Source organism: Artemia franciscana, unplaced genomic scaffold (genome assembly GCF_032884065.1).
Source record: "Artemia franciscana unplaced genomic scaffold, ASM3288406v1 PGA_scaffold_131, whole genome shotgun sequence".
Taxonomy (NCBI): Eukaryota; Metazoa; Arthropoda; class Branchiopoda; order Anostraca; family Artemiidae; genus Artemia; species Artemia franciscana.
Genome location: NW_027062626.1, coordinates 541,861 through 786,625, shown reverse-complemented (window position 1 = coordinate 786,625; position 244,765 = coordinate 541,861). Strand labels below are relative to the sequence as shown.

The 244,765-nt window shown below is 35.7% G+C and overlaps 8 protein-coding genes across 17 annotated transcripts; 3 read left to right on the top strand and 5 right to left on the bottom strand.

The window, feature by feature from the left end:
• Positions 1 to 12,139: 12,139 nt before the first annotated feature.
• On the top strand, positions 12,140 to 46,613 carry LOC136041296 (stomatin-like protein 1). 3 transcript variants are annotated; one of them, XM_065725910.1, is made up of 8 exons: positions 12,140 to 12,217; positions 17,065 to 17,197; positions 18,615 to 18,767; positions 26,149 to 26,258; positions 29,222 to 29,493; positions 31,984 to 32,132; positions 37,436 to 37,627; positions 44,346 to 46,613. In XM_065725910.1, exons 2-8 carry the CDS (start codon positions 17,065 to 17,067, stop codon positions 44,504 to 44,506), a joined length of 1,170 nt encoding a protein of 389 aa, XP_065581982.1. In that variant the 5' UTR covers positions 12,140 to 12,217; the 3' UTR covers positions 44,507 to 46,613. The 3 variants fall into 3 exon arrangements, with proteins under 3 accessions (XP_065581982.1, XP_065581980.1, XP_065581981.1); XM_065725908.1 differs by having other exon boundaries at positions 12,140 to 12,241; positions 44,346 to 46,612; XM_065725909.1 differs by having other exon boundaries at positions 12,140 to 12,245; positions 44,346 to 46,612.
• An 11,384-nt stretch (positions 46,614 to 57,997) lies between these two features.
• On the bottom strand, positions 57,998 to 89,178 carry LOC136041298 (GDP-Man:Man(3)GlcNAc(2)-PP-Dol alpha-1,2-mannosyltransferase-like). Of its 6 annotated transcripts, none has more exons than XM_065725914.1 (8): positions 89,046 to 89,166; positions 83,852 to 83,946; positions 82,242 to 82,338; positions 77,782 to 77,915; positions 75,538 to 75,773; positions 69,684 to 70,382; positions 61,205 to 61,400; positions 57,998 to 58,122 (listed from the first exon to the last, which is right to left on the bottom strand). In XM_065725914.1, the coding sequence occupies exons 3-8, from the start codon at positions 82,317 to 82,319 to the stop codon at positions 58,044 to 58,046; spliced, it is 1,422 nt and encodes a 473-aa protein (XP_065581986.1). In that variant the 5' UTR covers positions 82,320 to 82,338; positions 83,852 to 83,946; positions 89,046 to 89,166; the 3' UTR covers positions 57,998 to 58,043. The 6 variants fall into 6 exon arrangements, with proteins under 6 accessions (XP_065581986.1, XP_065581987.1, XP_065581985.1 ...); XM_065725915.1 differs by having other exon boundaries at positions 89,061 to 89,113; XM_065725913.1 differs by lacking the exon at positions 83,852 to 83,946 and having other exon boundaries at positions 89,046 to 89,178.
• Positions 89,179 to 93,231: 4,053 nt separating this feature from the next.
• LOC136041292 (protein FAM200C-like) lies at positions 93,232 to 93,786 on the bottom strand. Its single transcript, XM_065725903.1, has one exon. The coding sequence runs from the start codon at positions 93,784 to 93,786 to the stop codon at positions 93,232 to 93,234; it is 555 nt and encodes a 184-aa protein (XP_065581975.1).
• Positions 93,787 to 93,854: 68 nt separating this feature from the next.
• On the bottom strand, positions 93,855 to 94,166 carry LOC136041291 (zinc finger MYM-type protein 6-like). The gene has a single exon (XM_065725902.1). The coding sequence runs from the start codon at positions 94,164 to 94,166 to the stop codon at positions 93,855 to 93,857; it is 312 nt and encodes a 103-aa protein (XP_065581974.1).
• A 3,557-nt stretch (positions 94,167 to 97,723) lies between these two features.
• LOC136041307 (peroxisomal membrane protein PEX13-like) lies at positions 97,724 to 104,285 on the top strand. The gene is made up of 3 exons (XM_065725933.1): positions 97,724 to 97,851; positions 100,671 to 100,902; positions 104,103 to 104,285. Exons 1-3 carry the CDS (start codon positions 97,837 to 97,839, stop codon positions 104,141 to 104,143), a joined length of 288 nt encoding a protein of 95 aa, XP_065582005.1. The 5' UTR covers positions 97,724 to 97,836; the 3' UTR covers positions 104,144 to 104,285.
• A 2,593-nt stretch (positions 104,286 to 106,878) lies between these two features.
• LOC136041306 (glutamate--cysteine ligase regulatory subunit-like) lies at positions 106,879 to 152,361 on the bottom strand. 3 transcript variants are annotated; one of them, XM_065725931.1, is made up of 7 exons: positions 152,171 to 152,361; positions 142,578 to 142,694; positions 128,434 to 128,502; positions 120,430 to 120,550; positions 112,366 to 112,547; positions 109,622 to 109,736; positions 106,879 to 107,169 (listed from the first exon to the last, which is right to left on the bottom strand). In XM_065725931.1, the coding sequence occupies exons 2-7, from the start codon at positions 142,656 to 142,658 to the stop codon at positions 107,009 to 107,011; spliced, it is 729 nt and encodes a 242-aa protein (XP_065582003.1). In that variant the 5' UTR covers positions 142,659 to 142,694; positions 152,171 to 152,361; the 3' UTR covers positions 106,879 to 107,008. The 3 variants fall into 3 exon arrangements, with proteins under 3 accessions (XP_065582003.1, XP_065582002.1, XP_065582001.1); XM_065725930.1 differs by lacking the exon at positions 152,171 to 152,361 and adding an exon at positions 151,362 to 151,406; XM_065725929.1 differs by lacking the exon at positions 152,171 to 152,361 and adding an exon at positions 147,028 to 147,150.
• Positions 152,362 to 155,228: 2,867 nt separating this feature from the next.
• Positions 155,229 to 196,672, top strand: LOC136041305 (aldehyde dehydrogenase, mitochondrial-like). The gene is made up of 11 exons (XM_065725928.1): positions 155,229 to 155,386; positions 167,048 to 167,254; positions 173,626 to 173,791; positions 174,635 to 174,825; positions 176,893 to 177,006; positions 179,519 to 179,621; positions 183,891 to 184,075; positions 188,721 to 188,885; positions 191,601 to 191,758; positions 194,319 to 194,393; positions 196,420 to 196,672. The coding sequence occupies exons 1-11, from the start codon at positions 155,351 to 155,353 to the stop codon at positions 196,490 to 196,492; spliced, it is 1,473 nt and encodes a 490-aa protein (XP_065582000.1). The 5' UTR covers positions 155,229 to 155,350; the 3' UTR covers positions 196,493 to 196,672.
• Positions 196,673 to 201,019: 4,347 nt separating this feature from the next.
• Positions 201,020 to 244,471, bottom strand: LOC136041284 (aldehyde dehydrogenase 1A1-like). Its single transcript, XM_065725891.1, has 12 exons — positions 244,377 to 244,471; positions 240,890 to 240,947; positions 231,480 to 231,686; positions 229,934 to 230,099; positions 228,355 to 228,545; positions 224,480 to 224,593; positions 223,130 to 223,232; positions 217,440 to 217,624; positions 209,619 to 209,783; positions 206,235 to 206,392; positions 205,549 to 205,623; positions 201,020 to 201,272 (listed from the first exon to the last, which is right to left on the bottom strand). The coding sequence occupies exons 2-12, from the start codon at positions 240,923 to 240,925 to the stop codon at positions 201,200 to 201,202; spliced, it is 1,473 nt and encodes a 490-aa protein (XP_065581963.1). The 5' UTR covers positions 240,926 to 240,947; positions 244,377 to 244,471; the 3' UTR covers positions 201,020 to 201,199.
• Between the last annotated feature and the right edge of the window lie 294 nt (positions 244,472 to 244,765).

Genomic DNA, 244,765 nt, shown 5'->3' with positions numbered 1-244,765 from the left:
AAAATTTTATGGGATATGTATGAAAATATTTGATTCGGAACACAAATTAGCGGTGATATTCTGGTTTTGAGGAGACATCTGCAAACCAGAACCCATATATTGCAGTAAAAAGTACATTTTACTGTTGTTATCACTTACGTGACCTTTTCTTTTAATGTCTACTATGTGTGCTTTTTTACTAATACTCCCTGGCTCTTTCATTTGATCCATACGACAGTATTATTTAACCATTTTAAAGAAATGAGAAAGAGCGACACATAGTTTTACCCATATACTAATACCCCATTCTGACCGAGCCACGCTTATTTAAACTATTAAAATCTAACGATCTTAATTTGGGTTTTGAATTAAGATGATTTAAGTACATAGAGTGAGGGGGGGATAACTTGTCTAGATGGTAAAATCGTGTTGCCAAGCACTGTGGTGTTGCTGGTTCATTGTTTAATATATATAAATGAAAAAAAATTATATAATTAAAATAATAGATTAATAAAATTAAGATGAATCAAAGAAGATGGAAATACCTACACGATAATCACTGGAACTTAAAGACGCGAAGATCTTGTTCTCAGTCTGTAAATGCTATGATTTTACCAGTTTTGATTCCTGGATTAGCAAAATAGATGAGCTAATGATGGGATTAGTAAAAATAGATAATAATAGAGACAGGGCATATACTACGGTCTAAATAATACCATAAATTTCAGCGATTTTATTATTGCTTTTAAATACAAAAGAAAAAATGACTGCAAGAAATAGAAATGTCAAATTTAAAAGCCAATTAATTATGCAAAAGTGCTGTAAAATGATGTCAAAAGTCAAAATTTTATGATGTGTTTTTTACTTCATGACATATAATGTCTTTCGATAACCATTAAGCTTTGTTTAAAACGAAAAAGACTTCAAGTTTGGAATGAGTCAAGTCCAACGATGGACATGGTCTTGAAAAGGCATGAGGGCTGTTAGCCCTACTCATGCTAGTTTCTACTTGTTTTGAGTTGGACTCTATTATTTGTTGCAATCTCTGTTTGTTTTAAGTTTAATTTATTTTTTTTTATTGTGATTTGTGGTAGTTTTACCCTTGGAAGATTGTTCGACTTTATTTCTGCTTATATTCGGCTTAATGGAGCTCTTTACTTTCTTTGAAAAACTTGTCTTGTGAGACAGCTTTTTTAAATTGTTTTTGTTCTTTTTTTATTTACAAAGTCTTCTTCATGAAAAGACAAAACACTTTATAACTTTTCAGTTTTTTTTTGTAAAAGAATCCATAATTTTGGCTTACTATTTGTATGTTGGAGAAACTTTTTCAACAATTTTTAATCCCGATACAAATAGTATTGTATAATTTGGTTTTATGCCTCATCTTGCTGACATGAAAAAGAAAATGTGATATCACTCCCAAAAGATTCTATCGATGCTTTTTGCCAACCTGGATAGATATACACTCTTTTGATTTATTTACATTGTGAGAGTAGGAGTAGTAATAGTAGTAGCCTCGAAAATTCGAACTTAATGTCGTTCTAAAGGTATTGCTGAGGTGTCTTATTGGCAATCATATACACAGAGCCTTTTGATTTAGTTTTAAAGTAACATTTAGTTTTAAAGAATAATGGGTTAATTGCAAAATTGTGAGGGATTAACATACCTAATATCCCAAGAGACATAGTTGCTGGACCGTTCTACTATGCTCAACAAAATAGCCCTGCCAAAATTTTTACTGAATATATTTTGGAAAATGAATGGGCTTGGGAGAAGAACTGCTTTCCCTCCAATCACTTTCTGCTCTTAAAAGGGACCCTAGAACTTTTAATTTGAATCGAATTAGCTACTGTAAAAGATTCAATATTTTTAGCTTATAGAGGGACATTGCCCATTAATTAATTAATTAATTCATTTTTCATCGACAAGATATGTAATTTAAATATGGCGGAGTAAGAAGAAATAAATAAAAAACATAAAGAGAAAAACGAATACAGACACAAAATCAACAAAAGATGTGGATAAGACGGAGGTGAGGGGATAGGCGTGCAGAAATTGTACTGGAGAGTTTTCTGTGTAGAATCTCCAGCTTCAAAGTTATATCAGGAACTGAAAATTTGCTAACAAGAATCTGGTTTTTGTCCAAGGTGGAAGAAATAGAAGAAATTTCCCAAATTTGAAATAATTTATCCAGATTGTTTTTTAAATTACCTTTCTTAAGAAGGGGGAAAAACATGAAGTATAAAGGACAGAATGATCACAGAAAGTAGAATACGTATTTCGTAAGATTGAAACTCCCCTTAAACGTTCCTTAAGGGTTTCACCTTAATACTCTTAGTGTCATGAGTTGCAGTAACTGTAGTGGTATATTAATAGTCTACATATAGTGCCTTCTGGCTGGTTCAAAATCCGCCAAAACTTACCCTTAAGGGACTAACTTAATAATGTAAGCCGTTCTTGAGGGATGGATTTGTCACCTCTTTGAAAATCCACATGCTCTTAGTTTGTTTTGATTTAGTTCAACATTAGTGGTGTAATTCCATCTAAATTCTAGGGGGAAGGGGGGCAAGGTTGGAGACAGTTTTCCCAAACTGAGTGAAAATGATAGTGAAATACTGAAAAATGATCCATGTATTACCATAAAAACACAGATATTCTGAAAAAAACTGACCTGTTTCTCTGGACATTTGAATTATGCAAGCTTATCGAAGTTTCGACCTGATTTTTTGTAGAAACTAAATTTAGGCTGGTGGACTGAAGTCTGGGGGACAAACTTGGGCCTGAAGAGAGAAGTTGCCCTCCAGCCCCATAGGAAACTACTCCCCTGTTCAACATCCGCCAGAATATTCCTTAAAAGCTTCACCTTAATAGCCTTAGCTTGCGTAGTAGCAATAGTTGTAGAAGCAATAGTAACATCTTGCACATAGCACCTTTGGTTTCTCCAACATCCCCTTTAACACATGCTGGAAGGTTCAACTTCACACGCCAAACTGTTCCTAATACATTGCTGTTACGCCCTTTTGACAATCCGCATGCAGATGACGTGATGTGACTTAGTTTACCTCCCCCACCAAAAAAATTCCTGGCATCCCCAAAGAGATAATTACTGGATCTTTTAAATGTACTCAAGAAAATAGCTCTCTTAAAATTTTGATCAAATGTGTTTTGGGGAATGATAGACCTGGGGGGGGTGGTTACCCTCCACTCACTTTTGACTCTTAAAAGTGTCATTAGAACTTCCAATTTCCAATCAAATGAGCCCCTTTCAATCTGAAATTTTTACGACCACCCATTCCTTAAAAACCGTATACGTCCCGGGATATAACTTACAACCATTGTCCCTGGGGTCTTGGGGGTTGTGTCCACCCCGAAGACATTGTTATATGTTCTTTGGACTATTGTGATCAAAACGGCTATTTCACAATTTTAATCGGATATGTTTGGGTAAAGAAGATGTCAGGGAGGGAGGGCAACTAGTTGCCCTCAATCACTTTTGACTTTTTTCAGGGAATTAGAACTGTGCATTTCCAACCAAATGAGCCTCCTCTAAAGTTCATATGACCACTCCTTCTATAAGAGATTTACATGCTCCCGGGGCATAGCTAACAACCCTTGCCCCGGGACTCTGGGAAGTTGTGTCAATCCCAAAGGCCATATTATGTTATCTTTGAACTGTTTTTGAACAAATGGCTATTTCAAAATTTCCATCAGATGCATTTCGGGAAAAAACGACTTTTTGGAGGGGGGGGGATAGTTGCTGTATTCTGATCATTTCGACTCTTAAAAAGGGCACCAGAACTTCTGATTGTAAAATTCATTGAGACCCCTCCAAAGTTTATACGACAACCCTTTCTATAAAACCTTTTACCTCCACCCTTCCCAGGGCATGACTTTCAGCCCGTGCTCTGAGGGCTGCAGGCAGTTGCCCTCCTCAAAGACATAATTGCCGGAATGAACAAAATAGCTATCTCAAAATTTTGATCGGGTGTGTTTAGGGAAATGGTGGGGGTGGGGGTAGGCTGGCTGCCCTCCAATCACTTTCGACTATTAAAAAGGGCACTAGCTCTTTCAATTTCTAATCGAATGAGCATCTTTCGAAGTTTCTACAGCGATTCCTTCTTTACGAAGAACCCTGGTCTAGAAAAACAATAACAACAAAAAACAATAAATAAATAGATAATCTACCCATATCGCTATTTACTTAGGTAGCTGCCTATGATATACCGACAAGGATTTCAAATCAGTCAGTCACTTTACTAGATAATATTTTTTCAACAATATATTCTGAAAAAGTGTTGGTCTCCAATATATCGGGTTATTTCCCGGTTGGACTCTTGCTTCCGCTTCCCAGGGCTTGTAAACGACAAATAATTCACCGTAAACCGATATTTTGACATATACCGGCAGAGCTCGATCTTCTGAAGCAAACTTTGAATGCTACTTCGTGGTATTTTGTACTATCTGAAGAGGTTAATATAAGGAAATGTGACAGAATATTTTATTAGAATTGAATTTAGTTGATGATGTCAAAAATAAAGTTTTTGGGGCATTGTCGACAAGCTTCGACAAGTTGGTATTTAACATCAACACCCATTACTCCAGGGATAACAAGTGGAATTTTAAAGTCAATAAAAAAGACAGCAAAATCTCTGGAAAGTACATAAATAAAAACCAAGTGATAAAAAGCTACAGGAATTTAAATTATATCGAAATATGCAAAAATCAGTAAAACTTTTAAAATTGCTAAAATTTTCCTAAGAGACTTGTAGATTCCGAAAAAATATTAAAAAGACATGAAAGACAGTCAACGAAACCACTAAGTTACCCCTTATTTCTGAAAATAGACTATAAGTTGATTACAGATGAAGGCCAAGTTCGACATCAGCTGGAGAATTTTTTTTGCTGAGGTGGAGAACAGCAGAAAGTATGCATCCTTCTTCCAAATTGCAATATTGGAAGCAGTTCCCTGTTCCTCCGTGCTCTAGATCAATGGTTCTTGAACCGGCCACATAACAGGAATAAGAGAAAATAATTTCATGCCTCAAGACTTCTACATCCGGCTTCATGCCTCAAGACTTCTACATCCGGCTTCAACCAAATTCCTGCTAAAGCCATCAAAATCATTTTTCCATCAACTATTTGTCTGTCACTTGGTTAATAAGTCATTCCAATTCAGAATTTTACCCAAGCGACTGAAGATGGCATGATTGAGATGTTTCTTCACAGTTGGTGACCATGAGGATCCAGTGACTACAGGCCAATCTGGCTCCTATCCGACTTTTCTAAAATATTTGAAAAACAAATACAGAAGTGGCCTGTGAGTTACACGTTTACACTTTTTTCCATAAACACAAATTTGGATTTCGTGCATAATATTCAATGGAACACGTGTGCAATTGGTTTTTTCAGTTTACATGACAGGCATTTGATTCTGATCGCAAACCTTCAGGTATTTCCTTGATGTCAGGAAAGCTTTCGAAAGTCCCACTCATGAGATTTTTATTTGTAAGCTGTCTATTCGTGGAGTTCGTGTGGAACAACTTTCATAGTGTTCTTCATTCCTCATTAGCCATTCTAATGCTGACAAAGCTTCGGACGACCAAGTTCCAGTTGCGTATGGAGTGTCTCAAGACTCAATTCTTGGTCTTCCACTATTCCTTATATGCTTTAATGACTTCTATCGACATCAGCACATCTCGGCTATATATACAAATATGATTCTCGAATTGCACCAATAGCTGTTTTCAATAAATATGAAGAAATAATTGCGTTCGTTGATGAAAGTAAGTTCGGTGCAGCTGAACACTCCGTTAGTTGCAATTGAACATTCGTTGATGACAGTACTTAGGTGCAGATAAACACTCCTTTCAACTAAAGTTGCACTGATGAATGAGAATATTTATCATAGGTTTGAAAGTAATCTCTTACCTCTGAATGTAAGAAACTTGTACCTACTTATTTTTTCCCATTCAGGTAAGAGTTGTCTTTGGTGGTGGGGCTTTCTATTTCGAAAGGTCCTATTTGCCGTCCACCTGACCGATACAAGCGATTCCTTCGACTTCTTTTAGATGTAAATCTAATATTGAAGCAGCGTATTCATATGATGAAAGTTAAGATTACGAAAGGACTGGGGATCATGTGAAAACTTAAATATTCTTTTCCTTTTCAATTCTCTGTTATACTTCTCTCTGATTTATCCTCACCTTTACTAATATCCATCTGCATAAATCCATCTTTTAAATCCTTCCTTTAGTCTATCCGTAATCTCCAGCTGAAAGCAGCAAGTCCTCCAGCCCACCAACTATTCTCCGATCCTTTTCTTAAACCTTTAGGGTATCTATATATTTTATTACGTTCAAAGATATTCCAGTATTTCCAAAAAATTTCCAAAAGTGTTTGGCAGTTTCGACTTGTGAGTGAAGTCAGCCCACATGCGGTCTGAAGTCTGGAGGATATACTAGCTCTTTTCTCCTCCTTCATGTGTTCAGACTTTGGTCTTGGTGTTGAAAAGTACGTTTAGAGTTTGGTTGGCATTCGGGCGTGTTTGAAACTCTATTCCTGTTTGGGTTCGGGACTCCGCTACCATAACTTCCTTATAAAAAAAAACTAAAAAGATTTTTGTTGGAGAAGAAAAATTGAATTAAAATAAACGTAAAGTTAGTGGCTTTTTCTCAAGACTTTACTTTTTCACAACCGTCATGGCAACTTAGAAATGCATAAGAGCATATTGAACGATTTTTTGTGCGGCACTTTTAAATACAATAACGTTACACTAGATCACCAGCCTGTCAGCTTCTATTCAGTCAATTTTAATATTCCTTAACATATTCAGAAAACACTCGCTTTTTAGCAAATGACATTAAATCACCTTCTGTTTTTAGTTTGCTGCTTGAGTTCATAATTTCTTTTTGACAAGGAAAACAGTGTTTTTTTGTTGTTGTCACAATACTTCAAACGTAACACTAATGTTAAAAGTTTACAAAACGGACGCCTGCAGCATATATAGAGACTGGAGAATCAAATAGAACAGCAAAGTCCTGGTCTTGTTGACAGGGATTCTTTCAAACGCGACTACAGAAACCAAGGTTTTAAAGCACTCTAAATCTGGAAGCCTGGATGTCAGAAATACAGGATTAAGCCGTAACCCTACTACTTAGGCTAGTTGGGTTTTGTATCACTTGATCCTTGAGTTACTTACATCCATTCTCAAAATATTCAAACCTTAAGCTAAAATAAAAGTAGTCCACTAAAGTAGAATACTATTCGTATTCAACTATTTTTCGCGCTCCAATTCTTTCCACTTTCCCATTTTCGCTTTCCAGCAGTTCTCGAGACGTTCGACCGAGCAAGAAAATGTGTGTGTGAAGACCCTGAAGTCTCGTGAAGACCCCGTGCGAATGAACGTTTTCCTCTGTGTTGCTACTTATGCCGCATTTCGCGGCATTACGCCGCGATTCTGAGAGAAATGCCGCATAAAATTTTGATCATGCCGCACGCCGCGATTATGCCGCGAAATGGCTTTTTATACCGCATTTGTTCCCGTATGTAAAATTTGTCCAACTTTAAGTTTCTTATCTTTCGCAAATGTCTTTGTTGCATAAAATGGGGATTTCAAAGTTTCGCGGAAGTCAACTACGGACCTTAATTAATGACCCGTCGGTCGGCAGCTTGTCCCCTGGGAGGCCAGTGTGTTCGAAGGGGGTTGAGTTATTTTTGAGGGTTTGACAAAACTTTGACGTTTGAGTTTCTCAGTTCATCTCATGACTTTATGACCTCTGTCAGCTCAGCCCAAGTGTATTCAAGTTAGCAATAAGGACCAGAGAGACTTGTCTTATTTCACAGGATTGTCTGATGGTATTGATGGTAAGTAGTAACTATATTTAAGTAGCCTAGGTGTCGTAAGAACCGTTATTAGCCAAAATGTGGAGGGGGGGGGGTATTTATCGACTGGCTGGTCATTTTTACTGACTGTTTTATGCAGACAAAAACGACTATTATTGAGAAAAAACAACTGTGTTGACAAAAATTCGGCTGATTTTAAGAAAAACAACTATTTTCAAGAAGAAACCGACTGTTTTTACGAAAAATCTACTGTTTCCAAGTGAAAAATTGAGTGTTTTCACGAAAAATCGCGGCACTGCGCGTTAACTCGGCTACTTTTCAAAGCCTGGCCGACAATATTCGGGGGTGGGGGGTGGGTGCCCCGCCTCCGCCGAGTCGTTATGGCCCTGGATGTAATCAAGTCAGAAAGAGTTTATTGAGCCAAAAAGTACTGGCCTATCCTAGGGGGTGGATGGCTTCTATGATCTGTTTTCTGTTTTACAAAATGCGTTTTTTAACTAGTTGCCAGTTCGTTACTTCATCATTTCAAAATTCGAATTCATCATATGGTATAAACGAGAGGTGTAGTTCTTACCGAAAGTTTTGAAATCCCGATTCTCACTAGAAGAGATCATCAAAATCACGAGGATGAAACAGCAAAGAAATATAATTTTTTTTCGAAATTAGCAATTTCCTTGTTAGCACTTTTCGACTGTGTCCAGCCTTTCTACTCTCTGACGCGGCTGGCTGGATGCAAAATATCTGATAACTGAATGTGCCTCTGTGAAAGTGAAAAGCAAGACCAAAGGTTCTATGGGATCCCAAAAATTCAATATTAATCCAGACATTGGGTTTTGTCTTCGCTAGATCCAGTCTTCGCCAGACTCCTTGAACATTTTTACTCTTAAAGATCTAGAAACAGATTAAGGCCAAATGGCTAATCCTCTGAGAAAACCAAGTTCAGATTTGGATTCAGCATGTATGTTTACCTCTATAAGTCTTATCTATTTTGACGATACCGATCGAAACGATCCTGCCTTCTGCCAATTTTCCGGTTTCCCCGAAATTCCGGAGCTACTTGTCTGGCAAAAAATTGAAGCTCAGAAACGAATTTAGTGTATCTCCTTGAGTCCTTACCCCTATTTCCAACATCTAGTCAACTTCAAATAAAATATATACGTATAACAAATTATCCGGTTTCAGCCGGATTCCGGACGAAATATATGTCCGGCTAAAAAACGATTGTCGTATACGGTTTCAACATGCCCTCTTACCTCGAAATCGAACATCTTATCAACTTCAAATAAAACTTTTACTTTTAACTAACTTTCCGGTTTTGGCCGGATTCCGGGCGAACAACTTGTCCGGCGAGAAGATGGTTTTCATTGCCGTGTTCAGCATATTTTCTTACCCCATAATCGACTATCTCATTAGCTTTTTAAAAATATTTTGTCTGTCCCTTAATTTGAATCCCCACCTCTAAGTGTAGGGCTACAGAGCCCATCTACGAACTCGACCTTTCCCTTGACCCAAGGGATCCTCCCACCGAGTTTCATCAAAATATCTCATTCCCTTCGACAGTTATCGTGCTTAGGCTACAGACGGACAGACGGACAACTTTTGCAATGTCATAGGTATCCCTCCACTTACGTTTTGGGATCCCGACAAGCAAAACAAAATAAGTCCAAAACGGATGATAGTTGAACAGACATCCAAAATGAACAAGACCAAAGGTTTCTATGGAATCCCAGAATTTAATCTGTGATCCAAACAATTGTCTCTTGTAGGTATCCTTTCTTCACCGGACTCCTTAAAGTTGAACTGAAAAGCAAATTTTTGTATGTGTATTTTAAGTGAATACAATGCAATATCGGATTGTGTTAAGAGGAGTTATTGGCATTTTTACTGTTTTCTCTAGCATGATGTTCAGAATATTTAAAGCCATGCTCACAGCGCTAAGTTCTACTATGACGCGGAAACTTTGAACCTCAATGCAAACTCGGCTTTTCAGTGGCCCAATCAAATGAGCTTGGTTAACACTGCTCAGTGCTTGAACACCTATTTGTCGTAAATCGTTTTCGTCAAGCATGCAACACAGTTACTAGCTGTAGAGGTACCCCAAATCTGACAGGAAATGTCACTGTATGGAATTTTATTAATTGCGAATATATTCAAGTAATGCATACAACGGATATTTCGGCCCTTCTTGGCAAGGGTCCTCGTCAGGCTGTCAAACTTCATGATTAACCTTAGGGAAGGGTACTTTCTCTGATTAGGATCCTAATTGACGTATCCGTTTAATTCGTTGCTTGAATATGTGTGTCCAAGTCAGTATGGGCCCAAGTCATAGCAACGAAGTAACGCATTTTCATTTGGTCTTTCAGCCCTTTTCGGTAAAAAAATTTTACTATTCAGATTTAGAAACAGAATTTTTCATTGAGTGGTTTTTGTTGTTGTGTGTGTTATTTTTTACTCTCTCTATTTCTTTTCTAAATATTTAGCTAAATATTTCTCTTGTTTTTGGACCCAACTTGTTACAAAATAATGGCGGAAGTGATAGATATCGATCAGGAATATGAGGACGGTGATAAAGACTCGGACGATAGTGAACCCTCCAACAAAAACCGAGGATCACAAAGATAAGGGCAGACCAAAGATACAAGACTGAGTGGGAAAGAGAATCTGACTTTAATGAATAGTTACGAAAAGGAAAGGTGCAGACCGGTCAAAACAGCGGATATTTAGCTCACTGTCTTTACTGGAAAAAGGATTTCGTTTGTAAAAAAGGGAAACACGACGCAAAAAGGCACAAACAGACCAAAGCTCACGAAGAAAATAAAAAAGCGTGGATAACTTCGTCTTCTAAGACAATGCCATTGAGTCTTCATTTTTCTGGTGATTCAAAAATCGAAAGAGTGGCCACTTTTGAAGCGAAGCTAGTGACATTTCTCGTTGAGCACGATCTACCCTATTCGCTTTCTGAAGACTTGCTGAAACTTGTGAAAAGTATGCCAGGCCCAGTCCTTCTAAGCCAGGTCACTCTTGGTAGAACTAAAGCAACTAATATTGCTAGACAAGCGTTGGCCCCTCATTTTCATGAAAAGCTTCTTGAAAACCTGAAAACGAATCTTTTCTCCGTAGTAATTGACGAGAGCACAGATTCCTCTGTAGCCAAACAACTTGCTGTTTGTGTCAGCTTTTGTGACGAAGCAATAAATGTGCAGGTAGATTTGCTCGCTCTTGTCGAATGCAGCGACGGATCAGCGTCTGGTCTATTCAACCAGCTAGGTGATGGATGATGTCAAGAAGGCGGGTGTTCCTCTACAAAACTGGGTCGGATTCTGCTCTGACACAACGAATTCTATGATGGGGATAAACCACTCAGTCAAAACACTTGTTGAAGGGAAATATCCCTGGCTTACAGTTGTTAAATGTGGCTGCCATGTGTGTGCCCTAGTTGCAAGTCATGCTTGCAAAAAACTGTCCAAGAGCCTCGAAGATCTATGTCGGACTGTGTGCAATCACTTCAGGCACAGTGCAAAACGCCAAGATGCATATAGGAAGGAATTTCAAGTCTTTACTCAAGTGGAACAGCACAGATTCATTGCTTTGGCTCCAACACGCTGGTTGTCGTTTCAAAACTGTGCACGCCGTATTCTCGAACAGTGGGATACTCTTACGTTGTACTGGGACTCGTTGGTACTTGATGATCCCTCGCATGCTAATGATCATGTAAGAATGACACTAAACAACCCATACTCGAGGGTTATGATGTTTTTTGTCGAGTACGTGTTGGGAGAGCTGAATGAGTTCAACACCATCTTTTAGTCTGAAAAACCACTATTTCATTTCATGAAAACCCAGGTGGAAAAACTTCTTCGGACATTAGCCATGAACTTTATGAAGCCTTCATATTTTAGAAAAGTCAATCCTTTTGACATCAATCCGCATGACGAAGTGAACTATCTTCCTGACGAAAATGTCTATATCGGCTACAAAGGGTACGATTTCCTTGTGGGGGTCGAAACGAAAAAAGTTACCAGTGGCCGTTTTGTAGCGGAAAGTCTCCGAATTCGTCGCTCCGCGAGGGATTTCTACGTCGAAGCTGTTCAACAAATTCTTGACCGTTTTCCATTCTCTGAAAAGATCTACGACCTGGTACACTTGCTTACCCCAAGCTCTAGCTATGAACTGAAAGTTCCCAGTCTTCGTCAGTTCTTCGACTACTACGATTCTGCGCTTTGTAATATAGCAAAGCTAGAGCAGGAATGGCGGTCTATACCGAGTGTAGCTCTACCTAGTACTGCCGCCGTTTGGTGCCAGTCGAGTGGCAATACTGGTTTTCCTTTATTCTATATGAAAAGATCCGAATAATTGTTTATAAATTTGACTAGCCAAGCCTAATGAAGATAACGAGGCTAGTTAATAACTTTTCTTGAATGTAGGTTAGTCTTGTCTCAAGTGTTTTATTTAGTATGTCCATATACATGTTATTGTTAAATTTAAAGGGGCTCACCACAATTAATGGGGCAAGAATGAATAGCCTTGGCCTAGTAGGCTAGCCTAGGTAAGAAACTGGCCTAGGCTTTGGGTGATTGGCTAAAAATATGTTAATATGTCATTATAGATTAGTTAGGGTAAAGGTGTTTACAGTTCTTGATGGGGGGCTCCCATTCATTGCATGCAACATTACTCATTGAACAAACCTGGAATCAGCAGCCACTCTAATTTATCACTAGCAGGGAATGAGCTTGATCCTGGGGTTAAGGCTCACTCCCAGCTGAATCCCTGTTAGCATAGCCTACTCTCTCAGCTGGTGTAAACAGACAGAGGTGTCTTGACACCATTAAAAGAATATTTGTCAGCTTCAACCCACACATTATAAAAAACTGTGAACCTCTTTGGTATGCCTAGTGCTGGGATTTGGGATAATATTAAAAATCCTTTTCTTTTTATGTTCTGTCCAAACATCATATTTATTTTTCAGACAGTGTCCCCCCCCCCTGTATGGTGGTTACACATTTAGCCCTAGCTAAATTTAATCATACTTCATAGGTTCTTTGTTCTAACAGGTTTACACACTCTTGGCTAGATGAAATTCATCTTTGTCTGATTAGGCTACAGTAGAATATAGATAAAATTTTATTCAAAAAAGTATATAACAGTGATAAGAAGCATATAGGCTATGCTGAGCTTTATTGTATTTACTTATTTTTGCAAAATCTGGCTGAAGTCTGTGAGATTGAGTGTGTGAATGTCTAATTGCCTATTTTAGTGCCACTTGTGTCTGTTCCAACACTGTAGGGAACAGGTGCCTTTTTATACTGGAAACTATGTGCAAAGCTGCATAGTTTCCAGTTTAGAGCACTTAGAAATGCTAATTCTAGAAGCACATCCATTTTTAGTTTTCTAAAATTGCCCTTCAACAAACTAAAAATGTGTAAAGTGAGCAGGGTTTTGAAGCCAAGGGAAAAGTTGGGGCTGTACAATATGAATGAAATTATATTTTAAATAGCTACTATTTCCAGTCATCAATGGTAATTTTTTTATAGTAGAAAGTTGAAAGATAATTAAAAAGCTTATGCATCCATTAATGTTAATATCCATTTTCACTTTAAGTATAAACTAGCCAGTGAATCAGAGTGATTAGTTAAATATTACATTTATTTTCTGTTGATTTGAAGAAATGCCTTCGAACAGAATGGAAATTATACAGTTTTTCAGTTTGAGATTCAATTTATTCAAAAAGATGCTTTGGCTATGGGAAGGCTTTGGTGAAACAAATTTGGTTGAATACTGAGGTAACATTACCTATAGAGCAAAGCAGATTAGTCCATGAGCCCTGCAGGCAGCAGGGCAAGGCCTGTATTCTATATTTATTGAGTAATTATTAGGCCTGAAGCCTGAAAGAGTAAACAAAAGGTAGGTCATAAACATCAACTAAAAATTCAACCAATCAGAATACAGACCTTGCCCTGCTACCCACAGGGCGCATGGACTAATTGGCTTTGCTGTATAGGTAAAGTTGTGCAAAAGCAGAATCAGACATTTGTTTTCTTCAAACAGCTGTCTAGTTTAAACTCAAAAGTGAAAGTGGATATTAGCATTAATGGATACATAAGTTTTTTTTAAATATCTTTTGACTTACTACTATAACAAAATTACCAGTGATAACTGGAATTAGTATTTAAAATATAATTTCATTCATATTGTACAACCCCAACTTTTCCCTTGGCTTTGAAACCCTGCCCACTTTATGCATTTTTAGTTTGCCCCATGGATGAAGAGGATCAACTAGAAATAGATGTGCTTCTAGAATTTCAAAGTGCTCTAAACTGGAAACTATGCTGCTTCACAGTATAGTTTCCAGTTTAGACAGCTTGTGATGAAACTAAACAATTACACAGTTTTATTATAGGGCCTTCTATCATGGCATAGATATTCAAATGTCATAGTAAAAGTGACATTTAGGTCAATTCCAGAAAATTACAAAGTGTTTTACATGGTATAGAAACAAGTATCCCTAGTTTGACTCAAGAGCAGTTTTTTCCAATATTTGTGGTTATTGAGCTATAATATATTAGAAGATAGAAATGATTATTCACAAGCAGATATATGTAAAAGTCTGGTGCCTTAGTGATGTATATATGATAGAGCACAGCTGAGGTGGCTAGAGATTTGGTAAAAGAGATAATTTTCCTAAGTGGGAGATTTCCAGCTGAATATTTAGAGGAAAAGAAACTGGAAATTAACACAAAAAAGACAGAGGTGATGATTCTTTGCAGTAGACAATCAACAGGAAATTAAGATGAAGAAAATTTTAATTTGAATGGTGAAGCTGTGAAGGTTGTGTCTCAGGCAATATATTTAGGATTCCATCTAACATTGAATGGAAGATTGAGCAATCATATTTCAAAGATGGTAAATTGAGGAAAAGCAGCAAAGGCAATGCGTTTCAGGAACAGTAATTTGACAGGAATAGATGACTTAAAGATGCACAAATTTGTGTTCAACTCAAAAATAAGGCCAATCCTCCACTATGGAGGGGAAGTATGGGGCCTAGAAGTGGCAAATTCATTAGAAACTCTACAGCTACAATATTATAAATGAATGCTAGGTCTGCACACCACAACTCACACACTTTTCATCAAGGGAGATTTAGGACTTTTCTCCATGAGAAAACATATACAGATCCAATTAATTAAGTTTTGGCTGAAAATACTGCAATGTCCCTCCTCAAGACTCATCAGAGCAGCATATGATGAATTACTTACCCTGGAACAAATATCTTCATATCCCTTCCATATCAAAAAACTACTGGTGTCACCCAGAAATGCTGTATACTTGCCCAATTTGCAGTGATCTTGATGGGCTAGACCATTTTCTTTTCAGGTGTCAGGGGCTAAATGAGCTAAGAGGGAGCTTTCTTGGTGTGGGTGGTTGTGAGCCCCTTCTTGGAACTTTGAAGTCGACGTCGAAAATAAATATATTAGCAGTGGGAAATTTTGCCTGGAAGGGTTTCATTATTCAAATGTTGATTGTTACATAATTTAGTTTGTTTGTTGTTGTATATGTATGTATATGGCCTGAAAAATTACTTTAAATGCAGTCATTCATTCATTATAGCATTAGTTTTGATACTTTCTTTTGCATATAGCTAATTATTACCACTTTTCTTTGTTAAAAAAATGCTATTACAGGTTCCCATAAATGGTATTGTTTTAGCTCAAGCATATCAACTCCTTCTCTCCAAGGTACCAAATTTTTATGAGCTTGAAAAAAGAAAAAGAATAAAAAAATACAGGTAGCAAACCTTTATAATGGATGTAAATCCAAATTTGGTTCTGGAAGTTTTTAGCATCATACCTCCATTCCATCCCAAAATATTAAGCTCTATAGACCAGACTCCTGTTGAGATCTAGTTTCACAAAATTATGTACACAATAGCTAGGGAACTTGTATTAAATTCTGAAAATAACCTATCTATATTTTATGTACTAGTAACTTTAACAAGAAACATTGAACTCATAGAATTAGTGGCTGAGATCTAGGATTCCAGACTTGCTTATGACTTAGACATGAAGGTTTATAATATCATCCCCCAGAGTTCAATGCAGTTATCTACTCTTAGTTTGCCCTGTTTCTCATTATTAGGAGTCACATTATTAGTTGTCTAATCTCAGGGTGTCTGTTAAGACTTATAAAACTTTTTGAGAAAAACTTGACATCAATAGGGTTCAAGCCTACAACCTCCTGCACATAGGAATGTATTAGAGGGGTTACAGGCTCAAATTTGGCTCCTCTAGTCCTATTGGTTGAAAATCCTTGCATGAATGGATTTTAACATAAATATCATGTCCATCATTTGTGAATCTGTGTATTTGAAATGTTTTGATCTTGGATGTATATTTTGTAAATTTTCGCCTCCTACTTGTAATTAACAACTGACTATACAAAATTTGGGAAAATCAATCATTTTTTTGTGAAATGTTTGTTTTTATTTTGGATGATCTTGATCTTCATGTGTGTACATTATCCCCTAAGTAAGCCCTGATTGAATGTGAATCAAAAGAGCTTCTTTGTATCTATATATGAATTTGGAGTGGGGGTTGTGAGGAGATATTATTGGTCTAAGGATCAAGGTCTTGAAATTGATTTTCCTTGCTCTACTCATTTCAGTTAAAAGTAACATATTCATCTTTCCAATAAAAAATTGTCCATGATGTCTCTGCAATAAGAACGCTACTTTCCTGATTTGGACCTTGCCCCTGGGGCTTCATGGATTGTATGTGCCTTTTGGTGATTTTAGATTTTCGATCGAATTGTGCTCTCCTAACTTTTACAACCATCAGTTCTATATGATGAGGCCAGGGAAAAACAGTCAGCCTATAAATAGGAGAAATTAATAATTACTAAGTCAATGTAATAGGAAATACAAGTCATTTCAAGGATTGTTTTATTAGAATCTTACTTCTTGTTCTGATATATAACCATTTAATTTGTCTCATTTTCGCGAATATGAGTCACCAATAAAAAAGGAGAGAATCCTCAGTTGCATTTTAAGCAAACTCAGGAAAACTTGTTTACAATTGACAAATATACCTTTTCTAGGAATATTTTTCAAGTTCATCTCACCTAGCAGAAGTTTTAGCATTGAAGAAAGTGAAAAGGAAAACACTCATTGTTACTGATTGTTACATTGCTACTTCTGAATACATGAAATTTTTGTACTTATTTTGTTTCTCTTTAATTTTTATTTTTTAGATGAAAGTGGCTTCTAGCAGCACAGTAATGGATTATGGATCTGCATTTGATTATAGATCAGTGTATTCATACGGAAGAAATATTTACACTGATAATGATCCATATGGGTCAGAAAAAATAACAGCTCCAAAGAGTAAGTATTTTTGCAGTCAATCCCTAATGAAACAGATTATTGGATTCTCTTCAATTAGTAGAATTGTGAAGATTTTCATAATTTCTTTTTTAAAAGAAATGATTAGCTTTATATCTTCATTAAAAAAAGAATAGTTACAGACTTTAACACAAGATTAGACAAAACGTTTTATATTCTGATCAGACTCCTTTTGTATAGCCATGCCCCCCCCCAAAAAAAGGATATTCCATCATTTCATGAAAGGGTAGAAATACGATTCTGATGTTTGCTGAAGGATGTGCTCCATTAGTTTTTGAAGATTCAAATAAAATACCTTTAAAAAGTACCGTGCTGCTGAATAATATTGCCTTAGTTTTGTGAAGCTTACACATTGTAAAATTATGTCAAGTAGCTCTAGCTAGAATTACTTGAAATATTTTGTCACAATCATGGAAAAATTTCTAAAAGATTTGTAAAAACAAGAAACTATTTAAAGCTATGACCCATTAGCCTCCCAGTAGCAATCCTGAGTTACAGTCTTTGAAATCCTTATCGCTAGTTCAGGCAAGTACCTAAGATTCTACTGGGTGAGGGAGGGGGTAAGAATTATATGGGAATATAACAATGTACAGGGAAAATTTATTAGGAATTTGTTGGAGGGAGCAGGTTTGACTCCCCCCCCTTAAGCGTGTTTGCATGAAGTATATGAGGTATGTATAATGCCTGGCCTGAGCAGGAGATTTGTTCAAAGAGTTTTAACAAACAGAAGCAAAACGAGTGTCTTTCACCACAACGGTGAAATATAAACATACAGTATGCTCAGAGATGTGTCTGTAATTTGGAGAGCCATGATATTGAAAATAATCTGTCTTTTGTATGTACAAAAAAACTTGGTTTCACCATTTTAGTTTCCAGCCAAAGAAATAAATTACTATTGTAGGTTCATAGCGTTTATTCCTGGGTTGAGGGATTATAGGGGGATTCTGGAAACATTGGCAAATTTAAAGGCATTAATACTCTATTGCAGTGAAAGGGTAATTTCGTAATGCAAGTGTTTACTAAATTGATTAATAAGAAGAACAAATATCTAAGGAATAAAAGTCTAGGATAAGCTCTTAAGAATTAGAATATCTGTGAGACGAGAATATTACATTAAACTAAATAAAAAAAATGCTCATCCCCACACAGCCTAACGTGCTCAGTTGTGCAAGCGTTTCCTGTCACAAATTGAAGTTGCTCTAAGAGGGAGGGAGCTACAGGCCTCTCCGTCATTCCTGAAATCCTGAAAATTTAGTCATTTTCGTAGTGTAATATATATTTTATGCAGTTTTATTTCTTTCAAGCTACCTACCGTCTACCTCCAAAATGTTGCCCTCTTCCTGGAAATATTTTTTTACGTGTGCTAAGTTGAGCCATTGGATGTAATTCTGTTTTTCAGGCAATTCAAGGGAATCCTTTCAGTTAGGATCTCTATTAAGTATGTTGGCAACCTTCATTTGCTATACTTTGGTGGTTGTCACCTTTCCTGTTTGTTTCTTCTTGTACCTAAAACGAGTGAAGCCATTTGAAAAAGCAGTTGTCTTTCGACTTGGTAAGTTCCTATTGATCAATGGTATTGCTTCTTTTCTTATCCCAATTAACAAGTTGCATGTGGTTTTATATACTTAGGAGATTGAAAATTTGGCTGGCTCTTTACCTACTCTATGTAGATGGGTTGCCAAAAATATCCTTTCTTTATTTATTGTTACTGGACATAATCTTAAATATTTGGAAAAAATGTCAATCTCTCCACTTTGAAGCAAATCTGGATGTGTGGAGTGCTCATTTCGATAATGATAGTTGCGTTTATTTATCGATAATATACATACGTCAATAACTGTACCCAGAGGCTACAGCCTGTTAGGGACTTTGACCCAATATTAAAAAAAAACAATTTAATTGAATCAAGGACAAAAGAATAACGAAACGAGAATGACTCATTTAGCCTCACACATCTGAACTACGCAATGAAAACTGGAACTTCCTCACAAACACACTCAGCCATCCCCAAAAATGACAAAAAAACACAACAGCTTCAGCAAGCCGAAGAAACATCAAGTCGTAGAGACGTAGCAACCATGTATCGTCTTACCAAAAATTTAATTTAAAAAACTTTTTCCACAAGAGGAGTTTTTCAAAGAAAAGTAAATAGCTCCATTAAGCCAAGAATGATCAAAAATAAGGTCAAATAATGTTCGAAGCGTGAAAAAGTTAAAAAAAAGGTAAAGAATACGGCATTGGACTTTAAAGTCCCTATTGGCGGTGCTAATCCCCGTTCCTTGGCCCTTCAGCCAGGAAGTGCAGTAGGGGCTTGGGGGCCAACCATCCTGTGCTTTCGCACACCCTTTCTGTTTACCTTCCCCAGACTAACATGAGTAGAGCTGATAACCTCTATGCCTTCTCAAGACCAGAATATAATTTGTGCTTTACTGAAAACAAAATACGCTTGAAATGTTTTCACCTTTCTTACTTTCTTAAATGAAAAATTATCAAAACCTTAACGAAAAAATGTCTGTATATGTCAGTCAATATTTATTTGTTTGTTTTTTTTTCAGTAAAGTGCAAATTGTGTTCTAGTTTTGAGAAGGCGTTTTCAGTTTGACTCGGCTATTTATTTTAATTTCTGTTCGTTTTGAGTTTCGTTTACTTATTGATAGTGATTTGTGGTAGTTTTACGTTTGGTTTGAGACGGGGGTTAGTTCGAAGTTTCTACGACAACAGACGGCCATCTCAAAATGTCTGTAAAATGTATTTTGGTAAAATACGAGGTGTGGTGGGGGTATCCACCCTCCGATCACTCCGAGTCTTAAAAAGGACACTAGAGCTTCTCATTACGAATCCAATGAGCCCCCTCCGAAGTTTATGCAATCATCCTTTCTATATATACCTTATATGCCCCCAGGGCATAACATAAAACCCTTACCCTGAAGGCTTTGGGGGGGGGGCATCCTCAAAGAAACAGTTCCTGGACCTTTCAAGTATACTGAACAAAATGGTTATCTAAAAATTTGGATTGGATGAGTTTGGGGAAGTGGTTGGCGTGGGAAGGGGGTTAGTTGCCCTCTAATCGCTTTCGACTATTAAAAAAGGCACTAGCCCTTTCAATTTCAAATCGAATGAGCTTTTTTTGGAGTTTCTAAGATAACAATGACCATCTCAAAATTTCTATGAGATCCATTTAGGGCAAATATGAGGTTTGTGTGTTTGTGTGTGGGGGGGCATCTACCCTCCGATCACTCTGACTCTTAAAAAGGGCACTAGAACTTTCGATTACCAATCCGATGATCCCCCTCCGAGGTTTATGCGATCATCATTTCTATATATACCTTATATGCCCAAAGGGCATAACTTTCAACCCTTGCCCTGTGGGCTGTATGGGGGTTGTTTTCCTCAGAGACATAATTTCCGACCCTTTCAACTATGTTGAACAAAATGGCTATCTTAAAATTTTGATTGGATGTGTTAGAACAAATGGTGGGTGTGGGAGGTGGGTTAGTTGCCCTCCGATCACATTCGACTATTAAAAGAGCATTAGCCCTTTCAATTTCCAATCGAATGAGGTCTTTTTGAACTTTTGTCTGATACATTTCGGAAAACACGAGTTGTTGGGGGTTATCCACCCTATGATGACTCTGAATCTTAAACAGGAGAATAGAAAATCTGATTTTCAATACAATGAGCCCATTCCGAAGTTTCTACGACCATTCTTTTTATGCTAACTATATGTTCCCAGGGCATAACTTACAACCCTTGCCCTGAGGGCTATGGGGGGCTGTCACCCTCAAAACAGAATTTCCAGATCTTTCAACTACGCCGAACAAAATGGCTCTTTTAGAAGTTTCTACGACAACGAATGACATCTCAGAATTTGTATTAGATGCATTTCTGGAAAATACGAGGTGTGGGAGGTATCCACCGTCTGATCACTCTGAATCTTAAAGAGTGCTATAGAACTCTTGATTACCTATCTAATGAGCCACCTCCGAAGTTTATACTATCACCCTTTCCATATAAACAAATGCCTCCAGGACATAACTTACACCCCTTGTCCTGAGGGCTGTGGGGGGGTGTCATCCTCAGACATAATTTCCGGATTTTTCAATTATGTTCAACAAAGTGGCTATCTCAAAAATTTGATTGAATGTGATCGGGTAAATAGTGGGCGTGGGAGGCGGGCTAGTTGACCTCCAATCACTTTTGACTTCTCCTTCGATACGAAGTTCCCTGGTCTAAATCAAAAGAAAAAAATTATAATAATAATACAATGTGCCCACGTCGCTCTTCACTTAGGCAGCGCTATGGTGCGATCTATGATAGTTGGCAAGTCGAGTTTACACGACTGCCTAGTAAAAGATGAAGGAGGACCGACGTCGAAAAACAAAAGGAACTATGCTATTTTTAAACTCTGTTAAATCGCTCCACACCTGTAGTTCCGCCTGATATACCAGACGGACCTCTATTCAATCTCTGTTTCAATAATGACAAGCCGACAGCTGATAAGGTACACTCAGAAACTGAAAAATGGTAAGGCCCCTGTAACAGACCGCACTTCAGCGGAAAAGATCAAGTCCAATCTGTGACAACCTTGGGCCGTCTGGCCTTCTTTTTGCTGCTGTGACAGACCGAAAGGTTCCCCAAAGAATTGAGAACAGGAACTAAAGTCAAACTGTACAAGAAAAGAGACCCAAAAGAATAAAGCAGCGACAGAAGCATCAATTTTCTATCGATCCTGGCAAAACTTTTCTTCATTATAATACTAGGAACACTCCAAACTGACCTTTGCCCACACCTACTTAAAGAACAGCATGGATTCCGGCCAAAATGATTTTGTGCCGACCTGACCTTTATTCAAGGCACGATACTGAAGGAATTTAATGAATAGAGAAAATGCTTGTACATACTCTTTGTTAACTTTGAGAAAGCGTTTGATCCAGTAGATCTTCAAACCCTGTGGAGGGTCTTACGGCTCTACGGCATTCTGAGAAAAAGTTCGTTGATAGTTACCATGTACGAAGAGCCGGAATGCTTTGTTAAAACCTCTGAAGGCAATACGGGCTGCTTCAAAGTCGTGGAAGCGTCAAGTCTCTCCGGCGATATTGGTCTCTTAGAAGCCGACAAACAGAAGTTTCAGGAATTCCTGAGCAAATTTGTATAGAAATCTGAACAGTTCAGGTTACACTTCAACGCTCCAAAGACTAAAGCAATGTCAAATAGCAGTTCACCCAGAGGTATCGAACTGGGAAATGAAGATTTCAGACTTTAAGTGCTTAGAAAGTACAGTAAATCCCAGTGGCGATTTGAGAAAAAAACTACGCTCCAGAATTGCCCTAGCCATTGCAGCCAGTCTGAAACTTCTATCAGTCCGGAAATCCCCATTATACCCTAGGAAGCTGAAACTCTGGCTTTTCCGAGGCCTTTTTTTGTCTGTTCTCAGTTATTCTATTGACTGCCTAAAGTTAACTATGGAACAGGAGAAACGCATAACTGCCTTTAAGAATAACGGTCTTTGCTGGATCTTAAGAATAAGCGAAAACGACCATGTCAGCAACGGTAAGATACGTACCTACAGAGGCCAAACAGCTATCGCCTCCGCTGTGAGACAACGAAGACGGCGACATTTTGGACATATCCTCTGCGTACCAGACCAAAAACTCCAAAAAAAATGCTCACCCAGTGACAACCAGAGGGCACCCGTCACCAAGGAAGAGCAAAGAACGTTACATGGAGTACAATTTATGAACTTTGCAGAAGAGCCCTTCAGACGTTTCTCATCCCATAGTGGGAGGACATCTTTCTAGCGCACCACTTGAGGGAAGATTTGGGGCTATTCACTGACGCCCTGTGTGCCTCTGGAGGCGATGGAGAAACTAAGGTTTAAAGTAAGGTACCGAATTAGATGGCTTAGAAATATAACCAAGTTCGTAAACAAATATTTTGTTCAGGAATTGCAATTTAATAAAAAAAAATAGTCTAATTTGTGTCTTAATCCAAATACTAAGATTTTGAACAACTTTGCAACCCCTCATAATGCTAAGTTAAAATCTTTAGCTGCTAACATAAAGAATGTGCTTTTGGTCTGGATGTCTGAAGTTGTGTGTTTGATTGGGACCGAAATATGCATGTTAAACAAGCATTTCGTCTTTGCTGATTTTAATAAAAAAAACAGAACAATTTTGTTCTAATGAGAGTAAAGAGCGATGTTAAAACTTAAAGCGGAACAGAAACTGTTCTGTGTATGAGGGAATCATCACTCCTTGGCCCTTTTCATTACGCTAAAGTTTGATAGTGGAGCGCTGAAAGCATTTGTGAGTGCAAAAAAAGGTATTTAAAGGGTAATTTTAAGTGTTTAATTTTCTGATTGCCTTTTAAAGCATTTAAACTGAAAATTTTATTTTTTAAAACAAATGCACATCAATAACTTTTTCCATTCTTGAGGTATTGTGAAAAATACTTTGTGCTTGAGCAGTCGTGCTTAAAGCATTGAGACATAAGTCGAAATTTTGCCAAAATTCTAGAATGTGACGATTTCCTGCAGCTTCATCTCTTTTGTTACTTAATAAAAAGGGTACTAGGTCTTTAAATACCAATTCAAATGAGCCATCTTTAGTAATATACAACTACAGACTATGGATGGTCCCATGTGTTTAATATCTTCCTCTGGAAAAGAAAAATATTTCACACTTTGTCAATAGTGGCCATAGGGTTCTCACGCATGTTGAATTTCTTTTCCTAATTTTCATCAAGGCTGCGCCACTTTGGGGGAGTTCGATTCCAATTTTTAGAATTATAAAATGGTTCGTGTGTTAACAGCTTTTGACGAGCAATTTTAAAATTAATGTATGTTGTATATGTAAAATCACCATGAATAACAGATTTTGTTGTTGCATAATTTCTTACCAAAACTTTGTTTTTCAGTTTCAATTTTATTGACAAGGGTTGCTCTTTGCATATAATTTGTTACTACGGACTGTCTGACCAAATGCTCTGTTAAATTTAAGGGAGGTTACTACTCTCGTCTTGAACTCCAGTCTTTTACATTCAAGTTTGATTTTGTATAATAATGCTTCGAGAATGATAATCATTCCTGAAAAAATGTACTCTTACAAATTTATTAAGAGGTGGTCGGAAATATCAGTATTGAATTAACTGTCATCATTTCCGTAGTTTTCAAGGTCATAACTTCAAACAAATATTTTTTTTCGCTGTGAACACTGGTAGAGGGGCCAGGAGAGCATGAATTTCTATAAATAGGAAAATGAAAGTTATCTCCGTTTAATTTTGTGTTTTAATTAGATTTCTTTTTCTTAAACCGACATTTACTTGAGTGTTTACACAGCATGCCTGCATGACTCTGATCGGTGTATGTGTTGAATGTATTAACAAGGATTGTACTAGGCTGAACCAAAGTTCATTTACCAAAATTGACCATTTTTTGTAATCAAAACTCTAATTGGACCAAAATGGTATTTGTACTTATTAAGTACATTCATTACCATAAATACACAAGGGCCATATCCTTATGAATAAGGTAAGGTCATTTTCCTATTTTATAAGTGTTTTTCTTCCCTTACGAATGTCCAGGTTTGCTCATGACTCACAGAAAGTGTCTTTAAAATACCAAGTACACTAGAAATGAAGTTTGTTTCTTTAAATTAGTTAACTTAAAACTTGCAGAACCATATAAGTATACAAAACTAGGAAAACCCGTAAACTCAGTTATTAATGCAAAAGATGTTGAATACAGGTTTGCAGTTTTAACACTTAGCGGACTCACGTTTAAAAATAAAAAACGTGTGTGACAGATCATCCGAAAACGAGCGATGAAAATATATTTTAGTAATTGAAGGGGAATGTGTTTATCATTAAACAGCTAAAAACCTATCCTATGCTTTGATATGTTTATTGTTCAAGTTCTTCAGGGTTAGAAATTTCGAAATATTAGTTCATTGATTTACCTACTGGAAAATATTTTTAGTTAGACGAATTTGGTTATCATATTTTGTTGTATTTATCCATTTAGTTGACTACGGACCTATCAATGGAATCCTTAAGTAGCAAACAGTTTTAGCGCCACATTGGTTTCCGAAATACAATACGGGTAAATTTGACGGTGCTTCTGTTTTGGTCGGCAATTTATGTAAACAGGAAAAGTGTCTGCTTCTTTTTTTTCACGTTTTAGTGTGGCAACCAAAAGAAAAATCGTAGAAATTCTTTGCTTTCAGTTATGAATAGAACTAAGATGGAATCAGAGGCCAAATAATGTTTAAATTTTGATGCCTTTGGTACTTTAACCGCAAATTGAAATACTTATTGTAAAAAATTCTTTTAGAGAATAATGTGTATTTTTGGGATACGACGCTAATAAAAATTAAAGAATCATTACATTTAGACACTTTTTTATATTTTTTTTATGAAAGTTTTTCAAAAGCTCTTAAGTCAGTAATTTTTATTGTTTCATCTTAAATGTTTTTATATTTCCTTTGGGCTCCTCTGATATTCTTCCTTTGACCTCACTTCTTGTGTAAGCTCCTAGTCTTCTTGCTCTACTTTCTAGCTTTTCTAAAAAAAAATTCTCGTAACAGTAGTTGACTTAAAGGTCTTACAATTATGACAGTTTTGATTAATAGCTAGATAAATTTTGATCTTTTATCAAATAAAAGTAATTTTAATCTCGCAACGTGAAATCCCATTGATTTATAACATTGTTATCCCAGAAGAACTAAAACGTAAACTAGTTAAGAATTTTCGTGACTCTATTTCATAAAAAAAGAGGAGTGGATAAATAAATTAAATAAATAAGCAAATTATTACAAAAGTAAACAAATAAATTCAGTTTTTAAAATAAATAGACTTGGCAAACTTATTTTGCTAGTATAAGCAGATTGTAGTTGACGTGTTGCTCTGTATTTAAAAAAATAATTACTTATTTTTAGGTAAAGTACGAGCTGCCGAAGGACCTGGTATGGTTCTCATTTTGCCCTTTGTTGACAGATGCACAATTGTAAACCTTCAAGAAACCGATATTGAAGTCCCATTGCAGCAGGTATTTATTCTTTAGTAGTATCTTCTTCTTCTTCATAACTACTAGAGCTCTTTTATTTATGTCTGCATTTTGTGGGCAATGTCTTCTCTTTGTATGTGTGGGACCTACGTTGTTTTCTATGCAGTCACTATTGTTTACCAAAAAGGCTTCATGTCATGAAGCAAGCTTTTTCTCTCCCAATACACTTATTTTGTTTTAGTTATAGTTCGTTTTAGTTTTATGAAAATATACACGGTTAATCCCCCCGCCCAGACACGGTTGTGAAGTATTAATTTCATGTGTCAATACTAAGCTGAACTATCAATCCATAGAGTGGTATCATTGTGGTTGTTTTAAACTGAAGCTATCCCTTTGGCAACAACCCAAGTTATCAATTATTACAAGGGCTAGTAACCTTCAAGTCGTCCTTGCCGAGTTGCTGTTACACTGGACTTGCAATCCAGTGTCCTTCGAATGCAGAGCTTCGAGTCCTGGTGTCACTTGTTATTTGTTTTGAGACGGGAGATTAGCGTTGTGACTGTAAGCTCAGCCAGAGTTGACCCAGCTCCGTATGAGCTACCGGAGAAATCTGGGGAAAATACGAAAAGCGTCAGACGATTAGCTTCCAACCACGTGTAGTACTCCTGCCCGAAGGTAGAGAATCAGGAGATCGGTACCTTCGCTACACGGACTATTGGGCTAGATGGGAATAAATTTGAGTAAATTTTTCTAGCAACCATCAAAATGTCATCCAAATGGCTGTCAAAACAGGTGTAGTCTATTAGATTTTCATAGCCAATCTTATATATACTATTAATGGTATTTTATTGGTATCACCAAAGTCGACCCAGCTCCGTATGGGTACCTAGAGAAATCTTGAGAAAACTCGGGAAGTTACAGAGGATTTGCCCAAAATTTGTATAGCACTCCAAGCCGAAGTTAGGGAATGAGGAGACTGGTACGTATATTACGCAGGCCACTGGCCATTTATCTACATACGAAAAGTTTAGGTTACCTTTTTAGCAACCTTCAGAATGTCATGCAAATAGGTGCTGTATAGCAGTCATAGCAGGTATAGTTAGACCCTCGTATATCTGCTATTAATGTACTTTATTGGTACCGCCAGAGTCGCCATTGCGGTGCATTTGAAAGCGTTTAAGTAACTTTTTCTAGCAAACTTCAGAATTTCATACAAATAGGTATTGTATAACAGCCAGAGTAAGTGTAGTGCAGTAGCTTTTGATATCTGCTCGTATATATATTATTAACAGTATTTTATGAGTATTCCTTTAACTTTTAATACCCCCCCCCCCCAAAAAAAAAGGAAAGAAAAATCTTACAGAGCCAAACTTTTTTAGTTTAATAATTTATTCTTTGCCAGTAAACCTGTTAAAACGGATAGGAAATTGTATTTCAAGGTGCCAGCGTTCTCCTCTGCCAAAAATTCCCCCGGATAATCCCCCCCTCCGTGGAAAATTCTCCAACACACAAAATTAAGCAGACACAGAGAAAGTATAGAACAGGTGCCTCAAAATGTCGATTAGAGGTAATGATAGTCGATTAGGGGTGAATGTCCTAACAAGTAATAAAAGGATCAGGCTGTAGGACAGGGGCTAGTCGGTCTTAATGACTTTTGATTTTAAAAAAAGGGAGTAGAACTCTCGATTTCCAGTCAAATGAGAATCCTCCGAAGTTTCTAAGACCGTGAGGGGATGGTTGGGGATGAGGAAGGGGCATCCACCGTCGTAATCGGATTAAATTCTGCCCATTTTGGGGTTTTATGTTCCTCTTTGTATTCAAAATAACGGTGTAGACCAGAAATATTTCTGGAAATCAAGAGGGGTTATATATTAGTTTCTACCTCTACCCCCTTCTATAATACTAATTCTTTTTTTTGTCTGAAGGCTCAATGAGAATTAGGATGTTTTAACGTTAAAATGTATCTTTTGAGGTATTTGTCTTTCTCCCTAACTATATAACGATCGGAGAACTCTACTGTAGAGAAGCTCTCATCAACAAAGATTTTGGACTTTCTATTCTTGCTGAAAAAAGATCACGGATGTCTGTTGTTTGTTATTATTTCCTAGGGATGATCGTATCGAACCAAAAATCCTAGAAGATCAGGAAAGGGCTCATTGGAACAAAAATGAAAAGTTTTAATGTCCTTTTAAGTGACCAAACAAATTGGAGGGCAATTAGCCTTCTTCCCATGCCCCTTCCCGCCAGAAGACGTCCAATTGAAATTTTGAGATAGCTATTTGGTTCGTTTCAGCTGAAACGTCAGGTCCAATAAATATGCCTCTGGATGACATGACCCCCACAGTCCCTGTGAAAAGGGCTCCGAGTTTCGCAATTTCCCCATTGTTTACATATTGTATTTGTGATTGGGAAAGATATGGATTTTTTTTTTTGCGGGGGAGTTTTCTGCAGTGGTAGGGGAGGGATTTCCACGGAGAAGATTTTTTCTGTATTCATAGAGATGATTTTTATTATCTGTCTTTCTTTCTCTTTGGATGCAAAATCTTACATGTGGAGGGAATGTTGCGGAGAAACTGTCTGGGGGATTAAGAACGCTACCAATGCTTGACACAATGGTTATTTATTTAAATTCACATATATAGGCAGATTATAATGCTCTGGTGCTTTTTTAATGGTGAAAAGAGGCATGGCTAAGACATTTTCGAATACTGAAAATTATATTAACATTATGTCGGCTGTGCGGCATAGAGTCCTTGAATTTTCAGGTGTTTCGCTTTATGCACTTTAGTCTAAGGCCTATTCTTCCGAGAGACTGTCGGACCCGAATAGAGAGGTCTGTTTTTTTTTATTAGGCTGATTATTTGTGATAATATGTATAATCACAATTTACTTGTAATGTTATTTATTTTGTGATAATTTGATTATAAATTAAAATGGTTTTATTATTATTTTATTTATTATAAATCACAAATAATAAAAATCCAATACTTTAATTTTTATTTTAGTTTTTATCTTGCGACAATGCAGTTGTACAATGTGGCGCTCGTATCCGCTTCAGGATTAGTAATCCTGTATTGTATTCGACATCTTATTATGATCCAAACCATGGAGGACTGCGGTCTTTGGTTAAGTCAGTGCTACTGAAAAATGGTGTGAAGCATAGACAAAAAGATTTTGAGCCTGGATCCAGTGGGATAGAAAGTCTGTCGGAAGCTATTAGTTCAGAACTGAATGGCCTAGTCAACATGTGGGGAATTGATATAGTTACTACGTTTATGTAAGTTTCTACTTTTATTAATAGAGATAAAGAAAAATCATTCTTACACTTTAGATGAAAAGATTTCCCTAACTTGATTTCGTACACGACAACCCATAAAATTTGTAATAATCATTAAATAATAAAGTATGTTTTATAGATCAATTGGTGCTTTTCTCTCTATATCCCCTTGTTTTTTCTTCAGTCATTTATGGTGTAAAACAAGTTAATGATGTCAAAGAGAAACCGTGGAAGGAGTCTTGTTACATAAAACAATACACACGGGGTGTTTAGAATATCTAGTATAACTTAGAGAGAATATTTTGTCAGTTTTGAACGGTTGTTTTCCATTGGCGTACGTCTGTTCGAATAGATACGTACGTCTGTACAAACACAGATTGTGTCTGTAGATGTTGTTATGTTACCAAACGAAATATGTATGAATAAATGCTTTTCCATCTCTGTTTGTATAGTAAGTACGTATTTGAAAACAACTTGCATGCAATATATTAGCTTTGGAGGAGAAGATTTAAATCCTTTTATGATCGTTGGTGAGAAGCACTTGTTTGGTGGAAAAATAAAGGGCTCTTTGAGAGACCTTTATTGGTTTAAGAGAAGAAACGGTGATTTTGTTTGATCAATTCAAGCTCTCAGATGAAGCACATACGAATGGGATAAAAATGATGCGAAATAAAGCGATATAATCTGAGTTTGCACAAACGTAACTGAGCAGGGTCAAATTGAAGGATTCAGATTATATTGATAAATATAACAGAGAATGGCAGCACAGCCTGTCAGGCATAGTCATTACGTCAAAAAATTGTATTGTCATTCTTTTTAGGAGAGAAAAAGTGCCAAGCGTGAGGCTAGAAACCGAAAAAGTCCTCTATTGATCATGCGCAGTATTTACTGAGCTAGCGCGGCTTGTTAGTTGTTTTTAGAAATTGAGTGTTTTTTTATATAAAAAAAATAAGCGGTTACTTGCTGCTTCCTTACCTAACGCCTACCTGCTGTCTCCTGATATCTTGAATTGCAGTGTTCCTATAATTTGCGATGTCACTACTAATTTTTCCTGTTTTAGAGTTATTTTTTAATTTGACCCCAACCCTTATGGAAAAAAAATTATTTGTTTGATCAAGATAGACACAGCTAAAGAAAGATTTCCCTGGCTGTAGATGAAATTATAAACGTATTACTTAAATAATTTTGCACAACAGAACGCTCTTATGAAATAGAATGCTTGTCCCTTGGCTGATTTTTAAGAAAAAGGCAAGAAGGCGCATATTTTTCTAGTTTTGTATTTCATAGAAGATTACTAGTGTTAGAAATTACAAACAAAAATCGGATTATGTGTTATTAAAGAATAGAGATTCTGAGCAAAACTCATCTTCTGGTTGTAGTGCAGACAAAAATGTTATCCGAGACAGAATTGACCTTAATAATTGCTCTGGGAAAAACTCATCCAAGCAGTTTACTCCCGAAATAGGATTTGGTTTTAGACAGGTGGGTTTTTGTGCAATCCTGTTATTAAGTGTTTTAATCTTATTTCATAAATTGCAGTTGAAGTAACACAAAGTTTGTATCCAAATCTGGTTATAGTAATGTCCGAGTATTGCCTATTGGCACGAGCCTAGTCGTCATGATCTTCCTTGAGAAGTAAAGAATAAACTCAAAATGAGCCAACATTAGCTTATTTAATATATCAAACATAAAACGATGTCTAAACGATTTAAGATGTCTGAAACATATGTTAGTAAGTCGTAAAATGATGAGAAACAACAATAGATGTCGTGTTGCTGTCTCCCAAACTCATCAATAGTTCATTTGCGCTTTATTGAAAAATATCTTTAACCAGTTTTTTTTATGAAATTGAATTAAAAGACAAATTAAATCTTTATCTAACTCAAGAAATTCTTTTTTTTGTATCATTATATTTACAACAACTGGGCCGTATCCAGGGTACTGTTCAGCAGGCTCAGTAAAATAATTTCGTTCGGTGGAGGAAGGGGTAACAGAAAGAACAAAGAAAAGGGACTTTCTTTCCATGGACCTTTTCTAATGGTCTTAAATAATGTTTGTACCTGTATTTTTAAGATCCCATTAGTTTTGTTTTGTCTGTCTAATATGTAAAAAAAAAAAAATGTATAAATCTGCCTATCATGTTAAATTCAGTACTTTCAAATGTTTTGGCAACTCTTTCCCCTTCCCACTCTCTCTGAAATTCCAAATTTCCTTGAATATCTGGGTACTTCCTAGTCAGATCATCGAATAAAATTGTTTTGTTTTTATTATTGCCCCTTCTCCAATTTTTTGTATTCCCCCCCCCCGAAAAACAAAGTTCCTGGACACGAGCCTCGTTTGACTTCGTAGAGCTTCCGGTTTAAACTATTTAATATACTTTCAGCAAAGCAGAGAAGACATTCTCTTTTTTTTTATTTAATTATTCAGTAAATTGGTGTCGAAATTGAACTAAACTCCACTTAATTGTTTTCTATTGTTTAATATTTGCAGGTTAGATGTAGCTGTGCTTAAAGTAGCCGAGCAGCAGAATCCTGTTGAACCTGTTCTTAAATCATTACTTGGGCAAGTTGGGAATTTTCCACCAGTCTCTAAAGACACCTCAAACGCTCTTATATCCAATCTCATTAAACTACACGGAGGTAATTTTGTTGAATTTTTGGCACTATAAATTGTTCATGTACAACAAAAATGTTTTTTTTTTTTAAAGGGTAAAAGAATAAGCTTATACGTGATGGCGTATTTTTTCTTAACTGTCCTTCAGAAATAATTTTTTAGATTGTTGTTTAGCATCTATCTGCCCCCCCCCCATAAAAAAACGTTTGCCAAAAATGTATTATGTTTGAGTTCAACACCTTCATATCTCGTGAAAAATTCTTCTCATTTCCTCTTTTCAATATTGACACTGTGCACCTGTTATTGCAAATATTTTCTATTTAAAACAGATGTTTCTTCAAATTGACCATGATCTTTTAAAGGGCTTATTATTTTTCCTTTTTTATTTCTCTTTATCATAAAGTTGTCAAATTTAATAATTGTAGTCTATTCTAAAAAAAAAATTAAAAGGGTAGGTTTTGAAAATTTAAAAAGAAATGTACTTTGAAATCCTTGTTTCCATTGGATAATTTCGAGAAAAGTCCCCCTCTCATGAATAAATTGTTACGGATCCCCATCGCTCTCCTACACCATTTTTAAGGAGTTTCCTTCACTGAATTGTTCCCAATGTTGGACAATTTCATTTTTTTTCTGCCACAATAAAAAAAAAATTATGTGAATCTACACAACCTTCATATCTTTCTTTTAAAAAATGTTTCGTGTTTACTAAATATTGAGTTCGATACTCAGCTGAATTGAGTTTTGTCTTTGTTGGATTGGCCATGGTTTAAAAACTAAGAAGCTTGCTTATAATTCAATATTTACTCATATAAACATTTAAGAATCATAATTATCCACAAAGAGGGATATTGGTGAAAATCTACCTTCCCATACAGATTTTGACAAAAATGCCATTCTTGACAGTTTCAATCCTCCCCCTCTCCGTCGTACGAGTCAGACAGTCTCTCTTACCCCTTTCCCTTTATCTGGCACTGAATTGTTTGCTGTATATGTATAATTTATCGTTTGTTCCTCGCGTATTGAAGTTTTCTTTTTACGCAAATTGTTGCTCACAAGGTCTTTAAGATATGGTCATACCCTAAATTAAAAGTCTGCAGCATCTTCGTAGTTTTAAGGATACGAGCGTTATTGCATGAGGTAGCTACTTGGGAATGATTCTATCACATTGGGCTAGCTTACCCAGTTTTAATCTAAGTAGATCTACCACAAACTTGAGCTTATATTCTCATTTCATTCTTTTCGCCAGTCCTGGTTGAACTTCGTTGAAGTAAGGATGCTAGGGCTATTTAAAAAAAAATGTTTTAAAAAGTGTTTTTAATTATTCCGTTTTAATCCTCACAATTTGATGCAAGTTCTTTTATAGATTTATATAGTCTCTCTCTTATTCTTGTATTGTGCTAAAGACGGCCCTTGGACATAGGGCCGAAATATCTACAGAAATAATTTCCACTGTCTTGAAATTTTCCCTATTGTCTCTACGTTGTATTTGTTTGTTATGGAAAGGCAGTGTAGTCTTCGTCGCTATTTACGTGATTGACTTAACCGTACTGGATTCGCTCTCTTTGGGGGAGTTGGGGGGAGGCGTTCAGTGATTTGGCGAGTTTGGTGCTTCTGGACGTGCTAGGACGATGAAAATTGGTAGGCCTGTCAGGGACTTGCACAAATTGACTTGATAAAGTCGTTTTCCCAGATTCGACCATCTGGAGGCTAAAGGGAGAGGAAAAATTAGAAAAAATGAGGTATTTATAACTTACAAGTGGGTGATCGGATCTTAATGAATTTTGATATTTAGAAGGACATCGTGACTCAGAGTTCATATTTTAAATCCTGACCGGCATTAAGCCTCTGATTTTCCTTTTAAATCAATCTATTGATTCCTAGAATATTGTTAGAGCTTATACCATATGAGCTCTTGGCTCTTAGCTCTTCTTGCCTCGTCACAAGTGCCATATGAGCTCTTAGCTCTTGTTTTACATATTAACTACATTTCTACGAATAACATTCTAAGATAACGCTGGGTATACATGAGCGTCTCATCTGCTCTGTTTTAGTTTACTTCAAAAGGTTGACGAAATATTTGCTTTTGTCCTTTTCACTTTTTTTTATCCACTGACTGATTTTACCCTCGTTTTCTCGGTTATTTAATTTTGATTTTTCTTTTTGTCGTACAACGTTTCACCAAAATTAACTACAATTTGAAAATCATAATTATCGTAATTACCTTGAAATTGTAATTTAACTTGAAAATAACTTTTTTTTTATATAATCCTTATTTTTTAAGCTTTTACGCATATTGCATTTCACACAGTGACATCGTTTTTTTTTAACGTCTTAGCTACATTTCACCAAAATATATTCTAAGAAAACTAGATCTACATGAGCGTCTCATCTGCTCTGTTTTTCTTTACTTCAAAAGGCTACCGAAATATCCGCTTTTGTCATTTTCACTTCTTTTCTATCCACTGTCTGATTTTACCCTCGTTTTCTCTGTTTTTTATTAATTTTTTTTTGTCATACAACGTTTCACCAAAATTACCTACAATGTCAAAATTCTAATTATGTGAAAATTGGGGTATTTTTATCTTACGAATAGGTGATCGAATCTTAATGAAATTTGATATTTAGAAGGAATTTATGTCTCAGAGCTCTTATTTCAAATCCCGACCAGATCTTTTGACATTGGGGGGAGTTGGAGGGGGAAATCTTGGAAAACACTTGGAGTGGAGGAATCGGGAGGAAGCTTGGTCTTGATACGTGATTGACAAACAAATACAACGTAGAGACAATAGGGAAAATTTCAAGACAGTGGAAATTATTTCTGTAGATATTTCGGCCCTATGTCCAAGGGCCGTCTTCAGCACAATACAAGAATAAGAGAGAGACTATATATATATATATATATATATATATATATATATATATATATATATATATATATATATATATATATATATATATATATATATATATATATATATATATATATATATATATATAAAAGAGCTTACATCAAATTGTGAGGATGAAAACTGAATAATTAAAAACACTTTTTAAAACATTTTTTAAAAAAATGGCCTTAGCATCCTTACTTCAATGAAGTTCAACCAGGACTGGCGAAAAGAATGAAATGAGAATATAAGCTCATTCAAACGTGTCTTAGACAGGTTTTTATTCTTCCCATCCAGTTTCATCCTGATCTCTCCGCTTTAAGTATTTCCTAAGATTTCCGGTCTCCCCCCAACTGCACCCCACCAATGACGCTGGATCCGGTTGAGATTTAAAATAAGAGATCTGAGTTACGAGGTCCTTCTAATTATGAAGTTTCATGAAGATCCGATCACTCCTTCGTAAGTTAAAAATACGTCATTTTTTTAAATTTTTCAGAATTACCCCCCCTCCCCCCCGACAGAGCGGATCCGTTCCAATTATGTAAATCACGTATCTAAGACCTCTGCTTATTTTTCCCACCAAGTATCATCCCGATCCCTCCAATCTAAGTGTTTTCCATGATTTTAGGTCTCCCCCCCAATGTCTCTAGATCCGGTCGGGATTTAAAATAAGAGCTTTGAGACACGATATCCTTCTAAATATCACATTTCATAGAGGTCCGATCACCCGGTAAGTAATTCGTAAGTTCAAAATACCTCATTTTTCTAATTTTTCAGAATTAACCCCCCCCCCGAACTACCCAAAGAGAGCGGATCCGTTCCGGTTATGTCAATCATGTATCTAGGACTTGTGCTTATTTTTCTCACCAAGTTTCATCCCGATTCCTCCACTCTAAGTGTTTTCCAAGATAGGTTTCCCCCTCCCAACTCCCCCCAATGTTACCAGATCCGGTCGGGATTTAAAATAACAGCTCTGAGACACGATATCCTTCCATCAAATTTCATTAAGATCTGATCGACCGTTCGTAAGTTAAAAATACTTCATTTTTTATTTTTTTAGAGTTAACGGGCCCCCCCACTCTCTCCCCCCCCCAGATAGTCAAATCGGGAAAAAGACTATTTCTAATTTAATTTGGTCCGACCCCTCATACGCTTGCCCAATTTCATGAAGATCCGATCACTCGGATCGGATCTTCATCCGATCACTCGGATTAGATCCGGTCGGGATTTAAAATAAGAGCTTTGAGACACGATATCCTTCTAAATATCAAATTTCATAGAGGTCCGATCACCCGGTAAGTAATTCGTAAGTTCAAAATATCTCATTTTTTCTAATTTTTCAGAATTAACCTCCCCCCCCCCCCGATAGAGCGGATCCGTTCCAATTATGTAAATCACGTATTTAAGACTTCTTCTTATTTTTCCCACCAAGTTTCATCCCGATCCCTCCAATCTAAGCGTTTTCCATGATTTTAGGTCCCCCCCCAAACTCTCTCCAATGTCACCAGATCCGGTCGGGATTTAAAATAAGAGCTTTGAGACACGATATCCTTCTAAATATCAAATTTCATTGAGATCCGATCACCCGTTCGTAAGTTAAAAATACCTCATTTTTTCTAATTTTTCAGAATTAACCCCTCCAACTACCCCAAAGAGAGCGGATCCGTTCCGGTTATGTCAATCCTGTATCTAGGACTTGTGCTTATTTTTCTCACCAAGTTTCATCCCGATCCCTCCACTCGTAAGTGTTTTCCAAGATTTTAGGTTTCCCCCTCCCAACTCCCCCCAATGTCACCAGATCCGGTTGGGATTTAAAATAACAGCTCTGAGACACGATATCCTTCCAAACATCAAATTTCATTAAAATCTGATCAAACGTTCGTAAGTTAAAAATACTTCATTTTTCTATTTTTTCCGAATTAATGGGTCCCCACTCCCCCCCCAGGTGGTCAAATCAGGAAAAAGACTATTTCTAATTTAATCTGGTCCAGTCCCTGATATGCCTGCCAAATTTCATCGTCCTAGCTTGCCTGGAAGTGCCTAAAGTAGCAAAACCAGGACCGACAGACAGACCGACAGAATTTGCGATTGCTATATGTCACTTGGTTAATACCAAGTGCCATAAAAGCGATGTCAGTGTGAAATATAAAATGTGCAAAAGCTTAAAAAACAAGGAACATAGGAAACGAAAGTTAATTACAAGTTAAATTACAATTTCAAGGTAATAACGTAAATTGTTAGAAAATCTAAAGTAGCAAGGATATCAAAATTAAAAAAAAATACTTTTTGCACCCTGGACTCATAGTAAGTCATTGTGTCAAATTCTCCAAGATTCACTTTGAATCGTTATCCCAACATCTATCTGTATCCTCTCTTTTTTGTCCCTAGTCCAGAGTTCTTGTCAATAAGGTCTTAATTGAAGACTAAGTGTTCTATTTTAGGTGCTGGTCCCTCCACTGCTTGTACTTCAGCAACATCTGGCAAGATAAGATCTCATATTGATGAACTACTCAGTAATGCTTCTAATATTGAAAAATTGCAGCTGGGTGGAGTTGGAGGTATCCTTAGGATCGACATTTCTTCACCAAATGGCACCGTTGAAACTGTATTTGTTGACCTGAGAGGAAAGACTTGTGAGTTTCTTTTTAATGGAGTCGCTGAAAAGAAAAGAATTGGGAACAACTATATTGCAACAGTTTTATCGAAGATAGTTTTTTCTATCTTTTTGAAGCAAGTGGTGGAATCTTAGCCGTCCTGGCTAAGTGGTTGGCGCGCTGGGCTGGGAATCTTTTGTCCGAGGGGATCGAGTTGAGTTCCTGGCGGTGCCGTCATTGATAGTCGTTAGGAATTTTTCCCGGAATAAAAAAAAAAAATAACAAGTTAGCCACCGCCTTTCCTGGTTTCCGAGCATGCTTCTTACATCATCAAATTGGAATTACCTATTTATTTGGGGCTTACTTGGAACTTTTTACAATACCATCTCCTTTTTCCTAAATGAATCTCCGCCAAGGCCTCTAAAATGTCGAAACGAGGATTATATTCATTAGCTTGGGAAACTCAGGACACTCCGTCAAAAAGAACACAAGTCCGTGGGACTTATTCGCTAAAGCCTAATGGTTGACAGTATGGTTTATAAGACCTTACTTTGACTAAGAGAGGCTTTATTGACTTCTTATCTGAGTTCATGCGCTAATTTGTGGATGGCCATTTTTGTCCAATTGGTGTGTAGTAATTTAGACAATGTTGTAATATCATCATGTGATGATAGAAGACGTCGTCAGTCTTTGAAAACTTTTTTTTTTTTTCAAATACATAGAAACATGCGAGTGATGAGCAAATTCATTGTCGTCCTTTCCTCAAAAACTAGCCACACTTAACAATTCCTACTTTTTTTCCGACTGCCAAGAAGCTATCAACTTACATAAATCTGTATTGGTGTGTAAAATAGAAATAGAACAAAAAGAAAAATCAATGACAAACAAACACTACACAATACCAAACATAAATAGCCAAGCCACTGGCAGGAGGCTCTTATAACATTCCCATATAGGCCACGAAAGGCTGAAAAAGAGGGGACATAATGGCACAACTAACTCATCACGTGATGATAGAAGACTTGCGCAGAGAACCACATATACAGTAATGAATGAAAGATAGAAGCGAGAAACAGGACGCAATAAAGATGTTTGTGTAAAGACCAAAAGATGTGTAACTTTCAAGTTGGTTTAGACTCTAGACCATGAATAGTAGATAAAATGATTATATAGAATTATGGAATAATGGGTAAAAAAAATTTCCAAGACTGACTCTGATTACATTTCACAGTACCTTTTTGATGCGTTTAGTGATTCAGTTTATGAGGCGTCTTGAGTTTTGAAGGGGCGACAAAGGGATGGATTTTTTTATCGGGTTCTTTACTTGCAATCTTAACTGAGATATTGGAGCCTTCGGGATCAAGATCATCAGTTGGAAGGGGATAAGATAGGTTTCACTATTTCCGTTTAATGGTATCAACATTTATAAGACCAGGTACTCTGGGGAAATAATAATAATACTAATAATTTATTTATAACCCACAAAGTACATTAAACTGTGGAGTAAACACACAAAAAAAGAAAAAACAAGACAAAAAACATAACAACATAAATAACATAGCAGCATAACAACATACAACATAAATAAATTACCTCCATTCAAAAAATGGCCAAAGAGGGTCAGAAACACCGATCATTTGCCGAGTTTTAAGACATATATCTTTAGATAAATGTTTCAGTCGCGAGGGCGCATCAACGATGTCAAATTTAGGGACGACTGTATGATTCCGATACCATCGAGGCAGACGCAGCAAGTACTTGCAATACTTAAAATATCCTGAGCGTATTTTCTTTGTATCCTTCTTGCGAAGGAGGAAAGCAAAACCAGAAAGATAAAAAACAGCAGGGGCACAAAAACTAGAATAAAGACGGCATAGTCCATTTCGGTTATACCGACCACGATTTGGTGAAATTTTCGCGTATCCAACCCGCATACTTTTCAGCACGCTGGACGTAATAGCGGAGCAAGTAGACGAAAGTGACGTGGAAAAAGAGAGACCCAACCATTTAATACTTGTTGAACATGGTATAGTTGAAGAACCCAAGCAAAGAGGTGATGCTGGTGGAGGACTCCCAAAACACAAAAACTCACATTTGGAGGCATTAACTGAAAGGCCTACTGTGGATAGTGCGGCTGAAAGCCGGTAGAAGTTGGTAATTAGACTATTTTTTGTCCGGCTAAGAAGCAGAACATCATCAGCATATGCAACGTGACTAATGCCTAAATTATCATTGTAAAAAATTGACGGTTGAAGACGTTGGAGACACGAAGCTAAAACACATTTAAAAATGGTCGGGGATAACACGGCACCTTGCTTAACGCCTTTTTTAACAGGAATATACTCCCCTACCGTACCATTCCACTTCACCCTAACTGAAGAATTAGCATACCAATACTTAAGCACGGAAACAATAGAAAGGTTAACACCCGAGGCTGCTAGAGAAAACAAAGCATTTGAATGAATTACATTATCAAAAGCACTAGATATGTCAACAGTCAAACAATACAGGGGATTTTTTTGAGCAACAGCTTGTTTCATTAGCCGACCCACAATATGGTGAGCTTGAAAACAGCCCATACCTTTTCTAAAACCAAGCTGGAAGGGTGTAAAATTGCACTTGGAGTTAATGGCCGGTAGCAGTACATATTCAAATAGCTTACTAACAAAACAAGACACAGTGATATGACGATAATTAGAGCAAGCACTGGGGTCCTTACCCCTCTTGACTATGGGAGATATACAACCGGACAAAAAACTATCTGGCACAACGGACTGTGCCAAACACATCTGAAACAATAATTGCAAATGCTTCAGCAGTTCAGGACAATCATAAGCAAAAAACTTGAAGCAAAGACCATCACTATCGAGAGACTCAGACTTATTCACTTGCATAAGAGCTCGGAGTATAACACCAGATTCCACTTAATGTGAGTTTTAGCAGAAGCAAAATATTTTCCACTCGAATATTCATGAAAAACATCAACAGGAGGAGATTATAAAAATGATTCTTATAGCACCGAATAATATGAAATTATATGAAAATATTTGCAAGACTTGACTTATGACTTTTCTTTGGAATTCGTAAGCCTTTATTAAATTAGCAACCATTCTCGTCAGTTCTATCACTTTTCTTAATATTAAGTTATTTTTGCACATCTTCCTTGTTAATACAGAATTCTTTATCCTGATTTAAAACATAACTTTTTGAGCAACCGGGTACATTTTGTTTATAAAATGTACCAGGTTAAATGTACCTATGTACCAGTGTTATATTTTATGACACTTACTTGATCCACATACCTTGGAGGACATGCTTTATAGTTGATCTCCTTATCAGATGTCAGAAGTTGATCTTGCATAAAATGAAATATTTAGGGCGATGTGTCAGTAAGAGGAGCGTCAGCTACATTGGAATCCCTGGGTGGGTATCGAAAAGAAATTAGATGAAAGACTTGTTTTAAGTTTTTCAGTTCAATGCCCTGACGGTCATTATTTTTGGCAATAGAGCAAATTGTTAATAAACGTAGACAAGCATTTTCATAAGAATAAACAACCAGAATAGAATCTTACTTCACATCTATATATATAAAAGTAAGTTGTTTGTTTGTGTGTCTGTCGACTGACGTCATGTTTGTGTGTCGACTGACGTCATTATAAGGATTGAGCTGTATGTCGTCATGAAGTTGTTTGTCGACTGACGTCATGTTCGTCAACTGATGAAATTACAGACCGGGACACAAATGACGACCGGGACACAGGGAATATAAATGACAACCGGGACACTCAAAGAGAAATTACAGACTGGGACACCGGGACACAAATAACGACCGGGACACAAGGAATATAAATGACGACCGGGACACAGGGCCACAACTACGCCGGGGGGCACAAGGGGGATATATAAATGACGACGGGGACACAGGGAATGTTCGATTAGCAATCACCATCAACAAAGCTCAAGGGCAATCATTAGAAAAATGAGGTATAGATCTGAATACGGATTGTTTTTCCCATGAACAATTATATGTTGCATGTTCAAGAGTCGGTAAACCTGACAATCTATTTATATGCTCAGACAATGGGACAGCGAAGAATGTTGTATATTCGCAACTTTTACGTAGTTAAAAACATATATATATATCTATCTATATTCACATTTTGGACACAGGGACACAACTACAATGGCGCGTAACTAATATGGCGCGTAACGACTTACGCGCGGGGTGGTGGGTGGGTTTGGGGGTTGGGTTGTCCAAAGCCCCCCCAGGCCCAAAGCGCCACCCCAACAGCTTGGGGTGGCTGCGAAGCGCCACCCCAACAGCTTGGGGTGGCTGCGAAGCGCCACCCCAACCTCGCTCATCGCGTGAGACAATATAACGGTAGATGAAGTTAATATTTACCCGAAGTACCTGTGTAGTCCGGGTGGTTTCCGATCTTAAGTAAGGAGGGTATCGAGTTGGAACTTACGGGAGAAGTTTTTTTTCTTTAGAGTGAGATACGGGTAAGGAGACTTGTAATTTTTTTTTTTTTTTTGCATGGCTTTGTTTCTTTTTTTTATCCTCTGAAAAGAGTACGTTATAGTGTTTTCTTATGCCTGTAATTTGACATTCTCTTTGTCTATTACTTAACAAATAATACAAGAACTTAAACAAAACAAGTACTTTTTTGCTTAAAAACAACATCCCACCATATAAATATAATATCACAATGATTGAAATAAATCGTGTTGCTAATATATTGTTTTTTTTTTTTTTTGAAAGAGTTAATACTACTAAAAACTAAAAATGGTACAAAATGTCTCTACTTCTAATTCATTGCCCTTAAATGTACAAATATGAATAGGAATCCAAAAAATAGAATTTTTCAGCCTTTTAGTTTTTAAGTTTTCTGTCATTTAGTTTTAAATATAAGTGTTTAGTTATAATTGTAGCATTGAGAATAAGAATTTAACTCGTATTAGAAAATCCTAGAGGAATTAGAACATTGCTTTTCCAAGTTGGAGCAATGTTATATGAAATGCTATTATTTAAGATTTCTCTGCCAACGTGAAACATGGTAAGAATCTTTGTTGGTTTTTTGAAATTCTTAAGGTTTGCACATTCTTTTCCAATTCTCCTTTTTTTGGGACACATTTCATGGCACCAAGCAGCTAATTGACTTATGGCCCTGTAAGCCCCTAGTTGACGATTTATCTTAATTTTCCCCTTGAATTGCGTCTGCTGAACTTCCTTTTGAAGGAACTATAAGATGGGTTTTCGGGGATAACTCTCCTTGGGAAGCCATTCAAAATAAAGGTGCAGCGTTTTATTTTGCTTTCATTCAACTACTCTGTGTGGGTTTTCACCCCTCATCTGTACTATGCACCGTGTTTCTGCGTGTTTGTTGTAAAAATACGTTTTCTCCTTGGGGAATGTCATTTCTGAGAAAGTACGGACTGAAGGCCAAGTAATATATATTGCCTGAATGTTACCGTGTTTATTTTTAAGTTCTTTTTTTTAAGAATTTATGGTGACTTTGCAAGGTATTTGGCGATTTTTTAATCTTAGGAGATACATATAGAAAAAAATATGATTCGGATATATTTAGATATTGAAAAAATCTTTATTTGGCTTAAATACAATAGTGATTGACTCAGTGTTTAAATAATAAATTGCAGAATCATAACCTCTATAACACCCTTTAGAACAATAAAGGTTAAAATACAACTGATACACAATGGACAGTATGCAAGTCTAAAAAACGGGCAAGTTAAAACAATAATATATTTATTTAGGCTCTGTTCCTATATAAAAAAAATTATTTTCTACACTAGAAACATAAGGGAATATAATTCATTCAGTTGAGTTGTATGAAGGCCATTCTCGTGCAAACGAATGTGCAATTCTCGTGCAAATTCCCCCCCCCCCCATGTGCAAATATATACCCTGAATTGGTATTTAACGGTAAGGTGAAGTGAATTTGCGCAAAAGCGATTATTACTTTCGGAAAGATCATAAGAAAAGGCATCGAGGGGCAGATTCACTATATCCATAGGTCAATAATATAAACTGCTCTATATTTACCCATTTTTTATTGTCAGGTCCAGTCGGCTCCAATATTTTTGGACCTGGATTCTTTTCTGAAAGTTTCATAACCTAACTCAACTGTTTTCCAGGATAGCAAGAAGTGTCAGAAGTTTCTGAAAGTTTCATAACCTAACTCAACTGTTTTCCAGGATAGCAAGAAGTGTCTAAGCTACAATTTTAAGCTATCCCATATTTTCCTAATTTACCCTTTTATGTCATTTTCGACAGTATGGGTCCCATCCAAAGCAAATTCTTGGACCCGTAGCTGGTAAGAGAAGATTTTTATGTCAGAAAAATTGGCTATCACAAGCAGAGATGGGTCGTCCGCGCATTGAAATGGTGCACAGGCCTAAAGTATGCAGAATTTTATCAGTTTGAGAGTACACTTTTAAAACGTTTGTTTTGTTGCTGCTTCTCCATCTCCTTGCTCCATATTGCGTACTTGCTTTTCCATCTCCAAGATTTTGGAATTTTATCAACACTCAAAATTTAAAGGTTAATAGAATATTAGGCAATAGAATTCACTAGTTTTTAGAAAGTTCTCTTTTTTTTCATTCCACTGTTTGGAAAAAATTACCCCCCCCCCCCCCCCATCTCTCGGATAAATTTAATGGTGCTTCTGTCTGTAACACTTTTGAAACGGCAACACAAATTTCATTACTTCTTTTTTATTATTTATTTCTTTTCTAGTGCCAATGGCAGAGGAATATAATGTTCAATTAAAATGCAGTGAAGAAACAGCACTAGGTCTCCTGTCTAAGACACTTTCACCAACGACCGCCATTCTGACGAATCAAATTCAAGCAAGTGGCGATGTTGATCTCCTTAAGAAATTCATAGAGTTCCTTTGAACTGCTACCTCTACTCAGCACGGAAGGAATATAAGCATTTTGAATGCGTTCATATTGAAAAAACCTATTTGGCAAAAATAGATATCCACACATAAATTTGAGTATATGTTTTATGACATTCTTCAAAAATTGAATGTTACCTGAAATTGAAAAAAAGCCACAAAAAATTGTTTCCTTAGGTTCTCGATATTTTTGTTGTAAAACTAAAACTGGAATGTATTTTTGAGCTGAATTGAAAAAGATTAAAATAATGGGTAGATAAAGGTTTGAAATTTTCTGTCTAATTAAATTCTGATTACATGTTTGCGAATACGCTCCTGGCTTTTTTGTGGGTTACGCTAATTTTGAGAGTGTGTCCAGTTCATCTTTAGCATTTCTGGGCGTAATATAATAAGATTTCAAAGATTTCAATTTGGGTTTTTTGAGTGGCTCCAAAATTTTCCAGGTTTACTTTATACACGTCGGCTTTGATAATTAAAAGTGCAGTATAAGCCATTCTTGTAACTTTTCAGGGGAACTAAAAACAGAAAAAAGTTTGTCAGATGTGGTCGCTTTGAAGGATGAAACTAATGAAGATAAAGGAACATATTCTAAAACAACTTTTTATGCTCTTTTCACCCGTATAAATTGAATTGAATATTCCTAGCGAATCGAAAACTATTCGATTTTATGGCGTATGTCTCCTTTTTCTTATAGATAATTGTTATCCCCTTCTGTCAAAAGTATCTTGAGAGAATTCAAATTAATTCACTTTTGGAGTATGTCTCCTTTTTTCTTAACAAAAAAGAAGACAAATATCATTATAGCTCCATATGATAATCTTCTTCTGTCAAAACTGGCGTATGTCTTTTTTTTTTATCTTCGTAACGGTACAAGATAGGACAATTATGAATGCACCATTCGATTCCTCGTGCTGTGTTTACTCACCATAAATACATAACTTATATTCGACCCAAATGGCATGTGTCGCACAATTAATTATCACAGCCCACCTGCATTGATAGAATCGCATTTGGAATGCTTTTATACCTCCTTTCGGCTACTATTGTTGATGACAATTTAATTATTTGTAACCTCTCGAGCTTGTATCTAAATTTAGTGTTAGAGAATTTAGAAGTGCTTTTGTCTTCCGCTATTTGTGTAATTTTAACGTAAAGCTTGCTCACCCTTGATAAATATCGGAACATTTAAGCTCAACAACATGGCTAAATAGCATGATTGGGTAAACATCGCAAAATAATGCTCGTTTGGTGTTACTTTGATTCAAAGCAAAGTCAATGATATTCGAAGCATGTTAGAGTTAAGTTGAACTTCTTTATTTTCTTGAACTTTTTTCTTTCTTGACGGGGTGATCTGAAACAAACTTCATCTCTTTTTTTTCTCTCTCTCTCTTTTTTTTCATAAATAAAACAAACGTTAATACAGAAAGAACACACGGCAAAAATTGAGAACAATCAAGTAAATTCCAATCTACCCTATTCATTAGTTATTCCCTAACGTTAAAACATGTCAAAATATTCTTTTTTTTTCTTTCTTTTTAATAATGTAAGATCCTAGCTAAAATCATCCATTCTACCGCTTACTTTCACATAATTCAAAAACAGCATGATCATTTCTATTCTTATAACATCATAATTGATCCCTATCCCTAGCATAAGACTAATATTGAGACTGCCTAGCTTTTCTCTTTGGGATAAACTTCTCATATCCCTTCTAAGTCTGTGATAAGAAAGACAGCCAATTAAATAGTGATGTACAGTCTCATTCTGCAAATTACAAGTTCTACAAGCAGGGCTATTAACTTTCCCTATCCTAAATAGTCTAGAATTAGTACTTACATGACCTGATTGAAAATGGAATAACAAATTACAGTTGCTGACACTGTAGACTTGGAGTCAACTGTCAACGTGGTTATGTTTTTTCTGGGTTACAGGCTGATTGTGGATTAAATCCTTCGAAATTCCAAATCTTCTTTGTCTCAATCCTTCTCTGATTGCTCTCAATTCCTTATATTCATCTCCCTCTACACAATTCAGGGGTTGTGTTGCTGCTATTCTTGCATGTTTATCAGCCATTTCGTTGCCTTGTATACCTACATATGCTAGTGTCCATACTAGCTGAATTCCAGATCCATTTTGGAGCAATTGAAGAAGTGTGTTGTAACAACTACTGACTTCTTGGTTTTGGGTTGAAATAAAATTTTGCAAGCTTATTATAGCAGCTTTTGATTCACTACAAATAGAAAACTTTCTTCCCTTCCTTTATTGTGGTCTTGTGGATTAAACCTAGTGCTATCTCTATTGCTTTAATTTCTGCTTCAAGACTGTTGAGTATTCTCCTAGAGATCTGGATGCCACAAAGTTCTTCTGAGGAACAACAGCAGCAGATCCCACTCCTTTTCCTTATATTTTGTATCCATCAATATATATTAGAAAGAAATTTTGAAAATTTCTGTGATAAGTTTAATAAATTCCATTTTTCTGGATAGTGGATTTCTTTCATTTTTTTTTTTTTTTTTTTTTTGTATTTTGTCTATGGTACAAGGTATTTGCATCCAAAGCTGTGGCGGGGTTTCTTATATCATAATATTCTAGTAAAAGAGAAATTCAAACCTTCTTTTCTCATCAGTGCTTCTGCTTTCTCAAATGGGTTTAGATGTTTCCTTAGTTTTTTTGGGGGTTCATGGCGTGGAATAGTCCACGTTTGACAATGTTTCTTGATTGGGTGATTTTTATCTGATCTCCATAGGTTTTGAATATATTTAAGTAATAGTACATCTCTTCTTGTTGACAGTTTTTCTTTACCAGATTCAATTAACAAGATTGGAATTAGTGTGGTCTGTTCTGCGCCAAAAGCAATCCTTATAGCTGTGTTTTGTATAACTTCTAGATTATTTAGCTGACCTTTATTTGCACTGCCATATATAGTGGCCCCATATTCAATTTTAGTTGTACATACTTAATATACAATTCTGCCCTTGTGCTGGTGTAGGGGAAACGACGAGGCTTTCCAATATGGAGCACTCAGTTTCAAACCCTCAAAGCACAACATTTTTTTTTTTTTTTTTTTTTTTTTTTTTTTTTTTTTTTTTTTTTTTTTTTTTTTTTTTTTTTTTTTTTTTTTTTATTATTTTTTTTGCCCTGTGGTGGCGCAGTGGATTTGACCTTAGCTTGGTAATACGGGACCCAGAGATCGAATCATGCTGCAGCAATGCACTGCAGCAGGGCTGACGCAGGGACCTTAGTAGTCAAGAAGCGTCGTTAATCTTATACAATACAATATACAATTCTCTCATCACTGCTCGGTTAGCTCCATACCTTCCCCTTGCCATCATTTTCATAAGATTTATTTTTATAAGACTTGATATTTTCAGATTTTCTATATGTTTGGCACATCTCATCTTGCTGTCCAGCATTATCCCCAGGGCTTTGTATTCTTTTACTATTACTATATTTTCTCCATAAAATTTCAGAACAGGTGGTCTCGTATTTCTCCTCTGTGTTATTACCATGGCTTTTGCTTGGGATGGTTCAAATATTATATCTAGAGTACTTGCTCATGTTTCTATTTGGAGAAGTATTTGTTAGGCTTCTTTTTCAGCTTCCTCTAAAGTATCCTGGACAGTCCAAGTCATATTGTCGTCAGCAAAAACGCAGCCATTACATGAATCATCTTTAATAGGAATGTCGTGTTCACATATTTATCAGGACCAAGGACGTTTCCCCGTGGAACTCCGCTTTTAATTTGAAACTTGTTTTCTGATTTTGACTCTCCAACAAGTACAGCAACCTCTCCGCCAGACATATATTCTATTGAAAACTTGATCAGTGTGCCACGGATGTTTGCTTTTATAAGTCCATTTAATATTTGTCTGTGAACAACGTTGTCGAATGCACCTCTAACATCTAGAAATATAAGTAGCATGACTTTCCTGTTATTTAATGCATAAACTGAATCTCTCAAAATACTTAGAAGACTGTCAGTTGTGCGTTTCCATTGCTGGAATCTATTTTGAATATCCTGAAAAATCTTTGTTTTTTCAGCTCTGTAAACCAACCTTTTTTGATCAGTCTTTCATAGATATTTCCTACCTGTTAAATCGGTGACTTTCCACTAAATTATTTGTATCTTTCCTACAACTCGCAGTAGTGTTACAAACCGATGTTTTTCCACTAAATTGTTTTACCAGGTTTTGAGTGCCATTGCACCAATGCCTTTTTCCCAACAATCTGGAAATCTTCCCTTTTCCCATAACATGTTAATTATTTTTAATAGTTCTTGTCTCCATCTAGTTGGAAGATTTTCAATAATACTGGATGGATTCTATCAGGCCCTGGGGATGTTTCTGGCAATTTATTTAACACAGCTTCTAGTTCTACGTCTGTGAAAGGAAAGTTATATGGTTCATTACTTTCCTCCTCTGCTAGTTTTCTGGCTTTAGCAAATATTTTAGAATGAAGGACTATGGTCTGTCTTAGGTGCCAAACTCCTGCTTCGGTTTTTTTTTTCCTGTCATCAAATATTAGATCTCCATTAAATTGCACTGCGGTCTTTAAATTTGGAGGGTTATTTCTACTACCCATTCTTTTTATATATTTGTAGACTTTCTCATATAAATCTCTAAAATTTTAAACTCTACAAACTTTGTCCATGAATCACTTGCGGCTCTTGCAAATTTTGCTTTAGCTTAATGTAATTCTCTCTAGATAGAATTTTATTATAGTTGTTTGTTGCCCTATTCATTGCTTCCTTGGTATTTTCATATTCGTTATTCCACCATATAGTTTCTCTGTAACTATTCTTCCCTTTTTTGCTCTGCGGGATAATTTTTTCTGCTGTCTCCAGCAGGAGCTGTTGGAATTTACATTTTATCCTCTATGTTTTGAAAAGAGTTGAGCTCTTTCTCCAGTTCAATAGATCCCAGAATCGTTCTGTACTCTTTCCAATTAGTGTTTATGAATATGAACCTTGCCTGGTCATCAATTTTTGGGCTTTCAATTCTGCCATCAATATCCACAATTACAGGAAAATGGTCACTGATGAGGTCACTATTTATTTCTGATGTGACAGCTGTCTTGGTTGCCATTCTACCACATGCAAAGACTAAATAAATTGTTGAATATAAACCCCTATGTGGATTTGCCCTAGTGGGTAACCCGTATGGTGTTAAAAGAATTATTTCTTGTCCTTTTAGGATCTTCTCCAATGCATTTCCATTACCATTTTTGTTTCCACAACCACACCAAATATCAGAGTGAGCATTAAAATCGCCTATTATTAAAAACTCTTCTGTTGGTTTTACAGCATTTTTTCTAAATTAAAAACAGTTTCCAAATCCATATTGCTTCCTTCTGGGTTATACACATTAGCTAATATCAGTGCTGGTTTTCTATATCTATAACCTCTACACAACAACACTTCCACCTTCTGATTTACTACTGACCCAAAACTCAACACCTAGTGGTACACTGTCTTTTGAATGGCGGTAATCAATCCACCTCGTCTACCTTCTTCTCGATCCTTAATAATTATGTGGAAATCTTTCATTATACACGTGTCTCTGCTTGTCAGCCATGTTTCTTGTAGGCAGACGATATCAATTTCTTTATTCGTTGCAAAGTTCTCAATTAAGTCTTTTTAACTCTTTTGACTGATTGAGTATTGAATGATAAAACTCTCATTTAAGGGGTCATGTTGATTAGCTTTAGAATTTCGCTTGATTTTAGTTTCTCATTGAATGATGTTTTCATAAGAGAGCATAACTTCTGGACCCTTTCATATAACTCCCAGTCCCTCAAGTCAACCACTTATGGTGCAGTTGAAACAAAAATCGCTAGCTTTGTCAGAATGTCTTTTTGAATTTTGTCTTCTTCACTGATTTCTATGGCCTTTTTCTTATTTAATGCATCTGCAAAGGATCTACATGCTATGGAAGCCATATTGAAGCCAATATTTTGTTCTTGAGATAATCTTAAAATGTATTTATTTTGATCTCTCACCCTACACAAGGCAGAAGTAGAAGAACAGTTATCCCTGTAATTTATACACCTATACTTTTGAAGTTTGTCTTCTTTTCCTGTTACTTTCTTAGGTGCACAATCTTTTGACTGGTGAGGGCCTGCACATCTGTGACAAACTGGTTGTGTTGCCCTGCATTGTGCCTGCATATGCCCATACTTTTGACACTTGAAGCACTGGATAATAGGCCTTTGAAATTCCTGAACTTTTCTTTTTCTCCCATATAGCCATAGCTAAGGCCAAAACATTATTTTCAAGGGTAATACAAACTGATAGGCTATATTCTAATTTTTTTGTTTCTCTATTAAATCTTTTTACAGATTTCTCTGATGCATTAGACTCAGATTCGAGATCACTTTTAATCTCTTCTTCAATGATTTCTTTATGTATTCCTCTTGTTACTCCTTGATATCTGGGTTTAAATTCCTCTGCTTGGAATTCCGTTTCGCCTTTTTTCTTAATTGTCAATGCTTTTGCCACAGTAGATTCAGTTGGAAGAGTATTGTGACTCTCTTTTCATCTTTGTTCTGTTCAAATTCACAATGCTCAGGTTTCAAGGCTTCTTTTAGGCTTAAAGTGTTTTTTTCTTTCCATAGGCAAGATTGTTGTTTCATTTTTGCTAGACGAGATAACTCTATTGTCAAATCTGTCAAGAATCTGGATTCCTTTATTTTTTGGGTGGTACTTTGGAGGAGTTTTGTAGCAACTTTTTGCAACTATATTGTTTTCCTCAGGGAGGGTTGGAGATATAGCTCTTTTGGCTTCTTTTCCTAAGTCATGAGATAATCCTATATTAGGAAAGTTTATGATACCCTCCAATTCTTTAGAGTTTGCGCTACCTAAATTCATGGCTTCATCTTAGGGAAGAGGTGGATAATTTTCATCTATTGAATTCAAAATTCTAATGAATTTGATGTAGGGACTGGAGCAATGAATCTATTTTGAGAGTCTGGTGAGACATAAATTTGATGCTGACTGTAGTGACTATTGTGGGGGGCTAGAGTTGTTATATATGGTGATCATCTTGCCTGCTTGAGCCATAGGTACAACTTGTGGAATAAATATTGTATACATGGAGGCCTGTCCTTGCTCATTATTTGGACCAACCCCATTTCGCCTCATCATCACTCTAGGGGAGTGATGTGGATCCAAATTTACCTGCATCCCAGGTAAAACGCACCATTAGACCGCCCCCCCCCCCAAAAAAAAAATATCAAACCCTAGAATCAAAAATAATATACCACGCCGAGCCGTTTTCCAGTCCAGCAATAAATGTAAGACTTATTTTGTTTCTTTTAAAAACTTCTAAATCTGTGATTGTGTTAATTCTTATAGATGGCGTTGATTTTTTTTTAATTTTTTTGAAGAAAAATTTCGATTTACCTGTATTTTTCTGTTTCTTATGTATCTAGTGACTTAGGATTTTCATATTTGTATTTGGCAGTGGAGACAAAGTACTTCCCCTTTATTTCGTTACCTTCAAGTTTTGTGAAAGTTTTAACCAACTTTAGTTTTTCTAAATATATTCAATCTTCTTGTTCAGTTAGTACCTGAAGTCTCTATTTTACCTTTTTCCAACTTTCCTTTTATATCTAGCAAAATTAAATACTCTTGATTTGCCATATCCTTTGGTTTATTCTTTCTTCCCATAATTTTTTTTTTGTTCTTATTCCTTCCTTTCTTTTTCTGATACAACAATGGACGATTTTTAGTTCAGATTTAACAAACATGAATCCTATTCATCATTCAGTTACTTGTATTTGAAACGGTCGTCTGCTTCTTCAAAAATAGACCAATTACGAAGTACTCCCGTATCATTTACGCTTCCCTAATATCATAGAAAGCTTTAACTCCAACGCACAAAATTTCAGGAAAAGGGAATTTCTTCTCTCACCTGCGTTGGAGTTTGGTTTAGCGTTTGGTCTGCGTTTAGAAGGCTTTTAACATATAAAAGTTACAAGTTCGACCTATATAACCTTTTGTTAATGTTAATATATGTATTACTCGAAAAAATTATGTTATTAAAAACGCCAGCGAAAAGAAAGCCAACATAAATTCTTATATAAACCATCATTATATTGTATTTATCCCATTCTCCTATTATAAGATGCCGTTGTGTTTCGATCTATGCTACAAAAAAATATCTAAAAGAAAGCTTGAGTTATGGTCTTTAACCCGATTTTTAAGCTTTACTGTATATATTTGTGAAAATTGCGGACTTCTGATGCCCCCGATGGTATCAATTTGAAGTCAGAATTATGTTCATCCTTCTGTGAGATAAAATGTACTTTGAAATACGGGTTGGACATATTAAAAAGGAATGCATTCTAGTCCCTAAAATCTAGTCACATCATTTAATAGGCTACTATTTGAACAATATTATCCTTGCAGCGTCATCGTATTTTCGTTACGTAAGTCTGTAATTACACAAATGTCATTAAAGTTACGTTTAAGCGTTGTCTGGATTTCTCTGCCATCTGGGATATTATTTAAATAAAAATCGAATGGTTTTATCTAGAACTGTTTCGCCCGATGATTTGTCACTAGTTTGTTTTTTAAGTTGATAAAAAGGATGTTTTAGGTGCTTACAAAGCCAGTTGACAGTCTTGCCAACAACCGGCTACAAAATAAAACAAAAATTGTTCAATTGTCATTTTCATTTCATGTCATGAAAATGACATGTCATGTCATGACTGTTATGTTCATGTCATGACAACATGTGACAAAGGTGACCATCTGTTCATGTTTGGTCACCAGCTATAAAGAAGGCTTGATTTTTTTTTTATTGAATTCAGGAAAAAATTGATTTTTTTTTTTAACTTTAATCTCCCCCCACCACCTATTTGCATAATAATTTTGAGATTGTCTTTTCCTCCTCATTTGAACTGGGTGTGTGTAGGTGCTCTGCCCAATTAATTATAATGTTTATCGTTTATCTGTCAACGGTTGTTGTAACTAGTTAATTGTCGCATGTATTGTCGTTTCATAAAAATTTGCCTAGTTTACATATTGCATACTTGATTTTGTGAGAAACTAGAGTCCTTATGAAGTTTTTTTCGCCTATGTCTATATGTTTATTGTTCTGTATTTAATTCATTGTGCATTGCTAAGTAAAAGACGTGAACGACTAGTCCTAATTTCTGGGTAGTCAGTATTTAAACAAAGTCATCCATTGCATCTTATCGTGATATGTTTTATTCTGCCAGTAACACTGTTTTAAGTGCAGTATCACTTTTCCACTAAGTAATTAGGTCAATTGCCTATACTGCCGTCTTAATTCTGAAAAGAGTGTTTCAAGAAACTATCAGTAATGTGTATTTTGATGAATTTGACACAATGAACATTATTTAGCTCGTAATGTTCAATTGTTTGCAAATGAGGCATAGGTTCTCTATTCAGGAATAAAGTTGGCTTTCTACTTAGGAATAAGGTTGAGGTTTTCTTTTATGTTATGTATTGTCTGGGCCGTCAAGGTGCAGAGACTGGGTGCCAGGGGTAAAGTTCGTAGTCAATTCTCTTTTTTGCTTTTAGCAATACGGGACTGATATAAATCAATATGATCTGGGTAATGGGAGCAAAAAATTCTTTGCAACATTTCCTGGATAAATTTTCTTAAAGGTTGAGCAAATAATTCAAACTTAAGACAAAAAAAAATCAAGGCTGTACATGTCTAAATGGATCTGATTAAACAAGCAAAAAATGTTTTTATCATATACAAAAAAAAAAATATTAAGTTTGTAACGTAAATTCGCATACTTAAAATAATTATAACTTGGCCCGTTTTTGGTTTGTACCACGATGACTTCACCTCTCTTCACACTTGACGGTTCTGTATATCATAATATAGTGGTTATGTGTTGTTGTGCAGCGAATTTATTGATAACACAATATTACCTTTTGTGCACAAATCGTTCAAAACTAGGCAATAAAAACTAACAAAAAAGTTATATGACTTTAAATTCTTTATTTTAGATAGAAGTCGCTTAGAAAAAACGTTCGAATTTTTTATTATTATTCCACATCGCACCTTACTTAAGCTACTTGAAACAGAACAGTAAATAATACATTTTTTAGATTGCAATTCAAGTGGAAAACAGATATCTCCCCATTGGCAAATTCTTAATTTTAACCAAACACTCAAGTAATCGCTTATGGCTATTGTCTTGACCGCTTTTGAGTGTTAGGCTAATTTGAAGTTTTGCGAAAACAAGATGATGCCATGATAAAGGTTTTTAAGTATTTTAAACAAAATCATGTACTTTTTCATACTTGTAAGGAGTATGTAACTGGCTAAAATCGGGCAACGTTTCAATCGTTCCCTTTTGAACGATTTTTGGTTGCCCGTACTTTTTCAAACTGAGACAACTATCACAAGAAAATACAAAGTAAAAAAGCTGTTGCTGACAACTATAATATTTCGTCATGGGCACATTTACTCGCCAGCGAGGGCGCATCCAGGATTTTTGTTTGAGACGAAGGAAGTTGCAATAAAAACTTAAGAACATATCAAAGTTGTTTATATGCAATTTTGTTACGTTTTTTCGATTCGGATGAAAAATTGGAGGGGGGCCGTAAACCCCCTCCCTTGGATACGACCTTGTTCGCAAGTCCCATTATAGAATCTCATAATTTGTGTCTAAAATCAACACGGTCTTTTGCAAGATGAAACACTCTGACATCGACTGGTGATTTCGCTCATATAGCTCTTGTACTATGCCAAGCAGAAAAGCTTGGTAAAATACATCTCAACAATGAAAACAATGCAGGAGATTTCATTGGCTAAGAAACTAAAAAGTGTGTGAGCCATTTCTGCTCAATCTGAAATTACAAGCAATCAGAAATTAATACAAAAAACCATCATTTCCCCCAAATATTTTGTATATACTACCTAGAAGAATTTTCTCAGATACACAGAGACAGAATGCCCACTTGCCCACGGAATCATATAAGCAACGTTTAAACGAGGATCTTGCTAACTCTATTTGGTTTGACAGGGCTCTACGCGAAGTTTACGTTGGATAGGCACACAAAACTTATAGTAGTAGTTCATAAGGCCGAATAGAAGTTTTGTTAACGAGTAAATTAATTAACGAACCACTATCGGAAACCAACTTTTGATCTCCACTCTGAATTAAATCAACTCTCAAGTATCGGATTTTTAGTCGAGTGCATGTATATGTGACCGATATATGACTACTGATTTAGTCGCTTGTTAACGAGATAATTATTTGTTATAGTTCGTTAAAGAGGTATTTGGGTATACATTTGGTCCCTAATCCGCAATAGACAATGTTTTTCTCACATCCTTCCAGTTGAGATCGCCTTGAGGTGATCCGAGACGAGATTATGTTTCGTTGACTTGCTTCACTCCTTAGCTTCATTTAACCCATTCTAATTTATATATATATATATATATATATATATATATATATATATATATATATATATATATATATATCAAACAGTTCGTGGTAACGACCCGGCTCAATAGTAAACGAAACTCTAAAAAACGGAATTTTGATACTAAGAGATACATTAAAAAAATCGAATTATTATGCTGATTTTAAATATACAAGTTTCATCAAATTTAGTCTTATTAATCAACAGTTACGAGCCTGAAAAAATTTGCCTTATTTTGGAAAATAGGGGAAACACCCCTGAAAAGTCATAGAATCTTCACGAAAATCACACCATCGCATTCAGCGTATCAGAAAACCCTACTTTATAAGTTTTAAGCTCCTATCTACAAAAATGTGGAACTTGGTATTTTTTTGCCAGAAGAACCATCACGGGTGCGTGTTCATTTGTTTTTGTTTTTTTTCCAGGGGTCATCGTATCGACCAAGTGATCCTAGAATGTTACAAGAGGGCTCATTCTAATGGAAATCAAAAGTTCTAGTGCCTTTTCTAAGTGACCAAAAAAATTGGAGGGCACCTAGACCCTCTCCCACCTAGGTCATGGGGGAAAAGAAATTCAATGAAGGGGGCGCAGGATTTTCTAGCATTGTCATTAAAAAACAAAGAAATAATGAATATGAAAAAGTTTTTTCAACTGAAAGTAAGGAGCGGCATTAAAACTTAAAACGAATAGAGATTATTACGCATATGAGGGATTCTTCTCCTAAATACCTCGCTCTTTACGCTAAAGTATTTATAGTAATTTCATCTGTTTATTCTACGGACTTTTTGATTCAAGGGTCATTCTTAAAGAATATTTTTTACAAATAAAAACGTTCGATAAAAATTAAAAGTTGTAGTCGCCTTTTTAACTAACCGAAAAATTGGAGAGCAACTAAGCCTCCTCCCCCACCCCTTTTTCCTCAAAATCGTCTAATCAAAACTAAGAGAAAGCCATTTAGCCAAAAAAAGAATTAATATGAGCCAAAATCAAACATGCGTTAATTCAAAAACGCTCAGAAATTAAATTAAAAAAAAAACAAGTTTTTTAACTGAAAGTAAGGAGCGACATTAAAACTTAAAACGAAGAGAAATTACTCCGTTTATAAAAGGGGCTGTTCCCTTCTCAACACCCTGCTCTTTACGCTAAAGTTTTTTACTGTTTAATAAAGTAGAATTGAGAGAAAGAGTCAAACTTTAGCTTAAAGAGCGGGACATTGAGGAGGGAACAGCTCCTTTTATAAACGGAGTAATTTCTGTTCGTTTAAGTTTTAATGTCGCTCCTTACTTTCAGTTAAAAAAAAAACTAGTTTTTTTTTATTTAAGGTACATAAAGGTTGCTGTATTTCTGATGTAGGAACACAGGAAATAACTAAAATTAGGAAAGATAGTGACAAATATTAACTGGACGAAAGGTATAGCATTATGGCTGAGATTAATCGAAAGAATCCTTGAATTTATAAGAGGAAAAGAAAATTAACTTGATCTATTTCCAGTCTCGTTCAAGACCTTTACTCATTTCTGGCATTTATAAATTTTTGTTAGTTCCATAATTAAAAACATTGAATTTTCACCTTTAATGAACACATAATTCGCGGTAACGAACAGTAAGAAAGGAGCGGCGCTGCTCAATAATAACCGAAACTTTAACAACATAATTTTTATATAAATATGTATATGAAAAGAATTGGCCTATTATGCTGGTTCCATTTATGTAATATTTATTAAGTTTAATGTTACTCATCGAAAGCTAGGGGCCTGAAAAAATTGCCTGATATTCGAAAAAAATGGGGAAACGTCCCCTAAACGTCAAGCAATCTTACCGAAAATCGCACCCTCAGATTCAGCGTATCCGAGAATCCTAATGTAATAGTACACTCTCCCATCTAAAAAACGTGGAATTTTGCATTTTTTGCCAGAAGAAAGATCACGGAGGCATGTTTATTTGTTTGTTTTGTTTCCCCAGGAGTGATCGCATCGTCCTAGTCCTATTTATGATAGTCCTAAAATACCGGGAAAGGGTTCGTTTCCCGATTCTCCCCCATCCCCTACAACATTTCCCGGACAAAATAATAAATCAAACGACAATAAATTAAATTGAAAAGAAATTTGCACAAAAAAATCTATGTTTCTAGCAACACTGCGATGTTTCTTAAGAAATCTTCCTGAAACTTTGCATCAGAAAATCTTCCAACAGATGACCTGAAAATAGTAATAATTCACATATTCACGCACAAAAAGTAACAATCTCAAACAGATTGACGGCAAGGTATGTAGTACGAAAGTTAATTACCAATAAAAATCCCCCTCGTGGAAAATTCCCCTTCATTGGGGAATCAAACAAGAGCTAAGAGCCAACAGCTCATATGGTATGAGCTCTAACAAAATTCTAAGAATCAATAGATTGATTTAAAAGGAAAATCGCAGGCTTAATGCCGGTCAGGATTTGAAATAAGAGCTCTGAATCACGATGTCCTTCTAAGTATCAAAACTCATTAAGATCGGGTCACCCACTCGTGAGTTATAAATACCTCATTTTTTCTAACTTTTCCTCTCCCTTTAGTCCCCCAGATGGTCGAATCTGGGTATACGACTTTATCAAGCCAATTTGTGCTGCTCCCTGACACGCCTACCAATTTTCATCGTCCTAACACGTCCAGAAGCACCAAATCACTGAGCCCCTCCCCCCCCCCTAACTCCCCCAAAGAGAGCGAATCCAGTACGGTTACGTCAATCACGTATCAAGGACATTTGCTTATTCTATCCACCAAGCTTTATCCCGATTCCTCCACCAAGCGTTTTCCAAGAGTTCCCCCTCCAACTCCCCACAATGTCAACAGATCTGGTCGGGATTTGGAATAAGAGCTCTGAGACATGAATTCCTTCTAAATAAATAATTTCATCGATTCGGTCACCCATTCTTAAGTCAAAAATACCTAAATTTTTCTAATTTTTCCAAATTAACACCCCCCCCCAGTTCCTCCAAAGAGAACGGATCCGTTCCAGTTATGTCAATCACGTATCTAAGACTTCTGCTTATTTTCCCCACCAAGTTTCACCCCGTTCCCTCCAATATAAGCGTTTTCAATGATTTTAGGTTCCCCCCAAACTCCCCCCAATGTCACCAGATCCGGTCGGGATTTAAAATAAGAGCTTTGAGACACGATATCCTTCTAAATATCAAATTTCATTGAGATCCGATCACCCGTTCGTAAGTTAAAAATACCTCATTTTTTCTAATTTTTCACAATTAACCCCCCCCCCCTCCAAATACCCCAAAGAGAGCGGATCCGTTCCGGTTATGTCAGTCGTGTATCTAGAACTTGTGCTTATTTTTCACAGCAAGTTCCATCCCGATCCCTCCACTCTAGGTATTTTCCAAGATTTTAGGTTTCCCCCCCCCCCCAATGTCACCAGATCTGGTCGGTATTTAAAATAACAGCTCTGAGACATAATATCCTTCCAGCCATCAAATTTCATTAAGATCTGATCAACCGTTCTTAAGTTAAAAATACTTCATTTTTTCTATTTTTTCGAATTAACGGGCCCCCCACTCCCCTCCCCCAGATGGTCAAATCGGGAAAACGACTAGTTCTAATTTAATCTGGTCCGGTCCCTGATACGCCTGCCAAGTTTCATCGTTCTAGCTTACCTGGAAGTGCCTAAAGTAGCAAAACCGGGACAGACAGACCGACCGACAGAATTTGCGATTGCTATATGTCACTTGGTTAATACCAAGTACCATAAAAACACGACAACGCATAGAATTGATAAATACAAACGCTTATTATTTTCAAACCACATGTTTTTCACAATAGAGTTAATCCCATTATGAATAAAGTTGTCGAAACAACGTACCTGAACTATCAACTGCACTTTTCATGACAAACAGCTAACAGTTTGTACCAATGTCAAAGCCTATTAAAACTAAGAAAACGGGAAACTAACACACAATGAAATAGAGGAACAATAACAGTACAACTATGGAACTGCGAGAACGGAGAAACGCAGAAAGGAAGGAGCAAAGAAAAGGAAACAAAAAAGAAATAAGGTTAAAACATACAGGAAAGAATGTATAGCCAGTGAGGCTGGCGACTATATATATATATTAAATAACAACATTACTTTTACATTTGAAAATTATTGTTTTAATACCAATTTCAGAGTTAGCTGAAAAATCTTCTGTCAAACATATTTGCTTAAAACCATTCTTGTAGGGAAAAAAAAGAATTTTAAATAAAAATTGGTAAGAATATCCGTGCAACAAAAAGCCACTAAAGCAGTAAACGTAGGTTAGAAAAGATGAAACAAAATAAATAGCATAAAAACAAAACATCTAGACTGCATTTGATCGCCCTTTGACTATTTACTAGACAAGTAATATTACTAATGCTTTTGGTTTTTGGACGGGATTATATACAAGATTCATAGGATCATCCATGATGCAATCCATGACTATAACTAATATTATCAGTTATAGAATTATCGATATTGTCAATGAACGAAACCAATAATACAATCTATGACCACAACGTAGCATTTCGAAGGATAACTGATGTCATGAGGTTAAGCTATGTTTATTTTTCCAGGATATGCAATTTTGTTAGCGATTTCATAACCCAAACATTATTACGTTTGTCAAATTACCCCCGTGGGCTGGCATGGCATCCCCGACACATCACATTTGAAGAAGTTATAATCGGTCAGGTAAGTAACCAACCAAGGTCACTTGTAGAGCCCTACATTCCAAGATTACTTATCCAACGAGATTTATTACTTATCATAAGCATTTCACGAGAGGTAAACGACGTAAGAGGTAAGGAGGATTTCTACTTGAAACATTCTGGATAGGTTATCGGATATGTTGCACCTGTGTACATATGTTAACTTTTTCGATAAGACCATTTTTCTTCAAAGAAGGAGTGTGTTTTTGACTGCTAGTTTTACATAGTCTGCCATTTTCTGAAATATTAGACACGCCCAGACGATTAACTTTGATAATATCGCTCAGCCGCGACATACCTGACTCGAGAAACTGAAATATATAAGAATCAAATTACAAGATTGACAACAAAAATCTAAATTTAAAATGATTTGTAAACGAAAATAAGAACTTAACCATCCAATAACCACTTTAAAATTCGATTAACGACTAAGTTAGCCTTACTACACAAGGGTCTTCTCATTTTTCTAGTTTTCAGCTTTTTCATTTCATTTTTTTTTTCTTCAACCCAGTTTTACTTGTTTTTATATTGGATTGGAAATTACTATACAGCCCACTTACCATGCTGCTTCTCGTATTTCTTGACGCTCAGCATCCGACATATTTAGAATTTTTAAGATGGTACTCGAGTATTCATCTTCATACTCTGCTAAGAACCCATTCCGAACATGGCCACTGTTGACTATAATGTCAGACTTGGGACCTCCCGAATTGTGAGCAACCATTATCAATCCAGCTGCCATACACTCAACAACACCTGAAATTAGCATTTAGCGTTATATCGCGTAGAATTAGAGCCAGCAAAAAAAAATTCAAACGTTTGTCTCCAGAGTGTAATTATTGCAATTAAATAAAATTACGGAATTAAAGCACAATTAAAGCACAATTAAAGCAAATGAGCAATGTTTCCTTGTACCAATTATTTTTCCCATTTAAGGTAAAGTCAAATAAGCATGTATTACTTTTTTTAATTTGTTCGTTTAGAGACAAAGTGAAACGTATGATCCATCAGCTTAAATTTTTTAGGCGGATATAACTACTTAGGCGCAAAAAAGGAGAAAATTTTAAAGATCAATCTATTCAATATGATGAGGTCATAGTAACGAAATGGTATAGTCCTAGTCAAAAATGGGGGTACTCCTCAAAAGGGAGTGAAGCATTAATGTTGTAGATTAGATATTATAAAATTCCTGGATAAGCACAAAAATACTGTACACGCTCTTGCATCCAATATAGTCGAAACATTGCTCTGCTAGTCCTGTCTTTGAGAATATCTTAGGAAGCAAATTTGGCAATTATCACAGAAGTGTACAAATGTCAGGTAAACCTTTAGACATAACTTTGACGATTTTATCATAACAGATTGTAACAAATCAGACGGCTATGCAACGTCCTGAAAGTAGCGTAAAAAAGTGACCTTCGAAATATAATGATCTCTAAAATTTTTCACGTGTTTTCAATCAATTTTTCAGTGCTTTTATAAAGTACATATAAGAAAACGAGGAGATAATTCTTGTCGTTTATAAGGGTAAGTGAACACAAAAAAACATGTTATAATTAGGTTTTTTTGTTGCGTACACGTAGATCATTTAATACCGTATATCTAATTTATGGTGCTAAACTTGCGTTTTTAACCAGCTCATTATTAATTTTTATCCAATTAAAACGCAACCTCTTAAAATCTCTATAAACCACCGTTCTGGTCAGTTTTACGACATTTCCTTTAACGCTAAAGTAACACATGTTTGTTTCATACAGGGACGTAATTTGCTATGGGACAGAGGGGGGCAACTACCCTCCCAGGCCCCGATTTGCCTCCCTCAGACCCCAGTTTGCCCCCCCCCCAGATGAAATTTCGTGTCATCCATAATCTTGTAAAAACTAGGATAAACATCCATAATTCAACCATCAACAGAAAGAGATCAGTATTTTTTAGTGTATTTGCTATAAATCACCTTTATAGTACTAAACAATACTTTTATGGTACCAAATGGCTTATTTTTTAGTTTTCGTAGTCATTTTCACTTGATATGGGAAAATTGGCTCCAACTTTGGCCGCCCTCCCTCCAGAATTCTGACGAAATTACGCCACTGGTTTCATACTGACTTTACAGCTATTCAAAATGATTTATCACCTCAAGGAGAAATGTCTTTGTCTCAAGATCTCACGTAGTAATGATATATTGATATTAAGACGCAGTATGAGAACAGCTTCTCACAAATATATTCCATTCAGTCCCTATAATGAAACAAAAGAGGTTTATAAGAGGTCAAGAAGAAAAAACGCTTAAAATTTGGACATTGTCTTATGTGTTACTAGAATATGTTCTTGGATTACAACACCTTATTGAATAGGCTTTGGGACTTGAACACATTTTTAGGAAGGAATTAGTAGGGTTACAAATATGGAATTGTTACAATTAGAAAGATTCCCCCCACTGCTTTTTTTTATCTATGTAAACATGTGTGTAGACCTTAGATCTTTCACGGGCATTGACGGCACATAGGACGTCGACAAAACTTCTCCACTCGCCCCGAATCTCTGCCACAGTAGTAAACTCATCTTGTTTGAAACAAGACAACATTTATAACTGATTATCACTACATAACAAATAAACAATCATATAAGGGTAACTCCGTTTATTAGACAGTGAGAACAGATACAAAATTAAGATATTTTAAGGTATTACGTCGAAAACACGTCTTACATATGGGGAGACGTGATCAATGAAGTGTTATAACTATAAATTCAACAACATTCCTTTTGCAATTAGAAGAAGAAGATTTTATTACCTTCATTAGAAATTCAACTTACATTTAGGAAATATTAAAGAAGAAAATTTACAACTCAAGACTTTGGATGAACCCTGTTAATGAACTCTCTCATACAAATCCAGAGAATGTACCGGAAGTAATTATTTTGTTCTGTATAAATATTTTAGTTTTAATGCTTTAGTTTCTCTGCTAATGACGATCGCTGTATATATGATCGAAATTTCCAGACTTTCGTATTTGTTTTCACTGTCCAATAAATGGACTTATCCTCATTTGAAGGCTTATTTGTTCGTCATACAAAGGCAGTGTGGTCTTGGAAATAATACGTAATTTAAGGTATTACGTCAAAAATATATCACTAGCTGCAAATAAGCTGAATTTGCATTCCCAATACAAAATAAAACTTAAGCCATCTCCGATTCTTCGTAGTGCATTGCTTTTGAAAAACTTAGAAAAATCCAGCATCTTTCTGAATCTGGAGTTAAAATTAGCCCACATATAATGGGTTACGTAACACAATTAGTGCATAAGATACAGCTGAAAATACACAACAGCTAAGAGCTCATATGGCACTTGTGACGAGGCAAGAAGAGCTAAGAGCCAAGAGATCATATGGTATGAGCTCTAACAAAATTCTATGAATCAATAGATTGATTTAAAAGGAAAATAAGAGGCTCAATGCCGGTCAGAATTTAAAATAAGAGCTCTGAGTCACGATGTCCTTCTAAATATCAAAATTCATTAAGATCCGATTACCCACTCGTAAGTTATCAATACCTAATTTTTTCTAATTTTTCCTCTTCCTTTAGCCCCCCCCCCAGATGGTCGAATCTGGGAAAACGACTTTAACAAGTCAATTTGTGCAGCTCTCTGACACGCCTACCAATTTTCATCGTCCTAGCACGTCCAGAAGCACCAAACTCGCCAAATCACTGAACCCCTCCCCACAACTCCCCCAAAGAGAGCGAATCCAGTACGGTTCCGTCAATCACGTATCAAGGACATTTGCTTATTCTATCCACCAAGCTTCATCCCGATTCCTCCACTCCAAGTGTTTTCCAAGGTTTCCCCCTCCAACTCCCCCCCCCCAATGTCAAAAGATCTGGTCGGGATTTGAAATAAGAGCTCTGAGACATGAATTCCTTCTAAATATCAAATTTCATTAAGATCCGATCACCTATTCGTAAGATAAAAATACCCCAATTTTCACGTTTTCCAAGAATTCTGGTTTCCCCTCCAACTCCCCCCAATGTCACAGGTTCTGGTCGGAATTTAAAATTAGAGCTTTAAAGCACGAGATCCTTCTAAATATCAAGTTTCATTAAGCTCTAGTCACCCTTTCTTAAGTTACAAATACCTCAATTTTCAAAATACCCCCCTAACTCCACCAAAGAGAGAAGATCCGATTCGGTTATGTCAGTCACGTATATTAGACAGGTTTTTATTCTTCCCATCCAGTTTCATCCTGATCTCACCGCTTTAAGTATTTTCTAAGATTTCCAGTCCCCCCAACTGCCCCCTAATTACGGTGGATCCGGTTGAGATTTAAAATAAGAGATCTGAGTTACGAGGTCCTTCTAAATATGAAGCTTCATGAAGATCCGATCACTTCTTCGTAAGTTAAAAATACGTCATTTATTTCTAATTTTTCAGAATTACCCCCCCCCCCTTCTGATAGGGCGGATCCATTCCAATTATGTAAATCACATATCTAAGACTTCTGCTTATTTTTCCCACCAAGTTTCATCCCGATCCCTCCAATCTCCCCCGAATGTCAGCAGATCCGGTCGGGATTTAAAATAAGAGCTTTGAGACACGATATCCCTCTAAATATGAAATTTCATTAAGATCAGATCACCTTTTCGTAAGATAAAAATACCCCAATTTTCACGTTTTCCAATAATTCCGGTTTCCCCCTCCAAATCCACCCAATGTCACAGGATCTGGTCGGAATTTAAAATTAGAGCTTTAAAGCACAAGATCCTTCTAAATATCAAATTTCTTTAAAGATCTGGTCACCCTTTCGTAAGTTACAAATACCTCAATTTTCAAAACTACCCCCCCCCCCAACTCCACCAAAGAGAGCAGATCCAGTCTGGCTATGTCAATCATGTATCTTAGACAGGTTTTTATTCTCCCCATCCAGTTTCATCCTGCTCTCACCGCTTTAAATATTTTCTTAGATTTCCAGTCCCCTCAACTGCCCCCCCAATCACGCTGGATCCGGTTGAGATTTAAAATAAGAGATCTGAGTTACAAGGTACTTCCAAATATGAAGTTTCATGAAAATCCGATCACTCCTTCGTAAGTTAAAAATACGTCATTCTTTCTAATTTTTAAGAATTAACCCCCCCCCCCCCCAATAGATCGGATCAGTTGCAATCATGTAAATCACGTATCTAAGACTTCTGCTTATTTGTCCCACTAAGTTTCATCCTGATCCCTCCAATCTAAGCGTTTTCCATGATTTTAGGTTCCCCCACCCCAAACTCCCACCAATGTCACCAGATCCGGTCGGAATTTAAAATAAGAGCTTTGAGACACGATATCCTTCTAAATATCACATTTCATTGAGATCCGATCACCCGTTCATAAGTTAAAAATACATCATTTTTTCTAATTTTTCAGAATTCCCCCCAACTACCCCAAAGAGAGCAGATCCGTTCCGGTTATGTCAATCATGTATCTAGGACTTGTGCTTATTTTTCCCACGAAGTTTCATCCCGATCCCTCCACTCTAAGTGTTTTCCAAGTTTTAAGTTTCCCCCTCCCAACTCCCCCCAATGTCACCAGATCCGGTTGGGATTTAAAGTAAGAGCTCTGAGATACAATATCCTTCTAACTATCAAATTTCATTGAGATCCGATCACCCGTTCGTAAGTTAAAAATCCCTCGTTTTTTTCTAATTTTTCAGAATTAAACCCCCCCCCCCAACTACCCCAAAGACAGTGGATCCGTTCTGGTTATGTCAATCATGTATCTAGGACTTGTGCTTATTTTTCCCACAAAGTTTCATCCCGATCCCTCCACTCTAAGTGTTTTCCAAGATTTTAGGTTCCCCTCCCATATCCCCCCCAATGTCACCAGATCCGGTCGGGATTTAAAATAACAGCTCTGAGACACAATATCCTTTTAACTATCAAATTTCATTGAGATCCGATCACCCGTTCGTAAGTTAAAAATACCTCTTTTTTCTTATTTCTCAGAATTAACCCCCGTCCCCCCAACTACCCCAAAGAGAGCGGATCCGTTCCGGTTATTTCAATCATGTATCTAGGACTTGTGCTTATTTTTCCCACCAAGTTTCATCCCGATCCCTCCACTCTAAGTGTTTTCCAAGTTTTAGGTTTCCCCCTCCCAACTCCCCCCAATGTCACCAGATCCGGTTGGGATTTAAAATAAGAACTCTGAGACACAATATCCTTCTAACTATCAAATTTCATTGAGATCCGATCACCCGTTCATAAGTTAAAAATACCTCATTTTTTCTATTTTTCCAGAATTACCCCCCTCCCCCCAACTACCCCAAAGAGAGCGGATCCGTTCCGGTTTTGTCAATCATATATCTAGGACTTGTGCTTATTTTTCCCACCTAGTTTCATCCCGATCCCTCCACTCTAAGTGTTTTCCAAGATTTTAGGTTTCCCCCTCCCATATCCTTCCCAATGTCACCAGATTCAGTCGGGATTTAAAATAACAGCTCTGAGACACGATATCTTTCCAAACATCAAATTTCATTAAGATCTTATCAACCGTTCGTAAGTTAAAAATACTTCAATTTTTCTCTTTTTTCCGAATTAACGGGCCCCCCACTCCCCCCCCCCCCCCCAGATGGTCAAATCGGAAAAACAACTATTTCTAATTTAATTTGGTCAAGTCCCTGATACGCCTGTCAAATTTCATCGTCCTAGCTTACCTGGAAGTGCCTAAAGTAGCAAAACCGGGACCGACAGACCGACAGAATTTGCGATTCCTATATGTCACTTGGTTAATACCAAGTGCCATAACAAGTAACCTAAACACAAATACTTTTGAATACCTAGGCAGAAAATATTCTGCCCGCGCGGAATTTCAGTTATATCAGGTACAACGTGATTGCACATACAGATGAAGCTTTGAAACACCACTAGTGCCAACCTAGAACTAAGGACTAGGGTCGGATCAAAAGAAAAACTGCACCGTTTGAGTCACCGTAGCCAAAAACCCTATTAAGAAAAATTACAGTCTCCATCTGAAGAATCAAGCAAAATCACTTTTTTCCAAAGGAAACACTCTTTTTTTCTCCCAAAAGAGTAGTACTTTTTCTTCAAAACAGTAAAATTTCACAACAATAGAACTACTTTTTGACATGACTAGTTCAACTAGCTTCCAAGCTCTGTAAGAGTTTTGTTTTGAAAAATCCTAACCATATTCTGGATTTTAGAGCATATAAAGGATTTTGGTTCAAAATATCATAACTACAGCTTGGAGGGAAAGACACCATAAATGGTAATTGTAAGTTATTGTCGTTTATTATACCTTTGTTTGGACGTGTGATACATTTGTGCTTCAAATCCAACTATTTTTTAAAAGATTGTTTCTCCGCAAGATTACAACAACATTTAGTGCTGATATCTATTCCATAGTACAAAATCGTTAAATTTCAAATTCTTCACTTCAGTAGTTCAAACCAGCAATACAATAGAAGAAAGCGCATACTGTTGTTAAATCTTTGCTTTCTTATCAACGAGACTAGAGTGACTTAGGTGTTAGAAAAAAGACATTGAGAAACTGATAACTATAAACTTATGTCGGTCTCTAACTCCACGTAATATGTACGACGTTGCCTGGCAAATCACCCTAAAACTTGCGAAAAACATAAACTAAGAAAACACAAGTGTTTCTCTGTAACATTTGTATAAATTTTAATTGTTAATATTTAAGGGGCAAATCCTTAAATGTAAGAGCAATCCCTTGCCTCCATCCCTACGTTTTCGTTACTTTCTACCAAGTTAGTTCAAACTGCAATTGCTCATTTTTTTTTCTTTCTTCAGAAACATATTTTTTACTTTTATGACTGAACTGGTTAGCCCCAACTAGGTTACACTAGTCAAATCCACCTTTAAAAGTGGTATAGGCATTCTATCCTAAATAACTCAGTAATACATGCACTGGTATTGTATCACCAACAAAAAGTATATTATGCACGAGGAAGAGGAGGCACACCTGTGGACCAGTCAATCTTAACTCTGACTTGATTATTTTTTTTCGCAGTTTGACTGTCATCCAACTCTCGCACAACAGCATATACGACAAATGATAACTGGCAAACAATTTGTTGAACTGCGTACGCGCTGCGTACGCGCAGAGCAGTAAATCCAATCCCTCAAAATGGGATATACCCCTTGCTGCATGATATCAGAAAAAAACTTGAAACCAACACAGTAAAAGAGTAAGTTTTGTTTCAGTAAATTAAGGGGGTATTCAAAAGCTTCATAGAAAAAGATTGGAAATTTTTGGCTGTATGTTGCCACTTGCAGTTGCAGCTTGAAAAGTTATTTTAGGAAAGAAGAATACCACTGCTTTTGAGACAGCCATGGTTTTTCAGTCTAGTATTGCGAATGATTTTAAGATGGAATTAATCCACCCCTAAGTTTTTGAGGTTAATATCCTAACTTTCAAATGATTAGCTGGTTTCTTGAAAAAGCAAACTTTAATCAGTTTCGCTAAACCCAAATTCTAAAAGTTCTATAAGGGTTATTACCTGTAGTATAGAGGTAAAAATTGTATATGTTTTATAATGGTTACTAGTTTCTTCCGTGAGAGGGATCTCGACTGTGAAGGTCATAAAACAAGTTCTAATAAAGCAAAATTTATCAAAGGATATTCCACGTCGAGAAGATATTTAAGAGTTTGACAATGCATGTCCTGCATCAAGCAAAATTTTCAATAGTCAAATTATATAAAACGTGTAGTTTAGGTCAGCATTTTCAAAATTAACAGATGGGATTATTTCACTATTCAGCCCTTCTATAAAAGTAGTATAGCCTATTAAGCTCTCGAATAACACATTCCTACCTCTTTGATAAAATTAAAATAAACTGGAAAAATGCTCAAGGGCGTATCCAGGATTTTGGTACAGAAAAACTTTGAAAAAATATATCAAAATTTGTTTATGAGCATTTTTGCTATGTTTTTACACTTCGGACAGAAATTTTAAGGGGAGGATGTAGAAACCCATAAACATCCCCTCCTCTCTGGATACGGCCTTACTAATGTTTCTTACTGATGCCAAAATGTTCATTCCACATAGTGTGAATTCCAATAGTCCCTTCTTGTAGAATCGTTTTCAGCTCTTCAAAGGTTACATTTACTCTGAATTCTACATAGTCTTCAATAGAAAGATGTTTACAAAGGTCCTTATAATCTTCAACTCGTTTTTCGTCAATTTCGTCACGACAACTCCCAACAAAAATAAACCGGACTCGTTCTTTCAGCTCATCAGGAATGACTTGCAACAAACTAAAATACGACATGATCATCAAAGGATGGTCTTTTTCCGGTCGAAATTGGGCCACAGCCACAATACTTTTTATCCGCTTCTCCGAATCTGGAATTTGCTTAATTTTCAGAAATTCACTCACATCACATGGCGGATAAACTCTATTGGTCCTAAGAGATATATTCCAGATTGAGTTTATGTGATTTTCAGTCCAGGAAGAGTTTACCATCACGATATCAGCAAATCGCCCAACAAATCCGTATAATATCGCAAACAATTTATAATATCCAAGTTTAAGACTGCTGAGGTTTCTACTACGTGCAATCGCTCCACTATTATTATACGCTGGGAGGTTTATGGCAACCCTGGCCAGCATGTCTGTACTAATTGTTGGGTAATGAACATAGCACCCAATTTTCGCTCCTCCCAAGACTTTGAAGAGTGGAAAAGTAAACGCATATCCCATGGTGTCTATATACACATCTGAAAGAAACAATAGTTATTATTAGATTAGTGTTAGTTAAAGGTTGTGTTTCAGGCAGGGATTTGCAGTCGGTCGCAAGTTATACCAACCCCGACTCTAGGCAATTTCAATAGTACCGATTCCAATTTTGACTCCTACATCGGAATTTTAAACATAATTGCTCCGACTCCAGCACCGACTCCGAGACGTGATACTTCCCTTTCAGTAAAGGCCCCTTTCCTTCCCTTGCCGCAAAAAGTACATAGTTTCACCAAAATATTTTCTAAACATGGTTTTAATAACTCTATTATTAGCTATTATCTATCTTATAAATTTTATGTTTTGCATTGCCAGATTTGCTGTAGAGCGTGTAAGAAGCATCTCTGTCAATCTATAAAGCATTTTTCCATTTTATATATAATGTATTTGCAAATATTATATGTATATTTTTCAATAATGATACAAATAATTGAATAAATTATTTCTGTAATAGTACTGTAATACTATGGCGCAAGAAAATCCTATTCACGACAATTTTATTATTCACAATAGTTTATTATTGCCACTTTTAAGTAGTATTTAAGAGTATTCGGCTTGACTCCAGCCTTTATGTGTTTCCAAAACTCCGACTCCGATTTCAAGAGTTTTACATTATTTTTGTTATTATGACTCTATTCAGCAAAAATTTACTAAATCCCCGACTCCAACTAAAAAGCCCTGGTTTTAGCGGTTAAGAATCATAAATGATGCTTATTCAACTATTCGTTATTATTTTCTTTCCACAGGAACGAAGAACAAAATACCTAGTTTATTTTCATAAACTAGCAAGTTCACAGTGGGCTACAATATTAACCCCTTGTGCTTATCATGAGCAAAACAAACACCAACTCTATTATTATCTGTTATTTTTACATGAAAGTAAGAGTACTATCAGAGATGATGATTATCTTCTATCCATAGATTCAATAGAACAAAAATACTCAAACCATACCAGAAGACCCCTTCTGGGGTCTTCTGGTGAGGACCCCACCAGAACCAGAAGACCCCTCATACTTTTCTATACCAGAAGACCCCTCATACTTTCAAAAAAACTAAAGAAATAAGCGTTACATAGTAGGTTTATTTAATTATCAATAGTAATTATTTCCATAACTCAAAATAAAAGCTGACCATTTACCGTTACTAGACAAAAATAAAATGAATAAAAATGTGACGACATAGCGACCAGCTATATTAGTGTAGCGTAGACCCTCTTGCCTTTATGACCAATGGGGCTATATTTCTCGATCATTGAGAACTATAAAACACGAAAATACGGTTTTGACTTGTGTCACTTTCGAAAAACTTATGGAAAATTGATTAGTACAGATACATATATAGAATACATTGCGAGTTTTTTTTCCCCTTTTTTGTCCTGGCTGGTGAATTTTCAAACCAATCACATAAATTTAAATTAAAGGCATCTGACCGATGCCTCACGAAGGCTGCAAATTTTGTAAGCATTGAAAGAATGTCAAAGCATTGTCAAACTAATAGATTCTACTTAACCATGTTTTGAATGACATAGTATGTTTAAACGCATATATTACAAAATTGTCATTAATGTTTAAAGATACCCAAGACATATTTTTTGTTGTGCTGCAACCCATGGACCTAAAAAGGCAGGATTTCACTCATTTAAATTGATAAATAAATGTTGGCCAAAATTAAAAGGTAACTTTGCTCAGGCAATCCATAACTTCATTGGCGAAAATAGAATAATTCAGATCCATAAACTTGAAAAATTGACCATTTCAATTACCTCATTATCAAAAATCTGAGATATTCTGGAGGTATTTTTTAAATGTTCTAAAAGATACCTTAGATACCACAATAGCTGGTGAAGTAGTTTCCCTTTAAGCCTTTTTGCTAGAAAACAGTGTTGGATTGTTTTATAGATCCTGTCTCTTTAATTGAGGACTCGTCATTCCAGCTACACTTAAATCATTTTTCCTGCTTAATTTTACAAAACTCAAAAACGAAAGAGTCGAATAACAAGAATTAGAGAAAATTCTATTCAAGAGATTCTGCCGCCTTCTATCGTCATCTGGCAATATAAAAGCGTTAATATTAAGCTGCGGTATTGGATTTGGCACTTAGACTTATTTATACTTAGGTACTCCGACGCCTAGTGGCGTATAGGGCAACAATGGTTGACCTCCAGGTCAGACAATCCTGAATCAGATACCACAGCTCGTTGAGAAATAATCGTATAACTCTTTGCTCATACTCAAGATAACGACCAACAGCTTGAAAATACCCTGTCTTCTACAGACATTGAGCAGAAATAGGCTCTACAGTGAATAAAGATTTTGAGGGAAACCCATAGTTATGTTCATTGCTTTTTTCAAAATTCACGGCACTATCGAAAACTGATACGCAGCTAATCTTGGCAATCATCATATTAAATTGAGCTTACAATATAAAACAGCCACAACTCCATTTAAAGGAGTTTGAAGAAGACCCGCTAATGACTACTTTTGCTTGGAGTTTAACCCACGTGGCAAATTGAGCTTAATATTAAATTGAGCTTACCATTTATAACAGCTGTAAATCCACTTAAAGAAGTTTGGGAAGGCCCTCTAAAGATTACTTCTGCTGGGAGTTTGTTCCACGAGGCAAATTGAGCTCAATATTAAATTGAGCTTACCATATATAACAGCTGTAATTCCACTTAAAGGAGTTTAAAGAAGACCCTCTAAAGATTACCTCTACTGGGAGTTTGTCCCACTTGGCAACTGATCACAAGATGATGCTTTCTTATACATATTCCTGCCAAAAAGTTTCCTTTAGTATGAGCAAGGTTACAACGAGTTGCTGTCATCACCTCCGATGTAGTAGAGATTAAATTAGAAATCTTTTTAGAAGGAAAGTCGTTCAAGTAATTGTAAACATCATGACCAGAGGCTGATGCCCAATTGGTTCGATTTTTCAGAGGATCGAGACGAGCTATATGAGGCTGTGGAGCCGTACCAAAACGAAGACAGCTATACTCAATTAAGGATCTCATGCAGGAGGTTTTGATCTCAATAGCAGAATAGCAGTAACTGAAAGTGTTCAAAATACATAATGCTATCCAGATTTCTAGAACAATATAATTTGACTTTATTCAACTGGTCCGAGTTCAATCACTTACTTTGCTCAAAAGAAATATGAAGAGATATACAACCTACGGAAGACGTAACAACAAAACCCCTCGCGTCTTCTAGGGTTGAAGAAAAGAGGGTAAAAGAGAAATTCCTTATAGAGAAATATGAGGAGAAAAGCAACCCTAGAAGAAACAAAAGCTCAGCACAAATAAAGGGTTTACCTCAAGTCCTTGGCAATCTTGCTACAGTTACAAGAAACTGTTCTGTCTTTTTTTGCGGTAAGATTATCCTCGTATGGATTTGCCCAAGCCTTCTGTCAAAAGGTACTTCCGGAATAAAGACACTTATTTTCCATACTTTAGGGAACAAATCAGTGGTTAATGACATTTCAAAAACCAGAGCAAGAGCACCTAAACCGGGATTTTGACCGGGCTCAGAGGTTTTCCCGATGTCTAGGTTAGTAGGAATAAAAATTATTTTTCGCATATTGATTCCACCCTCGTCAAGTGACAGGGAAAGAGGCAGTTTTCTAGAGCTTCCGCCTTCAACCAACTAGCATGTTAACACTGACTGTTTACCGCAAGCCAGGGGATATTCTAGACTTAAGGGAGCAGGGACCTCCTTGATAGCTCCACCCCACCACTTTAAATGTATATTTTTAACATAGATACAAACTTCCACTTGTAATGCGGTTGAGTTGAATATACCATACAGACTAGTTTCATAAATAAAGTCCGATCCTCATCAGTTCGACTATGCTTCTATGTTACAGACGATTTTTTTCTAGCCTTAAGGGCTTTTGCATTAAATGCGATAAATTTGCATTAAATGGAACAGACTAGTGTTTGTTCCACTATCTAACGCATATATTCGTATCCGTTGAGAACATATTGTCGATAGCTTAGGATGTGGCAGGTTTGTAAGGTAGCGCTGGTTAATCAGGATTTTTTTAATGCTAAATCTACAGTTTAATTTTCGACAATAATCAAGATAGCCGATTGCAATCAGTACGAAGATAAATACAAATAATCCGTTCATCCTTTATTCATGGTGGTTACTTGAAATTGTCGCAAGGTATAATAGCATCATGGTCACTGGCAAAAGGATGACTTGCAGTCCAGAATGATTCTGGCTGGCCTATCTGCCAAGAAGTAAGGAAGCTGTGAAGAACAGTTAGGACGAACATGTGAGTCAAACTCAATTAGCTGTTCTAATCCACATAAAAACTTAAGACCATGCAACAACAGCCCTCACAATACCACTCAGCTAATTTTCACTATGAGACTTGGGATCAGCAAGGAGGGTCACGGAAGTTCTTTAAAGAACTATGGCTTATTTTCTTCAATGTAACCAGAAGTAGCGATGTTTGGGGGAAAGCTAATCTTTAGTATCATAACCTTTTACCCCATTAAATAAGTGTGTAACACAAAGGGTAAAGATAAATTTTCGTAGGCCCCAATATTCATGATGCTTTGACTTGCCCATGCCTTCTTATCGTTTTCTTACAATTTTCCTATGTATTTAATGCCCTCGCCCGCCCCATGAAAATCAAAGGCGGGTATCTGAACAAAGAATATAATAGAAGGGTATAGCTTACAAAGAATTGACGTGTTATAGCGACCACACTTTGTTCGTGATGTGTAATAAAACCAGTTTTATGTGCCCACCCGGACATAATCAGCTTAGCCTGAGCAATACAAACTACTTTGCAGGTGTATCTCAGTTAAATATTTAATATATAGAAATTGTTAGGTTAGGTATTTAATATAGTACATTCTGGACGGCCTATTTTCCATAATTCTCTGTTGTATTTTCCATAATTTTGATACTATTCTATTATATTTTTATCCTATTTTACTATATTTCATTAGGATTAACCTAACTTCACTCCTTGGTTCAGTCGCTATAACACATAAGTACCCTTAAAAATTTCCTTGTAACTGATTTTTGTGTCCCTTTTACAAGAGTGAAACGTTTCCTGCTAGCAATTTTAATCCAAAGTCTCAATAAATCAAACCCTTTTTAAAGTCACAGCAAAAAATCATACCTGGTACGTGCAAAAATAGGGCTTCAAACCCAAGCAAAAAAGAGCCTAGACTCTGGCCCAATAGCGTCAAAATGGGATATTTGGCCGCTTCTACCCAACGCCTTCGCTGTAGATACTCGAACTTTATCGATTTTTCTATTATGACGTTGAATCTTTTTTCTGCATTGGAAATCAGAGTTTCCGGAGGAACATGGTCACCAGTGTAGATTATAATAGAGACATTCCGATTCCTATAACTACAAATAGATAGTAATTAGAAAAGAAAATACAAATGACTAGAAATATGTTTAATTTAATTTATAATTTGAAGATTATTAAAAATTAGGAATGTTGACATAATGATAAATTACACTTAATAGGAGAAAAAGATGGCATTGTTTCGTCATTAACAAACAGAATAAAACTGCTATTCGGCTTGACAAAACGGCTAAAATCCACACTTTACTGTGGCGGGGCATCCTGCCTCTTAAAAGGGAACCAGAACTAACAATATGTTCAAACTGAGGCCTATCCCGATGTTCTATAATTAATGGTCCGATACGATTCCGTTTGAGGGTAAAACCAAACAAATCTTCATGGCGAGGCTTTTCGGGAAAGATTATGAATTTTTGTTAATAAGAATATGGAACCTCTGTTCAAGGGTTTTAAGATAAGCTGAATTGGAGGTGTAATTCTCAATAAAATCGTATCCCTTTTCAGAGGTGTTTTCCCCCTTTTGTCTAGAATAACGAAAGTATTATGTTATCTAGGACTATTGATGGGGGTTTTAAAACTTTAGGCCGTGATTAAGTGAACTTGAAAACATCGAGATTTAAAATTGAAGTTAGGGTAGCCTTCTGTCACTCAATTCTCTAGAGACCGTCGATTGTCAACCCTTCAAATAGCACTTATTCATTGACGGAAATTGCACGTTAATTATACCAGCTTGTCAATGTCGTCTCTCGGGGTGTTATCAGTGATCTGAAACGATTCTTTCTGGCAAAAAACTTGTAAAAATTTCGGGTAGCTGAAAATCTTCCAAGGGACTGTTCGAAAACATGAAAATACATCGAAAAATGGTTGCAATCATCTTACAGGTTATTGTCTTCTGCTCATGACAGTACCGATTTTGTTCTAAAAGCAATATCCTTCATAGAGTACGCTTGTGAAAAAGAGCTAGACATTTCCTAAGATTTCTAAGCAATTAGAGGAAATAGAGCAAAATCCTTGCAAACATTTTGTAGTATCTTCAAGAAGCTAGGGCCTGATAAATATAAAAGCGGTATCTTCTGCCAATGAATACTTGAGTACATTTAAATATAAATTTTCAATTTTAACATGGGATTTTCGAGTTCCATTAGTTCACTGAATCACGGCCTTAATGAAATTTACATATTTAGAATGGTCATGAAAATGCTTCTTTTTAGTGTTTCGGCTACTACCGAAGAGCAAAAACACAGAATATTTTGAGAAATATTTCAATATGTCATTGCTAATAGTCGAGATCAGACGTGATATTTCTGTGTGCATGGGTGGAAAGGACAACACGACAGCTCTCCTGGAAGGCTTGAAAGCAGTGATTTATCACCACAATGAAATCCCCGTGTCAATAATTGACAACCACTTGTCTAGACATACTTAAGCAAGGACAATTTGATAAGGACATTTCTTTACTTCTGGGATTTCAAGCACTTTAATGACCTGTGATTTCACATAAAGAATCTTGCGTAGAAATAAGGAGTAATACCAAAAAGTGACCAAAAACTGTTGGTGAATGAACAAAAAAAAAATTGTTTCAGCATCCATGTTCATTCTAAAAAAATAGACTTGAAACATTCAAGCATATCAGCAAAAACTAAATGATTCAAAACATATATTTTACTAGATAATTGGAGAATTAAGACTATAACTTGCAATAACTCTTCTTTTTTCTTTTCTTTTTACTTCGTCAGACGGGTTTTTCTTTTTTTTTTTCTTCTTTTTTCTTTTGACTTGGTCATACTGGTTTTTATGGTTCTAACGGTGATTTGAAAAAAAAATCCAATGAATATAAGTGATAACGGTTAAAAATTTTAACTGAGACAGTTCACCATGTTCATTACAAATTTTAATATATTTTACCCAATTCCCACATATTTTCATGTTGTTTTATTATAAATGGCAATGTGATCTAAGAAATTACACTGATTTTAATCAGTTTTATCTAACTATTATATATTTTCATAGCAATGTAATCCTAAGAGATTAATTTTAAATGATGATTACCCTTCCTGAATTGCCCTGACTGCACACCACAATACTCTTTCACCGCCTCCTCCAGCATTGCAATAAGGATGGAATATGCCTATTGTTGTTCCTGGAATTTCTTTGTGATGTTGCTTCTTCAGGTGTCTTAAGTACTAAAAAGGAAATTGCATTTAAAACAATTTTAAAGGACTGGGGGAAACAAATTTAAACCATAACATACTCCAATCCTGCTTTTAATTTTAAATAAATACAATGCCAATAACTTTGAGAATTATAAAAAAGATTTGTATACAGTATAATTTAAGACCAATAAGGCTTCGGGTGCCGATTATGAGGTACATGAAGTTTTCGAATTTACAACGTTAGAGGTAAGACACTGAAAACCATAAATAGGTGTTTTGATAAATGAGATCCTTGCGGTTTTAGGAGAACTCCAAACTAAACCCTTTTATAATATATGTGATGAAAATAAATGTTATAATTATAGAAGCAATAGCTTAATTTTGTTAGGAAAGAAATAACTTAACAGGCTGATACTTATTAAATCAATATATGAAGGGGAATAAACATTCAATAAAAGAACCATTTGGTTCAATGGAAAGGAGAGAATGTATCGACCAAAACTTCATGCTTACATTAACCATTGAGTTTTTTTTTTATTATTACTCCTGGGTATTATAGATGATGAACAGGCAGATCAAATCAGCAGAGACAATTGGTTTTGTAAAGGTTTTTTTCCTCGTACGGTATACGGTACGGAAAAGTACATTAAAGTCTTTAGTGCTAAGTAGCAAAACAATGCTGCCGCAATAAAAATAGGAAGCAAGGTTAGTAGTTCATTAAGGAATTAGGAGTTAAGCAGAGTTTTGTCTTGTAGCTATTCATATGAATTTCTTTTTAATAGACAATGCCCTAAGGAAAACATCAAAGGCTATGAAAAAACATGATATTGAAAGAGAATGTAAAACTCTCCTAGACTTCAATAGCACAGATAATTTATTAGTGATAGAAAAAATAATAGGAAGATGAGTGGTAGGTTTTGAGGGTTCACTTAACAAATACTAATTCAAAATTAATGCTAAAAACCCCAAGTGGCTCAAATTATGAATAAATGAGAATAAACATCTGACATTAGGCCAAGACAAGACTGGCCAATAGCATAGCTTCACTTACCTAGATGGCATTAATAGTGAGGATAATGAATGCAGTAAAAACATAAAAAGTCGAATTGGCAAGGGGCAGGGGTTTTTGCAAATGGAGAAAATTTTGAAAATTAGAAAATGTCATAGGCTTTTGGTCCTATCCTTCAAAAGACCCTTTGTTCACTCACCATGACTATATGAGAGGAGACATATTAGCTAGACTTTATCTGTCAAAGGTTCTCCCTTTGGTTAGGTTCCTAGCAGTAATTTTAACAAGGTTTCCGCCTTCTTTATATTTTAAAACTAATTTTTAAAACTTAAGTTGTTGCTTTGTTTCCCTCTAAGCACCCATAATACATCCTTGAAAAGTATATACGTAATTAAAAACCCACTTAAAGTAGTAAAGAATAAGCGCGATCTCCTTGTTAAAAAAAAAAAGAAAAAAAAACTTTAAAAGAGACAGAAATCTACATCCTTTTGAGAAAAAAAAAATTGAAATTTACTGCATCAATATTTATTTTTGATTTGATGTGTCGTATTTGTAATTTTGAAGTTGATATGGTTATAGTTTTTTTAAGATGTATTAATTACTCCTCAGCTTTTGCTTTTAAGAGGAAAATTAAAGTATAATAATACAACAGAACACAGATTAGAACAGTGGAACCCAATATTAATAACAGCGGTAAGCATGGCTCTGAAACGTGGACGCTCCTAGAGGCTGAGGAAGATATTCCAGAATATTTGTCTGGAAATAGTCAAGTACTCATTTGAATGACCAAATGCCAAACAATAATCTGCATAAAAAATACACACAAAGTATGTTTTATGAATAACAAAAGAGGAATCTAGACTATTTAAAATGTGATTTATTACAATAGGATGTAAGCAATACATTTGAGCAACCAAGACCTGTCACTCCAAATTATTTAGTCATTTTTATTGCAATTCGCATTTCCCACAACAAACCGAGAAGAGGTTAGACTCATCTACATAACCCTTATAGTGGATTAACAACAACACCAAAATAAAAATGAATTTGGGAACCATTCTCGCCACAATGACCAGTCCAAATGCCAACTCTCCAAAATATACAACCAGCCTTACTGTTACTTCCTCTCAAGTTCCCTTCAATCTCCAGGGTATCTTTTTTGATGGGTTTTAAGGCTCTTTTTAAATATCCCAAAAAAATCCTTTTGTAATTAGACATTGCTGTTTCGTTGAATCTTAATGAAACTTAATATTCCAAAATAGTATTATATGCGAAATATATGTCAATAGAAAGCATTCTCGAAAATCCAGTTTTTTTTATTTCTAATTTTGGCAAATGAGCTGTGTTTTGGTCTTTATAAGATTGCAGCTATAGCTACAAGAACCATTGTCAAGATTATTAGTCTCAAATATCCCTCAGTATAGAATGCTATCATACAGAGTCCAAAAGGTCTTGTGTATTTGAAAATTCACTCTGTGAACTATTCCTGTGGTGAGACTCCATAGAGTGAAAGTTGTTCAATAGGAAATATACTATTTTCAGTATTTAGTCATTGCAATATGCAATACTCTGGCAGGTGCAGTGCTTTCGCATTTGGTTTAAACTTGGATCCAGACTGAATTTGATTCTGATCCAGTTAAGAAGACTTTTTAAGTCTGGGTACAAGAGTTCAAACCAATAAGGATGGGAATGAAAAGAAATTTTCAGGCTAAGCTCTCAACAAGGCCAGAAAACGTGGCATGTCCATTAAGCAATGTCCAAAGCATTCAGCAATTAAACAGGAAAGCTACCTTTAATTGTCCGATAAAGGCATACAAAGAATTCAACACAGAGTGCTTACTTACTAGCTTGTACTTTCTGCAGGACCAGACGTGAACGCCTCACCCGGCATCTAGAAGACTCTGCATGTTTGACTTCCATTCGTCACGATCTTGTGCCAGCTTTTCTGCAAACCGAAGCCAGCAGCCCTCCCACTTTCTGCCAAACTTCCAAAATCCACCAATGGTATCATGGTCGTTTTTGATAGTTGCCCACCAATTCTTCAATTGACTGCCAGTACGTCTGCACTAATCCGACACACTTGCTTGATGACACTGTCATTGGACCTTCTCAGGGCATGGCCAAGCCAACGCAGTCTTCTCTGTTTGGAAGTCGTGGCTGTGGTCTGGATGTTACAGTTGCGGTGATGTAATCAGCATTTGAGATATTGCTGGAGTATTGAATCTCAGGATTTATTGTAAACAGTAGTGTTTAAAGACTTCCATACCATGGAGATGAAGCACCTTCAGGGGCCAAGTCTCAACTTCAAAGAAGAGAACAGATCTAACAGCCGCTTTATAGACACAAATTATTGTCTTAAAACTGATCTCCCGTTGGTTCCACAAATGGCGGCAGAGTTGAAAGAATATGGCTTGGGCTTTGTTGATTCTATTCTGTAAAAAAAAAGGTTACAGCCTCCACGAGAGTCTATTAGCAAGCCAAGATATGTGAAGCTATCAACCTTTTCCAATTCCTGTGCGTAGAGTACAAGCTGATAAACCAACTGTATATTTAGGTGCATGACTCTAATTTTGACCGTCTTCATCTTCATACCCAGTAACTGAGAGAAACATGCTATTTCAATTAGCATCACTTCAGCAGCAAGATCAACAATGTCAACCATCTTCACAGCACCCATACAAGACGACAATGCACCCTCCACCCAGAAATGACAAAACGTTCCCACTGGCAATGATGCAAAGAAGTATGTAAACTTCCAGAAACAATATGATCTTTAAAAAATGGAGCAAAATGGAATTGTACTTGTTGTTCACTAACCAAAGTAATTTTTCTGCCTTGTTTGTAACTGCCTTTTGAAATACAAGATGTCATTTTGCTTTACCCTTTATTTGTGTGGACTTTGTTTAAGATTTTACAATTTTTAAAGCCAATACTAGCTTCTGAATGTTTAATACAATTTTTCAATTTGTTCTGAAAAATCCAAGTGCATTACATCACAGACAAACATAATCATGGCGCAACACCGCTATGTATGTAGACTGAATTCACTTATGAATCCCTAAACCACTAATCTGAATATTTTACAGTGAATATGGTCTAGCTATCCTTAGGAGATCATACAAATAGCCCATACACAATGTCATCAAAAGACTTACAGACAATATTTATTTCATAGCAGCTCCTATCGCTAAAATCAAACAGTGAAAAAATGTTTACTTTAAAATTCTGAAACAAAAGTCATTAATTTTAGTCAAAAATTCATTGAGAACACATTCACAGTGTGACATGCTCTACCAATGAACTTTTCATTTTACAGAAATCATACAAATGTAATTTAAATAACTAACTATTCTTAGTATCCAAATGAAACTGAGGCAGAACACTAGTATGCCAATAATGAATCTTGTCAGTACAAGCCAAATCATCTTTAAAGTGAATCCAATCCTAGAAAAAAAGAGTTTAAAGTGCAAGAACAATCCAGAATATAGAAAACACTGGCCAAAAATGCACATTTCTAGTGCTTCAACTCCTTCCAGAAAAATACCTAACTCCCTCCCTTAAAGGGTCCAAAGTCTTCACAAAGAGTAGTCAAGTAAACTTTATGACAGAAAAGCCTGCAATTCTAGAGGTTACTATTTAGGAGGAAAGGGGGTGTCAATTTTATTTTTGTTTGCTTTGGAAAGCAGACACAATATTTCCCTGAGGTATGGTGTTTATGCTTTTGAAGTCAATCTTAACAACTAAAGAAACTGTAAGTGTTACGTTTATAAAATATCAATACAGAAAGACCTATTCTTTTTTATTCCAAATATTTTTTTTAAGAAATAAAAAAAAACTAAGTATACACTGACTGACTGATTAAAGAAATAGAGAACTGATTATAAGAATAATTTGGTTCCATCCTTTTCACTCTTCAGTTTGATTTATAATAGCTTAGTCAATCTTCTTAATTTATCAAGTAATATTTTGAATTTCACAATATCATTCATAAGATAATTTTAAAAGCAGCAAAAACAGATAAGGATACAACCCTTCAAAGGAGCACAAAGATTTGATGTTTGAATCATTTTTTTTATATTTGATGCAACAATGAATTTTTATGCAAAGCATTTTTTAGTGCCACAATTTGTAGCTATAAATGATAGAGAAAATATACCGTAATTCGTTTTTCTTTGAGGTTTAAGGCCTCTTCAGGTTGAAATTACAAAAATTCATTTAAGGAAAAACCAAGTTTTTATAACAAAATAAGCATGTTGGATGATTTTCCCATGATTGTCAAAAGCATTGTAACTTTCTTTCAGTTCATTTAATAAAGCTTCCAACCTATTGAGGAGTATCTCTTAGCTACATTACTGGTACTTGACTCAGACCTAGAAAAGACATGGGGAAAATTAGAAAACTTGTGGATTTATCAATTTCATTTTGATTTGGGATTGAGTACTCTTTCTATTTGGAGTCAATTTATTAGTCAAAATTCTCTGAAAAGGGTGGACTATAATCTCAAAATATACCATTTTCAATTCTATTTTCACTGTTAGAATTATGTATCATACTTCTTCCTATTATTTTGGCTGTAAAAAATGAAGTAATAGCTCCAAACCTTTCTAAAAATCTATAACTACTTCAATTTTAAAAATTGATTTAAATAATCATTTAACACAAGCAGAAAACAAAAAACACAGGTGCTATCCTTTTGCTTGAGCAGTTGAAATCACCCCAAAGAAAATATACTGATTTCTTTATTACCCTTAATAAAAGAATAAACTGATTTACGAAGCACAAATAAGTTTATACACGAAGTCAAACTCAAAACTATCAAGGATTATTGCTAACAAAAAATGAAAAATAAAACAAATAGATTTTACAAGGAACTTGAAATTAAGTGAAAAAGAATTAAAACTTAAAACAGGCATAAATTGGCTCAAAAGATACATAAATTATAAAATAATAAACAAACCCTAAAAAGATCAGAAACTCCAGCAGCAAAGGTCCGTTGGTTGTTGTTAGAAAGCACCATAAGCAACAATGTTAGTTGAATTACACTTGAACCATCTAAAAGAACAACAGAAGTCCTAGATACTAATCCCTATCAAAATCAATTGAGTTTCAATACAGTAATTTGCATTGATATAATGATAAACAAGTAGATCATTCAACACAGATTTAAGATCATACATGACCATCTACAGCTGTAGAACAGGTTTTTCTGAATGGCTTCCATCAGCCCACCTAGTGGTTAGGCTAATAAATACAATTTAATATACCCTCCCCTCCTGTTCCTACAGAGGTCAAATTGATTAGATAAAAAAGAAACACAAAACCATGAGCATATAAGTACTTTTACCAAACATATTTGGAATGCCACATACACTTCTCATTGAAACATTTATCTATATATTTCAATCTGAGGTAGAGCAAAAGGTTCTGGACTGAAAAAGACTATTAATGGCTAACCTCATAAGGCCACAAAGTTTAGAATGCCCGTAAAGTAATCCCCAAAGAATTCAGTATTTAAACAGGGAGCTCTCATGGATTGTCTGATAAAATTGTAAAATTATTCAGCACAGAGGCCTTCATAAAAACACACAACTATGAGCCAAGCTATTACTTCAACCTAACATGCCAAACAATTTTGCATCATCTTCTGATTGAAATATTTATCAATTTTGAAATGAAATATATCAAGGTATTTCAATCAGAAGTAGAACAACAGGTTGTGGTGGACTGAAAAGAAACTTAAGTGGCTAAGTTCTGACTATACAAAGGCAAGAAAATGGGGCATTTCCAGTAAGCTATCTCAAAAGCAATCAACATAAAAACAGGCAGCCTTGATTGTCTGATTGAAATGGTTGTAAAAAGAGTGTATCTGCAATATCTCAGGCATGGCTAATGGAATTTACTTTACTTTTGGGGAACATTCAGGGGAATGTTGAAATAAATCAAAAGACTCAAATTAGAAACAAAAATTCAAACATTTTAATTCTCTTCTGAAGACAAAAAATCTGGAAAAACATTTACTATATTAACAAACTGAAAAAATTCATGAACAAAAACAAACAGATTTTTTTTTTTTTTTTTTTTTTTACTTTCAGAAATTACTATCAAGGAATAAACGAAATCCCAGAATGAACAGATATTAAACTAAATGACCATATCAAGCATGAAGTCAACACATACTGCTGAATAAATAAATTGTAAAATGAGCAATAGTTAACTTGAACATTCCAGTCGAACTTAAAATAAATAAAAATTACTTCAGACAGGACTTTGTTTACTAACCCCTTACTTAACTGTAAAAGTTCTAAAGCCTATTGCATCATTGATTAATATTACTATATATTAAATTTTCAGTTTATTTTCTTCTTTCTAGTCATTTTGATTATTATTATTTTCAATAGAACACAAACACAATGCTTCTGCATTAATTTTCTGTAAACTTCTGCTTGAAGCATTTTTTTAAGTTTGGCTTGAATATTCAGCTTAGTTTTACTGTTTTATAGTTTATTTATTCATCAATATTAGCCCTGTTATCTTTATGTTTGATATGACCATTTATTTAACTCCTGTTTGTCTTGGGCTTCATTTATTCTTCAATAGTAATCTCTGGTTTCTGAAAGTTCATTTAAAAGTTGGCTTCTAACATGAAATAATATCAATTTGATACATAAAGAAACAAAATCATTACTTTTCTAAACAGTCTAGGACTATATATATTGAAATATCTGATCCTATTCTGTGGGGAGATGCACTTGTAATTTTCATGTTTATATCTGTTGTTATCAAATTTATAAACATTCTTTAAATAGTATTTGACATCCAAGTTATCTATCCACAAAGAAACCAAAGCATCTAAAGAAGTAAAACAACAGAGAAATGTACTTATCATGGCTATATACAGGACCATCAACAGGGACTTGATTTTCTATGCAACAGGGGTCAACTGCCTCTCCCAGACCTTGCTTTGCCCCCACCCCAAGCTGCCCCCCAGCTGAAATTTAGTTTCTTCAAAAATCTTGTCAAAACTAAGATAAGCCTGTATAATTCAAGCATCCACAAAAATTTGTCAGTTTTCTTTATATATCTTTACTTTAGTGGTACTATATGGCTCATTTTTCAGTTGTCACTGTCATTTTCACTTGATGATAGAAAACTGTCTCCAACTTTGCCCCTTCCCCCTAGGATTTTGACAAAATTACACCACTGACCATTAGGGAAGGGGGGGTGCATATGAAACAATTACTATATTTAAAAGAGCATAAAAAAGGCATCAAGTAGGCCTTGTGTGTTTTCCTTGTCTCTATGTCAGTAATGTTTATACCTCATAAACTATTGTTGACTTCAGAAGAGGCCATGTACACAGTTACCTGAAAATGTAATAATTGCTACAACTGTAATTGTAACCTTGCCCATATCCCTAATGCCTGGATAATGATCCTGGGCTATATAGCTTCTACACAGAGCTTTACTGGGTAAAATTTTAGACAAGCTACTTTTGTTATCTTGGAAAGGGGTTAGGTTAGGGAAGTGAAAATTTCAGAAATGAATCTAGTACCAAAAAACATACTATTGGAAGTTATTGGAAAGCTACTATGTTAACCATCCTCTGATTTTTAAGCACAGAAATTTGGCTACTTGACAAGTGACCCATTAAAATTTTGACAAAAACAAATATTATACCTTAATTTTCAGTTTCTTTTTCTCTGATTTTAGTTTTGAAAATGCAATTTCTGTTACATGAGTAGAATTTTAGGTAAAATTCTAGTTTAGCTACATTTTGTTACCTTGGAAAGGGGTAAGACTAGGAAAATGAGACTTTCAGGGATGAGTCTACAGACTTAAGTATGTCCTGGGAAAGTGTTTTGAAGTGCCTACCATAACTCCTTCTTTCTTTAGAGGACAGTGACCTTTGATAATATTTGTGTTATAAAAGTGAAACCTTGCAAAACAGATCTTCTACTTGAATGAAGTACAACAAAGCTGTTCTCAGCTTCTCAACTTTACTCAGTCCAAATATATAAGGTTCAAAGTTCTCCAAATACATTTCCTAAATTTAGAGAAAACCCAGTGATATGTCTTAAAATTCTACCCAAATAGCAAGAATTGCATTTTCAGAACTAAAACCAGAGAAAAAGAAAGTGATGTCTGAAAATTAAGATAAACTGTTGTTTTGTCAAAACTTCAAAAGGTCAAGTAGGCCAATTTCTAAAACTAAGAAATCAGAAGAAGGTTAACATAGAAACTTGGCAATACCTTCCCAGAGTATATTTTTGCCCTGGAGTCATTACTGAGTTTCACTTTCCTAACCTAGCCCCTTTCCAAGAAGGCATAAAGTAGCTAAACTAGAAATTTACCCCCAATTTTTTCTTAGAATAGATCTTTGGAATTAAACAGTTCAGGGTAACAACTGTAGTAAGGTGCAACAGAGCTCAATAGTAAACAAAACTCTAAAAAACAAAATTTTGATGCTAATAGATACATCAAAAGAATTGGATTTTTACATTGATTTTAAATATATAAGTTTCATCAAATTTAGTCTTACTCATCAAAAGTTACAAGCCTGAAAAAATGTGCCTTGTTTTGGAAAATAGGGGGAAACATCCCCTAAAAAAATAAGATCTTAACAAAAATCATACCATTGCATCCAGCATATCAGAAAACCCCACTGTAGAAGTTTCAAGCTCATATCTACAAAAACCTGGAACTTAGTATTTTTTGCCAGAAGACTGATCATGGGTGCATGTTTATTTGTTTGTTTGTTTTTTTCCCAAGGGTGATTGTATCAACCAAGTGGTCCTAGAATGTTGCAACAGGGCTCATTCTAACAGGAATTAAAAGTCCTAGTTCCCTTCCTAAGTGACCAAAAAATTGGAGGGCACCTAGGTCCCCTCCCATGCTAATTTTTTCCCAAAGTCAATAGATCAAAATTTTGAGAGAGCCACTTTGTTCAGCATAGTCAATAAACATAATAACTATGTCTTTGGGTCTTATTTTCCCCCAAAGTCTCCAGGGAAGGGGCTGCAAGTTACAAACTTTGACCATCATTTACATACAGTAATGGTTATTTGGAAGTTTACAGACTTTTTCAGTGGGATTTTTGGTTGGGGGGTTGAGGGGAGGGGGCTATGTTGGAGGATTCCATGATGGGGGTGCACTAGCATTATTAAAAAAAAACAAGGAAAAAATAAATATGAAAAAGTTTTTTCCACTAAAAGTAAGTACCAGCATTAAGGCTTAAAAAAAAAACAGAGTTTATTATGCATATGGCAGGTTCATCTCTTCCTAAATAGCTTGCTCTTTATGCTAAAGTATTTTTTGTAATTTCAACTACTTATTCTATGGCCTTTGTGATTCAGGGGTCAATCTTAGAGAACTGGGACAAAATTAAAGCTTTAATGTAAAGAACAAGGTATTAACAAGGGGGCAAACCCCCCTCATATATATAATAAAAATATAGAAGTTCATTATGTAAGTTAATTTGTAGGTTATGTATATTTTTCACCAATAAAAATGTTTGTTAAAAATTTAAAATTCTAGTTGCCTTTTTAAGTAACCAAAAATTGGATGGCAACTATGCCTCCTCCCCCACCCTTTTTCTCAAAATTGTCTGATCAAAACTAAGAGTTTGCAACTTAGCAAAGAAAAATTTAATATGCAAATTTCATTTTAATTATTCCTTTGTAGAGAACCAAAATCAAACATGCATTAATTCTAAAACATTCAGAAATTAAATTAAAAAACAAGTTTTTTTTAACTGAAAGTAAAGAGCAACATTAAAACTTAAAACAAACAGAAATTACTCTGTGTATGAAAGGGACTGTTCCCTCCTCAACATCCTGCTCTTTATGCTAATTTTATTTACTGTTTTATAAAGTAGAATTGAGAGAAACAGTCAAAGTTTAGGGTAAAGAGTGGGGTGTTGAGGAGGGAACAGCCCCTTCCATACACAGAGTAATTCCTGTTTGCTTTAAGTTTTAGTGTTTCTCCTTACTTTCAGTTAAAAAAAACTTGTTTTTTTTATTTAATCAGTTACAGGGTTGAGTTTCACCTTGTGTGAAGGGATCTCTGAGGCCTACTCTGGGACCTAAGATTAATTAAAAGCAGAACATGCAGAGGGAAATCAGTTCCAAAAGAATAGCCTAGATAAATATTACTTTCTAAAAAATTACTGAAGTACGACTAATTCAGCTTTTCATGGGAAAGTCTAATTTCATATAGGTTCAGTAAGTTTAGCAGACTACTATCCCCGTGATTTTATTTTCAATTTTCTTGCTAGACCAAGCTAAATTTAACACATAAAATTTCGCTGTAAAGAGCGAAAAAATGAAGGAAAATATCGAGGTTATATCCATGAAGGAAACAGATATGGCAACTAGTTCCAGTTCCAAAAATTGTAGGGAGGTATATGGACTAACAACAAGTCCTTTCACCTCTTTGACTTCTTCTCCAGAAAAACTAGCTACTGGAATCGCTATTCTCCTCCAGTCTGCAAACAATGGATATATACGATTATGAACAATAATACACTGTTATTGATTGTGGGAAGTGCGAGTACCTGAGCTACTTGTCCCCAGCAGTTTAAGGCACTAGGCCGGCCGGTACCAATACGGCTGTTCCTACTCATTCCGCTCTGTTCTGCACAATCAAAAACTATGGATAAATCGCGTCCCTTTAAAAATAGACTTCTTCAAGCTTTAATCTTTATTAAACAATGTTTCTCTTCTTTAAGGTATCAATTGCTGCCTTAAATATCTTACGATCAATTTCCCATGGCAGGTTAGAATCCAGGATAGCTGTATAAGTATTTGGAATCTTAGCCAAGGAGCAGAAACGCTTAAGAGCAACAGTCTCCTCACTCTGAGCCTGACAATCAAATAAAATGTGCTGGATTCTTTGGCAACTGATACTTTTCTAAGAAATTTTAAATTGTTAGCATGGTAGCACGTGTGTTTGCTGATTTGACAATTCAAACAACGGATGGGGTTCTGACATGAACTTTCTTGGCCGCACTCAGGTAATTTTGATCGCGGTGGCCACATTTTTACACTCTGTCGACATGTGGCCGGCTTTGTTACCATTGCAGAGATGTTATGGGAGAAAAATGAATTCTTGGATTCTGAAGCTCTGCACTATGGGACTCGTGAATCCCTTTGTCTATATCGATGTGTTAATCGCAAGCACCAATTTCTCCGCAGTAGCCATCTGCGTAACGGCTAACCGCCACCCATTTTTTCCAAGTCTAAGCTCAACCTCAGAAGCAGGAGATTAACCCCACGCTGATTCTATATACGGTTTTCGCTCTAATGGGGTTTGCAGCGGCGGAGGGTTCGTAACACTACAGCACAGCCTATATAGACACCAGTTGCGCAAATATTTTTCAAAAGCAAAACATAGCTATCGTCGCGACATTAATTGATGCTGCGTCAAAATCAGACACTCTCACAGTTGGAAACTGGATTCCGAAGAGGCAACAACTGCTTTCTTCTGATAGCATTACGCACCCACGATGGCCACAACAGATATTTCTGTTTTCACTCCTGGAATAAAGCAAAGATCTTTTTGCACTGATTGGCTGTGGGAGCGCCGGAGGTTAACGCCTAGTCTAAAGATTTGTGTTGAAATCCTTCTATGGGCAAGATACGACTCCACGCAACTGGTGTCTATATAAGCTGTGCACTATAGAGCAAGACAGCTTTGTGGGGGTGTTGGTTGGTTAGGGAAGATCGGTTGAGCAAAAAAACTGTAAGTCCCCTTTATTTAGCTGTTCCATGAATCCTTCAAAACGACGACACATATCATATACTTTAGCTGTTACGCATGCAATTATCTCTTGTTCACATGCAGGGTCCTTGGTAGGCTCAAAAACGACGAATGTAGATAGCTGATGTTTTTCTTTAGTTGATTTAGCAAAGAATTTTATAATATTTAAGACGTTTTCTTCATCCTTAATTGACTTACGGAATGGGTCCGGTAGACCAGACTTCAGTTAGATCAATTCTTTTGCACACAGTATAATACCTCTGGAGAAAAAATTCCACAGCGCAATTAATAATAAATTGATGTTTTATTCCAACTAGCATTGCTCTCGAAACAAAATTTAACATTCCATTTCAAACGATGTTTTCTGTGCTCATATTTTGTATTCATTAAGCCACAATTGTGTATTCAAAAATCAGCTTCCGCAAAAATAGATACAATTAACTGGTTAAACCAGTCTAGATCCACTACGCTGTGGACGATTCGAATGTGGTTTGAAGATATTAAATAAAATATCCATTTAAGACAGGTGGGTTTATTTTGAACTCTGAATCAATTAATGTAGAAATCGCAGCAGTATTTTTAAAAAACGCAAAATATTGCAGTCGCAGTCACAAGTACTTACATTCACAGTTTTAAGTACCTGCAGTCGTAAGTGGTCGTAAGTATTTGCATTCACAAGTAGTCACAGTCGCAAGTAGTCGGGGTCCCATGTAGTCATATTCACAATCGCAATTGCAAGTAGTCGCAATCATAACTAGTCAAAGTCGCAAGTAGTCACAATCGCAGGTATATGCAGTCGCAACCGCAACTAGTTACAGTCGCAGTCTCAAGTTGCTGTGGTTAAGAGCACAGGTAGTTACAGTCGCAATCGAAATTAGCCAGAGTCACTAATATTCGGTGCAGTCGCAGAAATAAGCTGTCGTGGTCTCAGTAGTAGTAGTATTATTAATGGAGTGCACATAGTTTTTGGTTAGTTCAACACCCCTTTCAGCATACCCTGAAAATTCCCACTTAATACCCTAAGCCGTTCCTAAGTTGCTGCTGATATACCCTTTTTACAATCTGTATACACAAAGCATGTTTTTATTTAATTCAACATCCAATGGGACATGCCCTGAAAGTTTCAAGTCAATGAACTTAGTATTAGTACTAGTAGTAGTTATAGCAGAAGTTTTAGCAGCCATAGTAGCATTAGTAATAGTAGTGGTAGTAGGAGCAGTAGCAGTAGTAGTGATAGCAGTATTAGTAGCAGTATTGTAGTAGAAGTAGTAGTACGTGAATTTTATCTTTTGGTTTATTCATCGCCCTCAACATACCCTGAAAGTTTCAGCTTAATACCCTAAGCCGTTCTTGAAATATTGCTGATACTCCTTTTTGGCAGTCCGCATGCACATATTACTTTAATTTAGTTCAGCACCCCCCCCCTCAACCTTCCTTGAAAGTCTTAAATTAATACCCAGAGCCTTAGCCTTAGCAGTAGTAGCAGTAGTAGTAGCAGTATAGTAGCGTAGTAATAGTAGTAGTAGTAGTAATAGCGGTAGTAATGGTAGTAGTTATACTATTATAGTAGTAGTAGTCGTAATAGTAGTATTAGTAGTGAAAGTGATAGCAGTAGTAGTGGTAGCAGCAGTAGTAGTAGTAGCAATAGAAGTAGTAGTAGTAGTAGTAGTAGTATTAGTAGTAATAGAAATAGCAGTAGTAGTATAGTAGTGGTAGTAACAGTAGTAGAAGTAGTAGAATGCACAAACTGCCTTGGTTAGCTCATCCCCCTCAACACGTCCAGAAAGTTTCAAATTGATGCTCTAAGCCATTGGTTCTCAACCTTTTTTTACCCATGGACCCCTTTTCTCTTCTTTTTATCTTGGTGGACCCCTTCATAGCTATTGGATATAAGAACAATTTTCTATTCTTCACTAAAATAAATTTTAAGGTTTTAATTATCAAAGAAATAGTATACGATTAAGCTTTATTTTTAAATGAAAACTAGTTTAATACAAATAAAATATTCTACTATAATAATAATAATTATTGTTATTATTATTATTGTGATAATAACTACAATATTACATTGTTTTTTCCATGGGCAAGCAACTCAAAATCATGGAGAGTAGAGCTCCTCAGGTAGTTTAATTCACTCCAACATTATTTTTGTAAACTGAATACAAAAAGGAATTGAAATTAAGTGTTTGATTTAAAAAAGAAGGAAAAGGCATGTTTATTCAATGAGATCCCTGTGGTTGATGCTTCTCGACGAGTTTCTTTATGTTTTGTTCTATCGATGTTAATGATAGTCGAAGATCGCCCCTTTTCACAATGTCAAGTCTATTAGGAGCTTTTGATAACATTTGAGAAACACGACTAAATCCTGCTTCAACAAGATAAGATAGGAAAAGCAATAACGTAGAACTGCGCTTTATCTCAGAGCAAAGGGTACTTTGTAGCAACGTCGGTTGTTTTCCATATATTGTACTTTTCATCTTTGGATTTTGCTCGTGTTATTTCATCACTTTGTAATTCGATGAGGGGCTCTTGCAAAGACAATTCTATTTCGGCAAAATTAACTTCAAAAGGAATTGAAACCTAAATCGATATATCCATCCCGAGTAGGTCACTAAACCGAGTTTGCATATCTTCATGTATATTTTCCAAATATTCACCATATAATGCAAGATCTTCATCTTGCAAATCGCTGCTAACACAGGCCAAACAAGGAAACTGTTCAAATGCACGACGCCTGATATAATTCTTATACAGCTGTAGTTTCCTTAGAAAAGCAGCAATAGCACTTTTACTAGATATCAGATCAGAATCGTTTCCTCGGAGCTGTTTATTAAGTGTATTAAGTTTTTCAAATATATCTGATAAGTAAAACACATCATTTTTATTTGCAAGCAGTTTTGCTCCAAGTTGTGTGTGAGCAAGAAAGGAAATAATAGAATCCCAAAGTGCAATGAAATGCTTAAGACAATTCCCCTTTGATAGCCATCTCACCTCTCTATGTAATACAAGCCACTCAAACTCTTCTCCATTTTGCTTACAGAATTGACGAAAAAGGCGGTCTTGGATAGAATTTGATTTAATATGGTTTACTACTTTTATTACAATAGAAAGGGCATCATGCAGACGTGCACTCATTTTCTTTGTAACTAAGTGTTGATGGTGTATCACACAGTGAATACAATATACTTCTAGGACTGTTTTTTTTAATGTGCAATAAAACCTTTGTATCTGCCTGTCATAGATGGTGCACCATCAGTAGCACAAGCAATTATATTTTTAAGTGGGATATTGTTTTCCTTGAAATAAGTAGCAACTTCATTAAAAATTGTTTCACCTTTTTTGTCTGTCGTAAGACTTCTAGCAAAAAGCATTTCCTCTTTGGGTCCTTCATTGTTAAATCTAACATATGCTAATAAAAGGGCCTCATTATCTCTTAAAGTTGATTCATCAAGTTGAAGGCCAAACTGTTTCACTTGCAAATGAGCTATCAATTGTTTTTCTACATCCTCTACCATTTCATCAATGCGTCATGACACAGAAGAGTTGCTTAAAGGGATAGAATTAGTAATTTCAATTGCATTTCGTTTCATAACTGACGAAATTATAGCAGAAACTTTGGGTAGAATTACTGTTTTACCAATATTATGGGGTTTCTGGCCTTTACAATTATTTTGCTTATTTCATATGATGCCAGGAAACCATCATTTTCTAAGATATGTTGAAAGATTATGATATTTGCTCTTGCCACTGACCAACGGGTAATAGATAAGTTGTTGCAGATCTATGGTTAGGTACCGGGCATTGGGAAGGAAATATCTGCTTAAAAATAAAGATCAAAGCTCACCGCCTACTTCATGAGAGAAGTTAAAAGATTTTCACCTTCGCTTGTTCTTGCCACTGACTGATGGGTGAATATATAAGTCAAAACGAAGTACAAAAAAATAATGAAAGAATTATTAATATATATTTTTCAAAATAATGTAAATTACAGTAGAAATTGGATTTTTTAAAATAAAGAGCGTTCTGAGTTGGTTTTCTTCATGGACCCCCAAAATATCATTGTGGACCCCCAATTTGTTGTGTTTTGCCTGTGGGGACCCCCAGGAATATTACATGGACCCCTAGGAGTCCATGTGGACCCCGATTGAGAACCACTGCTCTAAGCCATTCTTGAGATAATGCTGATACGCTCTTTTGACAACCAGACATATACGTACGGTAGTATATTGCAGACATCCTGTCTTGTACTTTTCGTGCTGTTACGCGACTGGATTTTATTTAAATTAAATAAATAAAGAAACAAATTCCACTGAACGTAAGGAGCTACGTTAAAAATTAAAATAAATAGAAACTATTCCGTATGTTAGGGAGCAGTCCCCTCCTCAATCACTCGCTCGATACGCTTACTTTTTTTTTAGTGCTTTAAAAATGCTTCTTAATCCAATTGAGCGGCCTTTGTATTTAAGAAATCATTCTTAAAGAATCGGAAAAAAGTCAAAGTTTAGCATAAAACACGAAAGGTTGAGGAGGGGGCAGCGCCCTCATATACAGAATAGTTTCTGTTCATTATAAGTTTTGACATGCTAAGTTCGATACGCTAAAGTTTTTTTTAGTGCTTTAAAAATGCTTCTTAATCCAATTAAGCGGCCTTTGTATTTAAGAAATCATTCTTAAAGAATTGGGAAAAAAAGTCAAAGTTTAGCATAATACACGAGAGGTTGATGAGGGGACATCCCCTTCATATACGGAATAGTCTCTGTTTATTTTAAGTTTTGATATTGCTCTTTACTTTCGATATGAAAAAACTTGTGTTTTCTTGATTTCTGATCTATTTTCAGATCATACCATTAAATCCACCTCCCCGTTCATGGAAAATTACCCCAGGACCCCTCCCCCAACAAGAAACTTCTCCTAGAAAAACACTCCCCTCGCATAAATTCTTGAATAATTCCTCCCGCATAAAATCCCCGTAAAATATTTCCCCCGGTAAATTTTCCTTACTTGCCTTTGGGACTTCTTTTTTATCAAAATTTCTGTTTTTTTTTCAAATCATGCAATAAATCTCTTTCCTTCCGTGAGAAAATTTCCTTGGTAAATCCCTCCCATATAAATTTACTTCAGCGGCAAATTCCCCCAAAGAGAATTCCTGTAGCGATAAATCTGGATAAATCTCCCCTTACACTTCCCTTCCTGTAAAAAACTTCCCTTGGACTATATCCCCGAATAATTCTCTCAACATGTGGAATTGATCAGACAAAAAGAATATACGGCAAATAAAAAGAATTTCAAAAGTTCCCCGTAAAAAATCTTCCCTCAGTGGGAAATTACCCCCTCTTCGCCGAAAATTCCACCTCTGAAAAATTTCTATATCTTTCCAATAAAAATACTATATGTAAATAATGGGTAGTTTGCTTACCTTACAGTCATTTCCCCAGGGGCTTTGGGGGTCATTTCATTCCCAGAGGCATAGTTGTTGGACCTTTCAACTATGCTGAACCAGATGGGTATCTAAAAATCAAATATCTTTTGGAAAAAGGAGTGTGGGATGGGTACTATTTGCCCTCTAATATTTTTGGTCACTTAAAAAAGGCACAAAAACTTGTAATTTATGTCCGAATAAGTTGCATTCCGATCCTCTAGGACCAACACGCATTCTCACAAAAAAAACCAAACAAAAAACGACAAAGTTCCATATTAATGTGGAAAGGAGCTTGAAAACTCTGCAGTAAAATTTCTGATGTGCTGAATCTGATGGCAGGATTTCCATTAAAATCGCTTCATTCATAAAGGGGGTTTCACCCCCTTTCCGAAAATCAATTAATTTTCTCAGGCTCACATCATTTGTGGGTAACATTAAACTTAATGAATTTTATACATTTGGATTACCCACAACATTTGTGGGTAACATTAAACTTAATGAATTTTATACATTTGGATTCAGAACATAAAGTCGATTTGTTCGATGTACTAATTCTTATCGAAATCTCCTCTTTTAGAGTTCCGGTTACTATTAGGCCAAATCGCTCCCTATTTATAGTTCGTTACCACGAACTGTTTGATCATCCCATATCAGAAGATTAATTCCCACATATACATACAACATTAAAAAAGCAGAAATTCTGTCTTGTGGATTGTTATGCGATTAAATTCCGTTTAAATACGAGTTTTTTTTTTTTTTTTTTTCGTATAGCATTTGTGCGTTTTCTTGTTTTTTTTTCATATTTTTTTTTAAGCTTTTATGTTTTTCGTTTATATTTTACCCCCTTGATAAAGGTTTCCAGATTGAAGATAAAATATTTCGACTTGTGTTATTATTTTTGTATTCACAAGTATTTTTTTTTGTATTTTTCACAGTCCTTGAAAGTTTACCCCAAATTCTCTTACCCCCCTTTTCCAATAACAAATCCTATATGTAAGCAGTGGGCTAATTGCATTGTTTACAGCCCTTGCCCCATGGGTTGTGGGGGTCAAGTCATCCCTTGAGGCACAGTTATTGGACCTTTCAACTATTTGAACAAAATGGCTGTATCAAAATTTTGATCGGAGATCTTGGGAGGAAGGAATAACAAAAAGGATCACACGACGGGGTGGTTGCCCTCCAATTACATTTGACTTTGAAAATGGCACTAGAGCTTTCAATTTCCTATCAAATGAGCCCCCTCCGAAGTCTCTAAGACCACTTGTTCCCTACAAAGTGACCTTGTGGAAAAAATTAAACATTGAAGCCATATCGCTCTTGACTTAAGCAGCGCTATTGTGTTACCTATGATTAGACCCCCGAATAAAAATTATCTGAATCCTACAAAGTTTCAACTGAATTGATTTTCGATCAGTAGTATTATGTAGCAATTGATTTTTGACGATTTGCTTGAATGAAATTGAAACAAGCAGTGTATACATGTACAATGACTACAATCTAACCAGAACTGAAGGTTTCCAATTGATAAAGAAAAATAGACAATGAAAGTCTGACAGAAAAGTTAAAAAGAATCGAAGGTCAGCTTATTGTTTCAGTAATGGTTTTAACAATCAAAATAAGGATTTGTCATTATTAAGTTTTCTCCTTAATAATCGCCATGAAATTAACCATGTTTTATTTTAGTTTTCCTTGAAATTTATTTAAGAGTAAATAATTCCATACCAATGTAGTAGTAAGTGTCAATATTGCTTTGCGGCTTGACAGTAATGGTTATGAAAATGGTAAGTCCGGACCTCGTGTTTAAACTGATATAAAAAAAAACTTTTTGGACGAAGGTAATTCTGCTGCTTTTAGGAGTAAAATTCATAACTTAATTTAATGATTTGATAGTTAACAGCATTAAAATAGGTTATCCCAGAGAATAGACCTTATTATCACAGGCAGCACAATAGCGCTGTCTAAGTAAAGAGCGATAAAGGCACAATGTAATATTTTGGTTTAGACCAGGGCACTTTGTATCGAAGGAGTTGTCGTAGAAGCTTTGAAAAGGTCTCGTTCGATTGGAAAATGGATGGGCTTGTACCTTTTTTAATATTCGAAAGTGATTGGAGGGCAACTAACAACCCTTCCACGCCCACTTTTTCCCCAAACACATCAAAACAAAATTTTGAGATAGCCATTTTGTTCAAAGTAGTTGAAAGGTCCGGAAATGAACTCTTTGAGGTTGACACCCCCCCCCCCAGAGAACTCAGGGCAAAGGTTTTGAGCTATACCCTTAGGCATATAAAGTTTATATAAAAGGGGTAATCGTATAAACTTCGGAAGGGGCTAATTGGATTGTCAATCATAAGTTTTAGTGCGCTTTTTGAGATTCAGAGTGATGGGAGGGTGGATACCCCCCCCCCATCTCTTATTTTTCCAAAATACATCTGATACAAATTTAGAGATGGCTATTTGTTGTCTTAGAAACTTCAAAAAAGGCTCATTCGATTGGAAACTGAAAGGGCTAGTGCCCTTATAAATAGTCAAAAGTGAATGGAGGGCGACGAACCCCCTTCTACGCCCACCATTTCCCCAAACACATCCAATCAAAATTTTGAAACAACCATTTTGTTCAACGTAATTGAAAGGATCAGAAATTATGTCTTTGAGTATGAACCCCAGCCCCACCCCCCGAGCCCTCAGGGCAAAGTTCAAAAAATTATGCCCTGGGGACATTAAAGGTATATATAGAAAGGATGATCGTATGAACTTCGGAGAAGGTTCATCGGATTGGTAATCAGAAGCCCTAGTGCTCTTTTTAAGATTCAGAGTGATCGAAGGGTAGACACTCCCCCTCCCCCACGACATCTCGTATTTTCTGAAATGCATCTGATAGAAATTTTGAGATGGTCATTTGTTGTCATAGAAACTGAAAAAACGGATCCTTCGATTGTAATTTAAAGGGCTATTTTTAATAGTCGAAAGTGATTGGAGGGCTGCTAGCCCCCCTCCCACGCCCAACATTTCTCCAAAAACAAATTGATTAAAATTTTCGATATAGCCATTTTGTTCAACGTAATTTAAAGGACCGGAAATTATGTCTTCGAGGATGACAACCCCCCTCCACACACACAGCCCTTGGGGCGAGGTAAGGTATGCCCTGGGGGCATATAGGGTATTTATAGAAAGCATGATCGTATACACTTCAGAGGTGGTTTGTTGGATCGGTAATAAGAAGTTCTAACGCTTTTTTATGATTCAGAGTGATCTGAGGATGGATAATCCCTACTCCTCAAAACCTCGTATTTTCCAAAATGCATCTGATAGAAATTTTTAGATGGGCATTTGTTGTCGTAGAAACTTTAAAAAAGGCTAGTTTGATTGGTAATTCAAAGGGCTAATGACGTTTTTATTAATCAAAAGTGATTGGAGGGTAACAAACCCCCCTCACCCATTAATTCCCAAAATACATCAAATCAAAATTTTGAGACAGCCATTTTGTTCAATGTAGTTGAAAGTTCCGGAAATTATGTCTTTGACAACCCCCATACCTTCTCAAGACCAGAGCATAATTTGCACTTTACTGAAAAAAATAAATGGCTATGGATTGCCAGTTTAGAATACGTATACTGATATACATACATATATATATATTTATATATATATATATATATATATATATATATATATATATATATATATATATATATATATATATATATATATATATATATATATATATATATATATATGTATGTATGTATATATATAATATATATTCCTTAAAGTTTTATTAACTTTGATTTATCAAACTTAAAAAGGTTAAAACATTTTAAAAATATTTTGTTTATTTAAATGATACAATAATTAACCGAGTCAAACTCAAAATGAGCAAAAGTAAACACCAATAGGGCTGACAACCCCAATGCCTTCCCAAGACCAGAACATAATTTTCACTTTACTGAAAACAAAATATATTTTAAATGTTTTCACTTTGTTTTTACTTGTTTTAAATGTTTTTATAAGATATATTAAAAGAGAAGTCCTCCCCCTTACACTCCAATTACAGCGAGTGTCTGGTGCTCTTTTTAAGAGTAACAAGAGATTGGATGGTAAGTATGAAACGTTTTCCTTCCTTCATAAATGAAAAATTATCTTCCTTCATAAATTGAATAATGAAAAATTGTCAATTTAACTGACAATCCACGATCTTTTTTTCCAGAAAACCATGCCACAGTAGCCTCCTATTGCATCTGGTAGCCTACTCATTTGCAGGACAATTTTTATTTTTATTGCGTTTAAAATGAAGCTCTTTACTGCCATTTGAAAATACATTACAAATTATGAACCTAGCGACCATTGACTTAATTATTTTGCTTAACAGCTATGCTTTAAGTGTATAAAAGACAGACCACTGCCTACATCCTCCATAAGGTGTGTTTGCTTTGACTGGAGTACGTACAGATCTGTACTATCTCAGTAGATAACTTCGAAGACCGCACTGCCTTTCCATGACGAAAATATTACAGTTATAAACCTTATCCAGGTTTATTCTTCAAAAGCAATAAATACCTTAACTTGAGCAGCATTTATGTTTCAAGAATATTTCACGTTTCAGACTCACGTTTTTTACCTTGCGACTTTGATTGTGACAGCCTTTGCTGGTGCTGAAGCAGGCTATAGTGGTTCACCAAGCACTGTATATGGCTCATCCGGGATCTCAAGTCATAGCGGTGGGTATGGTAGTGCAAACATCGGCTTTGCTTATGGAGGACCACTTGGTGGAGGTATAGCCCTTGGTTATATGGGCAGCCCAGGTGTCAGCAGTCTGGGAAACGGTTATGGAACAGGTAAGCCAAGATTAAGTTTGATTTTAATAGATAAGATAAAATAGAACGACAAAAGAAATAGAATAATTTTTTTTAGCAGCTTCAGGAAATATTTAAAGCTGTATAAGATGGTAATTGGCACGATAGATCTATCGTAGAAAAATCAAGGATGATATGCAAGAGGTTTTCATAGAAAACCACTCTAGTTTGTCCTTAAATGGGGGGAGGAGCATAATAAGGGATGTAAGGGATATTAGAACTTCGTAGGAGATTGAGGTGGGGGTGGAGCGTGCGCTGCAGTATTAGCCTTAGGCAGCTTAGTGCTACAATTAGTTCAGCAAAAAATTCAGCCATATCATTGAGATTACAGTCAAAGGCTAAAGCTTACCACATTATGAGTTTTTGCGATCAGAAATCACAGAGAAAACTAAAAATCTCTTATCTAAATTTTCTCAAGCCAGAAAAGGTATTAAATTATGGAACAGGTGAATTGGAGAAGCTTATTTGAATTACAAAACGTTATATTCTATTCTTCAAAAATGACACAGAAGATTTTTCTCATTTTCTGCCTTATCATAAACATAATTCAAAATGGAATAGTTGTGGGCAAGTCAAGTCATGGCTAATTGTAGAAAAAGCCAAGACAGATAGTCCAATTAAGTGGGAATCACGTCATGGTTAATTTTACCCCCTTCGTTGCCGTCGTCACCATCTCCCACTTATGCTACACCTCTCATGCATATCACTCCACAATGGCGAACTATAGTCAACAGAAAATTAAAGCATAAATCCAATCCGTCCCAAAAATTTCTATTGCGACCAAGTTTTTTTCTTTTTTTTCTTTATCGTATATCCCATATAAGGTAGTATCATACACCACTGGTATTTTTTTTTATTAATTTATTGAGCACCCATCATTCATATAACATGATAAGACGGAGTAGAGAAAAAAGAAAAAGATCAAAACATGAACAAACATGAATATGTCTCTGTTATGACCATATTTGTTGCAGTAATATTTAAATTTGTTTCTAATTCATGTTTTATTTTTATTGTTAAATGTCTTGCTATGGCAACAGTTAGTGCAGTAATCGGTCAAAACATGAAGATCAACACATGAACAAGAAACCAATTACTGCACTAACTCCTGCCATAGCAAGATATTTAACGATAAAAATAAAACATGAATTAGAAACAAATCTAAATGTTACTGCAACAAATATGATCATAACAGAGACATACAAGAATTACTTAGACTTAGGTCCTCCCACGCCTGAGGGCGCATAAGGCAGCAACAGTGGTTCGCCACGACGACCTGTCCTGAGCCTTCGACCAAAGCTCCTCCATCGAAGACCTCGCCAGCTTCACCTCCTTCTCTAACATCCTGCCAACGGTCATTTTGGGTCTCCCTGACTTGCGGAGGCCAGGGGGTATCCAACACCATATGTCATGAGGTAGCCTTCCATCACCCATTCGCACCATGTGCCCTCAATACATCCATCGTCGCTTTCTAATGGCATCAAGGATGGGGGTATGATTTGTCATGGTATAAATCTCATCATTTCTTATTCTCTCAGTCCAATGTATATTCAAAATATATCTTAGGCAGTTATTATCGAATGCCCATAGTCATTTTCCTGGTTGCGCAGTGATAATGAACCGGAGAAAATGAACCTAAGAAAATGAACCGGACTTACAGACAATCAGCTCTAGCAAACAGCTTCCAAAATAGAGCAATACAGAAGATGTAAGGGAAGGCTACGGTATTGGAACGGTAGCTAATAGTAGGTGGTTGAATCGAAATTTTGCGGCAAAAATCAATACATAAAAAACAGATATGCGTCGTTTGAGATGGTCTAGGAGCAGGGACTGAGTGTGGCATAGTGAGGAACCGATGGGAAGACCTACGTGAACGAGGTGGTCAACGGCTCTAACAGCGGTATTGCCAAAGAACTATAAAGGACGGTGGCTCTCTTTTCAAGTTAAAAAAGCACTGTTTCTGACTAATGAGGATTGAAATGAAGGTCAAGTTTAAAATACTCCTGTTGAAATGAGACAAATATCTCGTTCATTCCTTCAAGCATATGGCAGAGATTTAAAACGTCGTCTGCATAACAAACTAGAGACAGATTCAATGAAGATAGAACCAGAGATATTGGGCACTAGTCTGACCATCCAACACACAATTATTGAAAATATTAGAAGAAGTAACTGCTCCATGCGGTGGAATGCACCTTTCAAGATAAGAATGAGTTTCCTACGTGGAACAGGGTATCTGTGTTATATTTTTTTAGATTTCTGACTTGTCAGAAATGGATATTGCCAGGATCATGGGCGGTGGGTGGCTAGCGCTAACGCTCAAAATTGACTTGTAAGTCTAATCACAAGTATAAGTTATATTCTGTTATATGTTATAGTACAAGTATATGCTGGACAAAGCTGCAAAATGTTTTTAGCAAATGATATGAATAATATACGTCAATCCCTATCGGAAACCTATTCCAGGGTCGAAACCAGAGGATGGAAAAAACAAACTAATGCATTCCAAGTTTTTAAGCACCGATCGGGGCAAAAATTGCTATACTTTTTCACTGTTATTGCCTTTGAATATTGATATCAGTGAGACAAAACTTCTCACAATTCGGGATGCCATAAATTGAATTCAAGATATTATCTTCTCGCATTGTGCTTTTCCAATTCCTCTGGTTTACCCAAAAATTCAAGACAATTGTAAATTTTAGACGAAAATATCGAATCATATTATATTATCTGCTTGAAAAATTTACCTACTTAGAAAAAGTGTTTCGAATTTCAGCTCTAATAAAATTGATGACATTTAATTTATATATTGACCAAGATATCAATTAGTAAAAAGCTGATTGCATGGGTAATTCCAGTGCACCCCACTTCGTGGGCCAGGGTGCGTCAGCTTAATTGAGCTTTAAGCCCTTCCTTTAGCCGTGACACGATTCTCATAGGTTATTTGAACTCAAGTCCTCTTTTCCCTAGAAAAACAAAACCCACAGAACAATAAAGCAGAGATAGAGAATCGGCCAAATTAATGACATCACTCCATGTTACTCCTAAATTCTTATATTTTTTTAACTTTGAATGAATACATTTATCATGAATGCATTCTTTAAGACATTAATATGAATAACTTGATCATTCTAGTTTCCCAATAAAATGCAATGCACTAAAAAAACATATTTTTCTTTCAGTTGGTGGCTACGGATCAAGCTCAGGTGGTTATCATAGATAGAAGGTTAAGCACAAATTTTTATCCATGATTGTTGTTATTTAAGTTTCTGTTTATTTTTTTATTCCAAAATTATTGAGAAAAACGAAACACCAATTGTATCTTTCTGTGCCGAACGTCATTTATAAAAGTTTATTTTAATCAAGTTTTCTAGACGATTTCGTCCGTGTCCTTTATCGAATTAGAGAATCACATACCACCTAATCAGAGAAGCCACTTCTTGCCAAGGTGATTTATGCAAGAAACCTAGTGTCAGACACTAGGCATTTTTCACTGACCAATCAGAATCTTGAAAGAAGTTTAGTAACAAAGAAGCTCTTTCCAGCAAGATTGTCAAATTCACAATCTTGATTATGAGCTCATGATCCCGATTGTAAGTGGAACAGCATTTTCTAGATTAAGATTGTCAGTGGAATGGTATATTATAGAATCCAGATTGTGGAATTAGAATCTGGTTTGTGGATCAAAGAAGTCTCAGGCGGATGTCTATGAAGCGCACATTTCAAACCGAGCATAGTAATGAACAGCATGAGAAGACTGACCTCTTTAATGCTAATTGAGACGCTAAAAAAACTGGAAACATTATCTGCATCAAATAAATCTAATTTTTATGAAGATTCCAAATATGTAGGATTGATGAAGTTCAACATTACCTATTAAAAGGTATTTGTATGACAAAATCCGGACGGTTTTTATTAGCATAAAATGACTTTTTTTTTCTATTTGTGGGGCCATCGCAGCTAAAGACACTCATTCTTCAGCTCAAACTGATCAAACACTTCAAAGATTCACTCTTCATCCCATTTAAATTCTTTCTTACGACCTCTTCCTACTCCATTCGGGGATGAGCTGCTTAAGCACAATTTTAGCGTAGTTTTTTTATGGATATAGAGCCAGGCGAACAAGGAAACAAAATTTTCCTCATATGGTTCCCTTGAACACCCAGCATATCTTCCTCGACCTTTCGAAGCACCTACATTTCAGAACCATGCATGTCAACTGTCACTTCTATGGCTTCCAATATTCTAGTCTTAGTTCGGGGAATTGTCTTCCTATTCCTCTAAACTTTCTTCAACTGTAAAAACGGCCGGTACCTTGGCTACTCTACTTTTTACATCCTCATTATATCCACTGTCTTTGAAAATAATACTCTAGGTAAGTGAGGCTATCCACTTGATTCGCAATCGAAGCAACTCAGTCCATAATATTACTTTTCAATCTTACTTTTGCACAACGTATCTTAAAAACCCCCTAAAATAGATTCATTTCACTAATATTGCATCTAGGACATCCAAATCATGTTCATAATCTAAGTCTAGGAGGGTTTTACCTTCCTGTTTAATTCCTTGCTCTCCCATAGCCTTTGTCATGTTCCTTAGGAGAAGCCTTTGACATATTCCTTAAGTCCATCAAAGTAATCCAATACAAAGGAGTAAGAAACAACCCTACTTAACCCCTGATTCCACTCCGAACATACAATTAGCCTCACTTCCTACCTTAACTACAGACATATCGTCTTCTTTAAATGACTTGATTACCCCGACAAAGGCCGTAATAAGGAAATCCCGGGGTTTTAAAGGCTGGAGCTGTTCCTGTGTTGTGAGATGGTTTAGAATCTCCATTCACCGCATGAGACATCATAAACTCCTTCCAGCTACCCAACTCCCATTTACATTTTCATAAGTATTTATGGAAGTTAATAGCAGCATTCTTTATTTGGTGTATTTTTTAAATATTACAGCTTCGCAAAAAAGAACCAAAAAAGGCTTTCTTCAGCCCAAAGTTCCATCAAAGATGCCCGTCATACATAAAACTAGCCATGGAAAAGTTGTCAGCCAGCAGTTGAACATCCGCAAAGCGTATTTTGCACTATGTAAAGAGAAGAAAATCGGCTTTAATTCAGAAAATTATTGTTCATTTGGGTGGAGGGGGGAGGTGAAACTATGTAGAACTTTGAAGCCGAAAATTTAGAAATTTAGATCTAACTGGTATTTTCCCTTATATTTGAAGGATGAAAAATTGACTTCAGTAAAAAAGTAACACAGTGCCTTCAGAGATCCAAGTTTGTTGATTCCAGTGTCAAAAAAAAGTTTAAATATAGCACCAGAAGTTTTTGAATGCCGCTTCTCTAATTCTTTAATGACATAAACGCTTTTTAAGATGGCAAGTTTTATCCGTTTCGCTATCACCTAATTTTCTGAGGTGCTCAATCATGATTCTTGCCCTTCTTCATCAAGGTAAGTAGTAATTAATTCATAGACCTTAAAGGTCATAAAGAGTCTTCTAATAAAACAAAATTTACCATAGGATATTACATACTGAGAGTATTGTCACAAGATTCGATTACATACGTATTGTGCAAAGTTCAATACAGGCAAAAATGTTTTCGAAGGGAGTTTTTTCTCTCTGAAAGTATTGTTTAATGCTAAAATAGCACCGTTTATTCTAATAAAGTACCAAGCCTTGGTGGAAGTCTCGGCTCAGCACAGTCCTTGTTTCTTTGTTCAGTCCTGATGTCAGGACTGAATACTTTGACTAAGACTAATACTTTGACTAAGGAAGGGTTAGTTGCATGACTCTGCAAGGTCAGCTACCGTGGGTCGGTTGAGATCACAGTTAAACAAATTCCATCAAATACAAGTGCAAGTAACAAGTAAGTATAGTTAGGGTTTCTTCCCTTATCTTATTTTAATGTTCCGTGTCTAAATTTAACATACAATTAAAGAAAATTAAGTTCCTTTATAATAAAGTGCAATTTATTGAAAAACCAAATGGAACGGACATGTGCTATGTGACGCAACAAAATGAAAACCAGTGGCACAATAGGATACCAGTAATCCAACATACTGAATTGGAATGATATGAAAGTTAATCTTTTACTAATTTGATTACATAACCTTTTGCCTTCAAGACACCACGGCACTTGACCAAAGCTTGATACCTAACAGCCCAATCCAAACTAAACTCCTTTAACCAGTTGCATCCAGTAGATTTTGCAATTTCTTCGATGGTTTTCTTTGGCAGAAGCTCTGAAAGAAGAATTAAAATAAAAGCAATGAAAGATTAAAAAAGATAAAAATTAGACGGTCTTTCGAGCGAGAGAGGGAGAAAGTGCTTCTACTGTGTTTAAGATACAATACTCTAACGTTGCCTTGGTAAAGAGCCATGTACCTCCCATTTATATTTTTTTCCTGACCACTTAGTATGGAAGGAGCAATCGCAGAAATAGACGGGGCGGGGGGGGGGTCCAATCAATTGGAAATTCAAAGTCCTAATATTCTTTTTCAGGTTCAAAAGTAAACGGAGGGCAAGCAGCCTCCCTCCATGCCCTTTTTTGCTAACCATTCCATCTTCATAACCCACAATATACCTGAATGACAATGTATATCACGTGCATGGTTAAATCTGACTTGTTCTCGAAATACACTGTGATTAACTGCACTTAGATGAAAGTTATAAAACTGTCTATCGATACAAAATAACATGACTTCAAGCTACAGCAATTAAATTTACTATCGACGCAAAACTGGACTTTTTCCCTATGTACTTGAGACAGAATTTAATTTCAATAAAACAACTATTAGAAACATTTTAAACTAAATCCCGCTGCATCGATTTACAAGACCCAAAATATGGACCTAAAACTTGTTGCACCTCAAATTGGCTTGAAACTTACAGGGCAAGCAGAGCAGGGCTGCCACCTGTATCACAAAAGTACTTTTTTAGCCCTATTTCATTATGTGTAGCGCTGTAGCACGTGCTCAGGTTTGCCAAAATAGCACGAAAGTGCTATTTCATTACTATTTTACCTCCATTACAGTAAATTTTTTAACTATAGTACCGGAAATCGCTGTGCAGCACGCAAATTCGGGCTATTTATGCACTTTGGGAACTGAGAGTGGTGGCAACCCTGAAGCAGAGAGGGCCGTGCAGACCTGGTTACATTTTGACCTAAATGCTACAGAAAGCATTTAGGTACATTACATTACATTGTATTTTGCTAATTTGAATTTCTTCATTTTTAAAGAATCATTCTACCCTTGTTTGCCTGTCATTCTACGCAAATTAACGGTCCTATGTCAATTTTAAATTCTTGATCAACCTGCCTGGGACTCTAGGCGTAACAAACAAATATGGTCCAATAAGAGAGTCATAGTTACTCCGGCCGTTTATCCGTGCCACTTAATTAAACACTTGGAAAACTATAGGTTCAATGACTATCTACCTTAGTTCTGCACTAGGAATGACGCATGGATAGATGATAGATAGACTTAAAGATTTTTAATTAAAATTAAAGTTTAATTATAAGATTTTCAATTAAAAATCAAGTAGTTGTGGGCATCAAGCCATGGCTAATTGTAGAAAAAGCTAAGACAGATAGTTCGACTGAGTGAGAGGCAAATCTGGGATAAGCCCAAATTAGGATTGATAAAAAAAATTGTCAGTTCATTTTTTAGTAGATAAGTCTATCTATCATCCATCCATGCGTCATTCCTAGGGCAGAACTAAGGCAGATAGTCATAGAACTAAGATAGTCATTGAAACCTATGGTTTCTAAGTGTTTGGTTAAATGGCACGGGTAAACGTCCGGAGTAAGTATGACTCTCTTATTGGACTAATATTTGTTTGTTAGCCTTTAGAAAGGCACGCCCGCCTAGAGTCTCAGGCAGGTTGACCAAGAATTTAAAATTGATTGTCTACCTTAGTTCTGCCCCAGGTATGACGCATGGATAGATGATAGATAGACTTATCTATTTACAATCCTAATTTGGGCTTATCCCATATTTGAACTTCAAATATACATATGTATAATTATTGAGATTTTTTCTTTCTTGACCGCTTATAGAACTAAGATAGTCATTGAAACCTATAGTTTCTAAGTGTTATGTTAAATGGCACGGGTAAACGTCCGGGGTAAGTATGACTCTCTTATTTGTTTGTTAGCCTTTAGAAAGGCACGCCCGCCTAGAGTCTAAGGCAGGTTGACCAAAAATTTAAAATTGACTATCTACCTTAGTTCTGCCCTAGGAATGACGCATGGATGGATGATAGATAGACTTTTCTTTTTACAATCCTAATTTGGGCTTATCCTAGATTTGAACTTCAAATATACATATGTATTATTGTGGAGATTTTTTCTTTCTTGACCCCTTCCTATAAATGAAGGTAAAAGTACACGAACGTAGGTACCCATCCTCTCAAGCAAAAATTTCGGTCTTAAGATGAAATTTGCAAATACACCACTGACCAAGAGTTTTAAAGATATTTTTTAATAACCGAACGAATTCACTTCTAAATCACGTCTGAGTAGCAACTGACGTTAACGACACATTGACAGATACTCCAATTCCACCCCACCCTCCTTGAAGCTTCTCTTTCGACCACTTTCTTTCGACCACTTTCCAAGAAAACCCAAAAGATTTAGGATCAATTTATTTCTTATTGCATCACCTAATCTAATTAAAACATTATTTGGATTACCTTTGGGGTCATTATGTGTCAGAAGTTGTATGTCATTGGCTCGAGCAAAACTGGCAAGCTCGGGTGGAACAACACAACATGCCTCCAAATTTATCTGAACTATCTCTGGTTTCAACTGAAAAATAATAAGAAGAGTTTGAGCTAAGACGATAAAAATAGAACACTAAGTCCTAAGGGCTGAAAAGTAGAACGCTTTAGCTTCATACAGAGCCATATAGATACAAGTTTACTGAAAAGGGCTATCACAAGCTCTAATGACGGCAAATATCAATTAAGGAGCAAAAATAAATCAATCAAGACTAAAAAAAATGAACTCAAAATAATGGCATATAAACATAAAAGAGACGAAATGGGATAAAAGAGGGAGAAGAAACAAGAGCAAGTAAAAGAAACACCATTTAATTTTTCGGCAATTAAGAATATAATTTTTTATCACATCCGACAGCGAAGCAATACAGCCAGGCCGACAGCGGAATTGCTAGCAAGATTAAGTGGAGAAGTCAAAGTCGAAGTGGAAGATCAAACAGCTTTTCGAGAACAAATTTTCAGCACAAGACTTTTAAAAAGTGTTTTTTGGAAAAGGTAGGCATAATCACTTCTCGCATTTATCAAAAGTCTGGAATTTAGCTCGCTTAGGCAGGCATGAACACAAAAATTTACCCTCTTTAAAACTTTAATCTGACAAACATTTTGCTAAGGATTACGCTTAACTAAAATCGGAAGATAGTCCTAATCGGAAGATGATCGTATTTCTTTTGTTCAATTTTCTTGAAAGAATGCATAACATGAAATAATTTTAAAAACAACCAATATTTTCTGCAAAGTGTCTTAAGAAAACTTACATGATTGCACACACGATATTAACAAAAATGTCTTATCTCCTGATAAATACATTAGAAAAAACTTCAATGCAGTGTTTCCCCTTTTCTTTTCAAACAATCTTTAGAACCTCGGCAGTTTTTGGTATAAGATTTGGTACCTTGAGATTGAGAGCCACCTACTGATTTTCTATTAACATTAGTTTCGCTACCTAATTTTTTTATTATCAGGATATGGACTAGGTCCGCTTCCATGTTTCACAGTGATCCTGGAATGCACTTTTTTTTTTAGAAAGCATTTATTGTGTTCTGTGGAACAAATAGGTTTGGGAAAAGAGGTTTTGTCTGCACAACGGAAGAGCTCTGATCGATCCACTAGTAGTACAAAGCGTGGAGAGAGTGACTACTAACTTTCTTTTTTACATCTGAGATAGAAGATATTCTAGCCAAGTTAAAAACAATAAAAGAAAGAACAATACAATTCGGTAGTTTCTACATTGCTTTATCTCAAAGTATTCTATGGAAATGTTAGCTACAAATAAATATGGAAAAAATTCCATAGTAGGAAAGTGACAAAACACAAAATCGCAAAGAAAAGAAGAACGAGGACAATGAACAGCCGGTGAAAAAAAAATGAAAATTATGCAAATATTTTGGTCAAGACCTCCGCTAGACCGTCCTCAGTGCAGAACAAACTGATAAAAATACATAAAAAAAGACAATACCTTAAAACAAAACACAAAACTAAAATATGATGAACCTGTCTCAGTTAAGTTACCCTTTCATCGTTACTGACAAAGGGTCATCATATTTTAGTTTTGTGTTTTGTTTTAAGGTTTATTAGTTGTTGTTTTTTTATCAGTTTATTCTGCACTGAGGACGGTCAAACGGAGGTCTTGACCAAAATATTCGCATAATTTTCAAGAGGCAAAGGTGGAAAAAATGACTGTCAACTTTGACAAATCTGTAATTTTAACCATTTCTTTTTTTAAAATCTACGCCAGTTTTTAAACCATTTATTCCCAGCGCCAGTCACGTGACCGAAATCAAACTGCTTGGTGTTCATATCATTTCGGATCTGAAATGGAACAAACATGTTGATGGCATGTTAAAAAAAGCTAATTTGGCCATCAGGTCTCTGAAGTTGTTGGCTCGCCATGAAATCCCTGCACCAAACCTCCTAAGCATTTATTTCTCTTTTATTCGTTCCACACTTGAGTACTGTTGCCCTGTATGGCATTTCGGGCTGGCTAAGCAACAGTCGAACCGGGTTGAAAGGGTCCCTCCTAGTAATCTCAAAAGCTCCAAAAGTACCGTATATATCCCTCCTTAATCAGTTTCAACTTCAAACCCTACACTCCCGTCGTTTAAAACTCGCCCTATCCTTTAGTAATAAAATCCTGTCCAGTCCTATACACCGAAATAACCTCCCGCCCCAAAATCAACCGGCACGGATAAGGCCAATCAGGTCCGTTGCAGAGCCTGTTCCGAAACTTCAACCTGTGACTGCTTCCCATGCTCGTTATGAGCTTAGTTTTGTACCCTCGTTTGTTGGTTGTTTAATGCCGGTTCGACTTTTTAATCCAAATTATTTTTGTTAATTGTATATATTATAATTTTGTGCATGTTAATTTTGACTTGTCAAATGATTTTCATGTGTATAAGACAAAAAAAATAATAGTCGGCTATGTCCGTCGCATGTCTTTTGAATTAAGTGAATTGAATTGAAAAGTGAAAGAATTCATTAGCCAGTATGGTCTCAGAAATTATTTAAGTAGGAAAGTGATCTACAAACGCTGAAGCTCTAGCTCTTTTTCTGTCAGAATTCTACCTTGTCTACAAGAATATGTTTAAAGAAATTTTACTTCAATATAAATTGGAAAACAACAGAAAACAGAAAGCAAATAACAATAAATATTTAAATACCCTTGATTTTTCGTGAAGCAACACGAAAGTTTGAGTTTCCACGTCGCTGACACCAAGACAGGAGACAAGCCCATCATCAACTAAGTTTTCTGCAACAGGCCATACTTCAAATAGCTGCTCTTTTGGATGAGGCCAGGCCACCACAGCTGCATCAAATTTCTCAAAACCAAGACTTTGCAATGCTAAAAACGAAAACGTTGCAAAACTGAGATAGAATTGCCGAAAAATAAGTCACATACATTAGATTATACATACACTGCCTACTAAGTTTATCTTTCGGTATATAATTCTTATAGCAAGATCCCTACTCCTTTTATAACAATTTTGCAATATCAGCAGCTTATGGATTCAAAACATAATGGGACTCAATGTGCGCATATTTCGTTTTCTCCCTGGAAATAACGATTATCTTTTATTCAGTATCATAACATACTAACAGGGAAATGTATAAGTTGTACGATGGCTCCCTAGGAAGCTAGGAAGATCTGAAATTCCTAAAGCAAAATAATTTTATACGGGCTGAATCTTTCGAAATAAAGTTTTAGTGTCCAGAAAATACATATCGCTTTAAGTCCCAGCAACACTTTTTTTTGTTTTATTTTTAACCCTAGTTCACCAAATAGTAGAACCAGCGTAAGAAAAATATCAGGGTAGTGGACACAAGGATGGCTAAACAATATAATGTCAAACTTGGTATGAGATATAATTAGTAATAGACTACAATATAATGTAATTATAAGCCTAATTATTGAATAATGATCAGGGCCCTTCAGAAAGGGATGATGCCTTTCTTAGAAATCAAAAGATTAGGCCAGAAGAGATTCAGCGTTGGACTACTGATACAAGTGCTTCAACAAGTTTATTTTGCATAGAAGTATTAAAGAGAGTTATAATGAAGAGTCCTAATATAAGTTAAAATTACTTGTAAAGCACATTATAATTCGGATTCAGGTGTCTGCCAACCGTCTATTAAAAAAATGGAGGGATTTCAATTTTCCAAATAGACAAGGACTTTGTCTGATTATGGAGTATTTTGGCAGATGGAATGCAACATTTTCTTTTGAGGAGTCATAAGCTTGCGATTGCTTGTTTGATTTGAAGATCTGAGAGGTTTTTACGCTAACAATGAGCTTCCTGCTGAGGATCCTTAAATCAACCTCACTAGATTAATAGTAGCAATAGACAATTTTATTTTAAGAGGCTTTAAAGCCTAAAAATATTTTCTCTTTAATTGTATCAGTTTATTCTCTTTTTGTACAAAGCTTTATCGGCTTCGAAACACCCATGTATGTATGCTACCCTACATTTTGAGTGAATTCCACTATTATAGTGCTAAAACCACAACCATCAACCAAAACCACAACCTAAAACCACAGAGAATTATAAAGTTATAATTCTCAAAAGACTTAAAAAAAAAACATATAGACCTTTCAAAGAGAAAATCTGCAGAAATACAGATGTAGCAGAATTTAATCGACCCAAAAAACTCGCTCGTTCATAATGAATTGGCCGATCTAAGTCACTCGGTTTTCGCTAAAAAAGAAAACAAATTGGCTCGTTCACAATAAAATAGCCCGTCAAATTCGCTCGTTTTTGCTAAAAAAAACTCGCTCGTTCAGAATTAAATGGCCCATCAAATTCTTAGATATTGTTGGTAAGGAGCATTAAAAGCACACAATTTAAGTACAAAGTATATTTAGGAGCAATAGAGCATCCTTGCTACGGAAAAGACTCAGTAGCACCAATTCACAAAAATGTAGGGAGAAGGAAAGGATTTTTTTCGATTTTCTTTAAATGATGATGCCAAAAAAACAACATTGAGCAAACTTACCTAAACATGGGATAGCGGCTACTTCGCTGCTTGGCAAAATCGTGAACTAATCTATCCAAATCCAGTTTCTTTACCTCATCTTTTTCAAAGGCCATGATCATGAGATCACTGAGTCTGTCGTAATGCTGAGAAGAATCGTTCATTGCTGGCAGTGGACACAGGCAAATAGCTTTGCAAGAGAAAGCTGGAATTCTATGGCATGGTCATCGACATGGAGAATCCCTTGATAATGACACATAACCCTTTCCACTTTCGAAAGTTCAGGAAAATCCGAACTTGAGGGGTCGAAGGCAGATAAAGCATCAAGCATAGGCATATTTTGCAGGAAACATTGGTCCATCTCTCTCGTGAAACGGTCTATTACCTCAAAGTACAGAAGTTTACCGGAGTCTGATTGAACTGGCCAACCAGTATTGCGTTTATCGGTTGTTGATTTTGAAAGAAAGTATTTGAGACGAATGGAAATGGCTTTATTTCTCTTGCTTCGAGCACTGGTTTAGATTGTGGAGATTTCGATTCCTGGACATCGCGTAAAGCCAAGAATTCGGATATACTTTTGCTTAAGTTGTTCCGTCCGTTATCACTTCTCTGCTTTTGGAGTGTCTCATATGTCCCAGAAATCAGTACAAGTGCCATATAAATGAACAAACTTTCGGATTGAAGTTGCTCTGATAAACAATTTACAATGACTAATACTTTTTCCAATATCTGTAAAGTTGAGACAAAAGAGGCAGAGTTGATTATGTCCAGTAGTCCTTTTGCTTCACACGCTGCCTCACCGTTGGAACTATCAGAGACTGCGACAAGAAGAGCAACAATACAATCAAATCTGGCCTTCACCTTCGAAATAGAGTGGACTGCGTAAAACCAGAGTCTTGACGGTGCTCTCAAGCTCCAAGGCTTTTCACCCGCTAATACGTTGGGATTCCACAAATAGCTCGCGTCTAGCATTACTGCATGATACAAATGCGCAAAGTCTTTGCACCACAGAGAAAAATTCCGAAAGTTCTCTCATATTTTTTAGGCAGTCAGTCAAAAACAAGTTTAATCTGTAGTCGTTACAGTGTACATAAACTGCATGAGGCACCTTCTCGCTAAACTTTACTTGAGCTCCGTTAAATTCCCCACTCATAACGGAGGCGTTGTCATAACATTGGGCAATACACATCATCAAATGTACACCAAGCTTTTCTGTAGTGTCACAAATCGAGGTGGATAAGCTCTCGGCGTCTAATTTGTGCTTGTGATAGCAGCCGATTGGTCGCTCCACTACTTTTCCATTTGATATGTACCTGAGTAGGATTGCTATTGTTCTTTTCTAGAAACGTCTTTTGTCTCGTCGACAAGAATAACAAAGTAATTAGCTGATTTTACTTCTGAAATAATGTCTTAGCGCAAGGCATTTCCAACCAGTGTAACTGCGTCATTTTGGTATTGATGAGTGCAATAGTGACCATATCGGTACTCTAACTTGGCCTTTAGCTTTTCGTCACCTTTAGATATTTCCTTCACCAATTCAACCAAATTACCCCACTTTACAGATGTTTCTGACTCGTCATGACCCCTCAAAGCAAGACCCTGGCGGCCAAGGAAGCAAATAGCGCAAAAAACGTACTTCACATGATTTCTATTTTCCTGAACCTCTTGAGATCTGGATTAAATTAAGACATTCGCTATAGATCTCAAAGTATCAGTACTAATTATCTTAAATTCCGTCCATGCTAACATACTGTGCCTATGTCTTTCAGAACCATCATGTTGCTTTAATAGAGCAGAACTGTCTTTCCACTGGCAAAATCCTGACTCAATGAAAGCCCCTTTTCCAGAAGTTTCTCCGACCCTTAGAGTCCCCATAGAAAAATGGCGGTAAGCAAAACGAAAAACGAAATTTAAGTTTTTCGAGTATTCAATCCATTCCTTAGTCACATTTATTTATTTATTAATACCAAATACGGTAAGCTTTCAAGCTTGTCGCACTTACAGTAATGTGCACTGAATTTCCTTCAGTTAGAAATGGAAGCTCAATTTATTCTCTCAAGAATAGGTTGAGCTGGTTTGTCGTGACGTGTCGTGGAGATATCTGAGAAAGGTTCTTGACTGTTACTGCAACTTGAACCCACAAAGGGTTCAGGTCTGCAGATCGGACTTGCCTGTTGACCTGCTCTATTTATTTTTCCGCTTGTTTCCAAAAGACTGTCAAAGATGGGGGAATTTGTCTCCACTAACCCGACACTTTGAGCGCTGACACTACTGCCAGTTTCTTCATTTTTCTTCCGCATTTTCACTTCAAAAAATCCAAAGTTTTTGTCGCTTTTTACTCATAGTTTGATTATGCATTCTTTACAAGAACAATAAAGAAATACTGATCAACTGAAGCTTAGTTTTGAATGAACCCTACTCAGGAATCAGATTTTCGGTCGAGGATTGGGTAATAAAATAGCGTAGACACGCTCTTAGACATTTATAAAATAAGATTGTCTCCTAATGGTAGAATTAGGGTGGTACAAGAGTGGGACAAACAGAACATTCCAAGACAATGTCATCGAAAAGTAACAGTACTATTTAATAGCTGTGAAAAAAAGAAGCACAGGGAGACAAATAAAAACAACCAGTTATCCAGTCTCACTGGTTTAATATAGCACATAACTAAAATAGAAAATAGCTGTGAAATACAAATAAGAAGGTAATTTTCAAATCTGAATTTTAATTTCGAATCCCTAATTTGCACCTCTGAATAAACTGTAATGTACAACTCAGTCAGCAAGAAATACAACACACCAAACAGTATTACATTTTATTAAAAAATTATCAAAGAAAAAAAGATACTTCAGTCCTTAAAAACGAACCGCATATAGTGCATCTGTGCATATAGTGCACTATATGCACTATAGTGCATTTTAGTGCACGACAGTGCACTATAATGCATATAGTGCACTGTATGCATATAGTGCATCTGTGGATGTTAACATTTTGTAGAAACAGCGTTTATGTATATTATTCTCCTTAGTATTTCTTTTTGAAAAAGATAGACCAGAGACTAACTATTATGGGTAATTGTTTGCATATTAAAGGCCTTTTATGAAGTTCGTCCAAGTTCACTGCACTGTTCTTTACAGCAGGGTTACCACAGGAAAAAAGAAGGGAAACCTGAAGAGAAAAGGGAGAAAACGAAAGCTAGAAAATGCCATGTTATATACACATACACATACTGTATACTGTATACCTATACAAATAACAGCTTCTTATTCAGCTTATAAACTTAGCGATCCATCGAAATTCGTTTCATCAAATATTTATTTTGTACATAAACAATAGTTGAGCTCTTTTCTTATAGCATTTTTTATTTACTCAAGTTCAATATATATCCAAATAATAAACTTCTTTTATTGGCGAAAAGGTTTCTTTTAATTATTACCTGTTTAAGACCTAATGCGTACACGTACAACTTTTGACATTCCATCTCTTTGGAAATTAACATTATGACGTTGAATTTGGAAATTAATATAGATACAAAATTATGGAACTTGTCTGTTAAACAGAACATCCTCGAGAAGTGAAGTTAGGTTAATCCTAATGAAATATACCAAAATCATGATGACAATATAATTCTTTAGAAACAAAATTGTGGAAACTATGACAATGAATTATGGAAAGCAGAATTACACATAAGCTAACCAAACTTGACCTAACCCCTAACCACCTCTAAATATTAAATATTTAATTAAAATATGTCTACATCGTGGTTATCTCACTCAAAATAAGCAAATCATAACATATGCAAACCGGTTTTATCAGATCTAGACAGCACAGGATGTTCTGTTTAACAGACAAGTACCAAAATTGTTAATCTGGTATTGCTAAATGACAAATTTCTTGAAAAAAAAGCCATGGTACTAAACTAAACATTCGAAACATAAATGGAAAATGCTTCAAAATGACCTTCTTTGGCTTTAGAAATGACTGTTTACAAAATCCTCAGAATTTGTTGTTTTTTTACCGTCATTTTACCAGTATTATACGAATTCTAAAACGACCATCCAGTCAGCAGAAATAGCTAAAAGCCTGCAACCTATATTCTAACATAATATCCAACCATTCTCCCCTCTTAAAACCCAAAAAGATTCCTCCTGAATCCCTTTTTAACTCCTTAAAAAAAGGAATTAAATAATCCTCATCAAGTCCAAACATTGGGCCTTGCCCCTTTTTTTGAATCGTCACTCATTTAATATACACCTACCGGTTACAAAATATTTTTCGCAAATTTTATCGCGTTTACGATTTTTCAGCGAAATTAAAACAATTTTTAATAACAATTGTTTTCATTATTAATCCAACTATTTACACGACACAAAATATTAGCAAGAGATAAAAGTCTTTTATCTCTTACTAATTATTTTAATAAGTAAAAGAAAAAAAGAAGATAACAAGCAATCTAATGCAAAAATACAGGTACACGTCGTTTTACCAAAACAAAAAACTTAAAAACTTTTCATTCAAAACTATTATTCCCAGGGGGTGATGGTGCGGTGGAGGGTTCTAGAAGGAACAAACTTAATCCTAGATAAGACAAATATACAGTGGTTTTCATAAAACAAAGCAACTATAAAGTAATATAAACACCATTTTTTAAGTTTTTGCCAGGATATGGGCGTTTGAACTAAATTACAAGACATTCCTAGTTCTTAAAAATAATTCAGCAAAAAAGAGCCTATTTCGCAAACAACACGGCTTTTGCAAGTTTCCTCTCGAAAAGATGATGCAATTTTATCATAAAAGGTAGTATCAACAAAGGGTGGAGATTGAATATTTAAACGTCAAAATTATTCCTGAATATGGATAGAGGATTCAATATTGAAGTGGATACGTCACAAAAAAGTAACTTTCCAGACATTGGGTCCCGTTTTTACTTTCTTTTTATTTTAAATTCCACTTTTCTTCTTTAATTTGAGCTATGAACGCCTCGAAACAAAGCCTTCTTGATTACACAGGCGAAATATTCGTGGTATCCCCCAGGAGAAGTTATGAAATAAGATCAGATATGGCAATAAAAATTATTTCAAATAAGTTCGCTTTCTGGTTGACTAAGGCTTTTACTTACTTCTTTGTGTCACGATTAAATAATAATAATAATAAAACAAATTCAACTGAAAGTGAGGAGCAACGTTAGAAATTTAAAACAAACAGGAATTATTCCGTATATGAAGGGGCTGCCACCTCCTTAACACTTCGGTCTTTACGCTAAAGCTTTTTATTATTTTAAAAAGCAGAGTTGTGACAAAGAGTCAAACTTGCCTGATATTTTTTGATGGGTAGCACTTAATGACTTATTATAACTTAATGAATCTCATATATTTGGAATTAGCATAGTAAACTAATTCTTTTGATGTATCTAATCGATATCAAAATTCCATTTTTTTTCAGTTTCGGTTATTATTGAGCCGCGTCACTTTTTACTACAGTTCGTTAACACAAACTGGTAGATTAACACACAAGAGGCAGGACGAGACAAATTGTGGTGTAGTCCCTGGTCTCATAGGAACTAAAACTAAAGCGTGCCTCAAGGGCAATGTCGAATAATTTTGAATTTATCATGGAATGATTTAAAAGGCATTATATAACAAAACATAAATTTTACAGAGGAACAAAAAAAAACAAAAAAAAAAACATACCAATGACTTAATTTTAAACTTTGATAATTCCAGGTGGTTTAAAAAGAAAGGCATTTGAAGCCTTTAAAGATACATAAAACGAATGTGTTATTAAAGGGTGTATATCCCAGCAAAATACCTAGGCAACGATAGGGAACAATTTAAAAAAATCCTTTTAAATATACTTTTGGGTCAGTAGTGTTAATTGGAAGGGACGCAGTTGCTCCCCTATATTCTCCCACCCCCCTAGATTTTCAAAAAACCCCTTGTTTTAAATCTCCATTGAAGCGTGTCTTTTTTGGTAGTTTTATTGAGAAAAAGAGAAAAATAGCAAAATTTCTCTCCCTCCTAAATTTTGAGTAGCACATATCTCCCCTACATTTTCTTGAGCTGACGCCACTGTTTGAGTTTAAACAAAGCTTCTTGCCAAAAACAAAAGATTCGGGAATATGACTGGATCAATAAAAATAACATATTTATCACAGAGGGAAGGAGATACAATATCTAGTTGGACATAAAACATTCCATAGGATCTATTGAATTACCTCCAACGATTTACCAAGGCTTGTAACAAAAAGGAAGTACCTTCATTAAAAGCTTTGTATATCTTCATCTCGTTAGGTACATTCATAAAAAGTTTGGCAGATATCTTTAAGGTAGAACGTTCTTCTTCGTTGATTTTTATGGCTTTTGGAATCAGATGAACCTACAAAAAAATTAAACAAAATTAAAAAACAAATGAGGATCGCTTGTTACCACGACAGCTCTTAGTAACACTGATAGTTAACTTTATTGGTGTAAATCTTAAAAAAAAAACTGGAAACTAGCGGGTCGAGGGGGGGGATCGGTGGACCCTAGGACCATGGTATTTTTTCTGGCGCCCTCATTCCTTGTTTTTTCCAGTTTTCACTCTTTTTTTCAAAAATTACTGTGTCAATTTGGTCAATTATTGCCCCCCTTGCCAAATTGGGCCTCCCAAGATTTTGCTTATTGGTGCCCTTGTCAGATTGCCCCTTTCACACAAGATTTTGCTCTAGATACACCCCTGATCCTGAGGGGGCAAACTCATTTTAAAATGAATAGCCTAAATATGAATGAACTAGCAAAACTAGCAAAGAATGAACTACCAAAGAATTAAACCTAATTGAGAGGTAGACAACCTGTCATGTATGGATAACATGGTAAAACACTAAAACGAGATAGTTATAATCAAAATATAATCATCAAAATTGTTTATGTTTAAAACGGTTAGAGAGGACAAGCAAAATCTAGGGCAAAATTGGGTCTGGTGGTAGAAAAAGAGGATTGGAGCGGGGAACCAACCCCATTACAATTTACACTCTGGTTAAATTATTGTCGAGTAAATAACTATTTATTATTAGTATTAGCGCACTGCTTTATGAATTCTCAGTTTACTGGGACAGTATTACTACCGTCTGATAGGTACTGCAAATAGTTCTACTATAAATGATTTAATTAGCATGATCTTAAGTTAGACACAGCTAGTAAGGAGCGACCCGGCTCAATAGTAACCAAAACTCTAAAAAATGGAATTTTAATACCAAGAGCTACATCAAAAGAATCGCATTTTAATGCTGATTTCAAATATATAAGTTTCATCAAGTTTAGTCTTACCCATCAAAAGTTACGAGCCTGAGAAAATTTGTGTTATTTTAGAAAATAGGGGGAAACACCCCCTAAAAGTCACGGAATCTTAACGAAAATCACACCATCAGATTCAGCGTATCAGAGAACCCTACTGTAGAAGTTTCGAGCTCCTATCTACAAAAATGTGGAATTTTGCATTTTTTGCCACAAGGCAGATCACGGATGCGTGTTTTTTGTTTTTTTTTCCCAGGGGTGGTCGTATCGACCCAGTTGTCCTAGAGTGTTGCAAGAGGGCTCATTCTAACGGAAATGAAAAGTTCTAGTGCCCTTTTTAAGTGACCAAAAAATTGGAGGGCACCTAGGCCCCCTCCCACGCTAATTATTTTCCCAAAGTCAACGGATCAAAATTCTGAGATAGCCATTTTATTCAGTGTAGTCGAAAAACCTTATAACTATGTCTTTGGGGACGAATTACTCCCCCACAGTCCCCGTGGGAGGGGTAACAAGTTACAAACTTTGACCTGTGCTTACATATAGTAATGGTTATTGGGAAGTATACAGGCGTTTTCAGGAGGATTTTTTTGGTTGGGGGAGGAGTTGAGAAGAGAGGGATATGCTGGGGGAACTTTCCATCGAGAATTTGTCATGTGAGAAGAAAATTTCCATGAAGGGAGAGCAGGATTTACTATCATTATTAAAAAAAAAACAATTTAAAAATAAATGTGAAAAAACTTTTTCAGCTGGAAGTAAGGAACAGCAATAAAACTTAAAACAAACAGAAATTATTACCCATATGAGGGGCTCACCTCCTTCTAATACCTCGCTCTTTACGCTAAAGTATTTTCAGTAATTTCAACTATTTATTCTACGGCTTTTGTGATTAAGGGGTCATTCTTAATGAATTGGGATAAAATTTAAGCTTTACTGTAAAGAGCGAGGTATTAACGAGGGGGCAAACCCCCTTATATACATAATAACAAGAGCTAAGAGCTCATATGGCACTTGTGACGAGGTCGGAAGAGCCGAGAGCTCATATGGTACGAGGTCGGAAGAGCCAAGAGCTCATTTGGACGAGGTCGGAAGAGCCAAGAGCCAAGAGCTCATTTGGCACTTGTGAGAAGGTCAGAACCTAAAGTTAAACTTTATAGCACAAGATCCTTCTAAATATCAAATTTCATTAAGATCTGGTCACCCTTTCGTAAGTTACAAATACCTCAATTTTCAAAATTACCTCCCCCCTCCCAATTCCACCAAAGAGAGCAGATCCGGTCCAGTTATGTCAGTCACGTATCTTAGACAGGTTTCTATTCTTCCCATCCAGTTTCATCCTGATCTCACCGCTTTAAGTATTTTCTAAGATTTCCGGTCCCCCCAACTGCCCCCCCCCCCAATTACGTTTGATCCGGTTGAGATTTAAAATAAGATATCAGAGTTACGAGGTCCTTCTAAATATGAAGTTTCATGAAGATCCGATCACTCCTTCGTAAGTTAAAAATACGTTATTTTTCTTATTTTTCAGAATTACCCCCCCCCCCCCGCAATTGAGCGGATCCGTTCCAATTATGTAAATTACGTATGCAAGACTTTTGCTTATTTTTCCAACCAAGTTTCATCCCAATCCTTCCAATCTAAGGGTTTCCCATCATTTTAGGTCTCCCCACCCCAAACTTCCCCCAATGTCACCAGATCCGGTCAGGATTTAAAATAAGAGCTTTGAGCCACGATACCCTTCTAAAAATCAAATTTCATGGAGATCCAATCACCCATTCGTAAGTTAAAAATACCTCATTTTTTCTAATTTTTCAGAATTAACCCCCCCCCAACTACCCAAAAGAGAGCGGATCCGTTCCGTTTATGTCAATCATCTATCTAGGACTTGTGTTTATTTTTCCCACCATGTTTCATCCCGATCCCTCCACTCTAAGTGTTTTGAGCTTTGAGCCACGATACCCTTCTAAAAATCAAATTTCATGGAGATCCAATCACCCATTCGTAAGTTAAAAATACCTCATTTTTTCTAATTTTTCAGAATTACCCCCCCCCCCCCAACTACCCAAAAGAGAGCGGATCCGTTCCGTTTATGTCAATCATCTATCTAGGACTTGTGTTTATTTTTCCCACCATGTTTCATCCCGATCCCTCCACTCTAAGTGTTTTCCAAGTTTTAGGTTTCCCCCTCCCAACTCCCCGCCCCCATCACCAGATCCGGTCGGGATTTAAAATAAGAGCTCTAAGACACGATATCCTTCTAAACATCAAATTTCATTGAGATCCGATCACCCGTTCGTAAGTTGAAAATACCTCATTTTTCTAATTTTTAAGACTTACTCCCCCCCTCCCAACTACCCCAAAGAGAGCAAATAAGTTCCGATTATGTCAATCATGTATCTGGGACTTGCGCTTATTTTTCCCATCAAGTTTCATCCCGATCCCTCTACTCTAAGTGTTTTCCAAGATTTTAGGTTTCCCCCCTCCAACTCCCCCCAATGTCATCAGACCCAGTCGGGATTTAAAATAAGAGCTCTGAGACACAATATCATTCCAAACATCAAATTTCATTAAGATCCAATCACCCGCTCATAAGTTAAAAATACTTCATTTTTTCTATTTTTCCGAATTAACCGGCCCCTTCTCCCCCCCCCCCAGATGGTCAAATCGGGAAAACGACTATTTCTAATTTAATCTGGTCCGGTCCCTGATACGCTTGCCAAATTTCATCGTCCTAGCTTACCTGGAAGTGCCTAAAGTAGCAAAACCGGGACTTTAGGTTTTCCCCCTCCAACTCCCCCCAATGTCATCAGATCCGGTCGGGATTAAAAATAAGAGCTCTAAGACACAATATCATTCCAAACATCAAATTTCATTAAGATCCAAATACCCGCTGATAAGTTAAAAATACTTCATTTTTTCTATTTTTTGCGAATTAACCGGGCCCCCACTCCCCCCCAGATGGTCAAATCGGGAAAACGACTATTTCTAATTTAATCTGGTCCGGTCCCTGATACGCTTGCCAAATTTCATCGTCCTAGCTTACCTGGAAGTGCCTAAAGTAGCAAAACCGGGACCGACAGACAGATCGACAGACAGACCGACAGAATTGGCGACTGCTATATGTCACTTGGTTAATACCAAGTGCCATAAAAAAATGAGAATACAAAAGTTCTTTACGTAAGCTAGTTTATAAGTTACGTAAATCTTTTACCAATAAAAATATTTGTAAAAAATAGAAGTTCTAGTTGCTTTTTTAATTAACCAAAAAGTCGGAGGGCAAATAGGCTTCGTCCCCCGCTCTTTTTTTCTCAAAATCATTCGATCAAAATTACGAGAAAGCTATTTAGCAAAAAAAAAAAATATGCAAATTTCGTTTTACTCTGCGGAGAGCCAAAATCAAAACATGCATTGATTCAAAAACGTTCAGAAATTAAATAAAAAAAAAACAATTTTTTACTATTTTTTACTAGGAAACAAAAAACAACATTTTTTACTGTTTTAAAAAAAAGAATTGAGAAAAAGAGTCAAACTTTAGCGTAAAGAACGGGGCGTTGATGAGGTAGCAGCCTCTTTCATATACGAAGTAATTTCTGTGCGTTTTAAGTTTTAATGTCGCTCCTTACTCCCAGTTAAAAAAACTTGTTTTTTTTTTATTTAATTTCTATTAGGGAGCAACACTACAGCTTCTACAGAAGTTTTTCCCTCGCGATCGGCGGTAGCTCTGAAGTGGAAAGAGATGCAAACTCGAAATTTTTCCTGGGTATGACAATCATGAAACCGGGAAGAAAAGTTTCAATAATTTTTTTAATATTTCCAGCAAGTTTCCAAAAAAAAGCTTTTTTTCTTCATATTGTATATGGCGTTAAGACAAAACTATCCTTGATGGGAAAGTAAAATTTTCAGATTAATCTGTCCCAAACTTCTTAGAAATAATTAGGAAACTGGTATTTTAATAAAGTAATACTAGGAAAAGTACGCAAGATGACATGAACTTTCTTACATACAAAATTACGCCGTTCATTCAACAACAATTTCCAAATTCGTCATGACGCATGAAATTTCTCAGATGTCCTAGATAGATAATTTTGATGTCTAGACAAAGTAAATTTTTTTTCGAACGCAGGTGGATAGACCTTGATCTAATGTAAATTTGAGCTAACATTGATTCAAGGTATAAAATTGTTTCCGTGATAATTTCTATTTTGAAATCTTAATTCTGCGAATTCTCCTTGTTTTATTTAAGTTAAGCACTTTAGCTTTGAAAATTAACTTTATAGAAATCAAATAACTTTGGATAAGGATGGAAATTAAATTAAAAATTTTTTTTTTTCAACTGAAAGTAGAGACAACATTAAAACTCAAAACAAAAAAAAAATTTTCCGCATATGACGGGATTGACCTTCCTCTTCACGCTAAAGTTTTAGCACTTTTAAAAATCTTCCTATTCTAATTAAACGACCCTTGTTTCTGGAGTCGTATTTTAAAATTGGGACGAACAGTCAAAATTTAGCATAAAGAGAAAGGTATTCAGGAGGGGAGCAACCCCTTCATATACGGAATAATTTCTGTTCGTTTTGAGTTTGAATGTTACTCCTTGCTTTCAGTTGAAAAAACTTTAAACTGAAACTAAAGAAAAAAGTCTTTGAGGGTGTCATATTACATATAACATGAAACGCAACTAAGGGATTGAAATAAGATCTCACTGTTGGATCATGCAGAATTTGAATATTCTAAGATCTAGTGACCTAATAATTCGACCGTTCAAATACAAATGATGAAGTAAGTATAAGGGACCTGAGGAAAACAATGAAGAATATAAAACTTTTCAACATCCAATAACGGTTTATATACTGAATGATTTGTGTCCCAGATTAGATTTGTAGTTTTATCATAAGTGTTAGAAAGCGGTTAAAGAATATGTATATAACTGAGCAATAAGAAACATACGAACGACTGAATTAATCTGTGAAATAGGATTCTCATAATTGGCCAGGGAAAAATAAGTTTTAGCTTTCTTAGAATACCAAGGCTTCTGCATACCTTCATTTTTAATCAAATCAATATGGTGGAGAGAACCCTGCAGTAGATATTTTAAGCTGCTATCTGCAAGAATGTGGAATTTCGCTTCTTTTCCCAGAAGAAAGATCACATATGAGTATTCATTTCTTGTTTTACCCTCAGGCTGATCCTTATAGACAAATGGTTCTAGAATATCGGAAGAGGGATCATTCGAACGGAAATTAAAAATTCTAATGCCCTTCTTAAGTGACCAAGATGGCGTTTTCTGCCATTTTATGGCATCAAACTACGATTTAACCCCAAATAGGACTAAGTTGCTATTGATTAAAATTGATGAGACAGCCAATTGCTTTAAAAGCATAAAAACTCTATATTGAGGTTCCCAGTTACATAGGAGGTAATGCCGCATGGTGGAACATTCCTTCCTGAAAAGTCACGTAGTCTATACACGATAAATTAATATAGATTTTAATCTTAATACTTAACATTTTTCATGAAATTATATTTAGTGATGTATAACTGCAAATTAGCAATTACGAAGGAGGGGTGGTGGGTCGTTATATAGAGTGGGGGGGGGCTGTAGAAGCCTAAAAGAGGAATAAGAAGCTTTTGGAAGCACTAAAAACTTTAATATAAAGAGGGAGGAGTTGAGGAGGGGCAGCTCTCTTCGTATACTGAACAATTTTGTTTGTTGTAAGCTCTAATGTTGCTCCTTACTTTCAGTCGAAAAAAAAACTTTCTTTTATTTAATTCCAACTAAAATAAACATAAATCACTATGAACAAATAATACTACTATTACCACTAACAACTTACTGCCAAGCTGCCTGAATCTAAAACAGCTACACACGCTCCTCCTCAACCCAAGTCTATTTGAAGCATCACTCTTTACCCCATCCTATGAATTTCTAATTAACTTTAAATCCTTCCATACCGCCTCTTCTCAGCCCATTTGGGGACGACCTTCTTTTCGTTATACAAGATATTAAACTAGAAGACAGTAAAACTAGAGAGCTAGAAAAACTAGAATTAGAAGGTACTAAAATGAATAATCAAGCCTTAAAAAGACGAACCCCTTCAAGACAGTAAGATTTATTTGTAATTCAAAGAAAACAACATATATTTGAAACAATGAGTTTTTCATATAAAAAAAATAATCCAAATACGAGTACTAGTTAAATTTTTATGAAAGAAACAACAATCTTAAGAATAAACATACTTGTGACTTTCAGTTTAGTTTTACTATTTCTTGTTCTTTGGCACCTAAATTTCGTTTTCCATCCATATTAATCAAAACATAGAAAACTGATGTCTGCATCACTAAAACTTCGTAGCTTTGATTTAACTAGTTTTTGGATCAAGAAAGAACTCGGCTTTTTTGGCACCGAGTCAGTCCGCGGCTCGGACTTGGACTAGAACTTATTTTCACGCTGAAGCAGAAAATAGCAGGCCATGGCGTGGCACGTTTTGAAGATTGGATGTATTGTATTTTCATAAGATACACCACTTTTTTGTAAGTTACAGGGGCTTGCAGTTTTTTCGGTTAATTTTTATTACCCCTAAATAGCAATTTCTTCCCTGTTTGTTCTTTTCAATATTCCAGATTATTTTTCTTCTTTTTTAAAAGTTGTTACCTTTTTTATATTCTCCTATGGGTATTTCATCCTTACGACAGGCACTTTAGTATAGTTACTATACTGTATAGGTGCGAAGAGGCAAAGGAAGGATTATTTTGGCAATGGTTAAACGCAGTGCCAAATCTTGACGAGCCAACTTCCAGATTACATACTTAATTTTTTACACCATCATCTTACTACAGTATTAAAGTATTACTATAGACAATCAATACGTGGTGACACGGGTCAATTATCAGAATAGCTTACATAACATTTTTAATGCATAAAAACCTGAAATAATACAGAGATAGAAAAACCAACAGCTGAGAGAAAAAGTGAAGAAAAAAAAAACTTACATAGTGTTCAGCTTTCAGCCCATCTAATTCTTGCTTTGACTGAAGTGTAAGCTTTAAAAACTCTTCTAGCTGGAAATTAACAAAACATATTTAAACATTTTTAAATGCACAAAAAGTAACTAAAATATAATAGTATTTCAAAGGCAGCTTTTTCGTTATTTCTCTCGAAGTCATCCAAGACGAAAGTAAAACAGTTCAAAATAGGGATGATACCTTTTTATTGACAGTGAATAGATATAAAATTATTTAACTGGATATCTATTTAACTGGATATTTAATTATTTAACTGGAGTTTTACTGCTGATGATGAACTCTGTATATGTGTCCGAAATATCCAGTTAAATAATTTTATATCTGTTCACTGTCAATAAAAAGGTATCATCCCTATTTTGAACTGTTTTACTTTCGTCATGGAAAGGCAGTGTGGTCTTCGAAGTTATCGAAGTCATCCAATATCTATATGCTTCTCATGCAGCAACTTAGATTGTTTTTAATTTTCTTGAAACTCCACAATTTATGTATGTGTTCATTGCTGGCATAAACCTGGCATTTGCAATTTTTTTAAACTTGAAATCAACTTATATTTGAAGCATATAAATATTACTCATCTCACCATTAAGATTCCTACTCGTAGAACAGATTAGATTAACCAACTACGTTGAAATCTCGCCTAAATTCATAACAGTTTTAGATAGAAAAAGCTAAATATTCTTAGGTTGTAGAAGTCCATTATAATATCATCTTAACTAGATTTTGGGTTTGAATTAGACATTGATTTATAATAAAAGAAAAAAAATGTGATTTCTAGCTTAATTGTAAGCCCTAAAAGCGATTAAATATTAGAACTTACAAGGGAATATTTGTCCATAAGTCACCTACCGGGCTGCCATGCAAGTTGAATGTTGAGTTTTGAGTTTTTGTTGAGTTTGAGTTTTTTTCATGTTGAGTTTTTTCCTTAGGAATCAGTTTAATGGTATAACATATGTTCATACTATCACTTGCAATGTTCTAGTAGTTTCTGATATCGTTGTATCACCTTCTACACCCCCATCCTTTAAAGTACTTAGCCTCACCCCCTCTTGAAGTCATCAAATCACTTTCCATCATTTCCTGTTCTACAAGCATAATGTGAAACTAAAAACGGTGGCTCTATCTGTAATCCAACCAGATACCTAACATATGTAAAGAAGATGTGATAATATTACATGACTATTTTCTTCAATACTCTAGTAATTTTTGTGCTGATTTAGTGATTTTTTTGGCAACATAAAAAATCACTAGAAATAATGATAAATCACTAGGGGTGGCAACCCTGTGATAGACTATGCAAGCATGTTAGATATAGATTATGATTCAAATGCGAAAATGTTCTCATCTGTCAAATTTGTCAAAATAGGCAAATTTGACGGAAATTATAGAAAGAATCGTGAAATTGATGACATTTTTGGATGAAGGGACGGTAAGCTGAGAGGGCTGTCTCCCCTCTCTATTTATATACCTGAAATGTTGCATCAGACTAACATTGTTAATCATGGCAAGGAACCATCCCAAAAATTGCAATATCATAGCGATTCCTCTTATGGAAAAAGTATTTTAACACGAAAAAAAAAACTTTATTAAAATTTTTCAACTTGCCAGAAAGATCTAGAATAAAATCAGAGGCAACATTACAGTGCTACCTATACTAAAGGCCGTATGATTCCCATGTTCAATTTTTTTTCTTTTTTGAGGCGCTTCACATGGAAGGGGTCGTCGTATAAACTTCAGAAGGGGGCTCATTCGATTGAAAATCGGAAGTTCTAGTGACCTTTTTAAGAATCAAAAGTGATCGGAGGGTAACTAGCCTCCCACGCCTTCTTTGCCCCAAATGCATCCAATAAAATTTTGATATATCCATTTTGTTCAAAAAAGTTCAAAGATCAAATAACTATGCCTCTGGGGTTGACGAAACCCCCACACCCCCTAGGGCAAAGGCTATAAGTGATACAAGCTCCCCATCGTTAAATTATAAGGATTTCATAGAACGAGTGGTGGTATAAACTTCAAAAGAGGCTCATTCCATTTGAAATCAAAAGTCCTAGTTCCCTTTTTAAGATTCAAAAGTAATCGGGTGACAATCGCTCCCCACGCCCTTTTTCTTCAAATACTTCCGATCAAAATTTTGAAATAGCCAATTTTGCCAAAGTTGAGAGAGCCCAGAGGTAAAAAAAAAATTATGGTGCCGGGTGTGATACACCTCTCAAGCCCTAGCACCAAGGGCTATAGGTTACGCTTGTTGCCCATTGCTAATATATAAGGTTTTTATGGAAGGTGTGGTCGTATAAGCTTTGGACGGGGCTCAATTTGATGAGAAATCAAGAATTTGAGTGTCCTTTTAAAGATTGAGTTATCAGAGGGAACCCCCCCCCCCCCCCTGTCACATCCTTTTTCTCCAAATGCATTCTATCAAAATTTTGAGACGTCTATTTTTTTCGAAATAACCCAGAAGTCAAATAACTATAACTCAGGGGTTGAAAAATCTCCCAAAGCCACCAGGGCAAGAGTTGTAACTTATGCAAGTTACCCAATAATAGCATATAAAGTGTACAATAATAGCACAAATGCATTCTATCAAAATTTCGAGACGTCTATTTTTCGAAATAACCCAGAAGTCAAATAACTATAACTCAGGGGTTGAAAAATCTCCCAAAGCCACCAGGGCAAGAGTTGTAACTTATGCAAGTTACCCAATAATAGCATATAAAGTTTTTGTGGATTGGGTAATCGTATAAACTTTGGAGGCAGCTCATTCGATTGGAAATCGAAAATTCTAGTTCCTTTTTTAAGAGTCCAAACTGACCAAAGGACAACCAGTCCCCCTCTACACCCTTTCCCCCAAATACGTCCGGTTAAGACTTCGAGATAGCCATTTTATTCAAAATAGCTCAAAGGCCAAACAACTATGCTTTATGGGTTGGACCCCTCCCCCAGCCCCCAGACCAAGGACTGTAAATTATCAAGTTGCATATTGCTAACATGTAGGGTTTTTATGGAAGGAAAGTCGTACAAACTTTGATTGGAAATAGAAAGTTTTAATTTCTTCATTAGGAGCCAAAACCTATCAAAGGGCAACTAGCCCACGCCATACCCACGCCCCTTTTCCCCAAATGGATCAGATCAAAATTCTGAGATAGCCATTTTGTTCAAAATAGTTCCGAGGTCGAACAGCTATGCCTCTGGGGTTGAAAAAACTTCCCCCAGCCCCCAGGCATGGGCTATAAATTATGCAATTTGGCAATTGTTAATATACAAGGATTTTTATTGGAAAAGAGGGCATGTTTTATCTTGGGTCTGTAAAAAGGCTTAAGGTATTAAGGTGAAACTTGAGGAAATGTTGAAAGGAATGCCGAACACAATCAAAAGACTATGTTCTATGTTCTTGCTGGTTGTGTAAAGAGAATACCAGCAATCTCTAAAGAACAGCTAAGGGTATTAAGTCGAAAATTTCAAGGTATGTTGAGGCCCCGGGGTAATGACTGTAAATTATGCAATTTGCCCGTTCTTTACATGCAGGATTTATCATTAGGAAAATATTTGGTTTTGGGTGCATCCAAAAGGCCAAGGGCATTACGGTGAAACCTTGAAGAACGTTGAGGGGTAGACCTATGATAAATCAAAAGGCACTATGCACATACAGTTTATCAAAAAGGAAGATCTGCAATGTTTTAAGAACAGCTTAGGGTATTGAGTTGAAACTTTCAGGACATTTTGGGAGGGATTGATTAAAATAGGTTAAAGGACCACCATACCTCTCCCATGCCTATTTATTTGCAATCCTTCCAAAAATATCTGATCAAAATTTTTGTGTTCAAAACATTATCTTGTTCAAAACAGTCAAAAGCTTAAATAACAAATGCCTATGAGGATGGCATGACCCTCCACAGCTTTTGATACGGACGCTGGATACGATAAAACACACTGTCTGCGAGCTGATTGTCAGAAGCACGTATTATCAATATCTAAGGAACGGTTGAGTGTATTAAATTGAAAATATCATGGGTGTTCAAGTGCTATCGGAAGGTAACCACTCCACCTTGCCTGTTTTAGATGATCTCTCCCCTCATCACTGATCAAAATTTTGAAAAAGCAAATGCCTAACGGCTGAGTGTATTAAATTGAAAATATCACGGGTGTTCAAGAGCTACCGGAGGGTAACCAGCCCACCTTGCCTGTTTTAGATAATCTCTCCCCTCATCACTGATAAAAATTTTGAAAAAGCAATTTTGTTCAAAACAGCCAAAACAGCCAAAACAGCCTCCATGGATAAAATACCCAACACGGGTAAGGATTGTATATCTTACAATTTGCCTTTTTTTTATATGCAGTATTTATCATGAGAAAAAAGGACGATTTTTTTTTATTCCTAGTGTGTTTAAAAATAGTGTGTTTAAAAAATATTCCTAGTATGAATGGAGTTCGTCCGGAATGAGGCAGACTCTGTCTGCTGACCACGTGCCTCTGGATATGGGGTTTCTCCCCTAACTAAACACTCCGATCAGGACGGCCGCAACCTCATGTGGCGGGTGGAGCCCACCCCGGGAATCTCAGTACCTAGGTTTAACCTAGCTCTAATCAGATTCCAGGCCTAGGGTCGGTTGGGCTAGCGACCCTCCACCCGAAAATTAAGTGCTACGAAAAGTGACAATATAGCCTCGGACCCGGATTCCCTTTTAAGATCTCGACCATCGCGCGTCAATGGACATACTGACGACGTCAGAAAGACTGACAGACTAAACCTTATGGACCGAAGGGGGCTACGAATAGCCACCTGGAATGTCTTGACTTTGAATGAACCTGCGTCAAAGAACCTACTCTCTGAAGAACTTCGCAAGAATAAAGTGTCAATTGCAGGTCTTACAGAAACACGTCTTACCGGAAGCGGAGAAGAGCGAATAGGTAACAGTGACTCATTGCTCTGGTCTGGAGGAAGCTCGAGAAGGAATGGTGTTGGCCTTGCACTAAATAGCCTTACAAGAAAGGCCTTACTTTTACACGAAGCTGTATCGGACAGATTAATGAAGGCCCGCTTTGGACACAAACATGGCAAGATGACTGCCATCATATGCTATGCCCCGACCAATGATTCTGATGATGCAACTAAGGAGGATTTCTACTCTGCTTTGTCCAGATGCCTTGCAACAGTTCCCCCCATGATATAACTGTTCTCCTTGGCGACTTTAATGCGACAGTGCGCGATGATATGGGTTTATGGCGTGGCACAGTTGGTCCTGTATCCCCCGACCCACTTAACGACAATGGGCTTCGCTTACTTGAACTGTGCCGATCTCACGACCTCTACATTGCAAACACCTACTTCCAACGCAAAACTATTCATCAGTACACGTGGTATAGTAATGACGGTCGTACAAAGAAGATGATTGACTACGTCATTATTTCCAAACGCTGGAGATCATTGGTGAAGAACTGCAGAACTTACAGATCAGCAGAGCTCGGAAACGCAGACCAGAGGCTTGTGTGCGCCGATCTGCGGCTTCGCCTCCATGCACAACGATCGAAAAGAAAACCCGTCGCTGCGGATATTGGGAAACTAAAGGAACCAGATACTCGCCAGAAGTACATTATCGAGATATCGAATCGCTTCGAGGCCCTTGGCTCACTTAATAGCAGCGAAGATCTCTGGAAGCATTTTAAATTGCAGACCTGTGAAGCAGCACAACTAGTGCTTGGCAAGAGGAGTTATCAAAAGAAATCGTGGCTAACTAATGAAACACTGCAAGTCATAGAGCAAAGACGGAAGGCAAGACTTCTTGGGGATATGACCACATATCGGAGGCTCAATGGAATGCGGACCAGACTCATTCACCGGGATAGAACCCAGTTTGTTGCAAGGAAAGCCGATGAAATTGAGCTAGCTGCAAAAAAGAAAGACATGGGCAGCCCATTCAAGCATCTCCGAGACCTCACTGAAAATAAAACTCCCACCTTGGGTCCCGTCCTGTCAAGGGATGGTGCACTTCTCTCTGACGAAGGTTCTTGTCTTGAGCGGTGAAAGGACCACTTCTGTTCGCTCCTCAACAATACTGGTCCGTCTGCGCCTCCTAATGATAGTCCCAGCCAACCTTGCAGTCAAAGACCTGGAACAGATGTTCATCCAGATGAGCCTTTCAGCCCCTCAGAAATTGGACATGCAGTAAAAAGACTCAAGAATAATAAAGCTGCGGGTATCTGTGGCTTAAACTCAGAGCTGCTAAAATATGGAGGTCCTGCAATGCTCCTGTTTCTACACACCCTGTTCTCTACAATCTGGCAAACAGAGATAATTCCTGAGGATTGGCGGAAGGGTGTCATCATCCCCTTATGGAAGAGAAAAGCTCCGAGGGTGGTGAGTTTAAACTTTCAGAGCATGTTGAGGAAGATCTTAAAAATCAATCCCTCTCCCATTCCCCTTTTAGCTGCCCTAACTCCTAATACATCTGATCAAAATTTTGGAATAGCCATCCTGTTTAAACTAGTTGATAATGTTAAATAACTATACCGCTAGGGATTATAAAACCCCCACAGGCCCTCTGGCAAGTGTCTTAAGTTATGTTAGTTATCCATTATTTATGTAGAAGGTTTTTATTAGGGAAATGTGGCATCTTTGATCCTGAGTCTCCAAAAGGACCAAAAATATTAAGGTAAAATCTATAGAAAATGTTGAGGAGGATGTCGAACAAAATAAAAGCACACTACGCAGAAAAGTTTTCAAAAGAATACAACAGCAATATCTAAGAAACGGTTAAGGGTGTTAGGTGGAAACTTTAAAGGTGTATTGGGAGGCCAGTTGAAAAGAGAACGAAGGGTGGTCGCCCCCACCCCTCTTACCATTTTAGATTATCTCCTTAACACTGAGACAGATCTTGGAAAAAAGTCATTTTGTTCGAAATAGTCACAATGTCTGATTGTTAAGCCTATGGGGATGCCATACCCCGAAGCCAATGGGGTAAGAAATGTAAATTATGCAGTTTGTTCATTTTCTACATGTAGAATTTATCATTAGGGAAGGGGGGAATTTTTGATCCTGGACGTATTCAAAAAGGCTAAGGCTATTGAAGAAAAATACAGGAAAATGTTGAGGGGTATATTGAGCTAAATCAAAAGAAACTATATGCATCCAAGTTATCAAAAATACCTATCTGCAGTATCTCGGAACAAGTTAGAATATTAACTTGATACTTTCAGGGCTACTACTACTGCTGCTACTATTTCGGCTGCAAATGAGACTGGCTATGACTGCAACTGTGACTATTTCCAACTGCGACTGCTTGCAACTACTACTAAATCTATCTATGAGTACTTTCAGGAAATACTGAGAGGGTTGTTGAACTATGAAACTTTAATGGTAAAAAACATCACTTGGACGTTTTGATACTTTGATGTTGAAAAAAAAGGGAAATGGGGAATGTTGAAATATTTGAAACATTGGGAATAAAAAACGAAGACAATATATGTAAAAACTAAAACTTTCCGAAAAAGAAGTTTTTCAAAGAAAAGTAAAGAGCCATATTCAACTTAAGAACAGCAGAAATACGTTCCTACGGTAATTCAAACTTAAAACGACCAGAAATAACTGTTACAAAATAAATAAAACCCAAAACACACAGAAATTAAATAAACAATTATAGCAAACATACATACAAATGGTACTAAAATAAATGAGCAAATAAATCTGGAAACGATTAAAGCTTAAATTGAATATACACATCGAACTTAAAACGAACAAAAATCACTATAAACAAGAGTTTAGTTACTTCCCCCTTCCCTAACTGTAAAGTTCTAAACTCTAGGCTACTACATCATATGCGCTTTACTGATAACGTATTATATTACAAATATTTCCTTTTGCACTTACAAAATTGAAAGCAAAAAGAAACTCAGAGTGAAATAAAATCTTGAACTGCTGAGCTTTCAACAATTACTATCATTACATATCAAATATTCAGTTTAATTTTATTAGTTCTTTCTAAGGACTGTTCAAGACACGTGTAATTTTCATTAAGACACAAATGATGCAGTAGGCTTTATACTTTTACATTTAGGGACGAGGGCAGTAGCCGAACTCTTGCTTGTAGAGATTTATTTCTTTTAAGTTTGATTTGCATATCCAATTTAAGTTTTACTCGTTTTAACATTTATTTTTTCATTTATATTAGTACCTGTTGTGTGTGTGTTTGCTTTGATTGTTTATTTAATTTTTGTTCATTTTAGATTCCCTTTATTATTTAATAGCAATTTCTGGTCATTTTTGCGTTTGGATTATTATAGGAATTTATTTTTGCTGGTCTTAAGTTTAATATGTCTCTTTGCTTTTCTTTGAAATACTTCCCTTGGGAGTTTTCACTTTAATTAATAAAATGAAAAGCCCATTACTAAAGGAGTGAAAAACAAATTATCCATAAACAGGCATGTAATTCATCCCCAGTCTCTGCACATAGAAGTGTCTGAAACTGATGGGGGAAGGGAAAATTATCAGGTGCATATGCTACTTCCCAACCCCACCTATTTTCTGTAAGAAAGTACCTAGTTCTGCTTGGAATTCGATAGCCAAGAAATTTATTCAGCAGAAAAGCTTCAAAATGTATTAATATTCCTGCAATTAACATATATTAAAACAGAAATAAATTTTAAAAAACCTTTTCCATTAAAGTTTTTCAAAGAAAGATAAAGACCAATGTTATAACCTAGGACTAACAAAAAGAACGTTATGTTTTAAGACAAAATAAAAAGAACAAAAATTACCACAGAGAAATGAATGAAACTTAAAAAAGACAGCTAACCTTATTGATCATGCTATCACAAGCAGAAGACTGGAAGAATTGATACAAAATACTTGGGTATATATGAATGCTGTTATTGATGTTAAAAGTAAATATTACCATCTAGTAGTGTCTGGGGCTAGTTTGAAGCTAAAATTTAGGAAGGGTAACTATCTTGTAGGAAGTTATAAAGATGGTAGACTCAAGAAAGAGAATATGAAAGAAACTTTCCAGGAGCAGCTGAATATTATACAGGAGAGTTTAAAATTTGACAATGAAGAAGGTGGATGGAAGGATTTTAGGAAAATAGTTTATGAAGGTGCTATTGGTGTGTTATGAAAGAAAATTAGAAATACAGCTAGGAATATTAGAGAAAATGCTTTATATGTAATAAAGAGGAGGGGCCTAGACAAAGACTATTTGAGTGATGAATAATATAAAAAAATAAGAGGAATGTAAAGAAAATGGAGAGATCATTAAGATGCCAGTTAAGGAGGTGTGAAGTGGAGACCATGGATAAAATTACTGAAGATCTGGAAGATCCGGCAAAATATTGTACTTGCATGTTAATAAACTGAGAGGAAATAATCCAAGTTGAAGATCGGAACAAAGCCACAATTAATTAGAAAAGAATGAAAAGTTTGTGACACTTTGGATATGAAGAAAGATTTGTTTTGTAAGGAAGAATTAGTGACAGCACTAAAAGGATTAAAAAATAATAAGGCCCCAGGTACTGATAGCGTCGTAAGTGAGGTTTTTGGATATGACAGTTGTGAGGTTACAGATAAGTTACCAAAGAATATGAATATGATTTTTGAAAAACGGGAAGTACCAAGCGATTTAAAAAAAAATAAGAAAAGTGATAAGAGTGAGTGTGGTAACTATAGAGGCAGTAGCCTGGTTTCTGTGGGAAATAAATTACACAGTATGATGATACTTTTTAGACCTAGCGATACCGTAGATAAAGTTTTAAGGGAATAACAGTGTGGTTTTAGGAACCGTAGAGGATGCACTAACAAAAATTTTTACTCTTGGATTAATAATAGAGAAGTGCCTGAGTCACCAAACGCCTTTAGTGCTCAATTTTATAGATTATGAGCAAGCATTTGATTCAGCTGATAAAAGAGCTTTGGGAAAGGTCCTATCCTTGTCTGTTGCACCAGATAAATACATTAAAGTGATCAGTGCTATGTACAAGAAAAACATTGCTGCAGGTAAGGAAGGCAGTGAAGTTAGTATCTGGTTTTGTATTAACCCATTAGCACAGAACATTCCTATTTGGAAACAAGCGCTCAAAATTTTTATTCCCTACACTCTCCAGCGGCCTTAAAAGGAAGCTGAGACTTTCAATACATTCCAAAATAACACAGCTACACATGATTATTTTCTTATCGACAAGTCTTTGAGGTGAGTGAGATTTATGTAGCATCTCCTAGCCTGAGTTCTTTTTGAGTTTTATTTTATTCTTGTGTGGGATGTAATCTCATGGAGTGAGTGTGAAATTAAGGGGGAATTACATTTTTCAAGTAGTTCAGTCTTTTGTCTTAAGGAATATTTTGCGCTCTTGCTACTATCTAAGAATAACAAAACCGAGATTGAAAGAGCATGTACCCATTTGAGAACATACGGTAGATAAGGTGCCGTACTTAAATTTAATTTTGCTGGTTCACCTATAAGTTGCTCTTATATTTTCAGACACCTTGCCAAAAGTTTTGACCCTATGGGAAGACATAATATGGATAGAAGATAATGATGAAGAGATTCCAGTGGGCGATTTGATCATGTGAATGGAGTTCGTCTGGAATGAGGTAAACTCTGTCTGCTGACCACGTGCCTCTGGATATGGGGTTTCCCCCTAACTAAACACTCCGATCAGGACGGCCGCAACCTCATGTGGTGGGTGGAGCCCACCCCAGGAATCTCAGTACCTAGGTTTAATCTAGCCATAATCAGATCCCAGGCCTAGGGTCGGTTGGACTAGCGACCCTCCGCCGGAAAATTAAGTGCTACGAAAAGTGACAACATAGCCTCGGACCCGGATTCCCTTTTAAGATCTCGACCATCGCGCGTCAATGGACAAGCTGAAAGACTACAGACTAAACCTTATGGACCAAAGGGGGCTGTATCAGCTACAAGCGATGAAGTAAATACGAGTGAAGATAAAACACTATCTTTGCAAGGCGTGCTTACAAAAGACATTGCTGATACCCTATAAGTTCAATTTCCCCATAAAAATTAAACAGAGACCAGAAGCTTTGAAGAAGAAGTGAAAGTTCTGACAGAAAGTTTCAGAAAAATGTCTGACAACGCCACAACTCATGAGAGTCAACAAGTAAACACAGAGGTGGTTAGAACTAAGAAAAGTAGAAAAGTATACTGAAACAGAAAGCACCAAAAACAGTACCTACCCAAAAATAAGAGACATGAAAGGCTTTGGCTAATTTTGAGAAGGTCAAGACAATAAATATTGTGGAAAGATTTAATGAACTCAAGGATTTGGACACCTTCAAATTTTTGCATTTTTCTACTGTGGCTGGATCCAAGACCTTATAGTCAAAGAAACGATAGGGCACGCAATGCAAAATAGTGAATTCGGATTTTAACTCGATTGAGAAACTTGATTGCTTTTTTGCTATTATACTACTAAAATAGTGCCACTGACTTCAAAGTGAGAGGTTGTTTTAGCTGAAGTCCAATGATATGGGTGTTCCAACAGTCAGTAAGGCAATGACTCTAGACTATTTTTACTGTTTTTTTTTTTGGACAAACGCAACAAAATGGCCAATGTCTGAGCACGTTTAAAGACCGTCAATGTAAGCCTTTATAGGTTTGGTTTATCCACCGAGAATCTATCAAATGAATTAAGATTCATTTTTTGGTTCTCATGGGCTTAAAATGTTTATCAGAGAAAAGCTGATTAAATCTGGCCATAAAGCAAGGGTCTAAGATTAAATCTGGCCATAAAGCAAGGGTCTAAGCAGTTTTATGTGGCTATTTACACTCTTGATCTTTAAAAAAGTAGAAGGTCCAGTGAACAGGACAAAGGGAGTGAAACCGCTAGGCCAAAGTTGTGAATGAGCTTCTGAACGTAGTCATGAACCCTACCCTTTACAACCTTTACTTTGACAATCTCTTCACCAGCTCTGACCTTCTCATAGAACTTAATACTCATGAATACTGAGCTTTAAGTTCTGTCAGGGAAAACCAATTGCAGTGATGCAAGATGGGAGAAGACAAATCGTTTCTGAATAAACCAAGAGATTACTTTGAGAACCTGATGGTACTCTATTTGTGGTGAAATGTTAAGATGCTAAGGCTGTGCTGTAGTGGCAAGTCATGGTAGTACTGACAAGATAATTCTTGTGAAGCGCTGCGGTTCAGTAGAAACAATGATGTGACAATCAAGCAGCCACAGGTGATTAGCAACCATAATGCTGGTATGTGCTGACATCCTGGGTAATGCACTGGCAAAGTACTGGCCAAGGGTTGGGAGCAAGAAACGGTACGGGACTATTGAGCAAAATTTACACTTTACATTAACTATAGCTGGATGGAAATTCTATAAAACAATCCGTAAAAAAGACTCTGTTGGAAAGATCCAACAACTAGATTTCCTAATGAAATTATCAGCTGGATTAGTGAACAACGAAATTCATTGTGTATGAGTGTCAGATGGAAGCGAGTGTACAACTATAGCCTTTCTAAACGAGTTGAATGTTCATGTGGTGGAGACTGACCTGAAACAAAGGGGAGGCAGTGTCAGTACGAAGAAGACCAGATTCAGGTGCCTCAACTGTGGGTGGCAGCCTCATTTACAGATCCACTGTGAAAAGTTTCACTCCTAAATAGTTTTTTGTCTCGACAGTGTTTTATATGAGGTTTAGCAATGAAAAAATTTATAGCTATTTCGCTACAAATTAGCTACAAAAACATTCTCGCTCGGGAACATTCTCAATCTCTGTCACCAAAATTCAAAAAAATAACCAGTTACCAAGATAGGTCCCTATAGATGGCAACAATCAAGCATAGAAAGTTTATCAATTTATATGGTCATCTTCTAGGAGCCAGCACTAATGGGTTAAATCAGAAGTTAAGTAGAGTTATGTTTTATCCCTGTTTTAATGGATGTACTTTATCCTAAGATGTGCAGTAAAGGCAATGAGAGTATATTGGAATCACACGGGGAAGTAGAACTCTCCTAGGCTTAGATTATGTTGGTGAGTTAAGCATCCTATATAAGAATGTTAGCAAAATGAATGAACTTTTAGAGGTTTTGCAAGTTCATGGTGCAGGAATAGGTTTGAAAGTTAATGTCAAGAAGACCAAGTTGCTAAGACTAGGAACAAGTTAAGGTGAAGAGGTGATGTTGGGTAACAAGAAGATTGACCAAGTGGATAGCTTTAGTTACCTAGGTAGTATGAATACTGAAGATGGTGAATGCAGTGAAGATGTTAAAAGTAGAATAGCCAATACCCAGGGTCTTTTTTCACAGTTGATGAAAAATTTGGAAGAATAGGAAGATAAGTCTGTGAGGCAAGATTAGAATACTGGAAGCTACAGTAATGATAGTGGTCAAGTATGGCTTTGAAGCATGGGCGCTTCAAAAAAAGAAAGGGAAGTTGCTATATATTTTCCAGAGAAATTGCCATAAATTGTTTGGGTACCCGACTGACAGACTGTATTTCAAATAGTAAGCTCTATAAAAATGTGGTTCAATCCTGCTTTCTGGGGTTAAAAATTAGCGAAAAAATGAGATGGCTAGGAAATGGTCTGCAGATGAAGGATGATAGATGGCCAAAAATGTCCTTACTGGCCAATCATCTAGAGCTAAAAAAAAGCATGTTGTCCCCCAATGTGCTGGGAGATTGTCGTAAGGAAAGATTTGAGGGGAACGAGAGCTTCTTGAGAGGGTGCAATGAGGGATGCTTTGAATATATTGGGATAGAAGAGGAGCATGCAAAACTGTGTTGACCTTGGGCAGCCTAGTGCTGCAATGAATTGTTACCAGTAAACGAAGTGATTAAGAGAAAAAAGACTAAGATCTTTGACAAAGCCATTGTTTGGTTGTTAACTAAAATCAAAACTTAAAAAAACAACAATATGTCAATCTTTTCCAAAACCATTTGGTATATGGACTCATTCAACAAAACTAAATTATATCCGATTAGTGAGTCATGACATTTTTTCTCATACTATAGAAGCAAAACAAAATTATAAGATGAAATCATGTTTTATAACCCTAAGCATCTATACCATACTTTTTGACTTTACAACAAGTTGAGTTGTAGCTTTACTGTTCTTTTTCAAAACTATTTTTGTCATTATTTTGCCAAAGAATGATTGCCTTACCTCTTTTTCAGGTGTGTGACTGACGTTCTTCTTTACTTCAGGATAATCAAGCATATTCTCAGTAAATAAGTAGACACTCATCTTCACTACAATGACAGTGTGCTGGCTTTCTTTTATCTAAAAATCATGAATAGTTCACTAAAATAAGCCCACAGCTCATAAAAACCTATTTTTTTGCACATCTCTGTATACAATAACAGATACATATAAACAGATTGAACTTGACTAAAAGTATATTATTCAACATTAACTTTTGCTGAAGGAAGATATTCTTCCATTTAAAAAGGAAAGCTAACTATGAAATAAGTCAAATAAAATTTTATAGTGTAAAATTTAGTGTAAACTTCCGTTTGACAAAAATTAACAATGTTCAAAACTAAGGTGGCTATAGCCACTTTTCCAAAAGAGAGGTAGGGGAAGGTGATTACAGAATTTTTGTTGGTGGGAGGGGGGAGAAAGTTTCTTTTAATAAAAAGTATATTTTTTTACAAGCCTATTAAAAATAAACCACATGTTACAAAGGGGTAATTGACATTATATGGGAATTTTGTCTGTATAAAAGGTAACAGTTGTTGGAATGGCCTCTTCTGAACTAAACACTAATAACAAATTCTTGATTTATTAGATTCAGGATACTTTTATTATTTAGATTTCAAAAGTCAATTCTAGTTAACTGCATACCAACTCCCCCCCCCCCTTCTTAAACAATCGCCCAGGTTACACAAAGCAATTTCTTATTTACTCTATTTTTGTTAGACTTATAGCACAGGGTACAAAAAAAAATGAAGACTAAGTTAAAACAATCATAAATGCTTGTTCGTCTAATTTCTAAATAACATTGCACCACTTTAACCCCCTCCCCCATAAACACACTTGGCAATAAATATACTGCCCACTTTACACATTCCCATCGAGCAAATATCCAAATTTTACAATGGGGACATAACTCAAGCAAAAAAGAAAAGAGTAGCAACGTTAATGGGAATAGATAGAGTAGAATATATATTCATCCACAAGGGGGAGACCACCTTGCAAAAGGTGGGGTAGCAAAGTAACAATGCTACTTGGCAGTTTTCAAATTTGTTGGCAGATTTTATTTGAAAATACCATTTTTATATATATAAATAATTTTTGCTCAAAGGAAGGCTGTCAGAACACAAGTTACGCAGCTGAAGTGTCGGCAGCTTTTGGAAATCCGTCAAATTCTGCTACTGCCAAACAACAGCTTTTGAACTTTTCCATACCTGACTCCCCCCTCCCTAACACTCAAGTATAATATAGCCCAAATTATATATTTCCCGTGCACTTTTCTGGATATTAATTTTGTCACAGTCATTTAAGTTTACAGGTACACGGTTTTAAACAAGAGTGATGCTAACGACTTAAAGTAAACATGACAATTTTCAAAATATTTGTAATTTTTTTTTTTTTTTAATTGGGTCATTATGAATCAATGCATCTGGATTTTATAACTTTAACAGTGTAGAATTATAATCAAGTCTTAACAGTAATCATAAAACGAAACACACTCAAGAATTATGCTCAGGTCACATCTCACAAAACCGGTTTCATGGCATACAAAGACAAGTGATGGGTGATAGAAGGCACTGGACTTATAAAATTTGGGCTATATATTTGCACATCGGGGGGGGGGGGATGCAATAAGTGGGGTATCATAGTGTCAATACTACTTGGCAGTTTTCATGGTCTAGTAAAATCTGTTTTGTCTGAAAATACCAGTGCTCCCACTATCCCAGAATTTTTCGGGATATCCCCAAAAATATGTCTTCTCAAAAAAAAAATCAGTTCCCCAAAAATCCCCTTTTGTTCAGGGTTGCCACCCCTAGTAATTTATCACTACTGACAATCCAGCCCATTTTCTCAGTACTTTCCAAAGTTTTTGTCTCAATTATTTACTACACATAAAAAACAGGCAAAGATCATTGAATTACTGACTTTTCTTCTTATGCTAGTCAAGGCTTGCTGTTTATAAGACGATACCCTTCCATCAATGATTATCCTGTGACTCAGATTAAAGAATTTTATTTGAACACGTTTTCAACATCAATGCAAAAAGTTACCTTAGATAGCTTGACCATGAGTTTAAATTTTGATTTCTTTTGCTATTCTGTTTTATTTTCAGAAGTCTAAAATTTTTGGTAAAAGCCAGATTAGAGACTGTTCATAAGGTAAAGATCTTAAGAAAACGATTTATACTTCATAGTATGCAAAATAACTGTAGCCATCACATTTTGACTGCAGCTCTTCAATACTTTACCTCCAATCTCCCCCCCCCCTAATGTGCAAATATACAGCCTAAATTACATGTTTCTAATATATTGTACCAATGTGTCTCTGTTGTTCCAACCAATGTACCTATAACTTGAATGAACTGTGACAAAACTAGAACCAGGAAAACGACAGTGATGGATGGTGGATTGTATTCAGAGTATATATTTTGGGTTATATATTTGCAAATTTGGAGGGGGATTACCTTAAGTCACACTTACAACTGATAAGGACAAATCCTGTAAACACCAGTCAATGATGATGGTGACTCATTGGGCACATCTCAAACTGTGCACAATGGCTTGCTGCATCAATCTCTGTCAACAGCTGTCATAAAGGCTTCAATACTAGGGGATATGACTATATTCTGGCTAGGGAAGTTCCATAGGCTAGCAACACAGTTGGAGAAAAAAAAAACTATGCAGCCTAGTATTAGCATATTCTCAGTCAGGGCAAAATATTGTGGTACTGTAATCAAAACGTGTTAGCTGAAATTATTCTGCTTATTATACAGTAAGAATTGTTTTCTTAACATGTTTCCTTCTTGATATCTCCTAATCTAGACCTCCCCCCCCCCCAACCTTTCAAATAAAAAAGATATATCCAGTGGTGATTTGATATCAGCATAAAAATTGGCCTGTTGAGAAGGAAACATGATAAGAAAAAAATTATGTCTATTCCATAATATGCAGAAAAATCGTAGATAATCTTTCTTAAAAGCACCCCACTTTTTTTTACTCTAATGTGCAAATACATAGCCCAAATTATATATTTTCTATATATTACTCTTTTACCTTAAATTGCAGTTTAAAGTAGGTCTAAGAATTTTCTATCCCTGTAATGTTCCATGATGACTTCTGTAGGTTGTTTGACATGGTTGCTTGCTACATTTCGGTTGAGGACTCAACAGCTTCCCAGCTGTACAGCAACTCCTGCTGTTCCAGGACAGGAACATCTGTCAAATCAGCAGCCACTGTATCTTCAGATAGTTGATTCCATAAGTGTGTTACTTGCTGGCAGAAGAAATGGCTCCTTCCTCAGGTTGAGGAGAGTTTCTTGAAAATGTCAAAACATTTGTTAGGGGAGGCAGGGGGCAGGCCAGAAAAAGTATTTTTGGAAACAACTTAGTTGGCCATAATCATGTTGTCACATTTTCTCCAATATGTGAGAGTAAGAAATTTCAAATGATGTACACACTGTTTGTATGGTATTTGTTTTATACCTTCCACCATTTTGGTTATTCTTTGTTGTACCCTTAAAATATTTCTTTGTGCTTCTTGAAGTAGAGTGATGCCAGGGATATTCTAACTTCTATGCACAGACAAACTAGTGCCTTGTAGAGCTTCATGAATGTTTTTGGCATTCTGCTGGAGATAATTCTTTTGTTCAATCCAAGAGATTGGAGGGCAGATGACAGCACAGATTTCATATGGGGTTGAACTTAATTTGGCATTCAACAATGACTCTAAGATCTTTTTCTTCAAAAACTGCAGAGAGGGGATTACTATGGAGATGGTACATCTGATGTGGATTTTGATTGCTGAAGTATATTACAGGGCATTTATCAGCATTGAAGGAGAGGAGCCATGTATTAGTCCAAGCCTAAATAATGTCAAGGTCCTTTTGTATGGATGGCAGGTCAGATTTTGTTTCAATTAATACCTGTAAATTAAAGCCATAATGTTGTGATAAATATTGAACAGTTCACATAAATGACCTAAAAATAAAGAAAACACACTTTTTGATGCCATTTTAAGCTATTTTGAAATATAATAATTGATTTACTTGCAAATTTAGTTTTAAGCCCTTTATGGACCCTCAAAGATGATTCCCTTTTCTGTCATTTTAGATACTGCTTAGATACCTCTGTTAGAGTCAATCTTGTGAAAACCAGTTTACCTGTAAATTGAATTATCAGTGGAAAAAAAAACAATAGATATACAGGAAACAGCCTATATAGCATAATAGGCTATAGGCTATATATTTGGGTAAGGTTAGTAAGGTTAGGTTAAAACTAAACTTGTAAGAAAGTGATTATTATGGTAAAATTCCAGTTAATTGACTTCTTGCTTGTAGAGTTCTCCATTTAAAGTGTTCAGACATTGATTTTTCTTACTGATTTTTTAGGTGCTTGGGTCACAATATAAGCTTACTTACTTACGTGATTGATATTTGTCTGCTTGCCGCTTACCTGCTTGATGCATAATAGAAAACTCCACATGGTGTCAGAAGTCTGAGGAATACAACATGGAATTTGGAGCTTGCCCATCAATAAATTGGGATGCAACAAACTTAAAAGTTGCCTGGTCACACTTCAAACAGCATGCAGAACTTATTTTTACAGGACCTCCGAGTGAAAAAGCAAGTGCAGTGAAATGCTCATACTTGCTGATATGGGCTGGTGAAAGGGGCAGAGACATTTTTAATACATGGACATTTACTGCCAATGAAACAAACAATGTCAAAACATATCTAAGGAAGTTTAGTGAACATGTCGAACCACTTGCAAACCCTATATTTGCAAGATCCACAAACGTAACCAGAGAGACGGTGAATCCATAGAACAGTACCTCACTGAGTTGCACATCATAGCAAAAGAATGTGCATTTGGAACAACCAGTGATGAAATGATCAGAGATCGACTAGTTTTTGGAGTTAAGCAAGACAAGATTCGGGAACGACAACTTAGTGAAGGAGCAGGACTAACTCTAGCTTGTGCAATAGCTACATGCAGAGCTGCAGAGGCAACCCAAGCACAGTTGATGATAATGTCCAACCAGAAACATTCAAAAGTGCATGTAAAACAAGAGATAGATGTGGTAACAAGGCAGGGACGAAAATGCTACAAATGTGATGGCAGCTTCACACCTGGTCATGTATGTTCCCCAAAGGACTCAGGTGAAGGGCCAAAGTGTTACAATTGTGGTGGAGTGTTCAGCAAAAGCCATCAGTGCCCTGCCAAAGGAAAAAGCTGCATAAAATGCAAGAAGATGAATCACTTTGCAAAAATGTGCAGAAGAAGTCAAGGGAACATTCATAGCATTGAAACAGAAGAAAGTAGTACAGATACATCTTCACAGTATTTTATTGAAAGCATCCAAACCATGGAGGAAAAGAACAATGAACCAGTGGCCAAACTGTATCTAACAAAAGAAGGAATCAACATGGAATTCAAAATTGATACAGGTGCAGAAGCTAATGTCGTACCAATGAAGACCCTTAACAAGATGCATCCACAACCAAAACTCAGGCCAACATCTGACATACTTACAAGCTATACTGGTGAATCCTTGAAAGTAGCTGGTATCTGCCAGCTAGAGGTTCAGTACAAGAACAGAGAGCCACAAACACACAAGTTCTATGTGGTGGATACAGACAAGAGACCTATACTTAGTAGGCAGACCAGTGTATCACTGAACTTAATCAAGTTCATATACAACATAGAACAGACTAGTACTACAGATGAGATTCTAGCAGAATACAAAGACGTGTTCAAAAGCATTGGTAAAATACCTGGAAAATGCAAGATACACCTGAAGCCCGGAGCAATACCATCAGTACAACCACCAAGAAAAGTACCCTTGGCAATCCAGGACAAACTGAAAAATGAACTGAAAAAACGAAAAACCCTTGGCAATCCAGGACAAACTGAAAAACGAACTGGAACGACTGGTATCCCTCGGGATAATCGAAAAAGTTACTGAGCCAACAGAGTGGGTAAACTCTATGGTCATAGTGCAGAAGCCCAACGGCAATATCCGGATATGCCTAGATCCTGTAGAATTAAACAAATGGATACAGAGACCACATTATCCAATACCAACGTTTGACAACATTGCAAACAAATGTCACGCAGCTCAAAATCTGTTCAAACTAGTTGCCAGAAACGGATACTGGTTGATGGTACTTGGTGATGCATCATCAGATCTGACAACGTTCAACACCATGTTTGGGAGATTATAGTGGAGAAGATATCCATTTGGAATAATCTCAGCTCAGGATGAGTACCAGCACTGGATGGAGGAGGCTTTTGAAGGATTGGGTCTTGGTCTAATAGTGGATGACATAGCAGGTGTAGGAATAAGTAAAGAAGATCACAACATGCAATTGAAAGCAGTCCTCCAAAGAGGAAGGGAAAAAGGAGTCAAGTTTAATCAAGACAAATGCGTATTCAATGCAACAGCCATTCCATATTTTGGTCATCTTCTAACCATGGAGGGTGTCAAGCCAGACCCCAACAAAACGAAAGCAATTGCTGAAATGCCGGAACCAAGAAACAAAGAGGAACTGCAGACATTATTAGGGATGTTCAACTATCTCTCCAGATATATACCAAACTTATCCAGTCTGAACCAACCTCTACAAGAGCTTGGAAAAGCTAAGGACTTTGTCTGGACAAAGAAACACAGCAATGCATGTCAAACTATTTGCAAATCATTGTGTGAACACCTCTCATATTTTGACACTCACTGCCAGGAAGTCGAGATAATCGTCAATGCATCACAACATGGGTTGGGAGCCCAGCTACTAGTGAAAGATGAAACAGTAGCATGTGGTTCAAGATCATTGAGTGACACAGAATAAAGATACTCTCAAATTGAGAAAGAACTACTTGGCATTGTGTTTGCATGCAAACATTTTCACCAATATATATTTGGAAGAAAGGTCTTGGTCATTACAGATCACAGACCATTGGAAAACATTTTGAGAAAACCAATCAGCAAGGTTCCACCCAGATTACAACGGATGATGCTAGCCATCCAGCTATATGACCTCAGGTTCATATACAGACCTGGACAAGAATTTCCCATGGCTGATACCCTATCACGTTTACACATGGAAAACACAGACCCAGAAGAAGATCTACAGGCTGAACTGCACGTGCATAACGTTATGAAACACATCCCAATCAAAGACCAAATGGTGCAAAGCATTGCAGACAGTACCAAACATGACCCAAAAATGCAAGTTCTAGCTGACACCATCAAATTACAGAAACGAACTGGCAACATACCAAGGAATCCTCTTAAAGGGTGATCGAATCATAATACCAGGGTGCATGCACCAAGAAATCATGACCCATTTTCACACAGCCCACTTAGGCATTGCCAAAACAAAACAATGTGCTCACTCATGCATTTTCTGGCCAAACATCACCAAATATATCTCCAGATGTGAAATATGTCAACAATCCAGTGATTGCCAGCCAAAGGAACCTCTCATGAATTCTGAAATTCCTGAGTACCCATGGGAACATGTGGATACCAATTTACTGTTCTGGGAAGGAAGAAATTACTTGGTAACCACCAACTAAAATAGTAGATACATCAAACTTGACAAGCTAGACAGTACAAGGTTGGGAGCCATCATAACCAAGCTGAAAAGCCAATTCGTACAACATGGGATCCCATGAATACTTACCTCTGACAACAGCCCCCAGTTCACAGCAGACAAATTCAAAAAATTTGCAGAACAGTGGAGAATCACACACCACATGTCCAGCCCCAGATACCCTCAGAGCAACAGCCTCAGTGAAAAAGCAGTCCAAACCATAAAAAGGCTTATGTCAAAAGCACTGACTGACAGATTAGACCCATACCTAGCTTTACTTGAGTATCAGAACACTCCTGTAGATGATTTAGCATCACCAGCGCAACTGTTGATGAGTTGCCAGTTAAGATTGGTAATGCTGCCAGTAGAGCATAATTTTGTGTCAAAAATCATGCCCAAAGAGAAATACAAGGCAGCAAGTCAAAAACAGCAAGAAGCCAAGAAGGAGGCTTACGACAGAGGTACACACATGATCAAACCTTTTGCACCAGGCCAGCAAGCATGGCTTAATAAAACTGGGCAGGCAAATGAAAGATGGATTAAGGCCATAGTAACCAGTATATACAACAAATCAAGCAACTCCTCAATGACTGTAAAGACAGAAGATGGAGCTGTATATAGACGCAACAGGAAGTTTATAATGCCAGACCCACTACCAACAAGTGCACCTGCCTGCAAAGCAACATGATGCTGTTAACAAACATGATGCTGTTAACAAACATGGAGGTGCCCATGGAACCTGAACTATTGTGCAAATCCCCCCAAATCATAAGCCCATCAAGCAATATCAGTCGGAGGTTTAGCCTGCCTGAAGAATCCTTTCAGACATCAAGAGCAAACCAACAACCAAACCCTAAGGAACCACAAAGCACACCTCCTGGTTCAAAAGCTGCAGCTACAGTGCACCCAGTACAACCAAATCTGAAGACAACAAGGTTGGGAAGGGTTATAAAGGAGCTGGCTAGATTAAACCTTTAGCCATGAAACCCCCATTGGATCACTTGAAAAAGAACAAATCCAAAAGAAGGAAGATGTAGAGTTCTCCATTTAAAGTGATCAGACATTGATTTTTCTTACTGATTTTTATATTTATTTTGTAGGTGCTTGGGTCACAATATAAGCTTACGTACTTATGTGATTGATATTAGCCTGCTTGCTGCTTACCTGCTTGGTGCATAATAGAAAACTCCACATTGCTATCTCAGAAAGGGTTTAGGTTAGGAAAATGAAACTTTCAGGGATGGGTCTATAGGATAAAGTATGTCCTGGGAAGGTATTTTGAAGCAACTACCTCTACTCCTTCTCCCTCTAGAGGGCTCTGAGCTTTAAAAATATGTGTGTTATAAAAGTGAAACCTGGCAAAATAGATCTTCTGCTTAATTGAAGTACAACAAAATTGTTTTCAGCTTTATAACTTTGCTAAATTCCATTTTATAAGGTTCTAAAGATATGCAAATACATTTCCTAAATTCAAAAAAAAAACATTGATATGGCTCAAAATTCTACTCAAATAACAGGAATTGCATTTTCAGAACTAAAGGCAGAGAAAAAGCAACTAGTAACTGAAAATTAAGGTAAAATGATGCTTAGTCAAAATTTCATAGGTATAGACCTGTTTTGAAGGCAAATTTCAGCGCCCTCTAGAGGGAGAAGGAGTGGAGGTGGGTACATTAAAATACCTTCTCAGAACATACTTTAGCATGTAGACCCATCCCTGAAAGTTTCATTTTCCTAATCTAAACCCTTTCTGAGATAGCAAGAAGTCAATTGAATAGAATTTTACCAATTATTATATTTAGAAATACCATTAAAAAGGTATCAAGCACTTTAAGGAGGCCTTTAAACATTTATGTGAATTGCTTGAGATTTACCACTGATTCAATCAAGAAACAGAAAAATACATGAGAAATATATAACTTGTGCTATATATTTTAAAAATGAGAGGGAAGACAAGAATAAAGAGAAACCCTTACATAAATGACTAGCCTAGGTCAGCAAAAACTTTTCTGCATAGTGTTTTTGGAAGTTGTTTAAAATTATTGTCTTAGCTGTTTTCCTTCAAACAGTCCCAGCTATATTATGTATGCATTTATCTTTTGCTCAGTTAAACAATAGAAAAGACCCGAAATTTCATCATTTTCTATTTTCAATTAATTTTATAGCCCAAGAATAAAACTCACGTTGTAAATATTTGTACGTTTTGCCAAATTCAATAACCTTTTTTGGAAAATTAGCGAAATAATGTCGCTATTTTCTTGTTTGTTTTTTTTGTTATTATTTCGATTTGGCTGAAAGAAAATGAAGAACTTCTTAGAAATAGATGTTTAATGAGGAAAATGGGGATCATAATTAAACTATATAGCTATAAGAATTAATCTGAAATATTCTCAGTTGAGAACTCACTAAATTTGACATTCAGCAAATGTCAAATTTAGTAACAAATATAGCGAATAACAAATATAAAGTAAATCGATTACGGATAACCATAATTTGTGGAGCAATTATGCTAACGATGATTTTCAATTCAGTTATAAAATATTTAAAGTCAAAATGGTAAAAAAAAATCAAAATTTAGCTGCCTTACGCATTTTGTTACTTCTAATGCTGACTCCGAAATTTACAAATATCAACAACCTGTTGAGAAGAAATTTTGACGTATATCCACCACAAAAGTTGATACTATATGAATAGTGATAAAAACAACTACCAAATTATGTTCAGTCGATAATTTAAGTCATAGTATCCAGTAGAGAAAAATCTTATTGCATATTATATTGAGTTGAGGTGTGTCTTTATTTTTATTTATTTTTCCTTTGTTCTGTGCCCTTGTTACAAAAGACTTATTTTAATTTAGTCAGACCTCTTTCTAATGGTTTGGCTTCCTAAGAAGCTGATCAGTTTTTGTATCCCAATATTGTGAATCCTATAATACCCATGACAACATCCCGAATAACAGAGTGCTTACATTTTGAATTTTTTGTAAGGATAATAGAGGTTTCAACGCAACTAGTGTCATGTATCAAAGCTCAATCTATATGAATAACCCAAGACATATTTTGAGCTAATTTGGTTTTACCAAGTGTAACTGAAAATTTTTTGCAGGAAACAAATAATTATAACGTCATTACGATCACTTTTTGTCAGACAAAATGTATTAAAGTTCAGTCACAAGTTCGGCAAAATTTGGTAATTATTGAGTAAATTGTCGGAAATTGACAATTGCTTTAAAACATTGCCTGTAGTCATACAATCATTAGATTAAATGAGCTCATACTTTGCTTATCACTTTTATTTCCACTATTCAGGGGTGAAAGGATGAAGCTTTGAGGAATGCCTGGCAATGACGACTTCAATGTTTGGTTAAGGACTCTGAGGCATTTCATTGTATGCATCGCTCCTTTTATTCCCAGTCTTTGTCCATAACCCACTTAAACGACTCCAAGGTTTTGGGATTGGATGATTTGATTGCTCAAATATTTTCGAAGAGAGACAACACCATTGGAAAACAAATGGTATCGCGCTTTGTGATGGGTATGTGATGGGTATTTGTTAAATAGTTTTCTTGGAATTTCACTGGGCTCTCTGGTTGGCATTAATGGGAGTAATTGAGATAGGATTCACTTGCACATACTAACATGCTGTAATAGTTACCCCTTTTCCTTCAACATACAAAGGTTAAATTCTCAATGCCAAAAGGCTCTCCTGAAAAAGAAAGTCTTCTCCAGCTGTATGGCGTTCTAGTAGCAGGCCGCTGGACACTTTCAAAGTGTTTTTTGTCTTCTTTGAATAGAGGTGAGGCCAATGTCCTACCAAACTCCAGCGCTAGGCTGGTATACAGCATTTTTATAACATGTGTGTTTCTGCTGAAAAAATATTCTTGAGAGTGTATGTTGATGAACCCAATACAAAGATCTCTCTTCTCTCCTGGTTGCAATAGATTGGTAGTGGCTGATTAATCTGGGACTGTTCAATGAGTAATGTTCCTTGCAGCTGTTGGGTCCTATTTGGTCATCTTGCATTTTTCAGCATTGTACTGTAGCATTCACTTTTCTGACCAATATGCTAGGTTTTTGAGATCTTTTTACAGAGAGGCTATTGCTTCAAAAGTATTGGCTACCCCAACAAGCTCAAAGTAATCAGCATAGAAGGTTATTTTATATTTTTGCAATCAGAGGCATTGCTGCTATAAGTATAGAATACTGTCGAGCAATGAGATTGCTCTGGGGTACAACACTCTTCACTGGTTATAAGTTAAAGTAAAATAGTGAGCCATTGGAAGTACAGCCAACAACAGCCCACGTTCTGTATGTCAGGAAGGCCGTGACCCGGTTGATAATTACTTTGTTTAATTGCTTTAATTCTAGCTCGAGCTTCAGTCAACGATGAGGGACCTCATCAAACGCCTTATCCCGGTCAAGTGAATTACTATCAGATGAGATCCCTTTATCTACGAGCTGATTATTTTCATTATAGGCATAGAGCAGTTTTGTATTTATCAGCCTAACCTTGCTGAAACCGTGTTTGACTTATAGTCAAGCAAAATTACCAAATCCTAGATAATGATTATTACTATCCTTTCCAAAGCTAGAGACAGTTTCCCATACTTTTACCTTTGGTCTCTATTGATTATTTGGCGTTTTTTTAACGCAAAAAGGCCGGTGGATGGCAGATGTAAGAAAATCGTAAAAATGTTCACACAGAAAGATCAACTATTCACTGCAGCCGTTGAACCGCAAAAATATTGCGAAATATTTAAAAAGCAAATGGACAAAAATAGACTAAATCAAGTTCTAGAAGCCAAGGAAAACATTCAAAAAGCTAATTTTTTCTAAGTTGTTTGTCAAAAATTAATCGAAAACTTTAAATAAACATGATTAGTTTCTTAGTTACTTGCAATTTTTGGTTCAACAGAGGTTTTGAATCAGAATAACGGATGCGATTTTCAACAGCTCAATAGAAATATGTCAACGCGGCCTTGGCACTGTTGTGACACATATACTTTACTTGCAGCCAAAAACAGAAGAAATTTGACAGATCACGTAAAAACGACGTTTTTGAATGAAATCGCACGAGTGGGAGTGCAGTGATCAACTTTTGCAGAACAAACGGACGAAGACGACCATTTTTGTTTGAAATCGCAAAACGTGGTCGACATGGTTCACAGAGGAATATCCGTGAAATACACAGAGGTATGTATTTATCGGTATTTTTGAGGTGATGCCTTAAAGATTAAATTTATAAAGCATTATGATAATTTTTCTTTTCTTTTGTGTATTGTATAAATGTTATTACCAAGATATTTTCCTTCTTTTCATCTTGTGACTGGTAGTGTGTAATTTCTTTTTCCTGGTTTCTCTGTTGTGCTTGGAAAGGCATTGAAATTCCCGTCTCCCCTGACTCAGGAAGAACAGTTTCATATGCTGTTTTTACAAGCTGGGACAGTAGGCCTATCATTAGAGTCTGGTTGATGAAATTGGGGCAGCCTGGTCCCCTTAATCCACCACTGGATATAATTATGAAAAGAATTATGCTGTTAAGAAATCAAAATAAAAACTTCCAAAAGACACAATATTGCTAGGATCATCAATAGTGTTAACTGTTTTAAGATGAAACATTAAGCAGTGTTGAACTAGGTTCTAGAGATAAGGAAGCTAGATTTAGCTTATGATCCAGTGTTAATATTTTCCTGTGAAAAGGATTTCTCTGTTCAAGGTTCATTGGGTTTACAACCCCCCCCCCCCAAAGGCTACATGCCTAAGGGGCTGGTATTCTTTGATAAGGGTTTTTTTTTACAATAGAGGCTTTATTAGATAAACCAAAGGACAAAAGAGGACAATTAAAGGATATAAAAAGAGTACATCCACTCTTTGGCCAACAGACATCTGACCAGATGAATGTTGATGGTTTTATCATTGCTCCCTCACTTGACCTCCCTGAATTTATTTCTATTCTGGGTATTAAAAAAATCAAGGCATATATTCCCCATGTTGTGATTTACAACCATGGCCAAAGTCATGGCCACACTGCCAAAGTATGTTGCAGTAAACCTAGATGTTCAAGATATACCAACAGCCACCTAACATCATTTTGTAGTATTAATAGAGAAAGTAATGCACTATTCAAGTGTCCTAATTGTCTTGGCAACCATCATGCTAAAGACAGAGTATGTCCTATAACAAAGAAATTTGAAAAGGTAATTGTTAAGGCAGTACACAAAAAATCACCATTGGTGCTACAAAAAAAAATGCAGATGTTCTTAAATCACATACACAGCTGGAAGGCATATTTCTAGTTGTTTCTAATGAGGAGTTCCCTCCTATACCAATCCCTGAAAACCCTACTCTCAGTCCAATCATTTCAACACAACAGAGAGTCATAGAACCCCTAATTAAAAAAGTAATTGATGAAACCTTAACAGTTAGAATTCCTAAAATGATCAATTCATTTCTATCCTCCAAATTCAAACCAATTGAAGATTCAATCTCAGGCCATTTGGAAAAAAAATGTTTCTAGATCTTAGTTCCTCACATGCATCATCTAATAAAACATTTATAGATTCCACCTCAAATCATTCTATTTCTGAAAATGACTTGGAATCTATTGACTCTGTCCTAATCTCAATTTCACCTTTAAAATCAGCATTGTACAAAAAAGAACCTTCCTTAAGAAAAAATCAATTCCTTTAATGAAATGCAAGTGTAATTTTGCCTATTTCAAAACAAAAAGTAACTAAAAACAAATGGAAAAACTCCTTAGTATCAAAGACAGTTAATAAATTAGAATGAAAATTGTTCAATTTACCGCAACAGGTTTACCCATTGATTGTCTGGTTGAGTTGAAAAGGTTTTTGGATATTGAATCCCCAGAAATTGTTTGCAATTATTGAAATCATTGGTCCTCTACTAGAAAATTTAATATTAAAAATTATACAATACATAGAAAAGAGAGAGTTTAATCTCTTCTCAAAAAAAAGTGGAGTCTTTTTAAAACTTATGAGGAATAATTTGATTAGCTCTGTTGTTAATATTGATGTCCAGTCATCTATGAAAGTATTAGTTGCAAAGGTTGAGATGGATAATCAGCCTCCTCTGTATGCTGTTAATATTTACATAAATAAATCCTCTTTTTTAAATAATTGTACCTTCAAGAAACTATTAGACCTTTCCTTAAACCACCTAATGCTTGACAATTTTACTCTTCACCATCCTCTATGGGATTCAACCCACCCTAGAGACCCTTAATCATTGTTATTGTTGGATTCAATCTCTGTCAGTCAGAACTCTCACACACTAATTACACTTAAGAATTTAGGAACTTATTTACACTCCTTCAATGGTAAAAATTCAACCATTGACCTATGTTTTATTGGTAGCAGACTATCTATTTCCAGGATATCCCAGTTCACTGATAGTCTTGGCAGTTGGAACTGTCTTAATTATTACAGGACTGTCCAAAAGACCAGTTTTTTCTAAGTTCAATATTACACTTAGATAGATTTTCAATGAAGATAATTGAGAGCTGTGAACAGTTAAATTGGGAAATATTGTCCCTGAAAAAATAATGATTTTGATGATTTAAATGACAATATCACTGAAAGCATCATTGATGCTTCAAATATTTTTTTCAAACTCTAAACACAATAGTATATATATATATATATATATATATATATATATATATATATATATATATATATATATATATATATATATATATATATATATATATATATATATATATATCCATTTTTGGAATAATAAATTAGAATTACTAAAACATAGGAATTTTCATAGCTGAAAGAAAAATGGTTTAGGAAGATATTTGTGAAATGAGTTTGATCAATCAACTCCTACCAAAACCCTTTGGAAAAATTTCAGAAAATTTGCAGGATATCAGCATAGAGAGCAGTCTATTCAAGGGATTAAGTCTAACGATAGTTCATTTCAGTTCTAGCCATATGAAATGGCAGAGACATTGAATATTCATTTTGCAGGTCAATCTTCAAATAATTGTACATATAATAACTCTCTGTCTATGGATGCTCAGTTTCCCCCAGGGTCTGTTACATACCTTGATAAAGATTTTGATATGGATTAGTCAACTTCTATAATACAGTCTCTAAATGACTCAGCAATGGGTGAAGATTTGATCGACAACAAATGCTTGGAGCTCTTCCATTAACTTTCTGGATGTCCCTTTTTTTTTACTTGTTTAATAGATGTTGGAAATCTGGTTCTGTTCCAATAGATTGGAAGTCTTCAACTTTAGTTCCAACTCCCAATATATAAAGGTAAAGGAGATTGATCCAATCCTTCATCATACCATCCAATTGCCTTAACCTTATGCATAGCTAAACTCTGAGAAAGTGATTAAGTTCAGGTTTGAATCCCTTATTGATAATCTACTTAGCTGAACAGCTGGTTTTGGAAAGGTAGATCCACTCTCAATAACCTAATTCAACTTAGAGTATGATATTAAGAAAGCTTTTACAAGAAAGCAAGTTGTATCTGCAGTTTTCTTTGACATAAAGAAAGCTCATGATACTATGGACCCCTTTGTAATACTTAGGTAGGTTCATGTATTGAATGTCGGAAATTTTTTTAGAATTGGTGCAGGGCAGTGCTTTTTAATAGATCTAATGAAATTAGAGCTGGATCAGGAAGTTCCTCTACTAAATTGGTTTCATTAGGTGTTCCTCAAGGAGGAATTTTGAGTCCTTTTCTTTTCAAGATAGTGATTAATGATATTATTTTGGCTGATATGCCCTCAATAAAATTTGCCTTTTATGCAGATGACTTCTCCTGAAACTTGTCAATCCAAGCTCCAGGGAGCAATTAATAAACTTACAATATTGCTTAATACAAAAAATTGGTTTTTCCTATCCTAAAAACTACTGGACTGCTTTTTTCTAGGAAAAATGAACATAGACAAGATTGTCCCTTAATCTTATCCTCTCAGATAAGATTGGATAAGGCAGAGGGCACATATCCTCTCCCTTTATACATTTTTTATCCATCCACAGCTTGAGTATGCTTGCCCAGTGTGGCATTTCAATTTTATGGCAGATCAGTCCAATAGACTAGAAATTATCCAGAAGAGAGCCCTGAGAACTATTTATGGTCAGGGCAAAGTGCCTTACATCCTCCTTCTCAAGGAATTCCACCTCCCACCTTTACAGCCTGACATGTTAGTTACTGGTACATGTTAGTCTTTGTACCAGTTTTGGAAATAATCTGTGTTGTAACCCACACTTTCAATGTATACTCCCAGCCCATTATTGCCCTCCAAACCCAGTTTACCTCAATCAAAAGCACAAAAAATCCCAGTTTTAAATCCTATTAATGCAAGAACTGAGCACTACAGAAAGAGCTTTGTGCCAGCATTTGTTGAAATCATAAATAAATGAAATTTGTAATGCATCATGTTAATGTGTCATTTACATTGTTTATGTGTTAGTTCTGTTATTTCATTTTTATCTGACAGGCCAGTTAGATTCATGGGTGTATGTTGTTTTTTATAATGTACTTTTGTTTTTACTTATGTCCTCAGTTTTTTTTCAGTTTATTCATTGTACTCACTTTATTTGACAGCCCAGCTTGATTGACAGGCCATTGCTGTAGTCAATGTTTTTATATATCACTTATGTGTTTATATAGGCTAGCTGTCTGAAGGCAACAAGTTTGGTAGTTTTATGTTGGGAGAGTTTCCTAGATAATAAAGTACTTCTTGCAATGATTTCTTTGATGTACTATTCAGTTAATACGTATATTTGACCCAAGCACCTCTAACAAAAGCATAATAAGGCAACTGCAAGCAAGCCCACAAGCATTAGCATTAATATAGAAGCAAAAGCAAACAATAAGTTCATTTCATCTTCCTTCTTTTCTTCATGTGATTCAATGATGTTTTTTTTTTTGTATATGCTCAACTTCAACTTCGCCAGGAGTTTCATCTGACGACCAGAGCGATTTGCTTTTTTTTTGTACAATAAGTTCATTTCATCTTTTTTTTTTTTTTTTATTCAGTACAATAAGTTCATTTCATCTTTTTTTTTTTTACATTCAGTACAATAAGTTCATTTCTTTTTTTTTATAATTAATACAGTACAATCAATTCATTTCATCTCCTTTCTTTTCTACAAATTCAACTTTGTTGGGGGTTTCACCTGATGACCAGAATGAGTTGCCATCACGCTTCTTCCATGGTTAATCTGCTCTGCCTGAGCTGGATCCATGGCATCCGCCTCTTTGTTTGTGACACCTTGCTTTTGGTGTTGGAGACTCCACTGTAGGGGGGTCTGCAGTCTCTTGGGAATCAGCTAAGGGATCAGGAACATTCTTTTTATGGCGAGATGCTCGAAGTTTCAACTTGGCAACTAGCACCATCATGCAGGTCAGTCACCATTTGGTCTTGTCTTGATTTGATGTGTATTCTGTTGTGGCAGAACGTCCCTCCTTCTTCAAGACGCACATAGTATGAACGAGGGCTGTCGCCAGTCTTGCAAACTGTTGCCTTCTTCCAGGCTCCCTGGTCAGTCAACTGGACCCACACTTTCTGACCCGTTTTCAGTGGTTCCATATTCCTTGCATGCTGATTATAGTGTTTGCTTTATGCCTCTTGGGCCTTCTCCCTCTGTTGTCTGAATCAGTCGAATTGGAAGGCTCCTGGTTGCAAAGTTCGTGTGATGCTGGGTAGGAGTGATCTCAGTTGGCGTCCCACCATTATTTGAGCTGGGGCAAATCCATCAATGGGTGTGTTCTGATACTCCAATAGTGCCAGATACAGGTCACTCTTGCTCTCAGCGGCCTTCACAATGAGTCTTTTAGCTATTTGAACAGCTTTTTCACTTAAGCTGTTGGACTGAGGGTAGTTTGGGCTTGAGTGTATTATTCCCTTGTCAGTCATGAATTGCCCAAATTCCTTTGTGCTGAACTGGGGGCCATTGTCAGTTGTAAGTCACTTGGGAATCCCATATCAGACAAAGTGAGATTTCAGTTTGTTGATGACCTGCTGTGACATGGTGTTTGTCAGGCGATCAACCTCAAAGAACTGACTCATGTAATCAACAGTGACCATGTAATCCTGTCTGTTGAGCTGGAACAGGTCAGCAGCTACATGCTGGAATGGGTAGTCAGGTTTTTTTGTGCAGGATCATTGGCTCCTTCTGTTGGTTCATGGCAAACTTGGCACATACCTCGCACTGGTTGACCAGCCTCTCAATATCTTGAGTGATGCCTGGCCAGAATACAGATGTTCTTGCCCTCTCTTTGGTCTTTGCCACTCCTAGATGGGAAGAGTGTAATTAGCCTAATATGCCTGCTCTCATGCATCTTGGGATGACTATGTGCTCCCCTTTAACAACAAGGCCATCAAGTTCTGCCAACTCATGACAATAATTCCAGAAGTGCCCAAGTTTTCTGTCTAGGCTCTTTTTATTGTTTGGCCAACCCACGTGTATTGTTTCCAACAGGGAGTTCAGTGTTTCGTCTTTAGTTGTTTCTCTATGTGTTTGTGCTAGCCTTTGGCTTGCTATGGGTACAGTTTGAAGGACTGAGTGAACCAGAATTTCCATGTCCACCTGCGACTCAATGTCTGTACCCACAAGGTGCAGGCGGGATAGGGTGTCCACTACAGGGATAGTCTTTCCAGGTTTGTATCTAAGCTTGATATCATACGGCTGAATAGCCAACATCATTGGCTGCAGTCTTGGAGGTGCCCGTTGTATAGACTTCCCAAAGATTGACTCAAGAGGCTCGTGGTCTGTGGTCACGCATATCACTCTTCTGAACAGATACTGGTAAAATCTTTTGCAAGTAAAGGTTATTGCGAGCATCTCTTTTTCCATTTGGGAGTAATGCTGCTCTGTCTCACTTAGAGAGCGAGATGCAAAAGCAATGGTTGCTCTGTCTGTTGATAGCTGGGCACCCAAACCATGCTGGGAAGTATCTGTGATCACCTCTATCTCCTTGGCCTCTGGATCAAAGTAGGAGATTGCATTCTGAATCCCTCCCTTGGCCTCCTCGTGGCTTGTATTCCATTTGAACTTCTGCTGTTTGGACAGGTCTCTAAGGGGTTTGTTCAGCGTAGCCAGGTTGGAAATGTATCTAGACAAGCAATTTTACATTCCTAATAATGTCTGTAGTTCCTTCTGGTTTTGGGGTGCGGGCATGTTTTCTAACGCCTGGGTTTTCTCTGGGTCTGGGGCAATGCTGCTTGTTGTCAGTCTGTGTCCAAAGTGGCTGATGGAAGTAGTGTCAAAAACACATTTTTCTTTGTTGAACCGCACTCCCTTGTCTCTTGTGGCTTGGAGTACTGCCCTCAGCTTGTCGTCATGTTCAGCATCACTACAACCAATGCCTGCAATATCATCAATGATCAGCCCAATATCCAGTTGTGTAAAGATCTCCTCCATCTTTTGCTGGTATTTGTCCTGTGCTGAAATCATTCCAAATGGGTATCAGTTTCATTTATACCGGCCATACATGGTGTTGAATGTTGTCAACTCAGAGGATGGTTTGTCCAACACTATCAACTGATATCCATTTTGGGCATCCATCTTAAAGAACTTCTTTGCACCTTTGCACTTTGCTGCTACTTCATCAAATAAGGATATAGGGTAATGCGGTCTCTCAATTGCTATATTTAAATCAACAGGGTCCAAACAGATCCTGAGTGACCCATCTGCCTTTCTCACCAGAACCAAGGAATTCACCCACTGTGTTGGCTTGGTCACTTTTTCTATGACCCCCAAGTGACTCCAGTCTGTCTAACTCCTCTTTGAACTTAGCTTGTAGTGCAAAAGGAACCCGTTTTGGCGGTTGTATAGTAGGGATTGCACCCTCTTTCAAATATATTTTGCAGGTTCCAGGCAGTGTCCCTATGCCCTCAAAGACGTCACTGAATTCGTTTAAGAGTTTTTGGATGACTGGTCTGATTGGGGCTGGATTGCTGACACTGAGGACAAACTTGATCAGCTGAAGTCGTTCGCTGGACTGGCGGCTGAGGATGTGTGCTCTATCTGTGCAGACCACATGGAAGGTATGGGTCTGGGGGGTTTGGTTCTTGTACTGAACTTTTAGGTTGGCTGTCCCCAGTACTTTTAGCTGTTCTCTGGTGTAGCTGGTCAGCACATCAGCAGTAAGAAGCAGTGCTGGTTTTCTTGCCAATTTGTTGAAGTCTTTGAGTGGCAAAATATTGGCCTCGGCACCAGTGTCTATCTTGAACGCCAGTTCACTGTCATTTTCTGTCAGTTTTATCAGAGCATAAGGCTTTTCCACCTTTTCTTCTGTGGAAATGGACTCAGTCATAAATTCTCTCCCATCTTCCACTTTTCTTCTCGTTTCAAGTTCTTGTACTACTTTGCTCTTGCCCATTTTGGAAAAATGGTTCATCTTCCTGCATTTGCTGCACTGCTTCCCTTTTGCTGGGCACTTATGGCTTCTTGAGTATGGCCCACCACAGAAAAAGTATGCAGGGGAATTTTTCTGTCTTTGAACCACTTCCACCTCCTGCTTAATTGGAATCTGCGCCTGTTCGTTAAGCATGAGTGCTTGGGTCTCTTGCACAGTTTCTATAGCTCGACTGCACTCAATTGCTCTAGCCAAGGTAAGTGTGGCTCCCTCACTGAGAAGCCGCTCACGGATTCTTGCATTCTTGACTCCAAAGACCAGCCAATCTCAAACTAGCTGGTCTTCTAGGGTATCAAATTCACAATCCGTGGCAAGTACTTTCAATTGAGTGACATATGACTCAATGGTCTCTCCATCCGCTTGGTTTCTCTGATGAAAGATGTATCTGGCAAAGATGGGGTTTGCACTTGGCTGAATATAATTCTCGAACTTTGTCTAGATATACTTTTGGCTTGTTTGCCTCCGCGTCAGTTAAGGATCAAGTGGAGAACACATCCTGTCCTTTTTCTCCAGTCCAGATCAGTAAGTATGAGCATTTCACTGCATCTGATTTTCCACTTAGTGGACCAGAAAACATGAGCTCACAATGTCTCTTAAATTTTTTCCATTTCTGATTTTAGGTTGGGGCTTGACCAGTTGATTGATGGAGCTGGTGTACTTTCCATGTTGAACTTCTGACACCAAGCAATGATTTCGTTGATGTACTATTCAGTTAATACATATATTTGACCCAAGTACCTGTAACAAAAGCATAATAAGGCAACTGCAACCAAGCACACAAGCATTAGCATTAATATATAAGCAAAAGCAAACAATAAGTTCATTTCACTTCTATTCTATTCCTATACTCACTTTTATTCATTTTACTTATGTTACTTACTTTTAACTTATGTACTTATGTTTGTGTACTTATGTACTTGTTTTTATTCATTGTACTCATTTTTATTTGACAAGCCAGTTGGGAACATTGCTGTAGGCTTTGTTTATATATTGTACTTATGTGCTTATGTTTTTTTCATATACAATGTAGGCTAGCTGACAGAAAGCAACAAGTTTGACAGTTTTTTTTTATGTTGTGAGAGTTTGCTTGTTGATAAATAGTATTCTATTCAATCAATATGACTCTGTATAATCAGTTCATTCATTTTGACAAGAATGTGAACTTTATTGGTGTATGGCTTGATAATAAGTTAAATTAGATTGTTCATATTTCTTATAAGACAGATGCACTTGAAAAACAGCTTAATTTTATGTATGCTGTTGCTGGGCAAATGTGGGGTGCCAGCCAAGATGGACTTAAAAAACTATTTATGTTTATAACATATGGAAAGATTTTATATTGTCACCCTGTGTATTGCTCACCCAAAAAAAAAGAGTAAATTTCGAAAATAGAATCAATAGTGCACTGTAGTCTGATACTAATCACAGGTGCACTAAAAGTACACCCATTGCAACACTATTCAATGAGGTTAATATCCCTTCTTTTGAAGAAAGGCTCTTGAAACTTTCCTCTAATTACTTTATGAAAGCAAATACTAATCAAAATCACCATGTTATCAAGGAGCGTCTCACAAATTATACATTTTCCTGTGAAAATTTTAAGCCATCTAGTAGTTCAACCGTTGTCAAGTTTACTTCTTTGCTGGATTGTATTGGTGTTCCTGAAAATCGAATCTTTTCTTGCCAGAGTCAGATTTTCTTCCAATCTTTCTAATAACATAGATACTGCCATATATATAAATATTCCTGGCATGGATTGCCCTAAGAATAAGATGAACAGTCTAATCCTTTGTCGACTAACATTAGCTAAAATGGCAGAATTTTGTAATTGGAAAAAAATATTTGCTGATGGATCAAGTGTCAAAAGATGGAAAGGCATCCACGGTATTTTTTCTGAATGGATGGTTCATCAGTTGGGATCAGAGTCTCAGATGGAACTTCTTTTTTTCATGCTGAATCCCTTGCTTTCCAAAAAGCTCTGGACGATGTGCAGGAAGCTGGATCAAGTGCTTTTGTTATCTTCTCTGATTCTAAAAGTATTCTTTCTGGTCTGAAAAAGAAGCAAGAAAAAGTTATCCAATCATTGTTCATCTCACATAATGATTAAGGGAAACGAAATTGCTGACAGTATTGTAAAACAGGTTATTCACCATAGGAATTAATAACATAGGTTATTTACCTTGGAATTAATAAAACCCATATTGCAGCTAATAATGTATATGTTTTGTCTTTTGGAGGCCATTATATCCCACATTGACTTATCCACCCAAATATGACAATTGCAAACTCTATCTTCTGTCTTAGAGCTGGTCCTGAAGTGACCAGATCTTGTCAAGTATTGACTTACAGATAGTAAGTCATGCCCTTTTTATAGGCACGTAAATAGTGATAAAACAATTGATCCCATCTTCTCAGAGTACCCTCATTCACAATTGTGACAAATATTCAAACAGGAAAATTGAGTCATTGGGCCTGAACCCACCCCTCGTTTTAGTTTTCACGCATTTTAGTAAAGATAAAGAGATAGAAATGTTAGAGGCATTGGGAGTTTTTGTGTCTTCAACAAATATTTCCAATTGGCTGTAGTTTTATTGGTATTATTAGGTATGCTACTTTTTACCAGTCACAAGAGTGTGACGAGAAGAGAAGATGATTTGATTTGTATTATATTTTTTTTTTTCAATTTTGATTTATATAATGTGAATCTTTGGTAATTGTTTGATTTTGTTTGGTGATGCAGAGGACAAAAGCCAAGCGTATTTCTTCTACAATAACATCAACACAACATCATGCTATCAAAGTAGCACTATCAAATTAGTACGAGTTAGGCCCAACCCATCCTAGTAACTAGGCTGCTGCAAACAACTCATTAGAGCACCAAGCTGCCTGAAACACAGGAACCTCAGAACTACCCACACTTACTCAAAGTATGACTCCCTCTAATATTTTTTGGCTTTGCCTATTCCATGCTAGCATATACTGCTTTTTATTTTGCTCTAGGTACAAGGCCAAAAAGCATGATTTTTGGCAACCTAACATCCTTTGTCTTTAAGCTCTGACTACTCATAATCTGTCCTTCTTTATTCTTAAAGAGTGGGACCTAAATAAAATTTAGCTGGAATTTGATAACATCTTTGTAAAGTTTTTATATTCTCTAGCACAGGCATTCTATACACCAGATATTTGGTATATTAAAATCTGGAATTTTCTTTTGAAATTTCCTTACTATTTGATTTCCATATATGTGGTCTATGAGGAGTTTAATCACTTTAAGTTCTGAATTCAGTACTCTTATAATATTTTTCAATTCTAGATGTTTATAAACAACAAGTTTGTCAATCCAGTTAGTGGTAAGCTTTTCTTCAAGTTAATCCAAGCACTGGAAACAAAATTTGCATTTGTATTCTGAATCAGTACTTTTATAATATTTTTCAATTCTAGATATTTATAAACAACAAATTTGTCAATTCAGTAAGTGGTAAGGTTTTCTCAGTAGTTAATCCAAGTACTGGAAACAAAATTTGTGATGTCCAAGAAGGTGATGGCCATGACATTGATGTTGCAGTTAAGGCAGCAAAAAATGCTTTCAAATTTGGGTCGTTATGGAGAACCATGGATGCATCCAGTAGAGGAAAGCTTATGCATAAGGTAACAAATCAGAATTTATTTTTACTTTGGATCAGTTGACACTGATCACTAAAAAAAGATGAAGTTTCAAGTCCTTAGAAAAGGAGGCCTACTTTGGTATTATTGATTTCTAGGACATACTTAACTCTTGTATAATTTTGCTCCCTGAACACCATTGCAATATGCCTAAACAGTCAACAACACTATTTAACTTAAGTGAAGTTGTACATAAATCCAACTCCTGGGGTTATTGGGGCAGGTGGTTTGGCTTTCTTTCGCTTTGAAGCTCAGGCTAAAACTTCAACCTGTTTATGTATTTTTTAAGGTTTAATGTGCTAATATATTTTATCTAACCTGAAGTCTAGGCAGTGGACTAGGCTTTGCCTACAAGGAACTCCTTGGTAAGGTAATCCCAAAAGACCTTTATATAGAATGTAAGATGATTTTTTTGGTGGGGGAGGGGAGTCTTACCCCCTACTTTCTTTCGTAAAGTCTTGTGATGCCCTACTTAAGTATAGCTGGAACCACTAATTCTGCAAGATATCAGGGGTACCCAAAAGAAGCCAAACTATTTTTGTACTAAGTTATTTATTTAATTTAACTACATAAACACTTACCTCCTTCTAAGTGCTGTTCATTGCTGTTAATACTCTTGTCCTTTCTCTTAATCTTCTTTTCAAAACATACCTGAAATGGGAACATTGCCATGGTAAAAAACCAGTCCCAGAGCTGTGCCAAATCCAGCAATTTTTGCAACAAACTGTTGTGTAGTTGTCTCAAGATTACCTCGCAAAATGCCTGGTTAACTGTCTGACTCAGTGGAGTTAATTCTGAATGGACATGTGCTCTCACATAAAAAAAAAAAAAATGTTATTGTCTTAATGTTTGACATTGCTTAATGAGCTTTTTAGGACAAGACAATTTAGAGCCTTCTTTTGACTTGATTGTTGCTTAGTTTAAGGATTATATCCATAACACCATGATTCATCACCTGCAACAGCCTTGGAAAAAAAGTTTCAATTATTTTTGAACTCTGCCTTCAAAGCATGCCATGATCGAACACAGAACTATGTTTTTGCTGTGCAGTCAATATTGAAGGAATAAAGCAGCAGTACCACTCGAAACACTTATAGCCTCCTCCATACCATCATCCCTGTAGGCTGTTTTTAGGATTTGGGTTTCTGCAGCTGTTTTCCCAAGCAGGAAACAAAACTTCAGGGTTGTAAGCTGTTCATGAAAATTAACCAATACAAAAAATAACATGCACACAAAATAACAATCGCATTGATTTTTACACAAACAGAAAATAGCCTTCTACAGTGAACACTGACTACAGGGGTACAATGACTAACAAAAAACAGCTCTACATGCTCCTAATTAATTTGGTTTATTTTGGGTACCCCCTGCATTATCCTACCAATCTTCAAGATGTTGCCCAAACAAAATGTATACGGTAAGCCTCATTTTCTTTATTTGTTTGTTTTATGTAATTTTAACTTTAATGTAATTTTTCAATTAAGCTTCACCCCCTTGAGCTCTTGGTTACAAAGTTGGTTGTTAGGGCTTGATTAAAAAAAAGAAAAAGGATAAATATCCTCCAGAGACATTGCTGGCGCATATGGCGTCGAATCGACGTTTCAGGTGCTGGGTGTTTTTTTTTACAGGGACAAGTAGCAAGCTTGTCGCTTGATTGGTAGTGCAAAAAATAAAGATTTTTTAAGACTTAAATTAAAAGTTTTTGCAGATGTAAGTTCTCTCCATTAAATACAGGACAAAAGATATAAGTAAAATGTGAGAAGAATTGCATTTGATAATTTATTAAAATCTTCTACTTGTTGAGTAGAACTTTTATGAATGAATACACAACCTGATTAGGACTTGATAAATTGTTTTAAGGGTTCTGTATCCATCCTTCCCTATTTTAAGGCTGGAAAGACTAATTTAAAATAGATCTATGTAGGTTTTGGTATGTTTTGACTTCTCCTTCTTTTAGTTATACTTAAATAACGTCTCTTGGTCTGTAAGCTTTGGTAAGGCAGTTTCCAGGTTTTGACCTGCGTTTTGAGGCATATTTGAATTTATTTTCAAAGTTAGGGTTAGGGCCTATTTTCAATCAAATTTTCAAGCCACACATTATAACTGACTCCCTCCCCCCCTGACTGTTGTGCTTGTGCGCAAGCATGGTAGTCTATACAAATACATGCAAATCTGGTGGATAAGGGGGAGGGGTGGAATGCATCTTGAGGGAGAGGGTTGGCATTGTCCTTACCTTCTCTTTCTTATGCATTTTTAAAATTTACAGTCAGTTTAAAAAATGTCACATAAGTGTTTTTTTAGATTGTCAAAACTGAGCTATTCAATTAGGTTGATGCCCTAATTTTGCCAATAGTAAAGCCATATGCCCGCAATGTATTACTATTATTATTTCCTAGGCTGTTTATTGTGAAGGGTTGCTTGTAGAAACTTTGACAGGGATGTAAGGCTCATTTGATTGGAAACTGAAAGTTTTAGTTCGCTTTTTAAGTATTTGAAGTAATTTGAGGGCAACTATTTCCAAAATTTTGCTTGTTTTCAATAGACCTGTAACTTCAGGACATATAGACTGGCCTGGTGGACCTGAATGAATACAAAAATATCTTGAAGACTGAAAGACTTTTTATTTAGTTTTTCTCTGTTTGAAAAAAAAGTCTTTATTGTTCTTGTGAATGTTTTATTGTCTTTGAGGTTTTCTTGTCTCTATCTACAAGCCCTGTACCTATGTATGACCCCTGAAAGTAGGCCGACATTTCATTTCCTCAGATCAGCAAAGACTTATGTAGATATGAATAGTTAAAGACAAGAGAACTTCAAAGACAAGACAATAAAAATATTCACAAAAACAATAAAGACTTTTTATTTAGTTTTTCTCTGTTAAAAAAAAAAAAATGTCCTGTCAATTTGTGATTCCTAAAGTAGGCTCAAGTATGTTTTATCTAATCAGCTTGGAATTTACTAGGCGTGTATACTGGGTCATACTAACCTATGACGATACAGAAATATTTTGAAAAAATTGGTTCTATTGATTTGTGAACCACTAGAACGGATCAAGAATTTTTTTTCCAATACGCGTGAAACTTTCAGGATAAGTGGTTCGGACTAACAAGACCTTTACGAGAATAATGCATTTTGGAAGGAAGATGTGATTTTATCAATTCTTAGCATGCAAATTTTGACTTCTTCTCAGGCTATGCTAGCACTTCCATTAAAATTTGACAATTAAGGGAACATCAATTAAGACAAAAAAAGGAGCAACAATTCCAGACATGTTAATTCGTCAAATCTTTTTTTTAAGACAACACAGCAGAATTCTTTACAAAATGACCTTGATTGATATGATATTGGCATTGATTTCAAGAAAAGACAATTGCACCAACATAATAACGTAGAGATTCCTTTAACAAAATGTTGAATTAAGATACTGTGCGTATTGAAAGGTGTCTATAGGATAGGGATCAGGGTTGCTTCAGCCCTGTAGAAGACCAAAAATTACCAGTATTTTCAATTGATTTTTAATAAATTTCACATCAAACACAAAACGCATAAAAACGAAATAAATGATCAATTCAAACAAAGAGATACAGATACTGCTGCACATGAATAAATAAATCCTAAGACGAATAGAAATTAAAATGAATAACCGACTCAACCTTAAAACGAACTAAAGTTACCACAAACAGAAGTAGAGCTACTACCCTCTGAAAACTTTTTACAGGCTATCGTGTCATTTGTGGCTTACTCCAAATTGTTTGTATTTCGAGCAGTCTGTTTTTTATTTTTCAGAACGCCGTCACCGATAACACAACAACAAAATAATGCCACAAGGCCAATCAAGGTTTAAAAATAGGAGCAAAGTCCCCCCTCTTAACCCTCTATATTACTGAAGTATCATTTGTTTTTTATTTGTCAGAGCACAGCAAAATGATAAAGGTGGCTTGAAAGAACTATTGAAAATAAACTTATTGTTTACTATGTAATGGTTGTGGCTTCTCGGAATAATAGCGATCTTACATTTTGAAATTTCAATTTCTAAAAGAGAGAATATTAAAAATACATTTTGATTTCAGTAAAGCGCAAATATAGCCTTCAGAAGGCTTAGAGGGTAGTAGCTCTGATCCTGTTTGTTAGGTTTGACTTGGTTCTTCATTTTAATTTCTTTTTGTTCTAGGAATCACTTAATACCAATAGTCCTAGATCATAAAGGGAATGGTCCAGTGACCATATTAAACCAATGGTTCTAGAAGATTGGGAAAGGGCTCATTCTAATGGAAATCAATAGTTTTAGTGGTAATAACGATTGGAGGGCAACTAGCCCTCTTCCCACCACTATTTTTTCAAAAAAACATACGATCAACATTTTGAGATTTCTATTTGATTCAGCATAGTTGAAAGATTCAATAACTATGCTTTTGGGGATGAAAGTGACCCCCAATAGTCCCTGGAGAAAGGGCTTTAAGCTACGAAATTTATCTATTGCTTACATATAGTATTTGTTATTGGGAAATATTTTTTCTTTTAGGGGGAGGGGGTGTTCTGCGTGAATGAAAGTTTCTGGGGGGTATTTTACACGGATGGAAGGGGAAGAAGATTCCCTGGCAAGATTTAGGAATTGACTAGAAACTATATAAAAACAAGTTTTTTTTTAACTGAAAGCAAGAACCAACTTTAGAACTTGAAACAAACGGAAAATATTCTATGTATGAGGGGGCTGCCCCTTCCTCAACATCGCTCTTTACAATGAAGTCATTAAGTTCTTTGAAAATGCTTCTCATTCAGATTCAACAGTCCTTGTGCTTGAGCATTCTTTCTTAAAGAACTGTGACAAAAATCAACTTTAACGTAAAGAGCAAGGGCTGAGAAAGGGAAAGACTCCCCTGTAAGTTTCAATGTTGCTCCTTACTTTCAGTTGCAAAAACAAACAAGTTTTTTGACATATTTAATAGCGCTAAAGCTACACATATAAAGTTAGTAGTACTTGTAGCAGTACAGCAAAGTTGAGACTCTCCTTAGGAATTTAAGGATCGAAGTCAAGTATGTTCTGTGGTAACTTCGTGATAGATCCGTAGATATGAAGTCTTGTAGTCTATTGTTCGTTTTAAGCATTAAAAAACAAACAAAAACTGCAGAAAAGTGTTGATCTACATGACCAAAAACAATGGGATGCCAGTCACTTTGATGTTTTGAAGAACCTGATAAAAATCTATCAGTTTCCAGTTGCTTTATTGAGAAAAAAATAGCTCATGCTTTTTATTTTCTCCGTGTATCATATTGCGCTAATTTTTATACATATAGATTACAAAAAAAACATTGCTTTTTTCAAATTTGAACCTTGTCAAGAGCAAGATATGAGCAGCAATTCAGGTTGCCGTGCTTATTCGACGAATAGTCAGAAATAAGGGTAATTAGTCTGAAGATAAGCTATAAAAATAACTTGGTTGAATTGATTTTGTAGAAACAAAATTTATCACTTGATAATATGTCTGTAAATAAATTATCCAGTTTCTGTAGTTTATCCCTGTTTTGGGACAATGTCTCGTTTTAGGAATATTGTCAGAAGTAATCCTCCTGTGATATAATCCCTTCCTTTAAAAAATTTCTGCCACTTTCTATGATATTACTGGCTAATTCTGGATAATGTCTCCTATAGAACTCGTCTTAATCCACTGAGGCTATAACAGTTGTGCCGTCTTTGCTAAGATGGGATGGTCTTCTGTTTTCAATATGGAAATTTGTATACCTCCATTTACGAGACCATTGATTATGGGAAATTGATTGGCTTTCTCAGAGTTTGCATGCTCCTGTTTTTTGTTCTTTTTTGGACCAAAATTGATGTTCTGCATTACAAAATGTTAGACAACGGCGCTTTGCTGTAGTTTGAGCTATCGTGTTACCTAAAGAGGCATCTATGTATTAAGTTTCTGTTCAAATGAACCCTTTCCTGGCGTTCCGAAACAACTGGTTTGATGCAATCATCTATGGGGGAATAAAAGGAGACATAACAGTATTACTGATGCGAAAATGTAATAATCATTCATTTTCAAAATTGGGGACTGTAAACCTTCTTTTAATCGTTTTCAACAAATACTATTTTATCTGGATACGTTTTATTCCCATTGGACTTTTTTTCTGTAGGGTTTTAGGTTTTTTGAAATTCTTAAATATTTGTTACATATATACTAATTCAATTGAATCTATATAAAAGGTAGTATTTTCAAAATAGTGTTACATGGGAAATATTTGTCACCAGAGTTTCTATATAACATTTTTTTATATTTTGGCTACTATGGGCCATATTTTGTTCTTTTCTGCTGCAACTGTGGTTGTCGTCTTCTTTATCTATTTTATTTTCTTTTTAGCTTGCAGATTTAATTGTCCGAGACAAAGACTACATGGCTCAATTGGAAACGCTGAATAATGGGAAACCCCTTTCAGATTCATATGGGGATATAGACGCATCAGTGGATTGCTTACGATATTATGCAGGATGGACTGACAAAATTCATGGATCGGTCATTCCCATTGGTAATACTACTACTACTACTAATAATTTACTGCAGCACCAAGCCGCCTGAGGTCAACACAGCTACGCACGCTCCTCCTCCAACCTAATCTATCCAAGGCCTGCTCAAACTTTTCTTTTATAATATTGCTGCTGTTGACTTCCAGACTGTAATTCCTTCTTGCCTTATGATATGGTTTCTGCTCTTTTTATTTTTTTTATGGCATAATTTAAGTTAATCTAATGCTGGTCTTGACGATTATGTTTTAAATTTAAATAGAAGAAACAAAATTAGTATTCCAATTTTTGCGTAAAATCATATAATGGAATGCCAATACCGGAACAAAAGACTCTTCAAAGCATACCTTATTATAGGCAGAAAAACTTAAAAATTAAGTGCATACATAAGAATTAAGAGAGGCAGTATATAGGAAGCGAAAAAATTAATGAAAACTCGTAGAAAACTGCTTTTCTGGAAATGACTTTCAGATTTGTTAGAATGTTAAAAGAATTGGGAAAAGAATTCTAAAGGGCTAGTATATATATACTCGCGATTTTTGGGCTACAGCAAAAGAGCACTTGTAACTACAAAGATGATTGCATTAAAATATGTCTTGAAATAAAAATGGATTTCAGTTTAGCTGTATGGACTTCTGTTTCTTTGAGTCGTGCTTTGTACCCTAGGTAACTTGAACCTTAATATATAAATAAATTCTCAATTTGAGAAATTTTAATATTTTTGAGATCCAATTTTATTTATTTTTTTCGCTTGTTTGGCTGTTAACTCTTTTCTATTTTTTTGTTACTACAAAAGCCCTTTCACTACTAAATACACTGTCTCGTGATTCATTCTAAGTGAATTTCAGATGGTCCATATATGTCTATGACAAGGAAAGAACCAGTGGGCGTTGTTGGACAAATTATTCCTTGGAATTATCCAATCATGATGCTAGCCTGGAAGTGGGGTCCAGCACTAGCTGCAGGTTGTACAATTGTTCTGAAACCAGCTGAAAGTACCCCATTGACGGCTTTATACATGGCAGCCCTTACAAAGGAGGTATTTTTAAACTGATTTTTCTTATGTTGACTAGTCACGGTTGTGGCCTTTCTGCCAGGTATATGCTAAATTTATCTAAATTTAGTTTCTTAAAAAAATTAGTGATAGGCCTTGCTGACTGTATATCCTATGATGTGCATAAAATTCAATTATATTCTGCATCATTGTGGGGAGATACCTGTTATTTTTGGACTGTTATTATTGTGGGCATTGTGATGTTAATATGTCATTTTGGTCATTTTTGAGTGTTTGTGTTTTGTATGGTGTGCACTCTTGTTTTAATATTCCCACTTCCGCAACAGCGAGCGACAATCATTTTTGTAATGTTGCCGCATTTTATAGTTTCGCAATATTTGCAGCCATTACTAATGGTGTTTTATGTCAGTTTGTCAGTTTTTCATGGGTTGCACTGAGAGTAAAACCAAAGAAAAACAAGTCAGATTGCATTCGTTGTGTAATCTTGGATGTTAGAAGAGATTTTCAAGGATTAAAGGCTGAACAAAGCAAATTACTTAGAATAAACACTATGGAGGTCAACAGCACTCAAGTTTAAGATTTAATTTTAAAAAAAATTATCGTTGGGTTTTAAGTAATTTGATTGTAAAAACTATTAAGAAGAAGAAAGTGACTAAGTAAATAAGTCTTATTAATTCTAAAGTCTTTATTGATTCTAAGACTGTTATAGATTCTAGTCATATTGGGAAAGGTAAGCATATATTTGAAAACTGAATGATGGTTTCTTCATATGAAAGTGTCGAAGCCTACAAAGTTCAACGCAATAAACAGGATGAGGATCTTTGAGGGGCAAAATAGATATATTTCACAAGTAAGTTTGAGGAAGCAAAGGGGATATCGTTGAGTAGTAGTGTTCAGGTTGTTTTCCTACGGTGGAAGCTAAGTACAAAAAAGTGTATTCACAGACCTCAAGGGGAGGAGGGAACTTCATGGAAGGGAGTAAAGAGTAAAGCTCTGAACATGCTAGGGTGGAAGGTGAGCGTTGCAGCTGTGCTGGCCTCACACTGTGCGCTGGTGCTAAAGTGATCTGTCGGTAGCGTCAGTAATACTAGAGTAAGATGTTACATTTTGACTGGCAGCGACGGGCATAACCTTTTTCTAGAGAAGACAGAACAGTCACTGTTTATCATAAGTCTCCCTCTAAGCATTTATTATTGAATCTATTTTGTTTCCTCTACACCGAGGAGTACCATTTAATCAACCTTGCAGAGGTAAAACTAACCAGTTTCAATTTTAACAGTAATGGAGATTTTAGCTCCAAAGCGCTTAACTAGCTCTTAACTTCATATGGTAACAGGTACTATTTTCTAAAAATGATGACGATTACAAATAGATCTGAGCTTAGGTTAAAGGGTCAAGAATATAAGCAAATTTATGGATTAGTTAGGGACTGTTATTTTTTTTATATACTTTTTTATAATAATTTTTATACGATCGTGGTCAAATTGGCGTCTGGAAGGTCTAGTTTCAGAGTTTGAAGCAGCAAGATATCTTTGGTCTTTGCTTTTACGTCAGAAAAGTCATTAATGACACCGGACGGCCTTAGATACGTTGTTTTTGTCAATGTAATCCGTACCTACATAACTTAAAACGACTATCGTATTAATGTAACTCCCCTATAATTACAAACGTAAACTTAAATTATTCGTGTGTATGTCGAAAAGAAATGAATCACTACTTATTAAAAAAAAGTCGTAAAAAATGTAAATACTCACTTTTTGATACAGGGACTTAAATGTCATTGATGCTCAATCACTAACACCTATCACATTAACTTCACCACAAATAGTATCAATCAAGTCACGAATAACCGTCTTAAATCACAAATAACTCAATCATAAATCACCTTCTGGCTAATTGCTGATGGTCGTAAGGTTTTAAAAGGAACAAAAGTTTGTTTAATCTGTCCAAGAAGAATACAACTAATAAGGCTGAATTACCAAACAACAAGGTATCCCCCCTCCAAAAAAGTCAGTATTTATTCAAGAAAACTTTCAGTATCCTCCTCTTCTCTGTATCTTAAGGTGGTTTATTAATTCGAATCCTTTTTAGGCTGGATTTCCAGACGGTGTTATCAACGTTGTTCCTGGATTTGGGCCAACTGCAGGTGCCTCTTTGGCATCTCATATGGATGTAAATAAAGTGGCATTTACAGGATCTACAGCTGTAAGAGAAATTAAGTTTTTAGTTTTACTCTTATATAGTTTTTGGCAAATATTATTTGTGTATAGATGCTTTTTGAGTGCTTCAGTGTTCAAGTATCTGATTAACAGATTGTAGTAAAGACTACACCGAACCAGGTTGTAGCTGAACCAAACGATTTGTTTCAGGTATACCGAATAAAGTGCTTTTATATATTTTCAAAATAGCAATATCTTAACATAACTGAAAGTAAATATGTGTTTTTCCGTATTCATAATGTTTAGTCCTGGGTACTTCGAAAAAAATCTGGAAGATTTCTCCAAAGGAATCGTCTGAGAATAATCTTTAATACTCTTATGGCTGGCCTAATTTAAAATGATAATCTCTATGAAAAAATAGTTCAATCAAACTATAATGAAAGGAAAGTCAAGATGGCTAGACCATATTTAATGGAGGAAGGCTGAATTTGCCAAAAATCGGGGATTTTGGCCATTCATATAGAGCCAAATGAAAAGCAAGTCGTCCCTAGACGAGATGGGTAGAGGTCACAAGATTGGGGCGAAAAAGGAGCGAATGGAGCTATGTTGACCTCAGGTGGCTTGGTACTACACTCATTAGTGAGTAGTAGCATTAATGGTTCAAGGGGGCTAAGACATTTGATCAGCAACTGGCAAACTGTTCTGTGATTTTGTCATATAGCGAACCAAACTCTGGACTTTCTTTAGATTTCGTTCCCTGCTTTTACCAAGAGCTCGTCCTATATCTAGTCAGATCCAATTTGTTTTCCACATGTTCATTTTAAGAAGAAGAAACTTTTGACTGAAGAAACTAAAAGTCTTGCAAATGTGCGGTAGAGTGAGCTGCAGTGTTAAACTTTAGCACTGAATCTTCTAATAATCATAAGCTGAAATATTTGCGTAAATTTTTGAACTATTTCTAGAATATATTTTAGAAAAAAATTAGCAATGTATTAAAATAATGGGCTTAGGTCTTATTCAGGTCTCAATGTTGTTTATTGATCTTTTAAACTGTTATCGATCACATAGGCTTCAACTCTAGTTGCTTAAACTTGGTACCCTTGGTCTACTTTAATGCTATACACGGGACTAATCTGGACATAAATCGGGACATAAGCAGAAATATTTGCATACATTTTTGAACTATTTCTAGAATATATTTTAGAAAAAATTAGCAATGTATTAAAATAACGGGCTTAGGTCTTATTCATGTCTCAATGTTGTTTATTGATCTTTTAAACTGTTACCGATCACATAGGCTTCAACTCTACTTGCTTAGACTTGGTACCCTTGGTCTACTTTAATGCTATGTACGGGATACAATTGTAGTTGCTTTTTATATGGTTCTTCCTTTAAGAGAATTGTTCAAAACTTCTTAGTGAAATTGAATAATGTTAGCACTGCTGACCGTATAAACATTACTATTTGGGACATGTATTAAGAGCTGACGTTTTCTTCAGTTTGTGGGAATCTGTCGTAGTTGTAGTAACATAATTGAGTTGTCAACACTATGAAATTTATAGATTAGGGGATTGAAATAAATAGTATTCAACCACAAAATATTAGTTTTCATTGTTTTATTTATGTTACAGGACTGCTATTCCCTAAAATATCTCAAATTTTAGCTGTAGCCTATATAACGGGATTGCCAGTTAAATTCATATCATTTATTACTTTTTTTTATCCTTGTTTCTATCTACCTCTATTTACCGAATTCTTTTTCACACATTTTCTCGTTGCTTCCTATTTGTTTCTTCGTTCCTTTTTTCACGTTTGTGCGTACCTAGTGCTAGTAAGATCCATTGGTGTTGTGTTTTTTTTATGTTTTAATGCTTGTTGAGTCATCCGCTTTTCGTAATTTAGTTTAAAAAGTAGTTGCTTACTTTCCTAAAGTTCCCTTCTTCGAATTTTTGGTAAATTCAATTTGTATAAATCTCCCCATTTTGATTTTACGCTTCGTAAATTTAAATTAAGACCTTAAAAGACAATAAAAAAAAATATTTAGGACGTATATCTGTTTCATGCTTCTGAGTTTCTTTTCTCTATATTTCTCGTCTGTAAATCTCGCCTATTAAGGCTAATTGTATCTCAGTTGTGATATTCAAAGGAAAAGGGTAGAAATAAGTGAGGAAGGTAAGCTTTAGAAATAAGCTGTTATCCGAAAAAAAATTGATCTTTTGAAAAGATAAGAGTTATCTGTTTTTACATGTTTAAAGTAAGCTCAATACGCTAAACGCTTTTTAATCTCTTGGTACGAGAAAATAGCGGCGGAGGAAAAAAACAACATATCTTTATTGGTAAAACATTTGTTAGCAGCCTTTGCTTGTGTCTTCTAACTGTGTCAGAATTTGTTATTTGATAAGTAGGATCTCTTATTCTCACCATTTCTCTCTTCAGTGAGATCCTCAGCCCTCCCTGCTTCATTTTTAATTAAGAGTTTAAGGGAGAGACAACTGATCCTGTAATCAGTTGATAAAAGATCGGTTTACAGGGTTCTTACAGAATTCTGTTTGTTTCAGGTTGGAAAATCTATTATGAAATGTGCTGCTGAATCAAATCTGAAGAGAGTTTCTCTTGAGCTCGGAGGCAAATCACCACTTGTTGTTTTTGCCGACATGGACAGTGAGTTTTTCTATCCATTTTTCTGTTTGTTTAATTCCTTTTTTTGTGTTTTCCTCAAATACTATCTGGGTAGCATATCGTCGTTCATATCTGAAGATGCTGTTGCTTGTCTTTGGTTAAAAATGGTTTTTCAAATACTGAGTTTAGTGACCAATTATAGAAAGGTTAAAGGCGGATGAAATCTTACCTGACTCAAGCAATGAAGGATATAACTTGTATCCATCCAAGGCTTTGGAGTAGGTTGTAAGTTATGCCGACTTCGACTCCAGACATTTTCAATATACTTACTCCAACTATGATCCCAACTCCTGAAACTTTAAACATAACTGCTTCGAATCTGTAATACTTCCAATTTTGTAGAGACCCCTTTTCCTCCCTTTCCGTAAAATGGACATAGGTATGTCAAATTCTTTTCTAAATATTATTTTTATAACCCTATCAATAGCTAATGTTTATCTTATAAATTTTGTGTTTTGCATTGCCAGAATTGCTGTAGATTGCAATAGAGGCATCTCTGTCATTCTAGTAAGCATTTTTCAATTTTTGTGCATTTTATATATAGTGTATTTGTAAGTATTACATGTATATTTTTAAATAGTGATATAAGCAATTGAATAAATTGTTTCTGTAATAGTACTTTAGCACTGTGGTACAAAAAATCTTATTCATTGTAATTAGCCTACAATATTAATCTTGTTTATTATTGCCACTTTTTAGTAGTATTACTCGAATACTCCTGTATTCGGGAACTTGTTCCGTCACCTTAGTAATAGAAGCTCATAAATTCTTAGATTATTTCGCTCATAAATTCTATTTCCCAAATTTATTTTCCCAAATCAAACAGTTCGTGGTAACGAACTGTAGTAAGGAGCGATCCGGCTCAATAGTAACCAAAACTCTAAAAAATTGAATTTTGATATCAATAGCTACATCAAAAGAATCGCATTTTAATGCTGATTTTAAATATATAAGTTTCATCAAGTTTAGTCTTAGCCATCAAAAGTTACGAGCCTGAGAAAATTTGCCTTATTTAGGAAAATAGGGGGAAACACCCCCTAAAAGTCGTAGGATCTTAACGAAAATGACACCATCAGATTCAGCGTATCAGAGAACCCTACTGTAGAAGTTTCAAGCTCCTATCTACAAAAATGTGGAATTTTGCATTTTTTGCCCGAAGACAAATCACGGGTGCGTGTTTATTTGTTTGTTTTTTTTTTTTTTTTTTTTTTTTTTTTTTCCCAGGGGTCATCGTATCGACCAAGTGGTCCTAGAATGTCGCAAAAGGGCTCATTCTAACGGAAATGAAAAGTTCTTGTGCCCTTTTTAAGTGACCAAAAAAATTGGAGGGCATCTAGGCCCCCTCTCACGCTCATTTTTTTCCCAAAGTCAACGGATCAAAATTTCGAGATAGCCATTTTGTTTAGCATAGTCGAAAATCATAATAACTATGTTTTTGGGGATGACTTGCTCCCCCACAGCCCCTGGGGGAGGGGTTGCAAGTTACAAACTTCAACCAGTGTTTACATATAATAATGGTTATTGGAAAGTGTACAGACGTTTTCAGGGGGATTTTTTTGGTTTTGGGGGTAGGGTTGAGGGAGGGGCTATGTGGGAGGATCTTTCCTTGGAGAAATATGCCATGGGGGAAAAAAATTCAATGAAAAGGGCGCAGGACGAATCTGGTCACGTTAGAGAAAAACGTAAAATTAAGAGCTTAATATACAATGCTGGGTGTTCGGAGCCTCTCTATTATGGAGTATAATTTGAAAATAACACAACTATACGAGCGATAAAACATATATACCACAACCATAACTCAACTAGCGAAAGAACTGCTAAGAGATAACACAACTATAAAGCGAAAACAGGTGAAAACTAACGGGAAAATAAACGAACTAAGAGGTGGAAGGGGCCCAGAGAAAAAATATAATCTTTTTTCAATTTTGAGCCTAACTTCCGCAAAGGAGTAATAATGTCAGAAGCCCCGAAATACCGAATTATTTTCTTTTCAAACAGTTCGTGGTAAGGAACTGTAGTAAGGGGTGACCCGGCTCAATAGTAAACGAAACTCTAAAAAACGGAATTTTGATGCTAAAAGATACATCAAAAGATTCGAATTTTTACACTGATTCTAAATATTAAGTTTCAATTAATTTAGTCTTTGTCATCAAAAGTTACGAGCCTGAGAAAATTTGCCCTATTTTGGAAAAAAGGGGGAAACATCCATTAAAAGTCACAGAATCTTAACGAAAATCACACTATCGCATTCGGTATATCAGAGAACTCTATAGCAAAAATTTCAAGCTCCTATCTAAAAAGTGTAGAATTTTGTATTTTTTGCCAGAAGACAAATCACGGGTGCGTGTTTATTTATTTGTTTGTTTTTTTCCCAGGGGTCATCTTATCGACCAAGTGGTCCTAGGATGTCGCGAGAGGGCTCATTCTAACGGAAATGAAAAGTTCTAGTGCCCTTTTTAAGTGACCAAAAAATTGGAGGGCAAATAGGCCCCCTCCCATGCTCATTTTTTTCCAAAAGTCAACAGATTAAAATTTTAAGATAGCCATTTTGTTCAGCATAGTCGAAAACCATAATAACTATGTCTTTGGGAATGACTTACTCCCCCACAATCCCTGAGGGAGGGGCTGCAAGTTACAAACTTTGACCAGTGTTTACATATAGTAATGGTTATTGGGAAGTGTACAGACGTTTTCATGGGGATTTTTTGGTTTGGGGGGAGGGGTTGATGGGAGAGGGCTTTGTGGGAGGATCTTTCCTTTGAGGAATATGTCACGGGGGAAGAAAAATTTAATGAAAAGGGCGCAGGATTTTCTAGCATTACTATAAAAAAAACAATGAAAAAATAAACATGAAAACGTTTTTTCAAATGAAAGTAAGGAATAGCATTGAAATTTAAAACGAACAGAGATTATTACGCATATGAGGGGTTCTAAAAATACTTTAGCATAAAGAGCGAGGTATTTAGGAGGAGATAGATACCTCGCTCTTGATGCTAAAATATTTTTAGTGATTTCAACTATTTATTCTACGGCCTTTTTGATTCAGGGGTCATTCTTAAAGAATTGGGACAAAACTTACGATTTAGTGTAAAGAGCGAGGTATTAACGAGGGTACAAACCCCCTCGTACACATAATAAAAATATAAGAATATAAAAGTTTGTTACGTAAGTTAATTCTTAAGTTACGTATATTTTTTACTAATAAAAACGTTCGTTGAATATTAAAAGTTCTAGTAGCCTTTTTAAGTAACCGAAAAATTGGAGGGCAGCTAGGCCTCCTTCCCCACCCCTTATTTCTCAAAATCGTCTGATCAAAACTAAGAGAAAGCCATTTAGCCAAAAAAAAATTAATATACTAATTTCATTTCAATAATTTATGTGCGGAGAGCCAAAATCAAACATGCATTAATTCAAAAACGTTCAGAAATTAAATAAAAAAAACTAGTTTTTTTAACTGAAAGTAAGGAGCGACATTAAAACTTAAAACGAACAGAAATTACTCCGTATATGAAATGGGTTGTCCCCTCCGCAGTCCCACGCTCTTTACGCTAAAGTTTTTAATTGTTTTAAAAAGTAGAATTGTGGCAAAGAGTCAAACTTTAGCGTAAAGAGCGAGGGACTGCGGAGGGGACAACCCATTTCATATACCGAGTAATTTCTGTTCGTTTTAAGTTTTAATGTCGCTCCTTACTTTCAGTTAAAAAAACTAGTTTTTTTTATTTAATTTTGCTTACAAGAACACTCTACACAATCATCAATATATGCTTTAAAATCAGTTTATTTTATAAAATCAGCTATCAAGTTGCCCTTAGCCATAAATACAATGGCCATTTGGCCTATTTACAGCATCTGGCTTGACTTGGGCCTTTATGTGTTTCCATGACCCCGGCTCCAAAGGGTCTTTGTTTTTTTACTTTTTACATTTCTGTTACTCCAACTCCATTCATCAAGAAATCGCTAAGACTTCGTTCTAAAGCACTTGGTGTAAGACTCGTTAAATTTTGTCATTTAGATTCATCATTCTCCCTTTAGCTCTCAAGAGCTAAGCTTTTAGCAAAAAAAAAAAAACAAAAAAAAAGGTTTAATGCCAACGTTTTATTGGTCATCCTCTTTTGGAGCGATGCCTCAATTTTTGGTGTTTCCTTCTAACATATCTAAATGGATCTAATATATGCTCTACGATTTACTTGACTTTATACTGGATTTGTGTGCATTGTATTTAAGTTATGTAATATGTGTCCTACATTCTAGTCGACGAAGCTGTGGACATCACGCACAACGCCCTCTTTGGCAACATGGGCCAAAGCTGTTGCGCTGGTTCTAGGACATTTGTCCATGAGGCAATTTATGATGAATTTGTGAAGAAAGCTGCAGCTGCCGCAATGGCTAGGAAAGTCGGTGATCCGTTTGCTGACGACACTCAGCATGGCCCTTTAGTATGCTTTTCACTTTTAGTCTGTGTCCACTTGACTTTTTCATTTCCTTTTTTTCTCTCCGTCTGTATTCTAAAAAGCTGCTGAGCTTATTCAAAATATTCATTTGAAAAAGATTTCTAAATGTTACCTTAAACTAGCTTATATTCTTTCTTGGGATGGAAACTTTACCTGGCTGAGTGGTTGGCGTGCTGGCGAGGGAATTCTGTGTCCAAGCGGCATGGGTTCAATCCCAGTTGTGACCAGTTATTTAGTTTGGGACGGGGGTCAGTGGTGTGACTCTGTAAGATCAGCCAGAGTCGACCCAGCTCTAAATGGGTACCTGGAAAAATCTGGGGAAGGTAAGCAGGAAGGGTGTGTGAAAGCACAGGATGGTTGCCCCCATTGCACTTCCCAGCTGAAGGGCCATGAAACGGAGATCAGCACCGCCGGTTTGGACTTTAAGGGTCTAGTGCCGTCTTAACTACTTACTTACTTAGGATGTAGAGACTTGCTACACTAGCTATAAGAGAACACGGGCTTGTTAATACAAAATAGGAAACATTCAAAGTATTAAATGCAGCCTGAAAGTCGATAATTTAATATATTAATTTATTTAAAATTAAATAATTATTTAATTAATTAAAGGACTTATGAATGACTAATCACTTGCTGTGATGACGAATAAGGTTGTGCTAGCTTTTCATAATCGTAATTTAGCATGTCAAGTAGGGGATAAGTTTTATTTTCAGGCAGAAATTATCAAATTTATTATAAGCTACATCATTGGTAGACTTAAATTGTTATTGTGATTATTTAGACCCCCCCCCCCCTAAAAATAACGTGAAGTGTCTTATCCGACTCCATTAATAGAAATTACATTGTAATAGTTGGTTCTCTTAATGCTGCTGCAAGTTTTATTTTTTTGAAGCTGAAATGTATAGATAGTAGAGAGAGAGAGAGACACTTTTTACAAAAAGTGTTTTTTTTACACGTTTTTTTTTTTACAAAAAAACCATATCAGCCACTTTAGAAAGTTAGAGACTTGTTTTTAGTGGCTGATAAACATTAATGAGCACCAATACCAACAACATTAACAAAAAAAAATGAAACAAAAAAAGTGGGAAAAAGAAAACAACAGGAAAACAAAGAATAAGAAGAGAGAGAAAAAAAAACACTTAAAAAAACAAATCAATAAGCCATCCCAAATCAATGATCCAGTATTTGATGAGTTTTGCCTGTGTGATATAGGGGTATCTTATAGGGATATTGGAAGATGGACTTGATTCATAGGTGTACATCGGAAGAAGGAAATTTCTTCTCCCATGAAATAAAAACAAAATAATTCGTGCACTTCATTGTGTGAATTAAATGCTTTACAGAAACTATTTTAAGATGAGTGTTCAGTTCAAACGTTATGGATGGAGGCGTTATAAAATGCCTTCCGAAGGGAGGGGGTAAAGCACCATAAACGAATGTTTAGGCCTAAATTTCTCTAGGCTTGGCCAAATCGTGTCTGATTCTAATTAAAGTTGTTATTAATGGATTTATGAAATTGTTGATTACAAACTTGAAACTAATAGTATAATATAGAAGTAATAGCATAATATTATAGTATAATAATAATGTATAATATACTAGTATAATAGATATAACATAAGTAGACTAACTATACTAATAGTATAATATAGAGGTCAAATATCAAAATAGATCAAGTATGTTTCCAAGAAATAGTTTTTGGTTCTTCTTAAACTCACTAGGTTGCCTATTCCCGGATAACTCATAGTGGTAGAAATAAAGAAGCTCAATAAAAGAAACACGATAACTTGCTTCACGGCTGGTTGTGGATTTCAGAGAAAATCCGGAACTTGACTAGTTATATGCTAGAAAACACATGTGCATGGATAAAGAGATATAAATAGAACGGGTAGTTAGAATACTGTCACTAGAGATAGGTGCAAAAGTAATATAATAAGTAATATAACGACTAAGAGTATAAAATGGAAACTTTCAAGGCATGTTGGGGAGAATTTTGAAGAGGGCTCTGATAGGACCAGTCCCCTTTTCCTGTAGTCATTTTAGATGCACTCTTTAAAGACTGATACAGAGTTTTGAAAAGCCATTTTATTAGGTATTTGGAAGACCACATTGCCTTGCTATGACGTAAAAATAACAGTTTAATAGGGATAAGCTTTTTATTAAACAATGAAAAGAATAACAAGATCTCTGGGTATTTCGGTTCCATATACAGTGACCGTCATTAGCAGATAAACTCTGCTGATGACGGTCACTGTGTATGTGACAGAAATATCCAGAGATTTTGTCAGTGTTTTTGCTATCTAGTAAAAGGCTTTATCCCCATTAAACTGTCGTCAAAAGGCTTTATCCCTAGTGAAAAGTCGTTAAAAGTTCTAATAGTTATGCCTCCAGGGATAACCATGCCCCCCACAGTCCCTGGGGTAAGGAATGGAAATTACGCTATTTTTCCAATTGTTACATGCAGAATTTATCGTTGGAAAAGGCGGAAATCTTTAATTGTAGCTGTGTCTGAAAAAGCTAAGGGTATTGGGGTGAAGTTTCGGGGAATGATGAGGGGTGTGTTGAGCTAAATCAACACCCATCATATGTACCCAAGTTATCAAAAACCTGTATCCGCAATATATTGGGAACGGATAAGGCTGTTAACTTGAAACTTTCAGGACCACTACTACTGCAACTACCTACAACTTTTACTTACGATTACTTTCAGAAATTTCTGATGGGGGTGTTTGAGCAAAGTCAAAGCAAACTACGTGTAAAATCAACACTTAAAGTTTAAGCCTATTATTGGAAAGCTAGAGGGAGATACTGAACAGAATCAAAACATATTATTTGCATGCTGGTTGTCAAAGGGCGTATCTGCAATATCTCAGGAAAGGCTTAGAGTATTAAGCTGAAACTTCCATATCATGTTTAGGGGAATGCTCGAAATTGATTAGAGGACCGCCCCACCTCACCCTTACCCTATTTAGATGTCTGCGCCCTAACAGGGGTCGGAATTTTGAATAAAATGCTGTTTAATTTAGTCAAAAGATCTAATAACTATGCTCCTGGGAGTCCTGTGGTGGCGCAGTGGATTTGACCTTAGCTTGGTAATACGGGACCCAGAGATCGAATCACGCTGCAGGAATGCACTGCAGGGCCGACGCAGGGACCTTAGTAGTCAAAATGCGTCGTTAATTCTTAAATAAATAAATAACTATGCTCCTGGGATATCAGGCCACCCAGAACCTCCTGGCTGATGGTTGTAAATTATGCAGTGTTTATATACAGTATTTATCCTTGCGAAAAGGAGAATGCTTGATCCTGGATGTGTCCGAAAAAGCTAAAGGTGTAAAACCTCAGGACCTGTCAAAATAGAGCCATAAGAACAAAGTTGTCAGTCTCAGTTTATACTGTAGGCTACATTAAAATTTTGAAGCTTGTTTATTAATATCAGACATTTTTCTGTCGCTAAAGTCAGAGGAATTAAGGCGTATTTGTGATTTTTTTAATTTATACAACTGAAAATGTATTTCTTGCTGAATTACTTACGAAATATAGGCCGTAAACCGAGTGAGGGGTTGTTAGCTCTCCGAAGTTGGGAAAACTGCTGCAAAAACAACACGGTGAGAACCATAAGATTTTACTGAAAGATAATGGTAAGTGAGCGAGGCCAAAATGCCCGAGAATCGTCTGAGCGAAGGATCTATGTCGTCATAATGACATAGCGTGTCATTATGATTTGTTTATTTGATATGATTTTGTGACTTAGTGATATGATTTTGTGACATTACGATATGATTTATAACTATATCGTCATAAAGACAAGCATGAAAGAGCGGAAGGTCCAAACGAAGTAAATATATATTTGCAAGGATTGAACTTCGAGTAAATTGAGTGGGGAGATTAAAAGCGGGCGAAATGAATTTTTCGCTAGCAAATGATTTAGCTAATTTAACTGATTTTACTTGTTAACTTCTTGGTTAGTTATACAAGGTTTTTCGTTTTTATTTTTTTAAACTTATTCCTTTACTCATTTTCTTATGGCCGGTTTGATTGCTCTAAAACTAAAACAGTTTTCGAAAAAGAAACTGTTTTCCTTTGTCAAAACGAATTTACTTTCGTCACTTTTCTTTAAATCACAGTTAAAAAACTGTTTCTATGTTCCATGAACCAGTTTTTGTTCATGGTTTCATATATTCATTCCTAATAGTTTCGAATTTTTCTGGTTAGGCATCTCCTAAATACTAATTTCTGGTCTTTGAGTTATAAGTTTGATTTTTATTTTCTATGAAATTTTATACATTTTTGAGAATTTAATTAATGAACAAAGAAGGCCATTTATCTACACGTTTTCGTCAATTCGTATTTTGTAAATCACTTTTTAAAAATATCTGATTGTTTCAACATCTCCTTTCATTTTAAGCTCAATAATCTCATCTACGTTTAAATGTTTGATTATTTTTCTTTATTCTTTCCTTGCATTCTGTAGAATGACTATCTAACTATCTGTTTAGCTTGACTATCAGCTAGCAAAAGCAATTTCGCAGATAACTATAAAACATTACTTAAAAGATAGGTTTAATATATATATCGTTGCTTTTTTTTATACAGCGCAGTTACATGCTAAAGACTCGTGTATTTGAAGGTGAACGAGGCTCAGTTTAAACGTGTCTTGGGATACATTGAGTCTGGTGTAAAAGAAGGAGCAAAATTGCAATGTGGTGGTAAACAGTGGGGAGACAAAGGCTATTTTATTCAGCCCACTGTATTTTCGGACGTTAAAGATGACATGAAGATTGCCAAAGAAGAGGTAAATATTGATTTTTGTGATATCTAGAATGTATTCAGAGAGTAAAGCCTATTCTCCCGTTCCCTCTTTTTAAGAGGATTATTTTTCCTCTTTTTGTTTCTTACTGTTTCAAGAGTATGTACCAACGAAGATCTGCCTATGTGATGTTTGAATCAAAATCAGGAGTTAATCACAAAATTGCCAAAGATGTTTGACTACGAATAGCTTAGTGACTGAAATTAAAGGTTGACATGGTTTCTGTAGCAGCTCCAACTTAGTAGTGAGCAAATCATGGTCCTTAGCTGCCGATATTAAAAGATTTGTCTAAAGAAGTTGTATTGGGACAAATATTTTACTCGTGAAAAATGAAATTTTATGCATCAATTCCCGTTCACCTCATGACATAATTTACTGATTTTATTTTCGAAGATAGTAAAATAGTAGAAGTTGTATTAGCTATTTGTGAATACCACTCCTTGAGACGGTTATTGTGAATGGTTGAACGGATTAGCAAGAATAAAGATGGAAACGTTTAATTGTTTCAAACTAGAACAATAGGAATGTAGGGGTTGGATATATGTGACAATTTTGACCTTAAATTTATCATGATAATTGATGACATATTTGATTTAACAGAAAATTGACACCAGCATAAGCCCAAGTGGACCATTTTTTCTTGACCTGTTACTTTCAGACCAAATCAATTTCGTGTCGCATGCATTCGCTAGTGTCATATGGATGATACAGCTCAAGGAAATCTCTGAATTTCGCTGCCACTCATAGATGAGAGGACAGTTTAGCAACACCAATGAGAGCATTAAGGCAACTCACAATGTTATACAGTAGGGTCCCTAATAAGGTCACAAATTTTGATAAAGCCCTCTGTGAAGCTGCAGAAAAGTACCAGCTGGTGATAGTTATGGCTGCATGTGGCTGGAAAAAAGATATGGCTGTAAAACAGCTGCCTGATGTGGCTTCAAAAAAGTACCAGCTGGTGATAGTTGACTAAGTCTAATTCAATTTTATTAGAGTGAATCCTCATATCCATTAGATAATTTCTTAGAGTTCACTGCCTTTCCATTTGCTATTACAAGGAAATTAAAATATAGTTAAATGGGTGACCGCGGAAAAATAGCAAGAATAAAACTTTCTTCACTAATTATAATAAAAGTCTGAATATATAGGTTTTACGTCCTGAAAAGCACAAACGATATGCAGAAATAAAAGAAAACACATTTTATTAACTTCCGGTTGGATAATTCAACTTTGTATCACAATTCACAAGGTAACAAAGCAGGCCATCCGTCCCATTATTAAAAGGTTGTCTGAAATTATCTGACAGACAACCTGCTTTGTTGCCTTGTGAATTGTGATATGAACGTCCTATTAGACTTTAATTAGTTTTTAACTAGACTTTAATTAGACAACCTGCTTAGTCCTGCCTTGTTGCCTCGTGCGTTGTGATATGAAGCTGAATTAACTACTAGACATTAACAAGATATCTCATTATCAGACAAATACCGTGCTTTATTACCTTGGGATATAAAATTGAATTTTCCTACTGGACGCTAGTGAGATGCGAGTTTATATTTATATTTTATATCTTGTGGCTTTTTTTTTCTGTTGATAAAGAATTCTGGAAATGAAGCTGAAACTTTCAAAACATTTTGTTTGTTATTTTTCCATTGTCATATTGAAAAATCATACTTGTTTTTCTATTTTTCTCATTTCATTTTAATGATGCCTAGTCGATACGAACAATAGTATTTTATTGTTATTAGGACAACAACAAAAGAGAGAATAATGAGGACTTTTTTCCCAAGACAGTGAACCAACAAAACCTATTTGAATATTTCGGCCCTATATCTAAGGGCCGTCTTCAGCAAAGAAAAAATAAAAAACAATAAAACACTTACAATAAAAGTTCTCAGTTTTGATGCCATGATGCCAAGGCTATTTTAAAATAAAAACAAATGGATTTTTAACTGAGAACTTTTATTGTAAGTGTTTTATTGTTTTTTATTTTTTCTTTGCTGAAGACGGCCCTTAGATATAGGGCCGAAATATTCAAATAGGTTTTGTTGGTTCACTGTCTTGGGAAAAAAGTCCTCATTATTCTCTCTTTTGTTGTTGTATTATGGAAAGGCAGTGTGGTCTTCGTCATTATTGTTATTAGGGGGCTATAAGTAAATCAAAAGCTCATAGGCTTTGGATTAAGGATTTTAGGCTCATAGATTTAAGAGGAAAAAGAAAAATCACAACTCAAAGCAGCACAAAAACATGAGTAGGAAACACAAAAAACGGATTAACACTCCAGTGCGAAGTTGTATCAGCTTCTTGGTTGCATTTATCTTGAGGGCCGTCACACCTTGTGCTTTAGGAACTAGGGACTTTACCAATTAATCAAAATGATCAGCCGACGAAATGTGCTTCTCCATATTCTTTACAACAGTTATTATTTTTATCAGGATGTAGTTGGTAACTCTAACAGATCCAATTGCGTTGCTTCAATTTGCCTTATTATGGCAGACTTAATCTAGTGATCAAAATAAACTACCAATCAAAATTTGAGTATCAGTATTCTTTTTGCGTCTTATTTTGCACCAATTGTTAAAAAAATCCTGTTTTTTTCTCTCTTCTGAAAAAACAAAATAAAAAAATTGTTAGGGATTCCTTTATCTTCATTAGCAATTATTACCTTATCTAATTTTTAAGAGCAATTTTTTTTTTTTTTAGATATTTGGCCCAGTGCAGCAAATCCTAAAATTTTCATCAGCAGAAGAATTAATTGAAAGAGCCAATAGGACTAACTATGGCCTGGCTTCCGGGATTCTAACTAAGAATATTGACACTGCCCTCATGTTTGCTCAAGCTGTTCAGGCTGGATCAGTGTGGTACGTTATCTGAATTTTTTTATTTTGATTTTGCAATGCACCTTTTTTTGCAGTTTTAAAGAGCAACTCCTTATTTTTCGTTTAAGACACCAAAACATGCTGGAACACACCGAAAATTTTCTATATACTGTAGATAGCATTTTGAATATGCTGTTTTAGTACAGGAAATGTGAAAATTGAGTACGGGAAATAGTTCTATCTCAGTGTTAAAGAAGACGCATACGCATTGATTGGGTCCTATATATTGGGAAATACCCACTTTTTTGGTGGTACATGCGATGCCAGAAAATCGAATACTCAATATCTATGTAGCTCTTTAATCCATGGAAGTGCTTGGTTTATAAATCTATTAAACCGTCGATTTAAGGACTCGGCGGTTAGTTTTGATGGGTATATCCCTCAAGGAGTCGATTCTAGTTAGATACGTTGGGACCAACGTAGGTATTAAAATTCAGCTGCTTAAGTCTACCCTAACTCAGCCAATGAAAGTGAGATATTCATATTTGTCTTGTCGCCTTGACTGGTGATGGCAAAAAGAGAAAAGTTTTTACGATAGAGGTGAGCGGTTGCAGCTATAAAAATAGTGATTGACACCAAATTAAGCGTGTCTTTAAATATATGTTGGTCTCTGGTGCTGCTATAAACCTGCTCTCCACCTCTTACTTGAGATGGCTGCTCCAAGAAAAATGGGATGAGAAATTATTTCTTACCGCACGAAGTTCATGAACTCTCTAGATGGCTTCATTTTTGAAGGTGACGGCATGGAATCTTTAATAAGGAGATTAGCAGCCATTTTGTTTTTGTCTTTTTAAGGCCGCGTGATACCTCAAAGGATCATATTGTCTCATCCATTCAAAATAAAATTTAACTTGTAGAGCTTGTATAAGAGATCTGAATAAACGACAGGAAAGTAAAAGCCGACACCTACTTTCCTGGAAATCTTAGAAGCACCATTTGACTTTACCCGTCTTCTGCTCAAGATAAGATGTTTTATTGGAACTCACATTATCAGAAAGTATGGTGTTTTTTATTGTGTTATTTTTTTATTTTTTTTTTAAAGGGAGCAGATTTTTCTTCTAAAGATCAGGAAAGGGTAGCTCCTAAAAATATTCCACCGTACCTGCTCGGAAAACGGTAAAAATAAGTTTAAAGAAATTATCACTTGAGTAATTGGCCGCTTTGGGGTTTCTCTATGGTGCTACCTACTTTGGTTCACAAACTCGCCGACAAAAAGGAAGTATTTTCTACTGTCTTTTTAGGCAACTTTCAAAGTCAAACTATAAATTCTCGACAACTTTCGATGATAGCTAGTCTCCTACGAGAATTCGTTATGAACGCTTCATCTTCGAACGTTGCGGCTCACAAATGAATTTTAAGGTATTGTATGGCCTTAAAACTACCATTCAAGCATTAACCTAGTTTTTAATCCACAAGAGGTGTAGAAACATTGTAGGCTACCCCCTTATCAATGAAAAATGTGAAGAATAGAGAGAAGCCGAAGAGACTCACTTAGGGAACACCAGACAGCTGCAGAAACGTAAAACAATCAAGAATAACTTCCATGCGGTGATTACCTAAGCAACTTTCAACCGCAGCCAATAAAGCTATTGGACTATGCCAATCTATCGAAAACATTGTGATGGGTTATAAATAAAACGATGATGATGACGATGAAAGGGTGGGTGCCCCAATCTTATTTCATATCCCTGCACCAGAGGCTTGGTATAAGCCTAATGCATAGCCATGAGGCACTCTAAGGTTGACTTTTCATATCAGACTCCAAGATCTTTTTCGCCTAGGACCTTTTCTTGTTTTAAGTCCTTGTACAGTGTTGCATGAAAAATTATGTTGTGGACTTTCTGTGTATGAACTTTCTATAGTCCGGAAAGACTATAGAGCGAAAGCATTCCTAGAATAAGTGTGATATAATTGTGACTATTTTAGCGCTACAGCGTATTAGCACAATGTTCGCGATATGATTTAAGTTTTAAGATCTATTTATACCTAGGCTCTAGCATTATGAAGGATTTTGGGAATAAATAATTTACTTGGTCAAGAATAATATTCAAGCCATAGGAGAAGTTGGGCATATCTTGGGTGTCTAGAACCAAAGTCTGAAAATGAACGGTGGCTTTGTCACCGACCTTTAGCTTTTACAATAACCCTAACCTTTTTAGATCTCATTTAAGATTTTCAGTTGCAGTAACTCTATTATTACATTTCGCAAATTTATTTGTCTTCGATGCTCTTTGACAACACTGTCTTTTATGATTTTTGTGCTATGCTCTGATTGTCTGATCGCAATGAAGGTTAAAACACAGTTTTAACCTTATAAATATTGGGATCAGCGGAATTTTGGTTGAAAGCTTTGGCATGAGTGTTATGGCATGCTAGTTGGTAAATAGTGCTATATTTGAAAGTTACAATAGCGCAATAGTTATATTTATATTAATTTTGTATATTTTGTTTTATTTTACGCTAAGCTTGAAAGTGCGTTATTTAGAATGAGGAGTTATTTTCCGTTTGGGAAGCAATTAGGTTGACTACTTTAATTTTTCAGGGTTAACTGTTACGATGCTGTTTGTTCACAAGCACCTTTTGGCGGATTTAAGCAATCTGGTATTGGCAGAGATCTGTAAGTCTAAATATTGCTATTCTAATTTCTCTTATGAAATTCTAAATATTAATTTCTAAAAAATGGTATTATTATTTTTAAATAGATAAGGTAAGATTTATTATGAAAATTGCATCCATATCTATGCATGTACTCCCGGCTGGAGACAGAGAATCAAAAGATCGGTACCTGTGATACTCGGATCATTGGTCAACCATGCGAATAAACTACTACTAACAACTCACTCCAGCCCCATGCCGTCTGAGGCCAACACAGCTACGCACGCTTCTCCTCCATCAAAATTTGTTCAAAGCCTTCCTGTTTACACCCTCCCAAGAATTTCTAATTTCCCTTAAATCTATCCTTATGACATCCTCCTAAATCATTCTGGGACGACATCCTACCCCATACGAATAAAAGCCATTACAAACTTTTAGAGCCGGATTCACTTCTTGCGTCAGAAAAAAAACATAACCACAACAAAAAAAAAGCATAAACAACAAAGAGCAACATACAAACATTGAAAACTAATCGCGAACAAAATGCGTCAGACACAAAACAATCAGTATAGATATTTAATACATTCTTTTTTTAAATGTAATCTACACAAACAGAACGTCTCAAAATTAGTAAAATAAACATAACACGATAAATGGTAAAATTGAGAAAAAGCAAGAAAAGAGGGATGTCGCACTTGTTTAACATTTCAATTTTGGATGGGATAAGTCCTTTTATATATTTCTGTGGAAAATGCTGTTGGAATAAAAATGGGGAAATTTTTGTTGAGTTAACTCTGCAAAAATTCCTTTTCTTTTTTTTTTTTTACTAAATAACATAATCTCTTTATTTAGAATGTCGGAAAATTTTGTATTAAGGTTTCGTGAAAATGCGTAGTTTTGAATACTTTGTGAAGAACTGTTTATCATTGTTCTATGAAATTGTATCACATACTTAAAACGACTGTCATAGCATAACACCGTGGCACAACACATAAGGGTATAGCACTTGATGGTGTTCACATCGATGTGCATCAGCACAAAAGGGGCTGGAGTGGGGACATGCCTCCTAAAAAATACCTTTCTTAAAGACACTTAAAAAAGAGTTCCAATGAAAAAAAAAATCATAAAGGTTAGTGGCATAAAGGTCATTGCCTTTGCTAATGTCGCAAGTCTGGTCATATAAGGTCTCTCCTTTCAAGCTTGTATGCATTTTAAAATCGGTTTAACTATGATCGTTCGTATTGTAATGAATTTTTAATATCTGTCATTTTAATATACAGAATAGACCTTACAGGAAAATATAACCATAACCTAATCAACCATAACCTTACAGAAAAATCTTTGTCTTGGGCGATGAAATTAAAGAAGTCAAAATGATTTTTTGTTAAGGCGACCGTGATTACCACCTGTATTTTTACAATTATCATTACAGGCAGTTCTTTCTTCTGGTTGAGACAGCTTAGTGTGTCTATTGTACGTCAAGCTATTTATTTAATATACCTTTTTTCTTGTGGCTCTACTTCCCACCACAATCGCCTGACTTGGCGCTGTCAGATTTTCATGGGAAAACAATTCGTTATGAAATCAGGGGCTGGTCGTTGAAACATTAAACAGATAAAATAACTAGTGTGCTTTAATACATTACTGTAACTCAGTTTGCTAACGCTTTCAGTGAATTGGAGGATTATGCAACGTTTTCTATTTCCAATGATGATGGTTATACAGAATCTTATAAAGTTGCAGTGGACAATAAAGAAAATTTAGATATTCCATTTTCTAATATTGACTCAGTCTTTCAAGTTCAATCAACAAGTGAAACGATATCATTTTCATACAATTCCGGAAAAGTCTTATGCCAACTTTCCCTCTCACTCTGTATTAAACTTCCTAAATAGTAAATACAATCCAGAACACTGTGGTCTAAAATTGTCCATTATTGCCTAAAATCTTCTTTTTATAATTTCATTTGATCCCCACTCCTACAAAAAAAAAATATGATGAAAACAATGAAACTTTGTTCGATTATGGTTGCATTTTTTATTTTTCAGTGGAAAGGAAGGCATTGAAAACTACTTGGAAACGAAGACAATTACCATCAAGGTCCCCCAGAAAAATTCATAGGTATTTAAAACCCAGTGGAATCGTTGTCATTTCGTAGATGCCAGCTTTATGATTTTCAGTCGAAGTTGTCTTTGGTGATATTTGAATTTGTATGGTTTTTATAACTACCTGGGTTTTTCTGTTTTTTTTTTTTTTTTCTTTTTACATCTTATTTTGAGTAAATTTGGGTTGTTAGAAAAACACGTTTTTTTTCTCTCTTAGAGGTTTCTCTCGTGATCATATTTTCAGTAAGCGCCCATCGACCAGTAACACATTTCTTCCCAATGTCTGCTGAAATGTCACTACATCGAAGGGGGGCACTGAATTCTCACTTTTTTTTATTCGGTAAGTCTTGCTGTATTCTTAATTGCTTAAGGATATGCCATGAAGCATTAGCTTAGCTGCTGGTCAACCCAAAAAATAGACCAGAAATCTCCAGAGACAATATTAGTTTCACATTCCAAGATAAAGAATGGCTAATGATCATATACTTATATTCAGCAAAGGTGGTGTTAACCTTCAAAATACTAGGAGAAAGAGTAAAGTAAATAAAAATTACCACATATATGTGGAGTGCTGCTACCTGTATAATCCACTATTCCTATAAAAACAAGAGTGCCACTTGCGCTTTACTGAAAACTAAATTGGTTGTTTAAACTTGAAGATTTGTTTAACCAATTGACGGATGGGATGGATTTACAAGAAAGAAAATTGATGAAAATAACCATTTTTTTAATTAACGTGATTATTGCAGGTGTTATATATCAAGATGTTTATGCCACTTACAAATATAGTGTGCCACCCCTTAAACCCCTAAAAAGGCTAATAAGACTAGTATTATGTACATATTAGACTGAAAAAATTTAATCGGTTATTTCAAATATACTTATATAGAAAGACAAATATGACCCGTATATGACGATAGTCACGAATTAACTTATCTCTAAGGATTGGAGTTTGTAACCCCTCCCCTCGGAAAATAGGCGAAGAAGTAATGGATGTCGAAGAAGCACTAGCCTAATGTTTCCACTTTAGCGTTTGGGTTTTGTATTTATTGAAACTTGTTAGGAGACCATTAATTATTAGAATCGTGAGTCTTGTTTTCTCTTTTCTGTCTCAATTTTACACGTGGAGTTATGAAGGGTATTTGTCCTCGGTGAATTTTCACCGGGATTGAATTGTCTAGAGGATATTTCCATGGGGAGGGTATTTCTCCGTGGAGGTGGGGCCAGATTTCCTGGTATTGTTTAAAAAAGATCAGAAATTAAATATAAAAAAAAACTTTTCAACTGAAAGTAAGGAGCAACATTAAAACTTTAAACGAACAGAAATTGTTACATATATGAAGGGAATTGCCTCCTCAACACCTCGCTCTTTACGCTAAAGTTTTAATTTTGTCCCAATTCTGTAAGAACGACTCCTGAGACACAAAAGTCGTTTAATTAGACCAATAAGAAGCTTTTTAAAAAGTACTAAGAATTTTAGCGCAAAGAGCGATATGTTGAGGAGAAGGCAATCCCCTTCATATACGTAATAATGTCTGTTCGTTTTAAGTTTTAATGTTGCTCCTTACTTTCAGTTAAAAAAGTTGTTTTGTTATTTAATTAGTTATAAAAACTATTGTTAATTAAGAGCAGAAAGATACTGGCATTAGTGTTAGTGGGAGGAGTCGTAGAATTTGTAGCTGCATGAGTATTTTGAACCTCTGTATTAAGATATTGGCCTTAAATTTGCAATGAAAAATCTCATTCAGCCTTAAATGAGCTGTGGCAGAGATCATAAGTACATTGTGGAATATCTTTGTTATGAATCCGTATCACTGAATAAGTTTCTTAATAAGTCATTTTAAAACAGTTAAAGGGATAATATTTCGATGAAAAGGATTTAAAACAAAGATTTTTGATAATTAAAGTTGCATTTTCAACGACGAACTCTTTTCAAACAGTTCGTGGTAACGAACTGTATTAAGGAGCGACCCGGCTCAATAGTAACCGATACTCTAAAAAATGGGATTTTGATACCAATAGTTAAATCAAAAGAATCGTATTTTAATGCTGATTTTAAATATACAAGCTTCGTCAAGACCAGTTATACCCATCAAAGGCTACGAGCCTGAGAAAATATGCATCATTTTAGAAAATAGGGGGAAACACCCCCTAAAAGTCATACAATCTCAACGAAAATCACGCCATGAGATTCAGCGTATCAGAGAACCTTATGTAAAAGTTTCAAGCTCCTTTTTACAAAAAAACGTGGAATTTCGCATTTTTTTTTTTGCCAGAAGACAGATCACGGATGCGTGTTTATTTGTTGTTTTTTTCCCCAGGGGTGATCGTATCGACTGAGTGGTCCTAGAATCTTGCGAGAGGGCTCATTCTAACGGAAATTTAAAGTTCTAGTGCCCTTCTTAAGTGACCAAAAAAATTAGAGGGCACCTAGGCCCCCTCCCACGCTCATTTTTTCCCCAAAGTCACCATCTCAAAATTCTGAGATAGGCATTTTACTCACCATAGTTGAAAAACCTAATATCTATGTCCTTAAGGACAACTTACTTCCCCGCAGTCCCCATGGGAGGGGCTGCAAGTTGAAAACTTTGACCTGTGTTTACATACAGTAATGGTTACTGGGAAGTGTACAGACTTTTTCAAGATTTTTTTGGTTTAGGGGGGAGAGTTGGGGGGGGGGTACGTGGGAGGATGGATATTTCCATGGAGAAACTTCTCATGGGGGAAGAGAATTTCAATGAAGGGGGCGCAGGATTTTCTAGCCTTATTTGAAAAAACAATGAAAAAAATAAATATGAAAAGATTTTTCTACTGAAAGTAAGGAGCAGCATTAAAACTTAAAACGAACAAAAATTATTACGCATATTAGGGGTTTACCTCCTCGTTATACCTCACTCTTTACGCCAAAGTATTTTTAGTAATTTTAACTATTTATTCTACGGCCTTTGTGATCCAGAGGTCATTCTTAAGGAATTGGGACACAATCTAAGCTTTAGTGTAAAGAGCGAGGTATCGACGAGGGTTGAACCCCCTCATATACGCAATAAAAACATATGAATATAGAAGTTCGTTACGTAAGTTAATTCGTAAGTTACGTATATTTTTTACCAATGAAAACGTTAGTAAAAAATTAAAAGTTCTAGTTGCTTTTTTAAATAATCAAAAACTTGGCAACTAGTTGCAACTAGGCCTCCTTCTTCGCTTCTTTTTTCTCAAAATCTTCCAATTAATTGCAACTAATTAATATGCAAATTTCGTTTTAATTATTTATGTGCGGAGAGCCAAGATCAAAACATGCATTAATTCAAAAACGTCCAGAAATTAAATTAAAAGAACAAGTTTTTGTAACGGAAAGTAAAGAGCGACATTAAAACGAACGGAAATTATTCCGTATATGAAAGGGCTTTTCCTCCTCAACGCCCCGCTCTTTACGCTAAAGTTTCTTACTGTTTTATAAAGTAGAGTTAAGAAAAAGGGTCAAACTTTAGCGTAAAGAGCGAGGCGTTGAGGAGGAAAAGCCCCTTTCATATACGGAGTAATTTCTGTTTGTTTTAAGTTTTAATGTCGCTCCTTACTTTCCGTTACACAAACTTTTTTTTTTTTTTTTTAATTTAATCCCTCTTAAGAGGCGATCAACATTTGTTTCAATGGATTCCTGATTCCAGCGATTGGAAAGTCCGCGTTTCATAGCATAAATCCTAACCCAACTAATGTACAAAACTTTTCAGTTCTCTTCGCTTGGTGAATGACTTGGTTTTAAAGTAAACACCTTCATTCTGGTCTAATTCAGCTTTTCCCCATAAACATCTTTTCGTTATGTCTTTTAGGTGGGAAGAGACAAAGGCTTTTTTAGAGGAGATAAAACTGAATTATTAAGTTTCTACTCCATTCTAGTGAGTATTTTCCATTGTTTTAGCTGAATTTTTCACTATCTCTATCGATTATTTCTCCTCCCTAGAGGGTGTACCTTATTTGTCCTGCCTATTCTCGATACTCTACGATCAGGCTTGAGCTCACAATTTAAGATTTCCTAGAAGCTCAATTGTTAATCCCTGAAATTTAGCCAGTGTCGTGTCTTCCCTGTCTTTTTACTGTTACTAGAGTCTGTAGTATAAAAAAGCAATATCGGAAAGAATTACTTCAAACTTTAATACTATCATTCTTTTCTTGTTTACAAGCTGAATAAATAGGTTCTTATTGATGTAAATGAACAGGTCATGCAAATAATTGCACAGGATTAAACAATAGTTTTTCCTTTTTTAACAACTATAATATTGGCGTGGTAACTAGGGGGGGGGGCAATACAGTAGAAAAAAGTTACCAACTGTGTCATAAACTAGCTTTGCCCTCTTTTTTATGAATTTTTTGGGTCAATTGAGTGAGAATGAGGGAGAAAGAATTTACCAACTCTGCGAAAACTAGCTTTACATTCGCTTTTACGAATTTTTAGGTTCAAATGAGATTTCTTGCGGGAGAGGGGCACTATTTCCTGGCAACCCCTATGAACCTTTGTAATTAAAGATAGATGTCATCGACAATAGTATAGTGATGAAAATGTTCGTTTATTCAAAAACATCTAAAAAATAGCGCTAAACACACAAAATCAACATCATTATGTCGAGTCTATACATCAGTATGAGAATCCTTCACCTGAGAATAAAACAAGAGATCAAAATCACAATTTATTTTCCAGAGGTCAAATGAGGCTGATGCAATTAGTCGCCTATGAATTCTTTTGGGGGACTCGGATGGTAATTGTCTTCGTTTCCAAATAGTTGTTCAAGCCTTCTTCTCCCCTGTAAAACAGTAATGTTAAAGCATAATACTTTCGCAGAGGTAATTTGGGTATTGAAGGGTTGATATTAAATTTTATGGTCCCTGCGCAATTTTGCAGTCTCATTGTTCTGCCGAACTATGCTTTTGAAATACGGCGTACATGATTTTTAGATTGAAAATACGTTGAAAAGATTGAAAAATGGACAATTTGCTATTTTCAACCAAGCTTAGATCTTTGTACATGAAAACGTCTAGTTAATATCAGTATTCAGACTTGGCGAATGAATAGGTTTGGGTCTGAGACTAAGGAATCCGATGTTAAACACATTATATCTTGTATTTTTTATGTAAGTTAAATCATGTTTCAAAACTTCATTTTATTACAGTATCATTACCCAGCTTAGCTGGAATATTTTTTTTCCAGCATATTCATGAATAACATCTGCCATTAGATATTACAGCATGTACTGTAGTGCTCTCTAAATACTGAAACTTCCTTGAAAGTGGCACCGAACCAAAGTAAATAATGGTCATTATCTTCTTTTGTGTGCTATTATATGGGATGACTATTACCTCTAAGCTATGCAGACACGCCAGAGTACACAATTTAAAGATATTGACTGTGCTGTTATTTTATTACAGTATCAGTACCCAGCTTAGCCGGAATATTATTTTCCAGTTAACATCTGCCATTAGAAAGTTCCTTCAAAGTGGCACCGAACCAAACTAAATAATGGTCATTATCTTCTTATTATAAGAAGATGGTAGTTTTGTCTTACTCATAAGTTCAGGAACTTTGTCTTGTAAGCCACCTTCCTAAAATTGAATCTCTTAAAAAGCTTTAAAGTTAACCAATTTGGGCAACACCGATGGGATATTTAAAAAATAATTGATTTCAAAATTGAAATACTATTCCAAATAAATTGCTTTAAAATTCCAAACAATCAAATATGTGTATTTAAAAGAAATACTATCCTAGCGTCTCCTATTTGAAGGATTGAGGGTAGTTTAGAATGATGTGCTAGTATATAGGATGATTAGTGCCTCTAAGCGATGCAGACTAGCCAGAGTATACACCATCGTAAAGATAAAGGGAAAATTAGCGCTTTTTAGCCCCTTAATTACTTGGCCCATATTACTTCAATTTGATTTAACTTAAGATTTACGGTATATTGTCTTATTTATAATTAAATTCTCCAAGGATAAGCATAAACACCCAGAACAACAGATAAAAGAAATAAAAAAAGATTAAAAAATTGAATATTAAGAAATATTTAAGCGAATTTCATTGTTAAACATTGCGCACAATGTACCGAAAACAAATTCGTTTTACACTTGAATTATGAAAACCTAAAAAAATTTCTTTCATCTGGTTTTCATTAGTATTATCGAAATCAGCAATTGTAGTTCAGTTTATCCAATTTTCGATTCACAGTCTTGTGGCAAAATGTAGAAAACAATTTGATTATGTACAAAATGAAAAATGGGATTAATAGTAGAACAAGTTGGAACAGATTCAACGGCTCTTTTTGTCCCATTCCTCCAATAATATTGCGTGAAGATGGTACATTTTTCGGCAAACATTTTACCAAAAAAACTGGTTAAATTTGTCAAGAAATTATTCTATTTATTTCAAATAGAAAAAAAGAAAAAAACATACTTGACACAACCCGTTTATTTCATATTTGGGATAGTGGTCAAAGCCCTATAGCCAGTGAAGTTGATTAAAGCTTTAAAGCCAAGCTAGATAATCTGAGACTGAGCAATGGGAATATGAGCCAACCCCCCATTGCGCTTTCTGGCAGAAGGGTTATGGAACGAAGATCATAATCGCCGGTAGGGATTGTAAAATATAATGCATGTTCTATCTGACCTAAGTATAACTATTTCTGTTTATATCTATATCTGTTTTATATCTGTTTCTATATCTGTTTTCAGTCACATTAAAGATTTCTGACTAAGGATTTTACTCTAGGTTATAGATTGGTACTAAGTGTCAGATTTTGATCCGGTACGTGATTAAAGAAAAAAAAAGTGTTTTTCAACTGAAAGTGAGGAGCGACATTAAAACTTAAACAAACAAATATTATTACGTATATGAGTGGATTGCTCCCTCTTAAATACCTCGCTCTTTATGTTAATTTTTTTTTTTAACTTTTAAAAAAGCTTATTAAACTAAGTAAGGTCCCTCTTGTTTCAAGAATTATTGTTAAATAATTTGCACAAAAAGTTACAGTTTAGTGTAAAGAGCGGGGTATCGAGGGGGGGGCAACCCCCTCAAGTACGTAGTAATTTCTCTTCTTACAAGTTTTAATGTTGCTCCTTATTTTCAGTTGCAAGAAATTGTTTTTCTTATTATTTAATTTCTAATCGTTTCTTAAATAATACCGGGAAATTCAGCTCCCCCTCCATGGAAAATTCCTTCCCGCACGAAAAATTTATCCGTGGAAAGATCCTCCCACGTAACTCCACTCCACCCCTAAATTATACACTTAAATAGGGCACTAGAATTTTCGATTTGTGATCAAATGAGCCCCCTCCCGATCTTCTAGGATAAATGGTTTGATAATCACCCTAAAAAAAAAATTAACACACATCCAGGATCTTGCTTATGGAAAAAATCCTCATTTTTATGTCTAGGCGCTTGAAACATCTACAGAAAGGTTTTCTGATATGCTGGATCTGATAATATGATTTCCTAGAAGATCACTTGATGTTTTGGAGGTGTTTTCTCCTTTTTCAAAAATTGGGCAGATTATCTCAGGTTCGCAACTTTTGATGGGTAACTTTAAACTTGATGAATTTTAAATATCTTGAATAAGCAACAAAATCCGATTTTTTTGGTGTATCTATTGTTACCAAACCTCTGTTTCTTAGAATCTCTGTTACTATTGAGCTGCATCGCTCCTTACTTACAGTTTGTTGCCACAAACTGTTTGACAAAACTTGCAAAAAGAAGAAGATACAGTTCCAATTTTAGTACTATTGGGAATCCTATTGTCACAATTTGTTTTCTATCTTCTACTGAAAAATGTCTCATATCAGCCTCGGATGGCAAAATGTCTATTAGAAATTGGGAAAAAATCTTCCAAAGTAGAGTGTGGTGATAATTGAAAATTCAACTTAGCTCATTGTCTGGCACTAAGAAATGGCTACCAGGTTAGATATTTCCAGATGGACTGCAAAATTCTCAATTATATGGGTATGTGGGTGAGTCAATTCGAAATTTTCTTTAAGGCTTTTTGGCTACCAAAAACCTGGCTTGATATTGCCTTCCTCTGCTAGCTATGGTTACTGGTTCAGTGCTTTGGCCCTTACACACTAATAATTATGACACCACATTTCTATTTCTTTTGTTTTACTTTGGTGGACATTTTCTGGATTTTATGGTCTTTTCCCATTATCACGGCCAAATATCATGAATTCTCGTACAAATTAAGCTATAAGAATCCAGAATATATAAGCTAATTAGACAAAATCGGAAATGTTACGTCATAATAACAAGTATGTGAGGGCCGAAAGCCCAAGTAGCCGACTACAGCGAGCGGAGGGAGGTGACGTAAAGCAACAATTACAAGGGTTGAATGGCCCAAGCTTGTTATTTGAAAAGTCAGTGGTTCCAGACTGTCGTGGCAAGGAACGACCGCCTGAGTCGGGAGAGAGAGAAGTGATAAAAGATGGCGAAGCGACTTTTGACTAGCTAAATAGCCGACAAAGCCTAGCTTGCTATCAAACATATTATTATCATGGCTTATTATCATGGTGTCACATTTTTTTTCTTTTTTTTACCGTATGCTATTTGGATTTCATGATCTTCCTCAATCCTAACGGTTACATAATTTTCATGATCATTAGGCTATACAAATCCTAATGACATAAAAAAAGGCGAAAATCTTAGGGATAACAGGTGTACAAGGTTCAAAGAATGAAGCTGTTGAGCACAGCCAGTAGATCAAGTGAAATTAGGTGATGTCAGGCTATATTTGCATTGGCCGAAGGCCCGAGCTCATTATTATTAAGTTGTATAAGGCTCAAAATAGTCGTAACGAGGACTGGATGCCGAATAAAGCGGAGTGAAGCGACAACTGAAGAGAAGGTGAAGCGAGCTCTTCTGCAAGCATATAATGAAGTTTTAAATGCACTTTTTCCCCCTTTTTTTGTTTACACTGGAACATGGGTCTAAAATTTCTTTCTTGCCTCCTTTCAAATGTTTGGATCGTTTTCTGTGTAGTAAGTTTTTCAACCTCATTTATTTATTGTATAATTTTTTTTTGTAGTAACTGACGATTAACTTACAGGTCTCTTCCAAATCCAGATTCCTTATATCCTCCAAATGGTGTCTGGGGTCTTTGAGAATTCCAGCAGTTTACCCTGAAATAGAATAGTATGAAAGTCAATGAACATGGAAATGAAAAAAATGGTACTTTTACCTGTCATTATAGCAATCAATGAAACAGAAGAAAAATATAGCCAAGCTGCTTGTCTGACCACCTGGGAATAATGGCACCAATAATTGTTATAGTATCCAATGGATTCTAAGTTGATTAGCAACCAAATTTATGGCTTGTAGTTTGTCTTTTAATCAATAAGAGTTTATTTTCAATGTTCCAAAAATAAGTAGATTTCGCTATTCCATTAGGGTAGAAGCAGATATTATGCAAAAATACTTCCCCATGCCCATAGATTAAAAATTGATTAACTGTAGTCCAGGGATCCTTGCGCTTTTTTTATTCTGTCGTTTCTGCTTCTTTTATATATATATATATATATATATATATATATATATATCACGGTACCAACCACACTGTGAGTGTCATATGGCTGGTAGTAAGCTACAAATAAAATAGATATTGTGAAAGTGAGGTATAGTGTTGATTTTTTTAATCATTTTTTTTTAATTGTCAAAAAATTGCTTTAAAAATGTTATTGGTGGGTGCAAGAACGGAACCTGATAGAGTAAGAGAAGTATATCGATAACTCACCATACTGAACCAGCTTGAACTTTTTGAGCAAACATCAAAGCAGAGTCTATGTTTTTAGTGACAATGCCAGCCGCAAGACCATAATATGTTCTATTAGCCCTTTCAAATGCCTCTTCCATTGAGGAAAACTTAAAAATTAGCTGAACTGGTCCAAAAATCTAAAAAAGTGATAAAATAGTTTAGATACAAAATGACATAGCAGGTCTTGAATTGCGATTTAAAATAGCACAGATACATATCACACACAAAGATCATAACAGAATACTCTGCTCAATTATCCAAATGTTATTCAATGCTACCGAGTAGGGAGGAGAAAGTGGGACTTAGTTTACTTCCTAAAAACCTAAGAAAAACGCATGCTGATCAATGGTGTCCAGGTTCTCAAGATACCTATTTAGAGCTGAATTGACTCTGGCTGAGCTTACAGTCATACTGCTAATCTCAGTTCCAAACCAAACCATCAGCGACATCAGGACTTGAACCCCAGCCCTTACGGACACAGGTTTTCAAATTTAGCAAACAAACACAAAGTAGAAACAATAGGAAAATTCTTTTCAAGACAGTGGAAATCAATTCAGTGGATGTTTCGGCCCTATGTCTAAGGGCCGTCTTCAGCACAATATGAGAAAGAAAAACGTGAAAGTGAGAATGAAAATTAATAATGTTTTTCTACAAACTTTTAAAAAAACAGCCCTTTTTAATTTCCCTAATGTTTCTACTTTGTGTTTGTTCTGGTTGAACTTCGTTGAAGTAAGGATGCTAGGGCTGTTCTTTAAATTTTTTTTAGAAAAAACATTATTAGTTTTAATTCTCATATTTTAATGTAATTATTTATATATACATACACACACACACACACACACACATATATATATATATATATATATATATATATATATATATATATATATATATATATATATATATATATTTCTTCTTGTCTTGTGCTGAAGGCCCTTGGCCTATGGAGTATGGCCTTGGACTTGGCTATGGCCCTTGGATATAGGGCCGAAATCTCCACTGAATTGATTTCCTTGTCTTGAAAAGTTTCCCTATGGTTTCTACTTTCTGTTTGCTTGTTATGGAAAGGCAGTGTGGTCTTCGTCGCTATTTTCAAGTCTAGCGTGCCAACCACTTGGGTAGGACGTTTAAAGCCTAAGAAAATGTGTAAATATTTATTGTTACAATATGTAAATGTGTAAATATAAAATTAATCCGGAAAGGATTAATTTTCTTTGAAACTGCATAAAAATAGAGGGTTTTCTGTATTACTTGACAACAATGTATAGCAAGTTAAATATAATAAATTGCATTGTCTTTGAAAGAATAAAGTTGTGCAAAATTACTTATCATGAATATTTAAAGAATGGATTATAGTTCTATTTTGTCCTTTTACAAATCCTAGAACTAATGCTAAATTTCTGAATATTTATTGGACAAACTTGATATTTTTTAGTTTTAATATTAGCTATTCTAAGCCCACTTTTTAGAGGAGCTTACGCTCTTTCTCCGATCGCTTTTTGTAAACAGAGCGTATGCTCGTATTTTTTCCATTATTTCTAAACTCCCAAAATTTTACTCATTAGCTGCTTTAACTATGAATTAAATGGTATTCTTCGGTCCTTCTTTTGACGATGTGGCCACTTTGATTTTAAACGTGTGACTTTTTTTTCATTTTTGCTATTACCTTTGTAGTAATATTCCAGTCATATGCCTAACAGAAGGCAGTATTGACTCTTGACTATTATCCCTATTATTATGCTTTGTAAATTTTTTCTCCAAAGCAAGATTGTGGTTTCAGGAATAATTTGAACTCCTGAATTCCAATTTTGAGTGGTATTATCCAAATGTTTCTTCACAATCTTCATGGGTACAAGAAAAAGCCTTTAGTGAAATAGCATTATGGTTCAGTAAGGGTTATATCTTGTACATTAGTCGTGTTAAATAAGGCTTTTAGGCTTCTAATCCCGTTAAATAAAGCCTTTAGGTTTTAAACCATTTCGGTGTCAGTCACGAAATAAAAATTGAATGAAATTACGTCTTAGGGGAGCTTAATCTTTACAAATTTTGGCAAGATATAGATTTGTTGAATAGAATATTATCGTTACTTTTACACAGAACTTCATGATACACAAAAATATCAAATAGTTCGGGGTAACGAACTGTTAGTAAGGAGTAGCTCGAGCCATATTTACTCTAACCAATCTCTGAAAAAGGTATTCAGATAACAACTGATATATCAAAGAATTAGATTTCACTGTGTATAATGTTGTAAAATATCAAGCAAATTAGTTTAGTTAATTAAAGCTTTAAAATAAATGCCAGAAATACATTTCTGCAATGAGAAGGGAGGTATTACCATGCACCACCCTTATTCAGGCTTAGTCTAAATAAATAGGGATTAGAGATTAAGTGCCACCCCCTTCCCCATACCTCTTTCTATATTTATCTGAAGGACATGGAGAGTAAAACAATTTAGACGTTGAAATGCGCTCTTTTAGGAATCTGCCTCCACCACCACCACAAGGACCGGCCCCTTCTCCTTCATATTAGCTAACACACAATTATACATCTCTAAGCACAATTTCATGAAGAATCAAGGGAGTCATCTTAGTTAAATCAAACATGAAGGTAAAGGTTAATATTAACTAATTTTTGCAGATGGCAGAAGACGCCACTCTCTCATCTCGAGATAGTTTTGGTCACTTAAATAGGATACTAGAGCGTTCAAACGAACTCTCTTCAGATTTCCCATGACCATTAATTTAATAGGATCACACTTGGGAAAAAACAAACAAGTTCCCCCTTTATTCGAAAATCAAGTAAATTTTCTCAGGCTCTTAATTTTCGATGAGTGACATCAAACTTATCGAGCTTTATATATTATTGGAATCAGAATAATAAGCCAATACTTTTGATGTATCAATTGCTCTCAAAATTATTTTTTTTTGAATTTCAGTTACTATTTGCCCAAGCCGCTATTTACTTAAATTTTGTTACCATGAATTTATGATGCGTACAGTGCTGCCATTGCAATTGACTTGTAAAAAAAATGGAAACCTAAAGTTAAAAAATCTATTGCTCAATATTAAATTTTATAATAACTGGCTGTTTCAGAATTTGTTCCAAATCTATAAACTTAGCACCAAGCCATCTAGAAATCTCGAAAAAAAGAATATAAAATCCAACTACATTAACCATTTAGAATAACAACCTACGATATATTTTATGTGGAGCTTCGGTCTATAATGCCCTCTTGTCTTCTCCTTTCTTCGAATCTGTGGTTCCTTGTAAGATAGCCTAATATTTTGCCATCCCTTTCGTCCTTGCAGAAAAAAGAAATGTATAACTCCACCTTCTATTAGGAATAAATTAGAAATATACCTCGTCTCTTGCAATTTCCATTGAGTCCTTGACTTCGGTGAATATAGTTGGTTCGATAAAATATCCCTTGGTGCCCCAACGGTTTCCCCCAGTTTCGATTTTGGCTCCTTCCTTTTTACCTGTCTCTATGTATGACATAACACGTTTGAACTGTTTTTCGCTGACCTGGGAAAAGAAACGGTATTATTTGTGATAATAGCACATAACTTAGTTACAAAAGACAAAATACGATGAACTACTCTGTACTTTATTAAGCTACTGATTCTGAATTATTCTAGACCAAGTAAGAAAATTAACTAGTTTTAGCCTGAAGATTATATGCAACGAACAGAAAATGTAAGCAATATAATTACAAATATTACAATAAACAGCACGCATAGTACTACCAAATAAGACGATTCAAATTGAATTGGACAGAAAATCTTGGCTAAGTAAGCCAAAATAATGGCTCATTATGTCATTTTCAATAAAATATGCTTACTCATCTAGAAATGAAGCAACATTCAAGCGCAACGAAGAATGCAAAAGAGCCATGAGGATCAACGCTAAAGCAGTTATAATAGTTCGCAGTCCCTTTCATGTCTTGGCATGTATAGCCTATGAAGTCGTCTGTCACGGTTGCAGCAATAGCTGCATCTAAGTAAAAAGCAAACCACAACCAAATTATAGCCGAAAAGGAAATTGTTAATTAATTTTCCAAATGTAGAATAATCGGAACCTGGCATTGATTTGGAAATAGTAGCTATTATCCATAATATAATTAAAAGTAAAAAATAGTGACTGAAGTGTGCTAGTAGGAGTTTCAACAAAGAGCTTGAAAACCTTCGAAAACAGCAATTGATTAAAACAAACAGAACACCTTTTGAATTTTACAATGATCGAAGAATCTCAACCAGGGTGTTCAAACCTGTCTTTTTTTCTTTCTTTAATTTTCAGCACTATTCGGAAAGTGAAACACCTCATAGTAATGCTTAAACTCTACGTAGTTTTTACAGCTTGTCTTGATAACACTAAAAAAATTTTAAAGTTTTAAAAAAAATTTTAAATTTTAATTTTTTAAAATAAAAGTTAAAATTTTGTGCAATTTTTCACACAAAAAAAAAATTAAAGTTTTGCCGTCGTTTTCGTGAAAACCCTCAAAAATGACGGGAATCAAAATAAAGAGTGTAACAATTGAATTGCCATGTCCAAAACGATCTAAAGAGGCTTCTATCCCCTTTGGAAACCCACGGAAATCATATTTTTTCGTGCTAGTCGTAGTTGACTTGTAGACTATATTTTCAGTCACTTCGACCTCAAATCCTAGCCCCCCTCCTAATACCTGGATAAAGCCATAGGCTATGTACAAAAGTTCAGACTCGAATGACTTTGGCATAGAATATAAATTCTTGACAAAATGCAGGCGACAACACCGTCTTTTTCCACCTTTCTCTATCGCTTTTACAGCATTCTTAAATTGCAAAAAAAAAAAAAAAAAAAAAAAAAAAAAAAAAAAAAAAAAAAAAAAAAAAAAAAAACCAGCTCCTTTTTATGATCCGCTAAACGTTGGTAACTTCCCCTACAAAGTCGAAAGAATCAGCTTTCTATGTTGATTTTAAATATATAAGTCTCATCAAGTTCAATCCTACCGTTCAAAAGTTACGAGCCTGAGAAAATTTGCATTATTTACGAAAAAATGGGTAGCCTCCCCCCCTAAAAGTCATAAAATCTTAATGAAAATCACACCATCAGACTCAGCGCTCCAGAGAGCCCTGCTGTAGAGGTTTCAAGCTCCTATTTGCAAAAATGTGGAATTTTGTATTTTTTTTTGCCAGCAGAAAGATCATGGATGCGTGTTCATTTTTTTCAGGTGATTGTATTGACTCAGTGGTCCTAGAATGTCGCAAGAGGGCTCATTAGAACGATAATTAAAAGTTCTAGTGCCATTTTTAAGTGAACAAAAAGTTGGAGGGCAGCTAGGCCCCCTCCCACGCTCATTTTTTCCAAAGTCACCGGATCAAAATTTCGAGATAGCCATTTTGTTTCAAAATCGGTGAAAAATCTAATAACTGTGTCTTTGAGGACGACTTGATCCCCCCAGTCCCCGTGGAAAGAGGTGCAGGTTATGAACTTTGCCCATTGTTTACATATAGTATCGATTATTTGGAAGAATACAGACATTTTCATGGGTGGTTTTTCCTAGTAGAAGGGGGGAGTGGTCGTGGGAAGGGAGGCTATCCACGTTGTGGGAGGGGGTTATCCATCCCCCCATCACTCTGAATCTTAAAAGGGGCACTAGAAAATCTGATTTCCAATCAAATGAGCCTATTCCGGAGTTTTTACAACCACCCTTTATATATATATATATATATATATATATATATATATATATATATATATATATATATATATATATATATATATATATATATATATATATATATATATATATATATATATATATCTTATATGCCCCCCGGGGCATAACTTATAACCCTTGTCCCAAGGGCTGTGGGGGAGGGTTATCATTTTTAAATACATTATTTTCGGACCTTTCAATTGCGTTGAACAAAATGGCTATCTCGAAATTTTGATTGGATGCACTTGGGGAAACGGTGGGCGTGGGAGGGGAGTTAGTTGCCTTCCAATCACTTTTGACTATTAAAAGGGCACTAGCCGTTTCAAAACTCAATTGATTGAGCTCTTTTTGAAGTTTTTACGAAGTTTTTAATTTCTATCAGATGCATTTTGGGAAAATATGAGGTGTGTGTGTGGGGGGGGGGTTAAATTCTTAATGAATAGAAATTCATTAAGCCACGTTCGAAGATTTTAAGATCACCCTTTTGTGTATAAACCTTAAATTCCCCTGGGGCATAGCTTACAACCCTTTCCCTGAGGGCTTTGGGGGGATTAAATAATCTCCAGATCTTTCAACTACGTTGAACAAAATGACTACCAAAAAATTCTATTGAATATGTTTGGGGAAATGGTGGGCGTGGGAGGGGGTTAGTTGCCCTCCTCCTTCGATGCGAAGTGCCCTGGTCTAATAAAAAAGAGAAAATAAGAAAAAAAACGAAAATACATAAATAATACATTGTGCTCACATTGCTCTTTATTTAGGTAGTGCAAATAAGAATATTTGTTTTGCACTCACTTTCCCATTGAAGACTCAAAAGCCATTCTAATCCTTTCACCCCTACGACAATGAACGACAAAATAGTTGAAAATGTTTTAACTTTTTTAACTTTAATAAATAACAATTATTAAAACTTCAAGGAATATATATTAGTACATGCATACTAAACTAGCAATCCTAGCCATTTTTTATCAGTAAAGTGCAAATTAAGTTCCGGTCTTGAGAAGGTATGGGGGTTGTCCAAGACATAACTTCCTGACCTTTCAACAACGCTGAAAAAATGGCTATCTCAAAATTTTGATATGATGTGGGAATTGATGGGAATAGGGGGGGGGGGCTTGTTGCCCTCCAATCACTCTTGACTAATAAAAAGGGCACTAGCCCTTTCAATTTCCAATCAAATGAGCCTTTTTCGTTTCTACAACAACAAATGCTCATCTCAAAATTTCTATCAGATACATTTTAGGAAAATACGAGGGGATATCCACCCTTCAACCACTCTCAATCTTGAAAAGGACACTAGAATTTCTGATTACCAATCCAATGAGCCCCCTCCGAAGTTTATGAGACCGCCCTTTCTATATAAACCTTATATGCCCCAAGGGCATAACTTAAAACCCTTTCCCTGAGGGCTGTCGGGGACTGCTATCCTCAATGACATAATGTATGGACCTTTCAATTGCGTTGAACAAAATGGCGATCTAAAATTTTTCATTGGATGTGTTCAGGGAAATGGTGAGCGTGGAAGGGGGGTTAGTTACCCTCCAGACACTTTCGACTATTAAAAAGGGTACTAGTCTTTCAATTTCCAATTGATTGAGATCTTTTCGAAGTTTTTACGACAATAAAAACGATGTAAATACGATGAAAATACGATGTGAAAATACGATCGTGATCATGAAAACACGAGGATGTGGAGGGGTATCCACACTTCGACTACTCATTTTCAGGAAAAGACGAGGTGTCGGAGGAGGGGGTGGGGATATCCACCATCTGATCACCCTGAGTCTTAAAAAGGCCACTAGGACTTAAGTTAAAGTCAAGTAGTTGCGGGTATCAAGCCACGGCTAATTGTAGAAAAAGCCGAAACAGATAGTCCGAGTGAGTGAGAGGCAAATCTGGCATAAGCCATTATTAGGATTGTATGAAGATGATATCGCTTCATTTGTTGACAGATAAGTCTATCTATCATCCGCCCATGCGTCATTCTTAGGGTAGAAACAAGGTAGATAGTCATAGAACTAAGGGATGAAAGAATTGGATTGATTTTGGGCTGATGCGTGACAATGTCCACTAGACTTGTATGAAAAATATGGGACTGTATTTACTTGGACTCACAGGCGAACAAGTGAAACCTAAGCCTAATAGGCTTGGTGTCTTGTAGTCTAAAGTTGGAATACCGTGTCATAGGATTGACACTACATGACCAACAAGTCCTCTGGACTCACAGGCAAACAGTGAAACATAGTTTTTCAAGTGTTTGGTTAAATGGCACGGGTAAGCGGGGGAGGAGTAAGTATGACGGGTAACGGGGGAGGGTATTCACCCTTCGATCACCCGGTTTCACGAAAATATGAGGTGTCAGAGGGGGGAGTATCCACCCTCTGATCAACCTGAGTCTTAAAAAGGGCACTAGGACTTCTGAATACCAATCCAGTGAGCCCCCTCCAAAGTTTATACGATCATCCTTTCTATATATTGGCCTACCTTATGTGCCCTCAGGACATAACTTACAATCCTTGCCCTAAGGGTTATGGGGAGTTCGTCCTCAAAGACGTAATTCCCGGACATTTCAACTACGTTGGACAAAATGGCTATCACAAAATTTTGATTGGATGTGTTTTGGGAAATGGTGGGCGTAGGAGGGGGGTTAGTTGTCCTCGAAACACTTTTGACTATTAAATAGGACCCTAGCCCTTTCAATATACAATGAAATGAGCCCTTTTCGAAATTCCTAAGACAGCTCCTTCGATACAAAGTGCCCTGGTCTAAAAAAATTCATTGTGCCCACATCGCTCTTTACTTAGGGAGTGCTATGGCGCTGCCTATGATTCCGTACGAATCATCAGACGGGCGAGCTAAGCTTTAGCCCACTGATTACTAATTTTTGAGCACTATAAACTAAATTCTGGCCTTGATACATTGGATTGGTCCGTGTCACACTAGGCCATGCCCGAAGCAACCCTTTCTTTTTATGTATTCACATATTTTGCAGTTTAGTTCGTATTAAGAATTTGAAGTCTATGTTTAGAGTTTATGCTGAGAGTTATCATCATATAGAGCGGTGGAGTTGGCACTGGATAATAAGAAAGAGTTATCTAGGACAATATGATATTATTTATCCCAATCAATTTTGTTCATTATGTTGACGGCATGCTATCCTTGGATGCTATCCTTACGGGCACAATCCTGGTGGCTATTAAATATAAAAGGAGCAAGTTTTTTAAATGAAAGTAAGGAGCAACATTAAAATTTAAAACGAACAGAAATTACTCCGTATATGAAAGGGGCTTTTCCTCCTCAACGCCCCGCTCTTTACGCTAAAGTTTGACTCTTTCTCTTAACTCTACTTTTTAAAACATTAAGAATCTTTAGCGTAAAGAGCGGGGCGTTGAGGAGGGAAAGCCCCTTTCATATACAGAGTAACTTCTGTTCGTTTTAAGTTTTTATGTTGCTCCTTACTTTCATTTAAAAAACTTGTTTTCTTTCATTTCTGGACGTTTTTGAATTAAAGCATGTTTTGATCTTGGCTCTCCACACATAAATAATTAAAACGAAATTTGCATATTAATTAATTGCAATTAATCGGAAGATTTTGAGAAAAAGGAGCGAGGGAGGAGGCCTAGTTGCCCTCCAATTTTTTGAATACTTAAAAAAGCTACTAGAACTTTTAATTTTTTACAAACTTTTTCATTGGTAAAAAATATACGTAACTTACGAATTAACTTACGTAACGAACTTCTATATTTGTATATTTTTATTGCGTATATGAGGGGGGTTCAACCCTTGTCGATACCTCGCTCTTTACACTAAAGCTAAAATTTTGTCCCAATTCCTTAAGAATGACCTCTGTATCACAAAGGCCGAAGAATAAATAGTTGAAATTACTAAAAATACTTTAGCGTAAAGAGTGAGGTATAACGAGGAGGTAAACCTCTCATATCCGTAACAGTTTTCGTTCGTTTTAAGTTTTAATGCTGCTCCTTACTTTCAGTAGAAAAAACTTTTCATATTTATTTTTTCATTGTTTTTTTCAAATAATACTAGAAAATCCTGCGCCCCCTTCATTGAAATTCTCTTCCCCCATAATAAGTTCCTCCGTGGAAATATCCTCCCATGTACCCCCCCTTCAACTCTCCCCCCTAAACCCAAAAAAAAAATCCCCCTGAAAACGTCTGTACACTTCTCAGTAACCATTACTATATGTAAACACAGGTCAAAGTTTGTAACTTGCAGCCCCTCCCATGGAGACTGCAGGGGAATAAGTCGTCCCTAAAGACATAGTTATTAGGTATTTCGACTACGGTGAATAAAAAGGCTATCTCTGAATTTTAATCTGGTGACTTTTGGGAAAAAATGAGCGTGAGAGGGGGCCTAGGTGCCCTCCAATTTTTTTGGTCACTTAAAAAGGGCACTAGAACTTTTAATTTCCGTTGGAATGAGCCCTCTCGCGACATTCTAGGACCACTCAGTGGATACGATCACCCATGTGGAAAAAAAAACGACAAAAAAAACAACAACAAATAAACACGCATCCGTTATCTGTCTAATGGCAAAAAATGCCAAATTCCACATTTTTGTAGATAGGAGCTTGAAACTTCTACAGTAAGGTTCTCTGATATGCTGGATCTGATGCTGGGATTTTCGTTAAGATTGTATGACTTTTAGGGGGTTCTCCCCACCTATTTTCTAAAATGAGGCAAATATTCTCAGGCTCGAACTTTTTATGGGTATAACAGATCTTGATGAAACTTACATATTTAAAATCAGCATTAAAATGCAATTCGTTTGATGTAACTATTGGTAACAAATTCCAGTTTTTAGAGTTGCGGTTACTATTGAGCCGGGTCGCTCCTTACTACAGTTCGTTACCACGAACTGTTTGATAAAAGTGTCTGACTATAGGAAAGTATAGACGAGAAGACAGCAAGGCAAACCTCTTTTGAATATCAGAATTCTTACGAGCCTGCCACATGATTTTCTTCTATATATTTTGCATAGTTTGAACTTTTTTCTATTTCTTTATTAAGCAAGGGCAGCCACGTAGGGCCCCAAAATTTTGAAAAGCATATTGCACACGTTGCTGTATGAATGGGATACATTATTTAATTGACTATTGCCAAATGTAATTAATTTAATTTCTGATTCTCCATATTACGGTTGTAAAAAAAAACTTTTTAATACTCTCACATATAAATAATAAAACCAAACAAAGGTAAGGCTTTTATCACACAATTTAATAAAGAAAACAGTTTTTTCACCTTTGTTGCTTTTAGGGGTTGTCATTATACAAGATTACAATGTCAAAATACAACTATTACAATGGAGCTTGTATAGACACGCCATCTTTGATACAAAAAAAAGAAAAAAAAAGAATTCAGACGGTTAGCAGAGTCAGTAGCTCATTCATAAGCAAATACAGTAAAGGCCAGCGAATTTTAGATCACCTGAAAAAGATAATGAGTAAGTTCGACTTCGATACTAACCATTGGGCCATGATTTACATCCTTTTCAAATGGATCGCCGATCTTCCGCTTTTTTGCAGCTTCCACAGATTTTTTGACAAATTCATCATATATGGATTCATGAACAAGTGTACGAGACCCAGCACTACAGCATTGCCCCATTGTTACATAAATTGCATCTTGGGAGAATGATACTGCTTCATCAACTATCAAAATAGATTAAATTAGTTCACCAAAGTATAAAAATTTCACCTACTTTTTAGAAGAAGAGCAACTAAAACACAATAATCTTACAGCCAAATTGAATATCTAATAAACTTCGCAAGAACTACAAAACAAGACCCTCGATATTCACCTCAGTTACTGAAAAGATCCTATAGAAAAAGGATTGGAATCTGTGTCTTAACTGCCATGCCCTTCTTCCATAGGGTGGTTATGCTTAGAAATATTCTTGTTTACTAAAATAGAAGTTTTGTGTCCCAAGAAAAAAAGGACTCCCGGGAGCCTACATATTTATTTCCCTCTTGCATGTCTCAATTTTAACTACTCCACTGAGATATCATAATGATAGAATATTTTCAAAATAGTTTTGCAGACGTCGTGCACTAAGTGTAAAAACAAACATCTTCAAAACAACCAAGGGTACAAAAACTAAAAGTGAAACAAAACAAAAAGTGATACCCTTCTCTGAATAGCTTTGCTAGTGGGACATTAAATTGTTTTTTTCTTTTGTTTTCATCTGCCATTGATTTCAGCTTATTTGGAAAGATATATAAGGGTCTTCCAACTGATTTTTGGCTATGCCCAACCAAGGCATTTCTAAAGTCATGATGCACACGTTGTATAGATTTATCAGATTTTATTATTCAAATTTTTGCGTGTATTCACCGGGAGGAAGCTTAAAAGGCTGTGAATTTTACATCTTATTTTTGGATTGCCTTCTAGATATATTTTATACTAATGAAAAATAGTGTTTAAATGCAACACATTTTATGCTATATACGACGTCATTGCGATAGTATTATGTAGCTTTTTTGCCCTTTACATGCATATGAATGTGACATCGCTCACATGAATTTAAAAAAAAAAAATTAAGGCTCTAAAATATAGTCAGCCGAAAGGTGCACGTCCCGCCCATCACTAGCCAAAATGTTTTATCGCCTTTTGAAGAATTCGAAAAGCTGAGCGTAATTCTTGCACAGTACTAAAAAGGATGGCATTCCTTCTTCTTAAGTAAGAGCCAATTGTGTTGGAGCTGAAGTTGAGTTAATATCGCCTGTGTCAGAGAGATATATCGGAAATTTTCCGCTGAGCTTTAGTTTTTTACGAATATTTCTGAATTCAAATGGAAAGGCTCATTCATTTTTTTTAAACATTAAACAACACAAAGATACAATAGACGAATTGTCACAAGGATAGAGATAGAAACCATTTTGGATTTTAGTTAAAGTTGCCAATAACTACACAAACTATTAAAAGGTTAGAAAAAATTCTTTCATGGCTTTAGAGGTTTGTCAGGGGAGGGGAAAGGGCTTAGAGTCCATTTTCAGCAAATATTTATGTAAATTATGTAAAAAAACTAAATTTAGAAGTATGTTTCAAATAAAAGGTTTGTGTAAGTACATGACTGTTTTTGTTATTTGGAATTAATGGGAATCAGAAATTAAAGATCTCTGAGAGCATTAATCCTATCACCAAAATGTAAAATCAGCAAATGCTCGCCTTGTTTGTACCTTGGTTGAACATAAATTTGCAGTTAATATCATTTGAAATTACAAAGGTGCCCCATGGCCCCTCCATAAGCCCCATTTCTTCTTGCCTTCTACCAAGGACTAGTTTTTTTATTCGGAAATGCAGATATATTACAGCTTGTTTGAAACGACAGAAAACAATAGGTGCGTTGCATTTCTTTTTAATCAGAACAATGTAGGAAATAATACAAAGGTCGTTTTGACAAGAGAAGCAAAGTGGGCCATAGAACCCTTAAACTCTTTACCCCGAAGGTAAGCACGTTGTACCGTAGCTTGTAGTCCTCCAATAGCATTTCAATATTTCTCACAACATACCCTGTGAGTTTCAATTTAATACCCTTAGCCGTTCCTTAAATATTGCTGATACGCCCTTTGGACAACCAGCTTGCATACAGTATGTTTTAATTGTAGTAGGCATTCCGCTCCAAGGCTGTGGAGGGTCATGTTATTCCCATAGGCGTAATTATTTAACCTTAAGGTTATTTTAAACCAGAAGATGTCTTATCTAAAAACCTTTAATTGAATGTTTTTGGAAAGAGGGCAGCTAAAGAGGGAAAGGGAAAGGAGGCTGGCAGCCATCCAACCTATGGGAATCATCCCCTTGAACATGTCCCGAAAGTTGCAACTTAATAACCTTAGTGGTTTTTAAGACATTGGAGATCCGCTTTTTCATATACTGGATCTACAAAGCACCTTTTCATTTAGTTAAAGATACCCCTTCCAAAGTTTCACCTTAATGCCCCTGGTCTTTTCGGATAAACCCAGAATCAAAACTATCCACTTTTACTTTTGATACATCCTGCAAGTAAACAATTTAAAAATGCATAAATTACAATCCTTGTCACGTGACTGTTAGGGTATGGCATTCCTGGAGGCTCATTAACGATACCTTTTGACTAATTTGAACAAAATGATAGTTATACAATGTCAACCATTTTTGAATAGGGGGCACATAATAAGGACAAGAATGGAGAGTGGGCTTGCTGCTCTCTAATTTCTCTTCCAATATCCCCTCAGACTTCCTTGAAAGTTTAAACCGAATACCCTCAGCCGTTCATTATATATTGTTGATATCTCCTTTTTACAACCAGCAAGAACAAAGTGTGTTTTGGTTGTGTTTGGTATCCATCTCAACATTTCCTTTAAATTTCCCCGCAATACTCTAAGCTTTTTCGGAAATCCAGGATCACCAATGCCCACTTTTTTGATAGAAGGACCTATATGTTAAAACTGGGTAACTTGTATAACTTACCACCCTTGCACCACGAGCTAAGGGAGGTGTGGTGTCAACACCGAACAAATTCTTGGCCCACGGACTATTTTGAACAAAATGAATGTCTCAAGATTTTGATCGGATATATTTAGGGGGAAATGGCGTTTAGGGAGGGAGGGGCTACTAATGATCTCATCACTTTTTACTATTGAAAAGGGTACTAGACTTTACATTTCTAATTGAATGGGAACCCTTCCAAGTTTATAACTCAGCCCCTTAACAAAAGCTAAGAGCTCATATGGCACTTGTGACGAGGCAAGAAGAGCTAAGAGCCAAGAACTCATACGTATGAGCTCTAACAAAATTCTAAAAATCAATAGATTGATTTAAAAGGAAAATCAGAGGCTTAATGCCGGTCAGGATTTAAAATAAAGAGCCCTGTGTCACGATGTCCTTCTAAATATCAAAATTCATTAAGATCCGATCACCCACTCGTAAGTTATAAATACCTAATTTTTTCTGATTTTTCCTCTCCCTTTAGCCCCCCAGATGGTCGAATCTGTGAAAACGACTCTATCAAGTCAATTTATGCAGCTCCCTGACACGCCTACGAATTTTCATCATCCTAGCACGTCCAGAAGCACCAAACTCGCCAAATCACTGAACCCCTCCCCCAACTCCCCCAAAGAGAGCGAATCCAGTACGGTTACATCAATCACATATCAAGGACATTTGCTTATTCTATCCACCAAGCTTCATCCCGGTTCCTCCACTCCAAGTGTTTTGCAATATTCCCCCCTCCATCTCCCCCCAATGTCAAAAGATCTGATCGGGATTTGAAATAAGAGCTCTGAGACATGGATTCCTTCTAAATATAAACTTTTATTAAGATCCGATCACCTATTCGTAAGATAAAAATACCCCAATTTTCACGTTTTCCAAGAATTCCGGTTTCCCCTTCAAACTCCCCCCACTGTCACTAGATCCGGTCGGGATTTAAAATAAGAGCTTTAAAGCATAAGATCCTTCTAAATATCAAATTTCATTGAGATCTGATCACCCTTTCGTGAGTTAAATATACCTCATTTTTACAAATTACCCCCCCCCCCCAACTACCCAAAAGAGAGCGGATCCGTTCCGGTTATATCAATCATGTATCTAGGACTTGTGCTTATTTTTCCCACCAAGTTTCATCCCGATCCCTCCACTCTAAGTGTTTTCCAAGATTTTAGGTTTCCCCCTCCCAACTCCCCACCAATGTCACCAGATCCGGTCGGGATTTAAAATAACAGCTCTGAGACACGATATCCTTCCAAACATCAAATTTCATCAAGATCTGATCAACCGTTCGTTAGTTAAAAATACTTCATTTTTTCTATTTTTTCCGGTCGGGATTTAAAATAAGAGCTTTAAAGCATAAGATCCTTCTAAATATCAAATTTCATTGAGATCTGATCACCCTTTCGTGAGTTAAATATACCTCATTTTTACAAATTACCCCCCCCCCCCAACTACCCCAAAGAGAGCGGATCCGTTCCGGTTATATCAATCATGTATCTAGGACTTGTGCTTATTTTTCTCACCAAGTTTCATACCGATCCCTCCACTCTAAGTGTTTTCCAAGATTTTAGGTTTCCCCCTCCCAACTCCCCCCCAATGTCACCAGATCCGGTCGGGATTTAAAATAACAGCTCTGAGACACGATATCCTTCCAAACATCAAATTTCATCAAGATCTGATCAACCGTTCGTTAGTTAAAAATACTTCATTTTTTCTATTTTTTCCGAATTAACGGGCTATTTCTAATCTATTCTGGTCCGGTCCCTGATACGCCTGCAAAATTTCATCGTCATAGCTTACCTGGAAGTGCCTAAAGTAGCAAAACCGGGACCGACAGACCGACAGAATTTCCAATTGCTATATGTCACTTGGTTAATACCAAGTGCCATAAAAAACCTTGTATGTTAAAAATAAACAAATAACATAACTTACAGCTTTGCCCTGGGGGCTGGGGGGTTGTTCACCCCAGAGACACAATTATATTGCCTAATGACTATTTTGAACAAAATGGCTATTTCAAAATTTTGACCAGATCCATTATGGCAAAAAAGGGTCGGTGGGTGGGCTTGTTGCCCTCTGATCACTTTTGAATCTTAAGAAGAGAACTAGAATTTTCGATTTTTAATCAAATGAGCTTCCTCCAAAGTTCATACGACCACCCTTTCCACAAAACCTTAAATTTTAGAAATGGGCAACTTCCATAACTTATAACGCTTGCCATCTGGCTGTGAGGTTTTTTTCCTAGATAGGGCCTTGAAATTTCTTCAATAAGACTCCATGACACACTGATTTTGATGATACACTGAAATGATGATTTAATAACTCGTTCCTTTGGGCGGGGGGTTTGGCCCTTTTTAAAAAACAGGCAAATTTGCACAGGCCCTTAAATCTGGGCTAGTAACCTTAAATTAATGAATTTTACACACTCAGATTAACTATTGAAATCCATTTTTTTCATGCATATAATTTTACCAAGACCCCTATTTTTAAGAACTTTTCTTGTTATTAGCCCGAATCACTCCTTAGTCGTCAATAATTGTTTGATGCAGTAATTTTCTTTGGGAATTTTCTCGTCTACTGTATGAATTAATTACCCCTTTGAGCAGTACTTAAAAGTAAAATCTGTAATTATTGGTAATTATCAAGACAAGTACAAGAACTTACAATTGACGAGGAAAATAACTTACTATCTGCATCAGGCAGTATTATTAGTGGAGATTTTCCCCCAAGTTCAAGAGAGACTCGCTTCAAATTCGTTTCTGCAGCAACTTTCATAATCTTCTTACCGATCTAAAATTTGAAAATATTCAAAGTGTTTTCTTTACTATAAACAAAAAAGATGACAACAAAACTTTAAGATAAGCCTCGAAAGAAAGTAGTTCGTTAAAAGGAAAAGCAATCAAATGTTCAATTTCACAATTTTAATTTGTCAAAAAACAAATTAGAATACTTAAGAAGGGAGCTATTTAGTAAGTTCATTTAATTTGAAATTAAATCGAGTTTAATCTGCCTTTTTTCACCTACAAAACTTTCACTTAACTTCTTTTTAGTACTTGAGCAAATGTCTGCTTATGATACCTCATGATATTTGTCTAAAATTTTCATTAATTTTTTAATCAATTGTGTAAATTTTCGCTCTAGACTTGTCTGAGGCTGCCAATATGCATCCTACGACGATGTTTAACAGGAATGATAACTTACACGAAGTGTTTTCTTGTGAGACTATTGGTAAATAGTTTGTTCTTGCAGCCAACAACAGATGAATGGCCGTTAGTAAAGTAAATAAATTTATGAAATACACGAATAAATAAAATAAATAAATAATAAAAAATAAAATAAATAATAAATAAATAATAAATAAAATAATAAAGAGATTAAATAAAACCAATAAATTATTTGATGGTTTGAGGATAAGGTTGCTCGACCTTTGGCATTAAAATTGTGATCTTGAAAACATCTAGACAATCCTAGTACTTGACATCTTAAATTCTTGACAACATCCATGCTGTTGTTTGGCATTAAATTTGTAATCTTGTAATCGACCTTTGGCATTAAATTTGTCACATCTTGACAATTTAAATTCTTAACAACATCCATGCTGTTGTCAAGATTGCTCGTAGCTATACAAATTTTATTGGTACACTAATTCTGGCGAGAAAAGGACGTTTTCCCGTGTAGTTGTTGACCAATAATTTGTACTCGTATCCAACAATGTATCAGCGCTCACTCATGAAGATGACTAATTAATGAACTTACTGATGGAGGATTATGCTGTTTGATCTTGAGCGTTAAATTTGAACTTTGAAGATGTGGACTTTCATAGAACAAGAAACAGTTTTTAAGCTTCGCAAATTTTTTTGTGGTAGAAATTGTTGCAAAAAAGAGTAAACACTGTCTTGTTATTTTATTGACCAGCCAATTATTAATTCATAGTTTGCTGTAGTACCAAGTGGAGTATCGACAGCAACAACAATATGGGTAATAAGTGAACTCCGATAGTAAACCTGACTTTTTTAGGAATATAACCATAGTCTTACCGCAGTTGATCCTGTGAAAGCAATTTTATTAACATCCATGTGCTTGGACAGAGCATTGCCTGCGGTTGAGCCACGACCTGGAACGATGTTGATTACACCATCCGGAAAACCAGCCTAAAATTATGATCAGTAATCAGTAAGTTGTCTTTCTTCGATTGCTATAAAACTTTCAGGGTAAAAAAAAACTGGATTTAGGAGACCTTAACAAAAACAACAGATTTGAATAGACTACGGTTTTATTGATTCTTAGGACAAACAACTTGGTTTTTTACGCTGATTCACTTTGAAATTTCAGGGCAAGTAAACAATTTAATTAAAATTTCAGGACCAAGTGAACGTTATATAGACAGGAAGAACCAAATATAGTATAAAATTTGTTTGCTAAAATTGTGGATTAAGATACACACATATTCAATGGTTCCTTCCATTCTTTAGTAGACCAATAATTTCAGGACCAGGGGAACCTCAATTAAGAAAAACATAAAGAAGCAAATTTGACAATACTGATCCAGGACGTCCCTTTTTTATAAGACATTACAGAAATTATTTTTTTTAAACAGCCGTGGCATGCATTTATTTTAGTAAACCAACAGTTGCAACAAAATACAACTTATATGATTCTTTTAATAAATTGTTAGATTAAGATATGTCTAAGTTCAAGGGTGTCTAACGTATAGAGATCAGGATGGCTTCAGCCCTTCAGAAGAAAAAAAGTTTAGACAGAATTTCAGTTTTTTTGAACAATAATTCACCTCCCAAATCATCTAAGATTATGCAGTAAAATTATTATTAATATTTTATTGCACAAAACGACTACTGATTGAAAATTTGGACTGAATATCCAAATGTTGTCCAATTTGTAAACTACAATCCAAAACTTCAATTCTTACGGAAAAATAAAAAAAAAATAAACTTTACAAAAATCCCTAAAATTTCCAATAATGAAACTGCCAATTAAAAAAAAACAAAAGTTAGTGAATGATTTTTTTTTTGAAGTCTTTTAAAAGGAAAGTAATGAGTCACATTATAACCTAAAACATACAAAAATAAAGTAATATGATAATTCAAACTTAAAACGACGGAATTGATTTCTTTAAACATTAGTCAGCTTCCACAAGCTCAATCCAGAAGGGGATTTTTATTGTGTTTTCACTGTTTTTTTTAACGTTCTGAAAAATAAAGGCCACTTCTATCAAAATATATATTGTTTTTAATAAAACGCTAATGGCAGTCAAGCCGATATACCCAGAGGGTTTAAGAGGGAAGGAAAGAGTACCAATTTTAGTTATAAGTCCTAATTAGCCTCGCGATATTATTTCTTTTTGCCCTGTTGTTGTTGATATTATGAAAAAAGGCTACCCGAAGTCCAACTCGTAGTCAATCGAGCGCAATCCGGTGTTCACAGGCATCTTGATTTATTAGCGTTTTATTCGGAAGGTCAATCACAGTTCATGTTTTTCTGCTAATGTAGGTGTGCAACTACAGTAGCCTGCTGTCTCACAACAATTATTCTTCGTTTTTCACGGGCGTCACTAACGTCAGGCTTTTTTTGCAAAATATTTACTCTTTGCAATTGTAATATTTTCAGCCCTAGCTTATTTTGCGGCTATAACATTATTTTTCTATTGTTTAAAAGAAAATAAGATTATAAAGCTGTAGTACAAAGAGTTGCCAATTTTATGGAGTTTTTCTTATTGGATTTCTACCAATTTTCACCGACGTGTGAATCAAACAGTTCATGGTAACGAACTGTAGTAAGGAGTGACCGGGCTCAATAGTAACCAAAACTCTAAAAAAATGATACCAAATGCTACATCAAAAGAATCGCATTTTAATGCTGGTTTAAAATATATAAGTTTAATCAAGTTTAGTCTTACCCATCAAAAGTTACGAGCCTGAGAAAATTTGCCTTATTTTAGAAAATAGGGGAAAACAACCCCTAAAAGTCACAGAATCTTAAGATCACACCATGAGATTCAGCGTATCAGAGAACGCTATTGTAGAAGTTTCAAGCTCCTATCTACAAAAATGTGGAATTTCGTATTTTTTGCCAGAAGGCAGATCACAGATGCGTGTTTATTTGTTTGTTTCTTTGTTCTTGTTTTTTTTTTCCAGGGGTGATCGTATCGACCCAGTGGTCCTTGAATTTTTGCGAGAGGGCTCATTCTAACGGAAATGAAAAGTTCTAGTACCCTTTTTAAGTGACCTTAAAAATTTGGTCACTTAAAAATTTGGTCTCCCACGCTAATTATTTTCCCAAAGTCACCGGATCAAAATTCTGAGATAGCCATTTTATTCAGCGTAGTAAAAACAACCTTATAACTATGTCTTTGGGGACGACTTACTCCCTCACAGTCCCCGTGGGAGGGGCCACAAGTTACAAACTTTGACCAGTGCTTACATATAGTGATGGTTATTTGGAAGTGTACAGACGTTTTCAGGGGGATTTTTAGGTTGTGCGGGGGGGGGGGAGTGGATAAGAGGGGGATATGTTGGGGAACTTTCCTTGGAGGAATTTGTCATAGGGGAAGAAAATTTTCATGAAGGGAGCGCAGGATTTTCTAGCACTATTTAAAAAAAAAACAATGAAAAAATAAATATGAAAAAGTTTTTTCAACTAAAAGTAAGGAGAAGCATTAAAACTTAAAAAGAACAGAACTTATTAAGCATATGATGGGCTCACCTCCTCCTAATACCTTGCTCTTTACGCTAAAGTATTTTCAGTAATTTTAACTATTTATTCTACGGCTTTTGTGATTCAGGGGTCATTCTTAAGAAACTGGGACAAAATTTAAGCTTTAGTGTAAAGAGCGAGGGGGTGAACCCCTTCATATACGTAATAAAACATGAGAATACAGAAGTTCGTTACGTAAGCTAATTTGTAAGTTACGTATATCTTTTACTAATAAAAACATTCCTAAAAAATTAAAAGTTCTAGTTGCCTTTTTAAGTAACCAAAAATCGGAGGTCAGCTAGGCCTCCTCCCCCGCTCCTTTTTTTTCTCAAATCATTCGATCAAAACTATGAGAAAGCCATTTGGCCAAAAAAATAAACATGCAAATTCCGTTTTAATTATTCATCTGCGGAGAGCCAAAATCAAAACATGCATTGATTCAAAAACGTTCAGAAATTAAATAAAAAAACAAGTTTTGTTAACGGAAAGTAAGGAGGGACATTAAAACTTAAAACGAACAGATATCACTTCGTATATGAAAGGGTCTGCTTCCTCATCAACGCCCCGCTCTTTACGCTAAAGTTTTTTACTGTTTTAAAAAGTAGAATTAAGAGAAAGAGTCAAACTTTAGCGTAAAGAGCGGGGCGTTGATGAGGAAGCAGCCCCTTTCATATACGAAGTAATTCTGTTCATTTTAAGTTTTAATGTCGCTCCTTACTTTCCTTTAAAAAAACTTGTTTTTTTTTAATTTAATCTCGTTCAGTAAGAATGATCAGATATTTCTTAAGTAGAATGGCTTCTCAATTCCTTCTCTCTCCTGAAAATTTCGGTCGGTAATATTTCTAGTGAAACAAATAAAATAAAAGAAGCCGAACACAGAAGCTAGTAATAAGTTTAATGTTTCTAGTGAAAAGATTAAAACAAAAGAAGCCGAGCCAGAGATTAAAAGTAGCAGAAATAAATTAAACTTTTTTTTTCGAAGGAGTAAGGGAGAAGCAGAATATATCTATCAGTGTTTCTCCTTGCTATAATATCTCGAATATTTTGATAATCATTGTCTAATTTGACGTTTGTTTAAGGTATAAAATATAGTTTATTATGAAAATAGGATTCCAAAAAATTCTGATCTTATGTGGCAACGAAACAACGTTTTACTTTCTAAGGGGAAAAAAAATATTTCAAAAAAAGGCATTCCACTTACTTCCTTACTTAGAGCAGCCATATGGAGAGTAGTTAAGGGAGTATTAACAGATGGTTTCATAACGATAGTACATCCAGTTGCAAGAGCAGGTCCCCATTTCCAAGCGGTCATCAAAAGAGGATAATTCCAAGGAATAATTTGTCCAACAACTCCAACTGGTTCTTTTCTTGTTATTGTCATATGTGGACCATCTATAGAAGTAAGTTTTAAGTTTGTAAAATAAAAGTTTGACATCCAATAAGACCTGTTACAAAATTCTTAATATTTTGAATCTACTAGAGGAAGAAATTAAACTGTAATTATTTTCAAAAATATTCTTTTAAGACTTTAAAGATCAGTAAAACGTTTTTAAGCCAGGAACAAAAGCAGTGATGCGTGACAAAAAAAACAACACTTTAGCACAAAAACTACTTTATTTTTCTAGTGTATTCCAGTGTATAGTCCAGTGTATAGTGTATTATACGTGTATAGCAGTGATCTTTTCCTTTTCAATAATTATGGTTCAGTAAAAGACAATGAAACAATTTATAAAGAATAAAATAAAATATAAATCTTACTAGGCTTTTTGAAGCGCCCACGGCTCAAAGCACAACCAGACCACCGTCATGACCATAGCATCCAATATTGTGATTTCAGTTTGTAGACTAATGTTCTTGTTTTAGCACCCTATTCCTATTTTAACATCTTATGGATTTCTTAGACTATTTTTTATATCCTCGCCGCCTTCGTCTAATTTACTAACATTATTACCAAGGTAAGTGGACCTATCCACTTGATCAATTTGTTCGTTACCCAACATCACCTGTTCAACCTGATAAATTCCTATTCTAACAAAGTCACCTGAGCTTTTTAGTATTAATTTTTTAGTGTAGTCTTACACTTTGAATTCTCAAAACCTCCAAAAATGTATTAGTTTTCGTTAAATTTTATTTAGGATAATCACCTCATCTCCATAACCTTAGTCTAGGAGAGTTTTACCTTCCCATTTAAATAGCAATAAAGCACTAGAATACTTGCTGTTGCCCCTCTTATCTATGCTACAAGAAAAAAAAATGGCGTATGTTTGACGATCAAGCATTAGGCTACTGAATCTATTTATTTTCGTCCCTGAAAAACAATTTTGTTGTATTACTGGACTGGAATTTTAAATGGTCTATGCTTCGTCTATTCTGTTGCTTACTACTCCTCTATCTGAAACATTCAGTGCGCCCAATTAAATCAATGTTTCTGCATTGACCAGAAGGAACGAGTTCTTCGTGACTCACCGATGTCCTAAGTAGGAAAGTGTTTGGGAAAACATGGTACTGAATTTGAGCCCACGGTAATGATACCATAAATAGTGAATTGTTAATTTTGATAAGTAAATCAAATTTTACATAAAAACTGTCAAAGAAACTGTCCCGTCGAATTACTTCCTTCCGAGGTTCACAGGTACTTCATATGGGAATACGAAGTACCTGTGAAAAAAAATCAAATACTAATAATACATTAAGTCCACCTTTTTCTTCACTTAGGCAGCGCTATTGCGCTGCCAATGATAACAACTGAATGAATTTATAGTCATAGTTTAAATGCTTACCAGAAGGGATGACAGAGCCATGAATCTTATCTGCCCACCCAGCATAATGCCTTAAACAGCCAATTGAAAACTCTACATCTGCTTGAGATTCGGCTAAAGGCTTTCCGTTGTGAAGTGTCTCAAGTCGAGCTAAGTAATCTTTATCTCTTGAGGCCAGCTCAACTAGCTGAAAATTAAAGTAAAATAACAGTTAAACATATAATAAAAGCAGATCCGTTTTCCAATGCACGTTTTTAGTTTTAACACTACGCGAGTTTTGTTTGCAAACTCAAATAGGCGCTTACAAGTTTGTCCTAATGCACTACACCTTCTGTGTCACAATCCACATGTTCTATCATATCCTCGACTATTAGTTCATTAAACAGCGCGTTTACTGAAAAATCAGGAGAGGTCGTTTAGGCTCTTCCTTTTTTGCTTCCAATAACCTTATGCGTCCTGTTGCTGTGGAAAACCAGACGGAAGATCAAGCGATGACACGCACTGCTGGGCCAAACCAAGATGAATGCTCTGCGAATTTCCTCACTATTATCACTGAAAAGTTGAAAAAGTAAAATTGTGGCAAGGAAAATCTAGGAAATTTTAATTTTGCTCCAGATGAGCTGGCATTCGTTGTGATTTCAGTGTCATCTTGGAGAAGTTGGTGTCACTACCTAGTACCTTTTTGCACCATCATACTTATAAGCTATTATAAGTCATTTTTATTTAATGTTCTTAAAGCTGTTCTTTTTCTAAAACTAAAGCTAGATAAAAATAAGTTATTAATTAAAAATAAAGTGTGAATTTCAAATTTATAGGGAGTACGGATTGACTTCCAAAGGAGAGACGTTAACTATGGGCAAAAATGAAACAACGATTGATGGAATTTACAGTGGACAAAGATATCACAACTAAAACTAACCGAAATTCCACAATCAAGAGTGGAATTTTTCACTCATATAAATACCTGAAGGCTAGTGTCATTTGTGTTTTACTGAAAAATAAATTGTTTGTCTAAACTGAAACTGATGCTTAACCAATGTTAGTACTTTACAATGTACTTGTACTTTACTTGTACCTTAGACAGAAAAATCAATAAGGTTATTAAGAAACAATCACCCTAAATGAATCAGTCTTTTAGTGTAAGATTTTGCAACAAATGAGTATGCTGTTGTCAACCCTTAAACCCCCAAAAGATTAAAATCAGATTTTGTGTTCATCTGAAATTTTTGAAAGATATAAACCAGGCAAAGACTGACCCATAACTAGCAGCCATCACGGCCGTGCCTACACAATGAGTGTATGCAGCGCTTTTAACGAGTGGAATAAAATATCACAGCTGCACGTTGTGAGCTTAAAGTTACCATCAGAAAAAAAAAAAAAAAACAACAAGGAAACAGCGATATTAGAAAAAACACTTACTGCAGATGAGCATAATAAGCCAGTTCGCAACAGAAGTGGTACTGAATTAAGTGTGGTATTGAATCTTTACCTACAAAGAGAGCAACAACAGGTATTGCTTTGAGTAGTGCCTTCAGAAAAAGCTACATTAGAAGGAGCTTAGACTTACCTTGTACATAAGACTTCCCCGTTTTGAAGCATCCATGGTTCTCCAAGGAGAACCAAACCGAAAAGCGTTCTTAGCTGCTTCAACTGCAAGATTGATATCTGCCTCATCCCCTTCTTGAACGTCACATATTTTCTGTTCATTGGCAGAGTCAATAACTGAGAACACTTTGCCATCAATAGATTTAACAAACTTGTTGTTGATAAAAATCTGAAAAACAAATATTATAAAAAAAACATTATTAATACAGGAAATGCCGACAGCATTCGAATTTACGCCACAATTAAATTAAAAAAAAAACAGTTCTTTTAACTGAAAGTAAGGAGCGACATTAAAACTTAAATCGAACAGAAATTGTTCCTTATATGAATAGGACTGTCCCCTCCTCAACGCCTCGCTACTTACGCTAAAGTGTGACTCTTTGTCACAACTCTACTTTTTATAACAATAAAAACCTTAACGTAAAGAGCAAGACATTGAAGAGGGATAGCCCCTTTCATATGCAAAATAATTTCTGTTCGTTTTAGTTTTAATGTCGCTCCTTACTTTCATTTAAAAAATGTGTTTTTCATTTAATTTCTTAACGTGTTTCAACTAATGCAGGTTCGAATTCGGTTCACCGTACACGAAAAATTAAAACGAAATTTTCAGATTAATTTTGGCAGATTTATTCCGAATATAAAGGGTTGCCCCCTCCTCAATACCTTGCTCTTTACGTTAAAGCTGTTAACGCTTTTGAAGAAGGCTCCTATTCTAATTAGACGGCCCCGTGTTTCAATTTTAGTTAACAGTCAAACTTTAGAGTAAAGAGTAGAGTATTGAGGGGGGAACCCTTCATATATGGCATTATTTCTGTTCCGTTTTTTTCAAAAAATGCCGGTAAATCTGGCTCACCCTATATGAAATATACCCTCCCCCTCACGGAAATCTCCTTGTGGAAATTTTAATCAGCATAAAGTGCACCCCTCCCCCGTCCGATTCCCTCCAGACAGCTCCATTCTCGCTGAAATTCCCCCTTTTTGTAAAATTGCTTGAGGACGATTCCTCCTGAAAAATTCTCATTAGCATTCTTTCACTTGAACAAGACTTCAATCGCTAATCGGTCTCTCGATTACTCCATAAATGCCCCCTTCCGTGGAAATTATTTCCCAGAATTCAAAACACGTGGAAAAAAGCCCCTGGATAATTCCGCTGGAACAACTCCACACAAGAAATTTGGCAAAGAGAATATAAGATAATTAATAAGAATTTCGTATAGTAATTCTGTTAAAACCCCCAGTGTAAAATTTCCCCTACATTATTCACTCTCCAGAAATTTCCCTCCTCAAGGAAGATTCTCCTCATAGAAATCTATCCCAAGCACACACCCCCAAAAAATGGCTATGTGCTTCCCAATAACAAATACTGCATGTAAACACTGGGTAAAGTTCACAACTTGCAGCCCTTCCCCCGGGGATTCTGTGGGTCATTCTACACCCAAAGACATAGTTATTAGATCTTTTGACTGTGTTAAAAAAAATGGCTATCTCAAAATTTTTGATTCGGTGAATTTGGGAAAATAATGAGCATGGGAGGGGGCCTACTTGCCTTCCAATTTTGTTGGTCACTTAAAAATGGCACTAGAACTTTTAATTTCAGTTCAAATGAGCCCTCTCGAGATATTCTAGGACCACTGGGTCGACACGATCATCCATAGGAATAAAAACAAACAAATAACAAAAAGACACGCATCCATGATCTTTCTTCTTGCAAAAAAATACAAAATTCGCCTTTTTTGCAGATAAGAGCTTAAAACCCCCACAGTAGGGTACTCTGATACGCTGAGTCTGATTTTATGATGGTCTGATCATTAAGATTCTATAACTTTTAGGGTTTTTTTTTCTCCCTTTTTGCGAAAATAAGGCAAATATTATCAGGCTCTTTACTTTTGGTGATAACACTAAAATGGATTGAAATCATATATTTGAAATCAGCATAAAAATCTAATTCTTTTGACGCATCTATTGGTATCAAAATTTCGTTTTTAGAGTTCCGGTTACTATTGAGCCGAGTTGCTCCTTACTTACAGTTCGTACCATGAACTGTCTGAAAATAAACACTAGCTACATAAGGAAATAATCACCTTAGCACCGAGCTGACTGAGCTCGCTTAACAACCATGCCCTCTTTTGCCTGAATGCATCCGATTATAATTTTGGGATAGCCATTTTGTTTAAAATATCCATTGATCATGTAACATTGCCTTCAGGGTTGACAAAACCCCTCAAAGCGCAAGGATTGTAAGCTGTGCCCCAGGGGCAGGTAAGGTTTTTATGGAAGAGGTGGGCGTATAAACTTCGAACAGGGCTCATTCGATTGGAAATGAGAAGTTCTAGTGCTCGTTTTAAGAGTCAAAATGATTGGAGAGCTAGCCCCTGCCATACGCCCTCTTTTATCCAAATACATATGATTGAAGTTTTGAGATAGCCGTTTTATCCAAAATATTCTAATGATAAAATAACAATGTCTTTTAGGTTGACATAGCCTCCCAGAGCCTAGAGCAAGGGGAGTAAGTTATGTCTGGAGGGCATATAAGGTTTTTATGGAAAAGGTGATCGCATAATCTTTGGAGGAGGCTTATTTGATCGAAAATTGAAAGTTTTACTTCCATTTTTAAGAGTCAAAAGTAATCGAAGGGCAACTATATCCCCACACCCTCTGTGTGGGTGTCGGAATATATGCCCGCAACTATATCCCTATCCTCAAAATGCATCCGATCGAAATTTTGAATAGCCATTTTATTCAAAATAGTCTAATTATCTTATATCAATGCACCGGGGGTTGACACAACCCCCTCAGAGCCCGGGGCAAAGGTTGTAATTTATTTTTAGAGGCATAAAAAGTTTTTATGGAAGGGGTTTTAGCAGAAACCACGGAGGGGGCTCATTGAATTGGAAATTGGAAGTTTCAGTTCCCTTTTCAAGAGTCAAAAGTGATCACAAGTAACCAGCCCCCTCCACCCTTTTCACCCAAACAATTTCCATCAAAATTTTGAAACTTCAATCAAAAGTCAGTTAACTATAGTTCAGGGGGTTGAAAATCCCCCCAACCATTGGGGGAAGTGCTGTCACTTTTGCATGTTGTCCATTTTTGACATACAAGGTTTTTGTGGAGGGATTTGTCATATGAGCTTTGGAGGGGCCTTATTCGGTTGGAAATAGAAAGATGGATATCAGAGTTGAAAGAAACAGATTTCAGATTTAATAATAAAAAAATCAAGAACTTATAATGTCCAAAATTAGAACTGAAATTCAACTCAAACTCAAAACGAACAGAACTAAGTTAAAAGAAACAGATTTTAGACTTAATGAAAAAAAGGAAAAATCAAGAACTTATAATGTACCGAAAATAAAACTGATATTCAACTCAAACAGAACTAAGTTAAAAGAAACGGATTTTAGAGTTAATGAAAAGAAAATCAAGAACTTATAATATACCAAAAATAAAACTGATATTCAACTCAAACTAAAAACGAACAGATCTAACTAGATACATCAACTGGGAAGTCATCCCCCTTATAGCCTAATTAATGCGCGGGTGTCAGCCATGCTGTACTGAAAGTAACATGAATTTTAAGCAATTTCTCTTTCACCATTATAACACGAGAAGTACATGGATTAAGGAAAGCTCTGATATATCTTATAATATGAATCTAGTTCTATCAGGCTGACATACACCTGAGTTCCATTCATACTTTCTTTATTCTAAACATATTCCTTTGAAATGTATAAAAGAGCCAAACAAATGGGTCATTGCGAAACTTCACTTCAAAGAATAAATTGAATTTCTTCAAAAAGTAGAACTATTCTTATTTTCATAGTATTTTAGGCACCATTGCTATATATATTTGAATGAAATAGACCGAAAAAGAAGAATTTAGACTTAAAGTTGTTTATTTTTAAACATGTATATTTTCTTTTGAGTGATTTTGATTGTTATTCAAATTTTAGTTTTCAATGACTACAATTTTCTTTACTAACGAGTTTTAAAATAATTTTAAAATAGAGTTTAAAATAACCGTTAGGGACGGGAAGCTTCATACGCATTTGTGCAGTTTTGTAGCAGCGGGAATCAAATTTAGCGAAAAGGGACAGGGGTGAAAATTAAGAAAAAATAATAGAAACCTATGGCACCTAACAACCAGGGACATATCCAGGATTTTTTTGGGTGGTGGGGAGGAGGGTAGAAAAGAATTTTTCTGGGAGGTTACAAAAAAAACTTAATACAACGCATCAAAACTTGGTTTATATTCAGTATTCTTACGTTTTACGAGTCAGAAAAACATTTTTTTTTTTTTTGGGGGGGGGGGGTCAAACCCCCAAACCCATCCCCCCGTATATAGCCTTGCTAAGAGCTTAGGAATATGTAGCTTTTCTTGGAAGGTGTAGTTGTCTTTGAGAATCAAAATATTGTTTAATTTTAACGGGCAAAAAGCGCTCTCTAGTTTCACAGTTTACAGTTTACTCTAGTTTACAGTTCGTTACCACGAACTGTTTGATGACATCAGTAACAACGCGACAAAGAAAAATGGCGCTCCAGGGCTAATCATTATTTTCGAAAAAATGATAATCTCTTTCGAATTTTCTTTGGTTTATAAATTCTGAACTGTATTTTACTGAAAACAATAGGCCTGCTAGTCAGGTTGATAGGTCGTTTTGATATACAAACACTTGCTATAATTTACGATTCAATGTTTGCACCTCATGTATTTTTCATTGTTCTATTTTTGAAGTTTTTGAGTAAAAGCGAGAAAAAGCGTATCCGTTTTTACTTTTTCCGGTTTTGTAAATTTTTTCTTGGAATAACAATATGGTTCAAAAATAAGTATGTTATACGAAAATTTGGAATATTTAATGTTACTGTTAAAGCATCAACAATACGGCCGATTCCTTAGACGATCTATAGAAAATAGAATAACTTTTCCCCTTAATTGTCTCATTTAATGGAAAAACAGTTTTGTCGTCATTTATTTCATAAAATAGAAATTTATGCCTATATGTTTGTGGGTGCTATTTTATGAGTTATGTTTATGAGTTATGTTATTATTGTCGGTCATGTTCTGTGAGTGGTTTTTCGAGTTATGTGCAAAAAAAAATATGATCTACTTATTTTCATTTGAAGTGTAATTATTATATTTTTCAGTTTTCTTTTCATACTCATCTGTGTACATCTTTTGTATGGATTGAGGGCAAAAGTAAATTATTATTATTAATATTATTAATATATATTTTGGACAGTTTAGTTCTTATAAGCTCACATTTAGGATTTTTTGGGGGAAGGGCTATGATTTTTGCAGGGAGGGGGTGTCCATGCATCCAAGATGCTCCAAAATTTGTTTATATGCATTTTCGTTTCTTTTTTTTACAGGTCAGACTTAACTATTGGGTAGAGGGATCAAACACAGTAACTCACTCTCCTCTGGGTACGGTCTTCATATTTTGTTTGGTAAAACAACACAAAGAACAGCTGGACATAACCTATATAAAAAAAAACATTAATGAAAATTACTCATGAGTGTGAATGTAATTTATAACAATATTTATTCAACCCCCTCCCCCCAAAATAGTACAGATTGTCGAAGAAAATAAAGAGCTAGATTTATTTCTCAATATTTTTAATCAATAAAAAAAGTGGGAAAAATAATTATTTTTTCCCTTTTGTAGGATCAAATCCAGGATTATTTTTCCCCCGGCAAGTGTTCCTGGAACACACTGACATCTAAAATTGAGTTGGCAAACACAGATTAGGACCAACAAAACGAATTTCGTATAGGAATTATGGAACACTTAGCCAGTATAAACTTTCTCCTGGGAAGTTCTGTCACAGAAACTTTCGTACAAACGTAAAATCCCGTGGAAAATTTCTCTGGTCGAAAATTCCCCCCCTCCCCCGAAAAATATCTTTATACCTAAATAATTTCTGAGACCACATTGACTAATCGTGATAAAACATAAAATCTTGAAGAAAAGAAGAAAACCAGGACAAAAAACATCCAGTGAAAAGCTTGAAAAATTTTGAAAAACTGAAAAAAGTAGAAATTATGGCAAATTTGGCCAGTATATACTTTCTCCTGGAAATTTCGGTCACAGAAACTTCCTTTCAAACATAAAATCCCGTGGAAAATCCCTCCAGCAGAGAATTCTCCCCCCTCCTTCCGTCGAAAAATATCTGTATACCTCCCAATAAAAAATACTATCCGTAAACAATGGGACTATTTTTTAACTTACAGTCCATTACCAAGGGTGCGTGGGGGGGGGGAGGGTCATGTTACCCCCAAAGAAATGTCTATTGGGCAAAATCAACTATATTTTTTCAACTATCTTGAACAAATGGCTATCTCAAAATTTTTGGGACAACTTTGGAGAAAAACTGACCCTGAGAAGATGGGCCAGTTGCTCTTCAACCTTTTTAGTTACTTAAAAGGGCACTAGAACATCTAATTTCCATCCACATCAGCCCTCTCCCGATCTACTAGAATTACTGATTCTGATTCGATACGATCACTCCTGGGATATAGAAGAGAAAGAAAAAAAAACACTAAAAACAAAAACAAATAAACACGCATCCGTGATCATTTTTCTGGCAAAAAACACAAAATTCCATATTTTGTATACAGGAGCTTGAATCCTCTACAGTTGGGTATATGACTACATATGACCAATTTCAATGGTGTGAATTTCATCTCTTAACTTTTTGGGGGTGTTCCCACCCTTGTCAAAAACTGGACAATTTTTTTTGGACTCGTAAATTTTGATGGGCAACATTAAACTTAATGAACTTTATATATTTTCTTCTGCCTAAACATTCAATTCTTTTGATGTATCTATCGTTGTCGAACCTCTGTTTTTTTTTAGACAGTCGGCTCCTATTTAGGCGCATTATTCCTTGCTGGCAGTTCATTGCAACAAACTGTTCGACAAATGTGTTAATTTTACTCATTAAATTTACTCATTAAGAGTTTTTAGCACATCTCAATTTAAATAATAACACTTTATTCCGAAAAGCAAATGCACTCGCACTAGCTACTTTTCTTGAACTGTGCAAAAGCTAGATTTTGGTTGAAAGAATTAGGTTTAAGGAGAGGTAACCTTCATCTTATTTAAGGTGAGCCTAGATATACAAGGAAAAACCAACAGAAATGAAAGAAAATGTTTTCTCGAATGAAATTAAAGAGCTACATTAAAACTGAAATCGAACAGGAAATATTCCACATATGAGTGGATTGCCCCTTATGAGGCCTCCGTCACTTACACCAAAGTCCTATGCTGGTTTAAAACAATTCTCACTCAAATCGACAGCTCTCGTGTTTCACCAATCGTTCTTAAAGAAAAGGGAAAAAAGCTTTAGAGTAAAGAGGGGGGTTGTAGAAGGGTGGCCCCCTTATGTTCGGAACAAACACTTTATTTTGAAGGATACTGTATGTTAATTTGGGGGAATATATTATAACCTACTAGCTGTTGGGGTGGCGCTTCGCGCCACCCCAACACCTAGTTGGTGGGGGCGCTTCGCGCCCCCCCAAGCCCCCCCGCGCGCGTAAGTCGTTACGCGCCATATTAGTTACGCGCCATTGTATGTCCCATATTAGTTACATCCCTATGTCCCACCTGTGATATATATATATATATATATATATATATATATATATATATATATATATATATATATATATATATATATATATATATATATATATATATATATATATATATGTTTTTAACTACGTAAAACTTGCGAATATACAACATTCTTTGCTGTCCCATTGTCTGTGCATATAAATAGATTGTCAGGTTTACCGACTCTTGAACATGCAACATATAATGGTCCATGGGAAAACAATCCGTATTCAGATCTATACCTCATGATTCTAATGATTGCCCTTGAGCTTTGTTGATGGTGATTGCTAATCGACCATTCCCTGAGTCGCCATCGTCATTTATATATCCCCCTGTGCACCCCGGCGTCCCCTTTGTAGTTATGTCCCTGTGTCCCGGTCGTCATTTATATTCCCTGTGTCCCGGTCGTCATTTGTGTCCCGGTGTTCCAGTCTGTGATTTCTCTTTGAGTGTCCCGGGCGTCATTTATATTCCTTGTGTCCCGGTGTCCCGGTCGTCATTTATATCCCCCTGTGCCCCCCGGCGTCCCCATTGTAGTTGTGTCCCTGTGTCCCGGTCGTCATTTATATTCCCTGTGTCCCGGTCGTCATTTGTATCCCGATGTCCCGGTCTGTATATACATTCGTTTTTTAGTTTTGTTTTTCTCCTTTATTTTTTTCCTTTTTTCTTTTTTTTCTTTTTTAGTTTATTTAGATTTTTAGATTTTTTAGTTTTTTTATTAGTTTTTAGTTTTTTGTAGTTTTTACCATTTTTTTAGTTTTTTTAGTTTTTTTTTTTACTTATGTCCTGATCGTTATTTATACTCCCTGTGTCCCGGTCGTCATTTGCGTCTCGGTGGTTTGTTGATTGCTAATTTATATTATATTTATATTTATATTTTTTATATTTATTAATATTTTTTTAGTTTTCTTTTTCTCTTATTTTTCAGTTTTTTCCTTTTTTTTAGTTTTTTCTTTTTTAGTTTTTAGTTTTTTTTTGTTTTTTACCTTTTTTAGTTTTTTTAGTTGTTTTAGTTTTTCAGCTTTTTTAGTTTTTTTATTAGTTTTTAGTTTTTTTTTAGTTTTTGCCTTTTTTTAGTTTTTTCAGTTTTTTTTAGTTTTTAGTTTTTTACCTTTTTTTAGTTTTTTTTAGTTTTTTAGCTTATTTAGTTTTTTTTTCCTTTTAGTTTTTTTTGTAGTTTTTACCTTTTTTAGTTTTTTTTCTTCTTTTGTATTAGTGTGAAATAATTCAGACATCATATGCGGACAAACACGACGTCACTCGACAGACAGACAGACAGACATAACCCACAAACAACTTATTTTTATATATATTTATTCATATTTTTTTAGTTTTCTTTTTCTCTTTTATTTTTCAGTTTTTTCCTTTTTTTTAGTTTTTTCTTTTTTAGTTTTTAGTTTTTTTTAGTTTTTTACCTTTTTTTAGTTTTTTTAGTTTTTTTAGATTTTTGGCTTTTTTAGTTTTTTTATTAGTTTTTATTTTTTTGTAGTTTTGCCTTTTTTTATTTTTTTCAGTTTTTTTTTAGTTATTAGATTTTTACCTTTTTTTAGTTTTTTTTAGTTTTTTAGCTTTTTTAGTTTTTTTTTCTTTTTAGTTTTTTTTTGTAGTTTTTACCTTTTTTAGTTTTTTTCTTCTTTTGTATTAGTGTGAAATAATTCAGACGTCATATGCGAACAAACATGACGTCACCTGATCCATCCACAGATCCACACACAGACAACTTATTTTTATATATATAGATTAGTTTAGCTTGTTGTCTTACCTCAGTGTACTTGATGGGGATATTTCTTGATGCCATTATCGTAAACTAGGACAGTAAACTGAAAAGATACGCAAGTGACAATATTAATTGAAAAACATCTAGAGCACATAATGTGAAAACATTTGTCTGATTTGTGACAAAGCTTTTATTTTCTATTATAGAAAATGATTATAATGATTTTTTCTGCTTTTGTTAAAGGGTTAATCTTTCCTTTCTTTTATGATGCAAATATACCTGTACAAGCTTGCTCAGAGGATACAGACTCATTAGTATTAGAGTAATATCTTATCAAACAGTTCGTGGTAACGAACTGTAGTAAGGAGCGACCCGGCTCAATAATAAACGAAACTCTACAAAACGGAATTTTGATACTAAAATATACATCAAAAGAATCGGATTTTTATGCTGATTTTAAATATATAAGTTTCATCAAATTTAATCTTTGTCATCAAAAGTTACGAGCCTGAGAAAAATCACACCATCGCATTCGGCGTATCTGAGAACCCTATAGCAAAAATTTCAAGCTCCTATCTACAAAAATGTGGAATTTCGTATTTTTTGCCAGAAGACAAATCACGGGTGCGTGTTTATTTGTTTGTTTGTTTTTTTTTCCCAGGGGTCATCGTATCGACCAAGTGGTCCTAGAATGTCGCAAGAGGGCTCATTCTAACGGAAATGAAAAGTTCTAGTGCCCTTTTTAAGTGACCAAAAAAATTGGAGGGCACCTAGGCCCCCTCCCACGCTCATTTTTTACCAAAGTCAACGGATCAAAATTTTGAGATAGCCATTTTTTTCCGCATAGTCATAAACCATAATAACTATGTCTTTGGGAATGACTTACTCCTCCACAGTCCCTGGGAGAGGGGCTGCACGTTACAAGCTTCGACCAGTGTTTACATATAATAATGGTTATTGGGAAGTGTACAGACCTTTTCAGGGGGATTTTTTTTGGTTTTGAGGGTGGGGTTGTGGGTTTGAGGGGAGGGAGCTATGTGGGAGGATCTTTCCTTGGAGAAATATGTCATGGGGGAACAGAAATTCAATGAAAAGGGCGCAGGATTTTCTAAAATTACTATAAAAAAAATAATGAAAAAATAAACATGAAAACGTTTTTCCAATTGAAAGTAAGGAGTAGCATTGAAACTTAAAACGAACAGAGATTATTACGCATATGAGGGGTTCTAAAAATACTTTAGCATAAAGAGCGAGGTATTTAGGAGGAGATAAATACCTCGCTCTTTGTGCTATAGTGTTTTTAGTAATTTAAACTATTTATTCTACGGTTTTTCTGATTCAGGGGTCATTCTTAAAGAATTGGGACAAAACTTACGATTTAGTGTAAAGAGCGAGGTATTAATGAGGGTACAAACCCCCTCATATACATACCAAAAATTTAAGAATATAAAAGTTTGTTACGTAAGTTAATTCTTTTAACGTAAGTTACGTATATTTTTTACTAATAAAAACATACATTCGTTGAAAATTAAAATTTATAGTTGCCTTTTTATGTAACCGAAAAATTGCAGGGCAACTAGGCCTCTTTCCCTACCCTTGATCTCTCAAAATTGTCTGATCAAAACTAAGAGAAAGCCATTTAGCCAAAAGAGGAATTAATATGCAAATTTCATTTTAATAATTGATGTGTGGAGAACCAAAATCAAACATGCATTAATTCAAAAACGTTCAGAAATTACATAAAAAAAACTAGTTTTTTTAACTGAAAGTAAGGAGCGACATTAAAACTTAAAAAGAACAGAAATTACTCCGTATATGAAATGGGTTGTCCCCTCCGCAATCTCTCGCTCTTTACGCTAAAGTTTGGCTCTTTGCCACAATTCTGTTTTTAAAAACAATTAAAAGCTTTAGCGTAAAGAGCGAAGGATTGCGGAGGGGACAACCCATTTCATATACAGAGTAATTTCTGTTCGTTTTAAGTTTTAATGTCGCTCCTTACTTTCAGTTAAAAAAACTAGTTTTTTTTTATGTAATTCTTCTAAAATTCAACACTCATCCTTTTTGTTCTTAATATTAAATTTTATTCCTTCAGTAAAAACAAAGAGCTCAAGCTCTTGCTTTATTTTCTTAATACCAAACTTATACAACAGTTTTATACAAACAGTTTGTATTAAAACTTAATACAAACTGTAAGTCATTATAGTTGTCTAAATCTTCAAAGCTGTGATTTTGAATAAATTCTATATTGGACGATTGTTAAAGAAGGAAAATGTCAAACAGTTCGTGGTAACGAACGGTCTTTTGACTCTTTTTCATAACTCTACTTTACAAAAAAAAAAAAAAAAAAAAAAAAAATTCATCGCAAAGAGCGAGGCGTTGAGAAGGGGACTCAACGCCTCGCGTTTTGGCATACTTACATACCAAATTAGGGTATATATATATATATATATATATATATATATATATATATATATATATATATATATATTTATATTTATATATATATATATGTATATATATGTATATATATATATATATATATATATATATATATATATATATATATATATATATATATATATATATATATATATATATATATATATATGTTTATAAATACATTAAGAGGGGGAAGGATTGGTAAAGTTCAAATTTAACTCTACAGTCAGAATTGTATCCTGAATGTAAATTTAACATTCATTTGTTTCAAAAATAAACTTTACCCCCAACCCCCTATTGTGCAAATATATACCCTGAATTGGAATATACTCTGAATTGGTATATTTAAGGTTAGGGGTTAAGTTCATTCCCAACAAGTTACTGTTAAGTTTAGATCCCGAATGCAATTCTAACTATGCAGGCAAGTTTGTTTCTTACCTCCCTGAATAGTCCATTAATATATACAAAAATATAAACATTAACCCTTTAGTATAGAACTTACAAGTATATCAAAATATCGGGGGTGGTCACGGGAACATGACGGTGAAGGTTTTGATTTGCTATATTTGAGAAATACTTAATGATGAATCGAGCTTTATATTTCTTTTATGCAGCTTAACTTCTGTTTTGCGACAAAAGGCAGAGAAAAAGCAACCAGTAACTGAAAATTAAGGTAAAATGTTGTTTTGTCAAAATTTCAATGCGCATAGACCTGTCATGTAGTCAAATTTCAGGGCCCTTTAGAGTGACAAGGAGTGGAGGTGGGTACTTTAAAATACCTTACCGGGACATACTTTAGCATGTAAACCCACCCCTGAATGTTTCATTTTCCCAACCTAAACCCTTTCCGAGATAGCAAGAAGTCAATTAACTGGAATTTTACCGGACCTCGTGAACTCTTATTTTAAATCCTGACCGGCAGTAAGCCTCTGATTTTCCTTTTAAGGCAATCTATTGATTCTCAGAATTTTGCTACAGCCCATACCATATGAGCTCTTGGCTCTTCCGACCTCGTCACAAGTGCCATATGAGCTCATAGCTCTTGTTAAACCCTTCAGATTAAAATAAAATCGAGAAAAAAACAAACCCTTACCTCACAGAAAGCCACTTGGATTTTTATAACTGACCAACTAATCATTCTTTGTGCTAGCTCTAGGTTAGTAGTTTCAAAGCAAACGTAAAAACTACGTTTACCAATGCTCTCCAGCATGTATGCAAGTTTGCTGACAAAAATTAGGAAGGTATGGATAACTAGGGTTACAAACTCTCTGGTTCATGAGTATGTCCCCTGAGCATACAGAAATGCATCAATTTTTGCCAAATTATGTCCATATTTTCTTTATAAATACGCCCTTAATATGTTCATCTTAAAATCTCAAAAGGTTCATGTTTCTTGACCTTAGCTCGTGCTATTGACCAAAAGACGCTTTGTAAACCTTTTTCAAAGCAACCAGTAACATCAGATATAATGAAAACGAAAAC

What these genes read in the sequence shown, in the direction of transcription:
- LOC136041296 (XM_065725910.1), top strand. Translation starts at nt 17,065, where the DNA reads ATGAAAGTGGCTTCTAGCAGCACAGTAATGGATTATGGATCTGCATTT. An exon ending in AGCAGTTGTCTTTCGACTTG is followed by an intron (nt 18,768 to 26,148) that starts GTAAGTTCCTAT and finishes ACTTATTTTTAG; the next exon opens with GTAAAGTACGAGCTGCCGAA. An exon ending in TCTCATTAAACTACACGGAG is followed by an intron (nt 32,133 to 37,435) that starts GTAATTTTGTTG and finishes GTTCTATTTTAG; the next exon opens with GTGCTGGTCCCTCCACTGCT.
- LOC136041298 (XM_065725913.1), bottom strand. Translation starts at nt 82,319, where the DNA reads ATGATTTGGCTTGTACTGACAAGATTCATTATTGGCATACTAGTGTTC. An exon ending in TCATTTGGATACTAAGAATA is followed by an intron (nt 77,916 to 82,241) that starts GTTAGTTATTTA and finishes TTTCCTTTTTAG; the next exon opens with TACTTAAGACACCTGAAGAA. An exon ending in CCTATTTTTGCACGTACCAG is followed by an intron (nt 70,383 to 75,537) that starts GTATGATTTTTT and finishes TGTTTCTTTCAG; the next exon opens with ATGTGTATATAGACACCATG.
- LOC136041292 (XM_065725903.1), bottom strand. Translation starts at nt 93,786, where the DNA reads ATGAGTGCACGTCTGCATGATGCCCTTTCTATTGTAATAAAAGTAGTA.
- LOC136041291 (XM_065725902.1), bottom strand. Translation starts at nt 94,166, where the DNA reads ATGGTAGAGGATGTAGAAAAACAATTGATAGCTCATTTGCAAGTGAAA.
- LOC136041307 (XM_065725933.1), top strand. An exon ending in GGGAAACGGTTATGGAACAG is followed by an intron (nt 100,903 to 104,102) that starts GTAAGCCAAGAT and finishes TTTTTCTTTCAG; the next exon opens with TTGGTGGCTACGGATCAAGC.
- LOC136041306 (XM_065725929.1), bottom strand. Translation starts at nt 147,135, where the DNA reads ATGGGCAAGCTCCAAATTCCATGTTGTATTCCTCAGACTTCTGACACC. An exon ending in AGCAGACAAATATCAATCAC is followed by an intron (nt 142,695 to 147,027) that starts GTAAGTAAGTAA and finishes CATGATTTTTAG; the next exon opens with ATAAAAGAAAGCCAGCACAC. An exon ending in ATACAAAGCTTTTAATGAAG is followed by an intron (nt 112,548 to 120,429) that starts GTACTTCCTTTT and finishes TTTCGTTTTTAG; the next exon opens with CATTGCAAAGTCTTGGTTTT.
- LOC136041305 (XM_065725928.1), top strand. Translation starts at nt 155,351, where the DNA reads ATGGTTCACAGAGGAATATCCGTGAAATACACAGAG. An exon ending in TATCCGTGAAATACACAGAG is followed by an intron (nt 155,387 to 167,047) that starts GTATGTATTTAT and finishes TTTCAATTCTAG; the next exon opens with ATATTTATAAACAACAAATT. An exon ending in TGAAGATTGCCAAAGAAGAG is followed by an intron (nt 188,886 to 191,600) that starts GTAAATATTGAT and finishes TTTTTTTTTTAG; the next exon opens with ATATTTGGCCCAGTGCAGCA.
- LOC136041284 (XM_065725891.1), bottom strand. Translation starts at nt 240,925, where the DNA reads ATGGCATCAAGAAATATCCCCATCAAGTACACTGAG. An exon ending in CTTTCACAGGATCAACTGCG is followed by an intron (nt 223,233 to 224,479) that starts GTAAGACTATGG and finishes TTCAAATTTTAG; the next exon opens with ATCGGTAAGAAGATTATGAA. An exon ending in ATGTAAATCATGGCCCAATG is followed by an intron (nt 209,784 to 217,439) that starts GTTAGTATCGAA and finishes TTCTTTTCCCAG; the next exon opens with GTCAGCGAAAAACAGTTCAA.